This window comes from Ostrinia furnacalis, unplaced genomic scaffold (genome assembly GCF_004193835.3).
Source record: "Ostrinia furnacalis isolate ACB-3 unplaced genomic scaffold, ASM419383v2 OfSCF5438, whole genome shotgun sequence".
Classification (NCBI taxonomy): domain Eukaryota; kingdom Metazoa; phylum Arthropoda; class Insecta; order Lepidoptera; family Crambidae; genus Ostrinia; species Ostrinia furnacalis.
In genome coordinates, this window is record NW_021135677.1 from 1 (window position 1) to 274,127 (window position 274,127).

A 274,127-nucleotide genomic window follows, 5' to 3' on the forward strand; every position below is an offset into this window, starting at 1 on the left:
CGTCAGTATAAATTAAAAAGGATTGTTTTAAACTATAGTAAAAATGCTTTAAAAATGTATGTATGTTATTATGTATAATTATTAGTATAAGATTTACTTAAAATGTTTGTATTCATGAACACAAATATAATAGTGGAGGACAACGGAACTTTTTTGGTTTCGATGTCCACCACTGAGGGACAGAGCAACACATTTCTTCTCAGTGTCCACCAGTAGGGCCCAACGGGAAGATTTCAGTAGCGCTGTCCCCCACTGGTGGACATTGCAACTTTTTTTATCGATGTCCACCAGTGGTGGACAAATAGTGGGGGACATCGGGAATAAACTTAACACAATCCAAGTTCAGTTCAGGGTAATCGTGCCAAAAATGACAGCGTAGTGCATCGTTTGCTCGAGAGATTTAACGGGTAAGAACACTAGTAGGGGCAATGAGGGCTATCGTTTTTATACTTAACAGTTGGCACCCCTGGCGATTGACAGGACCTTACTCTACAGTGGCGCCATCTTGAGGAGTGCAAATGCGATAGTCCTCCTACCACTTTCGCGCTCACCAGTTGGTGCCACTGTCTTCGCTACTAGCAAGTGACAGGACCTTACTCTACAGTGGCGCTAACTGGTGAGCGCTAAAACGATAGCCCTCATTGTACAATCTCAACTATCTAAGGTAGAGTAGGATATTGCCAGAGTTTAGCGGGTGAACTCCAACCTTATGACGTGTCCAAAATCCCAATATTTCCTACTATGGGGACACCAGAACGTCATGAAAAATTCGTTGGGAAAAAAAATCACACTGTTATAGAATAGTTCGTTGGTTGTTCCATCCAACGTTAAAATTGTAACCNGCGCCGCGGTGACGCCTTGTAATTAACAAATTAAAATTAAATTAGTGTTTTAAAGTGCATAAATGTACAACTTAATGGTAAAAAGTCATTCCTTGATTTTTACTTAATATGTATCTGGATTTATTTGAACAGTATTTTCGTCTATAGGATGGCATATTTCAAAAAACAAAACTGCACTCAAGCGTGTTGTCACAGCAACCGCTGAGCACATACTAATTGAATTTCGGTCCATGGACCTGTTTGCGTGCCAGAAACAGTCTAGTTGAGATGTCTTCTCTAGTACGTAGTACATTATAACTCAATGGGTGAAATAAATAAATAATAAATCTTTGGACAATTTCACACAGCGCCAGCTAGCCCCAAAGTAAGCAACTTAATGCTTGTGTTATGGGTGCTAGCTTAACGGATATACTACTTATATACTTTTTTTTTTAAATACATAAAAAGACTATAGAGGTAATATTTAAGTTCTTAAAAATCGGGATGCCATAACACTTGCACTTCTTTAAACCCAAAGTGATAACCATTACAAGCTATTAAATTGTCCTTTGATTCAACAGTGAAATTGACAAAGGTACAAGTAAAATATGTTGTTTTTTCAGGTAAAACAGCAATTCTGAGTTCAGTAAATAAGTTCATATCAGTAAACCCAGAAGACGATTCAGTAGAGGCTCGGAGCCTGACCGCTGGCACGGCGGAGTTCTGCAACATACGAAGCAATAAAAGCAAAGAGGTCAACAAAACCACTCTGCCTGCCGAGGAGGAAGGGAATCTGGCTGAAGTTGAGATTAACTATGTGTAAGTACTTAAAATCGTTCGTTCGTTCGTTTCAGCCGAATGACGACCACTGCTGGACAAAGGACAAAGTACTTAGAATATTGTCCTGTAAATGTATCAAACGTCTGGGAGTCAAAGATAAATCTATATTGATATGAAATCGCGTAAAACGTGTCCAACGTTTGTTGTTGGGGAAAAAAATCCCATCCAGTCACACCCCTACTTGTATTATCTTACTTGTAAGCTTTAGATTACTTAATTATTTTTTATGTATTTTGTACATTGTTTATTCATAATGGAAGCTCTTATATCCTGATATTAAAGGTACATAATTCATGTTTGTGATCGATCAGTACCAGTGTGACTCTATGGGAATTTTTTTCACAAGGGTTTGGGTGTGACTCATTGAGAACAAGTGTAATGTTGTGCTCTGAGTCATCTTCATACTCTCAAAACCTGTTAAAGCCCGGTCCGTGAGCACGTAGAATTTTGTCCAATGACCCCTAGCTGCCCATCCTTATCGCTCGCGCGTAATTAGGTTGCTGTCGCGCTCGCACACTCACTGCGAGCGCCCGTCGCACAGTCGCGACAGCAATATAATTACGCGTGAGCGATAAGGATGGGTAGCTAGGGGTCATTGGACAAAATTCTACGTGCTCACGGACCGGGCCTTAACAGGTTTTGAGAGTATGAAGATGACTGAGAGCACAAAATTACACTGAACTGACCAGACTATAAAATAAAAGAAAGCCTCACGGCGTGTTGCCATCACTATCAGTCGTCCTCACGAGCCCTGTCTCGTTCCAGCAAGAAGTTCCAGAAGTTCCAGGACAAGAAACTGCGCGTGAGCGAAGACAGCGTCATAGAGTTGCGGCGCGCGCGCGAACAGGGCGCGCTACACGAGGCGCTCCTCGACCGCCGCAGCAAGATGAAGGCCGACAGATATTGTAAATAGGGCATTCATCATCATCATCATCTCAGCCATAGGACCAGAGTAAATACAAATGAGTAGGTCATCTTCATAGAACGCCCGAGCGCGGTTTGTATTTATATATGACAAAATTTAGCGGGGATTAGCGGGGAGTTGCACCGAATTTTGTCAGTGTGTGCGTGCGCGCCGCATACGTATTGGCGCGCGCTCACATACAAACCGCGCTCGGTGCGTTTCTATGAAGATGACCTACTCATTTGTATTTACTCTGATAGGACGTCCACTGCTGAACATAGGCCTCCCCCAATGCTTTCCATGTTACCCGGTTGGTAGCGGCCTGCGTCCAGCGCTTTCCTGCTACCTTTATGATGTCTTCGGTCCACCTTGTGGGTGGACGTCCCACTTTGTTTTTATATAGGGCATTAGGGCTCCTTCAAAATGGGTTCCCTACGTTTTATCGAATGGTCATAATCTCTAATGTACAAAACATCGAATGCCGTATCATCGAAAGGTATTAATCGTGACATCGTCTTCTTCTTTTTCTTCCCACCTTTATTTTCTTCTTTTCGTGCTGTTCTTCTTCTGCTTTTCTTTGTCTCATCTTCTCTTCTTGGGGTCTCTCAAAATGGGGTCAGGGAAAATAACATGAGAAAAAGAAGAGACGAAGAAAAACAGAAGAAGAACAGGAGACGAAAAGAAGAATTATAGCAAGTAAAACCTTTCGATGATTCGTACATTGGAGAGTATGACCATTTGATAAAACGACATTCGATAAAACGTAGAGAACCCCTTCAAAATAGCCAGAGCCCCGATTACGGTAATTTTTAACGTCTCCAATCCAGACGCGTTTCTGATTCTGCAATACGATTGGTCAAAACAACTGACGTACGCCAGCGTAAACAGCGTACGTCAGCTATTTTGACCAATCGTATCGCAGAATCGATGAAGCGTGTCTGGATTGTAGACGTTAAAAGTTATCGTAATCGGGGCTCTGGTTTTGAGCCGCATATCCACTAGAGGTGAGGGACGAGGCGGCCGCTCGACGCGAAGCTGCCTCTAGTGGATACGCGGCTTTAGAATCGCACTGGACGCACGCTAAGGCGGTTATCACACTGCGCCGCGGAGCGCGGGGCGACAGATTTAATCATTGTATGCAAGTACCTCAGTTTGTATAGAAAACACGCGCGGCACTTCACACTGACAACGCGTCGGCGGCGACGGCGGAGCGCGGCGTAGTGTGCTAACCGCCTAAGACTAGGCGCAGACCACCGATTTTTAGTTGGCCGATAGTTGGGCCCGATTTTAATTTGTATGAAGAATCGGCCAAATCAAATCGGTGTAATGTGCGCACTTCCATATTACATGCCCATATACTGATCAACTGCCCGACTAAACTATCGGCAGACGAAAAACCGATGGTCTGCGCCTAGGCTTAAGGTATAAGTCCAGATGGGCTGCAGACTGCAACCGCAAGCGACAATGCAGTTGACCGCAGTGAAAAAGCAAAAGTCAAAGAAAGATGCAGTTTGCGGTCTGCACTCCATCCACTTATAAAAGCGTCGGCGCTGAGCGATCAGCGTCACTCGAGAACGTTTCCTTGACATATTGATCTGTCAGCGCTGACGATCAGCGAGCGGTCAGCGCAATAAATTCTAAACTCACATTAGACGATATGACCCGGACATTAGTAGTCCGTTTGCTGGACTACACTCGGAAAATTGTGTGACGACGACATGAAAAATGGTTTTTGTTTTTGCAGTCTTGCAAAACACACTACTGATGTCCTGCTCAAAACGTCTAATTTGAAGTTTCAGTGTATAAATTCGTGTACATAATGGGTGGATGCTTGGAATTGGACAATGTGTGGTTTGGTGCACTATGCTGTTATATTGTAATAAACTTAGATTTAAGTAAGTTTTTCGTATTATTTTTTATCTTTGCTTATTTCACAACAACTAAGACTTGGTTTCCACCAAAGCAGAGAGGAGAACTGTGTTTTTAATAATCACTAGGATAATGTGGAAATAGAGATGAGACGTATTTACTAGAACANTACATAATTAATGTTTGTGATCAGTACCAGTGTGACTCTATGGGAATTTATTTATTTATTTTTGGGAAACATACAGTTACAATATAATTTAATTTAATTTTCCCAAGAGTTTGGGTGTGACTCATTGAGAACAAGTGCAATGTTGTGCTCTGAGTCATCTTCATACTCTCGAAACCTGTTAAAATAAAATAAAGCCTCACGGCGTGTTGCCATCACTATCAGTCGTCCTCACGAGCCCTGTCTCGTTCCAGCAAAAAGTTCCAGAAGTTCCAGGACAAGAAACTGCGGGTGAGCGAAGACAGCGTCATAGAGCTGCGGCGCGCGCGCGAGCAGGGCGCGCTACACGAGGCGCTCCTCGACCGCCGCAGCAAGATGAAGGCCGACAGATATTGTAAATAGGGCATTCATCATCATCAACATCTCAGCCATAGGACGTCCACTGCTGAACATATACGAAGAAAATCAGAAGAAGAAGAATAGCAAGAAAAACCTTTCGTTGATACGGCATTCGATGCTTAGTTCATTCATTTGATAAAACGACATTCAATGAAACGACTCGATAAAACGTAGAGAACCCCTTCAAAATAGCCTGGTTTTAAGCCGCATATCCACTAGAGGCGAGGGACGAGACAGCCGCTCGGCGCCAGGCTGCCTCTAGTGGATACTTTAGAATCGCATTGAACCACGCTAAAGGTATAAAGCCCGAGATGGGCAGACTGATGGATTGACCGCAGTGAAAAAGACCTAGAAACCGTGGTGGCTTGCAGTTTGCGGTCTGCAGTCCATCTTGAACTTATTTTAGCGCGATTCTAAACCCGACTTGGACGATATGACCTGGACGTTAATCGTCCGTTTGCTGGACTGCACTGGGAAAATTGTGTGACGACGGCTGGCTGCCCGCATCCAGGCTCTTCCCGCTTCATTAGATCGTTGGCCTACCTAGTGAGGGGGCCTGCCGGCAGTGGGCGGGACAAATAGCTCGTAGAGATGATGACCGTTAGGGCAGAAAAGTTCTCAAGTGGCGACCACGGGCCGAATGATATTGAAATAAAAATGGTAGGTACATACCAACAGTTGGTTGGAGGTAAGTTAGTCCACCTCTGGTTGAGGATTCCGGATGAAGCTTGCTTCCAACTTGCAGTTGTAGCAGTCTTGCACACACACGACTGATGTTCTGCAGTTTCAGTGTATAAATTCGTGTACAGAATGGATGGATGCTTGGAATCGGACAATGTGTGGTATGGTGCACTATTAGTGTATAAACTGCTATTTTGTTGTAATAAACTTAGATTTAAGTAAGTTTCTTCGTATTATTTTTCATCTTTGCTATATTTAATTGACAACAACTAGGCCTGCTTTCCACCAAAGCTGTGTTTTTACACAGAGCACAATATTTTTTTTAATAACGACAGATGATGTGGAAATGACGAAATTAATTATGATAAAAATCTGAAGGTATCTTACAAATATTTGACACTAATGGTTTTCACAAAATAGTTTTAATATGAGGGTAGATATTTTTTTAAAGATGAAAAATTTGTTTATAGGAGTTTGGTTTGTAAAAGGAAAGACAGTATTTTTTATATTTATTTATTTCTCTTGTAATAACATTCGGTACAGTGGCCTAAACGCGTCGAGAATAATTTTGTATACACCGTTTTTACAGAGAAACGAAATTGATTCGTTATGATCATAGAGAATTTGAATATATCTACCTACATGCCTTATATAAAACCATATCTACACCTAAACCTAGGTTGTCAGACCAGGCCCGGGCGCCTAGTCTACTGGAACTTGGCGAGCAGTAGTGGCCGTGAAGACGAGCGATTCATTTAAGTAGGAGATATATTGTATCCATCATTTCAACAAACAAAAGGTTTGTAGGTTATTTAAGTATTGCTTTAAAGTTGTAGGTTTTCTCGTATTGTTTTACTTGCAGCACATACTACATGGAATATGATGGACTAAAATGTGATTTAGTTTCACGTATGCGTTCAACTGTGTATAATTTTGAACTTCATGTTCGGCCAACTACTTCAGGTTTTTAAAATAAATTTTGTTATGTATTTTAATCAGTCACACAAGAAACAGCAGCGAAACAGCTTATACTAAAGGAAATCCCCACCAGAGAATGAATCATGTTGACAGTCCACAGAACCCTGCAGACAAGCAGCAATACTTACAATGTTGTACTAGTTTATAAAAAATATAACACTGTTTCGGTGGGTACATTAATAAATTACCTAATGTCCAGTTTGTTAAATTATAGTTTGGTTTTCTTTAATATTGAAAATGTGATGTTTAGTTTAAATTCTTCTTAGTGCAAAAGTGGTCTATATGAACTCAAAGAATCATATAAACCTACAGATTTAATATTAATAAAAATCAAACTATCATTTTGTACCAAACACCTAATTTATAATTGGTTCGACAGTTTTGGAATCGAGTATTTGAGATTGCTATATAATAATTAATTACAATTGGCATCATTTTATAAATCAATACATCGCGTCGAGGAGCGGTGGCGAGACATAATATACATACATACATCTAAAATAAATGCTAAAAATATACAACGAATCTTCACTGCTATGATATTGAGGGAATACTTGATACAATATAACATCATTGGCCCTCGGTTGGGCATCAAGTGTCTTCCTACAAACAGAACTGGGAATAACACACAACGGACATCAAGTTAACAAACTGTGAAACAATCTCAGGGTCACCATTTAACGCAAATAAAATGTACACTTTCTTACAATGTGAATGAATACATATAATTTGAGAAAAAGATTGTTAATAAAACTGTTATCCATCATCTTGAAGATGAGCCCAAATCATCTTACACTTTATTGGTATCCCAAAATTTACACAACCATTCACATTTTACGTACAACATTAGTTATTTCGATGAAAAATATCTATAAAACATCTTATGTTCTTTATTTGTCAACACAGATTTTATGGTAATTATATTCGTTGACACAATTACAAAAAATATGATATTTTACAACTAATAACATTATTTTATAATCTGATTATGTGACCCAGTTACATCTACACACACAATACCATCAAACATAATGTGAGATCAACATCTTGTATCTATAGAAGTAACTAGACATTTTAATACAAACATAATATTAAATTAATTATGAAAATTGAAAAGGAAGTTCATGTTTTACAATAATAAATTGATTTCTTATAGATACAAGAAGAAGTCAACACAAAAATAAACATAACTTACATTAGTTAGACAGTTATATCACGGGATTACAGTACGAATATAAAAGTGTGGATTTATGCCAGGTCCACTGCACCTATATTTTATATTTCTAACATTTATCAATATTTTCACAGGCATAACACACACTAGTCAGTACAGCTGGCCGTATTTGCTACTAGTTTCCAATTTCGGTGCATATGAAATCCCTTGTCATCTGACATGATTGGTTGAACGCGTTCAAAGAAACCGACAAAGCTACAGGTGTTGTGGACCCAGTTTAACAAGTCTTTGCAACAGAAACCCAGTTCTGATATGTGGTATAAGACTGGATAGTCATGCTGACAGTAACCAGTGAATGTACTAACCACAATTCATTATGTTGACCAATTTAATTGGTATTTGTATAAAACGGTGTGATTTGTTTTTGTGCAGAGTAAAGCAATTTATTTGTTGTCAGACACCCATTCTTAAGTGTTGAAACACAAACATAATAGTTGCGATTTTACACAGCTCATTGCTTTATGTTATGTTATTATGATATACATAAGACCAAAGTTACAGTAGACTTTAGAACGTTTCAATAGTAGAAATCATAGCAGTACCACAGACATTGTGGGATAAGTAAGATCATAATTGGGTGTCTAACTTCATATTTCAGTTACTTAAGTCCACCTACGCAAGTTTCTTCAGTCTAGGATTAGTCTTATTGAGAATTAAAATATCATTGTATATTCAGCAAATTCATGTTACAAAATGATATTTTAATAATTTAAATCGGATACACAATTTAAACACGCGTCGTGAAAATTCAATAAATTATTGCTAGCTGATGACATATTTCTAAACGCTAAGGCTATTCATAACTTGAATATAATATAGTATTCGATGGCATTTCCGTCACGCGTATAGTCGACAGCGCATCAACCTAAACACTAGTCGGCTGGATCTAATTCGCAACAAAACGTTAGCCTTAGACGTCCGTTTTTTTCACCGGATAACGGACCGTGTTTTTTGCCGGATTTAGCGGTGGTGTATGGTTTATAATGAACGTGTGCACATGCATCGGACATAGGTCCGGCGAGAAAATTGACAGCAAACAAAGGATATCCGTTTTTTGACGGTCCGTCGTCCGGTGAAAAAACGGACGTCTACAAGCGCTCTGAGGAGATGTCGTCTATACTGTGCATGCGCATTTAAGTCCGGGTTCAGACCAATCCCACACTAAACAAACGTGTCCGTACAGTCACGAGCACACGACTGTATACTCTTCATAAGTGATGCGTTAGCGTTCCGTTGACGATGTGTTTCTGCGCGTGACTGTACCTGGCGGTCGGCGGGGGCGGGGCTAGCGGTCGCGCGGCGCGGCGGCGTCCCGGCCTCAGCTGGCTGGCGCCATGCTGGCGTCACCGCTGCGCTCCGCTCGCAACCATTCCACAAATTCGTCCAGCATCACTGGCCCTGGGAATAGTAAGACAATTTTCAATATGAAGGTAGGAAAAAATAGTTTGGCATGGTTAAGTGTCTCTGGTTATGTGGGAAACAAAAAAACTTAACACGATCCAAGTTCAGTTCAGGGTAATCGTGCCAAAAATGACAGCGTAGTGCATCGTTTGCTCGAGAGATTTAACGGGAAAGAACACTAGTAGGGGCAATTGTACAATCTCAACTACCTAAGGTAGGGTAGGATATTACCAGAGTTTAGCGGGTGAACTCCAACCTTATGACGTGTCCAAAATCTCAATATTATAGAATAGTTCGTTGGTTGTTCCAGCCAACGTCAAATAATTGTAACCTGCNTTTTTTTGTTTTTCTGAAACCAGCTTTTGCCCACGACTTCATCCGCCTGAAATTAAAGTAACAGGTCATTAACCTTTAAAGTCCCAGACGGCATACATTAATGCCATAACAATTGATTTATCTATTGTGTCTAGATTCGCGGGCCTTGAAGGATTAAGTACTCATTATGATTAGTAGATTCAAAATTATTTTAGTATATTTTTTAAAATTACATCTACTAACACAAAACAACACGCATTTTTATCCTATTCTATTCACAAAGTATTTTGTTTGTCTAAATAAAAAAAAATTACAATCACAAAACTAGATAGAAATTCTAAGTAGACAGATGTAATTAGAATGGGTACTGTAGGTGGGCAGCCCTATCGCATGTTGTCATACCGTGACGTACCACGGGGCTGTTGACATTTATTTCAAAAATATGGCCGAGTTGGAATACTGTATAGATAGTATTACCGTGCTCTGTGTGCCTACCATGAGTTTACGTTAGGTGTGCTCGCTAGCGACTGCGTAAAAAAATGACATTTAAATGTATGATATTTTGTGCAGCGCCCCTAGCGACTACTTTCAAGAAATAAAATCTTCATAGAATTTTTTGACGTATTCGCTAGCGAGCTCACCTAACGTAAACTCATGGTAGGCACACTGGTCGTTTATTCCCGATGTCCCCCACTATTTGTCCACCACTGGTGGACATAGAGAAAAAAAGTTGCAATNGGGCATCGAGGCATACTGACAGGCGCCGTCCGCGTCGTAGGTGGTGAGCTGTGCGTCCACGCAGCGGCTGAACTCGAGGATGTTGCACCACTGGTCGCGGTTGACGACGCGGTAGCGCGGCGCGCGCGCCAGGAAGTCTATGTCGTATACAGTACAGTTACAGAGGCATCGAGGCATACTGACAGGCGCCGTCCGCGTCGTAGGTGGTGAGCTGTGCGTCCACGCAGCGGCTGAACTCGAGGATGTTGCACCACTGGTCGCGGTTGACGACGCGGTAGCGCGGCGCGCGCGCCAGGAAGTCGGCCAGCGCTCCGCGCAGCGCCCAGCGCGGCAGCAGGACGCCTAGCAGAGCGCGCGCCGTGCCTGTATCTAGCGAACGCTGCTCCTTGTCCTGCGGGCATGTTTCACTTGCTCAAGTATTCTAGGAATGACGCCAAAGTCGCCAAATGAGGCCAAAATCGAATATTTGCAATTCACGAAGACGAGTGAGCTTTACATTATGTGGTTGCTCGTTACTGTTCGTTTTTCAAAAGTTTTGACAGACATTACACTATCGTTATGTGCATGTATACGTACACACTAAAGCTCACTCGCCTTCGTGAGTTGCAAGAACTATAACAATAAAATTAATAGATAAATATAATAATCGATTATGCTGTCTTCAGATTAAGATCAATATAATCGACAGTACTCTACAACGTCAGTCACGTTGCTCACTGGTTTCGTGAGAATATCGCTCTATACCAGTCTTGAGTCACTACCAGCACTAGAACAGAAATATTACATATCCACTCCACCTTACATTTCAAATTCCAATGAGCATTAAATACACAAATACGCGTCGCTTTGTATGGACAAATGGATGAACTTTAGACAGTATAATAGAAGCCGGCGGCACGCAACACATATTTTAAGCAAGCAAGACATTTATGACCATGTGTTAAGTAAGACCATACAGTCCATATATCTTGATAAAAGATAACCTAACATCACTAATACTGTTACCATACTTCAAATACATTAATGCAACTTACCCTAGCGAAATCATAAGAATATCTGTATACGGCTTTAAAAATATAGGGGTCATTGAGTAAACTGCGTAAAAATTCTAATTTGTTCTGCAATTTGTGCACACTGTCACATTGTAATTCCGTAAGTCCTGCAACAAAGAAATGGCAAAATAAGAAATGTAAAATAACAAGAAAACTTTCAGTTCAATAATTAAAAACCCAGTACCTTTTAGCCATTCCTCTTGTGTGAAGTATCCCATTTGTTTGGCTCCCATTTTGTAAGCGATAACCAACATCACAACATTTTCAGGGTCCACACCTAAGTCTTCGCAAAACTTTTCCATTCCTTCTGGACCTGAACAAATATTAGGCATTAGCAATACAAACCAAATCAACTATGGATAAAACATACAGGGTATAGACAAATTTGAAGTTGTTAAGTTACATACCTAAAATATCTGGCTCTGACGCTGTAGTGTATTCTTTGAACCATGCTATACATTTTTTTGCACTGAAACTAGTGTCTTCTGCTTTGGAATGTCGACGTGAGCTGAAAATTAATGACGCATTTTTGTTATTAAAGTGACGCTTCATGATAGATACATGTATTTTTACAATATAATAACTTTAAGAGCTGTAATGCTCTTGTGTTTGGGTTACAGTAAAATACAAAATGTGGACAGCCATTTTTACTTTGTAATTGTCAACCTACAGTATAAAAGATGTCTTTTTACAACGTAACCTTTAAGTGCATTTTCAAATGCCCTAATAATTAGAATACTAGTGTCCAAACCTGCTGTTCCTGGACCGTTTGTGATGGTGGTGCTCCTCGATGGCGGTGGCTCCGGGCAGCACGTCGCCGTTGGCCGGCGCGCCGCTCCGCGTGCGTTTGCTGCAGCGGGGCATCTCTCTACCACCCTAGCGGGAAATACTTTACGTTAAAATACATTCATTTAAAACCATGACAGAGTGTACTTTATTTCAAAATACATTTAAATAAAAACAAAGAAATATGTAACGATTATTGAATTACCAGAAATGATAAATAAGAGTGAGTAGACATTTANGACATTTATCCTAGATAAGTGATTTGTGTCGAGCAGTTTTGATCTTTATTATCGTGAAGGTTTTGACAACTAAGATAAATATTTGGCAAAATTGCTAAATATGTGTAAAAGATTTGCAATACTTATTTATTGCATAATACTACAATTATGTTTACATTGTAATGAGGTTTCTAATGTCATGATATTGCAAACGGTATTGTAGCAGGAGTAAAAGTGCAGTGCCTACATAAAATGAAACACAATTGTTGGCCAGTAATAGGTTAATTTTGATGTGCATGTATAAACTAAATGCATCCATACAAAATGAACTTAAGAAAAACTTCAGTGTAGGTATTGACAACAATCATATGATTATGTTGAGGTTATGCAAAAGAATGTATGTCACTGCAAGCATTACCTTTGAATCTGTACACAGTAGCTTATCAGACTGTACAGAGTGCTATTGAATTACCTTTCACGCTAAAATATTCCGTTAGATACTGTTTATTATTATTTTTCTTTGGACCTACCTCACAGACCTAATTTAACTTAACCAGCGTTTTCTGCAATTTATCCAACAAATGGTTATAGAAAATAGTTAACACTTACTATTGGTGGCAGATTCGATATGAAATTAGAAAACTTAAAGGGATTTTCGTCTCCTATTTTGCGAATTTTGCACGGACAGCTTGATGAAAAAATGTCTTCTTGACAGGTCGATAATAACCTGAAATAAAAAATCAATGTGGGCTAAAAGGAATAAAACAATGTAATGACTCTTACAAATGCGATGCTACGGACGTAATAGCTTGTGACGATTATAAATACGGTAAGAATTAGCAATAGAAAAGTAACAAGACACGATTTGATGGATCAATTTGCACAGATGTTTTTGATCGGGGAAGCTTACCGAATAACGTTTTTGAAGTTTAGAATTAGTTGTGCAGAAAACACCAACAAATAAATCTACTTTAAACACTCCGACAATAGTTTTAATGTATTTTAAAACAGAAATTGTAAAACCAAACAGCACATACAGCGGCTGAGAAAACTCAAACGAATTTAGCGTTTGGTTATTGCTCTAGTTCAAGCTGGACAAGTAATATCAATAGAAGTAATAATACATGTAAACGTAAAAAAGCTAATTAATTACCCGTTAATGCAATTTTACAGCTACTAGCAAATAAAATTAATTTGTATTATATCTACACAAAATTTAATCATATTCAGCTAGTATTAACAAAACGTATTTACACGTGGAGTAGCCATGCGCGTCGCATAGAGGGCAGCACCGGTGGAACATGAACTTAGACGCGCCAATAAAAACTAGCAATTTTTGTAACAATTAAAGCCGATTTAAGTTTATGATGTGCTATCAACATGAGTAAACATTTCTTTCGATATTATGACAGTTCAATGTCTCCTAGTTGACTTTTTGTTGTAGGTATGTAGGTACCTAAAATTAGTAGTACCGTAAATTTTCAGCGATCAAATCAGCTAAAACGGGCCTGAAAGCAAAATTAAAGTGGAATGAGCTGTTCCTTTGTTGCGGGTGTCGGCGGGTCGGAACTTTCGATAATGCATGCATGGTATTAATTACAAAGTTGCCGATTAAACCGCCATTTTCAAGATAGATTAGCGGTGGGAGAACTTTTCTTGTTGGCAGGAAAGATATCGTTAATCACAGTTTTAGAACATTATAATGAGTAACTACCGTTATTAAAATTTGCACTGGTGTTTTGGCGATAGATAGGAAGTTTAGATTAGAGCAACTAGAAACTATTTTACTTACCTACGACTATAATTTGATCCCATAAATTCTATTCTAAGGTGTTTGAAGGAATTATATTAGATTAGAAATTATTATTATTTTAAGTGGCTCTTACGAACATTTCGAGAGTTAATTAATTCTCAAAGGCATTCACCGCATTTATAATCCAGAGAAATGTGTTATTAGTACGTAAACAAGTTCATTAGACGCTACTAATTACTATGTAGGCACTCGCCGCGCCCTGGGGGACGCCTGAACGAATTACGACTTGACGCGAGCTTCGTGAATAGGACTGTGATTTTTTCGTTTACAACTTCTCTTAAATGTGTTCTTTTGAAGATAGTCTCTCATGTCTCAAATCCTAATAAAAACACGTTTATTTAGACACTTTTTTGGTTTTTATCATCTTAGGTACCTACTTACCAATTTTACAGAAAGACGTAAGCAGAAAAACGTCTCTATCTACTTTCGTACTTCAGTGAGTTTCTCCGCCCACAACGCTCATGGACGTGATTTTTATTTTATAAGTACCATCTTACTACGGGACTAGTACTACCGAGATAAGGGTCTTTTATATCTATAGGCAAAATTATATTGCACTACAAAACAGATTGTCTAGTCCTTAGATCCTTGAAAAGGATTTAAGGATTATGAGGACGCATAGACTCGAGCCTTCAAGGGTTTCCTTTACGCAGGACAATCTTAGCTGCACTATAAAGCTAAAGGCACTGCAAGAGTTTCATCCCCAAGATAAAAGGACGCGAACTGACGCGTGAATACCGGCGGCCATTATCCTGAATCCAGGAATAATCCTTCCCAGTAATTACAGGTGGCGCAATTAGAGACGCTTCCTTCGGGAGCTTCCGTAGGAAACAATTTGAGGAGATATTGTGGCGCCGTGTGTGTGATGTGGTCTGCAAGGCGAGTTTCACCATGGTTTACGATTTGTTAAAAAATACTGTAAGTTGGGGGTAACGGTTTTTTAAACATTTTAATTATACGTGGCTGCTGCTGTTCGTCCATTGTTATGAAACAAATAGTAGAGTACAAAAAATCCTCTAAAAAGTTATGTGACAAAAGTGGTAACTTGATTGTATTTATTTATTCATTTGCATTAACATATTCAGCACATACAAACATTACAATACATGCATTCATACATTAACCCTCTAAGGTGTAACAAAAAACGTAGCGCTACGTGAATAAATTCATTTGCAGACATTTTAACACAGTCACACCAACTTTTTAGTTCACTCATAGTTTACTGAAGGATGTAGGTACTCTCACGGTGAACCCTAGTAACTAGCAGTAAGTTTTGGGTTAGTAGTTGCTAATCCTTAGTTAAATGAAGGGTTCGGCTGTTATACCAACTTTTTAGTGAACTCATGGTTCAACTGAAGCATGTCCGCTTACAACAAACCCTGCAGTAACCTATTTGGGTTTTAGTTGCTTTTATTCTTTAGTTGAGACCACGCGGTCGATCGCCAACCCGCTGGATAGACGCCATCACAAAGGCCACTGAGTCCACCACGGTCCAGTGTACTCGACGCTTCTAACCGTCAGAAATGGAAGCACATCGCCAGGAGAGCTCGTCAGCGCAACCAAGACCACTCTGACAAGAGTGCCCAACTAAGAAGAAGAATCTTGACTTAAAATCAAATGTTAAATTTAGTGTGGTGTGGCCCGCCCTGTAAACTGTCAGGCTGAACGCTGCTCTTCCGGCGCTAAGCCGTGAGCGCGTCCTTGTGTTTGCCGACGTCTGACTTTTTCAGCGCCAGATGCTTCAAAGGACATTTCATATAAGTCGTGCACACGCGTCGACTCGAATAGAGGTAGATAATAAACTTTAATTGTATTATGTATGTATATTTTAACGCGTCGCTTTTCCATTCTGACACTAATTAATTTCATAAAACTAATTTATTTTTGAAGCACTTTTACACGTCCCAGTATTAACCCTACCACTGCTTCGGGATAATAAATCGGCCAGTGCTGAGAAGAAGTAGCGCAAGAAACTCAGTCACTATTGTCAGCCTCTTTTTCAACGGGTTTACGGTCTTTGAAATATAAATAGTTATAAATATTGATGATAAGTTTTTAGATATTACAGTAGTACGAAATTACTAGAGACGTACCTGGGCACTGTATATTTTATTTATAGACTCTATCTATTTATAAACACTACAGTTTGTTTCTATTACTGTAGTTTGCTCAACTTGAACTTTACTAAAAGCAATTCGCTGAAGCGTTTAATTCGGAACTCAAGAGGCCGAGAAACTTTTCTAGCGAGCCACCGTTTACTTAGCTTCTAAACTACATATTTCCATCCCGTGAATAATGTAGGCCCAGTGAGGGGAAATAAGCCATCCTGTCCCGCGCCGTCCCATTTGTAGTATTACTTCATTACTCGGAGGAAACTTAGTTTGGATCCAATTTGTCCGGAGTGGGACACTACCTGAATCTTTTACAGAAACTTACACGCCATTTATAACGTGGCCGGATGAGACGAGCCGCGTCAATCGATTGGATTAAATTGGAAATGAAAAGATCATTCTACCTAACTAATTTAATTTACTTTCAGGGTTTCCGAAATTACTAGAGACGTACCTGGGCACTGTATATTTTATTTATAGACTCTATCTATTTATAAACACTACAGTTTGTTTCTATTACTGTAGTTTGCTCAACTTGAACTTTACTAAAAGCAATTCGCTGAAGCGTTTAATTCGGAACTCAAGAGGCCGAGAAACTTTTCTAGCGAGCCACCGTTTACTTAGCTTCTAAACTACATATTTCCATCCCGTGAATAATGTAGGCCCAGTGAGGGGAAATAAGCCATCCTGTCCCGCGCCGTCCCATTTGTAGTATTACTTCATTACTCGGAGGAAACTTAGTTTGGATCCAATTTGTCCGGAGTGGGACACTACCTGAATCTTTTACAGAAACTTACACGCCATTTATAACGTGGCCGGATGAGACGAGCCGCGTCAATCGATTGGATTAAATTGGAAATGAAAAGATCATTCTACCTAACTAATTTAATTTACTTTCAGGGTTTCCGAAATTACTAGAGACGTACCTGGGCACTGTATATTTTATTTATAGACTCTATCTATTTATAAACACTACAGTTTGTTTCTATTACTGTAGTTTGCTCAACTTGAACTTTACTAAAAGCAATTCGCTGAAGCGTTTAATTCGGAACTCAAGAGGCCGAGAAACTTTTCTAGCGAGCCACCGTTTACTTAGCTTCTAAACTACATATTTCCATCCCGTGAATAATGTAGGCCCAGTGAGGGGAAATAAGCCATCCTGTCCCTCGCCGTCCCATTTGTAGTATTACTTCATTACTCGGAGCAAACTTAGTTTGGATCCAATTTGTCCGGAGTGGGACACTACCTGAATCTTTTACAGAAACTTACACGCCATTTATAACGTGGCCGGATGAGACGAGCCGCGTCAATCGATTGGATTAAATTGGAAATGAAAAGATCATTCTACCTAACTAATTTAATTTACTTTCAGGGTTTCCAAATGATTTAATTTCACTCAAAGGAATTAAGTAGGTAGATACGTGTAAGTCTTGAAAACAACTATAAGTGTGAAAAAATGTCTAAAAAAATATAAACATAAGTATGTGTCTATGATTACATAACTACGTTAAATAAACGGAGGACTTACAAGACCTACTTAACCAATAATTTCTCAGAACAAAGGTAAGTAAATATCGTGACAACAAACCATTTGTATCGATCAAGCCAGCAAAATAATACGAGTTACTCACATCACACATTCGTCTATTTGAGGGAGTAATGAGTAGTACGTAGCTAACTGGTAACTAGTTAAATACTTTAATAGTTTAATTATTTTGGCGGTTTACTATTGGACTTTTGAACAAAATTGCACTTGCAAAGTTTGGTAAAAAGTTAGCTTCAGGGGGTCTGAAAGTATACAATTTTTGAAAGCATTAATGAATGAATGAACTTTATACTTCAAATTCTACCTTTTCAGGTATATTATTCATAAATTACACTAATAATAATATGAAAGGATTTGTACATTGTTATAAGGCACAGCACAGATCAATTTTAATATCTAAAAATAGTAAATAATTTCAAAATCAATCTTACCGTCCGCTGTAACAAATTGAGTAATTCTAGGAAGCTACCGAAACTTAGAGAAACGCTCTGAATTCTGCGATGAAACAACTATTAGCTATTTCCAAAGGTTACTGCGATGGCGAAACATCTTGATTAATTCGGCTATAACCGGATAAGCTGTTGCCACGAAGCTCAGGCGACCTAATTTCCTGAATGGCAAAAACTACTCCCTAACAAATGTTCGTCTAAATGGCCTCTAGCTTTGACATAGTTTCACTGAAAGTGAACAAGAAGTATTTCACATTGAAAAAGCTGGTACGAACTATGGCGGTAGGTAAATTAATTTGTATTCATTTTTATCCGTTATTGAAACTACGTAATCGCCGTTACGGTAATTTCGTAGCTCGTAGTCTCGTAGATGCATTACTACGGAATTTGTTAACGTAGACCGTAGCATGCTACGAAGCTACGAGCAAGCGAACGTTACGAATCTTGCAATTAGCTTTCTACGAAAATTGCAGTTGTAATTTACATCTGTAAGTGTAAGGTATTGTATTTATACGTCTTTGGAGCTTTGAAAACGTGATAAACTCGTATAATCTCATTTACTTAATAAATATTGTATGATGGTTTTCTTAACGAATATCTAGGTATTCGATGTCGTGTCTAGATTCAGCAGATCTGTGTAAAGTTGTGACCATTAATTCCGGGGGCGGCTCGTCCGTAAGACCAGCGCGGCCGTCTTAGCGACTGATCCCCAAAACTGATCGCTGTGGCGGCCACAATGCAGTTGGATGTTGGTAACCAATTTTAAACGATTTGTATAGTTATACTTATCTTCGTTATGCTAAATGAATCATAAAATAACATCAATTATAAGATAGTAGTAAATCAATAAAAATTTTAATAATAAAATTGGCTTACTACTTAGTTTAATTTGAAAACAACCCAAACTTTTTTTAATTGGAAGTTTAGGAACAAGTCAATTTCCCTCAACGCTGTTGTATATATGTACCGCAGTATGTCTATAATTACGCTTGGCTAATGAGTTACTGGCTATATCCCTATACTGTACAATAATAAAATAAAGTACGCCCGTGGCGGACATCTAAAATTAAACCACTTGACCAATTACTGTATTAACGTCTGGAACTATGTGGCGTGCCATGGAATTCTTGTTAACTGATGAAATTATTATTGTTTTATTGTAGCTGGAAAGTTACTTGAAGAACTACAACGGACAACGGTAAATCCAGCCTTTGCAGTTTGCCTACAGTATGTATCGCTAATACAATTACTTTTCACCAACTACTGTTCCAGGCTACACGTAAATTGAGAGTGCATGCATATCACTACTCAAGTTATAATTTGGAACTAAGCGACCTGCAGCTAAAACTAGGGATATTCGATATATAGCCTGACCAGGAACATAAAAACCCTGGCATAGAGGCGCGTCAATTGCATTTGATAGTGCAACACTGAGTACAGTCGTACCTGTGTTAAATTAATAGGCTAACTTTATGTATCCTACGTTTTTTTAATCTCATTTACTTAATAAATATTGTATGATGGTTTTCTTAACGAATATCTAGGTATTCGATGTCGTGTCTAGATTCAGCAGATCCGTGTAAAGTTGTGACCATTAATTCCGGGGGCGGCTCGTCCGTAAGACCAGCGCGGCCGTCTTAGCGACTGATCCCCAAAACTGATCGCTGTTGCGGCCACAGTGCAGTTGGATGTTGGTAACCAATGTGATTTTAAACGATTTGTATATGTACTTATCTTCGTTATGTTAAATGAATCATAAAATAACATCAATTATAAGATAGTAGTAAATCAATAAAAATTTTAATAATAAAATTGGCTTACTACTTAGTTTAATTTGAAAACAACCCAAACTTTTTTTAATTTGAAGTTTAGGAACAAGTCAATTTCCCTTAACGCTGTTGTAATATGTACCTCAGGATGTCTATAATTACGTTTCGCTAATGAGTTACTGGCTATATCCCTATACTGTACAATAATAAAATAAAGTACGCCCCGTGGCGGACATCTAAAATTAAACCACTTGACCAATTGAACTATGTAGCGTGCCATGGAATTCTTGTTATTGTGAACCTTAATGTTTGACAGAAGAATAGTACTGATGAAATTATTCTTGTTTTATTGTAGCTGAAAAGTTACTTGAAGAACTACAACTGACAACGGTAAATCCAGCCTTTTGCAGTTTGCGTACAATATGTATGTATCGCTAATACAATTACTTTTCACCAACTACTGTTCCAGGCTACATGTGGACTGAGAGTATGTGCATATCACTACTCAAGTTATAAGTGGGAACTAAGCGACCTGCAGCTAACTGCCGGTAACTGCGCTGCGCCCCGCTAAGTGCAGGATGCGATCCTGCAACTTTAATGGAAACGGACTATTATAAAAACTACCAGTAGTTACGGTGCTCTTTAACTGAACAACAATTTATGTACCTAGATTTTATGATAAAATACATTATAAATCAGCTTGTAAATGTATGCCTACATTATTTAGTAACGAATGCAAAAGTGACTTGTCGATTTTGTGATTCAAATCTGCAACGGCGCTTGGTCTTGGTACCTACCTACTGTAATTCAATAGGTTCTTGAAATTGACATTTTTATGGCACGTGAAGTTATTTTTAACCAACTTCAACAAAAGGAGGTAGTTCGGTTGTTTTTTTATGCACACCGATTACGCCCAATTTTTTTTGATTGATGCGGATTAGTGTTGTTTGTATTCTTCTATAGGGGCTCGAATTTGCGAAGCTCTACCGATTCTACGCATTCTTTGGTTGCTTTTGCTAAATAGTTTCTATTAGAGATGAAACGGATATCCGGTAACTATCCGGTAGGCCGGATATCCGGCCTAATTTTACTATCCGGCCGGATACCGGATAGTAACTCACTATCCGGCCGGATACCGGATAGTAAAAAACTACGACAATTTTCTATTAATAAAATGAAATACATTAATATTATCAATAAAATGGCTTATAATAATGACGGTTTTAATTTAAAGTCCAAAAAGTTACAAAAAAGCCATATTAAGGCCTTTCAAAAAACTAATTTCTTTTTCTGGGCTATTCACTCTAATGACGAATACATAAATAGTAAATATCTGTAATGTCGAAATATTGCCAAAATAAAAAAGGCGATCTTTTTAGGGTTCCGTAGTCAAATGGCAAAAAACGGAACCCTTATAGATTCGTCATATCTATCTGTCTGTCCGTCCGTCTGTCCGTCCGTATGTCACAGCCATTTTTTTTCGAAACTATAAGAGCTATACTGTTGAAACTTGGTAAGTAGATGTATTCTGTGAACCGCATTAAGATTTTGATGCAAAAATAAAATAATAATAATAAATATTGGGGGCTCCCCATACTTGGAACNCTCTAGTGACAAATACATAAATATTAATTATCTGTTAATGTCGAAATATTGCCAAATAAAATTAGTGATGTACAAGGCTCGAGGCTTCCGAGTCCTTTTGCCGAGAGCTCAGAGTCGTTTACAGGGCTCGCCTCGTTTGTCAGCGACTCGGAAGTCTTTTTTAGAGTTCGAGCCTTTTTCGGGGCTCGCCTCGTTTGTATGAAGCTTGGAGTCTTTCGCAGAGCTCGAGCCTTTTTGAAAGCCCAGTTAACTTTTGTGTTAAGATCGTTCTATTTAATAAAACTGCAGAAATTCTGATACCTACAATAAAATACATATTTGAAAAACGTTTTTCACAAAAGGACACAAATCAAATAATGACTACATACGATTAGAATTATAACTTTTCCCAACAAAATAAAATATAAGTAAATTTTAAGAATCTTATAACTAAAATCAATGTAGGTGATGTTTTTTTATTTTTTTCGAAGATTTGAGCTCTTTTGAAGGTTCGAGCTCTTTAGAAGGCTCGAGCTCTTTTTTAAGCCTCGAGGCATGGCTCAGAGAGCTCGCAGCTCGGCTAAGCTCGAGGCACCGAGCCTACCGAGCTCACTGAGTCTTGCCATTCTACCTCGAGGCTTCAAAAATAGGACTCGACGCCTCGAGTCTTGTACTATCACTAAATAAAATAGGCGATCTTTTTTTCACTGATGATGGTCTGATGAATGACATGATGCAGTTCAGTCAAATTATGCAGCAAGTAAACTAATTTAATTTTCGCTATTCAATCACACACTCACGATGGCAACCGAAATCGCCCGAATTGATCTGCCTACTAGACAAGTGGCAAAATCTGACATTCTATTCGGACGGATTCGATTTTCAAAAAGTTTTACTAGTCTAGTCTATTAATAGACCTACTGGTCGCGTTCGAAGCACCTGTGCGGCGCTAAACTCGTCACGACATGCAACGAGACAATGGGCCAACTATCCGGCCGCCGGATATCCGGCTATCCGGCCTAGCAGCTGGCCGGATATCCGGTATCCGGTATCCGGCCAAACAACTATCCGTTTCATCTCTAGTTTTTATGTTCCTGGTCAGGCTATACATCGATTTATTGAAAACATCGATGTTTACAATGCGATACATCGAATGGATCCGATGTTTTGAAAAGCTATTGAAATACTCGATGTATCGATGTTTTTAAGTTTTCAGTGTTAAAACATCGAATCGATGATAACCAATTAAAATTTCATGAAACTCAAGTCTGACCACTAAAATTTTAATTTTTATTTTTTTATAAATATTGGGGGCTCCCCATACTTGATCTGAAACTAAAAATTTTTTTTTCGTCAAACACATACGTGTTGGTATCTATGGATAGGTCTTCAAAAATGATTCGATATCATTGGTTTCTAAAATACTTTTTTTCCAAACCGAATAGTTTGCGTGACAGACGCTTCCAAAGTGGAAAAAAGTTAGTCCCCCCCCCCCCTCTAACTTCTAAAATAAGAAAATAAAAAATCTAAAAAAAACATATGATGTCTATAAAAACTACCAACGAAAATTGTTTTGAACGAGATCTAGTAAGTAGTTTTGTTTTAATACCTCGTAAATCGTAAACCGCTTATTACCGCGTAATCTTTCATACTTATAACTTAAATAAAAAATAATAATTTTAATTTCATAAATCGATGGTACGGAACCCTCGGTGCGCGAGTCCGACTCGAACTTGCCCGGTTTTTTTAATAATAAAATGCTTAAATTAGTTTATTATAATTATAAAAAAACTTAAAAAAGTACTCGATTTATACAAAACATCGATGTTTTCTTCCAATACATCGAAAGAAATCGATGTACAGTTTCAATATATCGAATCGAAAAAAACATCGATGTTTTTTCAAAGTGGACACCCCTAGCTAAAACTGCCGGTAACTACGCCCCGCTAAGTGCAGGATGCCGCAACTTAAATGGAAATGTACTAATAAAACTACCAGTAGTTACGGTGCTCCTTAACTGAACAACAATTTACGTAGATTTTATGATTAAATACATTATAAATCAGCTTGTAAATGTATGCCTACATTATTTAGTAACGAATGCAAAAGTGTCATTCGAATCTGCAACGGCGCTTGGTACCGACTGTAATTCAGAAGGTTCTTGAAATTGTCATTTTTATGGCACGTGAAGTTATTTTTAACCGATTTCAACAAAAGGAGGTGGTTCGGTTGTTTTTTTATGCACACCGATTAAGTACGCCTAATTTTTATTGATCGATGCGGATTACTGTTGTTTGTATTCTTCTATAGGGGCTCGAATTTGCGAAGTTCTACCGATTCTTTGGTCGATTTTGCTAAATAGTTTCTATCCCCACGTTTATCTCACACCACTAACACTCGCTTTAGCGTTGCGTTGAAAGCGGGAGCTTAAGAACAATCGGCATTAACTGCGAACTAACGGCTCTTGGCTGCAATGAGCGTTTGTCCCACGCGGCGTCATCTCAAGTGGAATGAGGAGTTCATAGCGCGTACGTAAAGTTCCTCATTAAAGTTTGTAATATCTTGTACTCCAGTTTAATTAAATATTAAAAGTCTGATATCATTCTTGTTCTGACTTTGGTTTTACGTAAACACAAGGGAGAATTTTAATGAATCTTGTTTATGAATCAGACATGAACATACTTTTCCAAACTTAGGCGGACTTTGCAGGCAAACAAGTCTAATATTTAGGGAAGTAAATAAATATGATAGAACTGATGCTGCTTCATTTACAGAATTAAATATTTTATTTTGTATGTAAGTACTTACATAAAATAGCACAACTAACTCTATCTATCTGTGCTAAAAGTACTCTACCTATCTTTGCCAAGTGCCAAGTGCAGTCAGAGACACCGGCTCAAGAACAATCTGTGGTAACTGCCGCGGCTAACGGCCCTTGGCCGCAATGAGCGTTTGTCTCGCTCTTCTCAAGTTGGAGTCGGAGTCCATGGCGCGTGTAACGGATCTGAGTTAATACTCAAGTATGGATTGCTTGGTACTTTGGCGTTTTTTTTTTGCAAAATCATTACTTGACTATCATGGACTGATTTCAGCTAGTAAATCGTTTTGCTTTAAGTCTTGCCGGTTTATTTTTTGTGTTAAGTTTTAACTACACAAGGCACTTGGCAACTAAAATGGTATGTTACCTAATTACTCAGTGATCGATCAAGAGGAACAATTTACATTTCCATTCTACGTAAATTAAAATAACGAAACGTAAACGTAGTAATTAACTTTACCTACTTAATTGACTTTCGTTGTAATTTTATAATGCTTTAATTCCTATTTACTCACGAAGTAAATTTGAACAATTTGCTGACCCAAAAGAGCTCTAAATCAAGCATTTGTCAACTGTCCGCAAAGATAACAATTCATTATTTTCTTTGCTGCCCAAACAGCCAGCGTAATAACCACCCAATCTCGTTAATGTGCTGGCACTTTACTCAAAACTGCGCTCTATCTCTACCTGTTTAGACTCTAAATGGTTATTACCCGTTTGACCCGCTTCGTGGCTATCTTCGCCACGATATTTTATTCAAAATCCAGAGCGGAAGGTAATTTCGCCGGCTAATTACTAGGCCGTCCCCAGCGAGCCAAGCTGGTCTAGACCAAACTTCGTTCCGGCTAAATTACACGGATTGTGCTTCTATTTGATGGGATAATAGTAACTTTCTGGGTCGCTTTGACAGTTTAAATAAATTAACGGAGTATTAACATTTGGGAGTGGGTGTTCTTGGAAGATAAGCTGGAATGTAGCCGCTCGCCTGGTATTCCCGCTAATTTGTTTGCATAGTTCCCAGTCTATTTGGAGCTGGTATTTCGTTTTAAAACTACGAGATTTGTATTATAAGATCTGGGTTAAGTTATTTTGTGGTAATGGCTTTCATATTGCCTGTAAGCTATCTATTGTAGTGGCCTCAAGCCAGTGATAGGTACCTACTAACTGAATTTAGTTTATGCTGTTTATGACCTAAAAGAAATCGCGAAAAAGAGCCGTTGCGATACCTGGCATGGTGCAACAATGTATCGTGCACGTAACAACCACTGTGTATAGCAAGAAAGAAACATTTACTAAATCACCTAGATTAGAGAAAGAGATTTATGTACTAGACCAACGTTTATGTATTGCTGGATCGAACCCGCGACCTCAAACGTAAGTATTAGAGTTCTCACTTTACCAAATTGATCGTGGAATAGAGACAGACAGCAATCGCAATAAAGATATATGAAAATGGCTGTGATGATGGACGACTTTCCGCGTCTGTGGAACAATCGGGCAACTAGCTGTAGGCGGTCAAAGGTCAGATCAAACGCCATGTAGGATGACTAGCGCCTTTACGTAGAGTTGACCACACATCATACTCGTAGTACATATAGGCACATTTTTTTGCAATACTAGCTTTTTCCCACGGCTTCGCCCGCGTGAAATAAAATGATAATCATCGTGATAATCAACAATGATACTGTAAAGTTTTATCAAAATGCGGTCAGTAGTTTTTGCGTGAAAGTGAACTTTCGCATTTATAATATCAGTAGGAATTAGTAGGATGGATGGACCTAAATCTTTTTCTTTTGGGTAATAAACGTAAAGGGAACGGAGTTTGTTACTTTATAATTATTGCAAGATGAAAGAGATACTATGAGTAATATGAGCGGTTGAACTCAGCTTAGTTTAAAACAAAATAAAACTGCATCCATTGACGTGAGCTCCGCCATTATAGTTCAGCTGGTTACCAACAAGCCACCAACATCGGATACTTTGTTAACGCAATTTTATGTTCTCGGATATTTTAACACGTCTGAACGACGTTCGCATCAGAAGTTAGTGGCTGCGTTACCGACAACTTGTACATTACGCCATTAGGCGACCATTACAGCGATCCATCACTGTCGGCGATAAACAAAACGAGTTTGCAGTTTCTCATCTGAATGTAGTCGGGGAGCCGATGACGTTACAACAAAGGCGAGGCTTCGAAAAGCTTACAGTTTACGCTCTAATAATGCAGCATCAGTCATTACTTTTAAACTACAAACCTGTTAGGCATTTTCTAAAACGCTGGATACAAATTACATTCTATGTGGTCGTTAATTTTCTCTCGATTTCAGACAATATGTTGAAGTAATGAAAACTATGAGCATCATTATTTTGCGTTATCAAATTGGCAGGGTTCTAAAGTATGTATATCCATAATTTTTCGCATAATCTAATGCTCTAACAAACAAATTAATATGTTTTATTTATGTCTCACCTAGATTATAATTGCCTCGTTCTGAGGGTCAGCTCCCGGCCTAAGATCGCGTGAGATTTAAACTTTGTCATTTGGTGCATCTGATGCGCTTTGGATAGTGGATTGGAAACGTCTGGATTAAGTACACTTGAAAGATGTATTTTTTACGAAAGTACGAAAGCTTTTGTCTGGGTTGTTAAAAGAGTGTTTTCGTTAAGTCGTAAGTAATTGTCTTATTTTNTTTCTTATACTGCGTGCGGTCGTTGCGCGTGCGCACAAAGGAATGAGACCGCTCGGACACCGAGCCCACAGCGTGGTAGGGGTGGGGTTGCCCGCTCTTTTGTTTTTTACTACTACTGCGCTGAATATTGTGTGCGGATTGGCTTGTCGTACAGGGGTACTACATGGTAAAATAAATCTCGGAGGCGAAAGCAGGATAATAACTGTAATGTATTCACAACCCGTATATATAGCTGTCATCATCATCATCAACAGCCCTTTACAGTCCACTGCTGGACTATGAGCCTCCTCCACTATAGTGGAGGGTTTTGCCATAATCTCCACGCTTGGCATATAGCTGTATTATGATAATTATTTTATAACCCATGAATGCAATAAAATTATTGTATTGAGTACCTATTCAATCTGTTTCCCCTTTCAAACTAGTGAAATAAATTCCAAATATCGTCTACTAAAACCCAGGCTACCCCGTAAACCTATTTAGCCGTCCGGCAGGTTCTCCAATAACTTACCTACATGTTTCCGATAAACGATTCCCTCCGCGCCGGATTGCCGGGCTGTTATCCCGCAGGAATTTAATATTGAGTCAAGACTTCATGCAGACCAATTAACTTGCATGCCTGGAGCTGTCGCGCGATATATCGTCCGCCCGGATACCGGGGCACTGGGTATTTTTCACTTTATCACTGTTCCCAGCCGAGGGCACACTTAGTATTCGAGGCTGCGTCACTCTCATGGTATCACGGCAAAGAGGAATACCCTTTTTATTGTCCGAGCCTTTCGAAGGCCAACTGATACTCGCTTCGCGTAATACTAATATCGTAATGTATGCGGGTATTAAGAGAAATCAATTTTTGCTTCTTACCGTCCAGTGTCAATGTGACAGTAATGTTTTTTTGGTCATAGACAATATAATTATTTAAAGGTGAAAGGAGTTGCCAGTTTTTGTGCATGTTACGAAAATATTAATATTTGATTTTGATTTTAAATGGGTATTTAAGTACACCTTGTTTAAGATTAATTATCAGATTACGACTTAAGTTATGTAGAATAAAATGATAATAACATCATGTCAAACACGATGATAATAAAGTTATCAGTGAAATAAAAAAAACAACTAGCTAATTAAAATACGTTTGGTATATTTTTTGTCGTATCTTTAAAATATGGCCAATATGCCCATTGCCCATCTCTACTTCAGAAGCGATCCGTTCGGAGCCAATAAATAAATGGATTGCTCTGTATTGGCATTTGGCTATCGGTCGAGAGTTAAGCTACCTGCGCTACATTCCACCGTGTTCTTGGAAGCCCAGCCAAGCCCACTCTCAATGAAACAACACTTTCAAATACAAAATAAAAACATTTTATTGGCGTTTTCAAACTAAACATTTAAAACAACATTTCACTTAATGCTAAAGGTTATTAAATATAGGTTTATAATAATGTTAAAAAATTAACTCGATATAATACTTACTCCTATATTCTCACAAAGTAATTATGCAATATTTGAGAACTTAATAAATAAATTGTTAAAATAATATAAATAAAATACATAATTTATCTTTGACACATTGACTAGATCAAAAAAGGAATGATTTTATTGCCAAAATACTTCAATACTGTATTATTATTTTGCGTTTTACCAACACAATGAAGTATTGCACTGCCCGAAATCGTCAGTCTTCTAAAATACATTTAAATAAATAATTTACCAAATAAACGTATGATACAGTTAATGTTTAAAATATTACACGATGAAAATGAGAAGCAATAAGCTCACATAAATACATTGCTGACGTGAAAACAGTAACGAGCAATTTTATGATCATACACTTTGCTTGAAATATAGCTAGATTAAAAAAACGGTTTAGAGAAACATTTTCTCAACATTAATAAAGCCTCAAAAGCCGAGTGAAAATTATCCACACGTTAAAAATATACATGAATGACTCTAATATATTTTCGGAGTTATAGGGGCGTATGATTGTATAATATTAAGAGACAATTTTTCGAAGACGAGAACTTTGTAGATGATTTGCTATGATGACTCAGATCTAAAGTACAGGCACGATATCACATTATTGATCACTGATGTTTAAGTACTCGTACATATTTGTAGTTAATACTCAACTTTCTTCACATTAANGACATTAAAAATCTTCTGCCCCTTTTCTACAATGAAAATACCGAATGAATTTTGCGAATCAAAAATGTATGTATACGAAGAATCAACAGACACTATGAGCGTACCTACATTCCTACCATCTTGAGAAAGATTTGATTATAAAACTCTACCACTTTACCCTAGATGTGACGCTAATAACCTTTGGGTGAAGGTGATAGATGAAAAGTCTCTTAAAAATATATATCGTGCTACTTTATATGATTTGATGATATGAAAGATAGGTAAATACGGTTTATTCACAGATTGGTCCTTACATTCGACTAGTGGGTGATCTTTGGGATACCTAACGTTTTGGCAATGGATAAAATAAGAATTTCGATTTGAATTTATTAAGTCTTTACGCGATCGATATCGGTTTACGCTCTAGCATCGTATTTGTCGACTAATCTATTACTATCCGGTGAGTCGTCAGCAAATTTGATTTCGTTAGACGAATCTGACGTTTCATCAGCGAATTTCAGGTCGTTGAAGTCTGTTCTCTTGAGGGTGTCGGCGTTGGTTTCTCGGGCGGTGTCGTTGACTCTTTTTAAGGTCGACGAGTCGTGGTCGGGTTTTTCTTTTCTGTGGACTTTGACGGGTGATCTGTTGAGGGTGAGTTCTTTCATGGGGATGGGGGGGTCGTCTTTTTTCTTTTTGTTTCGCTTGTTCATCTTGGGGGAGGCTTGGAGGTCGGTGGCGCTGAAGTTGAGAGGCGGTATGAGGCCGCGGTCCCGGCGCCTCACAGATTCGCTGGAGGCGGCGCGGAGTTCAGGGTTCCTCTTGAGAGTACTAGATGATGGTCTCTCTTCCGGAGACTCGGTGTTGCTGCCGGGGTCGGGTCGGAGTTCTTTGGGCAGGATTTCCTGTGGGAAAATTATTAATTTCAATTATCCAATCGCAATTTCTACTACTAAAGCCCGGTCCGTGAGCACGTCGAATTTTGGCCAATGACCCCTAGCTACCCATCCTTATCGCTCACGCGTAATTATATTGCTGTCGCGACCGTGAGTGTGCGAGCGCGATAGCTACGCGCGAGCCATAAGGATGGGTAGCTAGCGGTCATTGGACAAAATTCTACGTGCTCACGGACCGGGCTTTACTGCTGTACAAGTAGTCAACAATTTATTGTGCAAAATTTTCGGCTTCTTTGCGTCACTTTTAATTTTTATGAATTATCCTGAAGGCAAACTCTTTAACATATTCAATAAATTGGTGAGAACAAAGATAAAAGAAAAGAAACTTTAACTTTTTGTAAGAAAACATGCTGAACGGAATTTGATGAAACTAAACAAGTTAATATAAAAGTCACAAGTGTCCTTACCTCGTAAATAGGACCTTTGGTGTCGTCGATCTCCTTGATGATGTCGCCCTCCTCAAGGGGCGGTATCCAGACCAGGAACGCCGGATCCATCCCCAGATACGACCCGGGAACGGAGCCTGCGCAGGACAATCTTTTATTGCATTGGAATAACGGCATTTACCCAACTGAAAGATATCCGATGAATCAAGAGTTCCAAAGAACTTCTAAATTAACCCTGAGATCAGGATATGGGTACAGTGAGACTGGAGGAAAGTATTTGCTATGTCATTGACCTTATACCGATCTCGATCTGTTGGAAAGCGATATTATAAAATAACCCATTTTTTATTAGTATTGAATGATCTTTAGAGGCTAATCGTCAGAGAACTAAGGACTTAAAAGAATATTCAATAAATTGGGTGACAAATCAGATAAAAGGGTTAAAGATAAAGATAGCAACAGTTTTACGTTATAAAGCAAAACGTTAGGTACAGTCGCGGAATGAAAAGGTTCGTCACCTTAGTGTCGGTTTTCGCTTGCACTAGGTACTGTAAGAGTCAAACCTGCCAACATACCAGTGCAAGAAACAGTGCTGCTAACATTTAAATAAATGTGACGTTTGCTAACGAAGAAGGTTTTGCTTATTTTTCTGTCCCATCAGTGCAATGTTATAGCCTGACCAGGAACATAAAAACCCTCGCCATGTTGCGGAAAACTAATGGTACTAATTTCTTATAATGGCAACAGTAACTGAAAACTTCATTGACATGTCACCTTGCATGTCAGTCTATTGTTGTCAAAGTGTAAACAAAGTTTATTTTAAATGTGTGCAATTGATTTTGTGAATTAAATTGCTAAAATATTTTTATAGTCGTGAAAGAAAAGTGGTTCACGATGTGTTAATGTATTTGTCGAAGAGAAATACTAAGGGTTCGGACAATATTTTCATTGAATAATGTTTCCGACAAAGGTTGTCAAATTGACTGACATGTTTATCGTATGGTACAGTCCACTATGAAAATTAGCTGTAGTCTGTTTCAACTACCTATTTTAAAGTTTTTTGTCACTTTCTAAGTTTTGAATTTTATGGAATTGGGAAAGAAGTACCGAGTTTGAAGCGTTCATGAGCAGACATTGCAGTTGAATCTCCTCATTTCTGATTCGATCTCGTAAAGAAACACCGAGCATAGCCCTCTCCATAGCACGCTGTGCAACTTTGAGCTTCTGTATAAGGCCTATAGTGAGGGGCCACGTTTCCGAGCCATAAGTCATCACAGGTAACACACATTGGTTGTAGACTTTCGTCTTCAGGCACTGGGGTATTTTGGACGAAAAGATGTTGCGTAGTTTCCCGAACGCTGCCCAGCCGAGTTGGATTCGACGATTGACCTCCTTCTCGAAATTGGACCTACCTAGCTGGATCGTTTGTCCGAGGTAGACATACTTGTCAACAATCTCAAGAATCGAGCTCCCAACCGACACCGGGTAGGGCGCAACATGGACGTTCGACATAAGCTTCGTTTTGTCCATGTTCATCCGAAGGCCTACCTGTTGGGAAACTCGATTAAGGTCTTCGAGCATGGTGCCGAGGTCCTCCAGCGATTCTGCCATGACCACGATATCGTCGGCAAACCGAAGGTGAGTGATGTACTCGCCGTTAACGTTTATGCCGTATCCTTTCCATTCCAGGAGTTTGAAAGCGTCTTCCAATGCCGCGGTGAAGAGTTTCGGAGATATAACATCTCCCTGTCTTACGCCTCGCTGTAGAGGAATCGCCCTCGTGCTTTGCTCCTGTACTCGGACCGACATGGTGGCGTTTTTGTACAAGCACTTTAGTACCTCGATGTACCGATAGTCGATACGGCACCGCTGGAGAGACTGCAGCACTGCCCACGTCTCAATCGAATCAAAGGCCTTCTCATAGTCCACGAACGCCAAGCATAGTGGCAAGTTATACTCCTCAGTCTTCTGTATAACCTGCCGCAGCGTATGGATGTGGTCTATGGTACTATAACCTTTCCGGAAACCGGCTTGTTCGGGAGGCTGGAAGTCATCGAACCTACGTGCGAGACGATTCGTGATGAGTCATCACGAATCGTCTCGCACGTAGGTTCTGATGACTCTCGAAAACAGCTTGTAAACATGGCTCAGAAGCGAGATGGGTCTGTAATTCTTCAGTAAGGTGTTATCTCCTTTCTTGAAGAAAAGCACCACCACGCTTCTGTTCCATGCCTCTGGCGTTATTCCCTCGAGTAAAACGGAGTTTAAGAGCCTCTGAAGGACCTTCAGTATCGGTGTACCACCCGCGTTNATTATTTTTAAGATATAAGTGTTTACTTGTTAGTATCTCGACGCGTCGGTACCATGGTCGGTACAGAAGAGGGGTTGAGGGGAGAAGGGGACAAGAAGTGATTGTCTATTCTATCTATGCGATGTTCATTTGCACCTAAAAAGTGATATAAACACTTAAATAAAACATTTATGAAACCATGATTTAAGATCCTCAAAGCTTTTGAAAATATTTTGACAGCTGGTAGCGACCTCTAAATCTTAACCAAAAAAAAAACAAAAAAAGCTAATTTCATATTTAGAGGTATATAATCGAATGAGAAAGTGCCCCGGGGAGAATTCAAAAGTCGAAAAATAAGGACCACCCTAATGGTCATCCTCTATACAAATCTTTGACACTACATTACATACCTCCCCACGTGGATTAGCAGCCATCACCGCTCAGGTCAGACCACCACCTGTCTAGACTACGGCTGACCCTTACCAGCGTTATTGACCTCATAGTCGTAGTAGTCGATCTCCATCTCGGGGTGGCTGGCGAGGCTGAGGTCGGAGCGCAGCAGGCGCCGGTTGCAGCTCTCCTTGGTGTGCTTCGGGTTGTCCCGGATGCGAGCGGACGCCACGCCGCTTAGCGCAGGAGAGTACCAGCCCTGGATAATAGTACGCAAGTTTAGTCATTTAACGAGGCACTATTAGTCGTTCTTGGACGTCCGGGAAGGCAGGATTGTAGGAACTGCTCCCGGCATCCAGAATACAAGCTAAGGACGGAAACTAATTTCCTATTGACTATAAAGTTATTAATTTCATTTATTAAGAGTACTGTGTGGCAGGGAGGATAAGTGCAGGTGAGTGACAGCCACGCCATAGGTAAGGTAGGTGATGAGGATACGCTGCCAATCCTTGAAATTTAGCATACCACCTAAGGAGGTTTATCAAAAATGTCGGGAAAACATGCTTGTTCTGAAATCTATCTACTCGTATCTGATTGAGGCACATCACCAGGCGCCTATGAAAGTTTACAAATTCTGACACTAGGGTAAGCTATCGTGTTACAACTATGAAATAGAAGTAATAAGGTAAAAAATGAAGGTTTCTTAAACACTACCACTCACGTTAGTAAGCGTAGCAGCAGACGTTGAAGACGAAGCTCGGCTCGCGCTGCGGTCCTTCTCCCACGCGCTGTCCTTGTCCTTCTCGCTGCAGTCGTCCCTCTCACTCACGCTCGTAACGCTTGTCACGCTCGTCACGCTCGTGCTCACGTCCACGGCCACCGACTCGTTGGTCGTGGATTGAGATGGTGGCGTGACCTACGAAGGTAATGAACATTTATAGGGAATCCGCACGCACGCCTGTATTAAGATAAGATGAGAAAAACAAAAAAGGAAAAAAATAAAAAACAGAACAAAGGGACTTAAAACTATTCTATACACGCATATTTTTGTGCCAAAAAGGCGCCCGCTCAGCATTAATCGAGCCACGTGCCCTGACGCTGGTTTTCAGCGGGCGGCGGTATTAACAAACGATGCTTGCAGTGAAGCAGCAAATCGAACGCACAGCGTAAATAGATCTCTATGATTGGTTCGTGTGTCACCCTGTGCGCACTGAGACCTCATAGTAATGTTTGTGAATACGCGCGTCAGTGTTAAAAAAGCGTCTTTCTGTTTGTCAGCAGAATATTNTTTTTTTTTATGCAATCGAATCTGTAATGAGGAGATACGTAACCGATCTAAAGTCGCATGGTGGCATAGCCCGATGTTTTAGCAAGCTGAAGTGATAATGGGCAGGACACATAGTATATAGAAATGATGGCCGATGGGATAGCACGTTTCTAGAGTGGAAGCTACGTGCCGGAAAGCTCAGTGTAGAAAGTCCTCCCACAGGCGCAGGATGCAGGCCGCTACCAACCGGTCATTATGGAAATCATTGGGAGAGGTTTATATTCAGTTGAAATTATTATGATGATGACAAAATATTATGGATGTGTACTAAAGTTTCAAAAAAATGGTTTTTCCCGAATTATTGTGGAATCGTTGCATTTTTTCATAACAACAGATCATTGATTTTGTTATAATATGATTATTTTCTTAATTTAGAGCCAATTGTACATAAATATCATAAAGTGTATTTCTATTTTTGATTAATATGTAACAAATTCTGATTATTTCTGATTCATATGGGCACAAAATTTTTGAAAGTCGATATCTTGAAAACTACTTTACAAAAACGAGTCCCTTATCCAAATAAATGTTATTGGGTGTACCTATTTTCATATGAGTCTATGTTACAAACCTAAAATTGAATTTGAAATTTGTCCATATGGATCAGCCGAAGAATGCGATTTCGAAGAAGTGCCCTCAGTATTTGTAAATAAGTGAAATTGGAGGATAGTAACTGTTATATCTAGATAAGTCTTGATCTTATACAGATTTCTTGGACGAATTCGTCCAAGACCGATCTCGATATTTGGAAAGCGAAGTTAGAAAATAACCGTTATGAAACTCACTCATTAAATAATTGTCTGTCTGTCATAAAAATTCTTGCGATGCAGTTGTTAGACTTGAAAGATTTTCTTTAGGGACTAATTCCCAAAGAGTTAATGACTTAAAAGAGTATTAAAAATAAATGGGGTGACAAATCAATTGAAAGGGCTTAAGATTAGGACAACAATTTTGCTAAGATAAAATAAAAAAAATGTTACAATCATAGTAAAACTAAATAAATCGAGCTATCACATAATAATATACTTTTATCTCAATCGCTCCCAAGGCTGCATAATGAGTTCTATGGTCATCCTCTATACGAAACTTTAAAGCTACGAGTACATACCTACCTTCTAACGGCATCAGCCGCTGGTCGCAGCTCTCCTAGTGTGCTTAACTGCCGCGCCCGCCGAGACCTGTCTAGACTACGGCTGAGCCGTACCAGCGTTATTGACCTCCCTCATAGTCCCATAGTCCATAGTCATAGATCTCAGAGGCTGAGGTGGGAGCAGCAGCCGCCGGTTGCAGCTTTCCCAGTGTGCTTGACTGTGATGCTACATACTCACTGCTTGCAGTCAGCGCCGCCGAGACCTGTCTAGACTACGGCTGACCCTTACCAGCTTTATCGACATAGTCCATAGTCATAGACTTTAGACGCTGTGGTGGGAGCAGCAGCCGCTAGTCGCAGCTCTCCTAGTGTGCTTGACTAGTGTGATGCTACATACTCACTGCTTGCAGTCAGCGCCGCCGAGACCTGTCTAGACTACGGCTGACCCTTACCAGCGTTATTGACCTCCCTCATAGTCCCATAGTCCATAGTCATAGATCTCAGAGGCTGTGGTGGGAGCAGCAGCCGCTGGTCGCAGCTCTCCTAGTGTGCTTGACTGTGATGCTACATACTCACTGCCGCGCCCGCCGAGACCTGTCTAGACTACGGCTGAGCCTTACCAGCCTTATCGACATAGTCCATAGTCATAGACTTTAGACGCTGTGGTGGGAGCAGCAGCCGCTGGTCGCAGCTCTCCTAGTGTGCTTGACTAGTGTGATGCTACATACTCACTGCTTGCAGTCAGCGCCGCCGAGACCTGTCTAGACTACGGCTGACCCTTACCAGCGTTATTGACCTCATAGTCGTAGTAGTCGATCTCCATCTCGGGGTGGCTGGCGAGGCTGAGGTCGGAGCGCAGCAGGCGCCGGTTGCAGGTCTCCTTGGTGTGCTTCGGGTTGTCCCGGATGCGAGCGGACGCCACGCCGCTTAGCGCAGGAGAGTACCAGCCCTGGATAAACAGGATTAAATTAAACAAATCGGCGCTGGCACTTATAGGTGTTGGAGTACCATACCAACCATGGAATAGGGTTATCACAAAAAGTCACATTAATAACACTTATAGATGTTCCAATATACGAGTTACACTGCTGCACTGCAGTGTACCAGAATGAACGGGACGTAGTGGTTGTAGGCACTGATACCAGCATCAATAATATAAGATCAAGTTAGAAACTAATTCCCTAATGAGTACTGACTGTCTAGTGTAGAGTCTCATAGATAAATGTCTAGTGCTCGAGCCTCACCTATCAATCTAACTAAATAAGGGCTGTGGTGAGAAGGGTAGAGCTTCAAGATCATCTGGAGACATTTACTGGGACCTCAGTAATGGGATGGGACTTGATGGGAGGTTAGAGATGGGGACACGTTGACAGTTCGACAGATTTAGAATAATGATAGTAATGGCTACGAGTGTTGATTAAAGTGTTAAGAAAACCAAATCTTAGTTATTGAAAGCACGTCACTCAAAATCAGCCCGATCATCGATAATATGCCTATGACAACTCGTAAATTCTGGCACCAAAGTAAGCTACCCTATTGGTACAACCACAAAATATAAGAAGTAAATACAAGTCTCTACACACTACCACTCACGTTGGTAAGCGTAGCAGCGGACGTGGAAGACGAAGCTCTGCTTGCGCTCCTGTCCTTCTCCCACGCGCTGTCCTTGTCCTTCTCGCTGCAGTCGTCCCTCTCACTCACGCTTGTAACGCTTGTCACGCTCGTCACGCTCGTGCTCACGTCCACGGCCACCGACTCGTTGGTCGTGGATTGAGATGGTGGCGTGACCTACGAAGGTAATGAACATTTTTAGGGAATCCGTACGCACGCCTGTATTAAGATAAGATGAAATTATAATAAATAAAGAAAAACTTTATTTGACACAAAAAAGGAAAAAAATAAAAAACAGAACAAAGGGACTTAAAACTATACTATACACGCATATTTTTGTGCCAAAAAGGCGCCCGCTCAGCATTAATCGAGCCACGTGCCCCGACGCTGGTTTTCAGCGGGCGGCGGTATTAACAAACGATGCTTGCAGTGAAGCAGCAAATCGAACGCACAGCGTAAATAGATCTCTATGATTGGTTCGTGTGTCACCCTGTGCGCACTGAGACCTCATAGTAATGTTTGAGAATACGGGCGTCAGTGTCAAAAAAAGCGTCTTGNGCGTCTTTCTGTTTGTCAGCAGAATATTTCATGAAACCTAGTGGGCAGATGTTAACATTTTTACAGGGTGTGTTGGTAAATATTACCATATTATCCGTTAGAGGTTTTTCGGCTATTTAATAAATCAAATAAAAGTACATTAGGGTTACATATTTTTATGTGTGTGAGCAAGCGACTCGCACTTGAGTAATGTCATTCTTGCGCACGCAACCAGTGAGCAGCATGTAAAATATTTATATGTGCGATTTTAAATTCCAATTGATAAGATTTACTTAAGTCTAAATACCTATAAAGATACCTCTAAAAGTTTATAAGTGAAGAAAAACTACACTTATAAACTCAGTGCATTCGTGACAGAGAAATGGCGCGTAAAATTCCGGATGTCAGCAAACAAAGTAACAAAGGAGTTACGACGTACGGTACATCCGACTAAAGTGCAGCGCGGTACAATTTCCGCAGCCCCGCGCGGTTACAACACAACGCGACGACAGCTACCGAGGGCCGTAAAGTTATCAAAACGGGCTCAAACAACTATATTGTGTAAGAGAGCGTTAAACTAAACACTGTAGGTTATGAAGGTTTCTTTTTGTTTTCATTGCTATGTTATGAAAATGCACTTAAAAATGAAAGCTTCTTTTTAACGAGTATCTCAAAGGTGGACTTGGTCTGCTGAAAAATGGAATTAAAATGTCACAAGATAGCAGATTTCCTTTGAGAAATGTAATGGTTGGGTTTTCTTGTCGCAAATTGAATTGACTTCTGCAAAAATGTTTTCAAGAACGTTACTTGCGCGACTTTGATACGATCTCGCACGTGCGTGACGGTGGCCTAGCCACGCTGAAGTTTGAAAGATGAAATATGCCAGGAGGCAGACTTTCTTTCTCGACTGGAGCCAGGCCTGGCTCACTCCGCGCGGCACATCCGATAATTACCTACAGCGAAGCGCCCCGCCGGCGGGTATTATATCAGTCGAGTGTCACGCGCGCGCCCGTCAGGACGCTGGCGTGCGTTGTAGTACCTACCTAATTCTATGATCGAAGTATTATTTAAAAATGGACATAAAGAGAAAGAAATATTATTGTGCGGCGTTCGGGCGTTTAAATTCGAAAAGAAATCTACCGGATTTATCTTTTTTTCGCTTCCCAAAGATGCTGAAAGGTATGTTGGCCATGTAGGTAGATTATTTATTTTTTCACTAGAAAGCAACCCTAACAGCGTAAGAAGAGTTCAGAGGCACGCGATAGAAAGAGACAAAACTTGTAGGTGAATAAAATTGTAGGTACGTAGTGCTGTGCGAGCTGAATTCCACTGTATCGCGTCGTAGCAAGACTCGCATTTATTTAAATCGTCTTGCGGAGTAATCCTTCTTAGACTAAGAGCTACTGAACGCCAGACCTACGTTATTTTATAAAGGCTGAAAGTTTGTCAGCGCATGCTCCCAACATAGCTAAGAACCATGGCCAAACATGAAGTTTGGGTCATGGTGGCTTTGGCAGACAGACGGTACTAAAGGTGTGTAAAATACCAACTTAATTACGTCAAAGTATAAAGGCTGATTTTTTGATATTTCCTTCAAAATGTTATTAGAAATGACGTCATTAATTGACAGACACCTACCATGGTGGCAGTCCTTAGCCAGACGCCTTAAAGTTCATGAAAATGTAGCTATGTTGGGAGCATGCGCTGACAAACTTTCAGCCTTTATAAAATAACGTAGGTCTGGCGTTCACTAGCTCTTAGTCTATCTGTACCTGTACTATTACTTATTCTGTGCTGGAGCGCTGCTGGCTGATTATAGTCTCTGGAGTGACGGTGGCTTGGCTGGCCACGCTGACGCTTGATACATGACAAAGGTGAGGCATATAATAGCAACACTCACTTGCGGCGCTCCACTGGCTACAGACACGGTGTGTGACCGACGTAGCGGCGAAGGCGGCACGCGAGCTCACTCTACTGGCGCGCTGCTGGCTGATACAGTCTCCGGTGTAATAGTGGCCTGGCTCACCAAGCTGACTTATGAATGACAGTCATAAAACAACACTCACTCGCCGCGCTGGCCACGCTGACGTATGAATCATCATCATCATCATCATCATTTCAGCCACAGGACGTCCACTGCTGAACATAGGCCTCCCCCAATGACTTCCACATCGCACGGTTGGTAGCGGNGTCAACGGAGACGTATGAATGACAGTCATAAAACAACACTCACTTGCGGCGCTCCACTGGCTACAGACACGGTGTGTGACCGACGTAGCGGCGAAGGCGGCACGCGCGCTCGCTCTACTGGCGCGCTGCTGGCTGACACAGTCTCCGGTGTAATAGTGGCCTGACTGGCAGCGCTGGCCACGCTGACGTTGTCAGCGCCTTCAGCGTCTACATCCGTGCCTTGTTCGTCGTCTTCTTCCCTGTTTAAATGACAAATTAATGAGTTTCTTGAGTCACATCGAGTGGGGAGTTGTCTTGTAACCAATTATGTGTACGTCTAGATGTCACCACAAAGTCTCGTAGTCTTAAAGATAGAGCGATGCACGTTTTCACCCCATCCCTAATATTTAAGTGAAACAAAATTCCTGTTAAGTGTTACCATAGAGATCACTTAAAAATTAGGAATTGATGGAGAAAACGGGCATGAGACTTCCAGACTAGAGGTTCTGATTTCCTTGCAAAATGATGAAGCATAAAGAAATAGGACACATCATTCAACTTTAGTAATACAACAAAGACCATAACCAGATTAAAACTCTTTTGATGTTATAATTGCGTACAAGCCGTCTCATTAGCATTGTGAAATAACGATTTTCCTTTGTCTCGTTGCCATCGGCAAATGGAAACAAAGCGGATTAATCCTCCCAGCTTTTAATTCCTAGGATTTCCGTATATTAATTTCACTTCATGTCGTCGATGTTATAACAATGAATTTGTCCCCACCTGTACACTTTTTATCCAATCACCCTAAAACAAAGCACTCGAAGCGCTCTGCGCGTGCCCGCACAATGGCTCTGAGTCGCGATTAATGAGTTGCCTGTATAATTGCCTGTTTTCGTAGCTCGCAGGCTTCATTAAAAACATACCGCCCTTGTTGATTTGAAAGGACGTGTGTCAAGCCTCGCATTGACGATGGTGTGAGTGAGGGCAACGGAAGCACTCATTGATATTTTAATTAACGAGCAATCACGCTGTTACATATTTCAATTAAGTATTTGTGGTTTCCGCTGAGCTGTTTTTGTCACCACAATCGAAATATTCTGCCATTTAAATAGTGATTGTAGGAAAATAAATGTTTTATTGCATATTTCTGAATATCATTCTGCACGTTAATGCAAAAATAATAATGTGGCTGTTAGAGGTGTGTTAACCAATCAGGTGCGATTGTGGTCAAATAAATGCCTTTGTTAAGCATAAAAAAAACATTATTGTAAAATCTGGTTTGACACAATGTTATCAGAATGCATTATAAATATGGATTTTGATATCTTCGTTATTAATGACAGTGGTACTCTCATCATTGTTATCAGGTCAAATAGTCAGGAGCTCGATTATTTTCATTTTACCAAAGCCAACTCTGGGTGGTCCTATTCTACTCAGCTGAAACAACTCTGCGTGGCCTTTCTAAATCAAAGAGGATGAAACTACACTGCCTTTACGGCTCTGGTCATTTTGCTCTAAGGTGCGGTTAGTGGCGCTCTAGCGACGCCAAGCACGCTGAGTAGCTCCTCCAAGAACTCACCTCTGGTCGTTATGCTTGGAGGCACGGTTTACATCTCAGAGCCGCGTATGAAAGCGCCGCCCACCACATTCGCTAGAAGCGCACTGCGCGAGCCTTCTGCCTCACGACGTTGAACATGCTGAGTAGCTACTCTGCATGACCTCTCTAAATCATTATAAGATACAGTCCCCTCACCTTTGGTCGTTATGTTCGGAGGCGCGGTCTGCGTCACGGAGTCGCGTGTGTCTTCCGCGTGAAGGCAACAGCCGCCGCAGCGAAGTGCCACCCACCACCTCCGATAGAAGTGTGCTTCGCGAGCCCGCTGCGCCGCCAGCCAGCTCCAGCGATGCCGAGCACGCTAGAGGGAAGATAAACATTTTCATCAGCATCATCATCACCGTCATTATCATTATCTTCTACATCTACATCATTATCATTGACAACATAATCATCATTATCAACAGCAGCATCAGCATAATCATCATTTTCGATGATCGTTTATTCTGCCGGAACCACACGTCTTAAATAATAACCAGGGGCAAACAGATTGGTATTCTAACTACTGGTTAATCAATGGCATGCATCCAGCTCAAGAGGTCTAATTTGAAAGACTCCTAATCACCACTGCAAGACCAAGACGCTCTCAAATTTATTAGAAGCAAATGGAGAATTTGGCCTACACCATATTTTCGGCCGTACGACGACCATATACGACCATATTTTTATTGTCGGCCGTTTGGTGTAGTGGTTCAGAACGGACTACTATGCCGAGAGGTCCCGGGTTCGATTCCCGGCCGGGCAGAAATTGAAATGATGAATTTTAATTTCTGTGACGGGTCTGGGTGTGACTATGTATAATATGTATGTAATTAAAAAAAAAAGTATATAAGTAGTATATCCGTTAAGCTAGCACCCGTAACACAAGCATTAAGTTGCTTACTTTGGGGCTAGCTGGCGCTGTGTGAAATTGTCCAAAGATTAAAAAAAAAATTACTACACTGCACAAGGGGTAAATGCATTTTATTATACGAAAGTAATTCTGCCTGTCTAATATGGTATCCGCTAGATATTATCCTATCTCGAACTTGATGCAGGACTCGTTCCTTCTTGGATCTGTATCTCCAAAGCTTTTGGTTTCTAAAAGGAACTGCCCCCGCACCATGATTACCTATTTATAGATAATTATTTGATAACCGCAAAAAATATCATATTTTTTCAACTATTTTTGAGTTTGCGTGGAGGTAGGTAGATACCCATCTGATTTCAAAGTCTAAAAATATTAGTCGTAGGATGTTTTTCTAATAAAAATAACCGCACAGAAAAATCCCTTTAATATTTGTAAGATAAAATTTGTTAGACCAAAAGTGGCGTCCCTCAGTGTTATTATTTTGCGTCAATTTTGCCCTTCATTTTTCCAGCCGATATTTTTGGGGGTTTCATCATATTTAGAGGTTTTTTCGGATCGCAAATAAGATGAGAGGTCAGCATGGAAGGCTTTGTGTGCCGGCCCCAATTATGGTTCGTGTTTACACTGTCGTGTACCTACGACATTCATTAATCAAGATTAATGGCGTTCCAAGCGCCGTAGACGGATATTGTTGAATATTACAGTAGCGACTATAAATCAAGTGGCATTTGAATTTCAAGTTCGATATTCAATTCATGCTGATTCGGAGATAGATTTGCTTAGATAACAAAAGTGTAGGCCATTAATTTTGCGCATATTTATTAATGTGCTAAGTCGTCAGAATGTAGATTCATCTCATCGTATCTATTACTGAAACACTGAACTGCTTAATTAATGTAGCGTGAGGCACAGTTCCTCCAACGCCTCCAGGGCCACCGCTGCGTATAGGAGAGCTCACCACCAACCACTGTCGGTCGACAAGGAGTCTCTTCCTTGTCGCCGGCACGCTAATAGGCACGGTGCTACCAGCACTGCCAGGACCGCTGGTGCTGCTGCTGTGCAAAGTATGGGTGCTCATCATCACTGTCAGTCAAAGACTCCTTGTCGGCGGCTCGCTGGTAGGCGCGTGTTCTGTGCGCCGAGTGTAGCGCGAGGCACAGTGCCGTCAGGGCTGCCAGCACCACTTCAGTGTTTATTAGGGGTGCTCACCGTCACTGTCACTCAAAGACTCCTTGTCAGCAGCACGCTAGTATGTGACGACTGACAAGTATAGCGCGAGGCATAGCGCCGCCTGTGCTGTCAATATCACTGCAGTATACCTACACTACAATAGGGATAGCTCACCGTCGCTGTCAGTCAGAGACTCCTTGTCAGCAGCCCGCTGGTAGGCGCGCGTTCGATGCGCCGAGTGTAGCGCGAGGCACAGCGCCGCCAGCGCCGCCAACGCCGCCAGAGCGACAGCCGCGCCCCGCGCCCCGCCACCACCCCTCCACCAATTGCCGGTGCTGACGACTGCCCACGCTGCTGACGCGTTTCTGATAGGCTCTAAGGTAAGATTGTTAAGAAAAGGATTTAAATATTGTCGTTTACTTTATCTAAACTCCTAGTAAAAAGAAAAGGAGGAAAAGGTACAAGACACACATTCAGGGGCTAACCCCTATTAGTTAGTAGTTTCGCACGAATATGTTTCCCGGATGTATTAAAATCGCGTGCGAATCGACTCCTTCGCGAACTAGTAATCGAGATTACTAGTTCGCGAAGGAGTCGATTCGTGGGAACTGGGAACGAATTTCGTGCGAAACTACTACTAACCCACATTCAGAATTGCAAACCTATGAAATGAATGTTGGGAAGCCAACAACGCGCGGGAGGAAACGTGCGGGCGGCGTACGATGACTAACGTCACCTCGGGCCGAAAGCGTCATCATCGGCTGCGCTCGGGTCACACACTCGCCTTTGGGACACCACCGTCGTCACACGAATACCGCGTACTCTGATAATTTCATGTAAATTAGGCTGGCACAGCAACCTAACCGGCTCGAAGGACCATTGTTAGGGTCCTAACGAATATTAGTATAAATACATGAAATAGCGGACTGTATAAAAATAGGTTGCGCGTCCCCCGCGCGTTGTTGGCTTCCCAACATGAACTTTACTTCTACTAATAAGAAAAACTTGAAATAGATCTTCCTTTCTTCGTCATAGCTCTTGCTTGTTGCTTTCTGTTTTGCCTCATTCACACTCCTCGAAGAGAAGAGTGTTCTCTTGTACCCTGTAGAGGCTGCAAGGAGGAGATGAATAAAGCTTACCTATTTGCGAAGCGTGTGCCAGGAAGCCGCCGGCGCAGCGCTCGGAGCGGTTCCCGGAGCGCAATTCGATGAGGATGTGCCGCCCGCCAGCAATCTCCATCATTCCTGCACTATCTGTCGTGGTCTCCACGTCTCCGACCTGTATTGTTATCACACAATCAGCATGCGGCATATTTATTTTTGAGTGTAATTAAGTTAGTGACCTGCAATCAAAGCTAGTCTTCTTTGATACACATACGGTTTAATAACAAAGTTGAAAAGACTGAAAAGGGTTCCAAATGAAGCCGGTTTTCTGCCTTCTTCTCTCGAAGCTCTGGCCGCGTCGCGAGTTGTTGAGCACCTGCACACTTACTAATTTCACAGGGCTTGCAGCCTTGGACTAGTTATTATTACCAGTGGGTACCATTTTTCGTAGGAACAACCTAGGCACTTTCTTTAGTACATTTTAACACAACCAAGATTAGGCAGTTCTGCTAATGTAAACACGTATCTAAAGCCCAGCCTGTGAGCACGTAGAATTTTGTCCAATGACCCCAAGCTACCCATCCTTATCGCTCGCGCGTAATTATGTTGCTGTCGCGCTCGCACACTTACTGCGGGCGCTCGTCGCACAGTCACGACAGCAATATAATTACGAGCGAGCGATAAGGATGGGTAACTTGGGGTCATTGGACAAAATTCTACGTGCTCACAGACCAGGCTATAGCTATCAAAGAGTTACGTCTGACGTGGTGATCCTCTGCTATATTGCCTCAAATGAAGCTTTAAGCCCTGTATATAAGCATCACCAACCACGGCGGAGCTGTCGGGCCCGTCCCACGAGGCGAGCAGCGGCGAGGCGAGCGAGTCTCCGTCGCGCGCGCGCAGCGCCTGTCCCGCGCACGGCAGCCGCACTGCTTCCATGCGCAGGCGCACCACTAGCCCTTCCTCGGCCTATTAACAACAGTACAGTTTGAGAATTATTTATCTTCTATCTTCTAAATACATATGTATAACTCAAAGGTGACTGACATAGTGATCTATCAACGCACAGCCCAAACCACTGGACGGATCGGGCTGATAATTTGGCATGCAGGTAGATGTTATGACGTAGGCATCCGCTAAGAAAGGATTTTACGAAACTCCACCCCTAAGGGGGTAAAACGGGATCCACGCGTACGAAGTCGCGGGCGGCCGCTAGTTAAATTATAATAATCTTAGGTGTTAAGTTTTTCCTTCCCTTTCTTTTCCAGCGAAATACGTCCACTTAAATCTGTATTTAAATTGTTACAATGCGATGATAGATGCACAGTTAATTCATCGGGGTACCTATATCTATTGAAATTATAAATGTAAAAGTAACTGCTGACTCCGTAAATTTACATGCCTTTATCGTTGAACCAATTTTAATAATGCCCTAACAGAAGTTACTCGGAATAATTACCCTACGCAGACGAAGTAGCAAGCACCGGCTAGTATAATACAAATATCAAGAACATTGTGCAAACATTCCCAATGGATACAAAACCGAATCGGAGGAAACTTTTAATTGAAATGTAAGTGAAAACAATCGGGCCCGGACAACGGCGCGGATGTGTTCTGAACGTCGGAGCACGCTCATAACTTGTGCGTTCGAATACTCGTCTTGACAACGACTTGGAACGGTCGCAAACATGTTGCGAGTTTCCATGTTAACGGTTGTTCCCCGTTCAACTGTTCTCGAATTTGTTTTCGAAGTCTGCTACAGTTTTCACAGGCTAATTTTCTGTCTCCAGCGAACTGTAATGACACCAATCTGTACTCGTGTTTGGGAGAAATCTTTGGAGTTCAGAAAATATTTACCGACGGAATTCCCAAATGGTACATTTTATTTAGGTCAGGAATAATGGCATTAGTAGGTACTCAATGATGCAGTGAATATTACATAGGCATTTCAGTCTTTAACTAGTGAAAAAAAAGTCTTTCGTCTGCAATTTCAGGCGCTTATTGTGTATGAATAAAGATTAAAGGCTGACACAATAGCTTATATCATAAAAGGCCGCAGATAAGACAGACCGGCTCTTACGATGGTCATCGAACAATAAACCGCATGGGAATACTTCGTTTAAGGGAGACGTAAACCCACGCTGGTACTGGTCTAACCAAAAGTCTACAAAGTGCTTTAGCCAAGTAATCCCATCTCTATCGAAACTCGATAAAACACAAAACTCAAACAAAAACCAAAGATTGTTCAGCTGAATCCGAAAATCTTCACAACCAATTTGGTTGTTTGTTAACACGTAATGATTTCTTAGAAATACCCAACTTTCTAGACTCTTTCAATTAATTATTAAAGTGGCTATTAAAACTTTTACTAGGTGAATAGAACCAATAAACTTTTTAAACATTAGGTGGTGAATGATTGATTTCTTGTGAATAAGTAAGCACCCTTTGAGTTATCGTACTTTCATTCAACATTTCGCGGTTTCGTTTTGTTTACGGGAACTTTTCACGCTGAACAATACGAAAAAGTATTTGCAACTTTACACAAAGAACCTCATGATAATTGTGTGGGGTTTATTAAAAGTTTGACGACGTCCTGGATCCCTAAAGTTTGGGAAGGCTGACCAGTGTGGTGTCCTTTTACCCGAAGGCTAAATGAAGGCTAACAAATGCCAATGTATTTCATAAGCTAAATAATGAGGTTTCGTATGAAAGGATTTTTATACCGAATGCTAAAAAGTTAAGGCCATTTAATTAAATGTTATATGCTTTGATGTCAATAAGTATTTCTATATTTTCCAAATTATTCTCAAAGCAAGCTTCACTTTGAATCTTTTTCAGAAAATGTTATTTTTGTGAAAATATTGTAAGTTTAGGCACCAGTGTCTAGTGCGGTGCGTTGCCCCAAGCAATGCTAAGCTTAACCGAGTTAGCCCGGAGTGGCTTTGCGAGCCATTTGAGACGTTGTCGTAACAAATTCCATTTCTGGAGGAGGGCATGCACGCTTGAACTGACTAACTCACTTGTATAATGGTATTAGTAATAGAAGTCTAGTTGCATAAATAAACTAAAATTTTATAAAGATTTATGAATGTTTTATTTTATTGCACGTTGAAAATCCTAAGAGCTTTTCTCTTGATCTCTTGACTTGCTTTTGTCTTTTATGAGGCCATAACTGGAAGCTCTATTTGAGCTAACTGCGAGAAAGCTAGAACCCCGTCCCGTTGAAAAAACAATCTTATATTCATGACTGAAAAGAAAATATCGAAGGAATGTGTTTTCTGACGTCAAAATGTTAAATAACTCGAACCAACTTTAGTCAAAGCACATTAGACTGGATCTAGGTAATAACTTTCATTACACTAATCCAATGTTAATTCAAAAATGTTAGCCAAGCCTCCATCACATTTTCATTTGCAATCTGAGCCGCGCGCCGCCCGGGGCAGCGGCTTACATCGTTGACGTTCGCCGGCTTTTGACGCACTTATAACTAATTCTGGGAGCAAAATGAGCTCGTTTACTGAGGCAAGTTTACTAGCATGGTCACTGAGCATTATGGGTTAAATAATTTCATGGTCTGAAATTCAGAGCAAAAATCGCGCACGTAGACTTTGGATTGCAAAAGATTGCTTTTAAATAAAATGCAGGAAAAGCCGCGAGTAGATTCTAGATGATAAAAATCCATTCAATAGACTATTGAGCTGTCTCGATCTCAAGTTTAAGTCAATTTGCAATCTAAGATCTCTATCAAGTAACTACATAAAATGGGCGTGAGTAGTTTGGTTTGTTTGCAAGGATTAATAGTGGAAAAGTCTTCGTCACTAAATAAATGTTACCTATTTATACATTTCCCAGAAATATTTCCTTGTAATGTCTCTAATGTATTTTCATATTTATAGCAGAAAACTGTCTCAAGTCAACACACTCTCCGTAGCCACATAATAATATTACACGTCTATTTGGTTGTTAGTTAACATGTTTAGGGTTGTCAGCCGTAGTATTGAATACCATATTAACTTCGCAAACTCGTTGTCATAACAACTAAGTGACAAGCTACCGGCGCTCGCGACTAAACGGGGCTGCATTGAATTTGTATCGCCATCAAGTCATTAAAACTTGCCGATTTCATCGGGCTCGAAATTGTTCGATCGACCCCACTTAATAACTACGTAATTCCGGCAAACGTTGTTATTTTACGGAGAAACTTTCGGTTCATAGTTCGCAAATCAAGTTTCGAATAATTTGATGTAATGGCATGGCAATGGCATAAAAACATTTACAGGAGAATATTTACCTAATATTACTTGGCAACGTTGCATCGGTTAGGTATAGAATATCCTACATATTTACAGAAGTTTATAATTTATTAGTTACTGGAATGACTAACAGACTTATCTTGTTTAAAACTGAAAACAATAAACTAACTTTTGGAAATTGAAATATCGCTAGTTTCAATTTGGACTATAGTTAAATATTAATCATGAAAAGCTTTTTCGTTTAATTACTTGTGATGGAAATTCTTGTTACCGATGAGACTATAAATATTTACGTCCGCAGTAGAGTAGTTTCAGGAATTCATTACGTTTTCTTTGTCAGTTTCCTTGAATTATTTCTTATTGTAAGTGAAATTGCTATTGCTCTACTAAAACTGCCCACAGTAGACTTTCGTAAATTAGATTCATTAGTCGTTTTTGTTAGAAATGAAAGACTTTTTTTCAGTTGTTTTACTTTTTGTTAAGATTGTTACTGTTTTTACAGCGTCAGCTTTCGTTTCAAGATTTTACTGTTCAATAAGTTTACGAAATCCAGACATAAAGAATAATCAAGAACGTTGTAAAAATAATTATTGACACTTACATGACTGTGTCTAATGTAAAAAATAAACCCATTTCATTGGACGGTTCAAAACATTTATAGGAACAAAGCATTTGTCGTTTATGCAAGTAAAGATAGAAGTGATCGTAGCGAAGCATACATCAATTTCAACTTCCAATGTATTAAAATGTTGTTCTATGTTCTGCACCGCCTGAAGCGCCGAGAGTTCAGCACAAATAGTTTGTTATCGATGGTGCAATTTGTAGGTTTTGTGATATGAAGACTAGTTAGACGTTTTACGTTTATTTTAATTACCGCACAATCAACATACCTAATAGTTTTTGTCCTTACATTATAAAGGTCTGCTACGAATATAGTAGAGGAGTTTACGATAAAAAAAATTACAGGCTTAAAGTTTATTGCTTACACCAATCTATCGAGCCATGGGCTGTATTTGTTATCGTGTCGAACTCTGATTGAATTCATGCAGATGTTACGAGCATTTATAGTGGATAAATGAATTTTAATTAGTATAAATATCAAGACTGATTTTTGACAAGTTGTTTGGTGAGTTGAATTTCCTCGCGGAGATCAAATTGAATTTTTACACAGTATATTCGCGTATTGACTGTAAATACAGAATAGACAGTATTTTAAAATTACAATTAGATCGATGCGATTGTTGCTACGCAATGCGTTATCAGTTCATCCATCATGAAGTGGTCGTTATGTACGAAAGCTCGCAAACGGCGCACACGACCTATCTACTAACTAAAGTGTTTGCAAATGTACAGAACGTAATGTTCCTGTGGTTTTGTTTCCTCATATTGATTCTCTTGGTACCCTATGACTCACTTTCATTAACCAGAAGTTGGCGTGCACCAAGCCCGTCAGAAATCACACCGAGTAATACGCTAAGTAGTAGGTGTACTTGTTATTATTCTGTGGTACTACGCAGCTGGAGCGGTACTTGTATCTCACGGTCAAGCTGTCCCTATGGCATGGTGGTGCTGTGACGTCACACGTTACCCTGGTGTCCTTGGGAAGCATTGTAGCTCATCTGCATCAGCCAGAAGGAACGGCCGGGGTAGGTGCGCAGCGGGCGCCAGGTGCAACACGCAGCCGCAGCGACACTTGGCGCCCACTTCAGCCACCACGGCCGATCTGTCACCAGGCCAGGCGGCGCTGTGACGTCACTCGGCGCCCTGGTGTCCTACCTGCATGAGCCAGAAGGAGCGGCCAGAGCAAGCGCGTGCCGAGCCCGCCAATAGGCGCGCGGCGGGCGCCAGGTGCAACACGCAGCCGCAGCGACACTTTGCGTCCACCTCCGACACCACGGCCGAGCTGTCCCCGGGCCAGGGTGGCGCTGTGACGTCACACAGTGCCGCTGAGTCCTACTTGCATCAGCCAGAAGGAGCGGCCAGAGCAAGCGCGTGCCGAGCCCGCCAATAGGCGCGCGGCAGGCGCCAGGTGCAACACGCAGCCGCAGCGGCACTTGGCGCCCACTTCAGCCACCACGGCCGAGCTGTCTCCGGGCCAGGCGGTGCGGTGACGTCACGCGGCGCCGCTGTGTCCTACCTGCATGAGCCAGAAGGAGCGACCAGAGCAAGCGCGTGCCGAGCCCGCCAGTAGGCGCGCGGCGGGCGCCAGGTGCAACACGCAGCCACAGCGGCACTTGGCGCCCACTTCAGCCACCACGGCTGAGCTGTCTCCGGGCCAGGCGGTGCTGTGACGTCACATTTTACCCTGGTGTCCTACCTGCATGAGCCAGAAGGAGCGGCCAGAGCAAGCGCGCGCCGAGCCCGCCAAAAGGCGCGCTGCGGGCGCCAGGTGCAACACGCAGCCGCAGCGGCACTTGGCGCCCACTTCAGCCACCACGGCTGAGCTGTCCCCGGGCCAGGGCGGCGCTGTGCACTCGCACGCTTCGAGCTGGACCGCTTCGCCCTGATAGGAGAGGTTTTCATGGTATTAATTCTTAACAGGAGACTATCAGTCTAGTCTACAAACATTGAGTAGTGTCTCGACAGATAGAATCGATTTATTTCAGTCTGTTATTATGATATGACGAGTGCTTTTAACAACTTAGGTTGTTAAAAGCACTAGCACTTATTCCGTATACAAAATTGGTGAGTTTCAGGCTATTGATAGCTTTAAGGGAATGTGTATGTTATATCAATATTGTAGAATAAGTAAGGCTGGTTTTAGTGTTACGCGGACCGTCCGGTGCCGGTGCGGACCCGCTCCGCACGGCCAATCTGTATGAACTTCTAGGGAGCGTTTTAGAGTAATGCGGTCCGGAGGAACCGCTCCGCAGTTCAGCAGTTCATACAGATCGGCTGTGCGGAGCGATCAGCACTGACAGTCCGCGTGACACTAAAACCAGCCTAAAGTGTTTATTAATGTATTCAGGGGTATATTAATTTGTGTGTTTTATAGATTTGAACCCCATTTTAATCATTACTAAAGAAAGCATTACGATAATACTAAATAGAAACCATTTTGTAAAAAATACGATATTTATTAAAGTACAATGACAGCTACATAAAAATGTTACACAATTAGAAAAATACGATGCTTTTGTAAAATAGTATCCAGCTCTAAAATTACCCAAATAAACTAATCACCGCTCTCATCTTTTGGCTCGTCAGCAGGTGCTTCTGCTTCTTCTTTCTTCTCCTCTCCTTCGACAGGCGGCTCTCCTTCTGGCTTCTCCTCACCTTCCACGTGTTCCCCTTCCACTTTCTCTCCATCCTCACCTTCCACTGGCTCCTCGCCTTCTATTATGACGACGGACTTGGACATTCGCTGCTCGCTGAACTTAGCCTGCGACTGCAGCGCCATTTGTGAATACGCCAAGTCTTTCATTATTGACCTCTGAATCTCAAGCTTGCTCTGCGCTAGTTTCTTTTCCATGTCATCTGTTGCTTCTTCTTCCTCTGGTTCTGCTGCGCTCTCACTCTCACTAGACTTAGTTGAAGTCACAAACGATGGCAAACTGTCTTTGGCCGTAAGATCTGGCTGAGAAGTGTGCGGGACTAGCTTCAAGCTTGGTATTGTCTTTATGCTGCCGAGTGAAGAAGACGTTACAGAAATAGATGATGTGCTACGTTTCTCAGCTTTAATAGACTCTCGAGATCCGTGTGATAATGCAGCAGAAACGGCCGATTTCTTTGGCACAGGTTTTGGTATAAAACCAAGGTCTCCTTCCTCGTAGACTTTTCCAAGGGATGCCAGAGTCTCAATAGATTCTGTGCGTTGAACTTCACGATACTGTGTTATTATGTCAAGCAAGCGTGACAAAAGAATTTGTCTGTCCATTATCTCTCTGGTTGGATCGGTTGTAGCCCATTGGTCCAGCTTCAAGGCGGCTTGTATAGCTATACCCGCTTCTTTCAATATCTTCTTCAACTTGATACACTCATTAGCTATCTTAGACGATTCAACCACAGATTTGTTCTGTTCGCATAACTTAGCATGAAGATTTTGTTCTAAAATACGAACTTGTAATGAAAGGTTATCGTTTTCTTTTGTGAGACGTTGTATTTTTGCTTGGAGTGTTTCCAAATCATAGTTCCGTTTTTCAAACTGTGCTCGTTCTTTTTTAATTTCCTGAAATGCTGTTGTTAATTGGTCAATGACTTTAAGTTGAACAACATTCTTATTTATAGCTTTATCTCTCTCCTCTTCAGCTAGTTCCATCGCAATACGAGCGGCCCTTTCGTTTTCTTTGTATCTCTCATTTTGTTCTGCTAACTTTGCTTGTGTTGACAAAATGCTATCTAACTCATTATTAATTGCAATATTTTCTCTAATAACCCTGTGTGTTGACGCGGCTATTCTCAACTCGGTAGCATCTTGAAAATCTTGAGCAAGTTGCAACAGGTGACCTTCCATTTCTTTTTTAAGTTTATCTTTACCGATCACAAACTTTTTCTCTGCGTCGTAAATTATCCTTTTGTATTTCATTTCTTGATCTTTAAAATCTTGTTCTTGTTTCTCGAATTTCCTCATCAAGTCATCTCTTATAGCTCTGAACTCTTCTAAAGTGTTAAGTTTTCCGGCTAACAACTTATTTTCAGATGTAAGTTGGTCTTTCATGATGGTGAAATTTCTTTCCAGTTCATTGACTGTTTCCTTGAACTGAGCTGTCTCTATTTCCCGCGTTTCTTCAAGACCTTTCACTTTGTCCTTGAGCTCATTGTTTTCCTCATTCTTAACATTTAGTGTTTTCTTCAAGTAGGCAATAATGTCGGCTCTGTCCTCATCAAGTTTATCATAGGCCTTTTGTAGTTCTTCATTTCGCTGCTCGTATTCGTCTACAGCTGATCGAAGCCTAGCAATTTTTCGATTACATTCCGCTACCTGGAGTTCCAAAAATGTCCTCTCAACTTCTGTGAATGTTCCGCCGCCACCGCCTTTTTGTGCTCCTTCCTCTTCTTTCTTCTTATCTTTCTTTGGTGCCATTTTAAATTGTTTTTGGACTTATTTGTAAGTGTTTTAAAAATAAGCGATTACGTGAAACTTGTATTGTTGTGACAGCTGGCGCAAATTTCGCATTGACATAACAAAGGTTGCTAGGCAATGTTTCTACGCAACACCCACAAACAACAACAATGAAAGTGTTTATCACTCTTGACAAGTGCAATATACGACCTTCGACATAATACAACTTCCTTTATTTTCATATTAATGTAGGTCGCTCAATGAAAGTTGAGGCATACATACTCACACACACCGATTTAATATTTTAATACAGAGCACAAAACATTAAACATTTAAGTTAATATCGAATAAACTAGCTACCTCGCAGAAAGCATGAATTGTCAGTCCAAATCAATGTCCAAATACGCAAGACTGATCGGGCATATAGTACTCAGAAGAAACAAAAAATTAACATTTTAATCTCAAAAAGAAAGAAATTCATACGAAGTTTGTATGATCGGCAATAACTTGCTTAGATATGAGTAGTTAGTGACAACTGAGGCCGTCGTAACTCACTCATTACAACAATCACGCGCGCAGTACTTGTCGGGCTCTTAGCTGTATCTTGCAACATTATAACCAGCCACAGTTTATAATTTATTAACACCTGTAAGTAGGGCTTGAATTAGGCAGCACCTCAGGCCTACGGGGATCAATATTAAGTATTTTAGTACTCACGTCGCACTGCTTAGCGCCGTAGGCTGGCGGCGGCGAGTCGCAGAAGCGGTGGCGGCTGCGCGTGCGCGTCGAGCAGTGCGTGGGCGCTGGACACGGCGACCACGCCGACCACTCGCTCCAGCCGCCCGCGCCGCCCTCTGGAGCAATTTAATTTAATTTAAAATCTTTATTGCACACACATATTAAATATCGGTACAACAGGCGAGCTTAATTCCATGTGAAATACCTACTCTTCCAGTTAACCAAAAATTTAGGGCAAAACAGAGAATTTGAGTAAGCCTAGGCGGTGCAAACAAATAACCAGCTTTGTTAACATCTAAGTATGCTAGATTATTTGTATGTTTCTTTCAGCCAAAGGACGTCTACTGCTGGACATAGGCATCACCCACGAATTTTAAAACAGCGGGAAATAAATAGGTATGTCGTATTATAAATCAATACTTAGGGATTTGTCAAAGGTGAAAAATGAATATGAAAAATTAAAAAATGTTTATTCAGTATCTTTAAAGATAACATTTTTTTCAAGTGGCTGGGTTCTCCTTTTAATTATAACCCCGCGTTTGACTATACATACCAGTATAAGAGTCGTCAAACCTTTCTGGGAGATTTGATGAAAAATCGAAATACCGCATAATGGGAACATAAGATACAGAAGCACCAGATAAAGAATAAGTCAAACAATGTCACCATGATACTGCGCTCGGAATGCCTAATTGCCCTATTCCTATTCAGTAAAAATTAGTACCAATATAAGTAAAAAAAATACTAGGCTGATAAAACTACTGTATAGTGCCCTAGTAAGGGCATATGTACTGAACAAACTATTTGAATTTGAAAAAAAAAAAACTATCTTGGATCTTGGCTTTAATATTTATCAAAGGCAGATAAGTAGATACAAGTCTTTTATGTCAAAAAGACTGTCAAATGACCAGTAAAACTAGCAGTTAAGCTTACCTGATAGAGGCGAAGTGGGCAGGCAGTCCATTCTGACGTCAGTCACGGCGCCGGTCACAGCCTGCGACACGTACACGAAGCAGTACTCGGGGTAGCGCTCCGTGAACAGTCTGCAGTCGAAGGAGGCTGTGTGCTGACCTCTGTCAACAAATACTACGCTTCAGTTTCTAGAAACAAGGGCCCGTTTGCTAACAAAATGGAGGGGAGGTGAGATGTGATATTTTTTTTATTTTAACTATTTTAGTTATATGTATTAAATGTAAATTGGGTTTATTATTATGTGTTTGCCTATTTACCTGGTAAACAAGAGTACAAAATTACCTCCGATAAACATAGCTTCTATTTGCCAGCGCCGCGGCCGTGGCCTTCGTCACCGTGGGCCACGGCATATGCTGAGTGGGATCCCGTTGAAGTGGGCATCTTGTTGGTGAATGGGTGGCACTGCTCTGTTTACTCTTGTTTTTCTTTTCCATTATTATGTGCCCCTGTCATGTCTATGTACCTAATTGCTTGTATTTGTGTGATGTCCATTGTAATAAATGTATCTTTCTTTCTTTCTTTCTATTTCATATTGAAAATTATTTTTCACAGAAGTGACTTAGTTCCTCCTTATCATATTTTGTCTCAAAGTGGGAAGGATAGGTAAGGTACTTCTATATTTGTATCTAATTTAGCAATGTAGATAATATCATCTGCTCGTTAGATTATTATCTGACACAAGTACAATAAATAATAAATTAATGTGTCATACCGTAACAGAACATCAGGTTATTAATAAAACTCAATCGACAATTAACAACGGTAACATTGAACATTTCATTAAATCTGCAATTATAATCAGAACAAATACTCATTATGTTAATGGCCGTATCTGCTGGCTTGTTAATTACATAAACAATGAGCTAATGTAAAGTGTAACGATACGCATACCGGCTTCGAAACCAATTGAATTAACAAATTAGTGAGCTGTACTTATGAACAGGATGTTTATTTGATCAAACTATTTCAAATATTATTATTATTTTAGGTGGTATTAAAAAAAACATTGTAATCAAATTATTTACTGTCCGTCACTGCGTGATCGAATCAGAAATGAGGAGATTCGTAGGAGAACCAGAGTGACATACATATGACATAGCCCGCAGAATCGCTAAAATCAACTGGCAGTGGGCGGGGCATATAGCTCGTAGAGCTGATGGCCGCTGGGGCAGGAAAGTTCTTGAGTGGCGACCACGAGCCGGAAGACGTAGCGTGGGCAGGTCTCCCACTAGGTGGACCGACGATCTGGTGAGGGTCGCGGGAGGTGCCTGGATGCGAGCGGCGCAGGACCGGTCTTTGTGGAAATCCTTGGGGGAGGCCTTTGTCCAGCAGTGGACAATGTTCGTTACAGTCTTTCGGCTGAAACGAACGAACGAACGAACTGTCCAGTCAGTTAATATAGCTAAGACGCCCATGAGTTTAAAGTTTCATAGTTGCTGATGGGTTCCAACATTACTGTAGTTAAGAGTGTAGAGCAGCAGTTCCTAAACTATCGTGTATCAAGTCTAGGTATTAGTTACTTAGTTACGTTCATGTATGAGTGGTTGCACATCAAGCAAACGTTCAATGTACACAATACACATTGACATAGTTTTGTAATGTTATATGTTGTTATACCATCCGTGGCCACAATGTCTTATTTTGAAAGCCAATGTAAAGCTAAATAGTAAAATAGTCCATTGAATGTACCACGGAATCGCGATGGATGTCAATTAGGTGGCAATGCGCAGATACCCGCGGTCGATTCCCGACCGAGCCAAATTAGCGGCCGCGTTTGATCGGCCTGATTGCCTGCGGTCGGAGTTGTACAGGTAAATACGGCAATCTATTAGATCAGACTATATCCGGGGTAGTGATTAATCACAATCATAAATCCGTATTGGCTTGGTGTTTGAACGTAAATAGACATGAAATACATTGCAAACCAAACAGTTTTATATTTTCTAAATGGTAGAGGTAAACAGATTCTATCCGTGCGCTTAATATTTTTTAAACTACGTAAATTATTTGAAATTTTCATCCATAGATAGAGACGATAGAGTGCTGTAGGTAAAGGTTTTGCCGTTTAAATGGTACATTGCACTAACTACGAAACCTGGGCTGGTCGCTAAATTTTACATGTTACACAAATTTAATATAGAAAATTGATTGTAGAGCGTATTCAGAACAATAAAATTAATTACAAGCCTCTAAAATTACTAATGGAAACTTTTAATGAACATACATTTTATTTGTAAAATGAAACACGTTTACTACTGAATGAACAATTTATATTCCCTGTATTTACTTTAACAATGTGTGCGCAGCGGGGCCGTCAATACCCTTGAGCGCTAGGAGTCCAAGTTCAATTTCCGGTTAGGTCAAATTAGGAAACTAACTTTTCTAAATTGAGTTTGGCTATGTCTGGGCCGTAAGGTCAAAAGTGCCCTCTGTAGTAAATTTACCTACCTACTATATGTATAATTAAACCCAATCGTTTTGGACAACGAATTTACCCAGAGTTATTTGCTTTGAATGCTACATACATATAGTATGAATTAAAATTAGCATGTCTAAGGCTGCGTTGCATTATCTTACTTTAACTTTAACAAATGTTAGAAATCAGTCAAACTCGATCCAAAAAACACCGGTTATAGTTACGATTAAAGTAAGGTTTTTGATGTAGTATGACGTACATAAAGGCTAACAGGGAAATTACTGCACGAAAAAGCAAGAAAATTTGATACACATTTCGTTGTTAACGAGTAAAAACCTCGGGAGTACCAAATACAAAATTTTTCAGGAAAGACAAAAATCCATCTCCTGAATATTTAATTGAACGCGATAGATAGCACTACAATCATCCCATTCGAATATAGGTACACTCGAAATGTGCATTGAGAGGTTTTCTTACTATACAATAAAAAGTGATTTTACTAAAAATTTGACTTACGAGGTATTCATTCGTCAACGACGATTTACATTTTAAGACTTAATTTTTCAATTTATGTTGTTACCTCTTCACCCTTTGCTCGGCGACGTATCTTAGCCGCTCGCCGTCCCTCCCGAACACCCTGATCCTGTCAGCGCCCTCTAGCACGCACTCAGGATACTGGAAAAGTACTCGCTGACCGTCGGTGCACGGCAGGACCGACCCTCCGTGGACGTTTAGGACGAACTGCTCCGACCAGTCCGCCTGAGAACAAGAGAAAATTGAGATTTTAAACTTTCGCGTTCCATTTCAACTAAAATAATAAGACGCCGCGAGCCGCCAGTCTGCTTGTGACCACGGCTGCAGCATAGCAGCCGAAACGTCAAGCCGTGAGTACATAATGTAACTCATTAATAAACGTTGCGTTAAGACCCGTGTCTTACTATTTTAGTTAAAAGGAAAATTAAAACATGAAAAAAATCAGAGAATCAAAGAGATTTCCCTGTAATGAAATGGTATGAAAACAATTAAGGTTATAGTTATGCTGTATTTGCACTACGAAAATATAATCCGTTAATGAAAAGGCCAAAGAGATATCGTGAGAAATCTTCGCGCGGGCTCAAGGCACATTTGCTCGACCTCTCGCGCAAATGTCTTGGTATTTTGTGATAATAATCACAACCTCAGTGAGCTGAGTCAGTAATATTTATTGTTATTCAGTACAATTATTGTTTTAAATTAACTCCCACCAGTAAATAAATACAAACTTACCGCCTCCTCGGAAAATTTTACAAGAAGACAAATAAAGATCGATTTCTTTTTAAAATTTTCGAATCTTTTTGGGGCCATGCCAGTATGAAAGTTCTGATAAAAGAGTTTCTATGCACTTCGCGGTTTGCGAACAACGCGCGAACTAATTTTTTTCTAAACAGCCAGTATCATTTTATTTCTTTGTTTTGAAAAAAAAAAATCTTTCAGTCTGGACCTTTCGCTTTTGTAGCGTAGCGGCTCGGCTTGTTAACAAAAGACAACCATCTTACAAATGTAATGATAAATTATTATGATAAAATTATATCCATTACTTAAGATGAGTTCACAGATTTGCAATAACTCCCTAGAGCTTATTAAAAATTGTAGAACGAAAATAACTTGAAATCTTTTCTCCTGTCGATGCGCTTTCTATTCAAATTTATTAAGAATCCAAGAGGAACGAGAAAAAGCCCAACTAGCTGAGTAATGGCCCCTACGCGCGGGGCATCCAAAGACTCGGCTACTCACTAATAAGTGAGCCGAACTACAATATTTTTCTCCGCCGTTCGACCTCGGTTACCCCATATTTCATTTTATTTCTCCCTTCTATTTATCGGTTTTGTACTGAAAATTGATACGGCTAGATTAGGTTACGGTATTGGATAGCGAAATTTTTCAGGGTATATTTTTAAAGATTCTTATATCACAATAAGGTTTTGGATAACTATTTTATAATGCGAACAGCTAGGGACTGGAATTCGCCCCCTACTTATTGCTGTCTTTCCCGAGCACTATAATCCGGGCCTTTTCAAGAAGAGAGAGGGAATAGGCACTTATAGGGCAGATTTATGTACCATCTTAGACTGCATCTTAGCATCAGGTGCGAATGTGTGATTGCGGTAAAAAAAGCTAAAGTTTCTTGTCACACAAAAAGGTAAAAAGGTTGATTCAATCACCACAACCCAAACATAAAAAACTAATTAGTCTGCCCAGACAGTCCCCAAGAATATTGAACATCTATAGAATCTATTTAGTAAAGTAAAAAATAACATAAGTAGCTGATAAATCACATAGATACCTGATAGATCACATACAAGACTTGGGTAGTCACGCTTTTATAGTGTGTGAGGTAAATATTAAGAAATTCAAATCAAAACCAATCAAATTGAGACGCCGAGCCATTGGGGATATAGAAGTGGAGTTATTTAGAGAACATGTCGTAGGTTTAGATTGGAGACGGATATGTGAATTAAGTGATGTGAATGAAATGGTGAAGGAATTTAATTGCTATGTAATAAATATTTTTGACATACATGCGCCATTAAGGACTGTAAATATTAAGTTTCATCAATATCCATGGCTCACATATAATATTAAATTGATGATGAAACGACGGGATGAAGCTTGGGCTAGGGCGCGTCAGTCTGGACGCGTCGAGCATAAGGAATATTATAAGGACCTTAAACGCTGTGTGGATCGGGCTATTGATACGGAAAAACGGGTATATTTTGATCAATACATTAATGACAAAACTAATGATCCTCGCGTCGTATGGACGCATATAAAAAAACATGTGCGTTTAAAAACAATGCCTGACAACCCAGGCACTATTTGCAGTGACCCTAACGTAGTCAATGGTCATTTTTTAAATGTTCCTGGTGATGACAGCGTGGACATATCCCAATTGACTTTTTTTGAATATAATTGCATAGTTTCCAATCAATTTAATATACAACAGGTTAATGAAATCGAGGTTCTAAAAATATTGAAAAGTTTAAAATCAAATGCCGTAGGATTAGATGGTATCTCTCTTGACATGATATTGTTGACTTTGCCACAATCCCTTGCAACAATAACGTCAATTGTAAATAGGTCGATCACCACAGGTGTTTTCCCTAAAGACTGGCAGAAAGCGCTGATTAAACNGCGACTGTACATTGCTTGAAGTTAGTAAATAACGCCAGCTGTAAAATATAATGGCTACAAGTTACTAAGTTGTGTGCTGAATTATAATAAGTGGACTTAACTGGATAATTAGGCAAATGGTCAGTAAAGAGTGAGAAGTGAATTGTTTTGTGAAAAAAGCGAGGTTCGACTTTGGATTAGAAAGTTTTCTATTTTAAATGTTTGTTTGAAAATCTGCTAACTTTAAATTCTCGATTGTTGGCGAGAGTACAGATATTATTATGCTTATGCTCAAGAACCTGGCAAAAAATATGCCTATTGGGACCTCCTTTCCACACAGCTCTCAGGCAGTAGTAAACTGCTCAATACGTGTCATTTATAACATTATAGTTCACCGCAGCTTGGCTCACATTTCATACATAAGGATATCCGTAGGAGACCCATCATTTAATTTTATTTTGTGACTATACTTCAGCGGTTGGTATTTACCTTCTCTGCTTGTGATGGTGTTTACAGTGCCTGCAATATGCAGTTAACACTACTCGTAACTCTCATGGCAAAATATCTTCTTTAGAATTAATTTAAATTAAAGAAAATTCCCAAAAAAGCCATATATTCAATGACTAAGGGATAATAACAGTTGCTTTTTCATAAGAAGATCGGACACGTAAATAGTTGAATCAAGGTTTTTATTACCTAATACATTTATTCTGGGTGTATAAAATTTATTGAATAGACTCTGATTGAGGCGTTCAAACCGTGGGTGGTGACATAGGTATTTATTGGAACGTCGGATATAATAATTCCTAAATCCCAGAATAATCATCGAAATATAATTTGCTCCAAATCCGTCTGTGTAGGCGTGGGGAAACGTCCTCATTTCGTTTGGCTGAATAATTCAGCGATCGAAAAGCCATTAGTAGGCACATTTTAAATTTTGATATTTTAATGACTGACACATTGAGTTATTTGCATATTTAAATACTGCTGGCCACTGTCACTTATTTTGGCTCCGGCTCAATGAAGAGCTAATTTAATTCACATTTGCAACAATGGTCGAATGTGCCAACTATTTCTAGCATTTTTTTGCGTGTGAACTAGTTTCTCAATATTCCCTTCTGGCTGTGGATTTCCGATATTTATGGGCATTGTGTCTAATTCACAAAAACGTGGAAGGTATCCGCGCCTTTGAGATTCATTGCCGTCGCGGACCTCTTGTGCTCATATTTTATGAGGGTTTTCAGCTCCGATATTCGCTGCTTGTGAGTGCAGATGTTATTGGGGTGCGTTATTTATTACTATAGAGCACGTGATACGCCGATACTTCCACATGTGAGTGGGCAGATACAATACACAATCAAATTGTCTCTTATCTTCCGAGGTCTCGGTCTCGTAACTCAATCAATCGTTTTCAATATTTTTTTTAAGAAATGAGAACTACTTAAGATTCTGATAATATTATCTGTGATTCCTTTACGCGACTAATGTCATCCTTATTTTCAACTAGTGCAATTCTTATAGCCAGGACATCAATGAAAGCCAACCAGTGAAGGTTGAGGCTGTCGAGGGAACCTGTAACGAATTTAATTAGAAGATTAAAGAAGGAGTTCGAAATGACCAATCAGCAGCTACCCTGGGACCTTGTAGGTACATCTACAATGAAGTTACTAATACTCCCGTTAGCCCCTCGTACTAAGCTAAATATGCTTGTGTCACGAGTGAGCTCACCACAATAGGCGAACCCGCGTTCCCCGGATCACGAGTCGGCCAGTCCGACCCCTTCACCGTTCAGCTATCGTGGCTTGATTACATCGAGCTAGGTGCTGGTTACCTTGATGAAGGCGGCGGCAGAGTCCTGTGGGCCGGCTGGGGCGGCGGGACGTAGCGTGAGAGCGTAGTCCCCCGCTTGCCCGAACAGCTCGCAGTGTAGCATCATGAAGCCCGTGCATCTAAGGGTATACAAGCTATAAGCTGCTTACCTTGATAAATATGGCGGCGGGGAGCAGCGTAAGGGTATAGTCCTGATCGAACAGTTTACAACGCTGGGTCATAGTCCGCTGCTCCGGGAGCACATGCATCTACGAGGGTCTATCAAGCCAGTGCTGGTTACCTTGATGAAGGCAGCGGCAGAGTCCTGTGGGCCGGCTGGGGCGGTGGGGCGTAGCGTGAGGGCGTAGTCCCCCGCTTGCTCAAACAACTCACAGTGTAGCGTCATGGAGTCCATGCATCTACACCGAGGGGTATACAAGCTATGTGCTGGTTACCTTGATGAAGGCAACGGCAGAGTTCTACGGGCCGGCTGGGGCAGCGGGGCGTACCGTGAGGGCGTAGTCCCCCGCTTGCTCAAACAACTCACAGCGCAGCGTCCTTTATCCCTTGCATCTACGACGAAGGGTATGGTTTACAAGCTATGTGCTGGTTACCTTGATGAAGGCAGCGGCGGAGTCCTGTGGGCCGGCTGGGGCGGCGGGACGCAGCGTGAGGGCGTAGTCCCCCGCCTGCCCGAACAGCTCGCAACGCAGCGTCATAGTCCGCCGCCCCGGGAACCCGTGCATCTAGAGATTACACAGAATCAGTTTATGTACAAAGAACAAACCCTTAATTTCCTAAATTATAATAGTCATTAGGTACGTTAATTTGGGTATATCTGCGCCAACAGCATAGAAAAACTGCCTTTATGGTGCGTAAGCTGAGTTCGTTCGTTTCAGCCGAATGACGTTCACTGCTGGACAAAGGCCTCCTCCAAGGTTTTCCACAATGAACGGTCCAGCGCTGCCCGCATCCAGGCTCTTCCCGCGACCTTCACCAGATCGTCGGTCCACCTAGTAGGAGGCTTGCCCACGCTACGTCTTCCAGCCCGTGGTCGCCACTCGAGAACTTTTCCAACGTAAGCTGAGTAGACTGAAGGAAAGAGCAGACAGCTAAAGTAGCATAAACACAATAAGGACTAAAACTGTTAAAGTTAACTTTATCAGCTTGTGTCATTTTGGTTAGATCATAGAAATATGCACCTTATTTTATGTTAAACAAACGAACATACTATGAATAGTATTTTATTTTTATTAATCAACTTTTGATTCAAAATAAGGCTGCGGGCGAATCGATTACGAAAGATTTTTATAAGGCCATATTTTGTATTTCATTCATTATGTAATCAAAACATTTACCCCAGATTGATGGAAAGTTACTTTATTATCTTGAAAAACCAATTTTCTCATACGTAGGTAGAATGATTCCATTTATATGTATAGAAAATGTGGGCGTGACAATAATATTGTCTCATACCATTACTATCTTTTATAAATGATCCACAGTAACTATTCGCGAAAACTCCTATAAGAGGAAACTTATTACATGAGTGAATATTATTTAAAAACGTTAGATTTTCTAATGCCGTATATAACATAATATTTTACTTCAGTAATCCATTCATTTTGAACCTGAGCCAATTTAATAACTGCAGCTCAACATAAGCTCAAGAAAATAGAGGTAGAAACGTTTATTTAGTTGGCAAACAAATTATAGAGTAAATATTACCTTCGCGAGGGAGAAATCTTGTTAATTAAGAGCGTGAGATGTTTTTTATACCTCTTTTGAGTCTCAATGCCCTGTTTCGGCTCTGTGGTTCGTTTAAACTTTGGCTTCTTTTTTGAGAACGCAAAACGAAAGTTACCCTTTTGATGTATAATTTAATTTGCAAGTTTTAATTTTAACTCACGATAGTTCGCGACTCTGCTCGAAGTTCGGGTGCTAGTCGACCGTGTAAAGAAACAAGGTCAATTAAGTACCGTAGTTTCATTTTAGGTTTCTGTTTTAGCAAGGTATTGTCTGTTTGCACCAACTGAGGAAGTTTTTCCTTCTGAGATTTGCAGAGCACTTTTTAATATTGTGTACTTATTATTCTGTAACCTTTAAAGAATTTACAGGGACATATGCAATAACAAAAATACTTGCATAACAGGTATAGAGTATACTCGTAGCTGTGTCGGTTTCTGCGTTAATTGAGCAGTGCGGTGACATTTATGTGACGTAACAGATTTCTTGACTTTTGATATAACAATAACAACCTTCCGTAGGGGAGACCGAGGAGAGTCGTAACCGAGGAGAGTTGAGACATTGTCGATTTTTTGGAACTTATTGACTATTCAGCGAGCTCGCAACAGTGCGCGCTTTTTAGTTAAAGTCTCGAGCTAACAAATAAGTGCTGTTGCAAGCTTGCTGAATAGTTAATAAGTTCCAAAAAATCGTCAATGTCTCAACTCTCCTCTGTTACAACTCTCCTCGGTCTCCCTGTTCCACTACGGCAGGAACTGACATAGTTATGTGCTTTTCCTGTAGTTTTTAGTAAAGTTCTTTTTACAGTATCGTATATTCAGATACAGCGACGCAGACCGCTGCCAATCGATCAACATGGAAAGCATTGGGGGGGATGCCTATGTTCAGCAGTCCTATGGCTGAAGATGATGATGATAATGATAATATTCAGATTTCGTTATGTAATGAGGGCTATCGTTTTAGCGCTCACCAGCTAGCGCCACTGTATAGTAAGGTCCTGTCACTTGCTAGTAGCGAAAACAGTGGCACCAACTGGTGAGCGCTAAAGTGGTAGGAGGACTATCGCATTTGCACTCATCAAGATGGCACCACTGTAGAGTAAGGTCCTGTCAATCGCCAAGGGTGCCAACTGTTAAGTATAAAAACGATAGCCCTCATTAGGAACTTCTGTCACAGGCCATCATTACCTGTTCGGAGTAGAGCACGTGCGCGTGCGAGCTGGTGTTCTTCCCGTCGCAGAGCACGGCTCCGCCGCTGGAGTGGCCGCAATACAGCAGCTCCAGCCAGAAGTCGGCTCCCGGCTCCACCGGCGCGCACACCGCTCTTGGAAACTCCAGGATCGCCGTCACCTGCCTCTCGGGATACGTCTGGATCTGTTCCGGAGTCACATCCAATTTCGCAGTCGGCCAGAGGACGTCGAATTTCCAGGATTTGATGATACTGTCCCCGCTTTCGAGAATGACTCCGCTGTCGCGTTTGATTCTGTTTGTAGTGTTGTAGTCGAGGTAGTTTTCGGAGATGAGTTCGAGGTAGTAGACGCCGCCTCTAGAGAAGTATCCGCAGGGGAGGGTTAGTCGGCTGTCGGCGTCGAGCGCGAGGGGCATGGCGGCAAGTTGGGCGCGGCCGTCGGCGTCGTCGCGCGCGAGGCGCAGGCGCAGCGCGGCGGTGGGCGGCGCGCCCAATACGCGCACGCGCAAGTCGCCGCCCAGCGCCACCGGCGAGGGCGGGATGTCCACCCATACTTGGTTGAGGTCGACGCGGTCGTCGCTGTAGGGGTTGGCGAGGTTTGCGCCGCCTGGGGAAGAGAAAATTAGGTTAATATAACAGCTGCGTTGAGCAAACTCAGGTGATCTGTGGTATTATTGTTTTAAAAAAGATTGCGGTAAAACTGCCTAGTTCTCATGATGTCATGGAAGTAAAAAATACAAAAGTGAAACATTTGACTATTTTGCGCATTTCATTTACGTGGGTAGCAATAAGATCGCATCATGTTGAGGTGAAAATACTAAACTTTCCGTAATAACAGTTATTGGACATCATGTGCCAAGTTTCATAGGCAGATGAATTATTTGGAAGTCTCCATACAACGAATCTCCTCTTTGATCGCACTACCTACCAAAACATCCAATAAAATACAGTTACAAATATTTGAAACATTGTGATCTGCCATTCCCACATTCCTTTTAAGTATAATATGAGCCAAACATTTTCATAAGGCCTAAGCACACAATAAATTATGAAAGTTGGTCCCGTCGCCGGTGACGGAAGGCCTCGCATCCGCAGCAGTGACGGATGTCGGTAATTGCGTCACTTGCGTGGCGGCCCGCTAATGACGTCACCGCCGGCGAAAGTTGTTTAATTGAATTCATAATTACTGTCATTTAGATTCAATAACTTTTGGTGACGTTTATAGTTAAGAATCTATCAGAGCACCAGTCCTTTGGCACTAAATTATCTTCAAAATATGGTAGAGCAGAACGAGTTATAGTGGAAAACACTGGAGGAGGCCTTTATCCAGCAGTATCCTTTTGTTGAAACGAACCAATATTCATCTCTTCATCATTAGAAAAGCAACATTCCCAACACGCATTTTTATTTAGTAGACTCTTGCGCCCCTTTACAGATTCCAAACTTTCGAATAAATATTCGAATATTATAGACTTTCGATGCTTCGTAACAATTTTAATAATACTTTCGGAGAGATGTTGCTTTAACGAAATGGGCGAACATTAACATAAAAGGGTGGAAATAAATTATTTTGAAACTGGAAAGTTCAGTGCGCTCAGCTCGAGTTTCAATGTAAATAGAAAATCAAAAACTAGCAGGAGCTGTTTCAGAGCAATTTCCAGTTACGTGCTCTGAATTTATGTATTTTAAGTGTTCTGTTTAGATGTTGAATGGAGCTCTATTAGCTGAGTTTTGTAGCAATTACATGCCAAACTGTTTTTCGTTAACGTTAATGGTGGACGTTATAACTCAAGCTTCAATCGATATGTTTTGTATGTTTAATTAATGAGTTTGGTTATTTGGTCGCTTGTTAAAGCTGAAGGTAATATGTCTGCTATAATAATCTACATCTTAATACGAAATTAGAGCGCTGAAGAAGTGAAAATAGCCCATTGATGAAGGTGTTGGACTGGCCGGCCGAGGAGTTCAAACTCCACCACCGTTGGACTATTGTTGTTAACCCACTCGTAACACAAGCGTTATTTAGCTTAGCACGAGGAGTTACCGAGACTATGAGCAAAATTAGTGCAATCTGGGGGCACGGCAGTGCCCCCGCCAAGTCGAGCGCGAAGCAAACACTGCCGTACCATCCTTTACTGGAACCATTTCGCCGCATTTTCAGGCCCCTATTTGAGAACCTCTGGATAAGACCAGAACGCAGAAATTTTCGTCATCTAGTAAGCTATAATCACATACTTAAAATCCAAAATTTCAAGTCTGTAGGTCATTTAGTTCCGAAGTTATGCGAAAGCAAAGTTTCGCATTTACGACACTCACTCACTCACTCACTCACTGATGATCATCAAAATAGAACTAGTACTTCCCATCAACTCAGAGAGCTGAAATTTGGTACAGAGTTAGGGTTTAATGGCCACATAAAGGGAAAACTATAAAAACTAGGAAAATCGAAGATCTGGAGTAACACCACATTCATAATCAATACTACTCCGGCACCGTGGTGTTCGCCTGTATCGCTCACCGCTAGATGGCGCTAGCGGCGTCCAAGCGGTGTCCAGATTTTTTCCTTTCTAGAGCCCCCCATCCCACTAAAAACATTCTGTAAAAAACTAGCCAAGTCTCGATGGAGCTGCTTGTTTATCTCTAAAAAGTAATGAAATCTAGACAAAGTCGTGCCAAGTCTATGGTTCCTTACTGCGATTTCTTTATTATTATAGTTAATGTTGTGTGACTTGGCCGTTGAACAATCTTTATTAAGATAATCATACATAAGTATTATAGAAATACGCAGCTTTATTAAACCTACAATTGAATGGTTATTGTTGAATCAATGTTTTCCAAGTGGCAATTTTCCATCGTCAATGGGTAGCGGTTCTGGCGACCGACAGATTGGTGCAATGGTATCATGGAGCACCTGGTTTTGTACCCTTCAACGGCCAAGTCAAACAACATTAACTATAATAATAAAGAAATCGCAGTAAGGTACCATAGACTTGGCACGACTTTGTCTAGATTTCATTACTTTTTAGAGATAAACAAGCAGCTCCATCGAGACTTGGCTAGTTTTTTACAGAATGTTTTTAGTGGGATACAAATTACCAATAGGTATTCTTTATTTTTAAAAGAAGAAGTAACTCAATTCAAAGCACACCTAGCATTTTCCCAGTCCATCAGAAGTGAGGTCGTTTTAAACCAGTAGATATTCACGGCTGTCATGTCTACCGGTGCTCACGCATAATCCGCCAGTTTGCAAGCACATCAAATTAACCGGAGCACAAATCGGTGAGCAGGTTAACTTAGGGTGAGAACTCACTGGCTTCTCATAGACTCCAAAGTCCTTTTTTATCAACAACGAGGAAGCTCTTGGCCTGTATCTCACCTGATGGTAAGTAGCCTATAAAAAGCCTGTCGTCACACACCTGCCAGGCTAGAATGCGCGCCGCAATGAACTTTTATCGCGCCATTTTATCGATTTTCACGATAAGCCCATACTCGTCGAAAATCATCGATAAAGATTTTATCACAGCACACATCCTAGCCCTGCCGTGGTGATGGCAGAAGGTTATGTGGGATTATGACGAGTTATGACGCTTGACACAGTCAGTCGCCAAGTTTAAACTGCAACTAAAAGTAACTACTCCCCCACTCGAGTTCCTATTTACCGCTATTAATGAAACGATTCATACTGGATTGTGGGTGCTGACCATTATTTTATTTCAACAGATTTTGAATATTTTATAGTTTGAGTACAAACGAACTTGATTTAGTATCATATCTTATGTATCTAGCTTTACAATTGTCTACTATGACAAGGAATCTTGGTGCTTCCCTAGGGCCGACCTCATTTCAATATTACATCTAGGCATCACGCCATCGTTGACATGCGGCTCGTGGGCGATGTAGACCGAATTGGTCGGGTAATCGGGACTCCAATCTGAGGTAACTCATTGAATAAACATTGTTTGAGCGGACCGTACGCCGCTGCAGGTTTCCAATCGCTATTTGACTATGTAAAACAGATCATTTCCACTTTCAATGTATGTTTTGTTTAGGAAGAATATTTAACCGTGTTTCAATTGCATACTTTTTATACTTTCTTTTTATCTCAGTTATTTATTGTTTATCACATCAGTGGAATCAAACATTAATCTATATAAATAAAAATGAATTGATGTTCGTTAGTCTGATTAAAACTCGAGAACGGCTGGGCCGATTAAGCTGATTTTGGTTTTAAAATGTTTGTCGTAGTCCAGGGTAGGTCTAAACGGTGAGCAAATACGCGCGCGATATTGTTTTTCTGTGACAGACAAAATTCCACGTAGGCGAAGCCGCGGGCGGAAAGCTAGTTCAAAATATTTATTTGCATAAAACACGGTACATTTCAGTTCTTATTTTTTATTTTTCTAGATACAGACACGGAGAAGGTAGCCGTTTCTTTTTATCTCATCGTCATAAAAACAAACAGTACTAACTAATTATTTAAAACGATTGCCATTCGCATTGAAAACATCGTTGTTAACTGCTTCAAGCGCATTTGTAACATTTTGATTTAATTGTGAGAAAAGCAGCGGATAAGCAAATCCGCGGAAAACAAACGGTTCGTCTCGAGTTTTCAGAATAAGACCCCCGTAATTGATGTCTTTGCGGTTCCCTTCCACCGCCTTCCGCAGACCTGTGCCATCTTACGTTTTCTTTAAGATATGCTAAACAGGCAAAACAAACGCTGGAACGGAGAGCTCTGGCTATGGTGGTCGGCGTGCATTCTGTTTACATAAATTAGATGCTTCGGTATTTATAACGGTCTAACTGAGATAAACGACGACAATTGTTCAGGAAATTTTATTATTATCTTTCAAGCACTTGACCTCGTTATTAAGAATGCCACACTTTTAATGGTAATGGTCGCAATTTGGAGTCGGGTGATAAAAAGTTGCGAGAGTCGGCCGTAAGATAAACAGGGAAGGTGTGCGTTCACAATAAAATGGCTCTAACAGACAGCTTTATCATTTGCCTTTAAAGCCTTCCAGAAGTTATAATTTTCAGAAACATTTCCGTGCATAAATCTTTCATTGCGTCAATGAATGTTCTTACTCTTTCTTATGAATGCTATTCTCGAAGAGCTGATGGCCGCTGGGGCAGGAATGTTCTTGAGAGGCGACCACGAGCTGGAAGACGTAGCGTGGGCAGGCCTCCCACTAGGTGGACCGACGATCTGGTGAAGGTCGCGGGAGGTACCTGGATGCAAGCGGCGCAGGACCGGTCTTTGTGGAAATCCTTGGGGGAGGCCTTTGTCCAGCAGTGGACGTCTTTCGGCTGAAACGAACGAACGAACGAACTCTTTCTTATGACTCGGTTTCAAAAAGTAACTTTATTTCTCGTTGCGCTCTTTCGTTTATCTCTGTTTAGGACTACAAAACTTGAAATGCAGTCGTGCTGAAAGAACTTGAGAGGTCTATTATTTTTGCAAAACCTCGACAGGTTTGAAAACAATACAAAACTAGCAGCAAAGAGGTACTTATCGTGCCATTTCAGCGGTGTAGTTTCGGAAATTAATGCGTCTGCCAGCGCTCGCTGCTCGCTCAGCTTATTGCGGCGATATCTGTTAATTGTATTGCTATGGAAAGTTCATAAAAGCTATACTATAGATTAGCTTGGGTGGAATGCCCGAATAATAAGTAAGTAAATAGGATTGGAAATTGGCTGGAGAAAACGGAAAATCAGTGTTTTAAAAATGTATAGTATTCACCCCTTCTCTAGTTTACTCGTATGACAACAGGCGTGATTTATTGCCACTATATTTTAGTCTACGCCACATTAACATAATGTAATGTAAATATAGATAAATCTAATCTAAGCTAATAAACTATACGTGAAAATACCTTGTTGCCAGCCATAAAAATAATACAAATTACGCCACCCCAGTAGTAATCGTGACATTCCACGTAGCTCCCAAATTTATGCGTCTGCGACCACGCCCCGTCTACTACGCCGTTTGGTTGTAGGTAAGACAATAAAAACTGCGTATAAGTAATTCACAATAGATATGGGTATATCTAATAAAATAGATGATTTCAAATGGTATAGGTATTTTATAAACCGTGAATAACTAGTAAATAAATACTTAGGTTTTTAAAATTTGTAATTCTAGAAGTCTTTTTCATCAAGAAGTGCTATGAATTAAGGCTAAGTGTAACATGTGACTTGTAAATGTTCTCGAATCTGTATGAACTCCTCTCGAGCCAATGAGGGTTTTCGCGAATGAAAAATCCGCCAGATGGCAATACGTCGACGCGAGGTCCAAATGCTGCATGATTGGTTATTTTTGACATGACATTGACAGATATGTCAAAATCCACCAATCACGCAGCAGTCAGACCCCACATCCACGTCCCGCCATCTAGCGGATCTTTCATTCGCGAAAACCCTCATTAAAATCTGATGCTACGTCACAACACGGCACACCATCTATGAGCCCGTGCCTACAGTACTTGCTACAATAAGAGAGCCTTACCTGCGATAAATAGCAGCCGCAGCAGCGCGGCTAGCGGCACGCGGCGCATGCTGCGTCACCGCGCCATCTAGCGGCCCGCGCCCGCACCGCCTGTAACAATGGCAAACGTCGGTTAGGAATAGAAGCAAAGCGAAAAGCAAGTGTCGAGAGAATTTTTTTTAGGTTATAAGTCGGAAAATCCTTTGGTTAAAAGCTCTATTTTAAATTCAGAAGAAAGACCATCAAAATGGTGAAGGTTAACCAACGCAATTGTTGTTCTTACGCCCGTATTCACAAATTATGCTTGCTTAAGTGAAGCAGCAAATCGAACGCACAGCGTTGAAAGAGCTCTGTGATTGGTTCGTATGACACCCTGTGCGTTAACGCTCACTGTGAGACCTCATAGTGATGTTTGTGAATACGGACGAGTCTACTTTCGATCTGAAAGTGTTACACAAGTTAAGGCGATTAGTGTCCTCAATCCGCGCCAAATGGGCATTTTGTAAAGCCTACTCCTCTTTTACTGCTGGACAGAAATAGTTGAAAAAAATATATGTTATACAACAGTTCAAGGACTACATTTGTGACGTTTGAATTTTCGCTACGTCTCTTTGTTTTGGATTAAAAAAATAAATACGGGACATCGATTTTTTACTTAAATTCCCTACTACTCCAAAACGGCTATGTTAATTTAAAAGATTTTTGCACGAATAGATTGGGAATTCTTTAATCTTTAAATGGCACGTTGCGTTTTTCAATCGAACATTACTTTCATTCATAAATTTTACTTTTGATAAATTCCGAACGTTTTGCTGTTGAGGGGGCCTTCGCGGGGTGCGGGCGGCAGTCGGCCGCTGGCCTTCAGACGGGGAGGTTGTGTCACTCGCTACAAACTGACATTAGCGATCAAAATGAATTTTTTCTTTGGCTAAGTTGCACCACCTGACGTGACCTAACTTTGACCGTACATCATAAATTGCAAGCTAAATAAAAGCTTGTAATAAAGTCGGGTTTGTTCAAATTTCGAGAACGACTGAACCGACAAAAGCATTAGAAAATTTACGAAAAATAAAATAAAATTTTATCCCGTACAAAATGTTCATGGATTTTGTTATTTTTATTAAATAGGTACCTTTACGCCTGAGTTAAATGACACCGACATCAAGGTTCATCAATTTAAGTTTAAAATAATAGGCAGTAATGTATGAAGAAAGAGCTTCTATTCTGTATCTACCTATGCCCGTGTATTTTTGATCGGTGTCAAATCGGAGTTTTTGGTGCGGGGTACGCGGGTGTTGCTCGCGGCGTGAAGGTCAAACGCCCAAGGTCATTGAGGACTCTAATCGCCTTAAGAAGAAGGCTAGGTGCCATTGTCAACAATTTACCCATTAAGGTTCAGGCAACTTAAAGTTTATTTTGCCGACAACATTCACCGAAACATTCGCAACGTGTCGGCGTGTCGCAAATATTGACGGCGTCGGCGTGTGCGGGACACTTGCCGTCTTTGTAGTTCCCCTCGCGGATATGAAATGTCTGTCATGATGACTGCTGGCGCCTACGCGGAATGAAAATGTTGTGATTTCTCTACAGGTAAGTATTGGGACTAGTGGAGTTTTTAAGTTGTGTAATATTTATTTGAATTTGATGACAGAGACATTCCTATCAGGCCTGACTAAGGCCGCGATAGCAAGATGTGATGATGGTTGTAGGATACTTAAGTATAGCTGGTGCATTGGGCCTGTGTCCAGCAGTGAACTGAGGTGACAGTACTGATGATGATGAATTCTGATATTCTTTAAGTCATAGTACATACAATACAAAGATGGGAATCCAAATTAGGAAGGAGATTCCTCAATGGGATCTCCACTTTGTGCAATTATCTGGAATATTAGCGTTCTCACCCAAAAGTTAAGAGATTTAGGACACACTTCTCTATCCAAATAAAATAGAACTTTATAGCGTGTGTAATAAAAAGCGTTAAATGAAATAAAATTCCACAAAGCTCACATTCATGTTAACCCATTATTATGGTAATACGCGAGGTGCGTTTTAACCCTTCCAGAAATCCCGTACGTTTTTGGTTTAACAATAGGCTCGTTAAGGGTTCCTGTTATGAATTACTAATTAGTTAAACGCAGTAAAATTATTTGAGTGAAGAAAACCTGTTATTTTAACAAAGATATGTTTGAAATTTCCCCACCTACGAGTATACCTACATACTGCGGGTAAATGTTTCAGTCTTATATTATCTTGCACCTTATTGCCTCACAATAAAGTTTAATTTCAGTCAAAGGGACCCGTATAGCTAAATGTACTTTCTTAACAAACTGAAAACTAAAGAGTGGAGTTGAAATCAAACGTGATTTTCCATATCAAACAACTTTACAGCGGCAGCTTCATCCGAATGAAACTTGATATGTTCCAGAAAGTAGGTCATCACTGCCACTTGAAATTGAATTTTACGAGTAGGACTTAATGTAGGTATGTAGTTATGATATGACAGAATATGTTAACGGTCAGCATAATTACCACAATCGTAAAAGTTTTGAGTCTATATCAGATCTCAGACTAAGGTACAAACGGAGGTAAGGTACTTTTCAGGAGGATTCAAAATAGTTCCAAACTATGTCAGTTTTCACCCACTTGATTCCCCGTTGTAAAATCAACACTAAGGGCTATATTTCACCGGGACACCATGGCGGCGCAACCAGTCACCGCTACAACAAAATTTTGTTGGTAGCGGGCTGAGCTGAGCTGAGCGCCGCCATGGTGTCCCGGTAAAATATAGCCCTAAATGTCCCAAGCGATGCGGCTCCACGCGCTAAGGAAGAGAGAGCCTTAATGCGATGCCCAAATTATCATATTAAAAGGCCTCTGTCTGTGCACGACTGAGCGCGGCATTTACAATTTTCTATCTATCTTAGATGAAACAGCGCTCGGGGTATGTAAAGATGTCATTTGAGTTAATTATTAAAATATACCGACTTGAAAAATATAGATGGAGAAGTAAATAGGTCGCTACAAAGAAAACGGGGCTCGAAACTAGATTCATTTCAAGCATAGATTAAGTGAAGAATGAGGATATATTTTGGCTGGTTGAATATTACCAACATTGATTGAGTTTTACATTGATTGAGACAATAAGGCTGGGTTGCACCATCTTACTTTAACATTAACAAACGTCAAAAATCTGACAAATTCCATACAAAAAGCACCGGTTATCGTTAAGTTACGGTCAAAGTTAGGTGGTGCAACTCAGCCTGAGTATTTTAGATTTAGCCTTATGTTCAACTACTACTGTGTTAACCGTCGAATTGACATTCTAATTCAAGCAATCACCGTCGATTCCTGAGTCTTGCATGTTCCTTGCACACCACGCTAAATCGACCGGTGTAAATGCCACTCCGGCTGTCAAATTGACGGCCCCTTACGGGAGCAAATCGCCTTCCCGCCCTTTCGCAGTAGTTTCATCGCTGTTAAACTTTAACGCGTCTGCATCAGGCATTAGTTGGAGCAGCGCCAGCCGTCACAATAATCACTTTGGACCCAAAGTGGAAGTGATAAAGTTTAAAGTTGTGATAACGGAGGCCGTAATGCATTCGGAAGGAAGGATGTCTTTATGAGTGTTTATGAGTTGGTCCTAAATACGCCATTTTAGCCGTAATTTACAGAATATAATGTAATTCTAATAATGTATTCTTAAAAAGGCTATAAAAATAGGATGGAAAAGGCCAGACAGAAACTAACGTGGATTCTGTGTTCATACCATGAGTTTACGTTAGGTGTGCTCGCTAGCGAGTACGTCAAAAATCTCTATGAAGATTTTGTTTCTTGAAAGTAGCCGCTAGGGGCGCTGCACAATATGTCATACAATTAATGTCATTTTTTTACGCAGTCGCTAGCGAGCACACCTAACGTAAACTCATGGTAAGCACACTGTTTTTGCTAAATACAGACAACATAATTTAGAGCACTTAGTTTTAGACATACTAACTAACCTCTTTAAGTACCTACCTATCACACTAACGTACATCACAAAACAATCTAGCACCCATTACTACAACAACTTAAGATGCAGTGTTTAAGTTGTTAGACTGTCATATGCCTACATGAAAATGCTGGGTTGGACCGTCTTACTTTAACTCTATCAAACGTCCAAAAGTCTGTCAAACCCCTTGGTCTGCGGGTGTCTATGGGCGACGGTAATCACTTACCATCAGGTGATCCGTCTGCTCGTTTGCCTCCTGTCACATAAAAAAAAACCCATGTAAAACACCGGTTATCGTTATAGTTAGGTACTTACTGAAACTCAGTTTAAAAAAGATAGTTTTAGCACCTTCAGCTAGCAGCTCATTGACATGTTAAGTAGAACCTTTGAGCCGTGTTGACGTTCCTGCCCTTTGACGGCCCTCACAGAGGACTCGCGGCCTCCGAGCCTCCTCATTAATGCCCAAGGTGCACTCTTTATGTAGAGTGACAGTTTGCATATTTTAATGCACAGCAAAGGCTTTGGTCATACAGCTATAGATATACCCGTTTCATATAAAGAGCCGTTTTATAGAGTAGGTACAGGTTTAAAAAAGAATCCGTCTGGTAAACATAAATCATTGCCGTGATAAAAATACAAAGGTGGGTTCACAAAAAACAATACATTTCAGCTGGGTTATTACAAAAACTGGATTTCAAGCGAGTCAACAGAAAGCTTTTAAAATATATCGACTTTACAAAAGACCATTTGTCAAAACATTGGCGATTTTAATCGAATTATTCGCCTACAATAAATGGCGGGCGGGTCACAAGTTTACGCGTCGTAGTTTCGTGCTTTTTACGCGAATTTTCAATTTTTCGAACAAAAAACCTTTGTTGCTTGCAACTAACAAACCGTGAATTTTGTTAAAGCAAAAGGTTTAATTACGCCGCAGGTGCAGGGCCGTATCGGGGGAGATCGATGACGGCAATTTTTTTAATTCTCAGATACGAGTAGGTATGTAGAGTTTCTTTTGCTAGCGAGGTGTAAGTGTAATTTATCAAAATAAGAGTACGCAACAAGGAGAACTCTACTTCAGTTTTCATTGAAATATTTCGACAGTTATGTCATTACTTCTACGGTTGTTAAGAATGATAATTTTTAATTTCGTGTATTGAAAAAATATTACAAATACAAACAATTTAAGTAATAGAGCGGGCCCCGAAAACTTAGTCAATCCCTCCCTGGTCCGTCAAACTGAGCGGTATTTAACACACAGCCCTCCGGGCTCACATCTGACATTGTTGCGATTCCGCTATAATTTTCAATTTCACTATAATTTGTTAATCACGATGATAAATTATTTGAAAAACAGTGGTTTGAATACATGCGTTATTAGTCAAATCAAAAACATTTCTTTCATTTCAAAAATTAATTGATGGTAAATAGGTATCAAGCATGCTAGTAATTCATACACATAGTAGTTTTACTAATAGGTATATTTTTAATTGGTTAATATTTAGTTAATTAACACGGTGATAGTATTGTTTGTACACCTGCTGCAAGTACACATGGACAGGACTTGCAAATATTATAGCGATACACACGCTCTTTGCATACGTGTTTCAATCAGATTATAATTATTTATTTCTACGTTTCCTTTTTATATTCTCAAGGCAAAGGTAACAGTCGAAACCTTTCCTTAAGAAGCCAAGAGCCGTTTGAAGTAGAAATCCTTTGAGATATTTTTCAGCGAATGCCTGCATTGCCACTAATGCTTCCATGCGTGCAATCTGCTTTAGGCTTTAGGTTCATCGTACACTGAAGAACGCTTTATAGACATTCTTGGGAGCAGCGCTCACTGCGCGTTGCAATGTCCCCATTGGCTTCTTGGTGCATAATTTCTTTTGTGTGGAATATCTGCGTTCTGGAACTTGGAAAGTTAAACGTATAAAGATTTCTGCAAAAGTAACTCTGTTTATATGAAACGTTTCACAAAACATTTTCTTTATAAATTTTGGCATAAACATGGAGCATGTTTTTTCCACATTAAAAATGCAAGTTTCAATATCATCATTTGTTATGTTTTAGCACAGATAATATTAATGTTAGAGCTAGGATTTGGCTTTATTTGAACGAGGATGTAAGTGACCAAAAGTGACCAATCAAAAGATAGTTAAAAACATAATTTCTACTATACATTTGTGCGCGTCCTTAGTCTTTATTCCTTAAACAACAGAATCAGCACTTAAAAGAAACGACTATTAAAATGTGATCTCAGTTTACAAGACTTTAAACTACTTTAATGCAGTATAGTTGTCCAATTGGTTCAGTAGTTTATTCATGACATGGAAATGAGACAAGCGGCACTCATTTTACCCCATTATCATAATCACGTATTAAGTTTGCAACAATCTGAATAATCGCTCGCACCCAATAAACATCACGAACTCCAACCATTTCTCAGTTTAACTACTAAACTGGTGTAAATAATTGCTTTTCGAGTGGAAACACCATAGCTAGAGTCACGTACCCACTTGTCACGCGCCCGGTTTATGTGCACCGGCGCGATCTGCCTTCAGCCGGTGAGAACCGGAATTTTCCGGAAAATAAACGCTGACGTACAGGGAAATGAGATCAGGGCGTGCTCTCCCCGGGCTTAATTTTAAGGGAATTTCCTCGGAATGAACTCTAATTCGCGTGTGAGAGTGGCGCGTTATTATTTTAGTGAGCAGGGCATGAGTGGCTGCAGCTGAATGGCTCGTAAAAAGTGTTTGCCGGAATGATTTGGCAGTTTCGTTTGATGTGTTGTGTGATGTTTTGTTTTTTAAGGGCGAGGGAACGAGCGGACGGGGCGGTCTAAAGTGATTACTGCCGCTCATAGCAAGCTGTTGTAAATTACATACGGATGTAGGCGTGCTAATGTAAGTGGATTCATTTAGATTAGGAAAGGCTATTTTAATGTGGCGGTTAAGACTTGTAAATATTATTTTCTAAGCAGATTTTATCGAGTACTTACACGCTTTAGATTCAGAAGATAAACATTATGACGACGCTTGGCATTACGTAAACGTGTTTGCGACTAAAAGGTTTGCAAACAGAATGTCATGCGTTAACGTGTTAAAGGAATCTCCAATTTCACCTGAAGGTCAAAATACAAGGTTCAAGATAAATCACAATTACTAAGAAAATATGGTAACAACAAATACTTCCTACTTACACACCGACTTGTGTTAAAAATATAGATACAGGAGGAGAGTTCAAATAAGTAACATTGCTTAGTGACGTGTAGCCTCTCTACTCTATAATCAAATCGTTTCGCAAACCACCAGGAGGTAGATTGTAAAGGGGTACAACAAACCCAACATTCCTATTACAACCTAACTAAATTGCAAAGGCAAGAAAGTTACTCGTAAAAGTTGCTCACAACATACCTTTGTAAAGTGTAAGTCACAAATTATGAAGTTGTTAAATGATATCGTCCTGTACGTTAAATCTCAAAGTTAACTTAGTCAAACTCATGCTAGATTTGTATAGACCAGGGGTGGCCAACATAACATTATTGCTTCGCCGATCGCGAATTAATATTCGCGATCGACTAGACTAATGTACAGTCGATCGTGGCAATCAAAAAATACTATACAGGATTGTGTACTAAACTATGCTGTTTCATTTAAGATTTCAAGAAGTATGTAAGTGTTAGATCGCCCAGGGTTTCGTTAGTAAACAGTAGATCTTGTCTAAACAAGTTGGCCACTCCTGGTACAGACGATCGAGTTTTTAAAATGCTAATAGTCTCATTGCGGGCGCATTCACATAGGATGTCTTTTTACAGAATCACACCACACTGCTGTGTGTACAAGAGACGTACCGTTCGCAAACAAGCTCTATGGCTTCCCTATGGAAATCTCATCATTCATTGCAACTGTCTTTTCCGAAAAAATAACATAAATAATCCACCAAATTGGACGAATTTAAACAACGTCAGTTCCGTTTCATTGTGGGAACATTTATTTAATTTGGCCAGTACTGATCCGACGGGACCCACGTCAAGATGACGGACGCGGCCCGCTCGGGCACTGGAGTGACGTCACACTGACGGGGAGTATGGACACAACGGGGAATACGGACACTATCGGGACACAATATCAGAGAAGCTTAACGACTGTTATGGGTCTGAAAATTATAAATAACTTGAAAAAATCGAACTGCCTAAGGCGGGAATTGAACCCACGACCTTCCGCTTTCCGGGCGACTGCTCTTCCAACTGAGCTACTTAGACACTGGATGAACCCGTCGAAATTTTTCAAGTGTAATACGCTGTTACGGCCAGCGTTTGTTTCATCAATGTTAAGTATACCTACCCTACATCTAACAGAAATATTGTTGCAAATATTTAACGCTAAAAATTAAATAACTATGTTATGGGTCTGTTTTTTAAAGAAAAGGTTAGATTAGATATAAAATATCTGGGGCTCTTAAAACTATAATATGTTTAGTTTTTATCATAACGCTGAAAATTGTATTTTTCATAAGAGGATGTTTAACCCTTAACCACCTACCAGAGGTCTCTCAGACTCCGGTGAATTTGTTTCTTGTCGTAAAGTCGTATGCGCTGTGAGAGATTTAGACTTTTTTTGAAAAATTGTCTTAGGTTGTTTACGCCTTTATATATATTATATATATTTTAAATTTTAAATAAAACTCTGTAAAAATGATTTTTTTTTTACTTAATTACCTGGGTGCGGGCAGCGCAGGACCGTTCATTGTGGAAAACCATGGGGGAGGCCTTTGTCCAGCAGTGGACATCATTTGGCTGAAACGAACGAACGAACTTAATTTGCCAACTTAGTTTTTTAGAGTCCTGAGAAGAGAGGAGTCAGAGAGACCCCAGACAGGTAGTTATGTGACTGAAACAGAAGGTAGAAGGGGAGTCGTTAAACTCACTACCTATTTTCAGCCATGGGCACCATTTAGCTCACCAATAGCTACACAACTGTATACAAACCAACACGTTAAATAAGCTAGTCATTCATTAATCGATTTTTTCTTTAGTGGTAAACCAACAGTTTTAAACTCACCTTTAAAGCTTATCCCTTAAATCCAATTTCATGAAGTAGCCGACTCGAACGCTTCGCCTCGTATAATCGCACTAAAATGTTCAACTGCTAGTAACGCGGGTAGAACATAAACTCGATGAAGGGCCGTTTCTATCTCACTTCTACAGGATCATCGTTTTCATAAAGTTTTACCGTTCATGAGATTTCTCTTCTGATCGGTCTTGCATATCGATGGTCCCTAAATGATAGAGTATCGATAGTGAATAGGTTGAGAGACTTCAAAATTCTCGACTCGACTGTCGGTAATTATTCATAATAGCCGGTAATTAATAATAATTTTCAATTTATCACATTTACCATAATCCTACTATCCTACTATCCTATCCTACTTAATATTATAAATGCGAAAGTTTTGATGTCAGAATGTCTGGATGTTTGTTACTCTTTCACGCAAAAACTACAGAACGGATTTTGTTGAAACTTTACAGTATTATTATTAATTAATATTAATTGTAACCCAGATTAACATAGGCTATAATTTATGCCGATCTGTGACACTAAATTTCACGCGGGTGAAACCGCGGGCAAAAGCTATACATATATAAAAAAACCAACCGAATTGAGGACCTCCTTTTGTTGAAGTCGGTTGAAAAGCATTCATATATTTTGATGCAAGAAAATCTTTACAAAATAGAATAACAACTAAAACTAATCAACAAGGTACAGACACTAAAATGGCATCATCAGGCAGAAAGTCTTACTTTTTTGTCCCTTATTTGACCCCGTAAAGATGTTGTCTCAGTGTTAAAATACAAACAACCAGAAGGACAGTTAAGTAGTAACGTACATATTTCAATTTAAAACTAGCAAAAAAGACCGTAAAGACGTTTACGATAACTTCGTGTTTCCTTTTCAAGCACTTCAGATATTATTCCTAGTGATCCAGGCACGTCCTCCGGGACGCGTATCATTTGTTCACTTGATGTATCGCAACAATCAGCCGGCTTTCTTAGTTTGTACCGCGGACCGCACTCAGGCGGAATGAGCAATAACGAAGCTGGGAAAGATGGAATACGGTCTTGTACTGAGGAACAATTGATTGCTAAGTAATGTTATGTATTAAACTTACGAAGAAACATTATTATTGGATTTTTCTTTTGAGTCAAAGTAAACGAATATTCTATTTTTTTGATTTTCCATTTTCTTTCGGTATGTTTTGGGTTTTTGCTGTCGGTAATAAATTAAAACGCTGATTAATTACATTATTAGAATAGTCGGCCACAGCCGCGATCGCTGAAAATTAATTTGTTTTTCGGAACCATTATTATTTCTCTTAGTTCTATTTCCCTTTATACGTATCTCTTTCTAGTTGACATCAAAATCTTAGTCGCTATCTATTTGAAAGAGATTGCAGTAGATGCCATCTGAACTGATGGCCTCGGCTTTATAATCTACTGTGGCAATCTGCGAGGAGTTTGAACCGAAGTGACTTTGAGTAACGACGCTCACTAATCAGCTGTACGATCACGACAGCTCATCCGAAACTAATATTATGAACTATGGGGGTTGTTGTATTAGTAAAGTAGCTTTAAAATTTAATTTAAATAGCAGGCAGGTAAGTTAGTACAGATTAAGTCCATCAAAAAAAAATCACATAAATAACAATTTCTACATTTGTATTGATTACCGAGAAAAATTACATCAACAATACGAATAGACCACGGCATTTATAGCTGAATATTATATTGTAGCATAATTTAAAAGACAGTAGCCGCTAAAGTTAACACTTTGACATAGCAACCAACCGTACACCTGATTGCATTTTTTTTGAAGTTCTTGCACCTACTACAAAAAAAAATAGGCAGATAATAATATAGTACACCGATAAAATATGTACGTTCGAGAATCTGCATGAGTAACTGCCACGTTGTTATTTACAGCCCATGTAACGCGTACTCAAACAAAGAATAAATACATACATTACTATCCCGAGCAGTTACAAACACAACCCCGCATAATCTGTTTTGGTCCTTAGCTGATCCGAAATTCAAATGTTTAAGATTATTACCGAACATTGTAAGACGCTAAGGCACTAAAGGCCGAGAACATTCGGAGGGTTACGCACCTCAACGCTAGGTGGCTCTTAAGGGCCTCTGCGACCCCGAGTTAAAGGGTTAAGTGCAGGGACGAGTAGAACGTATGCTACTTATTTAGGACAGTAATTGAGGGATCATGGGATGAGACACTTACTGAGAACAAAACACGAGGAAGCTAAAGATTTTTCACACAAGGATATACCTTGTTGAGGGTTTTGCAATGTTTTCTAGTCTAACTCTAATATAATCACGGGACATAATTTATTATGTCTATGTCACCAATGCTGCCAGAATTTCCAAGAAAACTCAACCAGTTGAGGCTGAGTTAAGTTCCAAGGGAAGAACAATTGTTTTTTGGATGCAATAAATTAGGAGAAAGTAGGTACTGTTCGTAGCGAAGAGTCTAGAGTTTTTACGAGTAGTCTGAGGACTGTAAAAAGCTTTATTTATAAGTAATTTATAAAATAAAATCTTTGTCGCGCATTGTGAACCGTTAATAATGCCATAAGGATATTTGCCAGCAATCCGCAATATCCCCATGACAAATAAACGTAATTCTAGTCCAAGTAAAATAAACATTCAGCGAATAAATTGGCTTACTTTCAAAACGATCAAAAGGCGTTGTTTAAGAAAACGCCAGATTAATACTTATTTTTAAGCTCCGTTATTTTGGGGAAACCCAATAATTAAATTTGCTTGGACAGCGTCTGTTCCGGAAAATTGTCGGGTAGATGGTAATTACCAATCGAGTCCGCCAATGTTATTACAAATCTTGAGTTTTCATGCAAATTGCTCGGAGAGGGGTGGCTTGGTACTTGGTAGAGCAAGTGCTGTCTGATCAACTAATGTTATGGTGACTGTAAAAGCTGTGCTTTTCAGCTTGACGTATAAATTGTTTAACGGATGACTTGACCATGTTCTTGCTTGCGAAGAGCATGACGTGTCTTTTGTTCATTGAAGTAATATTACATTATATCTCAATGCTTATTCATACATTTTCTTCTTCTAATTGACAGATTCACAAATTGACTGAATTAATGATGCCTGAAAATTGACGTGTTTAGGGAACAAAAATACAAAAGGCAAAGTTGACATTTCATTTCTGCCATCAATAATTCAAACTACAAAAGCCTCTTGAAGCTTTTTTTACTCTCAAAAATATAAATGTCCTGTAAAAATTGGATTACTTTTGATTTTCCACAGTCCTTATTTACGGATAAGACTTATTTAAACGTCGGATATTCTTCGACGAGGCGCAATAATTAAATTTCCTTGGACCGCGTCCCACAAAATTGTTGGGTAGATGGTAATTACCAATTGAAATCCGCCGATGTTATTATAAATCTTGGGTTCTCATGCAAATTGGATGGGATTGGGGCTGGGGGCATGAAATGTCATGTTATTAGGGTAACAAGTTAACATTAACAACCCTGTTCTCTTACACAATTACTAAACTAAGGCAGACGACTTTATTTCTAGATCTGTCAAAACTGTTTGTGTTGAAATGACGTCATTGTGAGCTGAGGTGTCTTAGCTTAGTGTCAGCATTAAATTGTTGTAAGCATTAGATTTGTAAAAAAAACACCCACTAAAATACAGTCGAAATCGACAACCATAATACCTTCGTACATGTACCAATGCAATTTAGCGACTGATACCAACGTTGAAGTGATCCAAGAAATATCTAAAAACTTCAAGCTGTTTCAATTTCCATGGCAATATCGGGGCGGGCGCCACCTGCTGCAATCTCTGGATGCATCAAACTTCCCAGACTCGAGTCGCAATAGTTTACATGTCTCGTAGATAACGACTCTTCGATGGTTCAGCCAATCGGAAGTTGCAGATTGTTTCTGGTAAACTCTGGTGAACGATTTAGGTATTAGAACATAGTTGTCTGTACTGCTTTTCAGTGTGCGTTCGTAAATCTAATTTCCATCGCACCCTGGGTAAGTACACCATGAGTAAGGGTTTATCGAGCAAGTATCTAGATTCGAAATCGAATTCTAAAATTTTGTCTCTCGTTCTCAGTTGATGAGCTTTACTCCAAAAATAGTTTATCCCCATCAATCCTCAAGCGGTCGCATATGACCGCGTAACAATTGATTACTATTTTAGAATATAAGATCAACACATAAATGAACAAAAAAAAAAGGAAACCATAGAACACAAATCAAAAATTAAACATTTGTGTCTCATTCGGCGGGGCTGTGGGACTTGAAGGGTTAATGTGGGTTATGGTTAATCTTTGGGGCCTGGTATGTTTTGGAATAGTAAGGAATTCTGCGCCAATTAAGAAACTGAATGCTATTCAATCATTTATTAAAGTCATCGGTCATTGTTCAGTAGACGATGTACCGGCGAGTGGGGTATCCGGGGAAGACGTAGCCTCCCGCGGCCGGGTCGTAGTAGTAGGGCCTGTCGAGGAACCGGCGGTAGAGCAGCGAGTCGGGGAAGAGCCTGTCGCCGAAGCGGATGGTGAGGATTTAAAAGTAATAATCTTTAGGGTCTGGAATGGTTTAAGGATCTGGACGCAAATTAAGAAACTTAATGCTATTCAATCATTTATTAAAGTCATCGGTCATTGTTCAGTAGACGATGTACCGGCGGGTGGGGTGTCCGGGGAAGACGTAGCCTCCCGCGGCCGGGTCGTAGTAGTAGTGCCTGTCGAGGAACGGGCGGTAGAGCAGCGAGTCGAGCCGAGTCGAGTCGAAGAGTCTGTCGCGGAGGTGGATGGTGAGGTCGCGCTTCTCCGTGTTGCCTTCGGACGGCGCGGGCGCAGCCAGGCAGGCCACCACGCACGCCAGCAAGAATATGATGATGGCTTTGTTCATCTGCGAGTAAAGGGTTCATTAGCTTTTGTAATTGAAGAAAAGTATACAACACTATAAGGAACAGAGAAATTGTAAGAATATTGGACTAAAACTTTTTTCCAAGCTCTAAAAGTGCTTTTTAAAAGCCTATTTGCAAAAATAAATGAGTTTTATGAGTTTTTTTCATCATCATCATGGGTGTTTAATTAATTTGTTGTAGAGAATAAATTTTATAATAATAGGGACATTAACTTAAAATGACTTAAAAACTAAAATTTAAAAATTACATTATTACATCATCATCATTATTTGTGCCACAGGATGTCCACTGCTGAATATAAGCCTCCCCCAATGATTTCCACATCGCTCGGTTGGTAGCGGCACATAAGGTCACATACTTAGCAGAATGAATGATGTTATTATTGATAATGCTGGTATTATTTTATTTTAACACGTAATAAAATGTCATGTTTGCTTGAATCAAGAAACATTTTAGATAACTTACCTTGATGATTATCAAACAAAGATTGACTGATGATTATAATAAGACGTGCCCTTTTATATTAATTGTACTTTGTACAGACTTCAAGTGTACATTCAATGATCATTTTCTTGATTAGAGAAAACATTAAGTAGCGGAAAACTTCTGTGAAACATGATGTGATTATAATTTGACATTTAATTAGTGGTCTCGTGCATTTGTAAATAAAAAATATTTCGCTAATTTTAGTTTATAGTAGAAGTATACGAGTTTACAATCATGTTGTTTTCATTGTGTTTGTGTGTTTCTACTCGTAGTATCTAGAGATGTAACAAAGCACTTTGTGATTTGTACGTACAGACGACGGCACGTCAACGTAACCACTGTGGGTTCTTGAGCAGTTGTAATAGGGGCGAGTTTGGAACAAAAATGGGTAGCCTGATGTGCTGTCGTATGTACATAAAGTTTGAGGATTTTTTTATCCAAGACAAGGCAGTTATTTGACCGCAATCGCACCTGGTGTTAAGTGAGATGCAGTCTAGGATGGTACATATCTGCCCTGTAAGTGCCTATACACGCCTTGAAAAGGCCCGGATTATAGTGTTATTTGTATGCTTTTTAGATATGTCTAATATTCGTTTGAGACAGTAGCTACTTACTGCATTGTGGTTAGATAAGTCTATTCCGAATTCAAGGATGTTCTGAACTAACATTTTTGTACTTAGATCGACAATAACATTTTAGACAAATTACTTAGGTATGATACAATGCCACTTAATAACCGATTAAAATGAAGATAGCCGGAACTATATAAATTGAATAAGGGCAATCTCGTAATACATGTATTATTATAAAATTCAACTAGGTACCTAAGTATCGTCAAACGGTAAGTCATTTTATATTTCTAGATTACGTCCTTTTTCAAGTTTTAATTTGTATCAAAATACTTCAAAATTGTTTTTGTGGTTTAGGTGAAAAGGTGACAGGCAGATTATAATGTTTCATTCGTATATATTACTAATATTATAAAAGGAAAAGAGTTTGTTTGTATGGAATAGCTCTAAAACTACTAACCCGATTTGTAAAATTCTTTCACCATTAGGTAGATCTGATGAACATACACGGTGCGAAGTTCTTTTTTTAAAGTCCCGTTAGCCCCTCGTACTAAGCTAAATATGCTTGTATCACGAGTGAGCTCACCACAATAGTCGAGCGGCGGCGGGGACCGAACCAGGTTCCCCGGATCACAAGTCGGCCAGTCCGACCCCTTCACCGTTCGGCTATCGTAGCTTCCAAGTTATTAATATTAGTAAGAAGACAGGCATATTAGTCACGTTGCGAAGCTCTCAATCATAGTGCGACCATATAACTTACGATAAACTAGAGGTACCGGCCAAACCACTTCGTCGAAGATGCCAAGCATCTGTGGAGACTTGTATCCTGGATCGTTACACTATTTGGCAGGGAATGTAGTACGTCATATTGCAAATACTCGTACAAAACAATCTATCTATACTTATAAATATGTAGAGAGGTCAATTCTGTACATGAAATATATTTTCAAAATAACTATCAGGGGGTGATTAGTGATCGATACTGATACCAAAAATGCAATCAGTAAAATTTTTGTCTGTCTGTCTGTCTGTCTGCCTGTCTGTCTGTCTGTATGTTCCTTATAGAAACAAAAACTACTTGGCGGATTTTAACGAAACTTGGTACAATTATTTTTCGTACTCCTGGGCAGGTTATAGGATACTTAGGAATTCCCACGGGCACGGGAATTAGCGGGAAAATCCATTTGTATGAAAAATCTAAACTGCTTAAGTTAGACACTTGAAATTTGGCATGCAGGTACCTTAGTAAACTTAAAGCTTAGTTACAATAGGATATTGCAAAATTCCCACGGGAACAGGAGCTAGCGAGAAAAAACATATGTAGGAAAAATCGAAACCGCGTAAGATAGATGAAGGGGGTAAAACGGGATCCACGCGTACGAAGTCGCGGGCGGCCGCTAGTACTTACTTACTAATATTATAAAGCTGAATTTTTTTTGTTTGGTTGAATGCGTTAAACTCATGATCTACTACGATTTTAAAAAATAATAGCCCATTTAATAATAAGGCTTAAATCATATAAAAATAGCCTGTTTTCCTTGCTCATGGCATCACGCATGGATAAATTAAACTTAAGAAACTTGCGCGAAAAATTAAAGAAATTGAGAAACTTAACAGCTTTCTTAAGACAGGATAATATCTGTCGAACAGCTAGTAGGCTATAGTTAAATACCTACTATCACGCTATGACCAATAGGAGGAGAGCATCAATGAAAAATGTTGCGAAAACGGGAAAAAATATTCAAACGATTTTCACGCGAAGAAGTTGCGGGTACCGCAAGTAAATAAACCACAATTTAATAAACTTACTTTATGTAACATACTTACTCGTATGTAATTAATTCTTTGGGATTGAGAGTAATTTTAATTAAATTACAATTTTGCGGTGATAATATTAGTTTTAAAACAGCGGTTGGGTTGATCAATAACCCTTTTTAAAATATGATAATAAGAATATTGTGGGATGCATGCGACCATTTGGTTTTGTTTTATCAATTATAATTAACCTTCCGCTAGCTAAAAAAGCTAAATTCGAAATTTCAATTTCCTGTCAGTAAAAGTCTTTTAAATTTGAATTAATAACCTCAAATATACATGTCTACAAACAAACATGTGTACCTTTTTCGTAATATTAAAATGTTAAGCGAACAAAAAGCAGCGGAATGGTATTTGCAGAGGTGACCTATATGAAATCCAATTACATTGTTGATATCAATCGTAAATATCCTATTACGCACAATATTGCGACCCTTTGTGATGTCAGCATTTATCTCAAGTGATTTTTTTACTTTCATGACGTATATTTATGTAAGTATTTTATTTACATACAAACTAAGCAATACGCATCTACTTGTAGGTAGATTAAAATATTTTAATAATCGAGATAGAGTTCCAAAAGGTACTGAAGATAAATTGTAAAGATTTTTTTCGCTTAATACTTCTAGTAAATATGTTTGTAGTTAACTATAAAAATCGTAATGAACACCAGGATCTTTAAATAAAAGTTTGACATTGTTCTCATCAATCGTTGATACTGGCAGCTAAGAAAAGAAGAAACCAAACTTTAAAAANTTGTGAAACCACGACTAAAGACATTATTAAATTAAAGAAGGATGTACCTTCTTCATTTCGTCACGTAATCCACTTAGTAAAGATATTAAGTTGTATGTGTTTAGTTATTGTGTTGCCAGCTCAAAACAAACGGCTATTTATTTCCTTTGTTTGATAGTAAATGAGTAGGCGGTAACTTATAGTAGTCTGTGATAATAGCTTGACAGCTTGAACAGTCTCCGGTTCGAACACTGAGCTGGACTATTGTCTGTGGTGAAATCTCCCAGTTGTGGGAATGTTAGTAAATTCACTATTATTTTTAAAATTATGATTTAAAAATCCAAATAACACTATGCATTATGTTTTTTAGTCGTTCAACCTTTGTTCTTTCTATTCTCGCGATACTGGCCAATAAAACAATAAAAGTCAAATTCAAAAAATATAACGCTATTCATTTGTTTTTCAGATGAGCAAAACACTATGGCTGCTTCTGGCGCTATCCTGCCAGGTTGCTTTGGCTCGTGTGGTGGTTAAGCAAGAGTACCTCTACCACGATATACCAAAAGAAAACTTAGCAGGTCTACGCTACAATATGGGTCTGATGGAGAAACCCTACACTGTGCCGCGACTTGCCCTGCCGTGCATGATGTTCCAGTTTGTCGGCGTCAATAATAAAAGTAATAAATAAACGATAATGTTTTTATTCTGTCATTTTGTTACTTTTATTTTTTGTCAAAATATTAATGTTGTCTTTTGTAATAGAAGATAGTCCAATCATTGTAATAAATACACATCAGGGTAGTGAATTAAAAAGTTTTCATATCATCAAACAATATTTATTTCATGGCATATCGACTTATATGATGTGAGGGAAAATAAAAGCGTGTCTGAACGGGAACCGGTAGTCTTCCTCGAACGTTGTACGGTACCCGTACACCTCAGGGTGTAGTCTGTACCCGTACCGGTACTTGAAGATCAGGTCTCGCTTGTCCCTGTCTCCCTCATCAGGTGTGGGTGCGGAGAGGCACACAGCCACCAGTGCCAGAAGGAACACCAGGAAGATTTTGTTCATCTGTAAAAGTATCAAGGTTATGAAAGCTGTTACTTACAAAGCCTATTGGAGCCTAGTTAAGCTGGGTTGCACCATCTTATTTAAACTTTGACAAACGTCAAAAATCTGTCAAATGCCATACAAAAAGCACCGGTCATCGTCATAGGTACCGTTAAAGTTAGGTGGTGCAACTCAGCCTTAGTTTATTATATTGAACCAACGAAAAGGAGGAACAGGATAGTATCTTGATTCCGAATAAGACATCTAACTTATTTTAAAAAATGGGGCGTTATGGTCACAAAATAAGACAGCAATAACCCAATTGATCTGAGGAACGCTGGTTCGAACCCACTGGACTATTTAATTAAAGTGAACCCACTCTTAACATAAGTGTAATATAATTGAAATAAGGTGGAGGGGTTAACGGGACTATTAATAATTTTTGCAATACACTTTTTGTGAGTTTATAAACATTTTTTTTTATTCAAATAAAAAAGATAGTTACCTTGACTTCAACCCAAAGCCGATTGTTGCTTCCATCGAGGGAGCCTTTCTTTTTAAACTGTTACTAATGACACAATTCATCAACTCAAGGAAAAGCATGTCCGTGGAAAATTTAGAACTCATATCCTTCTGCAAGCCTAGTGCCGATTTAACTAATGATATTGGATAGTCTTAATATAATTAGACATTATTAAATTAAAGAAGGATGTACCTTCTTCATTTCGTCACGTAATCCACTTAGTAAAGATATTAAGTTGTATGTGTTTAGTTATTGTGTTGCCAGCTCAAAACAAACGGCTATTTATTTCCTTTGTTTGATAGTAAATGAGTAGGCGGTAACTTATAGTAGTCTGTGATAATAGCTTGACAGCTTGAACAGTCTCCGGTTCGAACACTGAGCTGGACTATTGTCTGTGGTGAAATCTCCCAGTTGTGGGAATGTTAGTAAATTCGTTCGTTCGTTCGTTTCAGCCGAATGACGTCCACTGCTGGACAAAGGCCTCCCCCAAGTTTTTCCACAATGAACGGTCCTGCGCTGCCCGCATCCAGGCTCTTCCCGCGACATTTACCAGATCGTCGGTCCACCTAGTAGGAGGCCTGCCCACGATACGTCTTCCAGCCCGTGGTCGCCACTCGAGACTCGAGTTAGTAAATTGTCTTACATAAATTATTTGGTAAAAAAAACGAGATTGTATGTAGGTAATACTATTGCCAGTCGGAGCTCTAAACAGGCCTATTCAATATAAATAGGTTTTTTTTACAATTGAGTTGTTCTGATCGCGTTTTGATAGAAGATACACAAGTAACCATAATATTCCTGCTATTTTAACATTGGGAGAACTGGTTATCACTGTTATTAAAGCCAACGTAGCGACAAACCCATTTCCTTTTATTTAGCTCGGATAAAGTCGGCAAAAGATGGGATATTTGCGCCGTTTCTGAGCAATATGTATCACATAGTTGTCGATAAGCCGAGCGGTTATCCGGCGCAGACAGTAAGGTGGGCACAGTAGACATACGAGTTCAGTAAGATTTCCTATAATTTTATTTCGCATAGTATTTGCAAATACAGTCCACAACAGTACGTTTCTCTAGAAACTTCCTGCCCCGTACAATCAAACTGTGGAATGGACAGTCGTCTGCGGTGTTTCCGGACGGAAACGACCTGCAAGCTTTCAAGAGGAGAGCGTATCTTCACCTTAAAGGCCGGCAACGCACTTGTAACGCCTCTGGGTCTGCGGGTGTCTATGGGCGACGGTAATCACTTACCATCAGGTGATCCGTCTGCTCGTTTGCCTCCTGTCACATAAAAAAAAAATAACCTCATAAACTCAAAGGGTGGTTTAATTTTTCCTGAATAGTACAGTTCTTACATTGCTATTCGCCTGTAGGCATGTAGGCTGCTGGGGATAATGTGTATGTAACGAGATCTGTGTCTCTATAGGAAATCATGAGATTAGGTGTAGACCTACTTCAATATTGTATAATAACAACATATAGGTAATGCCATTCCTAGTCAATACAATATCTGAAAACATTCGATCAAGGATGAATTTGGGATATTCTGGATCCAAATCAGCTACAGCTGTTGGCCTACTGATATGTTTTGCATTATAGTTGTGGCTATAATCCGAATGGTAGCATGTGGCCGGCTGTCTCCACGGAACTCTACTTATAGATACAGATGTCGATATTCTCTTTGATTTTATTTTGTTTCGCTACATGAAAATGATTATAACACGCTAAAAACATTATAGAGTAGTTAGATATATTTTTGCATTGAACTGATTCAACTGAATTTCAGGGCTTTTCCAAGTGGGAGTAAGAATGTAGTCAATGTTTTAGTTTTATTGTGAATTACTATGTATTCGTTCTGTTCTGTTTTGTTTAAGTTGTTTTAAATTGTAAGTCGTGACAACAACATGCTACTGACAGCGGCACTCTTGTAGCGGAGTTCTGGGCTGACACTGTATAGGCAGGCCTGGCTCACTCCGCGCGGTACATCCGATAATTACCTACAGCGAAGCGCCCCGCCGGCGGGTATTATATCAGTCGAGTGTCACGCGCGCGCTCGTCAGGACGCTGGCATGCGTTGTAGTATGATTATAATTCTATGATCGAAGTATTATTTAAAAATGGACATAAAGAGAAAGAAATATTGTGCGGCGTTCGGGTGTTTAAATTCGAAAAGTAATCTACCGGATTTATCTTTTTTTTTTGCTTCCCAAAGATGCTGAAAGGTATGTTGGCCATGTAGGTAATCAATAATTCTTAGGATAGTATAGGAACCTAACCTACTATGAAGGTTTTCCATAATGACTGCATACTTACCTACATACGTACCTCATTACAAATAAGTAGATTAATTATTTTTTCACTAGACAGCAACCCTAACAGCGTAAGAAGAGTTCAGAGGCACGCGATAGAAAGAGACAAAACTTGTAGGTGAATAAAATTGTAGGTACGTAGTGCTGTGCGAGCTGAATTCCACTGTATCGCGTCGTAGCAAGACTCGCATTTATTTAAATCGTCTTGCGGAGTAATCCTTCTGTACCTGTACTATTACTTATTCTGTGGTATAGGTTTGTTGTCGACATGACAAGAATAAGAAGAAGTCGTTACAATGGACAAGTTTCGTGATGTTGAAAACATTAGATTTCAATGGGATTAAAATATAGACCAAAACTAAAAACCCGGTGAAGTTATTTTTGAAATCCATCAAGAAATAGCTGAGAAATTAATTATTTAAATTACCTCGATATTTTCGCGTGGAACTTAAAAATTGGCGGTGTCGTGATGTCAGGCCACCTGTTCAAGTTTCAATCACAATGCTTACCACCCCTAGCGCATTGTCGAGAATGACACTATAATGACAAAGTCTTATTTTTCTTTTTAAATATGCCCCCCTAGACAAAACGCACTTTTTGATCGAATCGAAAATCGAATCCGTCAAATTCCATACAAAAAAGGGGCTTTTCGACCACTTTTCGACTGGTTTGCGATTATAATGGCACTTTGTCTAGACCCATTGGTCAGGTCTTGGATATGTCAAAAAAGATTACACAATTTTACTAAGAAAGAATATTGAGTGACCCTGGCTGAAAAATTAAATACTACTAGATTTAAAAAAAAATGGATCTGTCAACAGCACTGGCCCAGGGGTGATTTACTGTTAATTTGTTCTTCGAAGGACTGTCGTGACTACTTCAAATCATGTTATGCGCAAGTTTAATTAAGGCCCCTGTTACTTTTGTATTTGTAGAGATATTTTCATGATTCTTTCACAATTATTATTAGTTTTACTTATATTTTCAAGTTTATTAAAAGAAAAAAATTGGAAACTTGTCCATTGGTCAACTTGGATGGCAACACTTATGGGTTTTCTACCTAGGTACATGAAGCGTATCTGTATTCAAGTACTGCGACTCGAGACACGATAAAAATCTATTGTTACCACGAGGTCATGCGATTGTTTAGGGTTCCGCGAGCTATTTAGCAAGTTTGCAAGTGTTTTAGTTCTCAGTTTAGTTGGAGTTTAAACTCGAATAATATTCCATCTAGTCCGATGTCCTAACATATACTTCGACCGCGTCCACATCTCGAACTGAAAACTACAGGAGTTATTCATTCAAACTCCGAACTGAAACGTGAACTGTGCGTTTATTTCGAACTAGTTTGGTGCGGTTTCGGCAGCTCGAAACTTCGTTCAAAGGATTCTCAGATTTGTACTTAAACAGGGCTAAGTCTAGTTACTCAGGACGCATAAGTTTATAGTAATCTAAAGGCTCGTGTCAAGATGTTGTTCCGCAATTATCTTACAGTGCTTCTGAGTTCAATTCCCAGATATTGGTAGTGTAAAATGTTAGCTAGTAAATTAGAATTACATGGATCGGGACCATACTCCATGGCAATAAGGCTATATAATACCCTTCCTAAATATTTCTTCCCCCCCCGCCCCGCACGGTGTAGTGCTAGCGTACGGAGTTCTCGGGAGTTTTTGCTTATAAAAATAGATAAATCGCTTATAAGTGTTTGTGAGTGTAATAATCGGTTTGTATGTGACACGAACTACGGAAACTGTAAGTTATTCTGTCTATTTATCGCCTTGTTTGTGTTTTCTGGTTAAATATTCGGTGAGTAAACATCTTTTTTATTTTCTCTCGTTGCGGGTGTTTGATAAAATCGGCCCGCGCCAACCGAGGTGGCGGGTCGACCGTGAGCGCGCTGCGTCTGCGGTGCGCGTTTCCATTGCGCCCGACTATAAACTCGTCCGTCATGCCTCTGTTCAACGATCAACCCGTCGACGTCGCTAACGAAGTGTTTCTTTTTTTCTCTCCGGACATGCTATTTGTAACACCATTGTAACACCATATTAAATACTTGTTTCATGATTATTATTTTATTTCTAATGACATCATAACTATATATTTGACACTAATTGAAATTGAATTATATGTTTAGACGACCAATACTGCTGGAATTTATTTACTTTTTATTTTTTTATTTATTTTTTGTTTGTAGGTGCGCGTGTAACGCTCGGAACAATATGGGATGAACTAAATTGTCGAATCGCGCGCAATCAATCATTCGATTGCACAAACCGGTTTTGCGGGCGTCGAGACACTCAACAACGCGTAACAATGTCACTCTTTACGAATATTACACATTAACACAATTACTACACACACACCTATACAAACAGTTTTATCTTTTTATTAGTATTCTTTTCATTAGTATTCTTAATAAACGTAGTCATATCATCCTTACCGATTTCCCGCCTTTTGTATTTATCTGTGCACTAATATTACTATTTATGTATGTTTATCTAGACAATTTTGTGCAGCTTTTTTATTTTTTATTTTATTTTACCAATGGTCCGTGACCCTCACTCGGCATGGGGCACACTGAAAACCAGCGCCGTGGCCTTCGTCACCGTGGGCCACGGCATATGCTGAGTGGGGTCCCGTTGCAGTGGGCATCTGGTTGGTGAATGGGTGGCACTGCTCAGTTTACTCTTGTTTTTATTTTTTCTTCTTTTATTATTATGTGCCACTGTCATGTCTATGTAATTGCCTGTATTTGTGTGATGTCCACTGTAATAAATGTATCTTTCTTTCTTTCTTTCTTTCTTTCTTTCTATAAAGCTTTGTAACTGAGCTTTTTCAGAGATCCTTCATTAATTTTCCAAAAGATTTTCCATCAAACTCGAAGGCACTTTAAATGATTTTAAAACATCGTAAAAGAATCTTCAAGTGCTCGGCTATAATGGATACTAATATTTTTATAGGGCATATTCTGAATGGGAGAAGAAATAATTCCCTTGAGAAAAATAATAATAAGTACCTACCGAGAATTTGAAATGCGGCCGCTATTATAGCACATAAAGTTTAATGTACAGTCGCGGAATGAAAAGGTTCGTCACCTTAGTGTCGGTTTTCGCTTGCACTAGGTACTGTAAGAGTCAAACCTGCCAACATACCAGTGCAAGAAACAGTGCTGCTAACATTTAAATAAATGTGACGTTTGCTAACGAAGAAGGTTTTGCTTATTTTTCTGTCCCATCAGTGCAATGTTACAAAATGTATTTTTTTTATTTAATAGAAATAATAATGGCAGGTTGAACCAACAAGAAGGTTTTAGTTTATCAATCATAAAAATCTTCTTGACAAGATAAATGTCAAACAACTTTAATCTGAATAATTTTGAACTTTACTGACTAACAGTTAAAGATTATTTTGTCTAACTCGAGATTATTCTGTAACATAGTTTCAAAAGGTAATATGTGCTCGCGATTCGTTGAAGGAATCAATTTGAAAACTGACGAACCTTTTCATTCCGCGACTGTACATTTTTAAACCTTTGTTTGTCACCTGTCATCCGCTTTGCAATGGAGGGAAGTCGAACCTTAATTTCGAACTCCTCCTATTTTCTTCTGATTAATTTCGTTGCGGGTCCAATGACAGTTTAACTTTCCCCCGGGACAAACTTGACCTTCATTGGTTGGGTTTTTGTGGCGGTCAAGCTGTAGATCCTGGCTACACAGGAGTTGCAGTGGTGGGAACGAGAGGTGGGAATAGTCCCGTTCCTAAATATTTAAGACAGATAGATAATTATGATAAATTTGTGGCGTCCTTAAATGTTTTTCTATGTGATAAGTGTTTTTACAAAATTGATGAATATTATACTAGGCTGCAATAAATTTAAAATTGAATAAATATATTATTAAATGAAATATAATTAAATAACATAATTAATAATTGTTACTACTGATCTAAAATTGTAACTTCTTCTTTTATTTTGTAAAATGTATACTTAATGCTTGCTATGCCCTTGCAGGGTGCATGTGATGCGCTGCCCTACCATTCACCAACTATCAAACCACATGTAATGCAATGCAATAAATGATTTGATTTGATGATTTGATTTAGCTTACTGAATAATCAAATTTTCTCTAAGTGTGATGATATGTTAGGCATTAATCTTCCACAAAATGATGAATTTTCCAAATTGCATAATAACTTTACACGTGTTTTAGCTTGCCACTGAAAATGTACTATGAAAATTTTTCTTTTGTCTAATGGTGGTGTCTATTTTTTTCAAACTGTGAACAAATGTAATTCACAATCGGTGACACATTTTTGATATAAAATAGAGCCTGTTACTACATAAGCAACACTGTTCAACTTGATGATCTGTCTTCACAGATCTAGGGTAGAGGAATACCACGAAAACGTCAGCATTTAATGGCAATAATTTTATTTCTCAGCGGTCATCACATCATCAATAGGGAGGGTAGTATCCGAACTTGTCGTAGAAGTACTCAGGGTCATACTCTGTTTTCAGGGCATACGGGTAAGAGATCCGGTACCTCCGGGGCTCAGCCAGCCTGTAGTACGGGTACGCCGCCCTAAGCGGGAACCGGTAGCCGATCTTGCCATACTCCGCCAACCATTCCATGTCTGGCTCCGGTTCCGGTTTCGCTTCTGGCTCCGGTTCCGGTTTCGCTTCTGGTTCCGGGTTTGCGGCGGCCATGGCCGCGACGATGATGGCGAAGAGAACAATGTAGAATTTCATCTAGAATAAATTAAATAAATTAGTACACTGTTCAACAAGCTATTAGTTGTTAACTAAGTACAGCTTGTGGAAGGTATATCGAGTGTTGAATATGACGCCTTTGAAAAAATAATATTATTATTACTGAAACTGATACGTATAATAGTAAGAGTAGGCGCACACCGTTGATTTTTCGTCGGCCGATAGTTTAGTCGGGCAGTTGATCAGTATGGGCATGTATGGGAGTGCGCACACTACGCCGATTCGATTTGGCCGATTCTTCATACAATTTTAAATCGGGCACAACTATCGGCCAACTAAAAATCAACGGTGTGCGCCTACTCTAAATGGTCGTATCCATCACAAAAATATTTGCCACCCGGAGATCGAACCCACAATCAAATAGGCAGATTACATTTAGATGGTTAAATTAATTACAGGCAACAATCAATTTTTAAGTTTGAATTTGAGGTATGAGCGTCTTTAATTACAAAAAAGAAAATATTATTTGTTGTAAAACAAAGGATTTTATCGTTTGTTAGTGTATTTGTTGAATACGAAATGTTAGAACAAAATAAATAACCAATATTTTCCTTTCAATAAACACATTTTCACTCACCTTTACTGATCAAAGGTACTTTGATAACTGATACAAACCTTACATAAACGCACCTTTTTATACTAAAACAATGCGTATGAAATAATTGTTTACCAATAAGTATTGCTTTAATTGATCATTTTCTTAATTTTTAATTAATACATTGTTCATTACTATAAAACACGTTGCAAAAAACGGCACAGTGCAAACCGCAAATTAGACAAACCATTTCATTTATATTTTATATCTCACATTTTATATTAGAAGAAAGCAAGGTTTAAGTTGATTTTTTACAGAATTTTAACATACAAAATAATAACAATAACAAAATATGGATAAGTATCAAATAAGATTAATTAAAAAATAAGTAGGTAGGTATCCCATCAAATAATGAAATGTTAAGAATATTTTAACTTGACTGCATTTCACTTAACACCAGGTGCGATTGCGGTCAAATACCTGCCTTGTTATGAAGTTGAAATCCTCAATTTATTAGGGCTGAAAACATTATTTTTATTAGATTAACCAAACAATGGACGTTATTTTTTTCTAAAAGTCAAAATACAAAACTTATCTTGAGATATTTTGAGATCTCTAGAGATGTTCTATCTCCAAATCACAGCTTGGTAGAATCTTCTGGGATTTAGGCAAACTTGGAGGAACATGTTTGATTTTGTGGGCAGCCGTTAAGTTATGACCTTGTTCTAATAATAATAAAGTTACAGAACAAAATATACATATGTACATCGTGGGTTGTAGGTACATTGTATACAAACTGACGGAATTACTCTCAAGTCTAGTTATACAAACATACCTGTTAGCTTAACGGGATTTTTAGTAAAATTGGTAATATTGTTAAGAAAAAAAACTGGTGTCAGACTTTGAGAGCTGACATAGGCATCTGACATCATTAAATTTGTCAGTTGGATTTAGCCCTAAAAAGTCTAAGTACAAAGTGTACAAACCTGTAATAGTAAATCGGATAATCCTGTAATAGTAAATCTTACAAACCTGTAATAGTAAATTGGTCGGCCGTTTGGTGTAGTGGTTCAGAACGGACTACTATGCCGAGAGATCCCGGATTCGATTCCCGGCCGGGCAGAAATTGAAATGATGAATTTTGATTTCTGTGACGGGTCTGGGTGTTTTCTATGTATATTAAGTATCTATTTACAAAAAAAAAAGTATTTAAGTATGTTTATATCCGTTGTCTAGTACCCATAGTACAAGCTTTGCTTAGTTTGGGGCTAGCGGCGCAGTGTTAAATGTCCAAGGATATTTATTATTATTTATTTATTATTTAATAGTAAAGCCTAATCAACTGGGTACAACTCTACTGCTACTTGTTACATACAGATAGATATCTGCTTAGTATTGAAATTGTTTTTCTTCCCTGGGAATTGAACGCAGGACCTTCAGAGCAAGAGACTCCTCAAACTTGGAAAAGTCAGGTTCACCATCATAAATAGGTATTACTGATTCATTATATCATCTTTCTAAGTTTTTCTTCTGTTTAATGGCAACCAAACCTCTCTGGGAGGTTTTTTCTAAGTAATGTAGTTTTTATCTATAAAAATACACAAAAACAGTGATTCTTCGATCTGAAATGTTTCGCAAAACAACACAAAATTTGAAATGAGCCTTAGAACACCTGTAAGTATGAGGGACTGAGCATAAGAACTGTTTAACACATCGTGACTTTCGTTATGTACCCATAGTATTTGATTATCTGTGGGAAGTTATTGAAAAAATGTAAGGCAGCTGCCAAAAAAACTTTCCTATTAACTATGTGTCACTAGGAAAACGGTTTCCAATATGATTGGGCCATTGTCGCTACCTTTTGAGGGCGATACAAAAAGGGAATCGGAGTTTGTTTAATGTTCCTGGAACCGAACCGAGATTCTTCGTAGTAATCATACTAGCAATATTGGTATTGTCGTCGTGATATTTGTTTAGTCAAAGGAAATAGCGGAAACCTGTTACAAAAGATACTCAAACGGTTTGTTGCTAGTTTATCAACCCTCTCAAAGATAAATATAGCTTAGCTGGAGCTTAAATGTGAAAGCTGATAAAAGGTTACAATCATCAAGTAAATTCGTATATTAGACGAAATCATAAAAGATGTACATAACCTTGCATTTTTTATGGAAAACAAGGCAGAGGTGGAATTTTGTAAAGCAATTGACAGTTCATAACGTAAGATTATTCTGTCAAACGCTTTGTTTAGCTGACTTTATCGTACGTTATGAACTGTCAAATGATTACGATTGCTTTACACAATTCCACTTCAGGTGTTTGACCGCAATCGCACCTGGTGTTAAGTGTAATACAGTCTAGGATGGTATATAATATCTGCCCTGTAAGTGTCTATTCACTCTCAATATTGATGCAATTTGCCGCACCATGTAGCTGCAGTAGGTTATCAAAAAATTGTTGTAATATTTTTTTTCATTTCAAGATTTTTCATAACTGAGAATTACTAAAACTAAACCATAGTAGAGTAGAAACTCTATTTATAATCGTAACTTGCTCATAATATTTTTTTGGTAATCAGCAGGAAATCTAAAAACAAAGACACATCATTGAACAAAACATGTACAGCTGAAACAAAACAAATCAGTAATTAGTAATTAGTCTCCACATCCGTCATCAAACGACCATCATTAGCGTCTGCCAGGCCAGACAGAAAGAAGACCTGATGTAGCCAGATGCACCGCTTCCGATCCGGTTGCGACCGCGTGCGGTCATTTAAAAGGCATTACAATTAACCGCCACTCCAATTAGTTATGATTCAGTAGTCTAATGGTCACATAATTGGAACTTGAGGTTGTCAAAATCTGTTCCAAAAGGTTCCCGTTTCTAAGGTCTGGGATCAACTACCTAAGTCAGTATTGTCCAGCATAATATAACTTTTAAGGTGAGGATAGACATTTTTGCTCGTACGCAATGTGACGTTCTTACAAATAGTACAATACAGGTATTTATGATTGGTTTACGACAGGGTGTGACACTGGAAATTTCATAGAATGGCTCGTTGTTCAGTTACAAAGTAAATGATACTCTCACTTTTAACCCATCAAAATCCAATGTATGTACTTTGGATGGAAATTCACAAATAGTCTAAACTAAAAAAAACACTCAGCAGTTTGTAAATGGTTTTTAAGTAAATGTCGGGTTACTTTCGACCAGGATGTATGTATACCTTTAATTTGTATTGCCCAAATTACTAATAGTCCCACTAGCCCCTCGTGTTAAACTTATAAGCTTGTGTTACGAGTGGGCTCACCACAAAAGTCGAGCGGCGGTGGGATTCGAACCCGCGTTCCTCGGATCTCGAGTCGGCCACTCCGACCCCTTCACCGTTGGGCTATCGTGGCTATAATATATAATATACTTGTCTTGTTCTGCATAAAAATACTTGTAGAGATGCTCTGCACTGGACAGGTGGTAATTAAAAATTGAAAATAAGTACTTTTAAATTATTTTGACTCTTAGATTACTAAAATTTAAACGAATTTCAGTAGTTGGACCTTGGAGAACTAAATTGGCTACATAAATTGTGTCGTAAAAATAAGTGAAAGTTCAGAAAATTAAATTTAAGCTTGTTTAAAAAATCAAATGATTTTAATCAATGAATTCAAATTCAAATTTAATTTCAATTTTAATTTATTCCTTATTTGAAAATGAATGTTTCGTTTGGACCTATTGTTATTACTTGACTCTCTACTGTTGTATTCTATTAAAAAGATAAAATGGGATCGTTATGGGTTTTATTTATCATTCAAAAAAACAATAAGAGTCACGAATTTATTTATCAACTAGCATTAGTCAAAAAAAATTAATGCGTAATCTGCTCGTATCTGTAGGTGAAGGGCTTGGACATCTCCATTCTGGCGTAAGCCATCGGGTACCCGTACGAAAGCGGGACGTATCCCAGCCTGAGTGGGTCTCTCTCGACGTACTTCACCATCGTGGGTTCCTCAACCAGCTTCAACTTCAATGGCTCCTTCTCGATGTATTTGACCTCTACAGGCTCCTCGTACATCTTCAGTTTCAATGGCTCCTTCTCAATGTACTTGATTTCTACAGGCTCCTCGTACATTTTCAGTTTCAACGGCTCCCTCTCGATGTATTTAACCTCTACAGGCTCCTCGTACATTTTCAGTTTTAGTGGCTCCCTCTCAATGTATTTGATCTTCAAAGGCTCCTTCTCAATGATTTTCACTTCTAGAGGCTCCTTTTCAATGTACTTGATCTCGATCGGCTCCTTCTCTATCAAGCGGACCTCATCCTTCTCTACCAGGCTGACTTCCATGGGTTCTTTCTCGATTATTTTGACTCCTAAAGGCTCCTCTTCGACCAGCTTGTATTCGCCATCCTCGGACCACCTGACTCCGGGCTCGGGCTCGGCGAACGCGAGGGTAGCGCAAATGGCGACGATTAAGAATTTCATCTGGAATATTTAATTTTGATTTAATGGACAGTTTTATTACTTTAGCTAACACATGGTATTAAACTCAACTTCGCCGCTGAAGAATATTACAAATTAAGCTGTGCTGAAATGAATTTATATTTAAAAAAAATGTAGGACTCGAGTGAAGCGACTTCATTTAGAAACATCTCGTATTTTATAGTTTATTCGGTACAATGATGTCTCGTTTAAAAAATCTTATAATTTTCTGACATGTTTTATTTATATTCGTTTGATGTCACTATTGTTAAGTTTCTAGAATGTTTTTTTAAATAATGCCAATTATTTTATTGGCATTATTTAATAAAAACTAATAATTTAAATTATCATAAAGTGATAAGTAGATAAGAAATATTCTAATACTTCTCTTACCTTGGCTGATTTGCTTGCAGATCACCGTATGATGCTGGGTAGAATGTTACTGACTGTTTTATACAAATATCATTAATGAGACCCTTGTCTTTTAATGAAAGACATCATTATGTTTGTGTTATAACTAATTGCTTCTTACTTTCATTAATTGAGTGTCATTTAATGTGGTTTAAAAGTGCTAATAATAATGTTTAATGAAGTTTGCGAATTACCTGCCAAAGTCCTGCTAAAACGAGTGTATAAACCGACCTACACTTTGGGAAAAGTGAAGAAACAAAGACTAAGGTGCCTTGTCAGAATGATAACTATAACGCGTTACATTTTTCTCACTCAGTAACTCACTATAACTGAAAAAGCTGTTATGATAACGGATTAAATATTAAAGTAAAACATCATAAAAACTTTTACTCATAACACTTTCCTTCCAACAGCATTTGAATCTGCGACCACAATCGTCTATGTAACCCGTAATCTATACTAATATATCTATACTAATATTATAAAGCTGAAGATTTTCTTTGTTTGAACGCGCTAATCCCAGGAACTGCTGGCCCGGTTTCCAAAAATCTTTCACCGTTGGATACGTGTGATCCCTGAGTGCTATAGGCTATGTGTGTATCACGGGCGAAGTCGGGGCGGACCGCTATTAGTCAATAAAAGTACAAAAGTACGAGGATGATAATTTATTAGCACTTAACCACCCCACTGTTATTCCACCGCAATTTTAATTTAAAACTCAATTTTCGCAGACATCTCTCTAAGCCGCGTGAGGCTCCATAATCTCTAGATCCGTCATACTTATTCTAGCTCACTTCACCTGCACACAATTAATTAAGCCCTTTATAAAACAACCCTCGCAGGATACTGAAATCCCTAGTGGAGAGCTAGGCTGTGGACCGAATCGTAAACTGAGGCGACTTTGGAATTTTTGAAATGAAGATCCACCTAAAATTTAAATGGAATGAATAGAATGGAAAAACCTCTAGTTGACACGAAACCACAAATGAAACTGAACAAATAAAAGAAGAGAAAACAAAAAAAAAATAAACACACATAGTACCCCGTGCCGAAAAGGTCAGTATTAATCGAAATACACGTGTACGCGTGAATCCACACTGGTTTTGCTATGCCATGGCCTCTGTGCCATGGTGTAACGGTTCAATGACCCAAGAACAAAAAAAAAAAACAAAAAAATACATTTGATAGGAGGGCGCCACTATCACACAGGGTTAATAAATTGTACGTGTACGTCACAAACACACACACATTGTTCCAACTGTCACCTTCAGAGAGCTGGGCAATTTTGAAAAACAACGCAGCCCGGGACTTACTCTCGAGGCAGCTTGAGCTGAACCTCATAGCCTTTTGTTTCCTGTATTTACTCTAGTTTTAATTTTAATTGTAACTTTTAAATTTTGGTTGTAGGAAACAAAAAAATATTTTTAATTGTTTATTTATATTTATTTAAAGGTTAATATTTTATGACTTGGATTCCTTCCACAGGGCTTACTAAACTCTATCACTAAATTGATGGCTGGCCTGATGTAGCGTAGACTGGAATATAATTTATTCAGTTAGTCTGCATAAATGCTCTTTTGTTCTTATTTTCATTCCTTTAATTTAGCTGTTAGATTATTTGAGATACGATTGTCAAATGACAAAGTTAATTTATATAAGTGACATGGCTCATGTTTGAAAAGTTTGCTTTTGTTAACTTATTGTGTTCTGTATACGAGTACCTTTTGTATTCTGAATCTGAAGTTAAATAAATAAATTGACTCGCAATAATTATCATACAACATTTTCCTAATCTTAAATAAGTCTTAAAGAAATTCTCAAGAAACACCTATTTAATAAATGATTTGTATGTATTCATAGAGCCACTTGTAGAGATTTTCAGGTTGTCAGAGCACGAAGTAGAGTGTTAACTTGTATTTTTGTTCCATTGTCGGGGAAAATGCTAACCCAATTTTGTTTCATTCCAAATACAGGTCACGATCAAGCCAATGAGGAATATTACTAGGAATAGAAGAACTTCAATACTACAGCTTAGGAAACTAGATCTACTTAACATATTCTTGGGATATTCTGAGCATATTGAACATGAATAGTTATTGAAATTGCAAATCCATTGGCGAGGCGTGAGTGTGACACGCCTTTCAACTTGCCCGATATACTTGACTTCGACTTAGGGGTGGCAGATAGGGTGCTGTGAAATAAGGTATACTTTTTAATACTTATAACTGGTCAGCATACGAAAAAATAATTTATTTTCAATGAGAGCCGACTAAATTATTTATGACATGACCTTGTAACGTTCATTACAAAGGTATGAAAAAAAATCTACGATTTTATGCTAGAGCCGTAACGAAGAGATCACGAATTCGAATGTAATAATTTCTAAAGACACAGCTTAGCCCCCTTAGACAAAGTAACATTCGTGATAGATTGAATTTCGCAATCGCTTCACGGAGGGTAGCTCTCTACGTCCAGACACGAAGTGAAGCGAGGTCCGAATAAAGAGACTGTAATATACAGGGTGTCCCAAAAACAATGGATAACCCTGCAACTATTGATACGTCTTCTTATGATCTCACTAATATAAAATGAGTAAAAATATCATTATAAAATGTACCTGTATGTTATGTACTTAGTTTACTATAAGTTCCCCCAGACAAAGTACGAGCACCCAACATTCTGACCAGCCGCTGGTAATCAGTTTACAGTAAGAATCAGTAGATAGCAGCCCTGATGCTTGGCAGCGGATATTGAGCGGGCGGAGCAACGCGAAAGAGCGACGCCCCAGTGATTGAATTTAATAATAAATCATGTTTAAATCGCACCCTTTCATAACTATTCAACGAAACCCACGAAGTTTTAATAATTTCGAACTTGAATAGTGAATGTGAAGTTTTAACGTCTGTCCGGTACCATATACCCGAAGCAAAGTAACTAGCTATGAATGAATTATGAGCACTCAATAGAAAAATTAATTTAAAAAAGTATGCAGCGATTCTAAGTCTTCCAATTATTATCATATTGAATTTATTGAATGTAAACATTCAAAAAGTTTAAACATTTTCCGATTTCGTATAATTTTTAAAAATATAACTTTGTTATCCAGTTGAACTTGCAAATTAAAAGCCGAATAATAAACGAAGGTGCAAACTCAAATGTTGCAACTGGCACAAAATAAAGTTGCAAACTAAAAAAAAAGTTTCCCCCAGCCGTCATAAATTGGGAGTTGAGACGACATGGAAGTGCGAGAGAAGTAGTCGCGCGACAATTCCATTTGTTTTATTGATATTTTGCCGGCAGCCGGCTACAAAACATAGCAAATTGGGAAAAGAGGAGTTTGCCATCCGGAAATTTCCTGGAGGGGAATCCACTGTGAGGGGAGTAGGGTTACCATGCCGCTGGAGTTGCCGGGCTTTTGCCCAATAATATCTGATTTATTTAATTTTTTACATTATTGTTGCTATTGTATCAAAATAAGTAAAAAAAAAAAGATTGAATAAAGAGAAATATTTATTGCCACATTTAAAGAGTAGGTGTTCAGACGATACACTTTATTTTCATAGATCCAAATCAGTAAGCTGAAAATGGTGCCGGGCGGAGAGGTTATTCATGAAAACTTCTTTCCCTATTCATACCATTGACGTTTATTTTTAGGACCAAAAGTAACCTTCAAGTCTAGTTGGTCACAAACATTACTATGAGATCTCACAGTGTGCGTGGACACACAGGGTCACACACGAACCAATCACAGAGCTCTATTCAATGCTGTGCATTCGATTTGCTGCTCCACTTAAGCAAGCATCGTTTGTGAATAATTATTTTCAAATGTTAATGTTGGTTTCAACTTTCAATATTGGAACTTTCACATTTTGATGGTCACCATAACTGTAAGGGAAGTTTGCTTTGATACTTCGATGCGGGGCGAACACAAAGTGCGTGCATTCATAGACGATTTTCGGCGAATTCGCTTCTGTTATCGGTGAGGGAGCGCAAATTGATTTAGATGGGACTTTACTTGTTACTTACATAGTTTAATTTGAACCAAAATGACAGCCACTCACACTGTGGCAGCCATATTAAGTGGATAGACACTAATATTTAAGTTTTACAAAAAATAACACAATGCTCTTCAAGTATGTGTTGCGTGTGTAATGTATGTATTTACTCCCTAATTAAAATCTCGATTTGAAATGTTATATTTTTTACGGGCACAAACCTACGTTCTTAGTAGGTTGGCAATAAATTATTTTAGAGTTAGTTCCTTTCGTAGGCATTGTTGGTAGGAAGTAAGTAACATAAGTAACGTAGGGTCGTCGCTCCATTTACTCTGAAAGAGATGGATGGCTCGATTTGTAGGGACAAGGAGTGGACAGGGACTTATACTTCGGAGAACTTACTTGACTATGTAGGCACGCAGTCAATAAGTACATAATGAATGGTTATGATATCGGTCAACATGAATAGGTAAATATTACAAAGAAAAGAATGGAATAAAATGGTCATTGATATTATATTAGTAATATGTATAGTAAATAGGTTGGTACTTATTGTCGCCAGCGGATAAAAGTTTATTTTATGTAAAATATATATAGATTAGATTAAAGTAGATGTGCGATACTTTAAAAAACCGGCCAAGTGCGAGTCGGACTCGCGCACCGAGGGTTCCGTACAAACCTGCAAGGTTTACAAAGTTCGTTCATTACGACAATCGAGTCATAACTATGTTTTTTTTTTACGGGTTAAAGGCAATTAGATCTAAGTATTTGATATGAATTTCAACTTGATAGCTCTACGCGTTCATGAGGAAAAAAGTAATAAGTTTATATTTATTAAAAAATATATATTTTGTAATGTAACTAAAAATTTAAGGTTTTCGGAATTTTTCCTTTATGTGTGCTATAAAACGTTGCTTCATGCCAAATTTCAAGATTCTAGGTCGACTGGAAGTACCCTTTAGGTTTTGATTCCCTTGCGAGTACTTGCGAGTTTCAAAATATGCAGCTTAAATTGCTGTTTCTTTTGATTGCGTTGACATAGAAGTTTGATTTTGTTACAGCTTAAAGGTATTATAGACCTGAGTATTTGGTATGAATTTCAATTTAATACCTCTACGCGTTTATGAGGAAATGGGTAGTAAGTTTAAAATTATTAAAAAAAATATATTATGTGATGTAACTAAAAAATTATGGTTTTCGTAATTTTTCCTTTATCTATGCTATAAGACGTTGCTTCGTACCAAATTTCAAGATTCTGAGTTCACGGGAAGCACCCTGTAGGTTTTGATTCCCTTGCAAGTGTCGAAAATTTGCGGCATAAACGGCTGTATCTTTTGATTGCGTTGGCTTAGAAGTTTGATTTTTTCACAGCTTCAAGGGACAGTAGACCTGAGTAATTGATATAAATTTCAGCTTCATACCTCCACGCGTTCCTGAGAAAAAGGGTCTTGACAGACGGACGGACAGACGGACAACAAAGTGATCCTATAAGGGTTCCGTTTTTTCCTTTTGAGGTACGGAACCCTAAAAAGAAATGTCTGACGTGCTATCAAAATGTGTGAAAAATAGCAATACTAATGAGGTGCATAGAAATTCACGTCACCAGTTTGTATAAAACTTACCTCAGCATGAATAAATCCTTGGTTTTATAGTGTAACCTAAAAGAAAAACCAAATGGTGTGCAATTCGTGCGTGTAACGCAACGCCATTGTTACACAATTCAATGCACAGCTTAATCATTCTTTGTGCTGTGTAGAACAAAGAGTTTTCTATCACGATACAAACTGAATCCATTGCAGTTTCAATAAATATTTTTAATGTCCACCGTCGCACAAAGCATTGCATGCTGGGGTTTTGTTTCACCCCCTTTTGCTTCTTTGCGACTGTAACTTCGTTTAGCTCGAAACGAATCGATGCTGGCTAGATAATGGACTTTTTGAAAGAACAATAAATACTAGCTTTGTGAAGCTCTATGGCGATAGGTCTTGGCATTTTGATATTTATTACACAGGGCTGTTAGTTATCAGAATCCAATCTGTTTTGCTTAATGGCTTTGGTTTAAAGCTGCCTCTGTAATGGTTTCAAAGAGATACCTGCAACTTTAATCAGGGTGTTCTTTATTTGCATTGTTGGTTAATGGAAATACTTCTTTGAAAATAATACAGTGTGTGATTGTTTTTCTCATTTTTATTACATTTTATTTCTTCGTCTTTACACATGACAGCCTTCTGAGTTGATTAGCTACAGCTGCGATTGGCAGGTTAGATATTCGGTGGAGGGAAATGATAGTGTGATTTGCATTGTAACCGGAGTCTTATATTCTAAAGTTATAGATTGGGAAATAAAATCGATTGCACTCTCGTCATAGTCATGTTCTATCTTTAAATTAGTAGCATAGCATAGTTAATATAATATAATCGATCAATCGAAATTTAAAACTACGCATCGTTCATAGGTTTGTGGACTATTGTTCTTCCTTTTATCACTGAGTCCTTTGTTTGCTATACGCTCGGACAGAGAGCACCACGGTACATTGGGCTCGGAAGACAAATGTTGACAATTTGCGGGGGACACGACGACGTCGGCATGATCTGGGGGTCTACCTTGTACGCCAAGTTATCGTCTTTGGTCAGCTCTCTCACTTATGCTATGGGAGTGACAGAGACGGATGGAGTCGATTGTCGAATGAGTTTGGCTGAGTAGGGTCTCAGCTCTCAACTCGAGTGAAGAGGGTGTATTCGGTGTCCGCTGATGCGAGTTAGCAGTTGATGAATTGATTTGGTTTGAGTCAACATGAATGAGTGCATTGCAGTATTTTTGGAACATTTCATGTTTGTTCACATGGAATTTAAAAAATTATTTTTCTTATTAAAGTAGCCACTGATGGAATACTTACACAGAAGAAAGGTCATTAGGTATTTTAAGAATGTCTTTTTAAGGCTTTTATAAGCAATGAACAAAGATAAATTTTGGTGTATGGGACTTACGTAGATGCGGCTCAGTAACAGATGTGTAGGATAGTGTTTTATAATATTAATAAATATGCCAGCTGACAAAGCGCCAGAGTAGCTACTGAAAATATCAGTTACAACTTTCTGCCTCCTTTCGTGCACAGTGCTATGCATACACGATGCAATCGATCCAGAGAAACTTTTCCTTTCACTGCCACTTGACGGCCAAAGTTCCTTGCCCCTCTGATTATGAATTATTTAGACCCCCCCCCTCCCCCACCTCGCGTGCACATCCGTCAGCACCTGACGCCGGCGCTCGTTTCCCACAGGTAACAAATCGCCATAACGTCCCGGAAAAACCAATATTGGAAGTGTAGCAAGAATTAGGCCTTTTTCTAAGTTCTTGATGGACGAGTCTTCGTAAGATGAGGCAAATATTATTGACACAGAAGTAGACAGGTACAGTCAAGCGTCAAATAGTCCGTGACACCCAAAGTGGCCAAAAAGTTGACGTCACAACCAATAGTAACAATTTAAGAAAGATGTGTTGCGAAATTTCTGTGCCTACTTTGAGTGTCACGAGCTATTTGACGCTAACTGACAAACGTATGGCTGACCCTAGAATGCGTACTAGAAAAATATTATGGATATTTTTGTGAGATAAAGCCTGCAAGAAATTAAAAATGAGTAGTCCTAATACAATAATATTTAATTTATCTACAATGTTAAATATTTTCGTACACAGTCTGTATACTGTTTTGGAGAACAAAGCTGCTTGAATAAAAAATAGTTTTTTTTAAACATTACAAAAAGGTAGCTTCCAAAAAGTTTCTATTGCATTATTCATTCCCCCAAAATATTTAAAAATGGAACGCGCAGTGGCAACTTCAATTGTTTCAAAAACGAATATTACTATCTGATCCCCTAAAATCCGGTGTGTTCAATGGTAACCGTTGGAAGCTAAGAGCGCCAATAAAAAACAAAACGAATTACTGGCACAGATAAATCAGAACAACCAGCTCATTTCGTTTCAAAACATGTCCGCTAAATACGCACAAAGTATTGTACCAACTTATTTAGTGCATAGGTGAACTGCATTTCGTGCATTGTCAGCGTAGGTGCTGATTCATCACGAAAGGTATTAATTCCAGTTTTGTTACAGATTACACAATTTTAGACTCTTATTCACAAACATGTATTTGTATTTTGTATTATGACTTTTATGGCAATATCTCTAATATATTAATATATCTAATAATATCTAATAATCTACCATAATATTACTTATTAACGGCCCGCGATCACAAAAATCAGCAAAATAATAAGTACAGACGAGAGCATACCAGACTGTAATTTTTTGTTGTAAAATAATAGTCTCGAAATAAAACGCCATTGTGTTTAGCTTGGTGTGCCGTCGTCTGCACATAAAAGATTTTTTGCAAGCTGTCTGTTCTCTTTGAGCTGCACACCTCTTCCAGTTCCCACCCCAATGCAATTTTGCAGTCGTACGATACGGCCCCGATAGACTTTTGCGCGCACCTGAATCAGAAACCAGTTGGTCGAAGGATGGCCGTCTAATTTGCGTTTTACTGTTCTGCGCGGGATTGGACGCTCGCGTACTGTTTGTTTATGGGGTTTTCTTTTAGGGGTGTATTTTCTAACTTCAATTAAATCACGGTTCATCAGAAATAATGTAGAACAGGGCAGATATGTATCATTCTACTTAAGAGCAGGATGAGCGATTGTCGTTAAATACCATAATGCATGAAACAATTCTTTTAAGGGTGTATTTTGTAACTTCAGTTGAATCCTTAGTGTAAGTCTAGTTTAGAGGTGATTAGAATTAATTTAGAGTATAATTTTCTCGACGTGATTCCCAGGTGGATCAAATTTATAGAACCACCGCAATTTATTCTTGCATGAAAGTGATTGTCACTGATAAAATATGGTTGAGTCATGACAGTATATTTTAAAGTCTGACAATAGGGAACAAAACGTGAGATTGCGGGTACATTAAAGAACTATCTAAGTTTTGTTTTTTGTCATTTGACAACCATTTAATTTGAGTTGTTAATTGAGCACATCATTACAATATCCGTAGTCGGCTCGTTTGTAGTGGCATTTCTAGATTAACTCTCCACTAACAAAATTACATTTTCAAAGCATAGCAACAATTGTAAATCATTTTTTATGAGTAGTATAATTCTTGATGTGATCATCATCATCATCATTATCTCAGCCATAGGACGTCCACTGCTGAACATAGGCCTTCCCCAATGCTTTCCATGTTTCCCGATAATGTGATCGATAAAGCTTTATTTAATTATACTAAGTGGCTTGTTATTATCATTACTCTATTATAAACAAAAGCTGTGTTCATCACTGAAGAAAACCGTAATTTGTAAGGGCATTAAACATGCACGGACGCCAGCACATCAAGGCATTTTATGTAGTCGCAATAGGGGTGATTTTGCATTAAAAATGTAGTCTAATTTTGACTGTACGTATGTCAAACCGATTACCATCTGAAAAACCCCTGAAACCCCTCAATTACACGATTACGTCGGGGTCGATGCCCTCCACACGACATGTCCTCACTTGTATTTAGAAAGAGATAGCGAGCTTTTGTTTTGGCTTTGACGTGTACAGTCACACGCATATCAGATTATGACCACAAAACAAATGACACTTATTACCTACAATTATTTAAGCAGATATTGAAGAAGAACACAAAGGAAAAAATATTTTAAGAATCCTTTTCGTAAAAATGCTCAAGAAAACTTACACGAAAAACTAACTTTTAAAGTTTTAAATAGTCAGGCACATAAAAGTAAATATTCTTTGACATCATTCTTATCGTTATTGTATTAAAAGCGATTTAGTGACAAAAATTTAGAGTCTCTAGTCTGATGTTGACTGTACCTAATACAGCTCAGGCCCAGAACAGACAGTGAAACGCAACTACAACGAAACTGCAACTTTCTGATGATTCTGATGAAAGAAACTGAAACTTAAAGTTTCAAACTGGTCGCGTCATGTGGTCTCTCAACGGACGCTATGGCAGAAACTTAGATGCAACTCAAAAGTAACTAGCAGTTGCAGTTTCGTTGCAGTTGCGTTTCACCGTCTGTTCTGGGCCTTAGACATATACAAGTACATAGATTATTTGCATTCTCGTGTCTTTCTTTGCTATCTGTACAATAAAAGCCCTTATCAGTACGTACTTGTACTGTGGTACGTTGAGCATTTATTATGTATTTTAGGGGATGGGTCGTTCAAAAAGGGAAATAAGGGAGTGATGGGGTAGATAACTACCCACCTTGTTTGATGATGATTTATGTTTGGAGTTTTTTTTTATAACATGGCCTGTTTTTAACGTTAAAAGGCATTATGCGTATTACGATCATGTCCATTAGTTAATTTTGAGTAACAAAAGACAAAATAGTTATTTAAACTAAAGGTCCGGCGATGGCGATCCTACAGATTTTTACTGTTTTTACTGATCGCCATCGCGGGCTGCACGCGTTGGTTTTCCTTGAGATGGCTTTTCTTTCAGGCATTTGACATGTAGGTAGGTATCTATAAAAAACATGCGAGAAAAATACGCCTCGATCCAAAGCATCATAATTATGCTAAAAAGGGTTAAAGGTGACGTTAAGATTAACATAATATACGTGAACTCAATTAATTTTGGCGAGAAAAATAACGTTGACCCGTAGTTATGAGGCCATATTGTTAATATAAAATAGGATATTAAAGGCGAAGGATCGTATTAGCCTTTTGGAAAGCGTAGGATGGGCCTAAACAAACATAGATAAGGGTCAGCAGGTTTCGGTAAAGCCACGGTATGTATACGTAACGGGTAAAACTTTAAACAATAGTTAAACTAAACTGCGGCATAATGGACGAACCCGTGGGAAGTCGTTAGAAAGTCAGTTTATTTTTAACTGACTTAAAAAAGGAGGTTCTGTTCGCTGTACGATGCGGAACAGTAGTGGTGTTGTTGATTCTAAAACAATACTAAAGCTACTACTAACCCTCAAACTTTCTCTGATTATTATTATTTTAAACCTGTAAACCTTTGAAAAAGAGGCTGACAAAGTTTCTTGCGCTGCTTCTTCTCAGCACTGGCCCATTTATTTATTGTCCTGAAGCAGTGGTAGGGTTAATACTGGGACGTGTAAAAGTGCTTTTTTAAGCCTATTTACAGAAATAAATGAGTTTTACTGAATTTTTAACTATAGGTCTGGGAGCGGCACGGTGGTTTGTGACGGTCAAACGTCAGCGAGACTTCAGATATTCGTCAGATTTTTATACAATGCTCTGTCACGTCATAATAGAGTTAGAAGCTTGGCTCTACATAAGATCTGATAACTTTTTGACAGTGCGAGTCATATGGTCTCGTCTTGGCAACATTTTACATGAAAATGTTTTTGGTGGGATTTATTATTTTAACTAACTGTATCATTGAAACTTAAAGTTAGTTCACAGATATTTCATTGCGTTTCCTCGCTCGTTCTTAAAGCATGGGGACCACAAGGTGAGTCAATGGAATACACGCCATGCATCATTAAGGCGATTAGAGACCTCAATGACCTTGGGCGTTTGACCTTCACGCCGCGAGCAACACCCGCGCACCCCGCACCAAAAACTCCGATTTGACACCGATCAAAAATACACGGGCNGCTTCTAGCGGCTTTCCTAGATATTAAAGCAGCATACGACAATGTCCTAATAAATATTCTTATTAATAAGCTTCATCGACTTAAAATTCCATATATTTTAGTTAATTTTATTATTAATATTCTCTCAGAACGATATATTAGTGTATTTCATGATGATTACTTTTACAAAAGGAATGTTTGGAAAGGATTGCCACAAGGATCCGTTTTAAGTCCCTTATTGTTTAACTTGTACACTTATGACTTAGACACGGCACTCAATAATCAGGTTAATATATTACAGTATGCGGATGACTTACTGTTATATATTTCAGGCAGTTCTGTTCACAACCTAACTATTTCATTAACTAATAGTCTTCATTTACTTAAAAACTGGTTAGATGAAAACGGTCTAACCATTTCAGTTCCCAAAAGTTCTATAATATTGTTTACTAGAATGAGACTACCTCCCCCTGTTTCTATTTATTATGAAGGCAGCGCTGTCCCAGTTAAAAATGAAGCAAAATTTTTGGGTATAACACTTGATGCAAAACTTACTGGTGTTTCACACTGCTATAATATAGCTGCTAAATGCGAGAAGTTACTTAATATATTAAGATGCGTTTCTGGAGTCTGGTGGGGTGCCCATCCAGCCTCATTAAGACTGTTGTACAATGCAATCCTAAGAAGTGTACTAGACTATGGTAGTTTTTTCCTAGAACCGTGTAATTTAGTTGGTTTAAATAAATTGGATGCAATCCAATATAAAGCACTACGGATTGTGGCTGGTGCTATGAAATCGAGTCCGATCAATGCCCTTCAAGCGGAATGTGTTGAGCCACCGTTGAGATTGCGCCGCCAATATTTATGCGACAAATATCTATTTCGCGTCCTTCAACAATTAAATCATCCAATATACAGTAAGCTTAACAGATTATCTGGTTTTGTTGATACTTCCCCTTATTGGTCTCGCAAATCTCCATCTTGCCTAGTTATAAGTTACCGCAAATTTGTATCCATTCAAGCTCCAGTACACAGATCTTGCTTCCTTCCGCTTTTTTCTGTTAATTTTGAGTCTCTAATTCTTACTCCGATAGTTCATCTTAATTTAGACTTAAACAAAGATGACCACAATGCTAATGTCAAATTTAGACAGATATTAGATGAAAACTGGCATGATTGGCATCACCTTTACTGCGATGCATCTAAACACTCACCAACGGGTCACGTTGGTGTTGGCGTATTCCATCAACAATACCGAATTTTACAACAAGTTAAACTTCCTCCTGAGTCGTCTGTTTTTACAGGGGAATGTTTCGGAATATTTAAATCCTTAGAGTATGTACTTCTCATGAAACTAAACCAAACCGTTATTTTTTCCGATTCCAAAAGTGCTTTGCAGGCATTATTAAAATTTCCGTTTAAGAGTAATACCAGCTATCCCGTTATCATGGAATGCAGACAATTATTATATAAATGCCATTTAAACGGTTATTCAATTCATTTTGCGTGGATTCCTAGTCATAGTAAGAGAAAAAAACGTATTAACCATAATATGGTCATACAATATTTTATTACTGCTAGTGGAATTAATGCCTAGGGTTATCTCAATCCTACGATATATCACATGACGAGGTTTCTCTTCCATTTTTCTGACAACATCAATGTTTTCCGCCACAATTAGTCATTTTGGACGACTTTCGCAAAGTTCACTGGTGAGCCAATGACATAAAATATTATACTTCTTAAACTAGCGTTTTACAATGGTAAAGGATAGATCTTTATCACTAAAAGTGAAATTTAGCTGACCGCTTCAGTTGTGTATTGATTAACCACGTCGAAAGTCATAATAAATCTTCGCGCGAAAAAATCCGCAAGTCAATTCCATGTTTTTGTAGTCAAGATAATTTTCAATTCAATGTTAATAGTACAAAACGTGCTCAAATGATAAAAAGTTTTGAATAAGGTTGTAGTCAAAATTGTCAAACTTTTCATTAAAAGTATCAGATGTCGTCTAACAACACGTTATGTTGTCGAGGCTCACAACTTAAATAGTGCCCTAGTATAAAAATATTAATTTTAGCATAGCGGAAGAAAGGTTTGGGTGGAAACTAGGGAGAGGGTATATTAGGCCTTTCTTAATATTATGCTTTCAGGCACTCATATGAAATCTTAAAGGGGGTGAAAGTGGGTGAAAGTATTTATGTAGTTAGCATTTCTTAATTATAAGACATAAAGTATTTATTATTGGGAGAAAAGAAATACTTCAGCCTTTTTCGAAGTCAAAACCGTTTATACCCGCAAGTATAAGTTGTAAATGTTTCAATAAAAATTTCGCGGTAACATTTTGGCAAGAAAAACCTTACTCTTACATAACACAACACTGCATTGCAACGAATACGTTCCGAGAAAAATCACAGAACGCCGCATCGGAATGTATTAAAACGAACAAAAGTATTCCGCCAAGTTGGCGATGAAAGAAGTTCCGAAAAAATATTAATATTTCGTGAACTCCCAAACAAGAGTTTACGGGAATTTCTGACTTTCCACTGTAGGGAGTTAAGGGTGGACGACTCAGTTCAAAGCCACTGCTTTACATTTAACGTAGGAAAAAGCAAAAGGAATCACAGATTACTGGAAGTTAGTGGAAGTGGAACATTGTGTAACAGAAAACATATTCCTGGGAAAAGTTTCAACTACATTTACGGGGAAAATATTTACAATTGATTTGATATTTGATATCTAAGGAAAACATTTTCAGTTCCAGGTAAATTTTGCATTAGGCGTAGCTTATTGGCTTAATACTTGCTGCTATGCTAGTTTATATAAGGATCAATATTTTGTACAAAACTCCCGAAGGAAAATAGGTAAGAAAGAAAACGTAACAATTTTAAAAAGTTGCTCAACTTACGATTCCCTACCTACTTCGTCACATTCCAATACGGCGCCATTTAATCAAAACATAAAAATGAAACGAAAAGAATACAACAAGGAAAATCTTTACAATCCCACCTTAAGCGTTAAGTAATATGCTGTTGATTACATAAAAAAAGTTTTTTCGAATCGCGAGGGGGAGCACACAATCATTACTAATGCGTTTTTTGTTCCCCTGGTATTAATACTGGGAAAGTGAGATTGTCACTTTTTGTAGCGATAAGTTGGACATTTGTCCAAATTAAAAATAAATCTCGTTTGAAATTTAATTTGGGCATCTCATTTGAATGTAAGGACGAACAAGGGTCCCTTAAATTCAAAGAAAGAGACTAAAAAAGCGAGAACCAAATATAATTACATTATATTTTATCTATTTATTTTGTCCATAAGTATGTCCTGGAGTTATTTAAGAATATGTGTACCGATATAGTTTTGCCTTAACATACAAAATCATTAAATATCACAATAGGGAACAGATATAGGTACCTACTTTAATCGATATGGCTATTTAAAAAGAACAAAAAACTACATCATTTATATTGATAGAATTTTAATGACAGCTTCCGCTTATATCAAGTTAGTTAATAATTCAATTTTGTTGATGATTTATTTATAACAAAATCGCTCCAATTAAGTAATCGCTCACATTTTTACTAGTACTGCCGTTATTCTGATATTATGGGATCTGTGACGTACTTGAACTTTATAGTTATATGCTAGTTAGTGGCTGATGTGGCATCGTCTAGTCACCACGTATTCTTTTTATGTAGTGTTTTTTTACGTTTTGACTTTTTTCTTCTAAGAGTATAAGTGCCACAATACTCGCAATACCTACTTGGCATTAGACTTATCCGTCATCCGTTTATTAAAACCTTGTTCTTGCCCGTGGCTTCGCCCGCGTGGAATTTTGTCTGTGACAGAAAAACTTCATCGCGCGCATCCTTGTTTCAGAAACCGGGATAAAAACTATCCTATGTCCTTTCCCAGGACTCAAACTATCTCTATGCCTTTCCTCAAAATCGTTTCAGTGGTCTAGGCGTGAAAGCGACACAGACAGACAGACAGGCTTACTTTCGCTTTTATAATATTAGTATAGATTTATCCTAATCAAACAGTATTCAATATCCGTTATTTTCAATTTGAGTATCACACATGGGGATTGAAACAGGACCTTCGCACTAAGCGAGTCCAATACTCCAACCATTGACTACGGGCTCATAATGGAAATGCATAAAGTCAATTAGTCCAACAAAACTAATTAGGCCCACCTTCCTATAGTGGTCCCAAGCATTTACAGTCTACACGGCATTGGCCGGCTGCCAGGGGCGCTAACTACAACGCATTGTCCACTCCACCAGGGATGTTAAGGATATGTAACTTTCGGTTATGGATACGGTTACGGATATGAAATCATTTCGGATTATCCGAAAGTGTCGGAAAATTTTGGTTACGGATATTAGAATTTTAAAAATGTAAAATTCAAATAGCAAGATGCTGCGCGACCCCATAGCACAGAATAAATAATAGTAGTACCACAGTAGTACCTACAGAAGGATTACTCCGCAAGATGATTTAAATAAATGCGAGTCTTGCTACCACGCGATACAGTGTGATTCAGCTCGCACAGCACTACGTACCTACAATTTTATTCACCTACAAGTTTTGTCTCTTTCTATCGCGTGTCTCTGAACTCTTCTTACGCTGTTAGGGTTGCTGTGCTGTCTAGTGAAAAAATAGAATTAATCTACTCAGGTATTTGTAATGAGGTACGTATGTAGGTAAGTAGGTATTAGTGTTATTATACCTTTGTAAAAATAACATTTTAAACATACCTACTTAGGATAAAAAAGTACTTATTTTAATACAATGTCATTCATACCTATTTTAACATAAGACAAATTAAACATACCTACTATCACAGAAGAAAGAATGACTTCATACCTACTTACTTACTACGCAAACACGAAACGGCTACATCCTAGAACGAGAGGCGTCACCCGAAAATCATATTTGTATTTGGCTTTTCACAAACTTAACTTCTAATGTTACTCGCTGTACTTTGGCAACAATTTATTTTTTACTGAATATTTTTGGGGTACCTATGAATTATGGTAAAAGAATTACTCTTCCGTTTCATTTACCTAGGTACACGTAAAGGTAATACCTAGTTAATATTTAAACGATAAAATTCTTAAAACATCATAAATTGTATTCAAAAGAAATTATTTATTAAAGGCAAAATATCAAGTCCCGACGGGCGCGCGCGTGATCGCGTGACACTCGACTGGTATAATACCCGCCGGCGGGGCGCTTCGCTGTAGGTAATTATCGGATGTACCGCGCGGAGTGAGCCAGGCCTGCCCATAGATAGCCACTTTATGTATTATGGCGACACCTATGATAAAGGTAAAACAGGCGGGGATATTAGATGGTGCCAGGTAATGCCAGATAAGTAACAAGTATTAAAAAATATTAAGATGTAGACTCCGCCTTTATCCGTAACTTTTGAATCGGTTTCCGTTTCGGTTACGGTTTTTTTTTTTTCGGATATCCGATAGTTTCGGTTACTATTATGGATATCCATAACATCCCTACACTGCACCTGCCCCGGCCAATCGGACAGTTAACGTACTATGTTCTCTTTGAATAGCTGAATGCAGCTGGCTTAGACCACAGCTTTGTCTTCGGTTGGTGCCAATGGGATCGAGATATGCAGGGTGTCCCAAAAAGTAGTGTCAAGCTGAAGCCCAGACTAGGTGAAGCATTACTAGGGCTATCCGAATTACCCCCATATATGTTCCGCGATTTTTGATAGTTTCCGAGATAACCTCTCTGTTTAAAATTTCTGTGCTTAGGCACTTTTCGCGAATAGATAAGGTACATGCCTGATTTTTTATTAATATTAGATAAATACTAGGCCTAGCTGATTCAGAAGTATTTACATCGATAATGTAAACTAAAAAGTTAAAAATCCTGTATGTTCTAAAAAAAATCAACTCAAAAACTATCAAAAGTGGCGGTGAATGTGGTGGCGGGTAGCTCTAATGATGCTCTACCTCTGGGCACGGTAATACTATCTATACAGTATTCCAACTCGGCCATATTTTTGAAATAAATGTCAACAGCCGCGCGGTACGTCACGTCATGACAACATGCGATAGGGCTGCCCACCTGCAGACCCTATTTTTTGTATTTTTTTTATTTTATTTTGACAAACAAAATACCTTGTGAATGAAATAGGATAAGCATGTTGTCTTATCATTAGTAGATTTAATTAAAAAAAATATTTGTTTTAAGATTTAGTAACAAATCTTATAAATTTGCGACCGTAAAATGTATGCGTTTCGACTGAGGCGTACAAAATGCTTGATTATTATACAGTGTGTTAGGTAAATGGGTTTATATTAAGCGGACACTAGCCCTTGTTAACATGTGCATATAAATGGTATGGTGAAGTCAGACAATTTATATCATCATTTTAATAATTTTAATTTTCATATAAATCTGATTTCATACATTTTATTTCGTATGAAAATTAAAAAAAAAAATGATATCACTGACTTCACCATATCATTTACATGCATAAATGTTAACATGGGCTAGTGTCGGCTTATAAACCCATTTACTTAACACCCTGTATAAATAGGTACTTGTAATTATTTTTATAAAAACAACACTTACTGTTTAAAAAACAACACCTCATCCGTTTATTACTGTGGCACATTCGCGACACCCCCGACTTTTGCATGTCGAGCGCATACCGAGATTTGAATTTCGAAGGAAAGCTCGCGTTTCGTCCGTTTATATGAAGTTATAATACTGTATGATAGTATTACCGTGCTCTGGGCGTCGGTTTGACACTACTTTTTGGGACATCCTGTATAAGGCCAAAAAACCTTGAAAGGTTTTCGTACCTAAGGGTACCAACGGGATATTGATATACCCGGTGTCTGTCTACGGGTTGACAGACGTCAGCAACCTGTATCTCATAATCTGTGATTATTAGATTAGTCATTACATTTAATAAAATCATGGAATGTGTTGGTAAAAGTATCCATTATTTGTTAGCTTTGTAGATCTGGTGAAGGATAAGTTATGGTCGTGGGAAATCCTTGGGGGAGGCCTTTGTCCAACAGTGGACGTCATTTGGCTGAAACGAATGAACGAACGTAGATTTGACCAAAGCATCAGCATTAAAATTGTATATTTTTTTATACTAGAACTACCACTGCAATTCTGTGTGATTTTGAACACCTCGTAATCAAAAGTTAACTTCAAGCACAATACTAAATCGCTAAGGGGCCGTCCATAAATTACGTCATCGATTTTTTCAGATTTTAGACCCCCCCCCCCCTACAATCATCCTAGCGTCATTTCTTAATGACCCCCCCCCCTTCTCCCAAAATTGACGTCATTACCAGTTTGACAAAATTAAAACACTTGTAGAATCACCTTTATCATTTACCGTCATCCGCAGACCAACCCCCCCCCCCTAATTTAGAATGACGTAATATATGGACGGCCCCTAATTAAGAACACTTAATTACGGCTCACTTTTGCGCTACCTTGCGCAATCATACGGTAGATTAGCTTGGACCTACGCCAAGTGAGCCACCGGCTTAGCTTAACTTGGGAACGAATTGTTAAGCTCACTGTCCTCCTCTTTTTCTTTCATGCCAGCGCCTTAATGTGAGAGAAAGAGACAAATAGATTCGAATATATCGAAACTCTTTAGCAGAATAGGGATTTACTGACCTAGTTTGGTCATGCGCACACTTGACATTGAAAGTCAGCTGTACTTAGATTTATGTTACAGAATACAGAGATAGTTCATGGACGATGGAATATTAATTTAATTTTACGTACTTTTTAATTTTGCGGCACACGTAAGTGTAAAGTTTTTTTAAGTTTGTTAAGAAAGCACTTTTATTAAAGCACTCATTGTTTTTTGGAACGAAATTAATCTTTTGCATAAATAATAATGCATTAAAAACCATCACAAAACATTTGAGTCGTGAAAAAGTTCGAAAGAAAAACAATAGACAGTCGATATTGATCGATGAAAAAGAAAAATGTTCTTAGTGGCCAGGAGCGTGGGTGGGCATTTATGTCTTATGAGCCTGAATTTATTATAAGTTTAATAAAGTAAGTAAGGGCTAAAATAGTAGGTAGCGAATAAGCTTCATATAATGTGCCTGTTCTATGTGTATGAATGTGTATGCCCTGTAAATTAAATAGGTACGAGTAATCATGGACAAAATAAGAGTTCCAAAATGTAAGAATCAAAATCAAAAATCAAAATCAAAATTATCTTAAATAAAGATCAAATCGTATTGTATATATTGCAAATCGTCAAATGCCCTTAAGGAGCCTATACATGTCTCATTCTTTTTTTGCCCCACCAGCGCTTCGAGACAAACATTTGGCAAGCGCTGAGAAACACAAACAAACTCAGTCACCACTGAGATCAGATATAGATAAGATCTGAATATACCTGCTGCGTTTTATACAAATAAAACAATTATAAATTAAGAAAGCGTTGTCGCAGTAACAGTTTCTATGCGATTGGTTTAGCCAGATTGGGTAGAGCGAGTAGAGGTCGCCCTAGGCGCCAAAGATCACCCTTGTTTTCTGGCGCCTAGGGTGCCAAAATGACGCACGCTATCTAAAAATAACAAGCACTGTGTCTAGATGTAGGGTGCGAAAGTTACGACCAAAGGGGCCCGAAAAAACAAAAACAATCGGGATCTACTATACATTTAACCGGGATTAGGCTAGTGCTGGTGCTGGCTATAATATACCTACCAATTGCCAAGTAATTTCAGCTTGTGTCATAGATTTATTAAGAACGGGGTGAGCATAATTTTAGTTATGCTTTCGGTGCTTTGTTTTCAGGAGTTGCTGTAAATACCTAGTAGGTACCTAATGGGCCGGGTACCTAGAAGGGGCAAAGACAAGCCTATGGACTTAATACATATTGATTTTAAAGACGCTAAAATTATATTTGCGTTTTCAGGGATAGAATTATCAATAAAAATGTGTTTTGTGTATTTATATTTTTCTGTTCTTATCCCCAGTTCACTTTAACAGATGAGAGATCTAAACATTATGCACCCCTCTGAGGGTGTGGCGGAAAAATCCATTATTTTTCAATAATGCAATCGGATTTATTCACTGTAAGTGAATTTTTATATTCCGCATACAATTATCCTGGAGAATCTTGGAGCCACTTTATTTTGCCTTGTATCTTCTTGGTGGGGATTATGATAATACGAACGTAGTTTTTGTTATTTTATAAGAGAAGATAAAAATGACAAAAATGTTTAAAAAAACTACTAAACCACTCACCATACTTTTATAATATAGGACAAAGAAGAATACTTTTTGATAGAGGTTTCAAACTAAACCTATTTTTTCAAACGTTTTACATCATAAAACTTTGCCAAACCCGGGCTCTATTCAATAACAATTTATTAGCAAACAACGCTCGCATATTTCATAACAGCCGACCGTTAAACGACTGAGCATCACGTACACCATTCTCTGCATATGCCTCGTAACTAGTCTTTTAAAAAAATATTGATGCGCGTTCCAATTTTCAAAAATCGAATGAAAAATCAGTGGACTACGGAACGAAACTGGCACGTGATATAGCAGGCAGTTTGGAGGTGTGCCAATAATGCCCGGCCCGTATTTCATACGCGGTGGATAATACGTTTGTTCGGAGCCCACTACATACTTGGTAATACGGCGCCTGAATTGATGGCTTGCATTATTAATTTTTGTAATAATTAAAAAATAATACGAGATTCATGTTTCTGGTAGATAAATTGTTGTCTGACCTAGTTCTTACGGCATTTTTCATGTAAAGCTAAAATTCGATTCCAATCTACAAATTAATATTGATAGCAAAAAACATAACCCTCCTTCTGGCGCAGTCGGGTAAAATCACACATGCACCACTATTGCTTGAAGAAAATAAATAAGATTCCGTTCAAAAAGTTTAGGAATCATACAGCAGTGGTAGAGTTGAGACAGCTAAAGTAGTTCACCAAAGAACTTTATCATAATTTACTCGTAGTCTTTACAAATCTTCATCATTTTTTCAAAACCTAATCATCTTTTCAAGCCTTGTTCCCTATATATTTAAGACGCTTATTCCGCCCGTAATAGCTTCAAGCACTGAGTGCGAGCTAATCTCAGGAACTGTTGCACCCATTGGTATGCAAATGGAATTTCGCAGTTACACCGTGCACTGACGAGGCTCATGTTTATGGAATTAGAACTGCTATTGAGAATGCAGCAAGGGATTTGATAAGATGTTTAGGTAAGTGGGTCTTTTACCTGAATATTTTGATAGTTAACTATTAAGGGCTGTGTGACCTTGGCCATTGAACTAGTAGCCACTGCCAACTAGCTGTTAAAATAAGTTATTTTTTGTAAATTTTAACCCTTAACTAGGCTCCGATTAAATAGTTCCCACGTCAATTTGAACATTATCAAGATACGGTTGAAAACCAATGACTTTTTTTTGAGCCTGGTTATGGGTATAAAAATTTGCAGGCAATGGTCGCAGTTGGACGCAAGTCAGTGTGTTTGCTGTTTGCTCTCTCTAATTATGTTGAAGTTATTTACATTAGGTATTTCGGACAATTTCAAAATCGGTCAAACTATGGTTTGTTTGTCGAATGCTTAGAAAGCAGGGTGTAAAATAAAAATATTTATGTTTAAAATAATTTAAAGCATACACAATTCTAAGATCATAAAGCCTTCAACATAAGTAAACGGTTGTTGCTAACCGACAGCTTTTCACATTATAAAACATGTGAACAGTAACCCACTTACACACGAAATAGTCCCATCAGTCTGTATAGGCCCAAAACAAAACACTACCAATTGCAGTATTTGCCTGAAGACAGACACAAAACAAAAGACGACTGCGCACCGATTAACCCTCCGTGTACGAGGTGACTAAAAGTTACGTCCCGTACCNGTCGGCGGGACTCAATATTTAAGCGAACTTTGAATGCCTATAAAATTATAACTACTGGGTATTTTTGAATGAAATAAAAACTAATGTATTTGTAAATGTAAAAGCTTAACTGTAACATAGGTTTCAAGTGATTTTGCATACCTAGTAACATTCTCAATTGATTTTGGATAGTTCATATTTTACGTGCTCGATTTAATTAAAGCCTTCGCTCTTTACAAGCTATAATAATAATTATTTTATCAAAATTCACACCTATTGTAATTAAATTTACTACTTTAAAAGTATTTTTGTACGATGGCTAGGAAATTCGTAGTGAGTCACGTTTGGTATTTTGACATTTTGTAAATAATAAAAGTCATAAATTATACGAAAATGAATATAAATGTTCAAAAGAGGAGCAAAGTGTATGTAAATTCAGAATCAGGCAGCCGTTATAGTAATGATTTAATTCATTTTGCGTACGCTGGAGAGTAAGTTAATAATAAAACCATATTCAGTGCTACTTTCACAACTCCTCCATGTTTTGTTTTTCATTTTATGTTTCCCGAATCAAATCATTATACATATTTGTTACAGGAAATGTATGAATTCTAGGAATTGTATACTATTCCTAGGAAATGTATACAATTCCGAAGCTATTTAGGAAATGTATAAAATATTGCTTCAGAGATTTTTTAAGACGCACATATCCTAGGAAATGTATACTTTTCCTAGGAATTTTATAGAATTCCAATATTGTATTAGGAAATTTATAAAACTAAGCGGCACAAGCGCGGTCGCGTGATCGGGTGCCCCTCGGTACGCATAAAATTTAATTTAGCCAAACCACATTGGCCGATAGGTACTTTTAACTCACAATTATTTGTATTGAATTTTATTCAATTGACAAAGCTAAAAATATATAAATTACACCAAAACTGTCAGATTTTTTTAAAAACTTTTTAACAACGTCCCGTACCAGGTGGGGTGTGTGACACCCACACGCACTTTAAAGGCATGTAACTCAGTTGGTAGTCACCGCTGGACTGATTTTGCAACGCTGATCGAAGCAGCAGTGTCATAATTCCAGCTACTGAGAATTTCAAATTCAGCACTTGCAAATTTTTAAAATTGTGGCTATTTTTAAAGGACTGGGGTGTGTCACACCCCACCTCGTACAGCGAGGGTTAAAGCGTCTGGGCCTTTGTGCGTGTTTAACCCTCAATTGGCGCGCCTAAGAAGTCACATAAGTCGGGTTGGGTGTTTAGCACTCCCAAATTAATAACATGAATCACGAAATTCATAAAAAATCTGACTTTTGTTTAGTAAATTGGAACTTATAAAAGTAACTTTAAAACTTCTCTATAATAATAAAAATAGAAAACAACTTTTTAACCAGGAAAAATAAATTAGGAATTCTAGTGTTCCTCGTTACAATTTTGGCAAACTACATTCTTATTTTGTCGTTGTACACGTTATTTAGGTATAGCACTAAAGTATTAAGTTTTTATAATGGCATTTTTTGTATAATTGCGATCGGGCTACTTACTTCAGACAAAAATAATTGAGCCAAAATATTTTTTTTTTCATAGAGGTTTTAGGAATTATAAATGATGTCTAAACCACAGATTAGAGAGTGTGCCTAAAGGTCAAAACCTGGGGTATCCTGCACCTCAAACATACAGTCGCGGAATGAAAAGGTTCGTCACCTTAGTGTCGGTTTTCGCTTGCACCAAAGAGTCAAACCTGCCAACATAACAGTGCAAGAAACAGTGCTGCTAACATTTAAATAAATATGACGTTTGCTGACGAATAAGGTTTTGCTTGTTTATTTTTCTATCCCATCAGCCCCCCTAGACAAAACGCACTTTTTGATCGAATCGAAAATCGAATACGTCAAAACTCCATACAAAAAAGGGGATTTTCGACCACTTTGCGACTGGTTTGCGATTATAATTTGCACTTTGTCTAGACCCACTGTTCAATGCAATGATGACATTGACCAATTGACAATAGTTTTTTTTTATTTAATAGACATAATAATGGCAGGTTGAACCAACAAGAAGGTTTTAGTTTATCAATCATAATAATCATCTTGACAAGATAAATCGTCAAACAACTTTGATCTGAATAATTTTGAACTTTACTGACGAACAGTTAAAGATTATTTTCTCTAATTTGAGATTATTCTGTAACATAGTTTCAAAAGGTAATATATGCTCGCGATTCGTTGAAGGAATCAATTTGAAAACTGACGAACCTTTTCATTCCGCGACTGTACATTCCGCGCTCAAATGTCTACAACCAAGCACCGTACGCAGAATTGTGTACGTAATACATTTTCACAAAGGTACATAAAAGACAAGCGCGCCCAACTAAGGGTTAAACACGGGACAAAAGACAAAATGTCAGACTTGCGCAACTGTTGGTCCTTGGGAGATGCTGACAGCCGCCTCCAGCCGAAAGATAAGCGGGTGACAAGTGGCAGTGCGCAGATTGTGTCTGTTGCTCATCACTAAAGGGTCTCGAAAAGTATTGTTTAGGCAGTTTAGGGTTAGCTTCAGCAGTTATTGATAATATTACCTTGTTGGTAGTTATACAGATAATTCGTTTATTTGGTTGAAGGTATTTACTTAGCAAATAAATACACGCATACAGAAAATAATGCAGATGCACAAACAATACTGCTTATTGTGTCCCTCTGACAAAAAGGCACCCGATCAGCACACATCGAAACCGCCAGGGGCATGTCTCGAAAATTAGTCTTCTTCTTTGCTTGGCCCATTCCCATTATGATTGATCATAAGTAAAAATAAACTATAGAGGTTCTCAATAAATAAGTAAATAGGTACAAAAATCTATCAGGAAGTTTTCAGCGTTTACTTTGTAGTAGTGAAATACATCCTTATCGTGTAGGCGAGGCATGCTTGTTACCTAATGCATTGAATTATGAATGCTGGTTAACATTATTGGGGCAATGCCAGGCCACAATGTTTACTATGTTCGCGATTTGACAGACATTGTTCTAAAATGTTGTTGAGGAATATTTATGAAAGAATCAGAATCAGAATCAGAATTTTATTTGCGTAAAGTCAGATTATGCTAAAACGATTTTACTTTGGTGTATAAGATAAGCTTGTGTTTACAAAAAAGCATTATAAATTCACCGAAAGATATTAAAACACTATATTTGAAGAGGAAAATGTACTCATAATTATGAAAGTTCAATTCCCTCAGTTATCGTTTATTAACTCACCTCTTCACCCTCCTCGGAGTATTCAAAACGAATTTCAAACTAAGGAGAACCCTCAATTTTCTTTATTACACGTATTTTCTTCAGAAAGTAATAAACGCTGACATTCCTTAATATAAAAATCAATTGACGGTTAATCAAAAAGTAATTACGTGGTAATTATAATTTAACTTACCTATGACGGCGTCGGCAAAGATTTCCCTGGAACAAAAAACAGGAGCTCATTAATTTGTCACAAATAACTTATAAAACTTGTAACTTAATGAAGGTAGGAAGAGTGAGCTCAGTTCCCGTTAAAATAATGACAGATTTATGATAAATGGCGGGAAAGAGCTTTATTTTGAGTATTTTGAGGTGGGTTTACTACATTTAGTTACATTATTGTCATTTAAATAAATCAAGAATATTCAATCTAAAAGTAATATTGGAAAACTCATAGAGTACTTAATTTGTCCTATTAAAAAATTATTATCAAGCATAAGCAAAATAAACATGTCAGAGAAAATACACGAAAGTCTATTTTGAACAAAGACGCGGTGCTGAAATACTAAGGTACGTACCTTTTTTTTTTTTTTTTTTTTTTTTTGGCAGCGTTAGGTCAAATCCGATAGTGGCGCACAGTGTTGTTCTGTGCGCTGTCCAAGCCTGGCACTCTTCCAGAGTGTGTTGCGCCGTGTCTTCGGTGCAGTCACAGTGGTGACAAGCAGCAGCTGTCTCACGACCGATGTCGTGCAGGTATTTACCGAAGCAGCCATGTCCGGTCAATACCTGCACCATGCGGTATGTGAGCGAACCACTGCTCCTCTCCACCCATTGTCGCAGGCAAGGCTGCAGGGCGGCGACTGTTCGGTGCCCAGCACTGGGCTCCTCTAGCCACTCTGCCCACTCCTCCAATATCAAGTTACGGGCCTCCTCTCGCCAGTACTCGATTTCACGAGGTGCCGGAGGGTTTCCACTGCGTCTGGCGGCAGCGGTACGGTGGTAAACTTCCGACTGCACCCTGGCTTCGAGCTCCCACGGGGGAGTGCCCGCGAGTGCACATACTGCCTCTCTTGAGGTTGTGCGGTAAGCCCGTGCAATCCTCTGCGCAACTGTCCGCTGTGGCCTCCTCAGCGCTGACGTGTTTTCGCGTCCTAAGGCATCAACCCAAATGGGGGCGCCGTACAGGGCCATTGATCTAACAACACCTGCAAACAGGCGCCGACACCCCGCTCGCGGACCACTCAGATTAGGCATCAACCTGCTTAAGGCTCCAGACGCCCTCACTAGTTTGGGTGCAAGAGCTTTGAAGTGGGCCTTAAAGTTCCACCGGCTGTCAAGAACCAATCCGAGGTACTTCATGGTACCCTCGACAGCGATGGAGACGCCTCCCACAACGATCTCCGACCCCACTGGAGGTCTCCTCCGTGGTCCATGGAAGCAAATGGCTTCCGACTTCTCTAAGGCCACCCTAAGCCCAAGACGCTGAATGCGACTGACAACATGCGCAACTCCAGCTGTCGCTACGATGGCCGCGTCCCTGTAGGTCTTTTCCTTTGCCGTGACTAGGGTATCGTCAGCATAACACACGACTCCTACACCACGCATTCTTAGGTCCCGGATGGCCCAGTCGTAGCCGATGTTCCACAAGAGCGGTCCTAACACCGACCCCTGCGGGACACCGCACGCCACGAGCCTCCTTCCCCAGCCGTCACACGTCGGGAACACCACTTCTCGTCCGTCAAGGTAAGCGGTTATGATTCGCCTGAGGTATTGAGGGACGTTATGGTGTTTCAGCGCCTCCTCAATACATTGATGGGGGATCGTGTTAAAAGCATTGGCGATATCTAAAGATACTGCGACTACGCATCCCCCTTGTGTCACTTCTCTTTCTGCCAGCTCTTTCACTTGCAGAATCGCATCTATGGTGGACCTGCCACGTCGAAAGCCAAACTGGTTATCTGCCAGATCCGGGCCTATCTCTTTGAGATGTTTATTGAGACGGGCAGCAATAACCCGCTCAAAGAGTTTTGCTGCCTCATCAAGAAGAACGATAGGCCTATAGGCTGATGGCGAGTCAACCGGGCGACCCTGTTTCCTGAGAAGGACGAGCTTTCCAATTTTCCATGTCCGAGGAAAAATCCCTTCCCGCAAACACGCTGTTAGTAGAGCGCGGAATCGTGGCTCTAATCCATTTTTCAAGGCCAGCACTAAGGCTTTTCCGGGAACCCCGTCTGGCCCGGGAGCAGTGTTTTTGGCTTGAAGCCGTAAGATCGCCGCCCCAAGTTCTCCCTCTGTTACGACGGGCGCCTCTTCCGTGCTGGATTCTACCGCACTGTATACAACCGGCGGTGTAAAATCCGGTCTGTCTGGAAACAGAGCCTCGACTACACTGCGTAGAAGGCCAGAATCCATTGTGGTGGTTATTGGGGGAGCCCAAGAGCGAAGCTTGCTCATGACGAGCTTGTAAGGTCTCCCCCACGGATCCTGGTTCAGGGTGGAGAGGAGCTCCTCCCAGGCAGCCTTTTTAGCCGCCCCTATTGCACCCCTTAGTTCCTTCTTGGCCTGCTGGTATTGCTCATAAAGAGGAGCATCCTGTGCCTCGTCTCTGCGCCGGCGTCTGCGGTGCCGAGAGTATCGACGCCTGGCCATAACGCAGTCCTCCCTCAAACGGGCCAGCTCCGGAGACCACCAGTGCACCGCTGTGCGGGATGGCAATGCCTTAACTCTGGGCATCGCCGAGTCGCACACATGCGACATGGCCTCCCGGAACCACTCGGCTTCCCTAGCCGGATCTACCAAATCGGGGCATCGTGCCCAGCTCTCGATCTCCGATGCCAGTATTAGGCTCTCCCTATCCAGCTTCTTGGTTGCCCATCTTGGACCGATCGCCTCAGGTGGAAGGTGGTTCAGGCTGCTCGGGGCAGGCTGGGTGGGGGAGATGTCGAAGCGCACATATCGGTGGTCCGACAGTGTCTCAACCCCTTCCAGCACCTCCCAGCTCTGGACTCGGCTCGCCAAGGCGGGACTCGCAAACGTGATGTCTACGACAGAGCCGCCCTGCATTCGCACACATGTCTCCACCGTTCCGCGGTTGATGATGACCAGATTGTTCGTGACCAACCACTCCTCTACAAATCGACCTCGAGCGTCAGTAAAACGTGATCCCCATGCTGTAGATTTTGCATTTAAGTCTCCAGCAATAATGATATTATGGGGGCGGCTCCACCCTGACAGCAAAACACTAACTTCCGCCATGAAGGCCTCAAACTCCGCAAGTGACTTATTGGGTGAAAAATATACGGCGACAATAAGTATGTCTCCGATCAACCCCGCTACGCATCCACGTCCTCTTCTGATGTTGCCGAAAGGCAGTGAGTTTGCCGATATATTCGTGATTATGACGGCCTTTTCTTCTATGTCCCCTGCCCAATCGTCACGATCATGGACGAGGTATGGCTCTGTGACTATACAGACCTGGGTTGACCACTGTGTGATGCTCTGATTAAGGAGGTCTTGAGCCCTAGCACAGTGATTGATATTCGCCTGAAGGAAGCGTACGGCCATTCTTATTCAGCGGTTTCCATCTCCTCCATTGTGCCTAGCTGGGGCGTGGGCTTAGCAGTTGGGGCCATGTTGGGCCCTCGTTTGCCCTTTCCGTCTCTGTTTCTTGGCGGGGAGCAGCTCTTACTCCCCACTTTGTGCTCTGAGGGAGCACCCGCCGCAGCACACAAGGGACAGTGTGGGGCTGCAGAACAGTCCCTACTCTGGTGACCGGGCTTTCCGCAGCGATAACAGAGACCGCTGCGATCAATCTCGGCTGTGCACGTAGCACTGACATGCCCCTTCTCCATACATCGGTAGCACCTCTGGGGCTTCGCTGGTAGAATTCTTACTTGGGCTGACACCCATCCAACAAGAAGCCGGCCCCGAGAGATCAGGTTGGCTACCGCTACCGGCACCTTTACTACGGTGGCCCAGGTCCCCATGAAAGTTTCGCGGATCGAACCTACACGGATGCTGTCTGTTGTACAGCTGCCCGCTTTGGCGATCGCATCCGCCACCTCTTCCTTCGTCACCGAGTCATCCAAGCCTGAAATCCGCACGTCCACGGTTCTGACTGGCCTGGAGATACGTATGTCGCTTTCTGGAAGCACCTCGCGAAGCTTTTCCGCGAGGGCGTCCGCTTTGCTCCCACTTGTTGCTCCTGGGACTTCAAGCAGCTTTGCCCCAGTTTTGGCCTTACGGAATCGAACACCAGAGATCCCTAGCTCTTCTATGTTAATCCGAGATTTTGCGTCTCGAATCAGAGTGTCATACGACGCACCTCTTTCTTCCGCTCCGGGTTGCAGTGTCAACATAATAGCTGCTGAACTCGGTGTGCGGAGTTTTGGGTTTGGCCTACTCTTTGGCTTCTGGCTCTGCTGCTGCTGATGTTGTTGCGATTGAGCATTACGCTTCCCACGCTTAACCACCGTTGTCCATCCTTCGTCCATCGACGCAGGAGGGGGTGGAAGCGGACGCGGTTCCTGTACGGGTTCCGGGGCCTGACGTATGGCTCCTCTTCTTTTCTTGCCCCTCCTTGTGGTTGGAATGGGCTCCCGGGGGACGAGTTCGGCCATTGTCACCGACGTGTTATTCGGTGACGCAGTTGCAGTCGCAGTCGCAGCCGTCCCTACCGCAGCCACTGAGGTTTTCCTGGGCGCAGGCTTAGGGGGAACGCCCTTCTGCTTGTGTGCTACTACTTTGGATGGTTTTGGGGCAGTCCTTGGAGCTGTTAAAGGTACCTCCGCTGGAGCCGTCATTACCGATTTGGATGGAAGGGGTGGGAAATCGTTGCCCTTCTTACGTCTGTCTGCCGCGAGTGGAGGCCGGAGGCGCTCTTCCGGCATGAGTCGGGGCTGCAGCGCCTCAATGCGCGCGTTTACCATGGTCCCAACTTGAACCATTATGTCACGGGTCAGTTCTTCCCGCTCCGGTTGAGTTTGCGTGAGAGTCGAAGTAGGATTGCTCTCGTTGCTTCGCTCTCTCAGGGCTTGAATTTCCTTACGGAGTTCCTCAAGCTCCTGTTTCATCATTTTGTTTGCAGCTGTTAGCTGCCTGATCTCATCATTTGGTGATGTCCTTTCTAAAAGTGCGGCAATAGCCCCCGCAATGTTGGTAGCGGACTCTTTAAATGTCCTTTTGAAAGGGCCCGATATGTTTTCGCACCTCTTGTACGCAAATACGACGGCATCCGCGCTGGTGCGAATATGCTCCAACACTTCCTCCGTCGACAGTTGGCTGGCTTTGTACTCCGCTTGAGAGCGCATCTGAATCAGTTTTTTAGTCCAGATTTCCGCCTCTTCATCTGCCTCTACATATTTCTGGCGTTTTCGTTCTTGCGTCGCCTTTTCTTTAGCAAACGCACGTTCTGCGCTTGCTTCCGTCTTGGCCGGCCTGCCTGGCCCTCTGCGGGTCGTGGTCGCCGTTTTAGGGGCTTTTGCTGGCGTGGCCCCAGAGTCGGAGCCTTGTGTCTCATCTACTTCTCTCGGCTTTTTGGCTGCTCGCTGCAGCTTAGGTCTCAGCGACGACAATGAGCAAGTTCGTGAGCTAGCTTGTGAGATGGGCCGAGATGATGCCGACGCGATCGACGCAAATGATGTGTCGGACGCATTACCCTCATGGTCAGTATCGTCTATGTCATTGCTACTATACAGTACACGTCTCGCGAAAAATCGGGAGTCGATTCCACCCTTGTTTTTGTCTGCGGCATCGCCGCTTTCACCTTTATGTACAGTGTTTGTACAAACTTCCATATTTACACTACCACTATTTACAGAACTACTATTTACAATATTTAAATCGGCATTGCCGCTCTCCTTCTCCTTTAAACTATTTACATAAGCAGCCACAGAGGACTGTAGAACAGGCTTGGCCTCCCCGTATACATGAGGCCGACTACCCTGAGGGCAGCCACGGGATTCCCCAGCTTGGCTGGGACCCGCCCGGGTAACATTTTCCGTTTGAGCGCTGTCCATTATTACTACTGCTTGCGGGCGCAGCTGCCCCACCTTACTCCCGGGAGCGGTAACGGCCGACGTTACTCCGCCGACCATATCGAGCCTATGAAGACCCGATATCGCTCTTCGGCCCGCTCCACACCTTGACGTTTGAGGGTTTTAGAGACTTTTCCTTGTCATGGCCCCGGCTTCCGTAGCCGGGACCCCCGGCCCCCCTCCATTGGGGGGTTACGGGTTGCCCGACAGGCCCGCCGAGTTGACGTAACCTGCCGCGCAGGTGAAGAGTCAGCCGCCCGCGTGACAGAACACGCGGACGTTGCCCAGGATGCACCACGTGGAGGTCCCTCACCATCGCACCCCATGAGTTCCTACCTAACTTGAGCCTAATCCTGAACCGAGTTAGCACAGCACCACTTAGGCTGACGCCAAGCGAGCGCAATTTCCTTAGCGTAATAAACGGTCAAGTTCCAACACATTTTGCGTCGTTGTGAAGTTCATACAGAATTTTTGTGTGGTCTCAAAAAACGCGTTGAAAATACGCTCGTTTGGCTTCAGCCTTATGTTGCATTTTATGAATGAGTACGATATCTTATACTTTTAACAAATCATTGCAGTGTGACACTACTGACCTCGCCTCTAATACAGTCATGCGTTATTCTTTTGTTTGAAATGGACTATAACTCCTTCACGACTTAATTTATTGTAATTTGTAAATGTATTAGGCCATAAATGTATAGGCTTGGCTTGATTTATACCATACATTCTTGAACTTTAACGATATTGTTAAGAGAAGAAAGAGGATACAATTAATTTAAAAAGATCAACGAACGTGTAACCAATTAAGCAAATAAAAGATAAATCTTTTCATTTCTCATTTTCATTAGAAATGTGAAAGTAAAAGATGAAATTGGTTTATTGTTTGGTTTTCAGACACGCACGCATTGATTTAACATAAATTTAATGTAAATACTAATATTACCTATCTGTTACTTAAGTTTATGCAACAAAATTAATATCACATGGGTATTATAATTATAATAATATATAATCTTCTTATTCTGATTTAGCTCGTTCCTACAAAATAATTATCTTTCTAGTCAAGACATTAAGATTTAAAGACAAAATCTATACTAATATTATAAATGTCTGTGTCGCTTTCACGCCTTAACCACTGAACCTATTTTTATGAAATATGGCATAGAGATAGTTTGAGTCCCGGGGAAGGACATAGGATAGTTTTTATCCCGGTTAAGAGACAGGGACGTGCGCGATAAAGATTTTCTGTTACAGACAAAACTCAACGCGGGCGAAGCCGCGGGCAGAAAACTAGTAATTTATAGTATATTAATATATTTAGATTGTGTTGAAACATTTGTTTCAGTTCTCTCCAAGAACTAGATTTATCTGAGCCCATGGGGTAGTCGACATTTAAAGGTTCGAATCCAAAAGTAGATAGAACTAAGATAGATTTTAGATAAGGAAATATAGCTCAAACTAATTTAATGCCAAATTAAGCCATTTACGAATGCTAGATTGACTGATAAAATTAGCTGTTATTTATGTTTCAGCATTTGTTCTGTATTGCCTTAGGAATGGTATAGTTGGAGCCTATGTCTAGCTTTTTTCAAAATAAATCTTCGATCACTTCTCTACATTGCTAAATCAGCGATAAAACACGAATGGTGAATTTAGCGGATCGAAATCTAATCTAAAACGAATCATTGTCCAATTGTCACAATAAGTAGTTATAAAAGTTGCGATTCAAATCGATTCATATTTTGATTCGATTCTCGTCACATCGCATCGTCATCATCTGTACCAACCCTAACTAAAATGAATTTATCACGCTTGCAAAAGTCAATAGCATCACAATATACGGTCATTTAAACCTTTCTTAGTACAGTCGAGAACACATCAACATACATTTATTGCAAAATAACACATAATCTAACCACATAAAGTGCAACAGTGTTTACCTTATGTACGATTGTAAGTGCTCGCATACTCTGATACAGTTCAAACATCGGTACAGTCAGCGCCAAATAGTTCGTGACACCCAAAGTGGCCAAAAAGTTGATAACACAACCTTATTCGAACCCTCAAAGACGTGACTTACCATCACGTGACGTGTACCATCCTAGACCGCATCCCACTTAACATCAGGTGCGATTGTGGTCAAATACCTGCCTTGTTATGCATAAAAAAAAAAAAAACTTGACTTGACTTAAGGTTTATGTCCCCTAGATGGGGCAGTGGGCGTCCACAACAGTCCTCCATCGCGTTCGATCTTGAGCTTCGCGCTTGATCTCGCTCGCTCTTGATCACCTCAAAGACGTGTTTCGAACTTATTTTCTATTTTAGATGTCACTAAACTATTTTACTGACTGTACACGCACTCCAAGGACATTAGAAGGGTCCATCTGGGTCTATCGCATACGATGCATACTTTTAGACTCCTACGCATCGGCTCCACTTAAGCCTTAGCTCATAAGAATCAGAATAAGGCATCGTGAGTGCAAACCAGATTCAGAAACATCCAACGAGAAATCATTTGAACTCTATCAGCTTTATCTTACAGTGCAGTTTGTTTCATGTACAATAGAAATAGTTGTGGCTATGTCAAAGCAATGCTCGAGGAATGCGCGCGCGCCGAAATGCCACGCTCCATTCCGCCCGAAACGATATACCAAATGTCAGAATCGTGATTTTTGCACGAAACGTTTCGCAAACGCAGCCCGTATGCACTTTGTTACGATCGACTTGTCTGGTCACCAGCACCAGGGATAATGTCATAAAGATAGCGGTCAGCGGGATACTAGAGGGTAAATGAGAACAGATATGGCTATGATAATTGAACCGCTCTGTAATGATTTGATTGCATGTTTCTGTAATTTTCCATACAATTCTCTGTTTTGTTCTATAAATTGGCAAATAATTTTAAGATTTGTCTTGCCTTTCTTCTTTCATTTCTATTGTAAATGCGTAGGTGTATGAAGTAGGTTAATTTTATCTAAGTATATTTTTGGCTCTATCATAGTTGGAATATAGTACACGAAGCAATTGATACATAATTAGATAATGTAAGTAAATATGATGTCCTTAATATGGAAAACGATATACCAAGAAAGTTATAAATAAAATAACTATAATGTTATAAATAAATCAAATGCTCTAACGATATACCGAACATGCACCAAACAGGATCTTCGCCAATAACCATACTTTAAGAGCATTTCCCTACACAGCACAACCGTGCCAATGTTAAAAGCAAATGTCCACAATTTCCAGAACTAGGCAACATTAGACTGGGCCCAACTAATGCAGTTATAATGGTAGCATTATGCTCTAAACCAGCGTTTCCCAAACTATGGATCGCGACCGAGTGGTGGGTGGCGAGCAAACATTGAGTGGGCTCTGCCTGTAGAACGACACACCACCCTACCGATCCAACCGCTGGGCAGCGGGCGAAATTTCCTATAGGTGGGTCCCGAGTTTGGCAACTTGTATTAGATGAGTCGTAGCCCAAACAACTTTGGGAACCACTGCTCTAAACCAAAGGGGAAAGTAGGCAGGTCATTTATAGACGTCATCGGTCCCCGGGCAGAAATAGAATCGGCGGATGTTGGTGCTTAGCTATTGTTTATAGGTTTTGCAATTAGAAACAGTCGGCTAGGTGCAAATAGAACTTTGAAATACGTTATGAAAGTAATTTTAGTCTGAAAATGTATCGTATCCACAAAATATTAGGCTTTTAGGTAAAATAATAGCTATCAGAATGTTAAAAGTGCAACAGATACTTTAGACTTTTGTTGAAATTGGAGTAAATGACTACTTTCCATTTGTACATGGTTTGAAACTTCTTAAATTATTTTTAAAAGTTACCTATTAATTTGTATTCAAAACGAAAAACCACTTTTGTTTCAATACATATTAATTTTAATAAGGCTAAGAAGAAACTAGGTCCAAATGCAAAATACTTAACTAATTTAATGATTACATCATTTGATCTTCCATAAACTATACTTAGTTGACCGCATTTTACATCTTTGGTACATCACTTACCTAGAAAGTGATTTAATCCGTATAATTTCAAATTACTGGTTGAAGCCAGCTATTCAATGGCCGACAAAGTCATAGACATTGAAATCGGCAATTTAATGCCATTGAATCATTTTCATGGTCCAGATCCATCGCCAGACCTCCGAGATCTATATCGGAATGCAAGTGTTTGCTATCAAGGATCTATGTAAAGCGGATGCCTACAGCTTCCAGTGTAAAATGCTCTGGAGCTCAACTGTTCTTTGGAAGTAGTGGAGATCTGTTTATGTTGGTCGATAACTATTTTAGTTTGAGGAATTCGCTCTGGTCACGTTTGGCCTCGCTTTGCGGAAGAAAGGTCCGAGCAATTACTTCTTTTGTTTCCACCAGGTTGATCGTGGCTCGACAATTTTTTACTCCACTTGTGCTGGCCTGTTTTTGTCTGGATTTTTTTGAAGGTGAACTTGATAAATTGACATTGTCTTTGGCCAACACTTTATGTTGTGCTTATACATAATAATAAAACTTACAATAATAAATGTTTACACTGATGAAAAAGTTTTCTTTATTTGGGAAAATTGCATCATATTATTTCAAATGAACAATGTCTTATAAGGTCATAGGAATAAAGTAGCTACATATTTACAAATTAAATTTTAGGTAACTTAAAAATATTTAACGGAAAATTGACATGAGTCAATACCAAGAATTTCTCAATATTTGCGATAAGCGGTAAAAGTCCTTACGTTTCTGTGTTAAGGTTCCGTTTTGCCAATATGATGAAAACACAATGTTTAGCGATAACTCACAAATTGATAAGTCACGGAGAGTTCACACTATCTTATTTTATTTCAAACTATATTCTTATCATCGAAGAATAGTGTCGACAAACTAATTTACTAACAATTTCAAAAAGTTTTAGTTCAATTTCAACAAAGGACAATGTTCGTTCTCCATACATTGTTCGCCTAAGAACCAACAATTTTGACATATTACTACCCGAAAGCGAAATAATACGATTCTGTGTGTAAGAACAATGATTCCTGATGGACACTTGCCATAAAATTAATGATTAAGAATATTAAATCACAGCGATTTTATAATATGTCGTTTATGACAACATGGCGTCTAATGTATTGTGNCCAACACGTCCGGAAGGTGTAATAGTATGAAAGAATAAACGTCAAAAGACTTATTTATTTAATTTTTCAATGCTTAAGTGTCCATTAGAATGAAAGGGTGCTTAATGTATTAAAAAAAATAGAAAATAATTATGATGGGTTAATGTTTTTGGGCGGTTTTTAGGCGGTTTCTGACAATGTCCTTTCTCGATTCGCACTGTCATAGAAACGTTAAAAATAACTGCGGTGAATAAAATGTAAGGAATGTCAAACAATAACACACTAAATGCCTTCTTCACTCGAAACAAAATGAGGATCACGTTTCTTACTTAAAACAGCAAACATTTTGTCCTGTATTTCGCAAAAGGCGCATTTTAGGTACTAACAAGCATTATTTGTTTTTGCTTATCCGTTACATCCTTGACTTTTACCGTTTAAATTACCATTTGTTTTGTACCAAATACATTTCTTTGGAACAAAATATCCCAAAGTATTAGTCACGACTGCTAACTTAAACGAGTTTTAGTATATTTAACATAACCTTGATTCTACTGGAACGCTTGCCAAATCATTATAAATTGGATTATAAAAGTTGTACACACGATTTGTTTGGGGACAGGCTCGAAACCTAAGTAAAAGTTGGTTGAGAAGGCTCACCTAACTAAAGACATTAAACTCTATTTATAGTACGTGCATGCGATACACAGATTTTTAAAAGCATTCCAAAATTATACAAGGAGGACTTTAAAAAAAACTGCGTGCTCTAACATTCTACTACATAGGGTCAATGATTAAATCATAATCATAGTGTGGTAGAGTTCAAGTGAAGAACAGTTACTTAAAGCCATTTAAAATTTTATTCACTGTCAAAATCAGTCTGATATTATGAACTTCATAAACACACAAACAATCAGTATCTTAGATATCAATATGTGTGACGGAGGACAGTGGTGCCGATTGAAACTCTAAGGCTGGGTTGCACCATCACTTCAACTTTGACAAACGTCAAAAATCTGTCAAACTTCATACAAAAATCACCGGTTATCGTTATAGTTACAGTCAAAGTTAGGTAATGCAACTCAGCCTTTAAATCTGTCATCTGTGGTTCTACTGGTATTAATTTACTTGTTCTTATTATTAAGATGCTCGAGTTGGTAATGCGATCCTGAAATGTCATGTTTTTATTACTTTCCTTTGATATCTTGCATTCAAAGTAACTCCGATTTCTTTTTTGCGTGTTCAATTTGATTAACATGATGTTTTGCTGTAAAAATCCTTCTTCGTTTTAAAAGCATTTTTATTGGCGTCTTTATTTTATGCAAGCTGAAGTCGAAGAAAACAAGGTAATTAAGATGTAAATACTGTCGGATATTTTTGTTCAATTAAATGAAAAACTTAAATGAAAGAAAACAACTGTATTATTAAGTGGTAAGAACTGTGCTATAAACCTGACATTTTGATTTTAAGATCCAGGAGTCTTCTAGTAACTTGGCCCACATTATTAAACATGGTCCACGAGCCAAATCGCTGGATTAAATTTTAGAGTTATTGTTCGAGAAGGATTCTATTGATAGCTAAAACCTATTTTCAAATATTTGGTAGTAACACTACCTAAGCTACAGGTATTTATTTTAACAGCCATAGTCCAAAAGATTTCTATAAAACGAGAAATAACATAACCTTATTATTACTATTCTTATAATCTTAGTAAGTGGTAGTCAACTTGAATATTGATCAAAAAAGACTATTTGTGTCCAAGAATCCTAACAAACTAGCAAACGAGTCATTGTACAGAACGGCACGTCAACCTAAACACTATAAGCTCTTATGTAGTTGTATTAAAAGCGATTTTGCAACAAAAACGTACAGTCTGACGTGCTGTCTGTATAATGTTAGAGGATAGATAGCGGTGAGATATTCGCGTCCTAACAATTTATTAAGACCATTGAACAGGCAGTGGAGCGTGGTGAAACGCTTTCTATGCGCGCGCGCAGCGTCATTCGTTATCTATACAAAAACAAACTTAAGTATGCAGAAAAGAGGTTGGAGTTTTGCTTTTATTGTTTTCTTTGAAAAAACAATTCGAAATTATTATGTAATTTTGTTTTTCCTCTTTTTGTATTCTTAAATTCCAGTAATAACAAAGTGTTTGCAAACGTGAAAATTAACCTTACATGCTTACTTAAAATATGCGTTTAAAACTGGCAAAAATTTCGTTATTATACATTATTTAACAAATACTGGTTAATTTAAAAATACAGATTATTAGCTAGCTAATAGATATTAGTATAAGAAGTCTTAAGAAGTCAGAAAATTCTAGCGTTCATTATAAAATTATTCGGAAAAATTATATTATTATACCACTTACTAATATAATTCTACAATACCAGGCTCTTCATAAATGTAGCATAGGATTTTTGTTGTGTATCGTTCGTTTCAGCCAAATGACCATGTGTATGTCCATTTAAAATTCAAGTTTGTTCACAAAATTTCATCAGTTCGATTCTCTTTGCCGTCATAACGCTTCTTCCGTAACTCTACAATTGCGTGCGCGTGCGTCGTACCATACCGGATCCATGCGCCGGCGCACTCATCTCGGCGCTCGCGGACGTCCGTTGCCTTATTGTTGCTTGTTGCTATCTACGATCCAAGGATTGTAATGAATAAGCCTATTTGTGGTTGGAGGGCGAAACTGAAAGTCTATTAGGGCTATATTTCACCGGGACACCATGGCGGCGCAACCAGTCGCCGCTACCAACAAAATGTATGGAGCTTAGCGCAACCAAACGGAGACCAAGTGAGTAACTCTCTATAGAGCTGTATACATTTTGTTGGTAGCCGGCGACTGGTTGCGCTGCCATGGTGTCCCGGTGAAATATAGCCCTTAAAGCATTACAAGTAGGTTGCCACAGACGCGAGGAACGTGCTTTTTTATAAAGAGTCAAATAGCTGTCATATTGTGCCAAAAACGCCATGGTAAGCACGTGGCATGCCTTCACTATTTACTAAATTTTCATCATCATCTTTTCAGCCAGAGTCCACTCCAAAACATAGCACTCCCAATGATTTCCAGACTAACCGGTTGGTTGGTCTGGATTTGTCCACCTCATTTAACTACTAAATAAAATGTGTTTTTTTATCGCTGCATTACGAGTATAAACCTGCGAGATAAAGAGTCCTCTAAAACAATATTTGTGTCTAACTTAGGTCAGAGTTCAATAACAGATCTTTTCCTATTACATTTAACTGTCTTTTAACGAACTGATTTTGATTTCTTAATTGATAATGCTAAGTATCCAACTGCTTGCAAACACTCATTTTACACACAGTGTAGCAATAGTAGCACATGGCGCCTCAATGTCAAAACACCTAACGAAGCATTATTTCACAGATTCGATCACGATCTCCGAATATGGTGCAGGCGATTATAGCCGCTCTGTTAAGTGCCCGAAGGCCGGTTGCGCAAGAGTGTGACAATCGGTGTTTTGTGGAAACGGTTGTTCTATTGTTACTAGGATAGAAGTTTCCCAACCTTTATTAAGGACGACCCCTATTCACCTTGCCATCAAAATTAAAATAAATCTTAATGAAAAAAATGTTGGGCATTTTTTTAACGTTCTGCAACTAGCATTTATAAAAAGTTGATCTATAGTTGCCTTAAAGTAAGTAGTATGTGTTTGTCAAGTGAGCTACTTAAATCAGTTTAAAAAAAACTTACCACAGAAATGTCTTTCCTTCTATACTTCTATTAAAGTTGGTTATCATTAAAGAACTCATAAATAACATTTTCTTATTTACTACAAAAAACCTTGACGTTTAACAAAATGGTTGCATGTAAACAATTGCACAAAAAATTGCAAAACAAGTATCAAAGGTGTTTTGCAGTTTATCGTAAAATTTAATATCGTACTTAAGACGGTCATTAAAAAAACAAGGCGCCGTTTGAAGGCGAAACGATCGTCTAACTATAGTGTGGTTAATATCGCTTGCATGCAGCCGAATATTGCATGCAGTTTGACTTGACTTGGGCACTTCAAACGTCTTCGAGAGCGTCTATTAAAACCATCGCCAATCATACAGCTGGTCTGGGGTGCTATTCTGTAAATGATCGATAAAAAATAAATTGAAGGCTACCTATTTGAAAAAAAAAGTGCAGTGTTAAATAAAAAGTGCAGTCAAGGGACAATATGTATTCAATGATAATAATAATAATATAACGTTTATTTTAGACTAGGACACACAGTAGAGCAGTTGCACATTTTGTATTTTTTTTAAGTGTCTCATTTTAACACATTTTTGGTTGGCGTTGACGTGAAATAAGCTTTATTTCTTTACAATAATTTACTGAAATTAGGTAGGGAATTACACCGCTCTGCAAAAATCCATACCTACTTTGTCATACGTCAGAAAAATATTGACTTTTAAAAAAACAATTAAGCGTCGCGCCTATTTATTAAGCTCTTATTTCCAAGACAAAGTCGAGCGTTCCTCAAATCGCACCCCGTAATTATGTCGGGCGCGAATCTCGAGCCAATTTCGACCGCCTCCATTAAGGCAATAATGTGGAAATTATTCAGAGCTCACCTCCTGGCACATCGCGTTCAGCCTGGGAATCAATCGTTTTGGATTAATAAATGAAAACAAAATATAAAATAAGCAATTTAATTGATCTTACGCATCGCAATTATGCTTTTTTCTGAGATATTATTAAGTTTCATAATAAAAGAAACGATAAATTAGTTATTATTTAAAGCTAGGTTCACTATTAGGGCAGTTCAATCATACTCTAAAATTCGTTTAAAAGCCCTATTAAAAGCCTAAGCACAGAAAATAATTTTATGACTTTTTGTTTAGACTTCGTTTATGAAATGAAAGTGTTGTTTTTTTTTACGAAATTACTAGCGACTCACCCCTGCTTCGCACAGGTACAATGTTTTTATACTTAAAAACCATCCTCTTGAATTTATTTATTTATTTATTTATATAAGGCATAGCTACAGAGAACAAACAATAACAATACAATTAACACAACAACATAGCACAATATTAAGTCTGAACTCCGATTAGAGCCAGGCACAGCATTTAAATAACAAAGAAATAACAAAAAAACGGGCCTACAAAAAGACAGTTTCACTCAATCTTATTATAACAATTCACTTACCCTATCCCTACAAGTCCGAATAAATGTATTAGTTGGACCGAAGAGGTCCAGATCTTTACTTACATTATTGTACGATCTGCACATTATAGAATCACTGTTATAAAGATCTACCTAGAGTCAGACAGACAGGAAAGCGACTTTGTTTTACAATTAGTGATTAAAAAATAAAACTTTTTTTAGTTTGGGGTTAAGCGTCGCCGTGTAAAGTATTCAAAGAAAATTATCATGAGAACATACAATATTCGACAGTTGTCCCAGAATAGGCCCTCAAATTAAAACCATGCGTAATACTAACAACTGCTTATTAATATTATGTATCCGTTGACAAATATGAAAATCACAGGAGTCAATGCCAGCAACAAAGGCGATGTTGAAAGGTTGACCCCGAACCTTTGCACTGTGTCGCAACAAATGATAATACAATCTGTGCCAATGTCTTACAGAATGTTTTTGCATGAGAAAGATTTAGGTTGTTTTGATAAGCCCTTGTGTCAAATACACTCAGCGGCACGGAATTTGGCCCAAGCCTAAACAACCAGATATGAGGCCAAATAGGTGTTGTGTACCTTAGTTTCGTGTGACATGTTAACAGAACATTTGTTTTTGTTAATTTAAGAGGCTAGATTTATAAAAAAATGCGTCTGTTTAACTTTTTTGACTCTAGAAACGCATTTCGTTGTTGGAGCGTAAAGAGTAGGGCTAAGTTTAAATTAAATATTAAATGTTGTAAGGGTTTGGCGTTTTGTTTTTTGTTTTTAAATTAACCTTAGGGTTATTCGCGTTTTCTTAATTTGAGAATAATGACCATTACTCCAGCTCAAGTTGCTCAAATAGTGTTGCTTAGAAGTCAAGGGCGTATGCAGCGGGAGATGGCTGAAACTTTCAATTTATGGCGTACAAACTTAAGCTACACGTAAAAAAGGCATGACTAGACCGCTTTTTACACAAGAAGACCAAGAAGTGGGGAATTAAGGTGTAAATCAGCGCGCGATGATCCGATTATCGTGCTTGCAATATCAAGAAATCGGGTTCTCACTACGCTTGAGATACGCCAGCGTTTACAAACAGCAAGTCCAGTGTATGTCAGTGAGCACACAATAAGAAGAAGGATGGAGGATCATAACCTGCATACTCGAAGACCAGCTCGAGGACCAGAACTTCTCAGATACCTTCGCGAAGTGCAAATTACGTTTTCTAGAGAACATGCAAATTGGACGTTAGACTAATGGAGTAAACTCTTTATGAAAACTGTCTGTTTGCGTAGTAACTCTTCTCCGCACCTTTTCTATACACTTCCACGGCCGTCTGGAGCTCTTAAGGTGACTCTGCAATCATCGATCCATAGAACTTTACTCCATTAGCCTTGCGTCCAATTTGTATATTCTCTAGAAAACGTAAGTCGCACTTCTCGAAGGTATCTGAGAAGTTCTGGTCCTCGAGCTGGTCTTCGAGTATGCAGGTTATGATCCTCCGTCTTTCTTCTTATTGTGTGCTCACTGACATTCACTGAGCTTGCTGTTTGTAAACGCTGGCGTATCTCAAACGTCGTGAGAACCCGATTTATTGATATTGCAAGCACGATAATCGGGTCATCGCGCGCTGATTTACACCTCAATTCCCCACTTCTTGGTCTTCTTGTGTAAAAGGCGGTCTGGTCATACCTTTTTAACGTGTATCTTAAGTTTGTACGCCATAAATTAAAAGTTTCAGCCATCTCCCGCTGCATACGCCCTTGACTTCTAAGCAACACTATTTGGGCAACTTGAGCTGGAGTAATGGTCATTATTCTCAAATTATGGAAACCAGAATAACCCTAAGATTAATTTAAAAACAAAAAACAAGACGCCAAACCCATACAACATTTAATATCGAATTTAAACTTACCCGTACTCTTTACGCTCCAACAACGAAATGTTTTTCTAGAGTAAAAAAAGTTAAACAGACGCATTTTTTTATGAATCTAGCCTCTTAAATTAACAAAAACAAATGTTCTGTTAACATGTCACACGAAACTTAGGTATACAACACCTATTTGGCCTCATATCTGGGTGGTTAGGCTTGGGCCAAATTCCGTGCCGCTGAGTGTATATGGACTGCCACTTCTGGCTTTAAATTATCAAAAATATCAAATTCTTATTAGTATATTTTTAGACTTTTTATATTACTTTTTCTTGTTGGAATTCAACTCTATAATAACGGCTCTATCAATTGATGACCCATGAAATATAGATTTTCAAATTTGGCAAAATACATTACATTAACTTTTTGAATTTGTTTTAATAGATAGCGAAATGATTATGTGGCTTACGATATCATTAATTTAACATTCACACCCACATATTTTCAAATAAATGTAAATGATAGAAGTTTCACCTTTACACTATCATATAAATTCACATTATAAATCTAACAGAACCTATAATTATCGGATAAACATTATTGAAAATTTCTAAATATCGATCGAGATTATGCATTGATTAGTTAATAGCGCCCCGCCCATCGAATGGGTTATGATTTGACAGCTGTCAAAATGGAATGATATATCTTACGACTTCATACCGGGTGTAGATGACAGCGAAGCGGTCCTAGGAAATACAGAATCGAATGCTAATGTAACATTTATGATCGTGTGGGTCGTAACAACTACGTTTGAAACTGGTGTTAGACTTTATGAAAGGCTGACATGGCTCGAATCAACAACAATCAACAAGCCCTTTAAAAAAACAGATCTATAAATCTTTTTCAGACAACCAGCTTGATTCAAACCAATTCTGTGTTAAAACCAGGAACAATAAAACATTAATTTTCGCAATGTGTGTCCCATTAAAAATCGGAACATAAATAGCCTCTACGTCGATAAAGTTATGTAAATAATAGCTTACAAAGACTTCTACAGAGGTTTACATTTACCGTGCACAAATTTAAGATTTTCACACTAATTAATCAACTTTTCATTTAATTAAGATTTCACGATTTAAACTGGTCCCTTTTATAAGTTTTTAACTCATCAACATCTTACTCATTATCATCATCTCATTGCGAATTTTCAAGGACAACTCTTTTTATCACCCTGTATAAATCGCTAAACGGGATTCACACCAGCCGATGACGGTTAACAAAATTAGTTAGTCAAATGAAGTTCCGTTTTGTTATTAATCGGCGCTTTCCACAAAAGTTCAACAAACTTTTGACAACAGCTTTTTGTGGGCTTTTAATCTCGTGGGATAGTTGAGCTTTCCGCTCGCTTTGATTAGTTTTAAACTAATTTGTTACGCAAGTTTTCTCGTATTTATTTCTTAAAATAGAGTTGTCGTGTGTGATTTGGTAAACATCTGTTTTAATATAACGAATTGATTTCATTGAAAGTGTCCTTTTATTTGGATTAATATGAATAAAATCAATCAAAACACCTACTGATTCAGTTCATTCAATTCAAATCACATCAATCATCGCGGCAGTATATCTAGTTCATCAATAAAGTTCATATTGGCGTGCAAAAGCGATAACATCGTACTGACCACAATATCTATGCAAATGGCTACGCGAAACAGTTAACTTACATGCGTTGATCGTTCTCAAAATGCTTTATCTCTTGATCCACTGAGATTGAGGTCGTAAGACAAAACAAAAAACAATCTAGTCGACATGATTGATCAAGATCGTTTTAATAGTGTACGTTTTAATATTCAATAAATCTTATAATGCACATAAATCAATAGTGAAGTGATTAGTAAGATAAGCCACTCACGCAGCGCTCTAGAGTGCATGGGTGACCGTTCTCTCTCATTATATCAAACATCTTGGTAAGGAAACCACGTTAAAATAAGTGGTAGATACCTCCTAATCTTGGAATTCGTCCAAGCTCCTAATAGAAGTTAAGCCTAGACTGAGGCTCTAGGGCATATTGATAACATCTGACAGTAAAAATCACGTTACTTGAGCCATGGCGCGGCAAGCAAGGTTAGCATGTAGTCTCGTACGTACGTAGGTAGTTTGATTTCATTTTGGCTAAGTAAATACCTAAGTGACTGCAATCGTATAGTTATAATTAATATTCCATCAAAACTGTCCATAAGCTTGTAATTGTGTCATTTTTAACTGACATTCATCGTAATTATTTTAAATACTGTTAATGACTTAAATACAATGTTTCTTACAACGTTTACTTCATATCTTAAAAAGCTTTCATTCAATATTTTACTCGATCCTACAAAATGAAAGAATATTGACCTGTAATTGGCGCTGTTATTAATTTTGCCGGCATTTTACTCGAACCAGTATACGAACGGTACCATGTGAAAACTGTTGTTGCGACAGCCGAACGTCTGATCCCATCGCGGACTGGTAAAAGTGGTAGGAGTGGGTCAACCGGCGTAGGGTCAATAACACCGAATGCATACGTATCAACACATCAATCGATCGTGTCAATAAATCACGAGGCGGATTTTAATAAGATGTATTGCTTGTTTGAAGATAACACGATGGCAATGAAAATAATGAGGTTCTAAAAGTCAATGCCAATGCTGTTAATGTAAAACTTTTATAAGTTTTCAATCAAAAGTAAGCACAACATTGCTTGAAATCACTCACATGGAAATATGTGTTAGGTGTCTTTGACGACGCTATAATTTAACCTATGAGTTGTAGGTAGGTATTTTAGGACACTCGAAGGTAAATCACTTAGCCACGGCAATACACTGCAATATCAGAGAAGTTGCCGAAGACAAAGTATTGCATTTTTATCCGTGCGCGTTAGCAGCTGCAAGCAAGGTTATCTTTTACGCATTTTATTTCTGTTTTTAACCCAGGAAATGCATTACACCTGCTGCCGCCAAACAGCAGATGTTATAAAGTAATTTAGGAAATGAAAAAATTGTAACTAAATCCATCAGCACATCGATAAGAGCAGAATTTCGCAAGCCGCGTGCATGTCACATGGCGCGTGCTTACCACATGTACCCCGACCTCTTTTTTCAGTGACAGTATTCGTTCTTTTCAGCCAAATGTCGTCTACTGATGGACAAAGGCTTTCCCCAAGGATTTCCAAAACCGGTCCTGCGCTGCCCGCATCCAGGTTCTTCCAGCGACCTTCACCAGATCGACGGTACACCTAGTGGGGGCCACGCTACGTCTTCCGGCCCGTGGTCGCCACACGATAAGAGCTGAATTTCACAAGCCGCGTGCCTTTTCCCCAGCCTTTTTTTTCAGTGGCAGTATTGTTCTTGAAAATTTGATCATGATTATGATCTTCAAAACCTCGACATTGTTCGACCCAGACCCGGTTATATAAGCGACCAGAGAGAGTGCAGTTTCACCGTGACCGGTCCGTCGCGGATGTCGTCGCCTTATTGTTTGATAATTAAATTATGATCAGCCAGATGGATTTTATCGCCCGAGAGAACGTGAGGCAATGACCTTGGCACCAGTCAAGATGCTCGTCAGAATTAGAATGGATTTCTTTTTTGTTGAAAGACTAATGTGAATATGGTAACACATGCTAATAGATATTCGAATTTCGCCGCTTTTGCAAGTATTTTGGTGGGTTTCACTGAACTTTGCAAGAAGATTATTTTTCTTTATCATTATTGATAGCCGAACACCACCGTGGTCAATTCAGTGCTTATTTGTTCTTAGATTTTTTTAGAGAAACCTCATGATCATCTCAGTCATAAGACGTCCACTGCTGAACATGGCCTATGTGTCCCCCAATGCTTTCCATGTTGCCCGGTTGGTAGCGGCCTGCGTCCAGAGCCAGAGAAACCTGGTAAGTAGTAAGTATTTCTTTCTTGACTTATTAGAGAATAATGTAATACTCGTACATGTATGCAAACTCTACAAAATATGTTATTTATATTGTATCATGCTTGCTTTCAAAAACAGTTGTAATATTCGCTCATAATACTCAACAGTCCAATGCTCTGCCGAGTTTGAAAGCAGACATAGTTTAATTACAGGTTTAAAACACAACCATCAATTGAGATACGAATCAAAACTCGAGTAACGTCAGCATCACCGTGATGACGATTATACAACCATGACAGTCGTTATGCCATTCCCATAATTATCCCATAACAAAGGCGAGAGTGATCTTCGTAAGGTCACCGAACTTTTTGGCCAGACACTATGGGATCACACGGTTTTACCCATTTCACTGCAATTTTAAATGATTTAGCAAGCCTGATGGATATTATCGTGGGATGAGCTCACAATGATGATGTAGAAAATATCACACCGTGCTAATTTAGGGCTTTCGAACTGTTTTAAAACAATCAGGCTTTTCTAACTTTCTCAGTTGTTTTATGAAAAGCATCAGTAGCTAGTTGATTATTTTCGCTATGATATTAGCATTTTCATGGCGATATAAAGCGATTTAGGTCAGTCAATTCAGTATGTACGAGTACGTAAATAGATGAGATATCATAACGAAAGTAAAAGTTACTTTGCAGTTTATAAACACTTCTTTATTTTATATTTGTATCTTTTGGTACCTAATGCATGTCACATATTAGTCTATATCTACTCGTACATTTAAGTATAGTTTAAACCATGTAAATAATGTAATCTGTTTTGTTTTCCAAATAAATAAATAAGATAAATAAAAAATAAAAGATCTCTCATTGGACCGCTTCATACTGAAAGTCTATTTTAATCAAGTAGAGTTACAACTCAATCAAAGAACGATGATGACTCAGTAATCGATACTAACAAAGGAAATACATATAATTCTTAAACAAAATGTAAATCTTTTGATTGAATTAATAGGCAAATTATAATTCAAACACTCGACGTACAGTCGCCACATCAGACATTTTTGTTGTAAAACAGCACTTGTTACGACTGCATAAGATATCACTGAGTCTAGCTTGAAGTTCCATGTCTGTTCTACCCACAAAAGTTATATAATTGTGCGTATGATGCGTGCTTCCTGTAAAAAACGATTTCTATTACATTAAACGCAAGACTTCATACATTATTAATTCTACGATTGGCTGAAGCATCCAAGAGCTATAATGCTTATAACAACATGCGTGTTGGAAATAAAGCTATAGAATAAAGGTTTCGTTTTTGTTCAAAATAATAATTTAACTTTTATTTTCCTTTTTTGTAAATATTGTATTTTTTTTGTATATAGTATAGTTTTTAAGTTTGCAAATGACCTGTACAAATTTAGTTTGTTGACGTGTAACTAAAAACAATACAAGTTAAAAAATATTACTACAATTTAAAAAAAAATAAGTTAATGGTTAGTGCATATTCAAAAGTTCAATAAGATTTAAAAAAAATTAAGGCTGACTTGAAGTAGGTACTTGCAGTAGAGCGAGAGATTAAAAGACAACAAAGTGACAAAGATAATTAAATTATAGGTAGGTAGGTATCTATGCTACTTGTCAATATGATTCTGATATTTAAATTCGTTGCCGGTTCCTAAATAGTCAGGTTTTCTCAAAAACTACTTCACTGGTTGGGTTTAATTCTTTTTTTTTATGTGACAAGATGCAAGCGATCAAATGGATCACCTGTCAATTCAAGATCACAGTCAAACTGTAAATCCTGGCTCTACAAGAGTTACAGCGGTGAGATTAGTAACTGTAAGTCGTACTAACGTTAAAAAAGTATTCAAATTACCTAACTTTCTTACAAAAGCTACATGGTTACAAGATCTCACTCGACCAGCGATTTCTAAGCGAAATGACAAAATGTATCAACTCCGAAATCCGAATCCATATCTTATCTAAGTGATTAGCGCTTTCAAAATAGAAGTCGAGTTATAAATGTGTTTACGAATACACCGCCAAAGATCACACGCTAGACTCCTCATTCGCGATTTGCACATATTTCCATAAAGACTAGGGATGTTAAGGATATAAAGTTTCGGTTATCATAAATGGATACAGTTAGATACGGATATTAGAATAATATTATACCGGTTTCGGTTACGGATATGATTACGAATATTTCGGATTATCCGAAAGTGTCGGATAATTTCGGTTATGAATATTAAATTTTTAAAAAGTAAAATTCAAATACCAAGATGCTGCGCGACCCACATAGCCACTTTATTTATTACGACGACACCTATGATAAAGGTAAAACATGTGGGTATATTAGATATGCCAGACAAGTAACAAATTTTAGAAAATATTAAGATTTAGACTCCGCATTTATCCGAAACTATCCGAAACTTTTCAATCGGTTTCGGTTACGGATATTTTTTTATTTCAGATATCCGATAGTTTCGGTTACGGTTACGGATATCCATAACATCCCTGATAAAGACGATCGCCACGATATTTTGACCTACAGCAATTAAGTCGCCTAATTAAAAACCAATGTCCAAGGTGCGCCGGTTCTCGAATTTTAATAGATTTGGCATTTCGACGTGCAAACGTTTTGCTTTATTTCAAAATGCACCGATTAACTATTTAATATTTTGTTTTACATTTAATGTCGCGTTTTTTGTTCATAAAAATCGTAAGTGAAAAAGTCGGTGCCGGATCTTACTTGTTTAATATCAAATTACCCGCCTCATACTAAAGCAATTGAATTGGAATGGACTGAATTGATTTATCAACCGATTGCGATAATAGTGTGTGTAAAAAAAGCACTTAAATACACTTTGGAACATATTAAAATGTTATTGGTTTTGAAAATTGACTTTTTATTGATAGAGTTAGTCTCAACAGGATATTAAGAGCTTGAGATGAGCTTATTAGTCAATCTCAAGATCATTTGTACAAATGAAGAGCTCGTAAATAGCGAGTTTAAAAAAAATGTTATACATTAGTATTTAAATGATAAATTGGTACTGCTAATGGTATACTAAAAAACATACCTGGTATTTTGTGAAGACCAGAAGACACACGACACACTATCTGTAACGAAAAAAAATTACATTAGACTCATTACTAATTTCGCTAAACAAAGAAACAATATTTAAAAAACTCTATTACAAATAAGGTTTGTCATTTTACCGTATTCCTAAAAGCTGTGTATGTTTTCTTATCGGTACCGGTATTTTTATCGGTACGCAACGTTGTAATTTATCATTGCGCTCCTTAAACACGAATCGAAAACATAAATTACAAGTGGTGAAATTAAGTTTAAAATATCGATTTAATGAGTGAAACCGATTACGTCAGCCTCAGTACTGCCTCTTCCTTGTAATCTGATGTGAAACGTCAAAAGACACGATAAGCTGGAGAAGATAGCTATTAAAAAGCAGTTAAATTAGATGGACAGTCGCTGCGAGTATAATATAACTGGGCACGCCCACAACGGGAGCCGGCAAAGATTTCCTAAGTTAGCGACAAGTTAAGTGATGTGACAGCAAAGGAAGTAGTATCGATATTTTTGCCGGTAACGTACATAACTTCAAAAATATTAATCATGATTAGTACTCGTATAAGTAATTGTTATAATAAATAAGAAACGCAAAATATTTTTCTACATTATAGTACACTTTTTGGAGTCAGTAATAATTCTTCGTTCAGACAAACTGCGCAACTTGTAGTTTTTAGAGACTGGTGGGAAAATTATAGGATGCCTAGCTAAAGTTTCAAAATTATGATAATCTAACACATAACATTTTATTGTTACTATTAATGTCATATTATGTTTAAAATTATGTTATAAACATTGGTGACTAAGATCCATTTATCGACGATGACTGCTTAATAGCGAAATTGTATTTGAATATTTAAATTATTGACCTCCAACATTAAATAAACGAGTTTCACAGTTTTGCATTGACGTGAGAATATTATGATACAAGGATGCTGAGACGATTACAGTTGTGGCGAGAATGCAGTTCGAATCTAAGGCTGAGTTGCACCACCTAACTTTGACCGTAACTATGACGATAACCGGTGCTTTTTTTGTATGGAGTTTGACAGATTTTTGACGTTTGTCAAAGTTAAAATAAGATGGTGCAACCCAGCCTAGCTAACGCGTTTTTCATATTATAATACACTAGCTGTCCGCCCGCGTGGAATTTCGTTTGTTAAATTTTCCTGAATTTTCTTTGTTATAAACCTCACGGAGCCCGAGACCTTTCCAACGAATGCAAAACCGTGGAAATCGGTTCGTGCGTTCTATAGTTATAGCGTCAGGAAGGAAAACCCGACTTATTTTTATATAGTGATTACTAAAGAAAAATAAGTCGCACAAAATACTGCATAATATTATGTATTTTATATTCACAACGCTAATACTACTAAATAATACTGCGGCGCGCGTTTTGTAGTTTGCGGTTGCAGTCTGCAGTCTGCGGCCCGTCTTGGAATTGTACCTTAATCAACACATCATTATCAACAAAACATCGTCCACCCCATCACAGCACAGGCTCAGCAAATTAAGTAACGAAACATAACGCAAACGAAAGTGAAAATGCCGAAAGTAAGAGGCTCTTATCCAAATAGTGATGCGCCGATGATCAAAACCGGTTCCGGTAGGTGCGGTCGATGAGACCAGAGGATTACACGCCATAAAAACGATCCTGGCTAGCTAATACCGTGAAAGTAGGTACTTACGCAACCGGGAGTGAGACCTTTAGATAAAAAGTGTATTTGAATTTCGAATAAAGTTTTTGCGAAATAGTATTTTTGAACTACTACTAAATCTATTCCTATACAACACTATTTCGACAAAAAATGTGATGAGGTAATTCGCAACTAAATGCATATTTTTTACTTCTTACTCGTGACCAATTTTCTACGCATAAAATCTGCATAATCCGAGTCTCGAGTCTAAAATCTAGTAATAAGGAAAAAATATAATTAAAACGTCTTAATAAATTATAATCTTTATTTTAATAACCACCGTAAATAATTTCTTACGGAAAGCAGTGACTATAATTCTTAATTCTACAAAGTTTATGTAACGTACAAACTAGCCAGTGTAATTTGCAATAAAATATTACATTGTATCAAAACGTAAAAATATTTATGATAACCGGATCCACAAAATGCCTAGTACAGTCGTAAACTCACAATATTTTTGTTGCAAAAGAACCCTTACAACAGCTGCATAAGATGCTGCTGTCTGTACAATCAATATACATATTATAATCGTAATGTATGCCGATATGTCCGTCCTAAGCCCCACTTGTTACATAACTCCAATCAGCAGTAGTCCGGCGATTAACGAATAACTATAACATTTGCCGTTAACGCATACAACTCTTATACACTGTTACGTAAAAAGTTTTTGAACTGTGTACCGCCACAGAGATGCTTTTAATTTACTCTTAGACAATTTTACATTGGTGATTGATTCGCTATGTCCCTAAACTGAAAAATAGACGACGTCAGGCGTTACCTAGGTTTTGCCCGCTTATCGGCATGGTAATGAGAGGTTCTGCCCTTAAAACTAACCATCTGGTATTTTTCTTATCTCATACTCATAACATGGTGAGAATTAAACGCTTAGTCAAAATCGTAGAGACACAAAACGCTGTTGTTAGAGTTCTATATCATAATCAATCTTCAATTATGTTTCTCTAATCTTAGTAAGTGAAATAGTTGAAAAAATTGAATAGCTACATCAATTTAATCAAAAAACTGCATCTCTATGGCGTGGATGCCCGTGAACAGTTTCGCATTGAGTGATGGGCCGACGCAACAGAATGACTTATAAATGTATTGGAAATAAACGGACACGTTACAAATGACTACGAAAGCAGGGGAAGAGTGATGTACAGAGCACATGACTATTTTTTGTTGGAAACTCGCTCTTATTACAGCGAGTTAAGTCACTGTGTGACTTGATGTGCTGTCGTCAGTACATAATGAAAGCACAGACAGACAACCTTGATTAAAAATAAATTATGCAGCCTATTAAGCTGCTTCTATGAACATGTCGCTTGTAAAGTTTGGATTGAAATTTCAGATTAATGATGGCTAGTTGGGTATAGGGATGTAATGATAGTTTTCGATGTCGATATAGCAGATAACACTCAAGGGAAAAGCGGTCTAAACATTTAAAGGGATTTCAGAACATGCTTTTGTAGCTGAAAGTCAGTGTAGTACGTAAATGAAAATTTCTCTCATTTTTTAGATTTTATAACTGAGCTACATGTAATTCTTGTTGAACTAATAAACTACTAGGACTACTGCACTAATTATTATAAGAAACCTATCTCACTTTTCATCTTTTGGAGAAAATATGAAGAACAAGAAACTGCGCAGCGATGTTTTGACTCACGTCAGTAAAAGCTTTTTTTCATCCTAAAAACCTTCCTGAACTCAATCGCTTTTGTTCTAGGTAGTAACAGTTTAGTTAGACGCACCGTTATACCAACCGAATTGAGAACCTCCTCCTTTTTGAAGTCGGTTAAAAAGTAAGTACACAGTGATTCGTGCGGTTACCGAATATATGTACATAGGAAGCTCTATAATAACTCTCACTCAATTTCATTCTTCACTTCAAATTTACCCACGCATTTTACGACTGTGTTTATAAGATAATTATTCATTTATATTGTGTGCAAGTTGCGTAAAGTTTTTGTTATTGAGCGCTGTCTCAAACGGTTTTCCGTGCATCTGTAACGATCAAACAAAACGTTTTGTAACGATGAATAAGAAAACAATGGAACAGTCTGTGATGTTAAAAGATTCTTATATTCATTGCAGCTCTTGACACAGCGTTTGGTTTTCGTATAACCACAAAACTTACTAAGTAATGCAGGATAAAATATGCTTTTAGGATAATTCCTTTCATCATAAATTGCATCTGCGTTGAGATTTATGTCCATTTTCACCATCAATCCCTAATTTAAGTGACCCCTATGAAAACAAAATTCCTGTCATGTTACCCACCATAGAGGTCACTTAAAAATTAGGGATTGATGGTGAAAACAGGCATTATTTTCCTAATTCAATAAGTTCCAAAGCTTTCACGGAGCAAGTGCTGGTGCATCTACCAGAAATGCACTCTACATTATATCTATGCGTCTCATGGATTGTGATTACAAGAATATAAAGAAAGAACCGCACCTTGGGCCGTCATTATATTTATTTTTAAAAAGGAACTTGCATCCCAAGTATTTGTGTTTGTTTAATCAATTTTCTATTAAAGGTCATCAACTTTTTCTATTACACCAAATGAGAGAGATATTTGTATCGGGCGTCATCACTCTCTCAGATATAAAAAGCTTTAAAATATGCTTATATTTAAGACGATTCTAAAACTATTGTTACGTCAATCTTCCGTCTGGATACAGAAGCGTGTAATTTTAACTCAACAAAGAATTAAATCAGTTAGATTGATGTACGAAAGTGACCGCTACTAGCGGTTTAATTGTGTTTTTATTACACGCATTTTAATTGTGTTTTCAGTTGAACTTTTCAACTATGACTTTCTTTATGTCGAGTGTCAGAATGGTTACGTCTGTGACTCCTTTAGATCATCATTCTGTTTTTGACTCGTCTCGATATTTAAATACTAACTGCTACATAATTTTAAAGATGTAACAGCATGATAAAGATCGTAGCGCAACAATACGAGTACATCGAAAAACTTCATCTATCACAACCGCAAGTATCCATGAATATGTCGTAAAATACTTACCAAATATTTTAACAGATTTAACAGAAAATTATTTGGGTTACTCGTATAGTAGAGTCTACTAGTCGTAGAGTAGTTAGTAGTCCCGCCTTAGGCAGTTTGATTTTTTCAAGTTGTTTATTTAAAATTCGTATAAGTAGTACAGTTTTTGGCAGAGTAGGTAAACAGACTGCCGTCTGAAAATACTTTTTTTAGGTATCTTGAAATGAAAACAAAAGAAACAATCTCAGATGCCACATCCACAGCAATGTTAGATGCGCGTGCGTCGATCTCATTCTTCTATACCGTTACATAACGCGCCGGCTATTGTGACATGGGAACAGGCTTTCTACCCACAAAAACCGTACACAGGAACTGAGGGTACGATAAAAATATGACAATAAAATGGATAGGTTGGATATTCACGTCAATTTTGCAAGACATTGACTGAATAATTACAAGTTTTATGTCACTCCGCTCTGCCATGCCAATTAAAGATAACTCTATAATTAAATACGTAGGTATGTTTGCTGTTAGCTCGATAGACGATTAAGCTTCGTACACATATTAGAAACAAGACTCAAAACTTAGGCTGAGTTGCACCACCTAACTTTGACCGTAACTTTAACGATGACCAGTGTTTGTTGTATGAAGTTTGACAGATTTTTTACGTTTGTTATAGTTAAAGTAAGATGGTACAAACCACCATTACTTGTGATTCTATCTCTGGCTTTAAATAGAGACTTAAATCTATTTTCAAACATAATTTAACTATAATTGACAGTCAATTCATGGCATTAAAACACCATTCAAATGATGCATTTAAATGAGTCCATATTACTTAACTACAATATAATTTTAACTTTAATCGGTAAGATATAATAAATAAATTAATATTGTCAGCACAAATAACAAGATTTCAACTTCAAATGGTGAAAACAACAAGACAAATCCGTACTTGGGCAGGTCTTATGCCGGTTTTCACCATCAATCCCAAATTTTTAAGTGACCCCTTTGGTAACAAATAACAGGAATTTTGTTACATACAGGGGTCACTTAAAAATCAGGGATTGATGGTGAAAACGGTCATTAGTCTACCTGACTGAATGATACATTGTATTACTTGTACTCGTATAATGCTTCGATCAACCATTTAACTAGCCAATAAAATAGATATTATTAGAATTGTAAGATTTCTAAATAGGACGGAGATATCGTTAACTAGCCCATTACCAGCCAGACACGAACTTGTTACTTAAGTTGCGTTTAAGTGTTACTTTCCAACCTTTCCCTAATTCAGCCAACTTCAGAGATTACCCCTATAAACGCTGCTAATGCAGTAAGTGTTGGAAATGTGTTGGAATGGCCACATAGTGTGGAGACCACGAACAAAGTGGAATTAAAATTAAATAAATCTACAAAACTATTAAAAAAACTTGGAAAATTTTGAAATAGAAAGAATAAAAAAGTTAAAAGAAAATTCAAAAAGAAATACAACTTGTTTTTTATGGAGAACAAGGCAAGTATTTGACCGTAATCGAGAAAGATGCTGTCTAGGATGAAGTAATCTGCCCTGTAAGTACCTATTCAAATTTTTTTCCTCTGTCATAGAATAATACATATATTTTTTTTTACTTTTTGAAAACTCAAACTACACCATACGAGTATATTGACGGTTCGTAGACAACGAATGTCTGGTTAAAGTTTACTTTATTCATCGGAACCAAAAGCGCAAGCGGTGGAAAAACGGATCGTGTGGCCGCAGCCTTACCTATCTACTACTTAATCCAATCGTAAATGATATTTATTCAATTATCATACATTCCGAGTCTTCACTTTGAAAGTGAATTAAAGTTTAGTTAACTAGAATATTTACTTACAAGTGATGGCTAATAAGGTTTTCTTGCCCATTCCAATTTTATTCTGTACATAGGTTGCCTTTGTCAAATATGGTTGTAAAACAACGCCTATTTGTTATTTGGTTAGCAGCTAGCTATTAATTTATCTTGAGAAGGTCTTATGTATATTTTTCATGTTTCTGTATGCTATTAGTTTATGCATTGAAACATATAAGTTTGAGTACACATAATAATATGTTATTCTTTGAACGGTTTGCGTATATCTTAGGTAAGCAGTCAAAACATGACAACTTTATTATTTTAATTGTACCGGTTATTTAAACCGACCGAGTCGCATTGTTTATTAGCGAACAATTACAAATAATTTCTCGATGTCATACGAGCATCCTCGTTCGTTAATTAAAAGATTATCGGATGCCGGCGCATGCGCATGTTAGAGCCAAATCACACGATGCGTTGCGGCAGCGGTGCGACGCCGGAGCGGTGTCGCTACGTCGTCACATAACCGCCTCTGTGGTCTAGTGGTAAGACCACCTGCTTCAGACGCAGAGCTCCCGGGTTCGATTCCCAGTGGGGGGCAAATTTTTCTGTTCGGTTTGATTGGTGGAAGGGCTTGTTCTAAGTTTGCCTGGCTAGCTACCACCGTCTTACCTAAGTCTGTCGCCATAACAACGATGTTAACAGCATTGTTGTGTTCCGGCAGTTAGAGGTAAGATAGCCAGTTCCTCCGTGGTTGAGGATTCCGAGTGAAGCTCGCTTCCACCTTCGGCGTGATCATCACTTACTATCAGGTGTGATACAGTTCAAGAGTTTCCTCGTTGGGGAAAGAAAAAAACGTATAAATATTTTTAGCGGGCACAGGAGCGGTGCGGTGCGGCGCCGCAACGCATCGTGTGCTTTGGCTCTTAATCAGAAGATTATCGGATGCCGGCGTTTGCGCATGTTATGCCGTCACGTCAGCGCATGATGTTACTAGAAACAATCGATGGTCGTGCGTTATTTAGTATCGATACGTACGTGATAAATCGATAGATTTTTGTCGCCAATGTCTAAAGGTCACTTTACAAGTTATGCTGAAATGGCACGTAGAGTCAATGAGACGCTTTGTGATCTCGATTGTTTTAAAAATGTGAGATACGGTAGTATTGTAGGTAGTTTATCTGAAAATAGTGCAATCATCATATTTTTAATTCCTGAAAGATCCTATTGAATTCGATAAACTGTAAAGAGAGACGCTATTTATCCTATTGTGTACCAATGAAGTTAATGCATGATTGATAGAAATACTAAAAATTATCCGTTACTTTGGCATAATTATTTAAAAAGCATTGAATAAGGATCACCTACTGCACCTATGTACAATGTACTTACTTGTTCATCATAATCTTACTTTAACGTTTTATTTTGCTTAAAGTGTGAATTTGATCTGGTGATTACGCAAAAACAACATACTGAACAATTTCAAGTCAAACCCGTTTCAAACAGGAAATATCGAATTAATGTACGGCATAACTGTCTATCGGTGTTAGATTTCTTGCTTTTTACCATGCAACACTGTTTGCAAATATTTATAAAAGTAAATTCAATTAAGACGAGGTAATTAATAATGATTTGTGGTTGAAAAGAAACATGGAAGCTGCAATGAAACGTAATTAACAAACCACAAACATAACCCTCCTTCTGATGCAGTCGGGTAAAAATAATCCGAAATGCATTTATATTTTTATGATCACAATCACAAATTAGTTAAACTAAACCTGAGTTATTAATTGATTAACTTGATGTTTTATATTTAGGTTTGAAAAAACGCTTCAACGCCAATTTAATAGCGTTTTTGAAATTCGATGTGTGGTGAAATTTTATTTCATACAATCAACACAATTCCTAGAATCGATATAGCACTGTCACGTCATCATGAATATAACATGAAGAAAGATCCATTACAAAAGAAACATCAATTTAATGCACTTAGCGATTTTCCTTTCCACGTAGTATAAACATGCATTTCCTTCTATTTTTGGCATCTAGGGGAGACTGGGTACGGTTGTTACAGGGTACGATTGTAACAGGGTACGGTTGTGACAGGGTACGGTTGTAACAACTCAACTGTCGCTCGGTAGGTAGGTGAGATGTACTACGAAAAGGGTATGATGCAAGCGGCAAGACAAATACCCAAAGACAAATACCTACCGAGCATTGTTACAACAACTTACAACCCTACCTTTATTCTGTAAGTAAGTACTAGAATCTTCATTGGATACATAGTGTTATAAATTCATAGTAATATTATATCTGTTTCGCATTGCATAAATAACCCCTTATTCATAATGAAGTCGGTTAAAAATAAAGTTCTTTAGCATTTTCCTAAAATATTGTTTTCCTGCAACATAAACACAAAAATTAAATAAACATAAAAAGTAAAATTCTTCGTCAGGAACACAGTGACAAAGTATCTACTACGAATACTTCATATTTCTTTTTAATTAATATTTAAGCTATTTGTATCTAAGGAAATAAATTAACGTACGTTTATTGGAGTTTTAATCACAACAATATCATTATCACCAATCATAATCAACATACTTTATGTAATTGCTACACAATTATTGCAACCAAACGTAAAAATAAAATACCTAATGTGTAAGTGAACTTAATTGCACAGTTTGTGGAACACATAATTTTCTCTACTTGACCTTTAAAACACAATATTAAAGTATAACAAACTAATGATCTTACTTCACAGTTCATATTAATATTGACATAACCATATAATTAGTAAACTGCATAAATGTCAACGCCATTCGAGTAACGCCCCGGAATAAGCCTTTACTTATGTAAACATAATGATAGTTCATTATAAAATGCTTAAACAACTTTACTATAATAAAAATATATATATTAGGAGGGATCACTCTATACCAAGAGAGTCAATGTTATGCGAGAAAAGACAGGGGGAGGATGGAAGGATTGGAAGGGTTATAAATTTTTTAAATTAATAATTTCCGGAGGTTTGTGCAAATAAACGACTATATGACGTATAGATAGAGTCAAGAAGAAATGGTTCATGATTAAAAATATTACATCAAAATCAATTAATAACCTAGATCTGACACGATGATTTATTTTTTTACTTATGATTATGAAACGGTCATCATTCATTCATAACGAATATTGTAAAATCTTTTAAACAACAATAATTAAGTATAAATATTAATTACAGTTTTACGTCATAACCCATAATAAACTTTTTACATAGACTTGCGAACTCTTTAAGGAAATTACAATATACGTTAATTCGGAATTTGCTTAGTCGTAAAAAACCTTCTCCGTCTATTTTCATTTCATCATCACTCCACTCCACATACTACACGTGTATTGCGTGCAAATATTTCTATTAAAAGCGACTCGAGCGAAAACAGAAGAGTCATGTTTTTAAACTAAGAGTCAAAGTTCGTGGAAAATCATTTCTGATTACTATCGTCGTTAGTGAAGGTGTTTCTTCATAGAGAAAAGGGTCATGTAATTTGAAATTAATTTGCTTCGAGAAACTACTTGTATTATACAAGTTATCCTGCTTTCGCCTCCGAGATTTATTTTACCATGTAGTACCCCTGTACGACAACCCAATCCGCACACAATATTCAGCGTAGTAGTATTAAAAAACAAAAGAGCGGGCAACCCCACCCCTACCACGCTGTGGGCTCGGTGTCCGAGCGGTCTCATTCCTTTGTGCGCACGCGCAACGACCGCACGCAGTATAAGAAAAATGCTTAAGTGACGTCACCAGGACGTTTTTACCGACAAAAAACGTAATTATTTTAAGTTGTGCAGTGTAGTGACGAGAATTAGACCCNTAACTAACAATACCTTTATAACTTCCTCAATAACTACAACTTTTTGCAAATAAAAATAGCAAAAATGAAGGAAACATCAAAACTGTAATTAAACTATGTTTTATATGATCTAAACATAATAACTGAAACAATTTATAGACCGTATCAAGTTATAATAAGTTTATTAGTTAACATAATTATGCATACTTAAATTAACATGCTATAAAATTTATAGAACATTAAAATATGAAATTACTTTTACTTGAAACACTGAGTATATGGTTCAATGATACGAATAATAAATATCGTAGGTAAAAATGGGTCAAAGCACATTTTTTCTAAGTGACTGAATAAATCGTATAGCTCTTTTACGACATTTTTTCATATTCAACAATATGTAAAATATTCGATAGTAACTACTGAAAAACGAAAGAAGCACGTTTATTATTTTCCATGTCCTCATTCCTTGATATTCGTACGAATAACTACAGACAGTTGATTTTCTTTTATTTGATATAGGTAGGTACTCGTATATAACTACTCGTACTATAAATTAGATTCAATATCAATGGAGTAGATGAAGACAACAAAAATATGCAAATGGTATGGTAGACAAGACAGGAGAGGACACAAGGAGATGCAAGCTAAATAGATACTGTAGCATTTTATAAGTGCTCCTTTGCAATTATTTGCGAATTTGTCGCCTTTACAATGATCTTTCCCAATAGATATTCAACTGGATATCGACATTATCACTTCAAACCCTTTCACGTCTCTTGAAGAAGCATCGCTGCTCTGACAGATAATAAATACTAGTACTATTTGTGCAAATGATATTGTAACTTTTTTATAGTGACATACGTGCCTATGTAGCCTTAACACATCTCTTTTCCATGTATTACTTAGTTAAAAGTCGCATCATAAACGCATGACACAAAACTAAGGTCCAAAACAAACCAAAAAGTAACTCTGTACTAAGTAAACTTATCGCTACTCTCTCATACACGTCACCCATAGCAAATACAGACGACCGCACATCATGAATATGGCATCTTATGTAGTTGAAATAGAGGCTATTTTGCCACAAAAAAGTATAGTCAGCAGTATTTAAAAAGCACCATCAATGTTGAAGCAAACCTTTAAAGTAAACACATGAGTGAAAGCAGCCTTCCTTTTCTCACGGCAAAACGCGTATCTTATGATTGAAGCCACGGAAACGTAAGATGAAGATAAATGTCGTAACTGTACAAATGCAACATGATTCTTAATTGAGGGGAACGTGTTACAAACATGAAACAGGTGTGATAATACTGTTACTACGAAATTGTAAACAATGCAACAAAATCGGAAGTAATAAGTAAGTATAAGTAATAGGTTATATTAATATGAATATAAATTTTAAAATCATTCAAGTGTGGTAATACGTATCACGTACCTTTTGTCAAATAAAATCATTTTAACTTCTGTATTCTGTCTAATTATTTATGAATCGAAACTGTATTAAATAAAGACAATTACATCAATCATTTTACCTATAATTTTTTAACAAAATTATGATGTTGCTTTTGTTGTAAGTACAAACAATTTAATACTATTTTATTATTTCAACAGAATACAGATGTTGCATTAGTTCTAGTTTTATAAAATAGCTAGTAATTTTCCCAAACCACTCGAGTTTACAAACCTTGTCCACAACACGTTGCGAAAACCCAAAACTGCGATTTAAAGATACACTTTTGCGCAATCCCTTAAAATGGTAACTTTCCGTCACTCACAATTTACAATCTCGCTCTACAATACTTAACGTCACGACCTAGGGATGTGTAAGTTCATACATTTACGAAATACGCTACGATATATCGCACACTTCGTGCACTTGCACTTCTGATGTTTGTGGACGACACACAAATCTGCGCATGTAAGTGCTTGTTTAGTACATTCTATATTGTTTACACCAGTTTAACACTGTTAGATCTCAAATAATACACAGTACTTTTAAATAAGAGAAATTGACATTTACAAAGACGTTCTTCCTTTATCGTTCATTTAATAGATACGCGGAACGATGTAAACTTATTGTGAAAAATGTTTAAAGAATATTTTTGTTCATAAAATCTAATTTACTGAGAATGGTTTAGGTATTTCTTCTTTAATAACTTTATTATTATATTTTATTAGAATAAACATTTTGTTCCTTATCATAACTCGAGTCTGTCATTAGAGATTGCAGTAGACAGATATTATCATAATTATGATTATAATTAGTTACAGAGAATGAGAAAAGGTAATGAGAATCCGACCAGACAATAATTACAACGTAAGAATCCGCGCAGATATGCAAGGAAATTAACTTAATAATTTGCGAACAAATTGCGGTAATGCGGCGCCTGCGCACTGGTAGGCTTTGAGCTCACTATACCTATTTTTAAACAGTTATTTAGGAAGATTAGCACAATACACATAAGAATTCATGAATTTCAGAATCAAATAAAGCTGATAGACATTGGATAAAATCATAAAAGTAATGTCTTTAACTGCAGTTTCTACAGAATACGGTGTTATGCCATATCTTGTAGACGATCATACACCCCAAGTGGTTGTCATTTTGGTGTTTCACTTGAATATAATTTACCAAATTAACTAAGTATTATGAATTCATTTGTTTTCTTTTTAATTATGCGTTTCAAAACGCCCTTGAATTTTAACTCTACCACTGCTGTTGGTCAATATTAAGGCCAGTGCTAAGAAGATTCAGCGCAAGAAATCAGTGTCCCTAGAGATGTGAATCAACAGCAATACTCGATAAAATAATAATAACTGTTCTTGGCAGTTATTGCACGTTATTGGCAGTAATGTCTATTTCAGTATTGTTTTCATGATTACATGATTACAGATTTCTATTTGTGTTCATGACAGAATTGAGATACTTACTGATAATAAAGAAATCAGTATCTCAATTAAAAAAATAAAGACGAACCTGTAAGGTTCGTTATCGTTACAACTGCATTTTAGTAAATACAGATACAACTGGATAAATGAAATATGAACGCGAATTCACAAGTAACTTACGTAGAGTTCCTTATTTACAGTGGGTACTTAAGTAAGAATCTGTGAAGGGCTGATTTTGGTGGTCAAATATAACAACTTTTTGTATGGAATCAACATCGAAATCCTTAAAAAATGTTTCTCCGTTTAATAAGATTTGAAAAATTGCATTAACTGGGCCAATATGAATGACACGATATTACATGACATGTCGAGATTAGACCACAGTCACACGATATAATGCCACGATAAGATTTCAGAATGCCGTTCGCAATAAGTAGTAGATACGGTTAGTTTGATCATTTTTGTTTCACCCAGGTTACGTGCCTTATTATATAAGATACTACTTCAATTGTTTATTTGTAAAAAAAAGATTTAACGTACATCGCACTATATTAAAACATCAAGTTTCATCGCGTTATTTACTTCAAAATGTCGGTTAGTTAATTTCCGCTACGAATAAACATAATATAAAAATGCATTTTCTTTCGCCGATTGCACCAGAGCCGGCGCAAATCAACGTTGGAGAGAGATGATTTCTAACAAACATGCTGGATCTTTTAAACCGAAACCAACTTTGTGGAGAGGAGTTAAGGTTTCAATTGGATTGCGTGTAAAGTAATATTTTGCTCTGTACATCGAGATCTCGTTACTAAAATCAGTGAGCCATGACTGTAAGGAGGTCGTTACTAGGAACTGTGACGCCGGAGCTGCGACGCGGCACTCGATAAAAAATCACTGCGAGTACGCTCTGTCGACGCTTTTCACATTTTAAATGTCACATTCCGGATTCCAAATTAAATAAAACTGAAATAATCAAAACAATTTTGTCAATTCCACCTTTAAATAAAAAATGTTGAAGAAAAAGTTACTCATATAGGTTGTTGTATTGGCGACAAAATAATAAATGAATCAATAATTAAGTGCGTATTAATTCGTCAATATCGATTCGTCAATGATTTCTCCTTTTAAAACCACGTTTTATTATATTTATGAAACTTGAGATTTTTATGAAACAAAGAGAAACATGACACATTTCACGGAGTGTCGTATTTACATGTTATGCATGGGGGAACCTGTTTTCTCTAATAGCCATTAAAACACAAGCATCTACGTACTTTAATTGTTGTTTTACTACTTATCGGCGGATGGACAATTACAATAATTACTTAATAAATAAAACTTATCGTAATAACTTCACTAAATTATTTTTAAAATAATCGCTAATTGAATCTATTTCTGTAAATTATCTAGCATTATTCATTGTAATTATTTGATTGATTACTTCATTATTTTATCGTCAACAACAATAAAATTCTGTCACCGAGCGGCAACGAAAAATGGAAACACATATTTTAATAATATGTGGGGAACAGAAAAATATACATCATTGTGCCGATGATTTCCATTCAATCTTGTGATATAAACTCAAGGGGCACATTTTACTTACACGTCCATAAAACGATTAAAAATTTCCTTAGTACTATTGTATTTTTTTTATTTCTTAGTTTCGTAGTTTGCACTTTTTGCGTTATGATGGCCGAATTCTTAATCCCCAATTAAAACTTTTTTTATTGAGAGTTTTGCATGTCGTTTATTCAGTGCCTTTATGGTACTAAATAAATAGGCACGAACCATACTTTGTATAAAGGAAAGACAACTTTCGAATGCTATAAACGTGCGTAAACGTTTTATTACCAAAACATTGCACGACTCACTGTATGGATGGATGTTAAGTAGGCACTAAAATATTTTATTTATTAGCTTATTAAATTTTCCTACCGGAATCGCAAAAACAGCCGTTATCGATATATTTTGGTAAAGCGATAATAATTTTTAAAACTGCAGTAACTACTATTTACTCCTAACTCAATTTTGATACACTTTCTTTTAAAGTTTTTGTCACTTTAATTTTTCTGAAACTGTCTACAGATTTTATTAAGGGTCACAACTTGCCAGTCCTAAAAGTTTAAGAAGTAATTAAATCTCTAAATTAATTAGTCATTTATTAAAATTTTCAAGCTGTTTTCCACAAAAGAAAATAAATTTGAAAAATGATCATATTTCTACAGAAATAAAACTTCATAGACTCATTAGGTCATTGTTCCTATTCTCAAAACGGTTATCGATGACGAACACAAAACTTGTATTGACTTGTTTCGTGCGCATTAAACTGTTATTGAGGTTACAAAGTCTCTAAAGACCGTCAATTGTTTAACTTGACACTGGCCAGAAGCATCGTAAAAGAAAAAAAGTAATTAAATCCAGTTTTTTGTGTTAAGTCAGTCGTGTTTTTTTTTTATTACAGACTAAAAAAGGCCAGTATCAACACCTAAACCGCAACAGGATCGAAACTGGTCTGCGCGTGACCAGTGCAGCAAGGTAGACTGCGCGCGCAGCTAACCTTGGCAATAGTAAGGTTGCTTCGAAAGTCGAACAATACTGAACGTTCGATTCGATATTTAAACTGTGTTATGTCAGTATTTAATACTGGCTGGAAAATAAACAAGCTTTTAGTTCAAAAAAATATTTTCCCTGTCAATACCTTGAGTTTTTTTTTTTAATTTGTTCACGTTAAAAATAAAAATAAAAGAATTAGTAACGCTTCACCGCAATGCCCCGTAAATTAATTTTGTGATTGTAAGACTGAGTTGCACCAACTTATTTTGACCGCAATATTTTGACAATGACCGGTGTTTTTTGTATGGAGTTTGACAGATTTTTGACGTTTGTTAAAGTTAAAATAAGATGGTGCAACTCAGCCTAAGAGAGCAAATTTATCTATTAATTGGTATTTCCATAAATTATATGAAATGAGGACTCAAAGCCGTTTTACGCAGTACACAAATAAACCATTAACACTTACTGGGACTATCGCCAGCTGCAGTTTCTCTGTATAAATAAATATTAAATTAATTCCTACCACTTAAATATTCCTTTGTTTAGAGCGACTCACTCTCTCCCAGTAACTGCAACAAAGTAACATCAGTTGATTATATTTCTAAGACAATGCAGTGGTGCCAACTAATCTATACTAATATTATAAAGCTAAAGAGTTTGTTTGTTTGCTTAAACGCGCTAATCTCAGGAACTACTGGTCCGATTTGAAAAAATATTTTTGTGTTGGATAGCCAATTTATCGACGAAGGCTTCAGGCTATACAGGGTGTCTCAAAAAGTAGTGTAAGCCGAAGCCCAGAGGTAGAGCATCACTAGGGCTATCCGAATCACCCCCGTGTATGTTCCGCAATTTTTGATAGTTTACGAATTTGATTGTTTTAAATTTCTGTGCTTAGGCACTTTTTTGGTCACTATTGTGGCGGGAATAGATTGTACATGCCTGATTTTTTTAATTATTATTAGATGAATACTAGGCCTCTAGTTCCGACGTATTTACATCCCTAACACAAATGTAAACCAAAAAAAATCCTATTATGTTGTAAAAAAAAACATAACTCGAAAACTATCAAAAGTCGCGGTGATTTCCGTAGCCCTAATAATGCTTTGCCTCTGGGCTTCGGCTTGACACTACTTTTTGGGACATCCTGTATAACATCACCCTGCAACCCATAGGGGCGAAGCAGCAGGGAAATGTTATTCAAACCATTTTCACGCGTACGAAGTCGCAGGTATATTGTACCCGAGTCAAAGTCAAAGTCAAAATTTCTTTATTTGTATAGACTATTATTATAGTGCTTACAAATCGTCAAATATTTTGCGCTTAAGGAGCCTCTACATGTCTCATAATCTTTTTACCCTACCAGCGCTTCGAGACCAACATTTAGCAAGTGCTGAGATGAAGCTCCGCAACAAACTCAGTCACCACTGTCTGCCGGTTAATATAAATAAAGATTGTAGAATTAAATTCTAGTTATAACCAGGTAGTAAAAACGATAGCATAATAACGTACATCACACAATGAGAAACAATAAAACTGCTAGATTATTATCCCATCCCAACTAATATTATAAATGCGAAAGTAACTCTGTCTGTCTGTCTGTCTGTCTGTTACGCTTTCCCGCTTAAACCTCGCAACCGATTTTGATGAAATTTGGCATAGAGATAGTTTGAGTCCCGGGAAAGAACATAGGATAGTTTTTATCCCGGTTTTTGAAACAGGGACGCGCGCGATAAAGTTTTTCTGTGACAGACAAAATTCCACGCGGGCGAAGCCGCGGGCGGAAAGCTAGTCTTTAATAAGTAAACATAGTAGGAAAGTTTTATTGTTTGTAACTTACAGAAGGGCTTAGTTAACAACATTACACGGCAAGCATTAAATTGTTGTTTTTTTTTAATTTGATAAAGCGGTATCAATTTGAGTTACAATGTGTTTTTTGATCCTGAAAATATAATTTCAGGAGAAGGTAGAGCTTTTATCCTTATCCTTAGAGGCTTAGACATTTTACACTGCGCTTCTAGTCCTACTTTTTACTAACTTTTACTTTTTACGTGCGCTTTTGTTACTAAGAAATCATTTTCTTGCAATTTATTTAATATAGAAAGATGAAATTCAATAGAGTAACTCGTTTATATTCCGTATTCGAACAACGCGTGACTAAGTAGGTACTTGTACAAAAAACATCGTTTCAAAAATGATCATCAGTTTAGTATGTAACCTCTTTTGTATGACCAGACTGCGTTCAACAATAATTAAGGCAACTCAGTTACAGAACTTACGAGTAACATTTCTTAATGAACAAACTATATCTGCATCTAGATCTGCTCTCGTGACTGCGTTATGAAATCTGACAGGAAGAGATAAAATCAGCGGGAAGTACGATTCGGTACACGTCCCGAACTGGAAAAAAATACAACAACGTCACACGCGGTCCTTGACTTTTACAACAAAGACCTACGTCATATATTGGTACTGTCTTAGTGCGTATACGCGTAGCGCAGAGCGGTGCAAGTGCCAGCGGAAGAATCAAACATACACCTACCTATTACAATATGAGTGTGCATGGATCAACTTTTTCCTCGTAAGTCTTTTGTTTTTATTCGAATTGTTTAAAAAAACTACAATAGAGCATATTGTATTTTATGGATTTTTTCCAGATTTATTTAAATACTTACTTCTTCTTATTTTTTTTTAAACTTAGTTTTTATGCAGACTATGTGCTGGAAAGAGCTTAAATTTATGTCATTATTTTTTAAACTTTTAATCATTTTGGCTTTTTTTAAAGCCTAGAACTGATGTACGATGCGCTACGGATTCCGCTTGTGCCTCTACTTGAACGCCAAACGCATTATTAAGTGATATGGTCATATTAAATGTTAAAGAAACGCTCCGCTTATGATCTCCGCTCTAAGCGCATGTGTGAGCGAGGCCTTACATCATAAATGGGTACCTCTAACAATAACCACTCGTGACAAAGCAATTACAGTGTTTTAGGTAAACTCAAATACCGTCTTCTGTGAAAATGGCAATATATTTTCTTGCTTCAAACACCACATTAATTTCCTTTTTGGTGCTTTTATCTGTGAAGTGCTTATTTACGTTATTAATTGTATGGAAAAGTCAACGGGTGTTAATTGAAGTTATGTTTAGGTTCAAATTAAGGCGTATTTGTCACCTCATACCTATTTCTGTTGATCTAATCAAGCAGAATTTCTACGATGATAAAATACTTAAATAAAAATATTTGGGCAATCAAAAGCAAGATGACTATAATAGAGACATTTATAAATTTTATTGTTCAGTTCAAATAATATAATTAAAAATATAACTTAATACGCAGCAGGCAACAATGAACGAAATAAGTTCCAACGACTTATTGCTGAGCAAAAATCTCCCCAACAATTTCCATTTCCGAAATAAAAGTAATACATCAGTAAGTGTAGCCATGCGGTCTAGCAATGATCAGAAAAATAAATAATTAGCAAACTTAAAACACAGATCACGTAATCGATCGCTTAGACGTCTATTGCCAAACGTTTAGCGGATAACGGTACAAGAAACTCAAAATCCAAGACTGCACTCAGAATAATCACAGATCGGTCACACCGGCCATCGACCTAGCACGAAATCTAAGGCTGAGTTGCACCACCTAACTTGACCGTAACTATAACGATAACTGGTGTTTTTTGTGTGGAGTTTGATAGATTTCTGACATTTGTTAAAGTTAAAGTAAGATGGTGCAACCCAGCCTTTACAATTTTCCACATCGCTTGCCATTTCGAAAACATCTGGAGTTCTAGCTCTATAGTCAATTTAACCAATATAAACTTAACTACATCTTAAATAAGACCGACTTTTCAATATTTCAGGCGGATTCTAAGAACTGGAAATCAAGTCTACTTTATAGGCAATAAACATTTTATCTAAAAGAGTTAAGGTTGTACTGCCACTTTAAAGTGATTTGTTTAAAGTAAAGAGCGAGGCTAACTCTAGCAAAATGTCTAGAGAACTATACTTTTCCTTCTGACAAGGTTTGTTAAAGTGATCAATTAGTAATTAATATATTTGACGAGTCATACTACTCGTCTCTACTACTGTTTATGACTTGCAAGTTAATCGATGAATGACTGTATAATATTTAAGACCATTGACTATGGAGTTCTACATACAGAAAACTAACACAAACTGTATTTTGAGTTACTATGACTCTCACTATACAGTGCATTAAACTTTTTTGACCGAATTCATAAAAGCGTTTTGTAGATGTGAGTTCGTCATACTTAGTTATGACAAATCTTTCTATATCTGTAAAACTAGCTGATACCGCGAATTTTGTACGGCCTATGTTAATTAAAAACAATATAAGATTCTAATGGTTTCACCAGTAACCATTAGAACACCATTTTCAAATTGGTCCAGTAGTTTCGAATCGAACGAATCAAATCTTTTCCCTTTATATTAGTGAGATGTAGATAATACGTTACGTACCTAGCCTTGTAAAGACAATTTTTATTTCTAAGTAGGTATCTATATTTAGTACAAATAATAATAATAACGCGGTCAATCATTAAAAATGCAAGCGCTCAAAACTACGGAAATGGAACAAAATAATGTAATTGCAATTTGCTGTCTCATCATAGATTATGATCGCGCCAATCAAACGTCATTAGCGTCAACAGAGCTACATATTAATTTAATTCTGCCGCTAAATGCTTGTATTAACGTGACAAAATGTTAAAACAGTTGAAAACGACAGTTTGTCACGAAACGGTTCGCTGAGAATATTAATTTGAGCTTGACATCAAAATTGTTGTAAAAACACACCGATTTGACTTTGATCGATGGTGCATGTAACCCGAGATTTAGAATGTAAAGCGCATTAGTGTGTTGTTTATGTACATGCATGTCATTTATATCATTTTAGGTGTAACACATTTAATGAGATTCACTTTTTTTTAACTGCAAGTATTTGGTCTTTGATGCTCTTGTGGGCAAAGGGCATAATGATATCACCATAGGCTTTACACGCACCGAAGAACGTATATTATCATTTTATGTTCTTAGATTATAATGAATATTTTATGTTCTCTGGAAAAAAACAGCCCTGACTCTTTACTTATTTACTTAATTAGATAAAAAATTATAAAAAATAGTTTTGCATTTTTTAATTCTTAACACTTTGACAGCATGGGATGAAAATGCAAAAGACTGTAATCAATCGCTCTTATACGATTTTGTCGTAAAAATCGTAACTTCTCACAAATAATCGTATTTTTTCTTCATCCTTGAAATCTAAAAATTCTACAATAACCCAGAATTGTAATTGATCCGTCATACCAAACCCCACAATGTAGTTGAAAACGGACACCGACTCATTAACCAGTATCGAGCGCAGTGAGCCGACGCGCCTGGATTCCACCGGTCGCTGAGACCCCGATAGTTTTTGCGCGGGTTTCTCCTCGCTTAGGTAACGTACATCACAATTAATCATCTGAATGATCACCTGTTTATGCATTTGTTTTGTAAATTGTGGAGGGAATATCGGCTACTGTTATTGTGTGTTTGGACTTGGATCAAAGTTTGTAATAGCATGCATTATACATATTTTATTAAGGATCTTAAAATGAAGACGCACATCAGATTATAATTAGGTACTTTGTATTTATTATTTTAATCCATTTCTTTTAGAAAAATAAAAAATAAAAAGCTCGCTTCCACCTTCAGATACAGGGCAAGAGCTTCCTTGTTATGGATAAAAAAAATATCAAGCATTTGCACAATTTCTTAAATCGTCACATAACATGTCACATTCTCAAACACAATGCAACTCTGGAAGGTTAACTACCCACCATCCAGAGTTACACTAAATGGTACATAATCGCCCAACCATCTACGATGCCCTACATCGATCATTCCATGTTCGGGCGTCATTTTCGCAATCGCTTTCGTTTTCTTAGAGTTTGTGCCAGATTTGGCGCTACCATTGCAGTTTCATAACGGCATCTTTGTCAATCAAAAGATTGAGTGAAAGCGCATTGTTGTAGCGGCTACAGAAAATGTCAACCGCAGTTGTGCTCGTTAATGGCTCACCAAAACTGATAGGCTACATGGACTTGCTGGCCAGTAGCTTACGCTCACTTTCTAGGGCGGCAGTGAATGGGTTAAATGTGAGATTGGAACAATTACCGCACTATTGAGAAAGAGATTGATCTTGTTAAAGCAGATTGATTTTGATAAGTATTCAATATAAGAAATTGGAACAATTGAGTAATTTTGTTAGGGCTAGCTCTTATCAACTATGATAGCCGATACACACACATAGTTGAAAGATTCATTCTTTCGGGATAAATACTCCAGTTCATTACACCAAAATCTGACCCCAATAGGAATCAAACCCCGCCAGGCTACTGTCCAAATAATACTATGTTTTGTAGATATTTGTTATGTATGCCTGAGCCAATGTCAGTTGAAAACCCTACAAACATTCTGAATACAAAATCACTACTCCACACTAAAGTTTAGTGCAAGTCGGAACTGTCACACTCCGACACCTGCAAAGCCTTCAACTCTGACACTGCATTGCACATCGTCACTCCGCCAAGGTGAGCCGTGTAGCTGTCACTTGAAGGCCTTAAAAAGTGTTGCAAAAACAAAACACGCTATTTTTTAACATTATCGATTTGATTGCAGTCAAGTTTGTGTCGAAATTAAAATTTAGACACGGGATGTTTTCACGGAATATTTTCTTTTTAATCCTTCATTGTAATGAAATGAAGAGAGCAAGCTAGAGTCTGTCTGAAATAATCATAGATAGTTACAGATAGTTTAAGGAATTTTTATTAATTATTAAAATAAAAATCAATTCTCGAGTGCAAAATGGATTAATGACGTCATTTAATAACAGTACAGACGACATCCCATTAAGCTAAACACCTCTAGTATCGTAGAGGTGCTACGAGTATATTGCAACAAAAAAATACAGTCTGATGAGCTGTCGTATGAAACAGCATTATATCAACAAAAATAAAAGAACTAAATTGTTGTTATTGCTTTAAAAGTTCTCACAATTCATAAATAATTTTTATATCTTCGTATATTATTAGCCAAATAAGCAATCAGCTTTGATGTCTAAACACTTCGATTATTATTGATTGAGTCTCATTATATTGAAGTAAATTGCGTTTTGTGGTAAAAATAGTCACTTAAAATTAACTATCAAGATCCGTTGTAAAATTCGCAGTGGTTTCATCAAGCTATTAAGCATTAAATTACAAGTCTCCACGGAGCAGTGCTTACCTAATTTTGCGGCACACAAGAAAATTATCAAGCAAATTCTATTAACATTCGCAACCCGCTACTTGATCCGCGTTTCAAAATACATACTCAAATTAGGCTCAAACTTATACTGAAATGATAACACTCAAGCAAATAAAAATCACCGGTTTTAAAGGTCATAATGTAGAGAAAACAAAACAACTGGGTCACATACGGTAACAATGACACTCATGACAATGTCTTTATAAACCCATGAAGATCCGTCAAAAAGCCATAAACAGCTGCCATAGCCCATTAAGTAGCTCGAAGGTTATTACATACCTAACTGTAGAATAAGATAATTCAAACAATAGGGGAATGGCGTGAAAAGACGCAGTTGTCACCGCCACTCAAATGTTGATTAGAGGCATAAAACTTAATAATGACATACAATATTCAGAATAAACGTAACCACAACTCCACCAGTTCACTCAGAACCCTCTGAAAAGGGTTACTCTTTAATTCAGTTTAAACTGTGGTTGCTGGAAGGGTTCTCGTTACGGTGGTTGCTGGCGATAATAATCTGGAATTGTGTCATGGGCGATTATCGCTTGCGCAACCAGACAACAGCCAGTAGTAATGTCAGTGTTGTTCCCATGGGCGGAGCACGCGATTTTCAACTAATTGGCCACTCGCGATGTGTGAATACGCTTTTTAATGTTTCCGGAGAAGGCATAATGGTTCTGATGGACGTAGTGAATCGCTCTATAGATCGTTAACCTTAAAACCTAAAGAATTGAAAATGTATTATGTGAGTTAAAATAGGGCAGCGCACGTAGTTCGTGCTCGAAACATTCAAAAAGCTGATATTGCACGAATAGTTGTAAAAAACACCATAACACTTTACAATGCGTTAGTGATAAAAAATATCCATACATAAACTGAGTCTTACGACTATTGTATTAAAAGTGCAATTGTTTTATCTAAAAACCAAACCACCATATCCAAAATGGCAACACGAGTCGTTGGACGTGTCTCTCCTTGAATGCGCGAAGAAATCTCGCCGTGCGCACGCGACGGTTTCACGCTAGCCTACATACACTTGCAGAGTCGCGGTTGAGATATTGACGTATCACATGATATTCTTCAAAAGCAAGATGGTTGATTAGTTGAAAGAACTGATACTTATAAATAATAAACTTTTCATGAGTGTAACTAAAACATAATCTCTCTCTAGAACTCTACAATCGACGTGGACGTAACAAGAACCGCAAAGAAGAAGAACTAAACCTTCAGACGACTATAAAGAAGAATGAAGAATTGAAAACACCTGCATGTACAATACTTTAAGAAGGACAAAATAACCCTTGTCACCTCAATCATAAGAATTGAATTCACTTCATCATCATCATTTCAGCCATAAGACGTTCACTGCTGAACATAGGCCTTGCTTTCCATGTTGATCGATTGGTAGCGGCCTGCGTCCAACGCTTTCGTGCTACTTTTATAAAGTAATCGGTCCACCTTGTTCACTTAATAAACCACCAATTCACTTAAAAATCAAATCAAATAAATTTATTTGCTTAAAACATGGTGATATACATATATGTAGATAGATAATAATAATAACTAAATTAATAAACCTTTAAAACTAAAGTACGGTCCATGTGCCACAAATTATTTAGTGTACCATTACACCAATACCAGCTACTGGCCAGTATTATTTAAAGGCTAACGCCCTACATATTCTTTGTTCGAATATATCTTATCGTCTTATTTTAAGTTTCTAGCATTTTCTCCTCATGTTTGACAAGACGCTAAGGTCACACGGCGGACCTCCAAACAATGGGCTGAGTGATTGACGTTTGAAAACACAATGGACCTCCTAGTTCTTATCACAACGGCATAAAAACCAATGTCGTGGACTGTCAGGTGTACACAGCAAACGGTTACACAAGTGTTAAGTTGGGACAACGTTCTATTTACCTATTCTAAATTCACTTGACGCTCTATTAGAGGCTTCTATTGAGTGTTTAATGCGATAAAAAATAAGGACTGTTGACTGTTTTTTGTAACAAGAAATTTATACAATACGTTACGTAATAGTAAATTAAGGTCTACCATCTACATAACTGCATATTGAAGCGACGTTCAAAATATGTTGAGATAGGTATTAGAATGACTTAAGAAGTTAAAGAAAATATACTAAGAATGATTTAATGTTAGCTGAGCTATTTAATTCAATTGCTATAAATTAACACCTCATAAGCCTTTAAAGGCGGATAACCTAAAAAATCTATAATTAAACTAAATAGTTCAAAATTACATAAAAACCGGTGTTATCTTCCCCGCGAATCTCTCACACCGTAGGCAATCTCTACATCGATCTACACATAAAACACGAAGAATTTCGTAAATCGGTTGCCACACAAAATTCCAATTCTTGTACAGAACAATAATGGTATCTACAATCCAAACAAAGTTAAGTATCCAGCTGTTACCGAAATGGGGCATGGCTTCTTAACAAATACCGACAGTCACGAAGAAGCATTTTTGTCTCGGAAACCATAAATAACTCATTTTCATACTTCGCTCGTCTCGGTCTGGGAATATTTTCCGATGACGATACAGTTGGAGATATTTTTGGGTTTTGTGAGTCTTATTGCGTGTCTTAGGCTCTAAAATTCTAATACAAGTACATGACTGATGCATAACATGTCCCGAAATAAATCACAATGTTAATCAGATATTAAAACACTTATTTACTACAGTAGATAGAAATAAACACGCAACGGTTGTCAATAAAAACACGCGTTCGTTCAGCAAATACTTAATAAGAAAACAATTTACATACATTATGTAAACTATAAGTCAATGTCTCATCAACACAGTAACAACAGTGTATAATCCAAATAAACAAATACCTGCGTGCGATTACCAAATGGATTGTAAGTCTGATCCGACTCTCATTTACTTGATGATATTATGAATATAACCAACGCTACTAACCGTGCGATGTGGACGTCATTGGGGGAAACCTAATGTTCGGCAGTGGACGTCCTGTGGCTGAAATGATGATGATGAATATAAAATAATAAAAAATCCTGTTCTTTCTACATTATAATTCTATTACATCCACAAGTTGTACAAAACCACGGACCGACAGAAAGTAGTTCCAAAGAACACGTGCTTTCAAAATTTCTCTGTGTCGTAACCAGTATTGTGGCTCGGAAAGGGGCGCGGCCGGTGGCAGTGCGAGGTAATGGCTAAACGTTTGATTGAATTCCTAACGTTATGTCAATTGATGTAATTCTTTGATTACGTAGCTAAAAAGTTACTGAGCAGAACCAGTTCTAAGTTGGTAAAGTGCTAGATCAGCCTCGGCTAGACAAATATTTGTTTTATTCAGGTTCCGGACAATGTTTGTCTTTTTCGATATTGTTAAAGACGCAATTATTTGTACTTCTGTATTAGTAGGTACGTAGTACAAAATGTATTTCTAAAACTGTATAGCTATCATCATTAAAGTCAATAATGTTCGATGACTTGAGAGCGCTGTTGAAATACTCGTCCACAGATGTAAAGCTGCTAAAATGATTTATTACTTTTTCCCTTATACTCAAATAACTAGTTCCATTAATTTGTTTTTGAGTTTAAAATACATGGGTATTTCTCATCGCCACGGTTCTCATCGTCACCTTCGTGGCGAATTTTATTTCTAACTTATTTCAACTTTTTGTAAACAAAAATTGTAGCGCTTGATGTGAAGATTGTATTCTCAGTAAATCAGTCAAATAGTGAGTCTCGTTTGGAAGCTTTAACGTTTTGAATTTTTTGATGCCACGAAAGTGATTCTGTACTTCACAGCAATAATTTTTTCAAACTTTATTACTGTAAATGACTCTTAAGTGTTTATAAAACATATATTTTGTCTTATTTTCATAGATAAATAGCAATAACATAATATAAATAATGTCTATGGATAATCACAAAAAGTTACGTATTTTGTTCCCGAAGCGACGATCGACCTATCTCACCTCCCCAATAGCCGGAGCGCGACTAACGTTAACCGAATAGAACACTGTGATTGGTTGCTGGTGTTCAGTTTAACGGCAATCTTGTATTATTACTCAAAATTTTAGGTACCTAAAATCGTGTGACCAACGTATTTTGCTTTCTCAATTCAAAATAATTATAAGAAGATATTTTTTTGACTATTGTGTGGAAAGTATATTTAATTACGCTAATTTTAGTATATGCTACACATAAATTGAATGAAAATTGTGAATGCAGTAACCAAATGTTTCATTGCAACCGTAGGTGTGACACGATGAGAACGCGAAAAATCACCCCGTTTTTTATCGTTTCATGTGATTTTTTCGTATTATTTTTGCTTCTATTACGATTAAATTTATATTGTATGTAGCTAAATAGATATTTTATCATCTGATTTCAAAGTTATTGTTCTAACTTATACCGTTTATGAACTATTATTGTGTGACCATCAAATTTGAGTGTAAATGAGAAGTACCCACATACTGACGGAAAGCTTTTCACCGAGTAGATCAATTAAGAAATAAAACTGGTTTTGGTTTTATACTATTTTTAAACGGACAAAATGATGCTCTTAATAACTTTGATTCTGACCCAATAATTTCAGGGGTGTCTCAAGGTTCTATTTTGGGGCCTCTATTTATAATTTTTATCAAAACCACTTACAAATTAAGTTCAACTGTATCAATAAACACATTTAAATTGTATTTTAAACAAAAAACTGTCTTCACGATCACCACACGTGATCGCACAAAACACGAGTGTTGACGTTGACGTACTCGCCAAATTACCATGCAGAGAAACTGCATACATTACCCGCGGCGGCGATAAGTTTTCTAAAAGCAACAGATGGTGAAGCGATGGGCAAAATTGACAAATTGACGTTGACTTCTGAAGATTTCTAAGCTACGAAGAATATATTATACTTTAAGTTTTTATGTTGTGATGAGTAAAATTAATAGATATCATTGTCGAGATGACAGCACGTTAATCTAAACACTGTAGGATTTTATCTAGTTGCAATAGGAGCTATTTTGCAACGAAGATGTAAAGTCTGATCTATTGTTTGTACATTGTGTAGTTATTAGGGTTATTGCCCTATGATCACAGCAAAAAAATAACAGATAAAAAAAAACATTCGCGAACATTTTGATAGTCACAAGAACTGCAACTCTCTATGCATTAAATTAATATAGTTTTTACAATAATACATATAATTTAACGGCTTCACGCCACCTTATGAAATATGCGGTCACCTTGACTCGCATTCAGTGTGTCGAAAAATATTATGTCTCCGTATAAAGTCTGTTGCCTACTTAGCGGCAATTCCGAACCGGTGTCAGTCAACAACTAGGGTTGCTAACCCTGATTTAATACAACATCCTTAAAAATTAAACAAAACTAATAAAATCATTTTCATCTATATCAGATCCTTATCATCATCATCACCAGGTCATTTGGTCCTACCGCCGGACAATTTTATTTTGATCTGCCCTACTCACCCAAGCTGTCCAGATGAGTTAAAAAAGGGAACCCAACTTTTTCTAACCATACAGCAAAACATATTAAAATATCTTTTAAGTACCTACTTATTCGAAAATGACAACCCTATACGACAGAAGCCTGCGGCGAATGAAAACTGGCTGATTATTATAATTTACACTCTTTTCAAGAAGTCGTTTTCGTGTTCTACTGTACACGGATATTCGAGGTTGTTTGCGATCGAATTAGGGTTAGTCAACATTATATTGTTGGCTATCCCAACCTATTTATTTAGAGCACGATCAAGTCTAAAATTGTTTGAAACCTACTGTAACCAACATGTTTTTCATCTTTACCATAGTTGCTGAATTGATACCTGAATTAACGAAAATTTATATCCTATATCAAAATGTTTAGTATTTCTTAACCCTAAAATGAACAACGTGCAGAAAATATGTGAAGAATATTCTCTTAATCTAGTTACTGAGAAATTTTGACGTTATCGTAAATAATTTACTATGGATATCGACTGGAAAAATCCTCCATTTTAATCAACTCACAAGATCTGATTTCGAAATAATCTACAGTATTATCTCGCAACTATAATAAGCTGAAGGTTGGCTATACATTATGTATTTGGTTCAGATATTACGCATTCTTGAACACTGGATTAGTTATAGTTAATTTGTCTAAATATAGAGTAAAATTCAAAGTTACAATTATAAATGGAATGAAAATGGAGTTTGCCTCGACCGGGACAAGGAAAAATAGGACGAGAAACTTTTTATCTTAGAATAACATACTTTTCTCAATAACGATATTGAAAAGCAAAAGACGCGACGAGAAAAAGCTAAAATTACAATCATTATTTTCATTAACTTTTTTATTAACAATGATAATAATCATCGAGATAGCTATTCTTGATTATTTTTTTATATGAAATGAATAATAATTATAATAAGTAGTTGCCTTGCAATCTCCGTATCAATTTTCATAATCATGGCAGCCCGATCAAATGTCAAGTTCGTATCTAATAACGGCTGTAATATAGAGTTCCAACTTGAACATGTAACAGAAGAATCATTCAAGATTTTTCCAGTGAAAACTGGTTATTTAGAAAATCTGAATCAGACTGACTGACTGACTGACATAGTGATCTATCAACGCACAGCCCAAACCACTGGACGGATCGGGCTGAAATTTGGCATGCAGGTAGATGTTATGACGTAGGCATCCGCTAAGAAAAAAAATTACGAAACTCCACCCCTAAGGGGGTAATACGGGATCCACGCGTACGAAGTTGCGGGCGGCCGCTAGTAATAATATAACATTTAACACAGATTCTGATTCTGAAATCTGCTGTTTAGTGCTTGATTTGGAGATAGTGATCACAATATCGAATTAAGACTGTACAACAGAATTTTAGATCTAAATGAATTTTTTCCAGGCAAAATACCTACCAATTTGTAAAAAATAAATACAACAATAAATTATAGAGTCAATCGCAAGAGAGCTCCAACATGGACAGATATACTGGTACATAAGAAGAAATAGGAGAAATATGAAGAAATCTGTTCGTGTAAGTTAAATTACATCCTAAGCAAGCAGCCATTTGTAATCTGCCAGACCATGTCCTCATAGCCTATGTACAGGGGTTTCTAAAAGCATGTCGTATATTTTTCAGTTCGCATATCATTGAACATTGAACATGCAAACGTAAGATCAAATTACGGATGCAGGCCTTGATAACTTTTTTCTACGCCTAGCGAAACAACTTCGTAAATCGTCGGTGCTAGAGGGAAGCGAGTCTGCATTCTTTGCGTCAGAAAGATTACACGGTTGACTGAACGTGCGAGTGTTTGAAAGTGAAGGACAAGACTGGCCTTTGCTCTACGAATTGTTATTCTTTAAGCACTTAGATAAATTAAAGAGTATTTGCTTCATTTGAGGACTTATCACGGCTTGCTTCTACCTCTTTATTGCTTTTTAAGTCCTTAAAATTATCACAGTGTATCATCATCATCATCAACAGCCCTTTACAGTCCACTGCTGGACTATGAGCCTCCTCCACTAAAGTGGAGGGTTTTGCCATAATCTCCACGCTTGGCAGGCAGGCCACAGTGTATTCTAATAGCTAATTCTGCCCTGATTATTGATATATGGGGCCATATTATACCTACTCGTTATCTGAGATGTCAACAACAAAATAAAACGCTCGCTTGGAAGTAGATTTTTCTAGCATCTAAATACTTTTTGTGACAGACCGAGATTCACACGAAGCTGCGGTTAAAAGCTAGTTAAAAATAATTGAACATTCAGAACATGTTTTCCTCTCCCGCATACTTTTACTAGGTCAAAGTTGCATAGAAATCGGGCCTTATTACCATTTTGAGGTTATGCAACGCTCCCGAACTCGTTGAGTGCAAAAGTCAACGCATGCAAGAAGGTCAGGACGTCGTGTATGAAACAACGATTTCCATACAAAATTACCAAATTACGAAATGTAGGTACATTGCAGTTTAAGCGATTTGCCGCCATTGTCTCTTTCAACGACTTAGTTTCGGTTTTAAATTGTGATAACAAAGTTGTAAAGTTTTAAGGTCGATGGATTGGATAGTTATCTTTAACTGTGTGAACCTATTCACGTTTTTTAGGTTACACTTAACAACGTTATTTGTATAAATGCTAATGGCGAAAGAAGCTTATCGGTGGAATTAAAATCTCGTTTAATTTAATCCATTGTATACTAATTTGTATCATTTATTTCAAAAAGGCTACTGACTCCTACTGATGAAGTTAGTTAAAATATTTCACGCCAGTAATTGTCAATTTTGAATAAGGAAACTGAAAATCAAACCTCATTTCTTCAAATTCTTAGCCACGAAAAGTAAGGCACGCGTCACGTGACCTTATGTGCCTGAAACGTAACAGTTGATGCGTGACCGACCACACGAGTTACGGAAATCTTATGTCATCCCCATGAATGTGTTAACCTTTTGAAAAGCATTAAGTATGCTACGATGGTTAATGAACAGAATCGCCTTATTAATACTGCATAAGACTGCTTTCTGTACACGAAAATAGTGGTTAACAGCAGAATGTGTCAAAAAATTAGGAAAGTTTGATTTAATTTGTCAGATGGTGAAATGTGACCTTAGACAAACTGGACTGTTCACAGTTTAAAATTCGGCCCAATTTATTAAAAATCTGTCTTAATCGCCGCAACACTAGCGCAATAGTGTTGCCATATTTTTGCAAGTCCTAAGATGTGGCCGCATTTCACAGCGCAAAGGTTTTAGTGTAATTCCGCAGCATCAAAATGCGGCATATTGCGTCATGGCTTGCTCACGATCTATCTGGGTTGCCGTTTATGCTATCATTAATATGGAATTATGGCATCGTGTAATTTAACCGCAAACCGCTTTGAGTTGACAACATTTTGTTTTCAGAAGGCAATTGATTTTGTATATTTTCTACAACTATGTATCAGATGAAGGCATGAACAATTTTACTTTCGTCTCGCACCAGACTAACCTACTTCATTAATAAAGAACATTGTTATGTTTTTTAGAACATTTTTTCGAATATTTACAGGCTACACTGAGCTCAATACAATTAGTGTATTAAGCTCAGTGTAGCGGTTTGACGGTACTACCTTGACAGACAAAAATATAAATACAGTTATGATGCAAAAAAGACAAAAAGTAAGTTGTATCATCGTCTTGATGATAAATGACGTCAACACGAATAAGGGCAAAACTATATTTATCTAAAATTCCAGACTGAATGATCTATGTATCTGTCAAGCCAAGTTCAAGCACCATACTCAAGTGGCACAACTTACTTTTTGTCTTTTTTGCATAATAACTGTATTTATATTTTTGTCTGTCAAGGTAGTACCGTCAAATCAAAGTTCATAAGTGTTAGCAATACTAACCTGCAATGTATTAAACAAAGACCATAAATCTCAAAGTTTTCTAACTCAATTTTGTCACGAATACATTTTGCAGCTAAAAATAGCTTCTAAAATCGTCACTACATGCATATAACCTTCCGACCTGCATGCAGGTCTGGCCAATAAAATCATTACCAATTACCAAAGTCGTAAAGTTAAAAAAACACGACGCAGTCTATGATCGACTAGAACTTTGCTAAAACCATTTGCAATCATAAAGTTTTTATACTAAAATAATAATAAATGTACAAAGTTGAAGGATAATAATAAATACCAGTTTAAAGTTGATGTCATCACTAATCCAGCATCACCGGCTTTTACTGGCTTTTCAAGACTGATTAATAAATAAGTGTCTTTGAGGAATTAAACGATTTTATTCTGACGAATAATCCTTGGGAGAGGCCTTTGTCCAACAGTGGACGTCATTTGACTGAAAGAAACGAACGAATTCTGATGAAATTAATTTTAGTAGGTATCTGGATAACCCTTAGGCAACTTTAAATAAAGAACAAAAACATATAAAATTGACTTATGAGAAAAATATGACTACAACATTGTAGTTATACAAATGAACACTCTTATTTTACTCAACTACCTACTTTTAACTGGATATTGTAATAGTTATAAGATAGGTAAATAAACTCGTTAATCGTCAAAACCACCGATTTGTTTACACTAATAACTAATTAATTTAAACCACCGTTTCCAGTCAAACATTTCCTCAAACAAACGATGTACGCCGTTACTTAATTTTCTTAATAAAACTAATAATAATTAATAATACAGACACTGCCACTGGTTACAAACAATACCGGAAGTTCACAAGGCCGGCCCGGATGTGGCGTGTAATAAAATTGTTGTAGGTACGCTTGTACTTAAATACTTGATAGTCACAAAGGGCTTGCTAATTAAAATAAAAGGTAATAGTGACGTTGGTTAGAGTTAATTAACTACTAAAGTAAATAATTACTAATCATTTGAGCGGGGTGTGGGGGGTAGTCTCTATTGTAAGTTTTTTTGGCAACCGAAAGGGAAAAGTAAGGCTGAGTTGCACCACCTAACTTTGACCGTAACTATAACGAAAACCGGTGTTTTTGTATGGAGTTTGACAGATTTTTGAAGTTTGTCAAAGTTAAAGTAAAATGGTGCAACCCAGCCTAATTGTAGTAAAAGTGGAATGTGCAATTTTTTTAAACTTGCTTCAAACTTAATGGCGCTCTCTATTATCAAACACTTACATTAAACAAACATATCAATAAAACATTAAAGAACAGGTTCTTCCATTTGCCTCTTTTAAATAATTCAAAATCATTCTTTACTGCAGTCAGACTTGATAACGACAATAATATTATCATACTTTGCCGCCATTAAGTAAAATAGGCTTTTAATTAAGTTTCTTTGGAGTTCGTGCGAAAACGAGCTCGGTGTTCATTAAAAATATTGTATTTTTAGACCTTGCCACATTATTTTCCGAGGCAATTCACATATTTACGTGGCTATTGTCAAAAATAACAATACAATCCTCCATACAGCACGATTAGCCACATGCCATCTACGATTGTGATCAAAAAGAACAAATTTTGGACACACATTGTCAAAATAAGTAGATTGTTATTCTAGTTTTTTGGACTCAAAAAAACTGAATTAATAATTTTCAAAGAATTTAACCGCGTCAATGAATTCAATGAAATTCAGATGGAAACGTGAATAAAAGATGATATCGGTAACTCATGTCGGCCACAGCATACGGTAACACATTGAGAGTGATCCGTTTTGTTTTTAGTGCTCAGTGGAACTCTATTGAAGCATCACATCGTACAATGTGTAATGTTTTAATAAATTCTATTAGTGCTACTAGTATTGCAAGTAGGTTTCCTGGTTAGCTAATGTCTAGAACGGACTGAAAAAAGTTAGCTGTTAATTTTATTGAAAACAGGTTTCAATGGCCAGTATCTAAATGTCAAAAAATATTAAAAACAAGTTTTTTTTTTTTATGCTAGCCAAGGCAGGTATTTGACCGCAATCGCACCTGGTGTTAAGTGAGATGCAGTCTAGGATGGTACATATCTGCCCTGTAAGTGCCTATTCACTCTCGCCTATGTCATTTTAGGCGCGCGAGTTGCATTGCGTTCGAATACGGAATGACCCATTCTATTTTTAAACCCTCGTTTTCCGGTGTAACGTTTTTAATTCGTAAAAAACAAAAAGTGCCCCAAAACTACCATTTTGCGTTATCGTGACACGGAATAAAAACTCTATATTTGTCGCGATTGGTGCATTTGAGCCAATAGCATCGGTGAATGCGGCCGGCGAGGTTGTCACGAGGTCGGATCGAGGTCCGAGTGGCTTGAACACCAGATTCAACGGATTTTCTTTAATAGAACTCACGATTGAGTCCGTCTTGAGCCTTGAGACGTTACACTTATGGAACGGAACCTACATCTATTGGACTGGACCGCTTTAATCGGATCACGTTTCTGTCACTGCAATTTCTTAAGTACCGTTAGTTAGGACGTAATAGGTCTTTGATTGAAATGAAGGCTACCACATTAATTGAAACCTATAATACTTTTACTCAGGCTAAGTTGCACCACCTAGCTTTAAACGTAACTATAACGATAACCGTTGTTTTCTGTATTGAGTTTGATAGATTTTAGTCGTTTGTTAAAGTAAAATGGTGCAACCCACCCTCAGAGTTACTTACTCTAAGTAATATACATAAGAAGCTTTCAAGCTCAAACTACCTAATACCAGTTCTTGTGCTAATGTTATTGCTATTCATGTAACCAAGTAAAATACAAGGGAAAGTGTGAAAATTTTCTTCATAATATCGTGGGAAATGGTACAGTAATAAGGCCTACCTTCAATTGGTATTGAGCAAACTTGTATGCAAGAAGATAATAATTTGATGATGTACAGCAAAACTTTTTCTTCCTATCGAGGATTCCTATTATATTATTATCATATTTCCAACACAATGCACTTTACTCCGTAACACAACTTTTATTATTGTAATAAAGGTTAGTTTTCTGTGAAAATAAATTCACAAAGCGCAAATACATCGGATACTGCTTTTATGATGTTTGCCAGACTGATATTGCCATGCATGATTTTATAGGTACTAAAGATATAAGTAGATTTTCAGTCAACTGGTAAAATTAAATTGTTGAAAAACAGTAGTGAAATTACTAAAAGGTAAAACATACATACGTTTGATTTTGATATCCATTACCCTTAGAGTTGTTTTAATATTCTAAAAGTATAAGACTGTATTTATTATTTTTCTAGAATCTTCAGATCTAATCCAGATTTGTTTTTAAATAATAAAAAGACCAGCCTTGCTTGTTACGGAAAGCAAAAAATGAGCACAAAATGTACTCTACTTCACTGTAATATCGAATTTAGTTTACCTTACAATTTAGAATATTCTTAACTTAAGTGTTACTGCAGACCTAAGTTGTGTCTCAAACATTGTAATAAAGACGACACTAACGGCTATTGACGGCTACTTAATACGAGGCCAATATCTATATAATATTATCGTAAAAACTGAGGTAAAGAATAATTAGGTAGGTACTTACATTATATTGTAAAAATAATATTCATATAGATTTACACAGTTGCCGGAAGATCTATCACTGAATATAATTCACAATCAGAGTTGATTTGAAAACAAATACTGTTTAACTGTTTATTATTTATCAATATTTCGTGACACTCAAAGTAGTCACAAAATTGACAACAGATTCATAATCCAATTGTAACAAAGACGTATTGTGAACTTTTTGGCTACTTTGGGTGTCACGAATTATTTTACGATGACTGTACAAGACCTAATTGAAACAAGAAGTGGATTGAAAATGCTAAAGTAAAATACAAAACGTTTTTAAATGTACAGCAATGAGTTAAACACTGTGGAATTTAATGTAGTGGTAATAGAGTCGATTTTGCAACCAAAATATATGTCTGTACTTTGACCTGAATTTCCGTATTCAATACGATAAGAGTACCGTTTAACATGACTTGGAACAGATAAACCTATAAAACTCTTTTAACTTACCAAAACCTTATTACTAATCGAGTTAATTTGCATTCGAAGTGCCCACACAATCGTAATACTAACTGATATAAAATTCACTTATTTCTGTAGAGGAGAGAACTAGCTTTAAATTAATATTGTCAAAGATCGATAAAAATTATAGCCTTGTGTGTGATGTACTTTAAAGATTCATCCAAATATGTTCAGCAGTTTTTGAGTGGAGAAATCACAAACATCCATCAACCCATCCTCACAAACTGAACACACCACAGCACTGACGTTCTTAAGTGGCAAAATACTGGTTTAAGGGCTGATTTTTCAATCGTCAGATATTTTTTACTGAAGAATAACATTGTCATTTTGACATATTTCCCGTACTAAAACTGTCAATGTGCCAAACTTATTCTTCAGTTAAAAGTTATCCGACGATTGAAAAATCAGCCCTAAATTGAATAAATATTTTAGATTTTTGACATTTACAATATCGGAAGAAAAATCCAAAAACATTTTTATGCCCTAAAACAACCTGTTATGTAGAATACTCGGCTGAAACAGTGACACTATGTCCTACAAAGTTCAGTGCCCCGAATAAAATGGGACGATCACAATGAAAGGGATCCTTGTACCAATTAAGTGCCCTTTAGGGAAGGCGGTGACCGCGGGCAGACTGCCTTGGCCAGATCTGACGCTCTATATACCACAACTTGTAGAGTCAGAATTAAAGTCAACGCTAGAGAGCAATCTTGCCAACCAATAAACTAACTCTATGTTTCATTGCAACGGGAAATGATTTGAAGATGAGTGACAGTTCAAAACTTTGTTTCAGTTCAGTTCAAAATACAGACTTCACTTTTAAAATCGAAACTTCAACTTCAACGAAATATTGTAACTTGATTGAATTTTCATTTAGAAGATAGGTTAACGTGCATGTTTAAACCTTTTTTAAGTTAGGTGTTACACTTACTAAAAGTAAACCTGAGTTATAGCGCACACAGGGCACTGTATGCGCTCAGCCCTAGTTAAAAATTCAACAACTTGCTAATTGAATTCCAATTTCCCTAAATACCTCCAATCACAATATCGATAACACGGAATCGCAATAACATCACTATAAAATAACAGTTGAAATAAACGGCCACCAATAACAAAGCCTGATTGAAATACGTGATATTTTTCCTCGATTACTTTTCGTAATAAATATGTTTGGCAATGCCGCTTACAAAATCAGAAACTGTATATTGTCCGTCAGTATTAAATTTCTGACGCCATTTTGCTATTAATAAATCAGATTTTGCGAAACAAAGGGACGGAAATACTGTGTGAAGAAATATTACCTATAGTGTAGATTATAGAGAGACACTCTACCACTGCAAGTGGAAAACTGTTAAGCTGAGTTGCACCACCTAACTTAAACGATAACCGGTATATTTTGTATAGAGTTTGACAGATTTCTGACGTTTGTTAAAGTCAAAGTAAGATGGCAATCCAACCCAGCCTTAGAGATGCAATTTTAATAATATGACACCAATGATTTTGCAAATATTAGTTGAGGATTAAATTAGATTATTCTCTGCTATTTTCTTCATAAACATACATTTATTTTTGCATTTTTGTATTGGTTAGTGCTTAGTTATATGATTTTGCATAAAAAGCATCTACAGGCAGCATATAATTCACTTGATAAGTCCCCATAGTAAATACGCGTTGCGTAGGATACCTACGTAGTATATAAATCTTTTTACTAAAGGTTATTTATACCTTTGTGTGTCATCTACCGCCTTGCACTTAAGGAAATATACTCGCAACATTTGTAAACAACATTTATTTGTGGTGTCCTCAATTCAAAAAGGAATTAAGGTACAATCTAATCTTGCTAACCCAATCTTACTCAAAAACATTGACATTTTGGTTGGACATTACCTGTACTTGACCTTTTATTTAAAAGGTCACTATTTTTATATTTACAATCTCGATTTGTCATTTTGTCGTTTAACCATTCTGAAGCATTAGAATAAATTAGCTTTTTATGTTTCACTGATATGTTTTGCACCGCCATGATAATATTTATTCAACTATGATAAATTGAAAGCGGGTTTAGATTGATTACCTTTTTAGTTCCGACTAATATTTAACTTCGTCCATTGATTTGCCAAAATGACATGTAAAGAGTAATTTAAATATTGAAATTGAAATTCTTAGAAACAAACATTCAATCAGAAGCTTTTAAATTACGTGTTGGTAGAGCATTCAATTCCGGATTTATTCCTTTACAAGAACAAAATATTATCAAAACTGAAGTTTAAAATTTAGAATGAAAACAGGTAAGTTTTATACAGGGTGGAATTTTGAAATGCCACCTGGAGGAAAAGTACTTTTATTATTGTAGATAGAAAATTTTACTCAAAGAAAACATTCCTTTATTTTTGAAAATAAATAGAACTGCATTCAAAGATTTCCAAAAATTTGCTTGTCACACCCGGGAATCGAACCAACTAAAATCTGTTAAAAATTACACGCTGTATTGGGATTATACGTATAAGGATGAAATATCTCTAACAAACTTAATAAATTAAATGAAACGAAAACCATGAAATCTTAAATTATTTCAATAATTTACAGAAAATGTTATACAATGGTGGTGAATTTTCAAAAAATTTTTGGAAATCTTTGAATGCAGTTCTTTTTCTTTTCAAAAATGAAGGAATGTTTTCTTTGAGTAAAATTTTATATTTACAGTATTAGGGGTACTTTCCCTTCAGGTGGCATTACAAAATTCCACCCTGTATACCAAGGCCAACCTCAGCCAACATGTTATTCTTATCTGCAGTTAGGAGCTTTTACAACCTCCTATGTTTGCACTTTCATAAACAGTTCGTATGATAAGAGAAGTTTATAGAGCGAGATACACATTGTTTGGTGTCGAGGACTAGCATGAAGGGACTAGACCTTTGTCAACAAGAACTCGGTTTGTTTAATAACATTCCTCTGGGAACACATGTTTAACACCTGATTAGTTCCCAAGATACGTGATAAGGTTAAATGTTTTAGTAGGAAAGTTTTGTGACACATTTTTATCTCACCATGTATGAATTCGTTTCGAACTCCTATTTTCTCCTGATTAATTTCGTTGCGGTTCCAATAAAATTAACTTTCCCCCGGGACAAAGTTGACTTTCACTGGCTGGATTTTTATTGATAGATCCTGGCTGAACAGGAGTAGCAGTGGTGGGAATGAGAGGTAGAATTAGATAGAAATCCTTCCACTATGTTACAATTTCATTATTTATTGTACCTTAACTTTTATATTGAAATTGTATATGTAGGCAAAAACAGAAGATTAATACAAATACAAATATCTTTATTTGCTTTAAATAGGGTATGTACACAGTGGTGATGTTATATGTTATGTTAAGACTCTATCTTGTACAAGGCTTTATTCAATGAAGTAGAAACTTATAATGCTGCTGCGAGATGAAAATACAAGATATGAGAAAATCCTATGACAAGAAAAAATCTTACCTAACCAGTAATAGGCAACCAAAGTTTCATATGACAAAGATGGGCGTGCAACCGGTAGCAGAAGAAAGTAGATACTACTTGTTTGATAAAACTTGCTTTTATTGCACGCATCATACATATCCACATAGTTTTATAGTCAGCTGCAATAGAAACTGGCAATTTTCCTAACTAATAAAGCCGAATGACAATTGACATCGAATCAACTGCGTTTTCAGTGATTTGAGTAAATCAATCGTTGATTGCAAAGAAGTAATGTTAAGGATGCTTAGGCTGAATTCCACCACCTTATTTTAACCATGAATTTAGTTAAAGTAAAGCATTGACGGACTTTAGTTAAAGTAAAGTAAGATGGCACAACTCAGCCTTAGACAGTTTAACCTATGTTTGAGACAATTTTGATAAAAAAATACTATATTCACAAAACTGCCAGTTTCTACAGGCGCAGAACATAAACGAATGCAACAAAAACATGCCTTTCTACTATATCTTTCTCAATATTCTGCGTCTATCCCGTTCTCGCTTAGCAAGATAAATGATTGCGGTGATAATAACTAATACTGTTGGTAACTTGTAACTTGTTTCATGACGATGGCGTCACAAGCTGTCACCACAGCCGTTGCGCACTTTTGCACAACGTTTCTGACCAAAATGGAATAAAAAGAAAACATATCATTACAACAGCCCGCGCTAATTTTATTCAAATCCATTGTTTCGACTGTATATTGACTGCTGCATAGCACAACTTTCGAAATGTCATTTTCAATTGGTTTCGCGTTCGTAGCTTTTGAACCGGCAATTTTATGATCGCCAGCAACTATTTAATTAACGGTTACGTAAACGTTGCGGTTCAAGCTTTCTTTGTAAACCGAAAATTGCCGGAGAAATTATAAAGAAAGAAATTTAACGCACCTGTGTTTGTTATCAGTGTTCGGTTTTCCTTTCAAACCGGCAGGATGCGGCGAGAATGGACAAAGAGCTTTGGAGAATCCTAATTAATATTCGATCAGTGCACTAAAAGAAGTTCAAGTCTCGTTTAAAAAGTAAATTTATTCTAAACAGAAGCGCGGGACACGAGTGCCGTACGCAGATGAGTCAGGGACCTTTTCACCTGACCATTGTTTATTCTGGACGCAAACCTGTTCCTACACGGTTTCCCCGCGTTTTCATTACAGACTTAACATTTTTAACGTTTCAAACGTATCGTTTGAATATTCATAGACCGTTCCTATGAATTATGAATGTCAGTAAATTTAAAGTTTTTAGTGTCGTCTTTACGACTCGACAAACTTGTTTAACTTTTTCATTGTTATTTTCTGGCAGGTCTCCTATTATTTACAGATAAAAAACTTTCCTTCAACACTCAATCAATCAAATCCTTTCCGCTTCGTGATTCTCATGGTTTTTCATCGCTATTGGTGCCAACAATTTAATACGGAGCCAGAATCTGCAACCGGTAATGATGCCGCTGAATCCGTTAAACAAAAAACGCGTAGAGTCATCGCTATCTATTCGCTTCCGATAATCGAATGGGATTTTAATTCGGCTTTCTCCGTCAGAATTATACAATAAGCATAACTGTAAACATCCGCTCTTACCTCTGCTTAGGCAAGTCCGTTAAAATTCCTTCGCACAAGAAACACTGACACTTTGATTTTAGCGAGTCGATCAGCCGTCGGATCCCGTCACCGTTATTCACGTCATATGTGTGTCAAATTGGGGTGTTAAAATCTCACTATATGAACAGTCACAACACTGGCACAGCACAATGTTATTTTTTGTTTTTTTTTTATTTTTGGTCGTTCACTTGTTTTGTCGCGCAATGCGCGCGCGTCGCGTGCTAGTTGCGCGCGTCGTGTCGCGTGGTGGGTCGCGCAGGCGTCGTCCGCTCGCCGCTCTCTCGAGGCACCAACTGGCGCCTTCACCTTAGCGCGGGTGTTTCGCAACCAGGTTTGCACCGAGTTGCATGGCAACTGTTTTTAAAATGTTTACCAACTATCTCACTGAACCCTTTGTTTGGCAGCATCTTTTCAATCGTGATGCTTTGTAGTGTTGTTATAAATACAGAGAGAAAGAGTTGAAAGCGGAGTTTGAAAACTTCGCCTTTTCCAGTCGTGTTTCTTAATGCTGACGTTCGTGATCTTAACTTGGTATCAACAACTAGACTGGGTTTTTCTGTTAGTCACTTCAATAATACCAATCTTTTTATTTCTTTGGTAAGCAAGCAGACGATATCGGTGTGCGAGTACAAACTGGGAACCGAATTATGGGTCACCTCGACGACACGCATTCATTTTATTTTTACCAAAAGTCTATCGTGACTTAGTAAGTAGTGGGTAAGTCATAGACTTGCATTTTGTTATTATAATGTTATCACATTGAATTCAAACCGGTTTATAAACTTAATGTTGAATTGCTAATTAACTAGATTAGACTAATATCGAACATTATATTCATTTGAGAATTCGATTTATTTTATAGAGAAATTTATCAGATTTAGTCTACCTATAGGAATTTTCAAATTATCTTTCTTTATTTCTAATCTTAACAGTGTTTTTGTCTTTTTCATATTTTCCAGGTGTAAAAAACGTCGTAGGTATGTTTTCCTTACTTTTCACTTCCCATGTTTTCCTTAATTTTGGAAAAAAGGTCGTAACTGACAACAAATAAAGACCTAAATAGCGACGTGTACAGTGAGAAATTATGACGAAACTTACAAATCTGTGTCGCATCTAATGAAATAGTCACACTTCATGACGAATGTGATTTTTAACCGTGTTGATGGCCGACGCCACAGACGCGTATCTCTGGGGGCGTTGATATCTTTTGTAAGGCGCTTTCCTTGCATACTAAATAGAGTTTGTACATATGAAATTGCGGACTTTTGTGTCTGTTTCATGTATTTATGTAGGTACTTTGATTGGAGTGAATCATTACGCATGTTAAGTCTATTAAATAACANACAACGCAGTAGATAGAAAACACATTATTGTACATTACACCAGAAAAAAAAGAAAGAAAAAAACAAAAGATACGGCACAATTAAGGTGGTCTTACCGCTAAAATGTATAGAAAAACATTTTTTTCAGCGCTGGGATAAAAGCTTTAACAAAATTTATATCAAATCACAATGACAAGCGTAAAATTAGTTGTGATAGAAATCTTCTTTTAAAACAAAAAATATAAAATGTATAAAACCTAATAAGCAGCTTTTTGTACTTTTACTCTGTATGAAAAACTCATTTCGAGACTGACTTTACGGCATATTTTAATCTAAATATATAAAAGGAGAAACTGACTGACTGACTGACAGATCAACGCACAGCCTAAACGGCTAAACGTAGGCACTTGAAATTTGGAAGGGACGTAGTTTAGGTACCGTAGAGGTGCACTAAGAAAGGAATTCCCGAAATTACCACGGGAACGGGAATTAGCGGAAAAATCCTTTTGTATGAAAAATCTAAACCGCTTAAGTAAGATGCTTGAAATTTGGTGTGCAGGTACCTTAGTAAATTTAAAGCTTAGGTACAACAGGATATCGTAAAATTCCCACGGGAACGGGAGTTACCGGGAAAAAACATATGTATGAAAAAATCTAAACTGCGTAAGATAGACGCTTGAAATTTGGCATGCAGGTACCTTAGTAAATTTAAAGCTTCGGTACAACAGGATATCGTAAAATTCCCACGGGAACGGGAGTTAGCGGGAAAAAACATATGTATGAAAAAATCTAAACTGCGTAAGATAGACGCTTGAAATTTGGCATGCAGGTACCTTAGTAAACTTAAAGCTTAGTTACAACAGGATATTGCAAAATTTCTACGGGAACGGGAGTTAACCGCTAAAGAAAGATGAAGGGGGTAAAACGGGATCCAGTCGTACGAAGTCGCGGGAGGCCGCTAACTATCTATGAATTGATGTTTGTTAGTCTGATTATAACTCGAGAACGACTGGGCCGATTGAGCTGATTTTGGTTTTAAAATGTTTGTCGTAGTCCAGGTCTAAACGATGAGTAAATTATAACGTAAGTAAACGATAAGTGACGCGCGCGATATTGTTTTTTCTGTGACAGACAAAATTCCACGCGGGCGAAGCCGCGGGCGGAAAGCTAGTATTTCTATATTTGATTTACAAACGGGAAATATTTTTTTTATAATTTTTTCACATTAAGTTTTACTTCATTAATTGCAAGTACAGATAGCAAGATAAATGATGGGAAAAACGAAAGTTCGCAAAATTATTTTAACAAAGCGTTGTTGAACACGCTGTTAATGTTCACGGATTACAACAATTGCTTAGTTCTAGTGCTTTCTTTCAATATCTTATATTTCAATCTACGCTTTTACTGAGCTACAATATTAATTTGCATGATTAAATTAAATGAACGTTGTAATATAAACACTTCAAACTTTATTGAAGCCAAATTTTTTAAACTTTGCAATATAATTCACCAACCTGCCATTGTGGAAATCATTGGGGGAGGCCTATGTTCAGCAGTGGACGCCCTATGGCTGAAATGATGATGATGATGATGATGAATGTAATACCTGATTTAAACTGAAATAGTACCTATTTTGATTACATGTGTGCTAAAATGCAACTTTAATCTTATCGTATCTATGACGAACGAGTACAATGTATGTATGTTCTAGAGATACACATGCCTACGTGCCTTTAATCAAGCACTATAAGAGAAAAGCGTTGTCTAAACACTGCTCTACACTAAACAACGTTCCATCCCGGCCAAAGTACATGTTACACATCGATGTAACGTGCCAAGTGTTACGTTTTCACTTTTAGTGCCCCAACACTAAACCGAACTGCTAGGGCCCTTCATCATGCTATTCTGCCGTAATATTGCCTTGCAAGTACACATACTACGGAAGTGTTCGACGTACGCACAGATCGAAATATCAGAGATTTGTAAGCCACTACCGCCATTTTTATTTTCGGAGAGGGTTATTTTTGGGAAGTACTGATTCTAGGGCATACACGCTCATGTTATGTCATGTAAATACTCAACATTTTAAGTGATATTTACTAAGGATAATCCAATGCTTTTTCTTAACTAAAAGAAAAGCATAGGTACAGTAGGCGCGCGAGTTCATGTCCATCCTGAGGAATGCGGTAGTGCTGTTACCTAACTAATTATGCTAATGTCGATATCGATAATTATTACCAACTAGCTTTCCGCCCGCGGCTTCGCCCGCGTGGAATTTTGTCTGTCACAGAAAAACTTTATCGCGCGCGTCCCTGTTTCAAAAACCGGGATAAAAACTATCCTATGTTCTTTCCCGGGACTCAAACTATCTCTATGCCAAATTTCATCAAAATCGGTTGAGAGGTTTAAGCGGGAAAGCGTAACAGACAGACAGACAGACAGACAGACAGACAGAGTTACTTTCGCATTTATAATATTAGTTGGGAGGGATTAAGTAGGTCAACCTTATCTATTCCATATTTTTTGCAACTTATAAGTAAGTAAGTATAAGTAAATAAGTAAGTAAGTAAGGCCCCGATGGACATGAACTCGCGCGCCTACTGTACTTATCTGACCTAAATTTTACTGAAATCATTTCCGTGGTCTAGTCGTAATAGTTAGACTGTCTCAATCCGGAGTTCTTGGGATCAATTCCCAGTTGGAAAAATCCTTAATTATTCCCAGTTTAGTTATACATACTTAAATGTCGTCATCATCATCATCATTACACTGCTGAACATAGGCCTTCCCCAGTGATTCCTGATTGACCTGCATTCAGTGACCTTCTGCTACCTTTATGAGGTCGTCTGTCCTCCTTGTGTGTTAAAAATGGTGATGCATAAATCTGTTAAAATAGCATATAACGTTTTGTTTCTTATTACAAAATAAATCTATCTCATACAGCAGTAAAAGCTTGAAACAAGAAGCAAGCAAATCCGGACGTTACGTGCAAACATTCGAAATAATGAGCAACGCGATGGGACGAAACCCAGCGCTTGCGCAAGCTGTTTAGCGAGGAGATAAAGGTAGTAAGTATTGCATACAATTTGTAAGCACTTTTACGCCGTGTAAAGTGTAGCTCTATCAAGTAAAGATTTCAACATACTAAAAAGTAGTAAAGTACAAAAAAGTATTTGAAAAAAACTGGCAGTTCAATAGATATTGGGATTACTGTTCTTATCTCTCTCTAGAATATGATTTGTCACTTTTGAAACACTTAACTGCCTTAGGTGGGACTCAAACCAATGTAAACTAGACTGCTCTACAGGCTGTATCCCTGAGTTGTTCCAATTCTGGCCAACGTGAGGTAAGCTAAATCCTCCATTTGCCACTGCAACACTGGTGTATTAAAGGGTGAGTGTTTTTTATTCATAGGGGTCACTTAAAAGTTACGGATTGTTGGTGAAAACGGGTACCTATTAGTTATTTTTTCACTTAAAAAAGTCTACTATACTATTAACAAAATACTACGATAATCAAAATTTACGTAAGATAGACGTAATGTTTGATTATAAGATTCCTAATAACATTTATCCACCTTTTCATAATCAGAAAATATAAATAGTACAAATATTTTACATAGAATGTAACCTTACACAACTAGGTTACGTAAAAGATGATAACGTTACATCAATAAATGTGGGTATGTATTTATTAAGAGCACTGTTTTATTTGTGATTGGATATGACATAATCGTGATCGGATTTTGTTTATATCTATGTATTGTTACGCGGATCGAATTAATCAGACCATTGTTACTTTGTTTTATATTATATCAATAAGCAATAGATTTGTGTCATAGGTGTAGATTATTATTTTTTCGTCGTTTCAGCCGAACGACGTCCATCGCTGGACAAAAGCCTCCTCCAAGGATTTCCACAAAGACCGGTCCTGTGCCGTCCGCATTCAGGCACCTCCCGTAACCCTCACCAGATCGTCGGTCCACCTAGTGGGAGGCCTGCCCACACTACGTCATCCGGCTGGTTGATCTCATGAATCTGATTATTTCTTTCGAATAATAAGATTCATTCAAGCAATTCAACCATATCCTAATAGAACTAGAGAAAAGTATCTAAACGGATTAAAAATTGATCCCAAAAGCTAGAAGACGTGGAGCTTTTATTCTATTCACTGAACCACTGTGTTGATTACTCTAGTACCTACTCGTTTAAATTATCACTTATATGAATTCTAGTTCCTTTCTACTGATATTATAAATGCGAAAGTTTGTATGGATGTCTAGATGTTAACATGTTTGCTAGTCTTTCACGCAAAAACTACTGAACGGATTTTGATGAAACTTTACAGTATTATTGTTTATAACCCAGAATAACATTATAGACAAAAGCTAGTATTACATACATGCGTAATATCACATTGATAACCCTCTTTTTTGAGTAAGTTTAAAATAAGTTGATAGTTGTACTTTAAAGAACTTACCGTTAGATTTTATTTATACGTTTACCAGTGTTCATTAATCACTTCTATTGGATTTAACTGACACCTTGTTAAATTGATAGTAAATGGAAAATTCTATGAATAACTTTAACATTTCCACTTCCATTAAACGGTACTCAACTTTCGATTTAGATATTAATGCTTTCTTTTGACAATTACATTTTAGTATCTTCACAGTGGGTAATTAACGTAATATTTGAATAGGTACTTAATTTCTTACAACTGGTTTACTCGGAAGAAGCTTTTAATAACTTTCATCCGCTATATTATACCATTACTGGTATAAATATAGTTACAGTTAATTAACATATTGTATGAACAGTGAGAATGCACTCTATTTTTACCCGACAGCGCGACGCAAAGGATTGGTAATGTTCATTATATTTGCATTGTTGTCTTTTCTCAATTGACGACCATGGCTCCGAGTAGAATATGTACCTGTAGAGATTTGAACCTGCTACTGCAGCTAGCGTATTGGTACACAACCGGGCGCCTATGCGGTCGCCAGAGAGATATGTTGTTTTAGGGTGTGTCGTTTATAATAAAATTAAGATTAGTAACTAATTTTTAGTTAAATCCTTATGGTAAGATGGCAATTTGCAATATTCGATTTGAATTTTTCAAAACCTTAAAGTTTCTAAGAAGCAATCTATAGCCGTCTAAAACTCACGCCGAGAACTACGAGTACGTAACTGCTTTAAAGCTTTGTTTACAACGCCTTATTATTTTCAATCCATCTCGTAATAAAGGTAGCCTAATGATAACTCATTATGCGTTGAAATGTACATTTTATTGCTCTCAATAAACCGTATTTAGAACGATACACCGCGTGCGCCATTATAGAGACATTAACATACCGAAATAACTTAATACATGTGAATAAACAATGTAACAACTAAATGGTACGGCTATGGAGGCGGTCACGCGACGTTTCGCAATGGGTTTGAAAAGTGAAAATAAAAAGAAGTAGGTACAGTTTCCATCAATAAAAAATGTTACTTGCGCCGTGGCCTTCGTCACCGTGGGCCATGGCATATGCTGAGTGGGGTCCCGTTGCAGTGGGCATCTTGTTTGTGAATGGGTGGTGGCACTGCTCAGTTTACTCTTGTTTTTATTTTTTCTACTTCAATTTTATTATTATGTGCCACTGTCATGTCTATGTAATTGCCTGTATTTGTGTGATGTCCATTGTAATAAATTTATCTTTCTTTCTTTCTTTCTTTCTTTCTTTCCTTCTTTCTTTCTTTCTTTCCGTCTTTCTTATTTCTTTCTTTCTTTCTTTCTTTCTTACTCTTGAAGATACTTTTATAAGACCGTTTAGATAAATGTCTAAGTCTATCCTCTGAAATTGAGGAATCTGAATAAATTTCGCTTCCACCTTCGGCCTGATCATCCATCACACCATCAGGTGAAATGCAAAACAAGAGTTTCTTCGTGATGGATAAGTGACAAAATATGTAGCACATTATAAATGAATATGTGAAACTATCTTTATGTACAAATCTATTTGACATTAATATCTCATTCCGTGCTTTAGGATATTTAATTAATTCCAAGGAAAAGCTTATACTTAACAAAATTAATACTTACTTCTTCTTCAATCACTATCTATCATAACAACGAGTATAATATGGATAGCCAAATTTTTATGGTGCGGAGTGTACGGCTCATTTTCTTTGACACAGTAATTTTTGTGATACATTACACATTTTTTTCTAGGTATTTACCTGCAATTACCAAAATAGGTAATTGATGAGAGATATTTTCAACTTTAGCAGTTGCTAATATTTTTAGTAAATGTTGCTCAGCTAATGACTTGATAGTGAACTTAAAAAAATAATGATATAAAATCGATAAATGTCATGAGACTAAATCTAAGATCTATTTTAGGATCAACTAATGATACTTTCACTTTACAAAGTTGTCAATTAGCACAATCACAAAATAAACTAAAAAGATCGCCTAAGTGCTCTAATCTGAAAAAAAAATATAGATAAATAGAGTCATCTCTATCATTTGAATTTGATCTTTTTTTATAAGTTATCAAGATTTTTTTTTCACTTTAGATATCGAACGGACTGTACGGACCAAGACAAATACAGTCTTCAAATACACACAAAATATCACTGATTTAGTGACAATAATTCACTCAAATCCAACAAAACCCTTTACTACTCCTTTTCTGCGTTAATAAAGTACACATTCATCTAATAAATTAAGCGCAATGTCATTTTTTGCGTCGCAGGTTGGCGAATTGAATGCATCGTGCATTGTACGAATGTGGGTTGATCGTAACAGTCGATGGGTACGGACAGAGAGCGTCAACGCATCCGGCGGTGGGTGCCGGACGCAGTCGCGAGTCTCCAACAGATTAGACGGCACGAGAAAAAGTCTGATGAATGGAACGTGAAGCTAAAAACTGTGACTCAATTTTAAGGTGGATGAGACAAAACGAAGTGATGGTACTATCGACTGCACTGCGTTAATTTTAGGTAGATATTTCAATTTTGTAGACTTATTCAGTTGGTGGCTTTTTAGTAACGAGTATGAGCAAATACGACACGTTAAATAACTTGTAAGGTTAAAAAAATAATTTATACACATTGTAATATTATCAATCATAGGTTGATGGTAATCAAAATGTAGGTAGTCAGTTATTAACGTCAAAGATGACAACATTATTAATTAATTTAATCAATTAATAAGAAGACAAAATAATAATAGGTACCTAAGATCCTGAATGTACCATAATAAGTGCAAATAAATTATTCTTGAATCTTGCAAAAAAAATCAATGAAAAGTTGGTTCAACGTATTAAGTCAGTGAATTTCTTAAATCCAAAAATTATTAACAGGATACTTTGAATTAACTGAGGTTACAAGCTGAAAATGTATTTAAGCTTCTTCAAATTAACCGAGCTTACAGGCTGAAATTAAAATCATATCATTTCCTTCAAAAACCGTTGTACAATGGACACACTCTTTCTTCAATAGCCTATCGCCATTCACCGTTTTAACAGACGCGCCGATTCCGTATCTCGCTCGCTTACATAATATCGAAAATATTTTTATTTCGTTTGCAGCCGATTGATTGTATCGCTACATAACCGCTACTACAAGGGTACCACGTAAGTGCTAAGTGCTATTTTACCAAAACAAATCTTTTCAAATCAAAACAAGTTTTTTTTTACATGTCTAGTAGAAGAAACATGTTGTAAGAATGCGACCACACTGTAATTTTGTAGATGTGTGATTCCAATAGCAGCGTGTATCTCCCGCTTTAAAATTTTACCTAAAACTTTTGCATTGCATAAAATATCAGAGCACAAAAGGAGAACTTAATGCCACATGGGCATTCTCTTCCAGTCAACTTATAATCCAAGCAGAAAATTAGACGCGTCTACCTCAAATTTTCAGCTACCTAGTGCAATAAAAGTTCACGTCGTCATTTTAAAAAATGTCTCACGCATTATCTTTCATAATGTGCGCATTTTTAATAAACCATATCTGAAAGCACCGTTCCATACTAGATATTAATTTAAGTTTAAAATGATTTTACGAGCTGAGCTGATCTAGCTATGAGCTTATTAGAAGATGATCGCCTAAAGCGCCGACAGACAGCGCAATAATCAAAATAATTGACGTACGCTCCCTTTCGTACTAAGCGGCGCTATTAAGAAATACACTCGCGAGCAAAAGTATGGAATCACTTACATGAAGTTGTTTCCACGTGATCTTGTGTACTAACAAATTTGTTAGGAACAAAAAAAGTGGCACCATTTTTAAGATTAAACTTTTATCTTTAAATTGATACCAAATTCATTTAAATCACACCAGTATTTAAAAAAATATCCCGGCTGATGTGAAGAAGTAACGAAAAAGACATGTATGAACTGTTTGATACGTGTCGCGAGTTGCGGCTTATTTACCCTCTATAAAAGCACGCGTTTTTAGATTATTGCTTTCACACGTTGATTCATACACATCTCCGTTTCTTTTGACACTACCTGGGATTCTACACCTTCAGAAGCAGCACAAATCGTTGCACTATTGGAAGAAGGGCTCAGCCAGCGGGCTGTCGCACGTCAGCGCCACATAAGCCAGTCCTGGGTTTCGAAACTTTTAAGACGCTTTCGGGAGACTGGTGGCTTTATCCCGAGACCAAGTTCTGAACAGCGCCGGCGCACATCGCAGAGGGAAGACCGTTTTTTCATGTCAACCTCTCTATGAAATCGTCATTTGACTGGAATCGACGTCCAGCAAGAGCTCAGAAATGTTCGTAGGATAGCTGTTAGCGAGTAGACAGTTTGTCTAAGACATAAACAATAGAATTTAACTCCAAAAAGGCCTGCCACAGGCTCGAAACTGACGGCAGGTCACCGATAAGCACACTTTCAATTTGCTCGTACACATCTCTATGTTAAGTCGAGCAAGCCACCCCCATAAGCCACTATTTCAGCGAACCAGCACTGCACAAATCGCTCCTCAGGCCGCCTATAAACCCGACCTCTTCGACTGCTGCCCTGCAAACACAGTTTGCATTCATCGGAGAACAGAACTCGCCTCCATTACTCGCCTTCCCATCGAGATGTGTACGAGCAAATTGAAAGGGTGCTTATCGGTGACCTGCCGTCAGTTTCGAGCCTGTGGCAGGCCTTTTTGGATTCAAATTCTATTGCTTATATCTTAGACGAACTGTCCACTCGCTAACAGCTATCTTACGAACATTTCTGAGCTCTTGATGGACATCGATTCCAGTCAAATGACGATTTCATAGAGAGGTTGACATGAAAAAACAGTCTTCCCTCTGCGATGTGCACCGGCGCTGTTCAGAACTTGGTCTCGGGATAAAGCCACTAGTCTCCCGAAAGCATCTTGAAACTTTCGAAACCCAGGACAGGCTTGTGTGGCGCTGACGTGCGACAGCCCGCTGGCTGAGCCTTTCTTGCAATAGTGCAACGATTTGTGCTGCTTCTGAAGTGTGAATCCCAGGTAGTGTCAAAAGAAACGGAGATGTGTATGAATCAACGTGTGAAAGCAATAATCTAAAAACGCGTGCTTTTATAGAGGGTAAATAAGCCGCAACTCGCGACACGTATCAAACAGTTCATACATGTCTTTTTCGTTACTTCTTCACATCAGCCGGGATATCTTTTTAAATACTGGTGTGATTTAAATGAATTTGGTATCAATTTAAAGATAAAAGTTTAATCTTTAAAATGGTGCCACTTTTTTTGTTCCTAACAAATTCGTTAGTACACAAGTTCGCGTGGAAACAACTTCATGTAAGTGATTCCATAGTTTTGCTCGCGAGTGTAGTTGTGATTTATGCAGCTATTTTTAAAATTGCAACAACCGTTAAACGATCCTAATCAAAGGAAATTCACAAGAGACTTCAACAGAACACCTTGTTAAGGGAAGAAATAGCTCCAGAAACAGATTTTTTTCAAGCTCGAGAGTTAACAACGAAATGTTTTAGATTGGATTTTTTATTAGTGAATTAAGCTATTATTGTCAGGTCTTTTGGTCTATTCTGTTGAATCTTACCCCTTTAATTTATCAGAGGCAAGTAAAAGAATTAGCCCACTCACCCCACGCTGGCCAGACATACAACACTAAAAATTTTGATCCAATTTTTTATGCAAAATCAGAATAGCACCGCCGAAAAGTACCTTCGTTATTCCAACAGTAATAAGTAGTTTCTAATATTGTAAGTTCAAGTACACATTAAACACGAATTACTATCTCAGTTCCAAATCATACCATCCTGAGATAGCATCGACCTTAGATCAGTAACAGCATATAATCGGCCAGCTTGCTCAGACGGTGTGACTCATTGGCAATGCATGATTTAGCAATGCAGACGGTCTACTTTTGCTGTATCTGCTATAGTAACGACGCTAGAATGTATTTTTACATGTAAGGTTGACTACAATCAGTACAATACGATCCTGAATGTTCTAAACAAGGTCTAGAATAGATATAAGCTGAGCTGAGGCCACACGAGATTTAATACGATCTAGATAGGAGAGAAGAAACTATGTATTATTTAGTTATTTAAGTATTCGGTAATACATTAAATAAATAAAATATTATGGCTGCCGAATTGTCTCTGCTCTAAGCACTTCCACAGCGGTGACTTATTATTTGTCTGATATAGTTTTTATTACGCTGCGCTCTGGTGCGACTACGAGTATTTTACACTTTAGTGGCAAAGGACACGTTTTTGCGCAAGTTTCCTCCGTAAAGAAGGAAGGAAAATAAGGGCTAATAAATCTTAGAGAAGTCATGTCTTGAACTATTACCCAATTGTTAGGTGACGCCCAGACAAATAAATCCGTTAGCTTACACCTTGAAAAAGATGTAATGTAATTTGAATTCCGCGTACAATTTACACATCAATGTGTGCGTTAGACATATTTAATTTAATATCTAAATTGCAGACCCCAGTTATACGACAGCACAACAAACTAAAGACTAGAGCACCTTATGGAGTTGACATAGATATTACAACAAAAATGTTTATTTGATGTGCTTTTGACTGTACAGTCAGCGTCAATAGATACACCCAAAGCAGACAATAAGTTCGGTGTTTAGAATATTTGACGCTGACTGTAGGCGACACCGAGGAGAGTTGTAACATTTTCGATTTTTGGAAACCACGCGTATTTGATAATTCGAGTCTTGGACTAAAAAACGCGCACTGTTATGAGCTCGCTAGTAGTTGATAAGTTATTTTTTTTTTCTGGCGTTAAGAGTCGCCACTCGATCTAAATATTTTTAAAATAACTTGAAAATTTCGACGGTTTCATCCATTATCTAAGTAGCTCAGATGGAAGAGCTGTCGCCCGGCAAGCGAAAGATCGTGGGTTAGATTCTCACTTTCTCACCTTAGGCAGTTCGATTTTTTCAAGTTATTTTAAAAATAGTTACCTAGTAAGTTACAAAAAGTCGTCAATGTCTAAACTCTCCTCTGTTACATCTCACCTCGGTCTCCTATAAAATAGGTACAGCGACCCCGCAAAAGCGCGTATTTGTTAGCTCGAGACTTGAATTAAAAAACGCGCACTGTTATATGCTGGCTAGTAGTTAATTAGTTACAAAAATCAACAATGTCACAACTCTCCTCTGTTACAACTCCTCGGTCTCGCCTACAATTGAAATAAGGTTTCGTTGTCACCTTTTTGGCTACTTTGGATGTTACCAGTTATTTGACGCTGACTGTAGCTATCACGATATGCTGCGCGTGCGTCGTGGGCGCTGGCCGCAGCGTTTCCAGAGGTCAACCGCGTCGTGCTCCGTTCTACAGGATCTAGAGTTGGTATTGTTCCGGACCGGTATAATTGGAATTAACTTTGAAGGATGTATGACCATTGTTGCCTTTGCGTGGTTAAGGATGCTTTTGACGGTTACGCACGAGTGTTGTTGTAACAATGTGGTAGTATGTAAGTATCTACTTAATTAGCTGAAATAAATGTAGCTTCAATCACATCATACATTTTAATAAAATACTAGTAGATATATTAGAGTAGGTAGTTTTATAACATTCATTCACATTTCATGTATTCACAAACATTACTATGAGGTCCCACAGTGCGCGTGGACGCATAGGATGACACGAACCAATCGCAGAGCTCTATTCAATGCTGTGCGTTCGATTTGCTGCTTCACTAAAGTAAGCATCGTTTGTGAATACGGGCGTAAGATTCCAGCATAGCTATTTCAGTATGTAAAATCAACTAGTTAGACAAATATCAGGATGGTGCTAAAAAGTCCAAAATACAATGTGTGCTTGTAGGGAATCGATAGAGCGTGTATTTAATTAACGTGTCTGACGTCAGAATTCACCTATCCAGTCTGCCAATTTAAACGTAGGAGTTCGATCATGACGATTTGTTATATTACAATAACTTTTCTGGAGTTTTCTTGTAACACCTGAAACAACCGACCGACGACATCATAAAGGTAGCAGGAAAGCGCTGGACGCAGGCCGCTACCAACCGGGCAACATGGAAAGCATTGGAGGAGGCCTATGTTCAGCAGTGGACGTCCTATGGCTGAGATGATGATGATGACCTGAAACAAACAAGCTTGAAAAATTACTGGCAAATTATGTTCTCTCTGAATTTCACCGATTTTCTGAATTAGCTAAGTACATATTACAAAATTGTAGAGACATACCTACATAGTGTGTCACTGTCACCCAAGTTACTCATCGATAAAATATTATGTCTAAATACCTGATACCAAATGTTTTTAATAAAAGTTTAATCTAACCGTTTAGTCAGTATTGTAATACTGTTAAATGAATAGACTCAGTCGAAGTTCGTGCCTTAAAATTGGACTTATAATAATAATTTTAACGCTACAAAAATAATGTCACGCATTTTATTGTGAGCAAACAATATCGGAAAGAAAGCGTTTTAAATTACTTGTGATGATCAAAGCAAAAAGAAAGTTGGATCAGTTAAATGTTATTGTCATCGGAAAGTATTTATCTAGGAAAGAAAAGAAATACCTTTGACTGTATTTTTTATGATAGACTTGTCAATAACAGGATTTCGTCTTTAAATATACCGTTACCAAAATAAAAATAAATCGTGTACCAAGATAGCCTCGTATAATGTAGTAAAGTAAGCACGCCGCTAATCGTACTTCGGATTTTTTTCTAACTTTTTTCAGTCCGTTGAAGCTGCGGAAATCTCCTATAGTTGATATCTAGACCTTTATTTAAGTATGTTATTGATGAAACGCAAGAACGCCACCACTAGTGACTTTGGAAATTTTTTGGTAACTTTTTCTCTCTCCTTTGAAGATGTGGAAACCGCCTATAGCAACTATCTGTTTTTCCGACAAAAACAACGATCCTAAAGAGGTTGACCCTTTATCCTATGGTGTACCCATAAAGTCTCCATAGCAACTTCACGGTATATGATGAAAATACACCTTCGCAGCTTCGGCGTGATCGTCACTTACCATCAGGTGAGATACAGGCCAAGAGCTTCCTCGTTGTAGATAAAAAAAATCACATTAATGCAAGTTTTTTACTTAGAAATAAAAACCTGAACGTGAGATCAGTTGCAATACTGTATATTTTTATTACTTGTAGGCTTTCATAACCAGTTTTTATTCTGAGTTTTGCAATAACAAGTAATCACCTAACAGCACCAAACGTGGCATCACACCTTGTTATAAAAAATAATAAATTTTCCAGTCTTATTAAATCACGTGAATGCAAGTCGTCAATTAACGGTTAAATTGCATTACAGTGTCAAATGCAGTTCATTAATTAAACGTAACGTAACCATGCAATCTTCAGGCGCATCCTTAGTATCGAATCCGGTGTTATTATGGCTATTTTTAAACAAATTGCTTTAATAAAACTGCCGGGTTTTTCCATTAGTATTTGCATTTCGTGAAGATTGAGAGACATGATTTTTCGATGTCGGTTGAGGACGTAGATCGCCAGATTTTTTATAATTCAATATCTAAAAAAATCCTGGCCAAAGTAGCCCATAACAAGACCTGTACTTATTTTTACAAGTATTGTATCATTTCACTGTTGATACATAATATTACTTCTTCTGAAAATAACTTCTTTGAAGCAAGTTTTAATTCGCGCATTCAATTGCACAATTTAAATACGAATTGCTGTGTGGAATAATACATATTACAAAGGGCCAAAGGATATAGTAATTACCATTCGTCAATGTATTTTCATCGTACGAGTAAAAACCCAAATTAAATTAATATAAAAATAGCTAAAACAGTTTATCTAGAAGTGTTTTTCTTGATTGTGTTCCCAGAATGTTACTGGGGTCCAACTTCTTGAAGCCAAATTACTGACGGTGACGCGGCCATCCATCTGTAACCATTATGTTATAGACAATGTCAAATAGATATTAGATTTACAGTGAGAACACACAGTAACTTTCCAATGAATAATATGGGTGCAGAGTAACGAATAAAATAAATAAAAAAATGTTATATTTTTTCGCCTTCGTGGCATAATAGTACTTACCTTTAAAATATTTGTATTTTACAATTATTACACTTTATGTACTAATGCAAAATATAGTAGAGTTTAAGAGTAATCTTAGCTATAGAATTTACCTACCTTTCATGATTTTCAATAATGTAATTAAAAATCCTATACTGAATTACTGAGTCAATTACAATCACTATAGTGAGCTCTATCATTTCTTTGGATGTCACGCGTGATAATACCGCAATACATATATAACTTTTGTTTTTATTCCCGCTTATTCTCTCCGCTCCGCACCGTATCCTGGCCCTGAGAACTGTGACCCACGAGGACAATGTCAGTATTATTACACGTTGTTAAACTCCTCAGTGCGCCGCGGCAGTCGGGGGACTAGCAACCGTCCTGGCTGATTACAAAAAAAATCAACCCAAGGAATATTTTTTCCATTCAACCTTTTTTCTCAAACCTTCTCGAAGAGGTTGTAACCTAAAACGCAACAGTGCGCAGAAAAAAAAACATGGAAAGCGCGGGAAAACCAGCCGATCGTCTTTTTTTTCTGCTCGTAAAATGCTCGAAGTTTTAGTGACCTGTGATTATTTTTATTGTTAGTGCCGTGATTGGGAGTTAATTTATAGGTTTTATTCGTTACTGTGTAAGTATTTATTAACCTTCAAACTGTTTAGGGTACCTGTGTATTTAAAGAACTCTATAAACTTAGACATGTCCTTTAAACTGTTGCTCTTTAAAGTGAATTGTATGAAAATTAATTATGTAAACAGAACAGGCTTGCAAAGTCCAATTTGCGTTTAAGGGCAATCGTGATTTTCAAACATGTCGAATCCAGAGTCGAACTCTAAAACCGATGTGTCAACGCAAAGCCACTTCTCGAGACAACGGCGGTTACTTGAGCCAATTTAGTCGTACTGCACGACCAGTTACGAGAGACCCCTTACCACGTGACAATTTCTCTTTCCTTTTACAAGTTTGTAAATGGTGCGAGACATCGGGGCTCCAGTTATACTGGTGGCTTTTTAGCCGGCCCACACCACACACTCTGATTCCGTGTTTCCGCTTAATACCCGCGTGGTGTTTGCTCAAACGATTTTAAGCTCTAACATTGATATTCTAAGATTCAATTTCCAATGTGCGGATTATGAAAGCGGATGTGTTTTTGAGAAAATTATCCTAACACTCGATTTTATTTGGACAACTTTATTGGGTCTTTTTAGTGGGTCAAGATTGTTATTTGGTTATTTTACCCATAATGATATTGCCTTCAAACTACATGTACCTACATAAAGCAAGGCAAACATGGAGAATTTACAAAGTAGGCACGAACGATCCTCTTTCTTAGTATACCAACTACACTTTTCACAAGTTTTCTGCTGGACTTGTTAAGCCTTGTCCAATAAACTGAACCTGTTCCTGTTCTAATTATTTCCAACCGCTTCCAGAATTTGGCGTTTAAAGTCTCCTATGCCCGTTTTCACCATTAATCCCTAATTTTTAAGTGACCCCTATGAAAACAAAATTCCTGTAAATGTATTACCATAGGGGCCACTTAAAATTAGGGATTGATGGTGAAAACGGGCACTAATCTCACAAACGCGAGAGAGTTCTCTTCTAGGAGAACTCCTGGAACTCACCATTGGTCGACTATAATAACAACAAAATAAAGCTTAAGAGTGTTTGTCTCGTATGATGAAAGATATGCGGATAAAATTATTGTAGTGACTCATTCCCTACTTCTTTGTCTTCACTGATGACAAAAATTCAAATGTGCTTGTTAAAATTTCAGATAAATGAACGCAATCGAGCAAGATGGTAGCAATGTCGCAAAGAAGAAGAATAAAGTTGATCATACTTTTAATATTCTATGGAACAGCTGATGTTAGAAGCAGTTTGCCGGTGGATTTGGCTTCTGAAGAAAAAGGTAAAAAAAACTACAATTTTTAAACAATAATAATTATTTCTTCTTACAATACGAGTATAATTCTACACGTATAAGGAAAACAACGGTGGGAAAAATTACTGCTTAGTAATCACTTACATTATTATGAAGGCTGTAAAATAAATATTAAAACCACTATGTACACATTAAAGACGCATCTCGAATTAAAATAACTTGTAATATTATTATTATTATCTGCATTATAAAATAAGATTATTGCTGTATTCATGTGATATGTAAGTATTCTTTTAATCATATAAAATTACGATACCTACTGTAGACGCTAATTTAGAATATCTACTAGTCAATATTGTAGAGTCCGTTTGTTTCAGTAGCTAGGTTAGCGTTTGTTTCAGTTAGGTAGTGTGATAAAAAATTACTCAAACAAAGATCGAATTGTCTCTATAATCTTATTTCGCAATTTGAGGTTAATAGCAAGAAAAAATCTTACCTTTTATTAATAAAAAAATGCACCTAGGATGAACTCTGGATTAAAATTACATTTCCATACTAAATGACAATTTAAGCCAAAGTTCAACTAGGGTGTAGCTTTTATTAATAAAGGGGTTATGCCCGTTTTCACCATACCTAATTTTTAAGTGACCCCTATGAAAACTAAATTCCTGTTAAATGTTACCATAAGTGTCACTTAAAAATAAGGGATTGATGGTGAAAATAGGCATTACAGTCTCTAAGGCTGAGTTGTACCATGTTACATCAACTTTGACAAAAATCTTTCAAACTCCATACAAATAAGCACCGGTTATGCACCATACATCAACTTTGACAAAAGTTAAAAATCTGTCAAACTCCATACAAAAAGCACCGGTTATTGTTACGGTTAAAATAAGGTGGTGCACCTCAGCCTAAGATGTTTTCAATTATGGGTTCAATTGTTTATGAAGTTTAATAAAACAATTTTATACCTACATCAATATTCTATTAGGTGTAGCGGTCGTACTATTAACTCTTTCCTTTACCATCATTCCAGTTCAGCCCCCAACAACACTATCTCTCACTTCCACGTCATCAGCAGCCACCACCGTCAACATTTCAACGTCAACATACGCCACCGTCATCCCTCCGATACCTCCAAGCAATAGGGACAGGTTCCTGACCTTCGCGGAGTCTGGGTACTACCAGACCTTTATGTTTGCTAAGGACAATACGTTTATACAGCTGGATGGGGATATTATACAGAGGTTCCAACTCAGGTTAGTGCGTTTTATTAAGTTTAAATGTACCTAATAATTCGCGAAATCAATATAGGGTTCGAACCATTTCTTTATTAGATTTTATCTCAGATCTGAGGATTTTATAGAGCCTATAACGTCACTATTTGCCAACATACTAATTGACTTATTTTTTTATCAAAGCAACACTATCTACGTAGATAGAAAACTAGTTGACTTATTAAGATGAGAATCATGTAGTCTTACTCAATACTCAAGATCCTTATTGCTTCTATAATAGTACCTAGTATTATATTATCTGTGATAGTACAGTTGATGTTACTTTTAAAAAATAGTTTTACCCCAGTTACACAGTTGTTGAACACTGTTTTAAAATGACATTTCCATACAAAACGTCACTTTAAAACACTGTACAACGAGCGTGTAAGTTTTATTAGTAAGGGTATTAATTGGTAAATGATTTCAAATAAGTACCCAACTCTTAAATTGCAAATTCAGTAGCTAATCTAATATTAAAAAGGAAATATTGGTTATGGATATAAATATAAGATACGATATAACACGAGTTAATACCAGATGCGTACATTGATTAATTATGACCATTAATTACACAGTATTCTTACATCTCTAGATTTATTAGCGTGACTTAAATCAAAACAAGATCTTTATATCTGCTTTCTGAGGCAAATCATTATCAATTAAGGCTAAATACATTCTAATTATTTCAAGTTGGCACCACTTAGGTATTTAAAATACCTACATAAATTGATTGCATGTATTTCCTAATTACTCTTAGTATACCAATCAATTGATAATAATTGGAATTATTGTAAAGAACCGATAAATGGAATAAGTAATATTTCGCAATAAATAAACCTGACTCCAAAACTTCACTGTAACTGTGCCGATCGATTTCAAAATAAAAATATAGGAGCCCTCGTTGCGTATTGCTCGTACTTTTACGCTCGAAAGTATAAATAACATTTTCGTAATTCGTATTAAGGCTGATTTAAATACAGGGTAACTTTGCAAAGAGTTGCCAAAATTTTTTTATAAGGTCTATACAACAATAGAACTTCATCGTGGAGGCCGCGTACCGGAAAACGCAGCGTGAGACGTCCACCCACAAGGTGGACCGACGACATCATAAAGGTAGCAGGAAGGCGCTGGACGCAGGCCGCTACCAACCGGGCAACATGGAAAGCATTGAGGGAGGCCTATGTTCAGCAGTGGACGTCCTATGGCTGAGATGATGATGATAATGATGAACTTTATCGTAATTATTTTTAATCGTGGTACATATTTTTCGCAAATAAATAATTAAAATATTTATAATTCACGGGTGCCCATATCTTAAGTTGTAAAGGCTCAGGCTTATTTTCACGCACCATAACCCTTCATTTGATTTTGTTCACTGGGATGAACATTCAATTGAAAAAAATAATATGCCGAGTGCATATGTCTTAATTTCTGGTAAGTTTTTTTTTTCACTAGAAAATATACTTAAGTTTTGGTAGAAAAATATTTTTATGTGCTAGTCACAGTCTGAAAGTGTTAATTTTAGCCAAAATGCCGGCCATAGCGAAGACCAGGCTTTAGTGTCAAGGTGTTTATTCAAGCTTTACATGTTTTTTATTATAATTGAGTAATGACAGTGGTTTTAACGTATTGCATAGTGTTCATGCTTAATAACTTGATTGATTTACAATGCTCATTTAATAAATAAGCCATGTTATACCAGGTCAAAGTCGAGTGTTCATCCCAGTGAACATTGCCAAATTACTAATAATCTTTGATTGTTCATCCCAGTGAACGTTGTCAAATAGGCTATGAAACGTTTATTTTTGCTTAATTTTATTTCAGTGGACTAATTTCTTTATTTAGAGGATTTTTTTATTTTGTTTGGGATGTTGGCAGCTTAATACTGTATATTGCATGAAATGTAATATCAGAATAATGTTTTGTTACTGGTAAAAGTGGACATAATTGTTTTCTAAATTTTCATGCAAAATAATTACATATTTTAATTTAGCGGTTGTTTGCAGATTCAAAGTTTGTAGTTCCAAATAATATTTTTGATTAAAATCATTTTTACTTTTTTATTTAAACCCTGAAGAATATATTTTATAAATGTGGGATATGTTTTTTTATTATTTAGTGCGACTTGTCCACTTTTAAGTTACATTAACAAAAAATTATGATTTTTTCTTTAAAAGCATTAAACATTGTTTTACCTCAACGATCAACCAAAATTGTATGGTAATAGTTAATTTCTTACTATTTTGTGCACCAAAAAGCGTTAAATAATATAAATTTTACTTTTTATATGAATAATTATTTTAATTTAATGCCGCTACCCTAAATTGGCAATGTTCACCCCAATGAACAGTTAAAATTCTCCGTATATTTGGCAGTGTTCATCGGGATGAACATTGTTTTTTTTCTATTTGGTGAAGTTCCGATTTTTTTTATATTTTTTTCTGACCTATAAATAACCCTAAGAACATAAATCCGACGACGTATTTTTATTTTTTGATAAATAATGAGTCTGCCAAATTAAGGGAATGTCTACTAAGCTTTGCAGTTAACTGTGTGTGGACGAGTTTTTCTATGAACGAAGTAACATTATTTATCGACGTGTGCCAATTTTGAAACCGCGCGCAGAGGATATAAATAATTAAATATAAAAAAATATATTTACGTAAATCGATCGTTACTGATTTGGAGTTGACTCCTAAAAATTAGGCAGCTATTTGCAAAGTCACCCTATGTATAATTTATGGGGGCATAATGTCTTTTATGTTTTGAACCAGGTTGTGCAGAGAGATTTCTTTCAAGTTCCGCACGCGACTTCCTCACGGGTTGTTGGTCTACCACAACGTTAAGAATCCTGTCTTCAAGATGCAGCCTTATGCTCTGTACGTGATCGTGGAGAAAGGGGAACTTAAAGGTCAAGTCTTTTAGGTCGTTTTTATTGTCCTTTGTGTTTATAATTCTTGGACAAAACCGTTTTAAAATCGTCATGTTTTAAAATGTCTTAATTTATTCGGAGCTATATTTACATACATTTTTTTTCGCATCCGTTGCTATACATTTTAACGAGGACGTTAAAATATCGCGAGGTTGAAGCATAACATCAAATATATTTCTTAACGTCCACTGCTGGACAAAGGCCTCCCCCAAGCATTTCTACAACGTCCTGTCCTGCGCTATCTACATCAGAGAGCTTCCCGCGACCTTCACCAGATAGTCGATCCAGCTAGTGGGAGGAGCCACGGTCCTACTCATATTTTATTTAGTAGGTATTTTCACCACGAAGACACCTAGTACATTGGACAAATAAATAAATCTTCACTATTTTTTTCACAAATAAAAGTGACAATACAAATACATCGCGTCGCAATAACCACATTTTCACAAAGTTACATAAATAGCTCTATAGCTTCTAGAGTTCATCAAGATTACCGGATGCTCTGATAGGGTACAAAGATTATGAGAACGTGACAATCCATAAGAGCAAAATTTTTTTATTAGTCTTTTTTTCCTGTGAGTAAGTATTTGAAATAAATAAATTTTGACTTTGACTTTACCCTTTTCCAGTGGTCCACGTATTTGGCAAGCACCTTACTTCAGTAACGGTAGGCAGGGCGCTAAATAGAGACCAATGGCATAACGTGGTGGTCACCATAGATGTCCACGGGGCCCGGCTCATTGCTAAGGTCGACCACTTGAAAGAAGAAGTTTATCTAAAGGTATGTCACTATCTGCATGTAAAAAATCTGCAAGAAAATTCTTTTATTTTCGGGAAATTCGCTTATTAGCTCCCAACTACTTTTACATTAACCCTTAACTTACGTTAAAGTTCTGGGCTCCTAACACTAAGGCTGCGTTGCACCATCTTTAGGCTTTAACAAACGTCAAACTCCGTACAAAAAGCACCGGTTATTGTCATAGTTACGGTTAAAGTAAGTTGGTGCAACTCAGCCTAACAATATCAAGTAAGGTAAAGAGACAAACAGAATAAGACAAGAGTCTTTCTAGGTTTCGGAAATTAATGTTTCTTTTCCACTGCCTTAGCATTAGATAAGTAAGTTTATTTACTGAGGAATTTAATCTTGTCCCAAGTAAATTATTTGCTAAACTAATATCATCATAATGAAATTATAATGTAAATAAAAACTACGTAAATTATTTTTGCAGGGATTAAGCTTCGACACAAATTACGGAATCACGGACAACCTAACATCCGTCATACTTATCGGAGGTGAGTCTTTCTTAAACTTTATTACTATCTTTCTTTGTATGTATGTTTCCTTGTATCTTATGATTCAGCTGGCTTATGTCTTAAGTGCCACCTACGATTTCTTCGGTCAACAAAAGAACATAAATAGCGCGCTTCCAGTTGCTAAGCTATAAAATTATATTACGTTCGTTCTGACATTTTACTGCACTATTTTTGTTTCTTTTTCGTTTTGTTATTTGTTTTTGTTTTCTTGAAGTATTTTTATTAAATTTAAGTTGGTGTCATTTTAATAATTATATTGTGGCCAATATTTTTGATGTCTAAGATATAACAAAAATTGCATGCATTTTTTACTTTACCACTGTACTTGCACCCCTGATGGTACGGTCAACAATTCGCTTTGTAAATGGTACTTACCTCTAATGTATATTATAGCACAGAATACATAATCGAGGAAGAGAGCATCACTAATAAGAGTAACGTTAACCATGCGAATTGTTGACCATACTAGCAAGTACAGTACAGTTCAGTGGTAATGGTGAATAATTCATGAAAACCTTCTAATCTAAAACATTTCTAGGTCTTAGTTCAGAAGAAAAGCTTCACGGAGTGAAATACATAATAGAATCATTCGTCGGCTGTATCAGCGACATGGTTTTAAGTTCTGGCAAGGCTGCATCAGACCTTCTCCCTATAGTACCCCTTATAGCCACGAAGCACGAAAATGTTAAAGAAGGCTGCATAGACAAGTGCAGGACTATGGAGAACCTTTGCTTCGAAGGGTCCAGATGTATCAATGAGTATAACGGGTACAGATGCGACTGCTTCGGGACGTTGTATGAGGAGCAGCTTTGCGATGTTTACAGTAAGTGTTTTTAATTTTAGATTTATTTTTATTTTACTTATTTATTTTTATTTCATTTGATGGTAAAGAGGTGTTGTAATATGTGTGCTTATTATGGGCAAATACCCCTTGTTACTTTTGCCTGGGTCTACAGGATGTTAGGTAAATGGGTATATGAGCCGACACTAGCCCATGTTAACATGGGCATATAAATGGTATGGTGAAGTCAGAAAATTTATATCTTCATTAGAATTATTTTAATTTTTATACAAATCGGATTTTATAAATTTATATGCCTATGTTAACATGGGCTAGTGTCGGCTCATATACCCATTTACCTAACACCCTGTATAAAGTGCGGGACTATTCCTACCTCTCGTACCCACCGCTGCAACTCCTGTGTAGCCAGGATCTACAACTTGACCGCCAATAAAAACCCAACCAATGAAGGTCAAGTTTGTCCCGGGGGAAAGTTTGTCAAGATGTGTCGAAAATAGCCTAAATAAAGCTCTATGTCTATCATTTTCATATTTTTTTTGCTATTTTTATCAATACTGTCCTACTTAGCTTAAACTTAATGCTAAATATTTATAGGAATAAATACTTTTTAGATCCCGTAGAACTGGATATTTTGTATCTTTACTTTCTCTATAAGTGAGGATAACGAAATTCAAAACTGCTATAAACCTAACGAAGTTTAGTTGCAGATAACGTAGAAATCTAAGTGGTTATCTGACGGTTTTATTATCATACTAAACTGTGATTATTAACATAGTCTATAAATAAGGACCTGTTCGTCTTATGCCCATTTTCACCATCAATCCCTAATTTTTAAGTGACCCCTAATGGTACACATAACAGGAATTATTTTCAAAGGGGTCACTTAAAAATTACGGATTGATGGTGAAAACGGGCATTAGACCAGTAAAATAAAGATAATGAAAGAATAAGGAAAGTTTAATTAACAATGTTTATCAGATTTTTATGCAATTAAGGCCCGTTTTAAATTTGACAGGTGTTGGCATTGTTTTAACTCAATTACCGATCAGTAAGATTGAGATCATTTAAGTAATTGGCCTACATTATACCGCAACTGTGAGTAAACTTTCGGTAGATATAAATGCTGACACGAATAAGCCATTTAAGTATTAAACAAATAATTACCTTACATTATACAAGTCTTTCTGAACGTATCCTTTATATGGATAATATACATCATTTTAGACAGAGAATCATTTTTAGTTTGGTTACCGTCATATTTTAATTAATAACAATGGAACCACAAGATGTGACCGCTAATGTAATATTTCAACATCAAGGAGAAACACTATTTCGAAACGTAGATTTTCTTGAGATCTTAATTTTTCATTAATTGATCCTTTATCGCATATTATCCTAGATTAGATAATATTAAAACTGCAATACATTGCGTTTTTTTGTGCCAGTCATTGCACTCTTGCCCTTCAATCCGAAACAAAATAGTTGTAAAATAGTTTTCTACCAAACATATTGGTAATTTAACAATTTTGCAATTTCCACACTATGTTACAAGCTAATTAAATCCGTTACTTTATTTTGTAACATTCATTACCACTTTGAAATGTAATAAGTACGAGTATTTCCACAATACCAAATACGAGAATGCGGTATCTGCATACATAGGCTGTGTCGAAAACTTGTCACTTTCACTAATTGCGCTGTGCGATTGTACGTGGTTGTTGCATCATTGCAGTTTCAGGAGAAGGTAGTTACACTTGGTTTACAAAGTTTATGTTTGCAACTATTAAAAAAATATATATTCTAATAATATAATAATAATAATAATAAATATCCTTAGACATTTTACACTGCGCTTCTAGTCCCAAACTAAGCAAAGCTTGTACTATGGGTACTAGACAACGGATATAAACATACTTAAATACTTTTTTTTTTGTAAATACATACTTATTATACATAGAAAACACCCATTCTGGGTACTTAAATTCCGTTTAAGTAACTATCTGGTCGCCACTCAAGAACTTTCCTGCCCCACCGGCTATCAGCTCTACGAGCTATTTGCCCCGCCCACTGCCACTTGATTTTAGCGATTCTGCGGGCTATGTCAGTCACTCTGGTTCTCCTACGGATCTCCTCATTTCTGATTCGATCACGCAGGGAAACTCCGAGCATAGCACGCTCCATCGCCCTTTGGGAGATCTTGAGCCTTCTTATGAGGCCCATAGTAAGCGACCACGTCTCACACGTTACCTAAAGTTCTTTTACCACGACTACAATTATTATTTCCATTTCAATGTAATCTTTGGCCAACATCTAGAATACCTTAAAGTTTTTATTTGTTATTCAGCCGCTACAGTGCTCACTTTACGAGGGTCCAGCTACGTGTCCTACCGCGTGTACGACTGGAAGGATCGAGTACATTCTACTAGCACCAGAGTCAGCTTGCACTTTAAGGTAAACTTGTGTTAAGTAACCATGATGATCATGACCAACCGCCTCTGTGGTCTACTAGTAAGGTGGTCTTACTTGCTTCAGACGCAGAGGTCCCGGGTTCGATTCCCAGTGGGGGCAGATTTTTCTGTTCGGTTTGGTTGGTGGTAGGGCTTGTTCTAAGTCCGCCTGGCTAGCTACCACCATCTTACCTAAGTCTGTCGCCATAACAACAATGTTAAAACAGCATTGTTGTGTTCCGACTGTTAGAGGTAAGATAGCCAGTTCCGGTTGAAGCTCGCTTCCACCTTCGGCCTGATCATCACTTACCATCAGGTGATACAGGCTAAGAGCTTCCTCGTTGTGAATAAAAAAAAGACGTTCAACTTTAAAAATATAAATTATTAATCGTTATTACATTTTTTTAGCAATCAGAGTCACTTCTCAAACTTAAATAAACGTGGGTTCGATTCCTTAGGCAATTCGATTTTTTCAAGTTGTTTATTTAAAAATATAATCTAATCGTTAATTAACGTTAATTACAATAAAATACAAACATATTTAATTTTATTCGATAATGTGTCTATAAATTTGGGTTTTCATATTTCATAATCTAAAATATGTTTTATACTTTGCCGACTATAACATCATTTTGAAAAAAAATCGTTATAGTCCAGTCAATAAAGCATTATAGATGGATAAAGCATTATTGTTACTTCGAAAGACTGTTATTAAGAAAAAGTTGGGTTTTAATGACATTTATTTTTATTAGATTATTAGTATTGAAACTGGTAAAATAAAATATTATACCAATTAGTAAATGAAGCAATATAAATTTAAATGTATTAGTAGTAAAACAAACTCTAAGTAAGTCTTGCAAAATGCAAAAACATATTTTTGCATTTCAAATAATTGAGCATTTCTCAAATTCTATTCAAAGTAACTTGTAGGAGTTACTAGAAGTTTCTTAATTAATTCAATGATGATCTTGAACTTATCCTCTCCTATTCGAAATTATACAAGTTATTATTACCAAGGTTCTAACACAGACGTAAAAGAGAAAAAACATATGAAACCCACTGAGACTAATTATGAAGACAAAAAAATGTGTCTAGACGTACCGTTGAAATAATTTATGACTAAAAAGGTGTGTTTCGACGTCACTATAACATAAATTCTTTTTAAATTTTACCTTTATGCTAAAGTCAATAAAGACGAAATGTGGGAGGTTGTTTTCAATTATTACCATATTTAGGGAGGAGCATGACAGCTTTTACTTTAGGGTAAATAAGTAGCATTATTATTATGCCCCTCACCTTACATAATGGTGGACACTTGATGGAAAGGATCCCTCCTCAAAATTTCACATAAAAATTACATTGCAATACAAAGTAGATTTTGCAAATTAATAAATATGTTTTCCTCATATGTTTAGTTAATATTTACAGAATAATCGCACATGCAACTAACTGCAGGAGTGTTCAAAGTTTCATTAATAAATCATTTCAGACCCGGTTCGATGACTCAGCTTTGTTTTACGCCAGCGGTCAGATTGACGACAAACACCATTACATCGCTTTATCGATACACGACGAAAAAGTAGCCATCCAAATCGACTTAGGCGACGGGCCCGTAGAGGATTATATTGGCGAGAAAGTCAATAACAATCGATGGCATAACATCACAGTTATATTACAAGAGAAAACAGTGAACGTGTACCTAGACGATGTAACTCAGACTTACGAGGTCCCTGGAGACACCAGATACGTGTGTATCGACCCAGAGATCTACATATGCGGTGGGCCAGATCTCCACAAGATGAAAGGCTTGAAGTCGTTCAACAATTTCGCTGGCAACTTGAAATATGTTTATTACAACGACGTTTCTATCCTTTACGAGCTGAAGCAGAACAACACTAAAGTGCATTATATCGGCGTACTGGATGCGGAGTTCGAAGAGATTGATATAGAGGTGATACCGATCACATATCCTTTTGCGACGTCCCATATATGGTGGCCATTGAATCAGAGTAACAGCATCAACCTGATATTTGACTTTAAGACGAGTAAGAATATGGCTGTTTTGGCTTACAGTCAGATCACGTCGGGACAAGGCTATTGGGAGGTAAGGAGTCATAATTTATGTTATTTGCTTTTAATGTATTTATTCCGCTCTCTTCATGTGGCCATGTGGAGAATTTAACGACAGTGTTTCAATGAAATATGGAAAGTTTTTTGGCATTGTGTCCAACTGTTATTAAATCAATTGATATAGCTTCATGCATTTCACATTTCTTATTGATTTTCATGAATGATGATAAAACTGATTGTTCTATGTAAAATACGATTGTGTCTTTGGTAGAGTCAGACAACGGAGAGCTTTCTTTCGCAGAAAATAATAAACTTTCCCACAAAAGTAAATTAGTACCTGATTACCATGCTCTTGAATTGGATACGATTCAAAAATCCATAGCAAAATTACGTAAGCAACCGTAAAAATCAGTCGAAATGTGGAAAAGTGAAGGATTCGAATCAATAGTGCGTTGAGAAATTAATTTGCTGCATCTTTTTGAGTTACAGGCGTTGCCAAGCGATTCGCGTTCGTCTTGCTTTTTAGTTTTAGATATCGATAACGCTTTGGGTGCTATACCATTTTATTCGCTTTCCATACCATCGATCTTTATTGATGAGGTTCGTGCTTAGGTTCGTGCGAAAATAATATGGTAACGCGTAATAAATAAGAAAGAATTATTTGTTTACGCAAAGGAGTTTATGGACTTTGAACGCAATTCTAAGGCTGGGCACTATCTTACTTTAACTTTGACAAACGTCAAAAATACGTTAAATTCCATACAAAAAATACCGGTTATCGTTAAAGTTACGGTCAAAGTTAAATGGTGCAACTCAGCCTAAGTGTCGTTTTGTATGGAAATGTCTCTTTAAACTAGCGTTCAACGTGCGTGTAAATGTTATTATTTAGTTAGGTTTAACCCCTAACTACTTGAATTTCCGTTGTAACTATCAAACTCCAATTAAAAAACTGGTATTAATGTATGTGTTAATGAGTCCAAATTATTCTTGGTCTACTTTCTATATCAATACGATTACTATACTGAAAACAGGATTTATGTCAAAATACTGGAAATGCACTTTGTAGGTGCGCATGATAAAAGAAGAGATTAGGTTCGAACTAGTCCCAGACGTGGGCAAGAATGTGACAGTGCTGAAGTCGGTCAAGTTCAACGTGAGCAACGACTGGCACAATGTAGAGCTGGACTACAGGAAGGGGCGCATCAAGCTTACCGTCGACCATCACAATAAACACGCGCAGATGTTTGGTAAGACACCTATTATGAAAATGTACTTCTGACCTAAACAGCTAACTTTCCTATGACTACTTATGGCCAAAGTTGTCATCACTTTATGGTAGATGCCAAAGAAAAAATTCGAAAATCCGAAATTATTTCGGTGAAGTCAATTTTTGTCTCGGATATCTCTAATACAGACACGAGTTTAAATAACATTCTAGACAAACTGTCGAAATATCTATCGTCGGTTTTTAATTCAATATTAACCTACCTACCTACTTCCTAATTAAATTTTGCTTATTTTTCAATTAGGTTATCCGTTTTCCTACATAAGCTGACCAACCAAATTTACCCAAATTGTTCTCTTCTTAACTTCTTCTGAAAGTTTGCGACACTTTTCACTATTTTCATGGCTGTTTAGATCATACATAGTAATAATATTCATATTCTTCAGCCTATAACTAATAGTACCTATTGGTCTACAAGTAGGCTACAAGACACCAATCTATTTTCTCTACGAGTATAGTTACTAACAGTTTATGTAAATTACCTAATAACAAGGTACTTTTCTTTTTCAATAAGTGACCAGTATTTGCAGGTCTGGATTTCCAGCTACAAGATAAAATTGTTATTGGGAGTGGTCTCAAGTCCGCCAATCTAGGATTGATTGGATGCATGAGGAACATCAAGATAAACGGTCTTCTTATAGAACCGAGGCAAGTGCTTTAATTATTTTTCTTAGAGTTTTATAATAGCGAAACTTAACGATCGCACGTCGCCTGATCGTCGATGAAGATAAATCTAAGATCGATCTCCTAGATACCTCGATGACATTTTCTTTGAAACATTCAGTTTTTTGTAGAGTCAAGAGCACACACAGGTATTCTTATTCAGTCTTTACTTCAATGGAACTTCTGATGAAAAATCTAACTGTTCTCCGATAAGAGTGCCGTTGCGTAACCATTAAGGCAATTTATTACTTCGATTGAATAGACAATTGCGCCATTGTAGAACTTTTTAAATGCTATCTTGTTTTTACGAAAACAGTCATCCCGCAGAATTACTTCCTTCTGTCCTCGATGCATTTTTTACTTGCCGATGATTTTTAATTTCGTTTCGATTGAGTTAATCTGAACCTGAGACCCAATTAAAGCGTAAAACTGGTTTTATTGGACAAATTACGTACAAGGTAGGCTTTTTTACACAGAATTGATTTTAGTCTAATTTGAGTAACATATTCCAAATTATTGTATTGATTTGTTCTTCGTCAGAATCCGGAACTCTATTACTTACTACATCAATTATTTATTCAAATTCTTTGTAACCCTTTTTCAGGCCACTCAAATACACGTTCCTAAAAGTAGCTTGTCCTATTCATTACAAAATCTTTGCCTTGATTTATACATGTTATATTGCAGTCCGGCAAACCGGCAGACAGTGGTGACTGAGTTTGTTGCGGCGCTTCTTCTCAGCACTTGCCAAATGTTTGTCTCGAAGCGCTGGTAGGGAAAAAAAAAGAATGAGACATGTATAGGCTCCTTAAGAGCATTTGACGATTTGCAAGTACTAATTTAATTAGTCTAAACAAATAAAGATAATTTTGATTTTGATTTTGAGTCTGCTGAATTTTGACTTGATATCATACGATTAACTTACTCAGGGTTTATGTTACCAAATGCTGCCTCATCAGATGTTCTCTATTTCCAATAATAACTAGATAATTCACGCCTCACTCATCGTCTGTCTGTATGTCTTGATTCACTGTGAAAATTCACTGGGTCATTGGATCATCGTCATTATCATTTTTATTTTTTATCATTGGATGACCATCTTGGGTCAAAATGGATCATTCGCTCTCATGTCTGTCATCAGATTCGTAATAAACACGGAGCGAGTGGTTGGTGAAGTGGCCATTGACGACTGCCGCTACGTGGACCCATGCACGCGGCCCAACACCTGCGAGCACGGCGGCGTATGCTCCGTCAGTATGGACCGCGTCATTTGCAACTGCGACAACACTGGTGAGTCCAGTGAGCTCAGTCAGCTAGTGGTTGGTGAAGTGGCTATTGATGTCTGGCGCTACGAGGACCCAACACCTGCGAGCACGGCGGCGTGTGTTCCGTCAGCATGGACCGCGTCATCTGCAACTGCGACAATACTGGTGAGTCCAAGTAAAATCATTTAGTCACAACAAATTTGTTTATGAAGGTCTCCAATAAGTCATTAAGGGTCGCCGAACACGGGCTTTAAGCCCGCGTTTGGCGAACACCAGCGTCAACGCCGCCACACGAAAATATTTGTAAATAGGCCGGTGGCGGCATTTAGTGTCTATGGCGTGAAGCCCGCGTACGGCAATCCTTATTAGACTAATAAACCACAGGCAAGAGTAGGAAAGATCCTATTCTAATCTGCCAGAACCAACCTAGGTAAAAGTTTTGATTGTCTGGAAACATCCAGTTCTAAATTTTCGTCATTAACAGCGACCTAAGACCGATTCTCTCACAAATTGTGTGTATTTAATTTCACTCCAATAAAGTTTACAATCTCATCGACAGATTTATAGATTCCTAAGCGTAAAAGTTGAAAATTGGAGCAAATTTTGCATGACGGTGAGAACAAAATGTTTTTATGATCGAAACAGATTAATCATGAATCTAAAGATCTCTTATAATCATCATAACTAGTTTAAAATACGCGCTATACTTCCGGTGAAAAGTTCATCAGCATCAATATTAATATGGATTCTGTGTCCTTGCGACTACATCGTTAATTAAGGAAGCATTCAAAATCAGATTTCACTAGACGTGTAAAGTCTCTCATTTACATTTAGACGAGACACAACAAGTTAACAATAATCAAACGATTTGATGGGCCTTGACCTTAGTTAGCATTAGGTTTCATGTGACTAAGAAGGAGTGGAGCAACAAATGCATTTAGGATTCTTTGTTTACACTAGCGTTTCAGCTTAGTCCGAGGTCCAGAAAATCCTATGAAGAAGAAATAATCATGGTAAAATTAAAAATACCTGTTCCTCCCTTTCATCGCAATACATTTAGATTAAGTACAGCAATAATCTTTTCAATGTAAGACTTCATAGATGAAAACTTATCAGGTAAGTTAAGTAATTTTGACCTTTGGTAGCTGGAGTCAATGAATTTATCTAACTATATGAAAGAGCATAGCTACCATCGGAGGCCATTTTGCTCTTTCGGTATATTCTATCAATTCTATCACAATTAAAACGCAAATTAAATATTGTTTTTACGCTCAAATCAGCTGTAAATCATTTCCCAGGCTACATTGGCGAGAACTGTCACTTCGCAACCTTCCGAAAGACTTGCGAAGAGCTAGCATTACTGGGCTACACGAGGAATGACGTCTATCTCATAGACATCGACGGTAACGGGCGTTTCCCACCAGCCCACGTCAAGTGCGAGTTCCAGATCGAAGCCGACTCGTCCACCACCGTCGTGGAACATAACCTGCCTAGCCAAGTTGTAAGTTGACTTCTACTACAGTAAATAGAAGTAATACAATAGTTCATCAAAGAAAGAAAGTTAAGTTCAGTTATGTCCAGCTGAAAGTAAGGTTAAGACGTGTTTTGCACACAAGTGATATAAAGCTCTTAAGAGACTCACATTTTTAGTCAAGCAAGATGCTCTTTATCAAAATTCATCATCATCATCGAACGACGTCCACTGCTGCTGTACATAGGCCTCCCCCAATGACTTCCACATCGCACGGTTGGTAGCGGCGCCTTCCTGCTACCTTTATCAAGTCGTCAGTCCACCTTGTGGGTGGATTTCCCACGTTGCGTTGTCCGGTACGGTTCATCAAAATTAGCAACGAAAAATCTTGAACCCTTTTTTTCTGTTCGTAGGACGTTCGTTCAGCATCCGGCGAAGACTTCAGCTTCAAAATTAAGTATCGGGAGTTCACAGCCGAGATGTTACAAGAGTTAATATCCCACTCCTTGTACTGCCGCCAGTACATCAAGTATGACTGCAACATGGCACCATTGGAACTGCACAGCGCTACTTGGTTCATATCCTCTTCGAACGATACCGTCGACTTTCTTGGCAAAGTGAAGAGGTAGGTTTTTGATATTTAGGATATATTATGATTTTTTTTATGTATATGATTATTCATCTCGTCTCGTCATTACACTGATTATTCAGATATTTCTTGCAAATCACATCTATATTTCTTTACCCACCACAGAAAAGCTTATTGGTCAGCAACTAGTGAAAAGTGATCAGTCCGAAGCTGGAGCCAGCTTCATCCGGAATCTTCAACTGTTATTTACGCCATACATAAGATCTAATTTTCTTGTGATCTCTCCTTTACATCGCGCAGACTGTTATTTTTCAGAGGGTACTGTCCTTGTGGCGTGAACGGTACTTGCGTCAACCCTACACAGTCTTGCAACTGTGACGCAAATGAGAACAAGTGGCATTCTGACGAAGGGGTCCTGGTGGACCCCAAGAGTTTGGGAATTACGGAGATGTTCTTCCTGCAGCAGAAAGACTTGACGGAGGAGGCTCAAGGACGGATCACGTTGGGGCCTTTAGAATGCGTTGAGACTAGTGAGTGATTTTCTGTCTATACTCGTATAGCAAAAATATCTACCTGCTACATTTTCTGTAGTTTTATTCTATCTTCAAACAACATATTGATACTGCGGATTTTTTCTTTTAATTATGATGGTACTTGAAATTGCAGATTCTAAAACATATTATCTTCTTTCAGATACTCAACGCTATGTAGTGACATTCACAACTTCACAATCTTACATCGAAGTGCCAGGCTGGAGGAAAGGGGATATAGCTTTCAGTTTCAGGACTACTGGAACCAGTGCCATATTACTTTTTCAGCCACCAATAAGACCTAATTATCCATCGTTCATGGTCGCGTTAACTAGTGGTATGAATTATGTTATAAATAAGTCAGTATGTAGGTATGAAAGGATTATCTAATAAAGCTGAGTCTCTTTCAGAACACGAGCTAACCTTCAATTTCACTCTTAATACGGGGACTACCAGAAAGCTAGTAATAAACTCCAAAAGAAAACTAAACGGAGGCGAATGGCACAAGATCTGGATCGACTATAACTTCTACCACGTACGGTTTATGTTGAACACGGAACGAAAAATGTTGAATTTGCTGCAGGAAGAAGAGTTTGGGCCGTTTGAGGGCTCTATGTTTATTGGAGGAGCTACAGCGTAAGTACTTCTTTGTAAAATTTAACAAAAAAAAGCGTGAATTATTTTAAAATCATTGTTTAACATTACAGGGAACATCTAAAAAAATCCGCTGTCCATCAAGGTCTCATCGGCTGCTTTAGAGGTTTAGTAGTAAACGGCGAAATTCTCGACATTTATAGCTACATGTCTGTCCATCTATCGGAAATTATTAAGGATTGTAAACCTTCTTGTGTACCAAATCCTTGTCAGAATAAGGCTATCTGTAAAGAACTGTGGTCCAGCTATGAATGTATTTGCAAGAATCCGTGGGCACATTTAGGAAACCATTGTGAAGAAAGTAAGTAGGTTGATATCAATAATCATTGTAACTAAGATAAGTGAAATATTGAAAATAAAAATTAAATTTAACATTCCAGACATAAATAGCAAAGCATTAACATTTCAAACTCAGGAATCATACTTAAAGAAGAATTACTTAGTAGACAACACGACAGAAGCTGAAAAGCAAAGACTGAAGAAAATGATGACGGAGAATGTATTGATGAATTTGAGAACATACGATGATAACTCGATAGTATTGTATGCCAATGACAATCTCAACAACTTCATTCATCTCTTCATTCACAACGGCACTCAAATAATATACCTTTTTAATCACGAGGACGAAATTGTAGAAATGAATGTAACTTACAAGAAAATAAACAAAGGTGAAAGTGTACAGATAGCTATCATCAGAACTGAAAATACAACTACTCTACATGTGAACGATCAAAACACTACAATTAATAAAGTGCCTAAACTTTTGACGAACTACACAAATACGCCTTGGATTAATCCTGATTTAGGTAATATTGAAAATAATCAAAGTCAAAAGTCAAAATTTCTTTATTTGTATAGACTATTAAATAGTTCTTACAAATCGTCAAATATTTTGCTCTTAAGGAGCCTCTACATGTCTCAATCGTGAGAAATATCTAATCACAATACAATTTGAACTAGGTGTATCAAAAAACTCACCCAATAATTAAACTTCTAGAGGTCATCCGTCCACAAAGACCACCAGCGCCTCCAACTGACTACTTCCAAATGAATCTCGGTGGATTTGACCCTTTATCCCTCCAGTTGGTACAACGAGCCAATCTTCTTCCTCAAGGGGGATACGTCGGCTGCGTTAGAGGATTCAAAATAGCAGACCACGTTGTAGATCTCTCTAGAAAAGCACAACAGGAGGTGGATCAAGGTCAAGGTAAATTGAAAGTACCTATGCCAACTTGTTGGTTGTTCATCTTTTCCTTAAAATACATCGTTTAGTTTTTATAGTTACTTAGTTATAATGTTTAATCTTTTTCCTCATTACTCGCTTAAGCGCCTCTTTCTGATACCAGTTGAAGAATATTAAGTGCGTCATTACAAATCTTGTTATTCTTAAGATTCTGAAAGTAAAAAACAATATAATATTCTATAATGTCTTCAAGCTTTACAATGATAAAAAAATACCATCAAATCAAATAACTTGTATCTCTATTTTGGAGTTCTAGGCGTCTTAGCAGAATGCAACATGAAATGCGACTCAGAGCCTTGCAAGAATGGAGGCATCTGTACTGAAGACTTTACCAATCACGAAAGCAGTTGTGACTGCGAGCTTACCAGCTACTTTGGAGAATATTGCATGGAAGAAAAGGGAGCTGAATTTAATGGAGAAAGTATCTTGCAGAGAAACTTTGCACTTCCTGGACCTATTTCTAAGGTAATTTGCGTGGACGACACGGATGACATACAAATTACAACTAAGTACCAAAAAATGTTACTTAGATGGTAATAATTATTTGCAGGTCAAAATTAAATTGGCGTTTTCAAGTAACGATTTAAGACAGAAAAACACCGTGTTACTGTTAGTGCAAACTGAGAATAAGTAAGTAGCACAATTTCATATTAATCTTTTTGCACTTTAAAAGTATAAATAAGTGATGAACTAATTGTATTGTAGGCGGAGTTATTACTTACTAGTGGCAATAACACAAGACGGCTACTTAAAGTTTGAAGAGGATCGCGAAGAATCGGCGTATGGAGCCGAAGTGAAAAATAGGAATTTCTTAAATGGTATACTTAAATCTAAAAATAAGTTAATTAATACCTTTTTCGCTATAGATAATTCAATAAAGTCAATATTTCTAGGTGCTAGACATACAGTTTACTATACAAGAATAGGTCAAGAAGCAAAACTTCTCATAGATAGAATAGAGGTTCCCTTAGAGAAATTACCACCTCAAGGTCTTTGGGAAGTGAACGACGTGGGGTCCAACGAGGTTCAGATAGGAGGCCTCAATACTACAGACCCGAGGCTGATCATCTACAAAGGGTACAATGGATGTCTGTCCAGTAAGTGAATTTTGATATTAAATATTCTTTCTGTCTGTATGTATGCAAAATAAAAGTTGAATAAATTGTTGTTTTTGGAGAAGTGATTTTGAGTTCAAAAATGTTTAAAAAATTTTATGAATAATTTTGTTCTACTACGTATACCTAAACGTTCTAAATATGTATTGAAATTCGACCAATAAGACTCAATAAATAGGCTTGAAATAAAATCTAATTTTGAGCTCCTTTCTGCAATAGAATCTTTTACTCAATCGAATTGAAAGACCTCGAGGAGGTAGCAAATACATCTCAAATAAAACAACGCTCTACATTTCTTTAGTATTTGCGTAAATTATACCTCTCAATATTAACCTGATTACTACTTCAATGAATCATTACTCTTCACAGACATCTTCGTAGAAATAAACGACTACATAATGAAGCCGCTAGAAGAATACATGCTGTTCACGGATGGATCAGACTCTGAGAAAGTGAACGCTGTGAATGCGCAAGGGGTTCGCAGCGCACAGTGTTCAGCAGACTTCGATGAAGCCTGGCCGCAGCACGACCAGCTTGGCTCTACGCATAATGGGAGCTTTCTTATTGTGAGTCGTTTTTAGTTCGTTCTTTTCAACCAAATGACCTTCACTGATGGACGAAGGCTTCTTCTTTGAAGAATTAGATTTGAGGAATTTGAGTTATTTATTTTCTTCTAGAACTAGATAGATGTACCTAGATATTTCGCTAATTTACTAAATGTTTTCCAATTACAGAGTGTAGATAAAACCTGGGTCGAAGATCCCCCGTCCAGAATCCCTTACGACTCTCTGTACCAACAGCCAGACACAGAAGAAGAAAACACTGACAAATTCTTCATAGCTCTCATAGTCATATTCCTTCTTGGACTATGCTATTGTGGTTCACATGTAAGTATTTTTTTTATGCAGGACAAGGCGGGTATTTGACCGCAATCGTACCTGGAGTTAAGTTAGATGCAGTCTAGGATGGTACATATCTGCCTATCTACTTACTGATGTATAGCTATAAAAATAATGCACTTATCTTTTGTAGATGTGGAGAACTCACAAAGCACACAAACTTCGCCTAGAAAAGGAAACAGATGAAAATATCATGAGAAACAAAGAGAAAGCAATCAAACTGCAAGAACCGAGTGTCTCATTTTTACAGGTAAAATCTGTGCCTTTTCTCTTTTTATTTGGAGTCGTCTCTCCTCGTTCTAAGACGCCAAGGGTCTTTCAGTTCGTTGATCTGAGTTCATGGCATTAAAATTGAACAATTTTGTTATTATTTCATGCTACGTTTAATTACAGCTAAACAAAGATGAAGGAGAGGCCAACAAAGATGGCGAAAAAAAGTCCAACGGTGTAACGATAGATGTTATACCGACAGTCGTGGTGGAAATGGCAAACGAGGACAAACCACTTATCAGGAGAGGGTCGTTGCGGTTCAGAGGTAACAAGATTTCTATCAAAATTAAATGCATTACCAACTAGTAAACAAGAGACGGTGTCCAAGTAGATAATTAAGAAAATTATAATGTCTAACAATTAAAAATTAAAGAAGAGCGAATGTGGAAAAATAGCAACCAACGCACGGAATAAAAGACGAAACTTGTTAGATCAAGAAAAATTTGCAACTCAGGTCAATAAGAATGAAATAAATCTAATGAAATTGCATGGTAGTTACTAGATTTGACTGAATTTATTTTACAGATTTAGTAGATAAGGAAGTCTCCTTCGAACCTCTGGAGGAAAAAGATGAAATGGAACACGAAGATGAAGAGAATAACCACAAGGTACAAGACGAAGAAACTGATGAAGAAGATGAAGACGACGAAGAGGGTGATGAAGACGAGCCTGATAAATTTAACTCCGTAAGTAGTCAATTATAAACTGTACTTATAGTGAGAACTTCAAACGAAACAAAGCACAACGTCGATGTAATCGCTTCAGAATCCCATCCCATCATGCTCTGATCAAAAATATCTATTTCCTTTTTTAAAAACCATTTACAAAATTATTTGCTAGAGTTAGCCTAGGCGCAGACCACCGATTTTTAGTTGGTCAATAGTTGGGCCTGTGCGCACTTCCATAGATACATGCCCATACTTACTAATCAACTGCCCGATTAAACTATCGGCCGACGAAAAATCGATGGTCTGCGCCTTGGCTTATGAGATTTTTTTTTCGACTTGCTGACTTTGCGGCAGCTCTTTTTTAACAAAAGCTCTTCAAACCATTATTGTTTTCTTTTCTTTCCAGATCGCTCATCGCATAACAAGAGACCCAAACTTAGGACCACCTACATCAACAAATACGACACAACTGCCATATAAAATAGATGAAGACGGATCAAATGAATTGTTAACATCAAGTGCATGAATTAAATGTTTTTTATTAAACGTTTTAAAGACTTTTAATAGCAACTAGGTGCCTAGGCAGGCACTAAATATTAATAAAATTTTAGATCAACTACTGTGGCTAGTCCCAGATCATCTTTAACCTAGATGGCTACCAATAGTTACCTACTACCTTAGATAAAGCCTACTACCTACCCTACTAAATATTTAAAAAATCTGGGTGCCTTTATTTTGTTTTCTAATAAATTAAGACGACACAGGTAATTAAGTATCTACTTACATAGCTGCTTATTTTTACCAATTTTACCCAAAACCTAAAAGCATTTTTAATTTTGAAATTCCCATTCCCATGATTGCACAAAGCAAAGTGAGAAGTTAGCCAATAAAGTTTGGCGAATTTTCTACCTCCAATGCTGTTAATAAAAAGAAAAACAGACAGCTTGTCTTTGACCTAATTTTGACATTAGTGTCATTTGATAAATATTTTTGTCTTTGGACACCATTGGTTTGTCAATTTACTCATTTTTTGATTTCAGAAGGTCGTGAAATTGTTAGATTATGGACGAAATTGAAAAGGAGAAAATAGCGGCTCTTCCGTCACAATTACTTGTAACGACAATATGCCATCCTATGGAATATGCGAAGGTTCTCATACAGCTCGGGTACGAGCCTATGGCACCGCGCCGCTCAACAACTCTTTTCGGCCGTCCTGCCATGATATTACCTAACGTTTTCCAATATATCAAGTACATCAAGACCCAAGATGGATTTTTCGGGTGCTACAGAGGCCTCTCCGCGCGAGTACTTGGACTGATCGCGTCTAGTCAACTTTCTGCGAAAGCGATCCACGCTTGTGGCATTGACCTACCCGAAATCACTGATCCTCCCAATATTGTCAATGATGAAGAACCCAAAGTGGAGGATTACATCAAGCTCGGACGTCGAGACCTGATAATGCACGCTGCTTCAGTTATCGTATCGTACCCATTCCATGTGGTGTCAGTCAGAATGATGGCATCTTTCATCGGGAAAGAAGAGGAGTACAGCTCGTTAATTGGTGCTATTGTATCGATCTACAGAGATGACGGCATACGTGGATTCTTCCATGGGATTATTCCTAAATTACTTGGAGATTTGACATGTGTAGCCGCGACCGCAGTCATGGCATACTATGTAAACAAATATCTAGTGAAAACTAAGGACCTGAGATACTACACAGTCCCTCTCCTGACATTTGTGACCAGTACAATAACCTATCCATTGGTTGTTGTATCAACCTGTATGGCTGTAGCTGGCTGCAGCTTGAAGGCTGGCAATCCACCGCTGATGCCGGTGTACCCGTCTTGGCAAACTTGCTGGAGAGACTTGTTGAGGAACAAACAACACAAGCGAGGCTCATCCCTAATCTTTAGGTACTACATTGCTCCTATTGCAGTCTTGCAATAATCACTTCAATCCTAAATATTAATTGCATTTATCTGTTTCTGTTTATTTGCTAAGTGTTATTCCACAACCACCAAAGTAGTTTCAACCTCTTGTAGAGAGTTTATATGTACAATGGAAAGTGTAAATAATTTTAGTATAAATGGTGTACTATGTGGTTATTCGTTTTGCTAGATTGTTGAGCCAAGGTGTGGTTATATTTAAATAAATATATTTTATTTGTCACTAGTGTTTTCATTTACAAATAGAAAAACAACAGTTACGTAAAACAATACTATTTTAATTTAGCCATAGTCTGAGCATTGATAAAGACCTCAACTAATTCTTTTTTCAAGGCTGCAACAGCTCTCCTATAAATATTTGCAGCTTGAGTGTTTCCAAGTTCAGTTTCAAACTTCATGTAATCCATCCATGCTTCAACATTGTCGCTTCCATGTTGTTGGACTAAGCACTCATAATACTTCCTGATATTTTTAGAATTTGGTTTCTCTTGAGACTTTTCTATTTCAATCATAGTTTTGTGGACTTCAACCTGAGTTGGTGGAGCTTTGATCAGCTCTTCATACATATCCCGAGCTGCTTTTAGACCATTGATTTCATACATTTTTTTCAGTAGTTTGGGCTTGAGGGACAACAATACAGAGCTTTCACAATTTTGGAACTTGGTGTACAACTTCTTCAACTGAAATAAACAATACACGGATAAAAATCTTAACTTGCCCTAAATTTATAACAAGCAAGAACACTGCTCTTAAGATAAGAAAGCCCAAAAAATGCTTACAAGTTCCTTGGAGTCAACATTTTCCAGCATCAGATTCCAAAGCTGAACAGAATCATTAGGTTTTAACATCTTAGTAGCTTCCTGAAGAGTTTGCAGCAAAAGTTTTTCATCACCTTTACATAATGCCAATATCTGTTCCCATACATACACAGATTGCTTGAGTTTTAATGATGTTGACTTTAGGATCTAAAACAATATACAAATTAATATAAGATCCAATTATTTTATTACATTTGTTTGAATAAATTCAAAAGTATTACCTCTAGCAGTTCCTTTTCTGATTTAGTATTTTCTAATTTCAACACTTCAAAGCCAAATTCAAACATTTCACTACTCAGTACATCATTTTCCAATCCAAATAACCATGCATCCTTCACAGCCCAGATTTTTTGGGAATCTGAGCAGACAGACTCACTTGCACCAAGAAGGCCATGAAGGAATTTGGTGCATAAACTTTCATCTGAAAACTAATAACATTACTTTAGTATCTAATAAACTTTCTGTATTTTCAATTTTATTTTTAGAATGACAATCATGCTACAAAATATAAACCTGAGTCAAAGCTTCTTTGTAAGTTCCAATAAAATGTTTTAATTCCTCAGAGTAGTTGCTTTCTTCATCACAATAGTCTTCAATTTCTTCCCAGTGTACTCCCTGAAAAATAACACAATTGTTATCATAATTTAAATTAAAAATTATATAGGTAGGTAGAATGCAAGAAAATTCAGATCAGCATACACTAGTAGGCTTAGGATGCACACCACAATAAACTTTTATATAGCCCTTTGATCGATTTTGCACAATATTTGTGGTTTTAATGTTCAATAAGATATTATCATGGAGCGCATCCTTGCATAAGGTTGGACAACACTTACTTCCAACTCTTTAGAAGCAATGTAAGACCAAACATCCTTATTGTCACGATTTGACCAAATTTCTTCTTTGATAGCATTTTTGATTGAGTCATCGGCTTCAAATTTCAAGCAAATATCATACAATTTGAATAAGAAATGTATGTCATGCACATGTTTAATGCCGTTCCGCCATATCACATCTGCCCTTTTGAGCTGTGTTTCCTGCAATCCCAACTAATATTATAAATGCGAAAGTAACTCTGTCTGTCTGTTACGCTTTCCCGCTTAAACCTCGCAACCGATTTTGATGAAATTTGGCATAGAGATAGTTTGAGTCCCGGGAAAGAACATAAGATAGTTTTTATCCCGGTTTTTGAAACAGGGACGCGCGCGATAAAGTTTTTCTGTGACAGACAAAATTCCACGCGGGCGAAGCCGCGGGTGGAAAGCTAGTTATCAATAAATAGATTATTACTACATTCTTACTAATAAACTGAGGTATTTTGTAGGTAACTCCAATACAAATACATACCACATCCTGTTCTTCAGATTTAGCTCTAAAACACAATGTTAACTCTATCTGGAAGAGTTCTAAGTAAAGGATGTCAGATTCGGGATGCCTATGAATTCCTTTTAGTAGAAAATTTCTAGCCGTCTCCAAATTATTTTGTTCTTGTTTCTCCCATTTACAAGCTAATTGCCACATTTTAGGCTTGTCACCATGAATCTGGAATTTAATATGATTAGTTTAGAATGTTATTCAAATCTCTTAAAGATAGTTCGTTACTAATGAAAAGGTAAAAGAGATTTACCTGTAGCATTTGGCCGATAATGCCAGATATAGCTTGGTCAAAACCTACGCTCTTGCAAAACTTAATATACTCAAAATATATCTCAACTTCATTCTGGAATCGGTAAATAAATTGTTTGAATATTTTGTTTAGCCTCTTCGCTATTGCAAACTCAATGTCCTTCTTTTTCTCGCCCAATTTGGCCTGCTTTCTTCGAAGGGAAATATCTTCAAGCAATGCGATTTCATACGCTATGTACTGAACGAAGTCTTCTTTCTGTTTGACTCTTCGTTGGATTCTGTACTCAAATTCTTTGCGTTTACGTGAGATTTCCCTAAACAAATAAAATGTATTACAGTTCGTACATTTAACTTATTATGAAGATTTTAATATTAATAAATGTTTAATACAAAAATATACCATGTAATTAAAACTTACGCACCTAATTTCTTCGTCGTCAAATAAGTTAGTACGTCTCATCTGTTCTAACTCATTTATCATATTCTCTATACGTTGATTTACTTGTTCCGCCATTTTTGGAGGTTCTTTTTATTCCACTTTCAATAAATTGAATAAAACAATTATGTATTGTCTTTTACAATTTAAAACCACGCACTGCTGCAAAAGTAATGTTTTGAAAAACAAGACGTGACTTTTTGAGGTTAGGTTATACTTTTTTTATTTGACAGTTTTGACATTTATCTAAATAGCAAGGATAACGTATACTGTACATCTTTTGCATGTCGGTACCTAGGTATAGCCTGACCAGGAACATAAAAACCCTGGCATAGAGGCGCGTCAAATGCATTTGATAGTGCAACACTGAGTACAGTCGTAAAAAAAAAAAAAATCGTACCTGTGTTAAATTAATAGGCTAACTTTATGTATCAGGATTCAGGATTACGGGCTAATTTGATATTTTCATAAATTAACGAAAAAATATTATTATAGGTAACCTGGTTTAAATAAATTAAATGAAACCATCAATCGAGCTAGTAGGATTTATTTTATTATTCATCAATAATCAAATTCAGAACTTGAATATTCAACTGCAATGTCTGCTCATGAACGCTTCAAACTCGGTACTTCTTTCCCAATTCCATAAAATTCAACACTTAAAAAGTGACATACATCTTTAAAATAGGTAGTTGAAACAAACCACAGCTAATTTTCATAGTGGACTGTACTATACGATAAACATGTCAGTCAATTTGACAACCTTTGTCGGAAACATTATTCAATGAAAATATTGTCCGAACCCTTAGTATTTCTCTTCGACAAATACTTTAACACATTGTGAACCACTTTTCTTTCACGACTATAAAAAGATTTTAGCAATTTAATTCACAAAATCAATTGCGCACATTTAAAATAAAGTTTGTTTACACTTTGACAGCAATAGACTGACATGCAAGGTGACATGTAAATGAAGTTTTCAGTTACTGTTGCCATTATAGATGACCCACGCTGAACTGTCCCGCCAAACTCAATGACAGGAGGGCGCTACCATCGTTCAACTATATGGTTTCCAACATGGCAAAAATCTGAACCAGCGATCCGGTATTGACGGTGGCGCCCCACTGTCAATGTCATCGACAGGACAGTCCAGTATTTTGGAACTATAAAAGAAATTAGTACCATTAGTTTTCCGCAACATGGCGAGGGTTTTTATGTTCCTGGTCAGGCTATAAATGGTCAAGGCGACTTGATTTATCGATTTATTTATTTACGAAGGCCGTTTCTACCGAGGCGGAGAGGAGCGGAGGTGAGAAATGTGTTTTATTCAATCAGCTCTGAGTCAATTAAATTAATAAAATGTAATGGCATTGTGATAATCATAATACAGGGTGTCCCAAAATTTGCAAGTCACACTTGCGTTTCGTGCTACACTCGTGTGAGTCCACTCTGATCACCCGGGGCATCGTGTCCGTAGGTGTCGCTAGAAGTCCACTTTGATCACCTGGGTGATCAGAGCCAGGTGATCAAAGTGGAATGGACCCTGAAGCCTATCTCTGGTGTCAGTGTGACGTGCTAATTTTGGGACACCCTGTATATTAGATATTAATGCAAATCTCAGAAATTAATGCAAAGACAAATCAGTATTCGTAAGAAGTGTAAATCTGAATGGAAAATCGTTTCGATTTGAAAGTAGAAACACTTTTATACTTATAAAAGTTTAATAACCGTACTTAACACTAACTTACGTAATAAATTACTTTGAACAAATAATACAGGCTGAGTGAGTTATAGTGATGTTACAAAGATTCTGATTTGAAACAAGAGTCAGGATTTTAATTCATAATGGAATATGAAATGGATATTTACTATTATTTACAATCTATACGTCTATACAAACTACTGAACTAACCGCGAAACAACAAATTGAGCGGATATATCAAAATTATATGCTTAGTTATTGGTGGAGATTGATAGTGACGTCACTAGGCATATGAGCGTTACGTAACGTTAGCTCGAAGTCCAAATTTTCCGCGCTATCCTAGGTTCATCATTCAGTTAACCTTTCATTAAACTTTTATACATAGTATAAAACAAGATAACATCTATACATTCATGATAATTAGTTTACCTTCACCACGTGACTTCGTTATTAAATTACAAAATAAATACAAATACGATCCATAGGGCTGTCACTTCGCCGTGAACCTAATGACGCCCGCATCACCGTGTTCTATCAGTCCTCGCCCGTTGAAGCAATTATTTAGCCACGTCTTACAGAATATTTTAAAGCTTTCTCTCTCCGCGTCAGATTTCGCGACTGGAGTCACGTTAATTTCTGGTGTGCATCTGCCGAAGTTGACAGCGGGTAGCCACACGGTGAAATCCGAGTCTGGTGAGTATTTGAATATGTCCTGACAACCCTGGAGATTTATCTGGGGGACTGGCGGTTGGCGCTGCAGAAGTTTTTTGAGGGATATGAACGTTAGCATGTTGTGTTTCAATGTGACCGACTGAAGGTGCTTGGCGCGGCCAAGTGATCTGTAAACGAAATGGTGTACTTGTTTATATTATACTGAGTAATTAAACTTTCAATCAATATATTTTATAAAACACATTCTAGAGTATCTAAAAGGTTAGTTATACTAATATTAATAGTATTCTCAGGTTAAAATATTCCATGAGGGATAGTTGTCCTTGCCTATAACTGTTTTATGGTCTGTGGGTCTAGAGACCCACTATAATCGCAAACTAATCGAAAAATGGTCGAAAGACCTTTTTTTGTATGGAGTTTTAACGGATTCGATTTTCGATTCGATCAAAAAGTGCAACTTGTCTAGGGGGGCTGGGATGTGGTTCTTATATTATAATATCTCTCTAAATGAAGTGATAAAATAACTAACAAAGCTATAAATACCTGAATATCCTCATAAACTGTCCATCCACAAGTTTGCAGTGCGACAAACTAAACCGCCTTATTTTCAACTCCTTTGCCGAATCCATAAAAGCTGCTATGCACCCAACTGCGTTTCCTTCCACGCCAATATTTTCCATATCCAACTCCGTTACAACATTTGGATTCAACGAAGTCATCAGGTAACTAACCACAGGCTGCTTAATATCATTATTACTAACATCTATTGTTTCTAAATTACTAAAATTTGTACAAGATTTTACAGTCTCATTAACAGCGTTTTCGGTTATTCCACAATTATTTAACTTAAGCACCCTTAACCGAACGTGTTGTGATATTTTCACTATATTTCTGAACCCTTCATCGGATATAGGATTTGCACTAATATCGATTTCTTCCAATGATTGGCATATAGGCCGTGTAGCTTTCTCGAATATGTTTAACAAGTGCTTGGTTCCTTCAGCTGTGATGTTGTTTCTGCTTATATCGAGGTGGGTTAGCTGTTTCATGGTGCATAGACAATCTGAGAGGTACTTGAGTCCGTCATCGCCGATGTTGTTGTCTGATATCATGACCGCAGTGATGTGCGCTTGGTGCGTCATCGCTCGAAAGAGGGGACGGACTTGCGAGAACGACAGAGTTTTGGCACCGAGCGCTAGTCTGTGGGTGGTGTGACTCCTGCCGACTGCTTGTTGAATTTCTTCTGAGGGCGCTGGAATAGGAAATAACATAATTACAATGACATCACACTAAACATATACACAAAATACATCGTGTATTGGGTGGTTGACACTATCAATTTATCTGCAACTTTAACTAACAGTCAAAATGAGGTTCTTCCGTAGTCTTTGTATAGCAATAAGATAGGACCATAAGACGTAAAGTTGTCGAATTACTAGTAAAGCAACGCACTTATTGCAACTACATAAAATGCCCGTGTTTGGCTTGATATGCCGTCGCGTCGTTGGAACTCGAGGCAGAACTTCTAAAAACAGTCTATTGCGATATGACTTACGTATGCTTAACTCATCGCAGCACTCTAATAAGCGCTCCTCAGCTGGTAAAGCTTTCTAGTTGGTGACGCCCTTCTTTCGATAAAACACTCTATGTGACTATGTGGTATACTTACGTATGCTCAACGCATCGCAGCACTCCAAGTAGCGCTCCTCAGCCGGCGAGGCCTTCCAGTTGGTGACGCACTTCTTCTGACAAGGAGCTCCGGTGACGACAGCACCAGGCTCAGCGGGTCGTCTTCCGACAAGATGGCGCCGTCTGACGTCATCAGGCTGAATACTGGGCGGATGCCTGTTAGCCTGGAAAAAGAAGAAAAAGGATATAAGTAATTGATAATGCTAGTTCAAATACATTTGGTTCAGTTCATTTGGTATGTAAATTTATTTTGTAAAAAAAAAACACATTTTTGGGGAGGATGTTATGTAGGGTCACTTGTATTTCGTTGAGTTTTCAATATTGTATTTCAAGCGAGTTGTGTTCTGTAGCGCTCGCCAGGCGTTCCCTACATCGCATACAGTAAGCCCGCTACCAAGCCACTATTGTAGTTGTATTGCCCATTGTTAGATCAAGAATATATTTCTACAGTGACCATTTAGTAAACCTTCTGATAGAGTAAAGTAACGCCCATAGACACAGATATAACACACATACTACACACTACACAGCTGCCAACTGGTGATACACAGATGCTAAAGTGGTGAAATAAGGTGTTACAGAGGTGTTACACTATGAAGTGTGTAAGTGGATTAACTTGAAATCACAAAACTACAATAATGATGATAAAAAGGAACTTACTTGTAATATCTGGATTTAACTTCTTCAACCAGCCAGCTGATTGTCAACTTATTCATCGCGTCCAACTTCAGCGAGATCAACAACACCTTATCCGTAATGTGCACTTTCACAGCCGCCGGAGGCAGTATCTGCGTTTGCATGGGCCGTCCATTCTTGGAAGACTGCACTATATTTATCGGCTGGATCACATTTACAGGCTGCATTATGCTTGGATTTATATTCTGGACCACGTTAAAACCATCGTTTGCATTTTTAAAGTTTTCTGAAGACGAATGCCGCGAGAAAGAACCAGTAGGCGTTTGTCGCCGACTCACATCTTTCCTAGAAAATTCATTTTCACTCCCACTATTGCTCGAAACGTCATCGTCTCTTTTCCTTTGAAACCCAGCCTTGAGTAACGTACTTTGCCGCTTCCAACGTCGTCTCATGCCATCCCTGCTATCTCTATACTTAGAATCGTTCAACTCTCTACTTATATTCGCCATAGATTCTGAAGCAGTTACTTTCGGGCACACATTTTCGTTCCTATGGAAGTAGTCAGAATCGGAACTATTGTCACTTATGTCTACGACGTCGCTGATCCGCGATTTCTTCTGCTTTAAATTTTTGTTACTTTCAACTAACGGTTCAGTGAGTTTGTTTATATTTTCTATGCTATTCTTCAAGTTTTCCAATGAAGGTTTCTTTGCTACAACAGTTAATGGGTCGCTAAGTTTTCTCTTTTTGTTATTTTGTTTATTTATGCCCAAATCGTCGTCAAGCCAGTCGTCATCTACTTCATTCGGAGTCAGTAAAGCTGGTTTAGGTTTGGACTTTTTCACGTCGACTTCAGGGAACTCGTTAGCATTTCTGTTCCTTAAAGCCGATATGGCGCTTCTGTATTCTTTTACGCCAGATATATTATTTTTACGGTTATCCGATTGGTCGTCGGAAGACTCCGTGTCGTCAGAAGGAAACGCCGCTTGATTTCTATTTTGTGACGCGTTGATTTCGTCATCACTGTCATCGTCGATAATATTCCGCCTTTTCATCGGCGAATTTAACTCCTGGATTCTACTGCTCATTTTCGAAGTGCTAGGCGGTGACACGTTTTTTATAGTTTTCACTGGAGTTTTTGATTTCGATCTATTCAAGTCTGCTCCACCAGTCTTTTCGATTAGATTATTTATTTTGTTGCAGATGTTTTTGTATAGGATTTCTTCGTCGTGTGTCAATATGGTGCTAGTTCGCCATTTTTGTAACGCATTGAGCGGAGTCTCGCCGAAGTCAGTTTTGAGAGATGGTATTGCGCCTTTTTCCAATAATAATTGAACTACGTCTAAATGACCATTGCTCGCTGCGTCATACAATGGTGTTATACCTGAAATTCGAATCCATAATTATAATAAAAATCAGTCGACAAACAATTAATGCTCACTGACTGCTCACCGATAGTTGTAGTATCTGAAAATGTATGAAAAACTAGGTTTTGCCCGCGGCTTCACCCGCGTGAAATTGGGTTTGTCACAGATCGTCTTAAATTATAGCCTATATGATATTCTGGGTTATAAAGAATAATACTGTAAAGTTTCATCAAAATCCGTTCAGTAGTTTTTGCGTGAAAGAGTAACAAACATTCATCCAGACATCCAAACTTTCGCATTTATAATATTAGTAGGATTGTATTATACGTGGGAGTATGCACACTTAATAAAACAAAGTTCACGACTTTCTCGTGTCTTTCTGTCCAGGTGATTCTACTGTCTCCGACACGAGACCCGTCAAACCTTCGTGGTAAGCTGTAGTGGAGTATCTATCCTACTAATATTATAAATGCGAAAGTTTGTGTGGATGTCTGGATGGTTTTTACTCTTTCACGCAAAAACCACTAAACGGATTTTGATGAAACTTTATAGTATTATTATTTATAACCCAGAATAACTTATAGGCTATAATTTATGACGATATGTGACAAACTAAATTTCAAGCGGGTGAAACCGCGGGCAAAAGCTAGTCTAAATATATAAATGAAAGGTGACTGACTGACATAGTGATCTATCAACGCACAGCCCAAACCACTGGACGGATCGGGCTGAAATTTGGCATGCAGGTAGATGTTATGACGTAGGCATCCGCTAAGAAAGGATTTTACGAAACTCCACCCCTAAGGGGGTCCACGCGGCGGCCGCTAGTTTGATAAAATAAAATCAGACTTACCATCGCAGTTAGATCCCCCCCTATCATTGATATTGGCTCCGCTATCAATGAGTATATTGGCGATTTCCAAGCGGCCGTGTATGCACGCCTCGTGTAGCGGCAACCAGCCTGCGTTGTCTCGGATGTTCACTGGATGCCCTTTGGCTAGCAACCTCTCTACTAGGAGCTTGTTGCCTGATATGCAAGCCTGGAAATTTATTTATTTATTTTCTTTATTAGGAAAACATACAGCTTATATTGACCACGAGCTGGAAGACGTAGCGTGGGCAGGCCTCCCACTAGGTGGACCGACGATCTGGTGAAGGTCGCGGGAAGTACCTGGATGCAAGCGGCGCAGGACCGGTCTTTGTGGAAATCCTTGGGGGAGGCCTTTGTCCAGCAGTGGACGTCTTTCGGCTGAAACGACGACAGCTTATATTATGATACAGGTAGAATAAAAATAATAAGTCTTAAACAAGCCTATGAGTATGAGTAAATATAAATAGAGAACAGTGTGTTGAGAATCCTTCATCATCATCATCATCTCAGCCATAGGACGTCCACTGCTGAACATAGGCCTCCCCCAATGCTTTCCATGTTACCCGGTTGGTAGCGGCCTGCGTCCAGCGCTTTCCTGCTACCTTTATGATGTCGTCGGTCCACCTTGTGAGAATCCTTATGGTCATACAAATTTTTGTTTCCTCTGAGCTATTCAACAAAGCCAGCCTAAAACTGAGTGGATATCCATTCGACGCATATTTACTTTGTCTATAGTCTGGTCCGTGAGCACATAGAATTTTGTCCAATGACCCCAAGCTACCCATCCTTATCGCTCGCGCGTAATTATGTTGCTATCGCGCTCGCACGCTTACTGCGGGTGCCAGTCGCACAGTCGCGACAGCAATATAATTACGCGCGAGCGATAAGGATGGGTAGCTAGGGGTCATTGGACAAAATTCTACGTGCTCACGGACCGGGCTTTAGTTTTTTAGGTGTAGGTTAGGGTTCAATTTCCATCAATACAGACTGTTTTATATCAAAGCTACCATTTAATTCATTCATACAAGATTTTATCCAAATTAGTTCAGCGGAGTAGGCGTTTAAAGCAAACTCACCACATGCAGTTGTGTTTCGCCTTTCATATTCTTCTTGATGGTGAATCCTTTCCCACGTCTCCTGGTTTCTCTCGTCTTTTCAGCTACATCCTCATCATTAGTGTCAGATAAGTCTAGAAGGAAAACATACATACACCATACTATTATGTTGTGTGCTATTTTTAGTCAACCCACTCGTGCGCGACATATCTTTATGTAGAAATTGATATTAAATATTTTTCTTCTTTTCTCTTTAAGATCCTTAAACATAGGGTGAAGTTTCTGTGGAATATGTCTTTAAATTAAATACTGCAGGCCCCCTAAACTTCTCTTTAATGAAGATAACCACAAACTGAAACAATATTTGAGTACTTAAGCCGTTGGGGCAGAAAAGTTTTCGAGTGGCGACCACGGGCCGGAAGACGTAGCGTAGGCAGGCCTCCCACTAGGTGGACCGACGGTCTGGTGAAGGTCGCGGGAAGAACCTGAATGCGGACAGCAAGGATTGGTCGTTTTGGAAATCCTTGGGAGGCCTTTGTCCAGCAGTGAACGTCATGTGGCTGAAACGAAGTTATTCAATTTACCTGTAAGATCCTCAAGGCACACGTCATCACCAATATGAGTGGTATCCTCGTCGCCTCCTCCCACTGAGCTCTGCTCATCCTCAGAATTGTCTAGATTATCGAAGTCGTCATATCCCAGCGCCCTTAGTTCGTTTCTGATGTCCTCCATTTTGTCAGTTTCGCCATACTCCTCTTGGTACTTCAGCAAGCTTTTCAGCACTCTGATTTCGCATTTCTTTTTGTTCCATTCCTTGGCCTGTAAAATTATTTTTATAAATAAAATCTTTTTGTCTCTGAAACTAAAAATTTTCATTTTTACAATTTAGAGGTGAAAACGGTTTTATTAACACTGTTTGTAGGTGGATAAAGATAATGTAATGGGAATAATTTCGTGTCAATATAATGACGCAATTTGTACAACATAATCACTAATTGATGAATAATTAATTAATGGACAACATACTAGAGACTACATAGACTAAAACAGTGGTCATTTTGAATAGAAATCGTATAAAACCTAACATAATTAAGGATCATAATTTTTAAAAAGAATATTAGTAATTTCATTTGTATTGCACACAAATTACTAATAGTCCAGTTAGCCCCTCGTACTAAGCTAAATATGCTAGTGTCACGAGTGGGCTCACCACAATAGTCGAGCGTCCACGGTTCGGCTATCGTAGCTTGAAAATTAAAGTAAAATAATTGTCCACAATTTATTCTCGTATGAAAATTTGACTAAAAGGTATGATTAGACTCCATGCAGCAGAGGACATGTCGCCGTGACGCACTGGTTTTTGTGTTTCCAAGAACAAAATTCAGACGACTTGTACGAATAATGGAATACGAATGGATGGAGTCACGAACTTTTACTGCTTTAAAATTTACATATTATTTAGTGGTTTTACTGATTTCAACAATACTCAATAATGTATTGCATCCGTAACGTTACAGAGGTGGTATGGTAAGGTAACATATTTATTTTATTTTGTATAGGTTCCAACTTACAGCATTCCTGGCATCAAGGCAAGCTTTCTGGACCTGGTGGTATGGCTTCTTAGCGAGGAACAGAGCTTCAGCGATATTATATAGTGTGGTGAACGCCTCCTTAGGAACATCCTTGATCAGCTCATACTCCTTCTCGTAGTAGTCTAGTGCTTCGTTGTAAGAGCCCATGTCTTTGTAAGTTTGGTATAAACTGAAAATAGTGAAAGCTGTAAAACTTGAGCCATATTAATAAAAATAATGATTAAAAATAAATGTGTCTATGACTATAGTCCACTCCGGTCACCGAGCACATAGAATTTCGTCCAATGACCCCAAGCTACATCCTTATCGCTCGTGCGTAAATTTATTTCAATTCGAATGTAAACTAATATGATCCCAATGTGATTGAAATAAATAATTATTTAATTTATTTCAAATTTATTGCTGTCGCGCTCGTACACTCACTGCTGCCGCCCGTCACACAGTTGCGACAGAAATATAATTACGCGCGAGCGATAAGGATAGGTAGCTTGGGGTCATTGGACGAAATTCTACGTGCTCGGCGACCGGACTTTATGCATGCATGCACTCAAAAATTTTTCTAGAATATGTTGAGCAAGCGTTAGGTAGTTTTCTTATTTGGTTTTTTACAGTCAATCAAATACAAGAATCCAATTTTAATTTAATCATTTTACCTAACATAAATAGGGATAAGCGTCTTCCCACAGTCACCAGCGAGCTCAGCATGGTCCAACATCTTCAGGTAATACTCCACGGCCCCAGCATAGTTCTTCAAGTGGCACGCACCGTCACCGAGCTTCTCATACAGTTTCTTGAACGTAATGTGGTCGGATGGATCACTAGATATGAGCAGGTCTTCTGTATAACACATTGCTGCAACTGCAAATATATTTTTGTATTATTTTGTGCAGCTATCAAATTATAAGACTAATCATTTTTGTTGCTAAATTCCGCCTATTAGAGCCAAAGCACACGATGCGTTGCGACGACGCACCGCTCATGTGCCCGTCAGAAATATGTCAATGTAAAACGACGCAGCGACACCGCTCCGGCGTCGCACCGCCGCCGCAACGCATCGTGTGCTGTGACTGTAACAGCTACATGAAACGGCAGTATGTCACATTTTTAAATTTTAAAATATAGCTGCCAAATAAGCCTACTCACCAACTTTAAGGTTTGATTCAATATTCTCATGCTCTTCTTCATCAGGGGTCTTTAACTTCCAAGCCTTCAGCAAAACTTGTTTAGCACTCTGATAGTCTGACATTTTACACAGTATATCTGCTTTTATAGACAATGTTTCACAAGTTTTTAATACCTGAAAATTAGGAATTAGGTCAAGATTTACAAAAAAACTATTTTCAATAAAATAGAGCCAATAAACCAATTAAGCCTTAATTAATTTCAATATTTTAAAAGCCTATTTGCAAAAATAAATGAGTTCTTAATTTTTATGAGTTTTAAAAATATGTAAAGCAATTTAGCTAGTTTGATAATAGTGGACTGTATATTGACGAAAGGGCACCTCCATGTATACTTTCTTTTTGCTTAATTTATAAACAGAATACAAATGCCTCTTCCATCTAATCTAATAAGAAACTGTTAACTACGACTATTCCCATTAATGTTATGTTATATTTACCTTATCCTCAAGTCTGCTAGCTACTTCCAGTGCTTTATTCAAGCAGCCCAACGCTTTAGCATAGTCCTTCTTCTTATTGCTATGAAGGGACGCTTCAGTGGTGTAACAGTTGTGTAGCACCTCAAACAAGTCTTCGTTGGAGCATATACTGATTGCTTTCCTTATACAGTCTATGGCCTTGTCGAAGAAGCCAAGGTGTTCTTGGACGACCCCAATGTTAAGCAGCAGACGGGCTCGCATATCCATCAACTCGTGTTTAGTAGTTTTGCCATGCAGACTGAAATAACAATTACAAGATACATAAATCCATGATGAAATGATGACGTCATAAATTGAATAGAGTGATAAAAAGGTTTAAGAAATTAATTATTAAAATTTTTCATCGCAAATTAATTTTTAAATGATTTTCCACTTATGGAAGTTTGATTTTTTCAAGATAAAAGGATGAATAACATTAAAAATATAGTAGGTACCTATGTCATAGGGTCATTTCGCCTGTTCGCGTCCATCGCCCAATTCGCGTCCATTTTGCCGATCTCCTTTTAAAAATCCTCGAAAACAAGTCAACTAACACACCAATCACACGAAAAGTCATTACCGCTAATACGTCAATGTATAAGAGGCACGCACACATAGACAAAAGTCCTGTGCGTCCAACCATTCCTGTTTAGAAAAATAGTTAGTCTCGGCTGTTCAACAAGGAAGCTCACACGCGCTGCATGTTTAGATAAAAATTAGTGTGCAGCGGCGTGTTTGATGGTAAGTTTTATATTGTTTTATGTGTATTTTAGGATAGATAACTATTTCTACAGTTTAATGATGAAAAAAGGTATAATGTTTATTATGAATTTGGTAATGTTTTTTATATTTAACGAATAAAATAAGGTGGACGCGAATTACTACATCGATTTTACATACCTATCCTCTATAATAATAAACCAAATTGCGTCCACTGTTTTCGTTAAATACTTGCTTATAAAAAAATTTTAAAACATACTGTTTAATATTAATGTGTATAGGTAAGGTCATTTTAAGAATACAAGTTCGCCCATCTGACCCTAAGTGAGCTACTTTTATTTTAATTGATATTTTTGTTTTTGTTTAATTTTTTCCAAAATTTGACCTAAAAACTGCCTAAATTTTTTTTCTCGCGTGTTTTTAACCGCTTTTGTTATTTGATATTAATATCGAATATGTCTTTAGTCAAATAAATTCAATTTCAGATCCAGATAATGATTGGATAGCTAGTTACGAGCCGCGAAAGTTTAACAAAGGTACAAACCACGATAAAAATTTCAACTTGGAATTCGATTTAAAAAAAATTAAAGGTGATAGTGGATTGCCAATGATCTTAAAAACATCTCTAGCTTCTCTTCTTTCCAATGATATGTCACGTCATGTAGTAAATATTGAAATTCGTCAAAAATTCAAAGTTTAGGGAAGAAAATGGAACAATAATACAAAAGTAGTTGAATGGCTTCTTAACATTTCGAGATGGAGAGTTTAAAAATAATTTCAAAGATGATCGTCCAGGTCAAAAATTGTTTGAAAAATGTTTGGCCAGAAATAAAGAATTTTTTACTTAAACCAATGTTGAGAAGAATTATGTATTTTTATTTTTTAAAGTGAGTTTTAAATGATGATAATGTTGATTTTTAATAATTAAGTTTATTGTTAAATAAAGAAATTGTTCAAATACAATCTTTCTTTATTAATTCTTAAAAATATCACCCCTATACATATTCCTTTTCTAAGCTGCTGGACGCGAAATGGTCCACGGGTGGACGCAATTTGGATTTTGTGGACGCAAACTGGGTATAACGCCTAATTCTGAAGTTTATCTATTTAAAAAGAAAACGCAAGATGTTTCTAATACAACTGAAAGTTAATCTTAAAATAGAATATATAATGAATACATTACACAAATTTGTCATAGAAATGAGTGCTGGGGCATTTTTATTATCGCCGTCAAACTTGCCAACTGCACTAAATGGACGCGAACAGGCGAAATGACCCTAGTACATGTAAGATATACTATGACCAAAATATCAAAATAAATTAACAACTGAACAAAATTATTGTTTAAAGAAACAAACCTTTCACACAAAACTAGACTTTTCATAAATGCCTTTTCAGCGGCTTTCAGTGAAGTTCTGGCTTCTGCTTCATTTGTGGTACTTTGTCCCTGCAGAAGATATATCCGGCCAAGCGTTGCCATAGCTCTCTGCTCTTCTATTAAGTTCTTCAGCTCTTTTGCAATAGCTATAAAAATAATTAGTTTGGATTTGTAGTCATTCAAAAGTAAAAACATACATCATGTATCCACTCCACACAAAAACATGAGTCTTCATAGTGACATTTGATAAATACAAACAGCTGATAGTCCAATAAACAGCTGATAGTAAATTAAACAGGTGATAGTCTAACAATATTACAGCCTTTAATTGCTTGCTCAAAATAAAAACATCCAACAGAGACTACGAGAATTCATGGAATAACTTGTTATAAAATACTCAAATAATAAATGAAGAATCCAATGTGCTTACCCAAATGCCGCTCCTCATACTTAAGGGCCTTGTCAAATTCCGCCATAAGCATGTGCATCTCACCGATCATCCTGTTGCAAGTCGCCCACTCCAGACGAAGCCCCAGCTCTTTGCAAATACTAGCCTCATGCTTATACTCGTCAAGGGCGTCGCTATAACGATTATGTTTGTAATAATAAGTCGCCAAATCATTACAAGCCTCGGCCAGAACTCGTCTATTACTCGCATTCAGAGCCTTCTTCTTCCTTCTTATTAATTCTGGAATATCAAACAAAAATTTATTTGTCAACAACGATGCATAACCTTGTTGTAACCGAAGATATTGAAAATATAACTAATATTGCTTACTGTCTTCTTCCATTTTTGCAGGTTTCGGATCAGATTACATTATCTAACTAAAAAAATTAAGTTCACAGTTAACAAAAGCTGAGATTTTTGTAAAAATACACACACTTTCATGAATTTTTTACCGCCTCTCCTTGACTGACATTAAATTGACAGTGACCTGTGACACATTGGTGACACTGACAGGACTACAAAGAGTTGATTCATAAAGATGTACCGACGTCCTTAATATAAAGGTATGCGCACACATAATTTGTGTCATTATCACCATCATTTCTCTTCATTTCAGCCATAGGAACTGCGGAACATAGGCCTCCTCCCCCAATGACTTTTGGCTTCCACATCGCACGGTTGGTACCGGCCTGCATCCAGCGCCTTCTTGCTACATTTATCAGTCATCACACGTCGGTGCCTGTTACTTACGAGTACGACCAATAATTTTAAACAGTCTTTGGCGTTTAATTTAAATTGCTTTTAATCTGTGGTGTCGCGGCGTTGTCGTCATCGACTGTTTACATTTTTTGTTTGTGTGTTGTGTTTCGGAACATTTCGGAATTTCAGCTTTTCAGCCAGTATTTTCAAGTATTTTATGTGATTTAATTTGTATGTTTACGTTAAAACTTTCTAGTGTTTAAAATAAAAAACGTTAAATTAAAGTAATTAATAGTTTGTCTGTCTAAAAAGCAAGAACTCAGTGTAATGCTGTTTATTTCTTCACAGCGGCGTTATTCATTTGTGAATGTAAGTACCTACTTACCGTTAATTATTTTTAATATTTAAAATTAATCGTTAATTAATTTATTTATCGTTTATTAATAATTTTTATTAGCTACTTAATTTGGTTNTTTCTATGCGATTCTTGCAAGAAAACAAGGAATAATTGAAGAAAAAAAAAACTCGTCGAAATTATTCTAAGTGTTGATAGCGCACTTTTAATTGGCTCTAGAAAGTTAACGGTTGGTCCTAGAAAAAAAAGTTATCTGAAGATTAGTCTTATTTTTATCTATTCTGAACATTCCCGGCAAAAAAAGCCAAAAATTCAAAAAAAAAAAATTTTTCATAAAAATTTTTCTAAGTCTCGTGCCCCATAGCGCCCCGTTTCCTATACACTGACCCTTAATTTTGTTGGAAGAAAAAAATAATGAGGTAAACGGTTATAGGTAGGGTGGGTGATTTTCCTCAAATAGGCATGGTTAATCATAATAAAATTAGAATTAATATTATAAGCCTCATTTACATAAGAATTAATAATAACACAAAGTAGCAGCTACTTCAGTTAATTTAAGTGGTAATACACACTTAATGACAAGATAGGGGGTGCCCACTCTAAATAATTTTAACAGATTTTAAGCAACTATACATATAAATCATAATAATAGCTAGTTACTACCGACCTAAAATACCTACTCCCATCGATTACATAATCGCAATTTTTTTTTAAATTTAGGTAGGCATATTCATCAAAATAAAATAATAAAAGTAAAAAATAGGTGGTTACCTACATAATATATCTACTGTGTTTATGGTACCCACCTAATTTAAATAATTTCATTATTCATTCAATTTTATTTATTATTAACTTAGATTAAAGATTATTAATAATAAATCTGGTTACCCTGATTCGTTGACCCTGGTGGTTTAAGTTAAATTTAAATTACATTATTAGTTCCATGAAAATAAAATGTAACTTAGTAGAAATTGCTACCCTTGATCATTGACTTATCTAATAAAACTTATTGAAAACAGTGTTTAGCTTTAGCTATTTATGTCTTAGACATAAATGCTGTGCTTTTCCTCTAGGTAATTTTACTTATTTCAAGAAGCCTGGCATCAAAGAAATTATTCTACTTAGGGGCCGTCCATATATTACGTCATTCTAAATTAGGGGGGGGGGGGGGTTGGTCTGACCTTCCTTAAGAATCATTCTATCTATTAAAAAAAAAAAGGTGATTCTATAACCAAGTGTTTTAATTTTGTCAAACTGGTAATGACGTCAATTTTGGGAGAAGGGGGGGGGGTCATTAAGAAATGACGATAGGATGATTGTAGGGGGGGGGGTCTAAAATCTGAAAAAATCGATGACGTAATTTATAGACGGCCCCTTACTTAAAAGCATTTGATTTATTTCACAATAAAAAAAAAGTGATTTGTATTCCATTATTTCGCTTTCTAATCAAGAAGTCTACTTAAATAATAGTTCCTACCTTTGCATATTTTATAAAAAACCGATAAAAATAATCTGATAAGTTCCAAGGCAACTGATTTCTTTTGTCTCCAAACCTCTTTGTGATTAGCAGGTAATTATTTTCCCCGAAGTATTGTTATATCCTTTGACAATGTATCAGATAACACAAATAATAATAGGCCCATTCTATCGTAAGTCTTCCCTATCTATGCATATGTGAGATAGAACATTATTTTCGCAGCAGTACATCGACATTCCTATTCTAACGGAACGACTACGCGGCGCCTCCTTTAGGCGCCACTGTTTTGACCTTCCGTTAATATGTACAGTACTCAAATAGAAAAAACAGTACATTTCATACATTAATGATTGAAGGGAAGAACACGATGGCATTCATCATCATCATTTCAACCACAGGACGTCCACTGCTGAACATCTTCTTCTTATTCGTTACGCTCTTGGCAGAGCGGTCGTGGTCACGTTGAGGCGTTGTTCACATCGGTTAAAAAGGCGGATACAACTCTGCACGATCTCCCTCCATCTCTCTCTATTGGCAGACTGTCTAGTGCAGTCACATACGCGGTCTCCCACTGCTGATTTCACTTGGTCGGTCCAGCGCATTGATGACCTGCCACGCGATCGGGTTCCTTCGACTTTTCCTTGGACGACCAGTCGTTCTATGGAGTTTTCATCCCGCCTCAAAACATGTCCGAAGTATTGCAGTATGCGCGACTGTACTACCGACACCGAGCTCCTGGAGTATGGACACATTGGTACGGAACTCTGTCCATGATATCCCGAGTATCTTTCTCCAGCAGCACAACTCTAGGGCATCTATCTTCCTCTTTTCCATTTTGGGTACTGTCCATGTCTCTGCTGAACATAGGTCTCCCCCAATGACTTCCACATCGCACGGTTGGTAGCGGCCTGCATCCAGCGCTTTCCTGCTACCTTTATCAGGTCGTCGGTCCACCTTGTGGATGGACGTCTCACGCTGCATCCGGTACGTGGCCTCCACTCCAGAACCTTGCTGCCCTATCGGCCGTCAGTTCTGCGGGCCCTGCTCACAGCCACTTCAGCTTGCTAATCCGTTGGGCTATGTCAGTGACTTTAGTTCGTTTACGAATCTCCTCATTTCTGATTAAAGAGACACCGAGCATAGCCCGTTCCATAGCACGCTGTGCAACTTTGAGCATTAGGCGCCAAAAATTAGATGGCGCCGACTGCAACAGCGTAAATCGTATACCAATTAACTTGGATCATTCACCGCTCCGGCATTCACTCTTTCCGCTACAACAGAAAATGCCGCTAGAGCAGACGAGATAATAAATAAGCCTTTTTAATCTACAAAATGAAAAGTATTTCAGTGTCGGCGTTGGTTTTCTGAAAAAACATAATTATAGTACTTCGGTAAAAAACGATCTACTCGTACAAAATATTATCGGAGCCAAAGTATCGTGTAAGAACGAAAACAGTCACAAGTCTTACTATAATAAAATTTGTATTCTGTTCCCGTCAAGCAAAGACAGACGCTAGGCTAAAGAACGTCACGTCTATCTACTTGATAAAGAGATTAGATTTTTGCTCCCTAGTGACCTGGCTGATCTTGGTCTGCATGACATGGGGGTTGGGAGGAAGAAAGCGGGATGAACGAGTTCAATGAAAGAAATCTATCTGAGCAGTTAGATAATAGAATCAATGAGCTGTTACACTGACCTCTATATTAGACGGCTCGGTCTGATTAGCAGTTTCCAAGATAATTTAATCACTGGGAACCCTCGATTTATATTAATCCATCGCACGCTTCGCGAAAGCAAAACTATCAAATTATGAACAATTTTGTTAAGAGGAAAAACTGCACATTCGAAATACCTAATTGACGCGTTCAATTATTCTAAAACACGTGTTCAGTGTTACTGTTCGGTACCGTAGAAACAAATCGTGCGTGCAGTCTATAAAACACTTTCCCAAAGCGATATTGGAGAGACGGCTGAACGATATTGCAGAAATAGAATATTAGTTTCTCTAAAAATATATCCATTCGGGCTTCGGAAGCGGCGGTTTAAACGAACATCACCTGGTGAAATGCCGAAGCGCTGGGAACACGAAATCGGTCGACGAACCGGTAAATCTGGGGCACGAAAGCATATTGCCTGAAAATTTTACCCACAAATGCTTCAGCAATTTGCTAGAAAAACATGCCCTATTTCTACGACCTTTTTACTGTATTTGCGCAGGACGCCTGATTTATAAGGAAGGTAAACCACGTTGATGTTATCCATTTCACTTCTATTAGTGCTTCATCACCGTACTACGTAACTAGGGAGAGATCAGCGAAAGAGCGTAAAACGACACGCCACACAATTGGACCAGCGGTCATTGATTCACGCATCGGGCTTTAAATGTTGCATTCGTGGAAGTGAACCCATTCGGTTACATCTACATACATGAGCTCAGCAAAAGGTGTCCGACTGTCCGAGCGGTATAAAGATTCCGGTTCTAATTAAAGCGAAGTGAATCAGCGACCCGCTCGCTGTTAATTTGACTAAAATTCGCATTACGTCTAACGGATCATGTTTAGACGTCTGTCTGCAATATTTAATTACTACAATCGTACTTCGACCCTCATTATTTTAACAGTAACGTAGAGTTATTAACGTTGACTTTAATAATATAACTCATGATGGTGTTGGTATCCATTAAATAAGAATACGTTTTATGTATCAGTGCAGCAAGCTGTAATCTAGTCGGTATTAAAATATGTCTCATTTATAGCGTAATTTCGATATGAAGTTTATGGGCGCATTAAAGGGTATATCTTACACAACCTCGATGTGACCCATTTCTTCAGCGATACAGTGTTAATCTTGTACATCAATATCCGGAAAGAACGAACGCACGAGTTTCATGACACAGTTAAATTCTTTAGCATGGGCGTTATGTTCCTTTGATTCAATATTGTCCCGAGCTGCATTGTCTTGAACACAATTGCTCGAATTTCATTCCATCCATTTATCATAAAATTCATTGAAGTTATGCAGAATATTTTAAATAATTCCTTTCATAATAGCTGTGAGCTACAAAACCAAGTGCAATATACGCGAGTTTTTCGAATGTAATTTACCCGTAGCAGAAATGATATTTATAGAAATCATGATACAAATAAAACATTCACGTTCACCTTTCACTCTTAGTGCCTGCATATATTATTACCACATTAATGGAGCAACCGTGCTAGTAACAGATGGCAAAAAAGGCTTCTATTCTAATTCTTGCAACCTCGAAATAGCAACGGTGATAAATATTGGATTGGGGTGAACCCAAGCCCTAAGCTGCGCAGTCCATTCATTCTGTGGCCAAGTGAGAATTTCCCAAAATACCGTGGAGCAACGGCCGAGAGCTCAATGGTATTATTATAGACCTCATCCATTATGCACATAGTGGAGGCCAATCGGAAGCCGGGCAGTAAATGAAAATCGTTACCAGTCGCTAAATCTGGAGCGGCGGAAGAAGATGCAAATAGACCATCATTTGCGGAAGGGGAAAGGGTTAATCAGGTTTTGGTTTATTGATTTTGGAAACAAACGTCTCCCCAAAAACTTTTTTGTGCAAAATGTTTCCAGGAGGAACCGTACGGCTCGCACTGAGAAAAACTTATCAGATCTCATGTAGAGCTAAGCATCTAACTCTACACCACCTAACTTTACGCCTTAGTTAAAATATGTGGCATGACCGTTTCGCTGTCGTCATATAAACGTAAGGTGAAAAATGTATTCACTGTTAATTTTTGTTATCCAATAATATAATTCTTATAGCAACAAACAGTAAAGTCAAACAATTAAAATAAAATGGATCTTTATTACCTAGGTCACGTCTATCACTAAACAGACTAAAATCATTGGATTGGACTTTGATCATGTGCACAATAAAACAATTTAGACGCTTAAAATGGAATCAATGATGCTTGTTTAATTTTAAATTATAGACGACAACAATGTTTTCACTTAACATCGCGGACCAGTTTGTAAAAAGAAAAGCAAACAGTCTGAGTCGAGTTTATGGGTGCGTGGGCGCATGGGCGCGGTGCTTCGGCAACTTATGCTCTCTAATAACGAGAAAGTTTCGAAATAGCTCGCGAATTGATATCGATGTTAAAAGTTTAGTTAGTCATGCAATGTATTTCGTTCACTCCAGTATTTAAAACATCGTTGAGTCTGTTTTCGATATCATTGATCTTTACTTATATTATATACTCGTAACTTAAGTAGCTACTTAAAATAACAATTTAAAGTATCAAGTTGCATTATCATAAACAGTTACGTAAGTATGCCGAGAAGCAGAATTTCCTGGAAAGTGCAGTTGTCATTACAAATATAATTTGTTGCATGGTTTGGTAAGTCATCCCACGCGAGCGGCGGCTCCGTAAATTATCTTAGTCTGGGTTTCGCGTTCCGACTCATTGGCTCAACCGTCAATTTTATTGTTTGTTATTATGTGCCTACTTACGAGTATATTACAATCAGACTATCCATCTACCTCGGTTATTATGTATTTCGATTCCATCTTTTGCTATGCTCGCTGCTTGGTCACCAACAAAAGAATTTCCACTTCCAAGGTACCCAGCATCTATTTCTTAGAATCTCATTTATTTTCTTGCACAGGAATAAAACTGGCAATGCATTTGCAGTTCACCTGAGTGAGAATGGTTAGCTTAAACTTTATGAGAATTGCAACAATTTCAAGGAATATATTCTCTTTCATTTGCCAACAAAGTTAAAACGTGAACATTGGTTAGGTATTATAAATACTTACGCAGCTCATTTATTCGGATAACAGCTTTCTGCTGCTACCGATACCACATTTCCGCGTCGTTTTGTGGCGATGAAGTTAAAACGCCGAGGTATGCAAACGATAGCGAGCTTAGCAAATCTCGGAGATTTTCTGGAATTAGTTGAGATAGGTATATTATTAGACGTTTTATAGCGGAAATCGGCGGAATATAGCTAAAGTTACGCTATCTATTAACATATTCCAGCTTCCAGTTGTGGTGATTTGTGCGAACTATTTTTATATGGACATCTGCTGTGTACCGCTTATCAAGCAAATAAATGAATTTTGATTTAATGATTTTCAAGGCATATGAACTTAAAATATTTTAAAGTAAACTAATAATCGGGCGATTATCACTTTAGAAAGCAGTGAGAGTATTTTATCGTACTCTTAAATGTTAATTGATCCTGAATCTGGCTCATTAAAACTATTTAAAATATAATCTGTTTAAAACTCAAAAATTCTCAGACAGAAATTTAAATTTTTTAACCCGAGCACTCGAAATATTTCGTTAGCTACTAATTACTTTATTATGGAAACCTTTTAGTCTCTTTTGATATTTCGTTTTCGTATTATTTTATAAATGTCTGCTTGGGGACCATTGCAGACGGTCAGCATTAGCAAACTTGGACATAAATAAATAAATAATAATGTAATCTGTGCTCCTAATAGTGGGAGGTAACGTAATCTCGCTAACATGTTAATCTTTACAATCATTTTGTGCATCTCCAGTAAAAGTTAGTGAGTGTGGCTTAGCAATTATTCAGCGAGTTAAAGTTTACTCGTAAAGTTAGTCATTGCGACTACTCCAACTTGGTTAACCGTTTTGTGGACACGCGAGAATAATGTAAAAATGTTTTGGATAGGCGTTTATTTATCCTGTACGTGAAATATTATTATGATGAACTTAACTTCCTTTGCTTTCAAGGTCAATTATTTTCATCGTTTAGATAAATAATATCCTGTAAAATCCTGTTGTACCATAATCAGTGTGGGAGGTATCTATTGAAAAAACTTAAAACCTGAATTCAAAAAACAGCAACAGTGATAAACAAGTTCGTTGGCCGGGTTTACCGTTTACAAATGATAATAAATTCAGAAATAGATGAGATTTGTTAAAAATAACTGTACATGTGCAGAGAGAACTAGCCAAATTGGTCGCCAAGTAGGGAGAGAATTGCCGAAACGATTTGAATAATGGCGTGCCTCGGCATCACAGTCCCAAATTTGGTCGACTGGATATCAAAGTCTCTTTTCCATTTTAGGCGTAATGAACCGACAACCATGCTGTCTACACAGTCAGGCCTAGAGGCGGATAAAGCCACTCATCGTCCCCATTATGTATTCGTTGAAACCTATTGCGTAAAAGTGATAAGCTAATTCTGATGTTTTCCCTATTTTCAATTTGTAATATTAAAATTTGTATCCTGTATCGCTGCTATGAATCAATAAGCATACATGTATGGTGTGGTGGCGGAACCTGTGAACAATCGGAATACGCGGAATCGAGGCTATCGTACACAGCGTGGAGAAAGGCTCTTTCAGGGGTGACCGACTCCCGATGTCACACGTTATTGTTCATATAACAGCAGTCAGGTGGAACTAGCGGATATCCCATTAGTTGTTCCCAATAACTGTGTCAGGTCACTGGAATATCAAAGTTTGCGTTGCCTTAGAATGCACGTAAATGTTCTACTTAAGCGAAAAGTCCTTATTCGTGCCGTGTCCCGCTTTCCCGTTCGTCATTAAGGCCGTATCCATTGCCCCAAATGCAAACTCTCGCCGAGTCACCTGAAATTTTACAGCCCATTGAAAACGCTGCAGATAGAGCGTAGTATTGCGCTAACGTAGATTGCGATCGCAACTGCAGATAGCATAATCCATTAACCGCCACGCCAGTAACGTCGTTACGTTCCGGTACTGAATTTACATAGAGACGAACGATGAAAATGTATTTTCATTTACACCAAAATTCCATGCAGATTTTGTTTCAGCGCCCCAATTAGTGCCATAATAAGCACTGCCAATGTAATCTCGCAATAATAATCATTTACAGTATGAAAATATTTCGACACTGGATCGCAAGATTTAGGCAGATTATATTCTACAAAAAATCTGCAAACTAGTTTGTGAAGCGTGAAATTGAAATTGAAGAATCGTTGCGAAGTACGAATACGTTTTACTCCTTTAGTGCCATTGTGCTTGATTGGACATGTGTGCCACTGTTGGTCTAGTTTTCAAACGCTGCACTTGTTTTCTTGAAAACAATGCTGGTTAATGACAGGTCATATGAGCCATTCACACATAGCTAAATCGTCTAGTGTTGAGTAGAGTACTAGAGTCTAGACTGGAATACGTTAGCTTTTGTATCGGTGTACTAAAAATAACTATCCTAGGGCGAAAAAGCGCGTTGAAAAGTGAAGTATCAAACGCAAATGAAAGAGGTGTCTGTCTGGCAGCAAAATGTCAGTTGGAGTCATGAAAAGTGTATCATTGTAACATTGAAGCCCTGTTTTATGGGGGTGCCCCTCCAACGAGCGTGAATGCATCCCATTTGATATACTCAAAGCAGCGTTTTATTCATTTTCACTGTTTTATTTCACGGGATTTTTTTCGAAATACTAACGGGTAAGTTAAAATTTGCGCTGTTATTGCTAACCCTCTGACATTATGATTGATGGATAGGTCTAGTATGAAATGTAATAAATAAATTTTTTTCCTAACTCAAAGAAATATGGGTAAATAAAACTTACAGAAAAATATGCTTCATTTTTGGAGTCTGAGTTGATTAGATTCCTAATACAGTTTCAGCAAATTAAGGAAAGATTTTGTTGATTAACAATGTTTTGCTATTAACTATCACTTCTTTCGTTTGAACTTCCCAAAAGCTTGAGAGACTAATGGAAATTCTGAAACAATGGCATTAAGCTCCCTTCCCGTTCTGTAAAAAAACGACAGGAAAGACTCGTTTTTATACCTTCGTAAGCACATCAGAGCCGAGTGACCCGCCTAAGGTGATTCAACAACCGATACTGGGTCAACTTGGTCAACGAGCCTTACATAGGTGATAACTGACGTGTCATCTCGTACAGATTTCGCCCTCATTTCGACCTTAAAAATTATACCTCTTCTAGTCTACCTCTACCCGTCTCTAAGGCCATAATCAATAGGGATTAGCTAAGTGAGCAAACACGTTCCATTTTGCTACTTACGGTTGCTCAGCATTAGTCGTGATTAAGGTCGAACGAGCATTGGGTTTGCGAATGAAATTCTATTAATCTTTAAGAGAATGTCACTGAACTTTCTCTTACATTACATCGAGGGTCCATCGACAAGTAGGTATAATCGTTGCTCACTCAGTCACCACTAAGTAATTTGCAATGCTTCTCTCAAAGGCCGCTCTATTTGTGACATGTCCGAAATTAGATTTATCTGGCGGTGAAAATTTCGGGACTTGTTCCCAAAATGAAACGTCAAATGCAAGCGGAGGTGGTGAATTGTCAATAACCGCTTTCAAGTCAAATATTGAATCGTCAAATCATAAAAGTTAACTGGTTAATCTACAAAACATGTTTGTTATTAACTAGACCCAGCCAAAAGCGAGTTTATTTCATGTGCTCGTGGTCCATCAAAATCTAGTGAATCACCTTTTCTCTATCGTGTTACTTATTCATATTTATGTATTCTGTTTAGTAATTTAACATTAGATAGCAAGGTTGTTTCTAGTTGTCCTGGTTGTAATTAATTATCGCAGTGTGGTCTAGACAATAGATTTGCTCAGAGCGCCACTGATGCAATATGATAGGCGCCGCAGCCGTCGAACCGCACCGCCTACTTACTGCGAGATCTAAATTGGATATTAGGTTTACCATTTCATTTTAGATTCGATCAAGCATTTTATCTTTGATATTAATAAGGTCTTCAAGTTCAGTTAATTTAGACGAGTGTTGACTTTATCGCCCGCTATTTAGTATTTTAGGACCTCTTCTAAATTCTAAAAAGACTTTCAGATGGTTCATCTAATTTATGTATAACATTGTAATATTACCCTCGTACTCGAAATGAGTCTCAAGGCATCTGTGCCATCTAATTTGCAGGCGCGTACCCCAACAATAGTTTATTGTAGTCAAAGTGAATAACAACGTGCAGGCAGGTGCGGACGAAGTTTTTGCCCCCGGCACCGGTCTCTGGGTCAACAGGTTCACTTGAGTACCAGCTTGGAACCGCCAAGTCTCTTACCCACTCACTTAGAAACGCTATACGTTACGTAGTCTTAAAATTGAACCCTTTTGAATGAGCTGAGCGCAGAAATTGCAAAAGTTAGCAGTAATTTAATTTATCGTTCCTCAAGCTAGTTATTACGCCGGCGACGTCTTACAACGGATGTCCGATGATCTATTGTTTCGTCTGTGACTTTGTCTGAGAATTTCGACCAGATAGTTCTTCTGTAGAGAAGCTATTTGAAATTCTCGCTCTTTTTGTTCAATGAGTTCACACAAATTCCAGTAACTGACTACGTTATTAAGTTTTTAATGTAATCGCTTTTAATTGCTTTTTGTTCCAAGTAATTAACACGCTTTAATATATTCTAAAGTATTCAATACTTTCACAAATGCCATTCCTTACATACAATTAACTGACAAGTTGCGTAGAATCTAGTTCCTAAAATCAAGATAACTGTATATGACTGTCATGCAAAATGTTACCGTAAAGCGTGCAAATAATACTCGGGGGAAGATCCAACGGATACATTTAAAGTTTTATTGAAACACATTTTTGAAAAAGGATACTTTCTTGTTTAAGATACCAGTCACTAGCTGATATTCATACTAAGGCATGCTAAAATTGTTTGGACAATTTTAACTTGGTTCAAGTTGATTGTGCTGCGTTCACCCGCGCGTCGTATTGATTTTTGTTATTTGCATCCCGTCTGCTCCTGTGTACATCTGCAGCTATTGTTGGATTGGGTGTGATATCCATTTATGGTTCCGCCGAAATGTACGCTAAAAGTTTTGGACAAAATTCGATGTCCCAGCGTAATGAATTAGATTTCGTTTTAATTTCAGCTGTCAACTCAAATCCTTTGTTGTCTGGTGAAAGGTATTCAAAAATATTTTGTGATTACTCTTTCATGGCGATTTATTTAAAAAACATTGAACGTAATAGATATAAAGTAGGCAGTTTGTTTATCATCACATCATCGGGGGGACTAATTTTGTTTGTTTTGATCTCAATTTTATTAGTAAACAAGCATTGTTTACACGAGTCCCAGTGGAGGTGTTATTTCGACACCAACCTGAAATACCTTCCGCCTCGAAATAGTCCCGTTTACGTGTGCCTGTATTTAGGTCGCGTCCGCTCCACGTATAATTATCTTTCCCGATGTCGTCGCTCCATCACCCACGGAGTCCATAATGTCTCTAGGAGTGCCACTGATATGACGCACTTATTAGTGTTCATTACTCTGATGGGCATCAGTATATAATGGATTGTTAGCAAACTTGTCTTCAAGCTGATTTTCGTTTAACGAGTCTTCTTAATTACATATTTTTGCCATTCAATTCGTTGTCTCTTTATTATTGACGTAAATATTATGTTCTTAAATCATTTATATTTTATAGGCCTTTGTTGTTGTGATCATCTTCTCACAAGTTACGATTTCTTAGAAAGATAGCACGGCTGAAGAAGTCGCTAGTTACACAGTGATTAATGCCGCGACTGGAAAATCAAAGCTTTCATTAAGTCGTGCGAGCCAGGTAAGTTATAGTCCCCACCAAGTGTAATCTTCCAAAGCGGAACTTTGATGGTATCGCCTCCTGTCTTGGGTAAATTGAGTAATTACCGGCTGAGATTACTCAGTAATTTGAGGGGCGGAAGGTATCGATCACCGTATTAGTAGCAAACACCCGACGCGACTTGCCAACAGTTCATTTACTGATTATGTACATTGATAGACCACTAAATAACATTTTAGTGCGCCTGTGTAATGTTTGTAGTCATTCAATGACCTTTCACTCCGTCACATTCACGTGTGGTTTGAAAATTGAAATACATACTACTTCTTCGTGTAACTGGAACTGGATAAATAAATCTGTTATGTATTGAGTATCATAACCATTTGTTTGTAACCAGTTTCTGGCGACTCAAACAAGTTAATAACGACTTCGTAATGTGTTTCTTCCATTAAAGATGCGATTAAGTAAACAATATTTTTGGGTCATTCCACAAAAATCTGTATATTTTCGACGTCATTTTGTCCCAAACTTTTTTAAGATGCTTTTGAATACTTTATTAGTCTAAATTATAGTTCATTTATTAATTATTTAATATCTAAAAGGGCCAGTCACTTTATGCTTTATTTTAGGAGAAATCATAATTTTCTATTTCTTCATACTACATTACTCCTTTGAGTTTTAATAAAGTATAAAACTTATAACCTTAACAATTATAGATAAGTTAATATAACATGTTATAGTTGTTTTGTTATTATTACTTTATAATAAACGTCATTCTCTACTATATACGTTTGTCCCTTGCACCATTAAAAGCTAGGGCCTGACGACTAGGGACTGACGATTTGGAGTAAAACTTAACACAAATGCAGATTAACTTTATATTATTAAGATGTTTAATACAATGTGCCGAAAATGGCCGAAAAACCACACATAAATACTATTATAGCCTGACCAGGAACATAAAAACCCTGGCATAGAGGCGCGTCAATTGCATTTGATAGTGCAACACTGAGTACAGTCGTACCTGTGTTAAATTAATAGGCTAAATTTATGTATCAGGATTCAGGATTACGGGCTAATTTGATATTTTCATAAATTAACGAAAAAATATTAATAAAGGTAACCTGGTTTAAATAAATTAAATGAAACCATCAATCGAGCTAGTAGGATTTATTTTATTATTCATCAATAATCAAATTCAGAACTTGAATATTCAACTGCAATGTCTGCTCATGAACGCTTCAAACTCGGTACTTCTTTCCCAATTCCATAAAATTCAAAACTGAGAAAGTGATAAAAAACTTTAAAATAGGTAGTTGAAACAAACTACAGCTAATTTTCATAGTGGACTGTACTATACGATAAACATGTCAGTCAATTTGACAACCTTTGTCGGAAACATTATTCAATGAAAATATTGTCCGAACCCTTGGTAGTTCTCTTCGACAAATACATTAACACATTGTGAACCACTTTTCTTTCACGACTACAAAAATATTTTAGCAATTTAATTCACAAAATCAATTGCACACATTTAAAATAAAGTTTGTTTACACTTTGACAGCAATAGACTGACATGCAAGGTGACATGTTAATGAAGTTTTCAGTAACTGTTGCCATTAAAAGAAATTAGTACCATTAGTTTTCCGCAACATGGCGAGGGTTTTTATGTTCCTGGTCAGGCTATAAATTATATACAATTTTCTATTATAATCAATAAAGCTACTCAACTAGGGACTGACGTAGTGACTGGATCAACATTATGTTTCCGCAACAACTGGCGCGTTTGCACTAATTCAAAAAACGGCTACCGCAAAGCGAGTATGGTCTGAGGATAACTTCGTATCGTACTTTAAACTCAACTAAATGTCATTCACTCTACATACATATTAAAGCGCAAAATTATAAAATCAGTGCGTGGCGAGGGAATGACGATAAAAATTGTGGACATTTTTTCAACTTAAGAAAATCAATTTATTGTTTATTGAAACCGCAAAATATTAATAGAATTGGTGTAACGTACGATTAAATAGATAATTCCTCAATTAAAACAAAGGATTAAGTAGATGTTTCTAAAAATATGGGTGCCGAAACACAAACTTTCGGAGTACGGACATGCCTAGGGAATGACGTTTTGGGTAATTTTTAAGGGATTTAAGATGTTATAAAAATAGTTCTTAAAAATATATATGGTTAATGAATAAAACACATTTCGAGCTGTTACTTAACAATTTTGGAATACAATATTATTTAATATACCAAGTGAAATGTGGCGGGGACTAAGAGTTGACACATTTTTGTGGAATGACCCTTTTAACTGTACTTTTAAGTTTTAAAGTAACAATTGTTGTAGATAGTCTATCATTTAAATACTTCTTGGAAATAATTTCAATTAAAGTAGAAGGGAGGTTTGGTATTTTTATTCTCTCTCTTTATCATGGAATTTCTTACCTGTGTCACATTTTGCACTAATTCGTCTAGACAGCCAGCTGTAATATGTAAGCGCACGCCCTTTTTAGAGATCTGGGTAGTTCAGTGCTCCGTCTGCCCTCGCCTTGCCTTTCAGAGATTCAATAGGCCGTTTACTATCGTCTGCGACCTGGCACACATAACTTTATTCGGCCATTAATATTGACGCCGAATCATTACCAATTTTTCAGACTAATCTGGAACTCAATCCTCAATATCTTCTATCAATACATCTTAATCTTGGAGCTTTGGAGGTCATGTTCACAGAAGTCAATGAACGCCGTAATATAAAAACCCCAAATTCTACACGAGCTGATTTTGGACAAAGACCGTTACGTATATTAAGATGGAATATTAATTGACACAATCGTCTACCAAATTAGTCATCTTTCAGTGCCATTAATGTCGAAACGCCATTTTCTAATTGATAACGAAATAAGATTTCCAGTGTTCTTTTCGGATGGCCGTGGAATCGGTAATAATTCTGACGCTTCAAAGAGTCGTCACGGCGTATTATCGCATTGTATTCATTGCTTGAGCTGTGACTGACGAATGATGTCATTTGCAAAAAGTTGGATTTGAGTATAAATAGGTTACGGCACCAAGAACGAACTTGGTTGATACTACCTCAGTGCTAATTCTTACAACTATCCAATTTGATAGATAAAAAGTTATTAATAACACAATTTACGATGATAGTTGCTATTGTTAGCTTGTTAGTTACATTTAAACTAAAGACTTTTTAATTCTTTTAATCACCAATCAAGCTGTTTGTTTTCCTGGTTAATATTTCGAAACCGTTATAAATAACAGTAGCTACAACAGTAATCTCCAGAAAACATTGAATAAAACACACAGACTAATGCTACTTTTTACATAATTTAGTGTTAGGATTAGTTTTATTAGTCGTCTTAAGTCGCGTTGGATTCTGGCATGCCATGGCCGTTAAGCAAATGTGCTCCACCCACATCTGCTGCCATTTGCTTTGGAGAATGCAGCGGGTAAGCTATTAGGGGAGGGCCCTCATTGTCACGTGCTACGTTTAGAATAGAATTGCGTATTATTGTTATTACACCTACGCAAAATCTAAAGAGAATGCTCATTTCATTTCTAAAAAGTCATTAAATTGTTTTTGTTTTCTACGTAGCCCTAGCCGTGATTATCTTGAATGGATAAAATAACAAAATATTTACGATGCCGAGAATACGAAGACATAAAAGGAAAATAAAAATAAAGGTGAAATTCAGAAAGCTTTTCATTAGATTTGTTGAGCATGTAAAGATAATGCTTCGTTAAACGTTCTCTTGTGATTATATGTGACGTTAGAAATGGGCTTTAATGTAGACAAATATTTTGGATGCTCGACAAACGGACAAGAAGGACAGTTTAAAACTAAAGTTATTTAGGCTGAGTTGCACCACCTGACTTTAACGGTAACTATGACGAGAACCGGTGCTTTTTGTATGGAGTTTGACAGATTTTTGACGTTTGTCAAAGTTAAAGTTAGGTGATGCAACTCAGCCTTAGTGGATACAAATTATTGGTCATCTTCGGTTTAATAGACGAGGAACCTAACATAATTTACAATCTTGAGATATTTTTGTCCCGTGTGGCTTGCAAGCAATTTTCCTTGATGAGCCCTCGCCGTCTTGCCATTAAGTGCATACAATCTTCCCGCATTATCCTTACCTCGTCTAACAGTGACCCAATTACCGTGTAAGCACTGTCTTCCGCAAGAATTACTCGTATATTTCTGTAATTCTCAAAGTCCACTTTGGTTCTTTGTTTACAAACAAGTTTAGATTTACAGTTAACTATTTTAAGTAGAGTGTTGCATTCTGGTGCTATATTTCCTATGTTGGGTTCTTCTGGGTACTAACAATTATTTTTCAAGTTACTTTAAGTAAACTAAGCTTAAAAGGCTTTTCATTTTCTTGTTAGCTGAATATGATGGAATTCTAACTAGACCGTTAAACTTGTTTACAGTGGATTTTAATGCTAGTGATTATACCTTTCTTCTGGGAAACACTATACCTTCAACAGCGTGTCGTCTATAAAGATAAGACATTTACGACTGCAATACGAATAAATAATCACGAATAGTATGTGTACCAGAAACATCACTAGGTATCTAAGATAGAATATTCAAAAGAATTGACAACGGACAATATTGAACAGAGACAGTGCAAAACACCATCGAAATAATATGTCACAAAAAAGTGATGTATGGCTAAAGATGACAACGTCATAGAGATTAGACGATGCCGAATGTCAAAGGCAATCGATACCCACAGCGATGGGTAAAGTTGAGACCTGCCGCACACGCCGAATCGCAATAAATCTCCTTTATGTTTGCTTACCAAGTGTCGCCTAAAAATACAACAAGCGAATTCTGACTATTTCGGCGGAGTCCGATCGGCACGTTTGTGGTGCTCGGGCGTGGCCCTCGTATATTTTTATTGCCTCACTTTGTCGGCGTAGGGATACTTAACTTTCGCACAGCGTGGTGTGCCGTTTGTTCTTGTTACACCTTGACGATTTGCGTAGCATTGGGTTTATTGCCTTTTTCTTCAAGGTAAATGAAGCGCTCTAGAATGCTCCTGATGTACAGATTATAACGGTACGTCAAGCTAGACACAGTGGCTTCTTATGTACTTAGTAGTAGAAGCTATTTTACAACAAAAAATTATAGTCTGATGTGCTGTCCGTACATTCTCCTTTACGAATCTAACGCATGGTTAAACAAAACAATTAAACGCGACCGATCGTCACGAAAGATTGAGGACAAAAGTTGGGCTCATTTGGGATCCTTGAGTAACACTGCAATTTATTGCTGTTTTATTTCCAGCTGACTCAGCTTTAGAAGACGACTCAATTCTATGAGTCAAGAAGTATCTTTGAAATTTCGTTTTTGTGTTTTTTCCTTCCCGTTTTATCATTTGAACAATCATGAACTATGGGATGCAAATGAATCGAATAAATTAATGTTTATAACGATTCCAGCATTACCTTTATAAACACCACGTTCTTGGAATAACAATTGCTTGAAGTTGATAAATACTTAACACGTTTGCTGCTTTCGAAAATAGATTTTATCCTTACCCCGGCAATATTCGCGATGGAAGTTTATTTTTGGGCTGCGAATAAAACTTGACAGGATAGCTGAGTCAGATTTCTTTTACTGAATGAATAAGAAATAACAATTGAAAGCAATGTTACCGTTAAGAGTTTGTAAATTTCCTAGGAACTTTCTAATTTTAAAATATCATAAAGCTGTTAAGTAACAGAAAAAATATTTCAAAAATACGCTTGGACACCATGAAAAGTACGTCATCCAAGTTTGGAGTAGTAAACACACTTATGGCACCACTCAACGCCATGATTTTAAAGTGGAAACGATCATAGTGAACGCTTTTTAGCTATTGGCGTTAACCATTATTTTGAAGTTATCTTTTTCATGCTATTTTCTGCTATTGCTTTTTATGTGCTATTTTTCCATTTCGTTAAATGATTTCAGCTTTATAAAGTTGTTTGTGACTTGTCACATTTAATAAATTTTCAATTTCAGTCTATTTATTAGCTTTCGCAGTTACGCCACGATAAAGTAATACTTTTTCTGTGCTTGTTTATTTTGGCGCAAGCCATCTTAACTAGACCAGTAAAGGAATTTATAATACCTGAAAGCACTTTACGACGTGCTTCGAATAAAAAATATATTTATTTTGGAAATTGGAACTTTCAACTTGGAACTTTCTACAGAATCAATAACATCTTTTCTTAGCTAAAATTGTTACCTTTATTCATATCGATTTTACGGCTTTCTTCCTTAGCTTAATTGTTGGGTCAATTTTCAGTCCCATGTGTTTCTAAAACGAACCCGAAACGTCTTTATGCTTCGAAAGATTTATTAT

At 37.7% G+C, this 274,127-nt stretch overlaps 8 protein-coding genes, 1 long non-coding RNA gene and 1 other non-coding gene across 17 annotated transcripts; 4 read left to right on the top strand and 6 right to left on the bottom strand.

The window, feature by feature from the left end:
* Positions 1-1,444: 1,444 nt before the first annotated feature.
* Positions 1,445-3,012, top strand: LOC114361135 (protein FRG1 homolog; the record flags this gene model as incomplete). Its single annotated transcript, XM_028316082.1, has 3 exons — positions 1,445-1,640; positions 2,427-2,570; positions 2,965-3,012. Coding segments are annotated over 3 exons (344 nt in total), but the record flags the coding sequence as incomplete, so codon positions are not given.
* Positions 3,013-3,883: 871 nt separating this feature from the next.
* On the top strand, positions 3,884-7,125 carry LOC114361153 (uncharacterized). The gene is made up of 2 exons (XR_003656572.1): positions 3,884-4,293; positions 5,664-7,125. It is a non-coding gene; the product is annotated as an uncharacterized LOC114361153 (long non-coding RNA).
* SCCRO4 (DCN1-like protein SCCRO4) lies at positions 6,624-13,473 on the bottom strand. 2 transcript variants are annotated; one of them, XM_028316117.1, is made up of 9 exons: positions 13,313-13,473; positions 13,012-13,129; positions 12,150-12,274; positions 11,806-11,906; positions 11,583-11,711; positions 11,381-11,505; positions 10,598-10,737; positions 10,367-10,434; positions 6,624-9,290 (listed from the first exon to the last, which is right to left on the bottom strand). In XM_028316117.1, the coding sequence occupies exons 3-9, from the start codon at positions 12,260-12,262 to the stop codon at positions 9,211-9,213; spliced, it is 756 nt and encodes a 251-aa protein (XP_028171918.1). In that variant the 5' UTR covers positions 12,263-12,274; positions 13,012-13,129; positions 13,313-13,473; the 3' UTR covers positions 6,624-9,210. The 2 variants fall into 2 exon arrangements, with proteins under 2 accessions (XP_028171918.1, XP_028171919.1); XM_028316118.1 differs by lacking the exon at positions 10,367-10,434 and having other exon boundaries at positions 10,530-10,737.
* A 15,352-nt stretch (positions 13,474-28,825) lies between these two features.
* Positions 28,826-130,164, bottom strand: gogo (thrombospondin-1 like protein golden goal). The gene is made up of 17 exons (XM_028316121.1): positions 130,148-130,164; positions 72,583-72,672; positions 66,074-66,681; positions 63,755-63,886; positions 58,762-58,940; positions 55,727-55,866; positions 54,773-54,909; positions 51,371-51,556; positions 45,629-45,769; positions 44,837-44,975; positions 43,872-44,072; positions 41,816-41,978; positions 40,124-40,319; positions 37,336-37,530; positions 33,419-33,584; positions 30,667-30,782; positions 28,826-30,208 (listed from the first exon to the last, which is right to left on the bottom strand). Exons 2-17 carry the CDS (start codon positions 72,629-72,631, stop codon positions 29,723-29,725), a joined length of 3,234 nt encoding a protein of 1,077 aa, XP_028171922.1. The 5' UTR covers positions 72,632-72,672; positions 130,148-130,164; the 3' UTR covers positions 28,826-29,722.
* On the bottom strand, positions 80,738-80,810 carry TRNAS-GGA (transfer RNA serine (anticodon GGA)). The gene has a single exon. It is a non-coding gene; the product is annotated as a tRNA-Ser (tRNA).
* On the bottom strand, positions 103,139-104,298 carry LOC114361154 (bud site selection protein 27-like). The gene is made up of 2 exons (XM_028316119.1): positions 104,189-104,298; positions 103,139-103,798 (listed from the first exon to the last, which is right to left on the bottom strand). Exon 2 carries the CDS (start codon positions 103,796-103,798, stop codon positions 103,184-103,186), a length of 615 nt encoding a protein of 204 aa, XP_028171920.1. The 5' UTR covers positions 104,189-104,298; the 3' UTR covers positions 103,139-103,183.
* An 82,888-nt stretch (positions 130,165-213,052) lies between the features above and the next one.
* Positions 213,053-236,622, top strand: axo (axotactin). Of its 7 annotated transcripts, none has more exons than XM_028316107.1 (30): positions 213,053-213,321; positions 214,468-214,602; positions 215,612-215,834; positions 218,627-218,763; positions 219,414-219,565; positions 220,014-220,077; positions 220,637-220,921; positions 223,245-223,351; positions 224,837-225,451; positions 226,484-226,664; positions 227,224-227,350; positions 228,507-228,655; positions 229,929-230,131; positions 230,515-230,726; positions 230,991-231,220; positions 231,384-231,557; positions 231,631-231,856; positions 231,928-232,175; positions 232,255-232,683; positions 232,875-233,084; positions 233,368-233,585; positions 233,671-233,750; positions 233,826-233,938; positions 234,014-234,217; positions 234,605-234,801; positions 234,970-235,122; positions 235,268-235,384; positions 235,528-235,669; positions 235,930-236,090; positions 236,479-236,622. In XM_028316107.1, the coding sequence occupies exons 2-30, from the start codon at positions 214,491-214,493 to the stop codon at positions 236,596-236,598; spliced, it is 5,589 nt and encodes a 1,862-aa protein (XP_028171908.1). In that variant the 5' UTR covers positions 213,053-213,321; positions 214,468-214,490; the 3' UTR covers positions 236,599-236,622. The 7 variants fall into 7 exon arrangements, with proteins under 7 accessions (XP_028171908.1, XP_028171909.1, XP_028171910.1 ...); XM_028316108.1 differs by having other exon boundaries at positions 233,371-233,585; XM_028316109.1 differs by having other exon boundaries at positions 233,377-233,585.
* A 421-nt stretch (positions 236,623-237,043) lies between these two features.
* Mtch (mitochondrial carrier homolog) lies at positions 237,044-238,195 on the top strand. Its single transcript, XM_028316116.1, has one exon. It carries the CDS (start codon positions 237,135-237,137, stop codon positions 238,020-238,022), a length of 888 nt encoding a protein of 295 aa, XP_028171917.1. The 5' UTR covers positions 237,044-237,134; the 3' UTR covers positions 238,023-238,195.
* Positions 238,196-238,278: 83 nt separating this feature from the next.
* Positions 238,279-241,105, bottom strand: LOC114361150 (U3 small nucleolar RNA-associated protein 6 homolog). The gene is made up of 8 exons (XM_028316115.1): positions 240,888-241,105; positions 240,467-240,779; positions 240,187-240,381; positions 239,676-239,876; positions 239,353-239,454; positions 239,061-239,267; positions 238,801-238,986; positions 238,279-238,701 (listed from the first exon to the last, which is right to left on the bottom strand). Exons 1-8 carry the CDS (start codon positions 240,977-240,979, stop codon positions 238,294-238,296), a joined length of 1,704 nt encoding a protein of 567 aa, XP_028171916.1. The 5' UTR covers positions 240,980-241,105; the 3' UTR covers positions 238,279-238,293.
* Positions 241,106-242,608: 1,503 nt separating this feature from the next.
* LOC114361162 (tonsoku-like protein) lies at positions 242,609-255,145 on the bottom strand. Its single transcript, XM_028316128.1, is given in 15 exon segments — positions 242,609-243,442; positions 243,819-244,527; positions 244,945-245,020; positions 245,023-245,128; positions 245,625-246,984; positions 247,821-248,007; positions 248,915-249,027; positions 249,478-249,712; positions 250,465-250,654; positions 251,139-251,343; positions 251,629-251,782; positions 252,107-252,383; positions 254,203-254,368; positions 254,653-254,910; positions 255,001-255,145. Coding segments are annotated over 15 exon segments (4,398 nt in total). The 5' UTR covers positions 255,014-255,145; the 3' UTR covers positions 242,609-243,093.
* Between the last annotated feature and the right edge of the window lie 18,982 nt (positions 255,146-274,127).

What these genes read in the sequence shown, in the direction of transcription:
- gogo (XM_028316121.1), bottom strand. Translation starts at nt 72,631, where the DNA reads ATGCGCCGCGTGCCGCTAGCCGCGCTGCTGCGGCTGCTATTTATCGCA. An exon ending in GCCGAGCAAAGGGTGAAGAG is followed by an intron (nt 55,867 to 58,761) that starts GTAACAACATAA and finishes ATTTGTTGACAG; the next exon opens with AGGTCAGCACACAGCCTCCT. An exon ending in GCCCACTTCGCCTCTATCAG is followed by an intron (nt 54,910 to 55,726) that starts GTAAGCTTAACT and finishes AAATTGCTCCAG; the next exon opens with AGGGCGGCGCGGGCGGCTGG.
- axo (XM_028316107.1), top strand. Translation starts at nt 214,491, where the DNA reads ATGGTAGCAATGTCGCAAAGAAGAAGAATAAAGTTGATCATACTTTTA. An exon ending in TAAACACGCGCAGATGTTTG is followed by an intron (nt 226,665 to 227,223) that starts GTAAGACACCTA and finishes ATAAGTGACCAG; the next exon opens with TATTTGCAGGTCTGGATTTC. An exon ending in TATGCTATTGTGGTTCACAT is followed by an intron (nt 235,123 to 235,267) that starts GTAAGTATTTTT and finishes TATCTTTTGTAG; the next exon opens with ATGTGGAGAACTCACAAAGC.
- SCCRO4 (XM_028316117.1), bottom strand. Translation starts at nt 12,262, where the DNA reads ATGCCCCGCTGCAGCAAACGCACGCGGAGCGGCGCGCCGGCCAACGGC. An exon ending in AAACGGTCCAGGAACAGCAG is followed by an intron (nt 11,907 to 12,149) that starts GTTTGGACACTA and finishes ATTAATTTTCAG; the next exon opens with CTCACGTCGACATTCCAAAG. An exon ending in GTCAGAGCCAGATATTTTAG is followed by an intron (nt 11,712 to 11,805) that starts GTATGTAACTTA and finishes ATATTTGTTCAG; the next exon opens with GTCCAGAAGGAATGGAAAAG.
- LOC114361154 (XM_028316119.1), bottom strand. Translation starts at nt 103,798, where the DNA reads ATGAAATTCTTAATCGTCGCCATTTGCGCTACCCTCGCGTTCGCCGAG.
- LOC114361150 (XM_028316115.1), bottom strand. Translation starts at nt 240,979, where the DNA reads ATGGCGGAACAAGTAAATCAACGTATAGAGAATATGATAAATGAGTTA. An exon ending in TTTGACGACGAAGAAATTAG is followed by an intron (nt 240,780 to 240,887) that starts GTGCGTAAGTTT and finishes TTATTTGTTTAG; the next exon opens with GGAAATCTCACGTAAACGCA. An exon ending in TTATCGGCCAAATGCTACAG is followed by an intron (nt 240,382 to 240,466) that starts GTAAATCTCTTT and finishes ATTAAATTCCAG; the next exon opens with ATTCATGGTGACAAGCCTAA.
- Mtch (XM_028316116.1), top strand. Translation starts at nt 237,135, where the DNA reads ATGGACGAAATTGAAAAGGAGAAAATAGCGGCTCTTCCGTCACAATTA.